At 58.4% G+C, this 204,820-nt stretch overlaps 18 protein-coding genes and 2 non-coding genes across 36 annotated transcripts; 8 read left to right on the top strand and 12 right to left on the bottom strand.

The window, feature by feature from the left end:
* The first annotated feature begins 1,053 nt into the window (after positions 1–1,053).
* Positions 1,054–2,707, top strand: GADD45B (growth arrest and DNA damage inducible beta). The gene is made up of 4 exons (XM_035571387.2): positions 1,054–1,264; positions 1,362–1,463; positions 1,674–1,887; positions 2,070–2,707. Exons 1-4 carry the CDS (start codon positions 1,227–1,229, stop codon positions 2,181–2,183), a joined length of 468 nt encoding a protein of 155 aa, XP_035427280.1. The 5' UTR covers positions 1,054–1,226; the 3' UTR covers positions 2,184–2,707.
* Positions 2,708–7,655: 4,948 nt separating this feature from the next.
* GNG7 (G protein subunit gamma 7) lies at positions 7,656–72,068 on the bottom strand. 5 transcript variants are annotated; one of them, XM_035571371.2, is made up of 4 exons: positions 71,916–72,068; positions 63,194–63,271; positions 15,384–15,502; positions 7,656–11,925 (listed from the first exon to the last, which is right to left on the bottom strand). In XM_035571371.2, exons 3-4 carry the CDS (start codon positions 15,462–15,464, stop codon positions 11,800–11,802), a joined length of 207 nt encoding a protein of 68 aa, XP_035427264.1. In that variant the 5' UTR covers positions 15,465–15,502; positions 63,194–63,271; positions 71,916–72,068; the 3' UTR covers positions 7,656–11,799. The 5 variants fall into 5 exon arrangements, with proteins under 5 accessions (XP_035427264.1, XP_050571564.1, XP_035427266.1 ...); XM_050715607.1 differs by lacking the exons at positions 63,194–63,271; positions 71,916–72,068 and adding an exon at positions 63,005–63,025; XM_035571373.2 differs by lacking the exons at positions 63,194–63,271; positions 71,916–72,068 and adding an exon at positions 26,493–32,495.
* An 8,394-nt stretch (positions 72,069–80,462) lies between these two features.
* On the bottom strand, positions 80,463–81,059 carry DIRAS1 (DIRAS family GTPase 1). The gene has a single exon (XM_035571398.1). It carries the CDS (start codon positions 81,057–81,059, stop codon positions 80,463–80,465), a length of 597 nt encoding a protein of 198 aa, XP_035427291.1.
* A 4,989-nt stretch (positions 81,060–86,048) lies between these two features.
* Positions 86,049–91,358, bottom strand: SLC39A3 (solute carrier family 39 member 3). Of its 4 annotated transcripts, XM_035571404.2 has the most exons (5): positions 91,300–91,358; positions 90,219–90,309; positions 88,295–88,947; positions 87,924–88,200; positions 86,049–87,315 (listed from the first exon to the last, which is right to left on the bottom strand). In XM_035571404.2, exons 4-5 carry the CDS (start codon positions 88,128–88,130, stop codon positions 86,581–86,583), a joined length of 942 nt encoding a protein of 313 aa, XP_035427297.1. In that variant the 5' UTR covers positions 88,131–88,200; positions 88,295–88,947; positions 90,219–90,309; positions 91,300–91,358; the 3' UTR covers positions 86,049–86,580. The 4 variants fall into 4 exon arrangements, with proteins under 4 accessions (XP_035427297.1, XP_035427295.1, XP_035427299.1 ...); XM_035571402.2 differs by having other exon boundaries at positions 87,924–88,947; XM_035571406.2 differs by lacking the exon at positions 88,295–88,947.
* A 933-nt stretch (positions 91,359–92,291) lies between these two features.
* Positions 92,292–101,348, bottom strand: SGTA (small glutamine rich tetratricopeptide repeat co-chaperone alpha). 2 transcript variants are annotated; one of them, XM_035571369.2, is made up of 12 exons: positions 101,261–101,348; positions 100,769–100,905; positions 99,226–99,329; positions 98,930–99,014; positions 98,211–98,310; positions 96,993–97,097; positions 96,666–96,804; positions 95,736–95,798; positions 95,271–95,308; positions 94,328–94,417; positions 93,986–94,109; positions 92,292–93,664 (listed from the first exon to the last, which is right to left on the bottom strand). In XM_035571369.2, the coding sequence occupies exons 2-11, from the start codon at positions 100,866–100,868 to the stop codon at positions 93,995–93,997; spliced, it is 939 nt and encodes a 312-aa protein (XP_035427262.1). In that variant the 5' UTR covers positions 100,869–100,905; positions 101,261–101,348; the 3' UTR covers positions 92,292–93,664; positions 93,986–93,994. The 2 variants fall into 2 exon arrangements, with proteins under 2 accessions (XP_035427262.1, XP_035427263.1); XM_035571370.2 differs by having other exon boundaries at positions 92,292–93,497.
* A 137-nt stretch (positions 101,349–101,485) lies between these two features.
* Positions 101,486–110,825, top strand: THOP1 (thimet oligopeptidase 1). The gene is made up of 13 exons (XM_035571368.2): positions 101,486–101,791; positions 102,535–102,738; positions 103,849–103,997; positions 104,505–104,612; positions 105,231–105,333; positions 105,608–105,768; positions 106,154–106,289; positions 106,386–106,752; positions 107,039–107,240; positions 107,354–107,540; positions 107,903–108,031; positions 108,315–108,451; positions 108,575–110,825. Exons 1-13 carry the CDS (start codon positions 101,629–101,631, stop codon positions 108,731–108,733), a joined length of 2,205 nt encoding a protein of 734 aa, XP_035427261.1. The 5' UTR covers positions 101,486–101,628; the 3' UTR covers positions 108,734–110,825.
* A 264-nt stretch (positions 110,826–111,089) lies between these two features.
* Positions 111,090–113,211, bottom strand: LOC126913578 (inactive serine/threonine-protein kinase PLK5-like). Its single transcript, XM_050715682.1, has 8 exons — positions 113,135–113,211; positions 112,630–112,726; positions 112,231–112,338; positions 111,942–112,058; positions 111,718–111,847; positions 111,541–111,628; positions 111,379–111,474; positions 111,090–111,294 (listed from the first exon to the last, which is right to left on the bottom strand). The coding sequence occupies exons 1-8, from the start codon at positions 113,209–113,211 to the stop codon at positions 111,090–111,092; spliced, it is 918 nt and encodes a 305-aa protein (XP_050571639.1).
* Positions 113,212–114,259: 1,048 nt separating this feature from the next.
* Positions 114,260–121,548, top strand: ADAMTSL5 (ADAMTS like 5). Its single transcript, XM_050715681.1, has 19 exons — positions 114,260–114,327; positions 115,480–115,549; positions 115,631–115,791; positions 116,124–116,184; positions 116,264–116,372; positions 116,493–116,620; positions 116,710–116,833; positions 117,263–117,346; positions 117,720–117,883; positions 117,967–118,020; positions 118,087–118,192; positions 118,410–118,481; positions 118,581–118,849; positions 120,456–120,548; positions 120,754–120,816; positions 120,933–121,012; positions 121,092–121,218; positions 121,311–121,406; positions 121,486–121,548. The coding sequence occupies exons 1-19, from the start codon at positions 114,260–114,262 to the stop codon at positions 121,546–121,548; spliced, it is 1,992 nt and encodes a 663-aa protein (XP_050571638.1).
* A 1,093-nt stretch (positions 121,549–122,641) lies between these two features.
* PCSK4 (proprotein convertase subtilisin/kexin type 4) lies at positions 122,642–128,857 on the bottom strand (the record flags this gene model as incomplete). Its single annotated transcript, XM_035571408.1, has 15 exons — positions 122,642–122,997; positions 123,095–123,214; positions 123,526–123,650; positions 123,931–124,110; positions 124,320–124,437; positions 124,553–124,656; positions 124,986–125,086; positions 125,306–125,518; positions 125,691–125,863; positions 126,490–126,578; positions 126,708–126,784; positions 127,437–127,565; positions 127,731–127,826; positions 127,983–128,087; positions 128,735–128,857. Coding segments are annotated over 15 exons (2,109 nt in total), but the record flags the coding sequence as incomplete, so codon positions are not given.
* A 183-nt stretch (positions 128,858–129,040) lies between these two features.
* REEP6 (receptor accessory protein 6) lies at positions 129,041–133,505 on the top strand. The gene is made up of 6 exons (XM_035571409.1): positions 129,041–129,155; positions 131,694–131,787; positions 132,037–132,175; positions 132,439–132,607; positions 132,831–132,902; positions 133,459–133,505. The coding sequence occupies exons 1-6, from the start codon at positions 129,041–129,043 to the stop codon at positions 133,503–133,505; spliced, it is 636 nt and encodes a 211-aa protein (XP_035427302.1).
* Positions 133,506–133,829: 324 nt separating this feature from the next.
* On the top strand, positions 133,830–135,745 carry C26H19orf25 (chromosome 26 C19orf25 homolog). 2 transcript variants are annotated; one of them, XM_035571386.2, is made up of 3 exons: positions 133,830–133,890; positions 134,470–134,644; positions 134,742–135,745. In XM_035571386.2, exons 2-3 carry the CDS (start codon positions 134,485–134,487, stop codon positions 134,918–134,920), a joined length of 339 nt encoding a protein of 112 aa, XP_035427279.1. In that variant the 5' UTR covers positions 133,830–133,890; positions 134,470–134,484; the 3' UTR covers positions 134,921–135,745. The 2 variants fall into 2 exon arrangements, with proteins under 2 accessions (XP_035427279.1, XP_050571562.1); XM_050715605.1 differs by having other exon boundaries at positions 133,834–133,863.
* A 32-nt stretch (positions 135,746–135,777) lies between these two features.
* LOC118260867 (granzyme M-like) lies at positions 135,778–138,560 on the top strand. Its single transcript, XM_035571410.2, is given in 5 exon segments — positions 135,778–136,460; positions 136,555–136,684; positions 136,939–137,187; positions 137,292–137,486; positions 138,355–138,560. Coding segments are annotated over 5 exon segments (1,023 nt in total). The 5' UTR covers positions 135,778–136,092; the 3' UTR covers positions 138,436–138,560.
* A 542-nt stretch (positions 138,561–139,102) lies between these two features.
* On the bottom strand, positions 139,103–148,606 carry APC2 (APC regulator of WNT signaling pathway 2). Its single transcript, XM_035571388.2, has 14 exons — positions 148,451–148,606; positions 148,250–148,340; positions 148,009–148,165; positions 147,803–147,911; positions 147,567–147,680; positions 147,087–147,164; positions 146,256–146,336; positions 145,768–146,152; positions 145,481–145,576; positions 145,237–145,376; positions 145,086–145,163; positions 144,875–144,991; positions 144,593–144,807; positions 139,103–144,512 (listed from the first exon to the last, which is right to left on the bottom strand). Exons 1-14 carry the CDS (start codon positions 148,589–148,591, stop codon positions 139,103–139,105), a joined length of 7,212 nt encoding a protein of 2,403 aa, XP_035427281.1. The 5' UTR covers positions 148,592–148,606.
* A 6,190-nt stretch (positions 148,607–154,796) lies between these two features.
* On the bottom strand, positions 154,797–156,547 carry RPS15 (ribosomal protein S15). The gene is made up of 4 exons (XM_035571376.2): positions 156,413–156,547; positions 156,032–156,117; positions 155,704–155,938; positions 154,797–154,961 (listed from the first exon to the last, which is right to left on the bottom strand). The coding sequence occupies exons 1-4, from the start codon at positions 156,413–156,415 to the stop codon at positions 154,848–154,850; spliced, it is 438 nt and encodes a 145-aa protein (XP_035427269.1). The 5' UTR covers positions 156,416–156,547; the 3' UTR covers positions 154,797–154,847.
* Positions 156,548–158,820: 2,273 nt separating this feature from the next.
* Positions 158,821–184,634, bottom strand: DAZAP1 (DAZ associated protein 1). Of its 6 annotated transcripts, XM_035571378.2 has the most exons (13): positions 184,570–184,634; positions 184,314–184,369; positions 178,969–179,009; positions 178,363–178,529; positions 177,972–178,037; positions 177,241–177,351; positions 174,838–174,886; positions 170,250–170,332; positions 166,710–166,863; positions 165,194–165,223; positions 164,643–164,783; positions 163,595–163,777; positions 158,821–159,369 (listed from the first exon to the last, which is right to left on the bottom strand). In XM_035571378.2, the coding sequence occupies exons 2-13, from the start codon at positions 184,343–184,345 to the stop codon at positions 159,197–159,199; spliced, it is 1,230 nt and encodes a 409-aa protein (XP_035427271.1). In that variant the 5' UTR covers positions 184,346–184,369; positions 184,570–184,634; the 3' UTR covers positions 158,821–159,196. The 6 variants fall into 6 exon arrangements, with proteins under 6 accessions (XP_035427271.1, XP_035427273.1, XP_035427272.1 ...); XM_035571380.2 differs by lacking the exon at positions 184,570–184,634 and having other exon boundaries at positions 177,241–177,348; positions 184,314–184,396; XM_035571379.2 differs by lacking the exons at positions 184,314–184,369; positions 184,570–184,634 and adding an exon at positions 180,174–180,220.
* Positions 184,318–187,948, top strand: GAMT (guanidinoacetate N-methyltransferase). The gene is made up of 7 exons (XM_035571384.2): positions 184,318–184,381; positions 185,523–185,710; positions 186,147–186,292; positions 186,580–186,643; positions 186,809–186,876; positions 186,953–187,063; positions 187,353–187,948. The coding sequence occupies exons 1-7, from the start codon at positions 184,344–184,346 to the stop codon at positions 187,491–187,493; spliced, it is 756 nt and encodes a 251-aa protein (XP_035427277.2). The 5' UTR covers positions 184,318–184,343; the 3' UTR covers positions 187,494–187,948.
* A 265-nt stretch (positions 187,949–188,213) lies between these two features.
* Positions 188,214–191,902, bottom strand: NDUFS7 (NADH:ubiquinone oxidoreductase core subunit S7). Its single transcript, XM_035571385.2, has 8 exons — positions 191,782–191,902; positions 191,483–191,519; positions 191,104–191,172; positions 190,562–190,679; positions 189,847–190,026; positions 189,716–189,762; positions 188,792–188,880; positions 188,214–188,424 (listed from the first exon to the last, which is right to left on the bottom strand). The coding sequence occupies exons 1-8, from the start codon at positions 191,795–191,797 to the stop codon at positions 188,327–188,329; spliced, it is 654 nt and encodes a 217-aa protein (XP_035427278.1). The 5' UTR covers positions 191,798–191,902; the 3' UTR covers positions 188,214–188,326.
* A 107-nt stretch (positions 191,903–192,009) lies between these two features.
* Positions 192,010–192,083, bottom strand: TRNAN-GUU (transfer RNA asparagine (anticodon GUU)). Its single transcript has one exon. It is a non-coding gene; the product is annotated as a tRNA-Asn (tRNA).
* A 213-nt stretch (positions 192,084–192,296) lies between these two features.
* TRNAF-GAA (transfer RNA phenylalanine (anticodon GAA)) lies at positions 192,297–192,369 on the top strand. The gene has a single exon. It is a non-coding gene; the product is annotated as a tRNA-Phe (tRNA).
* Positions 192,370–193,026: 657 nt separating this feature from the next.
* On the bottom strand, positions 193,027–202,251 carry PWWP3A (PWWP domain containing 3A, DNA repair factor). 3 transcript variants are annotated; one of them, XM_035571395.2, is made up of 14 exons: positions 202,159–202,251; positions 201,640–201,735; positions 201,129–201,220; positions 200,721–200,791; positions 199,557–200,576; positions 199,160–199,282; positions 198,627–198,697; positions 197,999–198,075; positions 197,465–197,525; positions 196,885–196,960; positions 196,713–196,763; positions 195,893–196,323; positions 195,090–195,178; positions 193,027–194,855 (listed from the first exon to the last, which is right to left on the bottom strand). In XM_035571395.2, exons 2-14 carry the CDS (start codon positions 201,694–201,696, stop codon positions 194,777–194,779), a joined length of 2,298 nt encoding a protein of 765 aa, XP_035427288.1. In that variant the 5' UTR covers positions 201,697–201,735; positions 202,159–202,251; the 3' UTR covers positions 193,027–194,776. The 3 variants fall into 3 exon arrangements, with proteins under 3 accessions (XP_035427288.1, XP_035427290.1, XP_050571560.1); XM_035571397.2 differs by lacking the exon at positions 196,713–196,763; XM_050715603.1 differs by lacking the exons at positions 196,713–196,763; positions 202,159–202,251 and having other exon boundaries at positions 201,640–202,049.
* Between the last annotated feature and the right edge of the window lie 2,569 nt (positions 202,252–204,820).

Below are 204,820 nucleotides of genomic sequence, written 5' to 3'. Positions count from 1 at the left end.
CGAACGGGCCCAGACGGAGCTGGGTCCCGGGGGGTCCCGGTCCGGTCCCGTCCCCCCCCCCCCCCCGGCAGGTGGCAGCCGCCGCCCGCCCCCAGCCCCCAGGCTCCGAGCGGGCCCCGAGCAAGCTCCGAGCCCCCCCCCCCCCCATCCCGCCCCCCCCGCACGGGGGCGCAGCGGCGCTCGGAGCCCCCCCGTGCACGGCCCCCACGCCACGGAGTGGTGGCCCCCCCGCTGCAAAAAACAACGGCCCCGCGGTGCGACCCCCCCCGGTGCGACCCCCCATGCAAGGAGCGTGCCCCCCCCCATATTGCACAAACGGCCCCCCCAGTGCAACCCCCCCCCGATGCGCACTCCCCCCCCCCCACGCACGGAGCGTGCCCCCCCCACGTTGCAAAGAGGCCCCCCCCCTCCAGTGCGCCCACCCCCCCCGGTGCAGCCCCCAAAGCACGGAGCGTGCTCCCCCCCCATTGCAAGGGCCCCCCCCCGGTCCCGTCCCGTCCCCCCCCCCAATGCACGGACCGTGTCGTTTCCCCCCCCCCCCATTGCAAAAAACCGCCCCCCCAGTGCAGCCCCCCGCAGTGCAACCCCCCCCGGTGCCCCCCCAACGCACGGAGCGTGCCCCCCCCCTTTGCAAAGCCCACCCCCCGTGCCCCCCCCAGTGCACGGACCGTCCCCCCCCCCCCATATTGCAAAAACCGCCCCCCCCAGCCCCCCCCTCACTTTGCATAAAGACCCCCCAGCCCCCCCCCCGGTGCAGCCCCCCGCCGGTGCACCCCCCCCCAGGTACCCCCCCCCAGGTGCCCCCCCCCCATGCCCCCCCTCCCATGCTCGCCCCCCCCCCGCGCCGTTCCCGGTCCCGGCGGGGGGGGGCAAGTTTCGGGGCGGGGGTTTCCCCGCAGCCCAACGCGCCCCACGTGGGGCGCCCCCTCGGGCCGCCAATCATCGCGCCGCCCGCCCTCCGCCCCAGCCAATGGGCGCCGCGGGGGCCGCCGCGCGCCGCCCCGCCCCGCCCGCGGGAGGCTATAAAAGGAGGCGCCGGGCGCGGCGCGGCTCAGAACGAGCTCGGCTGCGGCGAGCGGCGGACGTCGGCTGCTGGGGGAATATCGCGACAGCGACACCGCGATAGCGACAGCGATATCGCGACAGCGCGACACCAACGAGCCTCGCCGCTTCTTGGATTATCCCTCTCGGGCTTTTTCTTGCGCCCGCTGGATTACAATTGCACCATGACCCTGGAGGAGCTGGTGCCTTGCGATAGCAGCAAGTAAGCTGGGGGGAGGGGCGCGACCCGGGGCTGGGGGGGGGGGTCCGGCAGCTCCGTAGCCGCTCACCGGACCCCCCCCCTTGTCCCCCCCTCCCAGGATGCAGGCGGTGAGCGAGGCGGTGGAGCGGGTGCTGGTGGCGGCGCAGCGGCAGGACCGGCTCACCGTGGGCGTCTACGAGTCCGCCAAGCTGATGAACGTGTGAGTGGCCGGGGGGGCCCTCCGGGGCTGGGGGGGCTTGGGGAAGTGGGGGGCAATGGGTTTTTTTGGGGAGGGTGTAAGGGTTGTGTTCCCGTTGGTATCAGCACGCTGGGGTGCATCGGGGTGTCGGCATCGTGCTCCGGTACTGGGGGGGGGGTGCGAGGTCTGCACCCATCCTGACCCCCCCCTTAACGCCGCGTCCCCCTGCAGAGACCCCGACAGCGTGGTGCTGTGCGTGCTGGCCACGGACGAGGAGGACGAAGGCGACATCGCCCTGCAGATCCACTTCACCCTCATCCAAGCCTTCTGCTGCGACAACGACATCCACATCCTGCGCGTGTCGGGCATGCAGCGCCTCGCCTCCATCCTGGGCGACCCCGAGCCGGGCGCTGAGCCCCGCGACCTGCACTGCCTCCTAGTCACGGTGAGTGCGGCGCTGATTGCACGGCACGGCGCTGATTGCACGGCACGGCGCTGATGCACGGCACGGCGCTGATGCGTGGCGCTGATGCACGGCCGCGCCGGGTGGCCCTGAGTCACTCAGGGGCTGCGGGGCCGTGTGCCAGCGATGCTCACCTCGTGCTTTCGCTCCCCCCCCCCACCCAGAACCCGCACACGGACGCCTGGAAGAGCCAAGGGCTGGCGGAGGTGGCGAGTTACTGCGCCGAGAGCCGCGACAGGAACCAGTGGGTGCCCTACGTCTGCCTGCAGGAGCGCTGAGCCGGCCTCGCGCCGCCCGGCGCGGTGCCTGAAAGAGGAGGAGGAGGAGGAAAAACCAACCCTAAAACCGCAGGGAGACGGAGGAGAAACAAGCAGTTAAACCAAACCAACCCAAACACCCGCCGATTCTTCATTTTTCTTTTTAAAAACGGAGAGGAGAAGGGAGCAGCCCGGCCGCACCGGTGGGCGTGGGAAGGACGAGCGGTGCCGGCGGCCCGGCGGGACGCGCGCCGGAGCCGTGCCGAGGAGTCGTGCTTGGCCGCGGGGCCGTGCCGAGGAGCCCCGGGAGGAGACGAGGGCTTTTTGTTTTCTTTTTGGCGTCCCTGACTCGATTGATGGAGGACTGCGGAGGGACGGATTCGCAGACGAACTTTTTTCCAGGGGGTGACGCTGGCGATGGGACAGGCGTGCAGCACCACGGTCAGTTTTTGCACTTCAAGCCACTTGGAGACCCTGATCCAAATCTATTGCAGAGTCTATTCTTGTACTGATTTAAAATAAAAATTTATTTGCAATAAAACCCATGTTGGTGTCTGTGTTCCTCTTCTCCCCCCCTTCCTGGCCCCTACAGGGTGTGCACAGGGGGAGCCCTGCCTGGCTTTGCGGGTCTTGGGGTGGGGAGGGAGCAGCAGCTCCGGGCTCCCCTGCCCCAGTGCAGGGCTCCGCAGCCCCCGGGGGGGGGGGGCAAGGAGGGTGGTGGGGCTTGGAGATTCCCCATAGCGTGGGGACAGATGGGTGATCCCGTCCCCTATAGCACATGGCAGCGTGGGAGCCCCCCAGGGCCAGGAAATCCCCCCACACCCACCCCAGGGGATTTTCTCACAGCACCCACAGCGAGGAGGATTCCCAGGGAATCCCCCCACCCCCAGGACTCCCCCTTGGCTCAGCGCCCTGCCTTGCACCCCCAGCCCGGGGGGGGGGGGGGGGGGGAAGGAACAGCTCAGGCCTTGCCCTTTCCTCCTGCAGCCCCACTGGGGGGGTGGGAGGGGGGTGGTGGCCCCCCCACCCTTATAAACCTGCCCAGGCATTAGCAGCACCTGGGGCTCTTTGTTGCTGAGTGGTGCCCCCCCCTTGGAGGGGGGGGTCCTGGCTCCTTCTTTCAGATCTCCCCCCACCCCCAGGTGGGTTCCTGGGGGTGGGGAGGGGCAGAGCCATCACCGTGGGGGAAACTGAGGCAGTGACCTGAGCTCCCCCCTGCCCTGCTGCTTCCAGGGGCTGCCCAGCCCGTGTTTGCACACGCACGCTGGCTGCACACTCACGCCCACGTGCACACACACGCTCTGTGCTGCTCCGCACCGGTGCCTGGCCCCAAATGTCCCCACGGGGTCTGCCCTGACCCAGCCACGCGGCCGGGGACACCCTGTCCCTGCGGGGACCTGCCAGGGCCGGGCGCTGCGCCAGCGCTGGCACCGCTGTGCTGGGCTGCAGGGACACAGCTGGGAGGGCAACGCCAAGGTGGGGGGGGGGGGGGGGGACACGGCAGTCACCCTACTGGGGACACAGCAGCCACCGCTCCTCCCGGAGCCCCGTCCTGCTCGGGGTGCCCCGTGTCTTGGGGATGTGCCCCCAGCCCTCCCCTTGGCACCGTGACCGCAGAGGGAAACTGAGGCACGGCGCGACAGCGACACCTCAATGCGTGCTGCTGGCAAAAGGGGGGGGGGGGGAGGGGGGGGAATTGTGCACCCCAGGGGAAAATGCAGCAGCGAAAGGGCCGGAGGCTGGGCTGAGCCTCCCCGAAACTCATTTCACCGGTGAGTCAGCACCATGTGGGGCCCCGGTGACCCCGGTGTCACCGCACCGCTGCGGCCACCCCTGTGCCGAGCGCGTCAGGCAGAGCCGAGCTGAGGTCCTGGGGGTGTTGGCGGGGGGGGGGGGGGCGGGGCAAGAGCCCCCCAGCAACCCCCCCCAGCACCCACACCCTGCACGGCAGCCCCCTGTGAGCAGCAGGCAGCCCCCAGTGCCCCCCCGCCGGGCAGGACACCCACGGAGCAGCCCCAGCCCCAGCCGCAGCCCACCCCGGAGCCCACGTGCAGCCGCCCCCACACACGCACATGTGCTGGAGCCGGGCTCACACACACGCTGCTCCCACCCCCAAAAGCCCCCCCCATGAACACAGAGACGCTGCTGGGCTCCCCTAGCCAACCCCCCCCCCCCCCCCCCCCCCGATTGCCACCCTCTGCTTTTGGAGGGGTTTGGGTTTGGGTTTGGGGGGGGGGGGGGGGGCGGGCTGTGGGGCCGTGCATGGTTGGACCCGTGCCCCATCCCCATTGCTCCAGGCCACCCGGGTGGGGGACACCGAGCTCCCTTGGGGCGTGGAGAGGTTTGGGGGTCCTGGGACCACCACCCCCCCCCCCCCCCCCCCAGCTCTGGGAACAGGGATCCTGGACTGCTTCAGTTTGGATGGCGCGAGCCGTGTCCCCAGCACCGTGTCCCCCGGTGTCCCCACAGCAGTGGGGTCAGGCCCACACACCTTCCCCACCGGCCCAGCACCCGGTGCCAGTGTGCCGGCGGCGCTGGGAGCCGGCCAGGGCCAGCGCGACGCCAGCAGTGCTCAAGCCGGGCGGTAATTACAGCCCCGGCCACCCTCGGGAATTGCGCGGCAGTGGGGGGCCGCATCCAGCCGGGTGCTGGCTGTGTCCCTGAGCATTGGGGAAGGGGTTGCTGCGGCCCCCCCCCCCCGAGTGCTGCAGGGGGTGGGTGGGGGGCTGCCGGTTCCAGGGGTGCAGGATGGGTGCCACGCACACGTGGGTGCACGGACTGCACGCCGCTGCACCTCGGGGATGTGCCTGCAGCCGCCTGCAGCGCGCACGGTGCGGGGTGGCACGACGCCTCTCCTGTCCCCATCCCTGGTGGCGCCGGGGCTGCTGCATTCCCCCGCTTTATGGTGGTGGGGAGCTGTGACCTGTCCCCACGGTCGTCCCCCCCCCCCATTTCCCAGGGACAGCGCGTGGCCGGTACTTTTCCAGCAGCGACGAGCCCCGGGGCTGCGGCTCTTTCCATCCCAGCACGCGCCCCGGGGAGTTTCCACGGGAAAGGGCCGACCCCGGGCCCCCCGGCGGGGCTGGGGACGGTGCCAAGGATGGGGCTGGATCCGTCCCCCGGCCTGGGAACGCCGGCGAGAGGTTCCTGGAAGAGGAGGGGAAGCGTTTGTGCGCGCGTGTGCTTGCGCATGTGCTGGGGGCACACTCACCAGGGGTGTGCGGGGGCTCGGGGGCTCTGCACACCCATGCACAGTGGGGTGAAATTGAGGGGGGGGGGGGGGGTGTTGTTGCAAGGGTCTTAGCAATGCACTGTGCATGCAGAGGGCCCTGGCCACGGGGGTGTTTTGGTGCTGGGGGGGGCACAGCATGTGCAAAAAGGGCGGGGGGCCGGGCCCCTTCCTGGCTCTGGGTAAGGGCGGCTGCGGCCAGACAGGGCTGGGCCTGACCCTGCTCCGTCTGAGCCCGGCGCGCGCGGGGGCCTGGGCTGGGCTGGGCTGATTTATGAGTCTGGGCTGGGCGGCCGCTGGCTGCAGGCACCGGGCTGGCTCCGTCCCCAGGCCCTGTCCCCGGCCGCCCCTGCACAGCCGGGGCCCCCCGGCCCCACGAACGCCGCAGGGTGACGCATCGGGGACCTCCAGGGACATCCCTGCGGCGGCGTCTCCAAGATGTGGCCGCGGGGGCATCGTCCCCCCAGCCTCCTCGCCCCCTCCCCGGCCGCAAACCAGCCCTGCAGATGGGGAAACTGAGGCCCGGAGCCAGGGCAGCGCCGGCAGCCCCCAGCGCGGGGGCCGGATGCTGGCGCAGGAAGCCTCCCCGTGGCGTCACGGCCGCCGTTCCGCTGCGTCGCGGGCTCCCTGCCGGCACGGAGCCCCCCCTGCGTCACACCAGGGATGGGGACGGAGCGGGATCCCCCCCACTGGGGACACGCGGGGGCTCCCCATGGCACGGTGGCAGCCGGCTGTCCCCGAGCCCCCCCCTTCTCCCTGCGGCAGGAGCGGGCTTTGCCCCCGTGGTGCCAGCAGCTTCCTTGGCCCCACCGCCGAGGGCAGATAATTATAGCTGCAGGGGAGCTAAATATAGCCCCGGCGCGCTATTTTTAGCCCTGCTCCCAGCTCGGTGCCACCAGCGGCTCCCGGCCGGTGCCGGATCCTGCGCCCGCGGCAGGAGGGTCCGGGGGCCTTTCATGTGCTGCCATGGTTTGCTTTGAGGTTTCCAGCATTTCGCCTCTGCTTTTTAAGGGAATTTGGGAGAGTTTGAGCATAATGTGGGGGAGCGGGGCGAAGGCTGCAGCTCCACAGCCGCGGGGCAGTGACACGGGGACCCCGCTCCGGGAGGGGTCAGGAGGAGCTGTCACCGCTGGGACTTTGTCACCGGTGGCTCTGGCGAGGCCGGGTCTCCCCAGGCTGCTGCACGGTGAGGGCACGCAGCAAAATCCCATCCCCTCCGCACCCCTGAGGCCCTCCAGGCCCTTTGGGGCACCTTCACCCCCACTGCACACACCCCCCCCCCCCCCCGCAAGCGGTGCCAAGAGCCCCGAAACCCCCGGGGTGCCGCAGCCGAGCCCGAGCAGCGCTCGCGGTGCTGCCTGGCCCCTGGCGCCCTCCGCCCGGCACTGGGGTCAGACGCTGAAACATCCCAACTATTCCAGGCACGCGGAGGAAGCGTGGCTCCAGTCTGCCCGCACGCTGCACGCATTCCTGCCTGGCCCGGGCGGGCAGGAGCTGCTCCAAGCCTTTCCCCAAAGCGCCCGGCAGGCCGTTCGTTTGCCTTCCAGGAAAGGCAGCGCAGGTCCCGCGGTGCCAGCGCCGGCCCCGGACCCCAGGCCGGGTGCTGGGAGAGCGGCGGCGGGCAGGAGGTGCCGGGAAGCAGGCGGAGGTCGCTTCCTTTTCGCTGAAAAGGGAAGAGCCGCTGCTCTCGGTTTCGCTCAGCGGGACGCCGGCGGTGCTGAGCCCTGCTGAGCCCCAGCCTTGCGCCAGGGTGGCCCCGAGTGGCCGCCAGCGTCCCCCGGCCTGCGGAACGGGGGGAGGAGGAACCGGGTTCTTTGCTCCCCAAAACCGAGCACCCCACCGGGAAGGGACCCCCGCTTGTCCCCACGACCTGTGGGATCGGCTGGGGGCGAGGCGCGAGGTCGGGGATCTGCTCCTGGAGGCCGGGTGGTTGCAGAGGGAGAGCGGAGAGACCCCGCACGGCCCCGCCGGTGATGGTCCCATCCTGCCCGGCACGGGGTCAGGATTTCCAAGCAACGCCCGGTGACCTTACGCAGGGGGACACGGAGGAAGCGCCCAAAGGGGTGCAAGGCTCTTCGTGGAAGGCAGCTCCAGAGAAAGCGGCAGGAAGGAAGGGTCGGACGTTACCCAACACCGACGACAACCCCAATGAGCCCGGCTCTTCCCGGAACACCGCCGAGCCCCAGGACCCGGCTGCTCGGCGGCACCCGCAGCACCCACACCACGCGCCCCCGGCACCGCCGCACGACAGGCTGGGCAGGAGGTCTGGCAAAATGAAAAGTGAGCCTTTTTATTGTGTTATCAATTCACTTCTTAACAACAATTCCACGAAATATTAAACACTGTGCAAGAAATTGGTCTATGGCACACCAGAAATAAAAATCAGAGATCCAAAAATGCAGACGTTATGAGGAGCCTACGTTACGTACACCGATTACTTCCTAAGTACAGTCTTTACAAACCTTGATTTGCGTTTGGCAACAATATCAGAATTTGGCAAATAATAATAATAATAATAATAGACCAGAGAGAAAAATTAAAGAGCGCAAAGTATCAGACGCGTGGCTTCTTCTCGATGAAGTAAATGCGTTATTTTCACTTTTTGTTAAATAAAGGTGACTTTTTAAGTACTCGGAGGAAGAGGGCTCTGCTGGGGGCACCAAAGGTGCCGATTTCGGGGGACGGTGGCGGCGCCGTGGGGTCAGCCCCGAGCTCTGCGATCTGCAGCCGGGCTGCTCGGCACCAAACCGTGCCTGGCACCGGCTCTGGCTCCGGCACCGGCACCGGCAGCACCGGCACCAGCAGCACCGTTACCATCAGCGAGCCGCCTGGCAGCTGCGGGGCCACACGGGCGCCGTGCGGGGCTCGGGGCTGCGCCCTGGGAAGGTCCCCGAGACAGGGAGGGGAGGGCAAGGAAAACGGGACCGGTTTAAAAAAATTAAATAGAAGCTACGTTTCCTCTCTCCCTTTTATTCTCCGGTCCCTCTCCTTTCTATTTTTGGCAGCAGCTTCACCACATGCTAAAAAGAAAACTTCAGGCAGATTTGGGCATGTGTTTACATCCAAAAAAAGGCCTTTGTGGAGCCAGCGCTGAGCTGGCACTGGCTGCCCGACGCCTGAGCAGCAGCACAAAAGAGGCACCAACCACCTCCTCGCCCCCCCCCCCCCCCCCCAGCATTCTGGAGTGCTTAAAAAGTCCTGAAAAGTGTCTTTTTTTTTTTTCTTTTTAACTTTTTTTTCTTTTCTTTTTTTTTTTTTTTTTTGGCAAATGCACTAACAAAGTACAAGCAACTACCGTAATTTGCACTTATATTTATGCTATACAAAAAACATCTACAGTATGATCACCGATTTACTCAGACGAGGAAAAAACATTAAAAAAAAAAGGAAAAAAAAAAGGAAAAAAAAAAAAAAAAGGTTGAGGATTTTCCCCCCTCGCGAGCCTCCGACTGCAGCCGGGCCCCGCAGCCTCCGTCCCTCCGTGCAGCCACCGCGCACGGCACCGCAGGGAGCCGGCCCGGCGCCCCTGTCCCCGCTGTCCCCCCGGAGGGACAGGAGGCAGCTCTGCGCTGGGTGCAGGCGGCCCCCCCAGCTCCGAGGCTGTTTCCCATCCCCAGCCGTGCACCAGACCCGAGCCCCCCCGCCTGCCCCATGGCACAGCAGCGGCAGGATTTGGCCAGGACCGCGGCTCCGCACGGGGCCACGCGTGCCCAGCGGGGACGCGACACCGGGGGGACGCTCCCCGACCCCGACCCCGACCCGCTGCCCGGACCCGCCGGCAGAGCACCCGCAGCCGGTCCGGGTGGCGTGGGGTGGGTGCGGAGGGGTTCGGGTGCGGGGCTCGCTCCCGCCGGGTGTCGGGGTGCGGGGAGCACCCCAGGGCCAGGTCCGGGCACGGAGCAGCCGTGCCCAACGCCTGCGCTCCCCTCGGCCGCCCGCGCGGTGCTGCACGGAGGCAGGACAGGACGCGGGGCTGTCTCGCTGCCCTGCAGCTCGGGCGCTGGCCTGGCCCACCGGCTATAGCACCATGCTCTGGTCTCTAACATAGAGGAAGAATCAGCGATCTGGAGTAGAAAAATAAGGCTGGAACTGTACTAGATTAAGGACAGAGGAAATTCCCTCCTCGAGAAGAGAAAGCCCTGCTGCGGCAAAACCCTCAGGACAGTGCTCGCTTCCCGCTACAGATGCGGCATTCGGGAGCTTGAAGTGATGCTGGATGAGAGATTGAAATTAAAAAAGGCTTTGCCCGTGGCCGTGCCGGGGAGCCGCCCTCGGGGTCACCTCGCTGCTGGTGGCCGGTGCCCGGTGCGGAGCTGCGGGCGCGTGGTGGGACACAGCATGAGCACGGCACCGGGCTGGAGGCGCGAGCAGGGCCGGGATGCGCTCAGCCAGAGGGAAACGAATGAAATTCCCCCGGGTGCACCTCCGGCACCGCTCACGGTGGGACGGGGAGGACCCGCGGGCCAGGAGCCCGCGACGCGGGGAAGACGGGGGGTTTGGAGTTCTCAGTTCGGCAAAAAAAAACCCCAGGGAAGTGGCTGCAAGACGAACACGGGAGGTGCTGCGGTTGGTGTTAGTGTTAAAAACGCGTTTTGTCCTTTTTTTTATTACCCCGACTCTGTTTAAAAAGGCGAGTTGATCACGCACTTAAAAAAGCGAGGGCGACACCTGGAACCAAGAAGTGTGAATGAAGCATCTCCGCCACCGCAGCCTCCTGGGGCCCCCCGGGCCACCGGCCCCGCTCCGCTCCTCCCCGCCAGCCTGCACCAACGCGGCGGCGCGGTGACCCCGACAGCGGCACGCCGGCAGCACCCAGTGTTACCATCATTTCTCCTCCCTCCCAGCGAGCCGCAGCAGAGCAGACACCGAAGGGCTCCTTCCTCTCCCCTCTCTTGGGCTTTCCGTCCCAGCGGGCGGTCGTGGCGTCCCAAACCAAAGCCAAAGGAACCCTGGGGGAACGGGGAAGCTCCCAGCCGTTCACATCAGGTGTGGGGTTTTTTTTTTCCTTCTCTTCCCCAAACAGCATCTGAAACTATTTAGACCACAGAATCGGGTGCTTGCACTCACTTGAACTGGGAATGGGTACCGGTGTCGTGGTTAGGAAACCTAACGGGGCCTCTGCCTACCAAGAGGAGCATCAGCCTTCCTCCTCCTCCTCCTCCTCCTCCTCCTCGCCACGGAGCCCCGGGCTCTGCCCCGCAGAAACAGGCTGGGCTCGGATAAAGCCAGGGCGCCGTGACCGTGAGAAGCGAGGTGGCTGTGGGACGCGGTGGGGACTTCCCTGAGCTCTGACCTGTCCCCGGGGGCCAGGGGGGCTGCCCGCTGCGTCCCCGCTCCTCCCCGCGTGCCGCACTGCGTCGTGCCGGGCCGTGCCGTGCCGAGCCGCCTCCCCCTTCACACGGCGTGGCGAGATGGCCAAGGGATGGGAGCTGCACTACTGCCCGACAGCCTGACCCTCATCTCCCCGAGCTAGCGGGGCTGGGTGGCAGTACTTCCACTTCCCGCTCTCGCTAAGAGCAAGGGCGATGGGAAATACTGGTAAATCTGCCAGCTTTAGTGTTTTGGATTGAGAATCTCCCAAAGGCCGGTTCCAAAGGTTTCTCGCGCGGTACTGCGCTGCGGAAAGCCCCTTCCCTCCCCCCGCCCCCAGTACAGTCCTGTTTGGGAAAAAACAGCGGTAACCCCACAGAGAACCCAAAACCCCGACGAGATCAGAGGAGCCCGACCCCGGCGGTTCCCATGCTGGGAGCTCCCCGCTGCGAGCCGCCGGCTCTCAGGGCTCCCCGCGCTGCGCGGGACGGGGGCCCCCCACGCTGCCTCCGTGCCCCCTCCCCGGCGCTTGACTTACTCATTTGCAACAGCAATTTTTTCGAGTTGTGATTTGAGGTGGGTTGTTTCTGGTTTTTTTTTGTACTAGTTTTCTAGGAAATCGCCACCCGCCTGGACTCCTCTCCCCCGTTCCCTCTCCAGAAACGGAGCGAGCAGGCTGCGGTTCTTGAAATGACGTGCTAATTGGAAACTAATCAGGTCAGACCCACCTAGACCTTTGTTCAACGCCCCTAACGGCGAGGTCCCGATACCCACTTGCATCCCGTTGGCAAACGCAATAAAAACCCTGCTTCCTCCACCACCCCGGTACCAATTTTGAATGTCCCTATTAAAAACGCCCCCACCCCCTCCCCAAACCCTGGGTTTTTGTTTTTAAATTTTGACCCCTCTCAGTGCGGCACCTGCCCAGGAGCAGACACCCGTCTCTAAAGCACTCGCAATTGTTTGAGATTTAAGTTCTACGTGAATCCGACGTTAGTGTTTACCCCTCGGCGCGGTTTTAGGTTTGTGGCTTGGTTTCAGTTGGTACAGAATGGTGGTGCCCTGCCGGAGAGATCGCACGCGCCCGAGCGAGGGAAGCTATAGGATGATACAAGGCTTTTTGTCCTTAAAGGGATTCTCCGAGGCGGGCACTCCAACCAGCAGCGGGTCGTTCCTGGCATGTTGCTCGCAGTAATTCATTAGCTCGGAGGATGCTTTGGAGACCTAAACGATGGAAGGAAGCGGGAGGTTAGCGAGGAGATCCAGGTGAAGCCTGGGCGTGCACCGCGAGGAGGGGCCGGTGCCGCGCTCACCGGGGCTCCACGGCGAGACGTAACGCTCGGCTCTTGCTAACAGAAACTTCACAGAGATGGTTGAAAATGAAAAGGGGAAATGGGCATGGAAAAAGGGTTTTAAGGTCTGACATAAATTAAGCGATGAGTCTGGGAAAAAGGCTGCCAGCCGAGAGCGAGAGATGCAGAAGAGAGATTACTGTCCTGATTCTCAAAGGCCTTGGGATAAAAGAGAAAGAACAAAAACGCCTGCTTCGGAGTGGCCGTCCTCTGATGTTAAAAACGGAGGTTTTGAAACCATCAGAAGCTATTACTTAAGGCTCTGCTTATTTTAGTTCAAAGATGTATTCTGGGAACCGCGAGCCCAGAGCAGCCCGGCAGAAGAGGCCGCGGCGGTGGGCAGCGGCGCGGCCGCACGCTTCGGCAGCGGGGAGGGAGGGAGGGAGGCGCAGATGGAGTCGAGGCAGGGAGGTGCCGGCAGCTTTGGAGGCTCGCAGCAGACCCATTTTTTTAATTAACTTAATAGCTGGTTGAACACGAGGCCAACCCAAGACATGCACGCAACCGCGCTGCATCTGCCAGATGGGAGCGTTTGGGGCTCCACGGCAGAGCTTCGTGGCGGGGGCTCTCGGGGGCTGCTCACCCCTCTCGCTGCAGCAACAGCTCGTGTTGGGGGCACGAGGGGCATCCGCTGTGCTCAGATTTGGCCCTGCCGTGTCTGCCCTGCCTGCCACCGAACCAGCTGCCTGCCTGCAATCCCCCCGGTGCCGTGCCTGGCACCCACCGGGGTCCGCTGTGCCCTGGGGTCCCCTGCGCCCTGGGGTGCGCTGCGCCCTGCAACCCTGCCAAGGACGCGGTGGCACGCAACCGAGGCTCATCAGCCTGCAGAGCGATGCAACCTGCCCAACAGGACTTGGCAGCTCGGTGCCGTAATTATTAAACCTTTCAGCAGCACCTGAGAGCGCCAAGCGAGGAGGGGAAGCTTGCGACAAAAGCGCGGTTTTCTGCAGCTTTGGGCAAACCCCTTAACCTTTGGCAACACGGGATGGGCTTCGTCCTCTTGTCGTGTCGTCTGGGAGGTTTCCCTGCAGCCTGCAGCGTGCGCTCGCGGGAGTCGCCAGATATTACTGCAGCAGTAAGTATTGAAGTGCTAACCAGTAACGAACACCTCCAGCACCAACTGCTACCGGCCTGCACTTGAAGGTGCTTATCAACCCCTGCAGGAGCCAGCAGCAAAGCTGCTCTGCAGAGACAAGGTCAAGCCTCCAGATTAAAGCTATTACTCACATAAGACAGTAATTGCTCCTAATCTCAGAGCGAAGCAAGGAGAAAGAGATTAGCTTGCCGGGAGCAGGGATGAACCTGTTACGAGAGCAAGTGCCCCGGAAACCTGCACCCGGCGCTTAAAGCTTCGGCTGAGAAAATGAACCAGAGGGCGAGCAAAACGTGGTCACTAAGAAGTGCCCGGCAGACGGGTGGGCTGCTGGGGCTGGGGAGCAGGAAAATCACATTTCGACTGCAGCATCGGGCTCCGGCAGGACCATTGCGGATCTGGGCGCACAGACTGGGAGGCACTGGGGAGAGGAGGAAGGCACACCATCACCTTCCTGCCGGGGCACTCGCGCTACCCCTATTGCTGCGGGCAAAGCCCCGCCAGCAGCTCGCAGGGAGCCCCTTCCCCTCACCTCCGAAGCACGTTAGCTCATTTATCTGCAGGCAAGCACACGTCTCGCTGACTTCAGCTGCGAGCTATCGAAGGCAGCAGCTGGAGGAAGGCTCACAGCGCAGGAGGACTCGTCTGACGCCGTGTTCGGGGAGCTGCCTGGCCTGGCACGCTCCCTTCAGAGCAGGGTTTGCGGATTAGGCCTTTATTGAAAGCTCGCCCAGACAGCACGTCTTCCCCGCTCAGCCTAAATAGCAGCGTGTTGCGGTCCCAGCGCTGTTGTTCTTTCCCAGCAAAGCATTTAAGATAGTCACAGCTACAAAGGTCGCTAAGTATACACACACCCTCCCTCCTCCCTGGCGTGCACACTTTGGGATCCTGAGCGGAGACACAGTCATCCCGAGGAGAGTCAGCAACGTCTCGGACGGGGAAGACCTGTAATTTATTTTGTCTTCCCTAAAATGGCCTCTCTGATGGGTGCTTCGCTGGAGCCTGGAAACTGCTGGCCCTAAAAACAGCTACAAAACCTCAGGCTGGCTTAAAAGAAAACAGATATTCAAAGCAGCAGCAGCTCCTCCTGCACACAGATGACAGAGGACCTGCTGCTGCAGACGCAGCCGGGGACTGAAAGTCAAAGAAAACATCTTGGAGCGGGAGGTATTAAATTAAAACTACCAGGTGGATTTAACACCTACGTATTTTACAGCGTTTCGTTTTTACTGTGCCTCTCATCGCCGCGCACGGGGGTTTCTTTTGCACTTCTCACTGCCAAGGGAGCTTCCACCGACAGCTTTCGCCTCCTGCTCCTGCCTCCCTCGGGCTGCTCCCCGGAGCGAGCGGCAGCCCCGCACGCAGAGCAGAGGCCGGGGCACGGGCACGGTTCCTCTGCACATCCCAAGCACCTCGGGGTGTCCCCCTGAGCTGGGGGTGCAGGAGCTGTGCCCAGGGACTGACAGCGCCTGGGCCCTGCTGCCCACGTGCTATTTGTCCCCAGCAAAGCTGCTCCCCAGAGCTCAAAATCGCCCAGGAGGTTCCCAGAAGAGGGAGGGAACTGCCGAAGGACCCAGTGCTGCCCCTCGGCACCATACCTGCTCCAGCCCCCCCGTGCTAAGGGGAGCTTTATTCCCAGGGCTCCTTTGAGCAGACTGCTGGTGAGCCTGCACACGGCTGAGAACAGACCCCAGTTCACTCTCCAGGACAACTGCAGCACTGAATTAACTTTCCCTAGTCCCTAAACATGCCTGAAAGCAGAAGTGAGCGCGTGCCTCCGTCATTCTGCGTTTGAAAGGAAAGGGAATAACAGCAGCAGCTGAGAAGGAACTGCGCGGGCAGAGACTTTCCAAGAGAAGATGCGAAGGGCAGCGAAGACATCGAGCAAAAAGATGGGGAAATGAGGTTGTAACACACAGAAGCACACACCCGGCCCAGGAGTTTGGCTTTGCTGGCTCTGGCCCCTGCAGATTTGGTGCCTTCACCTCCAGGAACCTGCAGCCCCCGGATGGTGCGGTCACCTCTGATGCCACAGGCTCCCGGAGAAGCTCCCTGTGCCGTGACCTCACCTCCCGGGTACAAGCGGTGCTGCAGGAAGGGCTCTCGGCTGGACGTGCTGCAACACCCGGGCTGGAGACACCGTGCAGCACGCACAGGGAAATCCCAAAGCCCTTGCATGGATCCCTCCCGCCCCGTGCCAGCCCGGCTCACCGCGCTGCTCCGCCTGCCGCGCTCACCTTGATCCTCTCGATGCCGGCCTCGATGCGGAGCTGCTCCACCAGCTTGCGGGCCTGGGCTATGTTGTTAGTTGTTGACATTGTCTGCCATCGGCTCTAGGCCCCAGCACGCGAGAACACTGCAAAAACAAGGAGGGGAGAGCGGGGTTGGCATCGCGCCGCGACAGCCGCACACCGCGGGACCACGCGCCCGTCCTCACCCCGACGGCCACGTGCGGGAGGCTCCCGCGGGCTCTAAGCTGGTGGCAGCAGCCGAACACTTCCTGATTTTGCTGCAAGTTCTCCTTTCCTCTTAACAGCACTCTTAGTGCTCTTTCTTCAGGCTTTTTTTTTTTTTTTGGATTAAAAAAAGAAACTTGCCGACGAGAGGGGAAAAACGAAACGTTTTCTGCAGAAAGTTCTGCCAGACGCGTTCAGGAAAGCGACTGGAAACACCAACAGAGATTTTCCAGCCGGGGTAACCTGCCACGTGATGACTGCAGCGAGCCGGGCAGGCAGCAGGACGGGGACAGTGCTCGCCCTGGGTGCTCACCCTCACTTTGCATTTCACTGCTGCCTCGCTCTGTCCTGCCCCGGCCCCTGCTTCTGGCAGGGTTTCCTCTGCACCATGAGGCTTGGAGAGGGAATGTTTGATACCCAATGACTCAGATCCGTGCTATTGATCTGTAACTTTGCAAATTGTTCCTGAAAAGAACGGAGTAAGAAAGTCTTTGAGTAACAAAGGTGGGGCCGCGTCCCTGCTGTCACCAGGCAGGGTGCCCCAGCAGGGAGATGCCAGGCGGTTACAGAGCCTTCCCAGGAAAGGACAAGCAGCACCAGGGGAAGTTTATCTGCAGGACCGGAGTGATACGACACTGATTAATTCATCGCCACGGCCGGAGGCGTGGGACAGTGGTGGGGGCTGCAGCGCCGAGCCGGGCTCCCGCTCTCAGACTGCTCCCGTGCTGCTGTCTGCACGGGGCAGCTGCAGAGGTGGCCTCAGAGGTCCCTGCCCGACAGCCCCAGGGGGCAGAAAATACCTGGGGAGCAGGAGAGGGCTGCAGCAGCCTCACCTCTGTCCATGCACCCCTGCCCACACGCTGCTAGGTGGGACGGGGCAGGAGGAAAGCACCCCGGCGAACCCCGGCGCCCCGGCCCCGCTGGGGGCAGAACCCCCCAGCTGTCTGTTTGGATGGAACAAACGGTGCCCCAGCCACGTCCCCCGCTCTGCCGTTAGACGACTGTCCGAATTAGCAGGGTTATTTGGGAACCCCTGCCTCTCGAGGCCTGGAAGGCGTTACGCAGGGCGGCACGGGGAGCCGCGCTGCTGCAACGAGGCGTGGTGCTGTGCAAACTGGAAGGAAGCAGGATGGGCCCTGGGGAGGGAGCCTCCTCCCCTGCTCCCGTTTCCTAAGCAGCAATGCTGCGAGAAACAGACTCTTTTCCAGGAGAAAGCAGCACCTCCAGGTGGGAAGGCTTCATCTGGAAGACAGCTGGCTCCTTCGGCAGCGAGTGCTGCAGCCCCTGAGCTCCTCCGGGCTGCAGAGCCGCGCTCCAGCAGTCGTGCTCAGCCCTGCTGCGACCCCGGCACGGACCCGGCCGTCGGCTGCGGCGGTGCTGCTCTCAATTCTCATGTCATTACCCCCTGAAAAAGCGGGCAGGTTTGGCTCGTTAGGCAGCTGGCTTGCGAGCAGCTACTCGTGGCCATCCCCCGTTCATTTCCATGCCCTAATAAATCCCCGCCGCCCAACAGCGCGTGCTGAGCAGTTATCTCGGGGCACTCCAAAACGGCGCAGGCAGTGTTAGGAAGGGGAAGAGCTGCCTCCACGTCACGCTGTTCCTACGTCCACACCGTGAACTTGACGGACCTCGTTATGGCAAAGTCCGCTGCTCATTGATAAAACAATTCTTCACCTGGGTAAGGAGTCAGCAGGCAGCTGGAGGAAAGAAAAAAACAAAAAACAAAAACAAAAAAAAAAAACAAGCACTGGGCTGTAATTTGTGTTTGCAACAGCGCAAGATCACCTGCTTGTACTTTTCCAGCTTCCTGTTTATGGAACAGGGCCGATGAATCAGCCGAAGGCAGGCTCCCTAAGGGAACTTGTGGGCCCGCGGCAGCGCCGTGCCAGGGCGAGAGGCGCAGCCCAGCGCCGGCCCCGCAGCGCCCCACGGCCACGGGGACGCGCTCGGCGAAGCGGGGGGCACGCTGCTGTGTGGTGGTGGCATCGAACTACGGTCGGTTTAGTCCTTGAAAAGCAACACCTGTAAGTCAGAAATGAAGCTTCGCTCGGTGGGCACGGCACCCAGAAGGTGCGGGCACCTGCCTTCCCTTGCTCCTGTGCCGACAAGCGCCCCGCAGCTCAGCACCGCAGCCTGGCACCCAGCGAGACCCCACGTGCCTTGCCTCGTCCAAGCGCACAGAGCAGCGCCAGTCGCACGGAGCTAGCGGTTTTATGGCGACAAAACCCAAAGCTGCAACTTCTTCCGCTCCCTTCCTGGCCACCACCGCTGCGTGGGACCCCAGGAGGATCCAGGAGCTCTCCACGACGAGCCGTGGGCTGGTGACCACGCAGCTCCTCTCGTCCCTCCTTCGATTTCCAGCTGCCGACTGCAGCCATGAGCTCGCACAAGGGCAGGAGCTGTGCGGAGACGGAGCCGAATGCAGCCGTGGGGATTTGCCTGGTGCTGAGGCCCGGACCGTGGCACGTGCCGGGGGACCCGGTGTGACCACGGTGGTGCTGCGGGACGGCTCCGCCTGGCGGGACTTCACAACTGGCTCCTGCACCCCGGTGAATAATTAACTAAGCACGTCATTAACGACTGGAAGCCCTCAGCACAGAAAGAAGATCCAGTGGGTCGCTGCGAGGCACGCGAAGGGCGTCCTCGGGAGTTTTTTTTTAAAGCCAAAACAAACTTTGAAGATGTCACTCGGCAGACGGCTGCGTAGGGTGTTTGGAAAGAAGCCAGGCAGAAGCGTGCTGGAGTAAGGTGCACGTGGTGCAAATCAGGGTGACACGCGGGACACAGCGAGGGCATCCCCCTTCTGAGCTTCATGTTTTCAATAAAGCTGCGCTTGGAGAAGGACAGGGGGATGCCAGCTGCGCTGGGCCTGCAGGGGAAGCACGGGACGGTCGGGACAGCCAGGTCTCGTGCACACCCTCCTGCCCCCATCACATCACCCGGCGGCAGATAAACACACACACACCCCGGCTTCCTTCCTGCAAGAGGGGAGAACGCTTCGGTGTTTCTGCACGGCCGCAGAGAGCAGCAGCACCTGCCCGGGGCAGGCTTCTCCCCTCCCAGTGCTTGTTGTGACTCCGCAGAGTGGTAACGCCACGGGTTTGGCTGAGTCAGGCCGACGGAGAGCGCTCGGCAGGAGATCAATCCTCCCGTGCCCCTCTGCTGCCGGGCACCTTCTGCCCCCGTGGCTAATCCGCCTGCCCCGGCTCCACTGCAGCATTCCCGGGAAGGGCAGCGCTGCCCGGGGAGCACAGCCCCGTTTTCGGACATCCCTCCATTGCGTTAGCGCAGCGTTAACTCAGGAGTTGTTCATGCTGCGTAAGCAATTCCAGCGGGGCTGAAGTCATCGCGGTCCTTGCGACGCGCCGGCTGCCTTCCCGCTTCCCTGCTCCTCTGTCCGGGCTCACCGGAGGGCTGAACCTGGGCTGTGGAGGCACTCAGGGAGCTGCAGCGAGGCTCCGCACCTCCACGGCTGTAGGGCGGCGCACGGAAACCGCCGCTGCGGTGAGCTGAACGCCGCAAGGAGCTACAGGGGAAGGTGAAAATCAGGAGGACGCGCGAGCATTGCGACGCTGCTATCCAGTGGTGTTTCAAGGTCTAGGCCGACAAGAGGCAGTGACGAAAGGTTTCGAGGTCTTGCAGCACGCAGGCAGGGAGCCAGCCGGGAGCATGGCAAGGGGCAGAGCAGCCCCGAGAATGAAGCGACCGAGTCCCGAGTTATGAGTTGGCTGCGGCGCAAGCACCCCACGAGCTTCTGCCTATTTTTGGGAAGAGCGGCGGAGGACAGAGTCCCAGCAGTGAAGTTAGGAGAAGTTCTGGGAAGATCAGGATTTGCTATTTCAAACTGGTGGGCGTGTTACGAACCGAAAGCACACGGGGATGCTCCTAACGGTGCCCTGCACCAGTCCAGACTTTGCCTCGAGGAAAATCACAACGTGCCCCGCGAGGTCGGGTTTCGTTATTAAACAGAAGAATCGAAAGGATCCCAGCACGAGGGACAAAAGCAGAGGCCTTACGTCCGCATTCCTCACGTTTTCAGCAAAAAGGGTTTGCACTGTTTACAAGCAGGGTGCTTCTGGTACTGCCAGTGCCCCGCCGCTTCCACCGCGGCAGGCGCTCGGAGGGCATTCACGCGGGGCTGCCCTGTGCCTGCCCCCCCCCCAGCACCCGCTCCGCGCAGCCCCCTGACGTCAATGCAGGCGGGCACGGGAGGCGTTTTTGCATCAGCTGGCTCTCCGTGTACCAGGTAGATCGCGAAGGCAGCGCGATTTTGGCTGCTGCAATGCAAACAGCCCCGCGGAGCCATCGCAGCCCCTGAGTCAGCCGCGTGCAGCAGCCGCCCGTGGAGGAGCCGTGACTCAGCAGCAGCTCCCGGCGCAGCGGCCGCCTCCGGCTGAGCCTCCCGGCCGGGCTCCACGCAGGGTTTTGCCCTCTCGGTCCTCTCCTCCGCCTCCCGGCGTGGGAAGGCTCAGCCTGGACCTCGCTCCGTCCCGGCGAGGGCACCGCGGGGACCGCCAGCCTCGCGCCACCCGCCCCGTGTCGCCCTGCCCCGAAACATCACGCCGGGGCTCGGGGGGACGAGGGCGAAACTGCCGCCCGCGGAGGCGGCACAACCGCGGCGTGCCGAGAAGCCAGGCTTGCCGTAACGTGCCTCCGAGCTGCGAGGCGTGCTGGGCCGCCCCGCGAGGCTGACACCCGGCGCTGTTAATCGTTTACGCCGCGCACAACGCGCCGCTCGAACAAAGCCCTTTCTCTTTTACGCAGTCGGTGCCACCTGCACGCTCCCACCCACCGCCTCTCCGGCCTAATGGCAGGAAGTATTACACTAGGAAATAAATATGCACTGATCCCTCTCGTTTCGGAATTCTTCCCATACTTCTCATAGCTGGAAGCAGCCACTCCTAACAGGCTAAATAAACAGGCGAACATCTGAGTAACTGCTGCAGTTATGCTGCTGTTGTCTCCCCCCTCCAGATAAAAACAGCTACGAGGTCGCTGGCGATGGAAGTCCCGGTTGAGAAGCATCTGAAGAATGCGCCTCCCGATGCCCAGCGGCTCGAGCAGCTCCTGTGCCCGTAGCCGGGCTGGCTGGGCATCCTCCGGGCATCCTCCCTGCCAGGAGCCGGGGGGACAAGCTACCGGGGTGGGCTGCAAGCCCCTGATGAGGAAGGGAGCCGGAGAGATGCTCCTGGAGTGTGGTTTGACCAAAGCTTTCAGAGAAATGCCCACGAGCTCCAGCAGCGTTTTGCTGCAGCAAAGCGCACGTGTGCGCGTGCGCTGTAAAGGGTCCCCGTGTCGCTGAGCGGTGGCAGCAACCCTGCAGCCCCGAAGAGGTGCACAGAGCCATCTGCAACGCAGCAATGCGGATTTTCTAGTGCCTGGCGGCCTGAGGGCAGCCCACCGTGCACAAAGAGCACAGGGCAGCAGCAGAGGAGAGGCTTGCAGGGCTGCAGGCACGGCGCAACCCGGGGCATTTAATGCACGGTGCTCGAGAGTGCGACACGGGAAGATTCCCTCAGTGGGACTCGACGTCCAGGATCTGTCTGAAAAACAAGCTGGAAGGGATGCACCGAGTACTCAAGCAGCTAACGAACGGGTCTGCACCCCCAAATCGAGGAGCATCGCCCCGAACCACTCAGCTTCAGCAGGAAAAGCGAGGCGGCAGTGCCCACGCTTCCATGCAGCCCCCCTGCAGGACCCGGTCCCCGAGCACACCCACGGGTGGGCACACAACGGCCCGGGGCAGCTCAGAAGCTGCCCGAAGGCTCCCTGGGGCTGCTCCCCAAACCCCCCACCCCGAGCTGGGAGCAGCAGGAGGAGCGCTCCTGCCTGCACTGGGACGAGGGGAGCCCGGCGCTGGTAACCCAGCGCAAACCCGCCCGGCGGTTCCTGCTTCTGGAGATGACCTCATGCTTTTTTGGAACAGAAAAAGGCTGTTAGGGCGATGGCATTTACTCCTTGTCTGGGCAGAACAAAGCAGGCTCCATTTTTCTTTTACACTTCCTGCATCAGTAGCTTAACAGCTGAATGAGCTATTGAATTTTTTCCTGAGTGCAGCAATTTTTCCTTTTTTTTTTTTTTTTTTTTTCCTTCTTTAAGACCTCCAGATTTCTATGGTGCGGGACAATACTCGGGGAGAGCGTGGCGAGGAGCAGTCCCGGAGGACAGGGAAATGCTGCCTTAAAGGTGCAGGGGGGGGAGCTCTGCTCAGGACAGGCTCATCCCACGTTTACACAGCCTGGCTTCGTTCCACCGCCTTGCTCTGCAGCACCGGGAGCGCAAAGAGCACGGCAAGCGCAGGGCAGGGGAGCCGAAGCATTTGAGTTCAGCAATAAACACGTTACAGGAGTGCCCATAAGCTCCTCCAGTTACAAACTGTCCCTCCGGACGCCGTCCCTGCCCAGGTAAATCACGGCTCCAGCAGGCTGGAACTGGGCCACGTCTTTGTAGGGCACAAAGTCCCTGCTGCAGCCGCCGGCGGTGCCAACCCAGCAGCAACAGGGACTTGGGCTGTGCAGAGCTACCAGAGCAACACCGCTTCTGGTGGAAGCTTCAAATACCATGGTTACCAGCACGGGAAGCAGCCTGCTCCCCAGTTCCAGGTCCATACTGAGTATCATTTGCTCAGGGGTTATTTCTCCCCCAGCTCACGCACCGAGGTGTGTTTGTTCCCAGCTGGAAACAATCCCCAGGCACCCCAAAAACCTGGTTATCCCCGCGGCAAACAGCAATTCAAGCCGCCACCGCCGAGCACCGACACGCACAGAGGGAAGGTTGCTTTGTGCACAACCCTGGGTAAGCAGCCCAGGCTGTTCGGGCTTCTGTCGATGCTGCAGCAGACAGCACCTGAGCTCGGAGCAGTCTCGGGTGTCCCCGAGGGACGCGGCACTCCTCCTGCAAGCGCTGCGACGGCACGCACGGGGCTTGCAGCAGGAGACCGTGCACAGGGGTGCAGTTTGAAGAGGCCACGCTCAGCAGCACCGAGACAGAGCACAGCCCCCGTCCTGCACAGTCCCACCACGCGAACACCGTCCTGCTGCAGTGGGTTTGCACCAGGGCTGCTGGACTACCTGCCACCCCGAGCTCGCTGCCCTTCCCGGCCACCCTCCCCTCGTGCCCACAGCAATCCGCGTGGGTACGGGCATAGCAGAGAGGGCACGCGTCCCGGCTCAGCTCTGCCTCTACCAGAAGTCCCATTAATTGCTGAAGCGTGTTGAAACTAGGGCAGTTCAGAGACGGGCTGGCCAGGGGTTTGGGAAGGAGAAGCATCCCCGGAGATGCGGAGCTCCGTTTCCTTCCCGTTAAAGGAAAGGGCTACCTGGCCGAGAGCGCAAATCCCCCGGGATGCACCTGCCGGGAGACCTCAGCCCGAGCCCCCGGTGGTCTGGATGCGGCCCCCACCTTCGCTCCACCCCATCTGCAGCAGCTCCGGCGCCGGCTGGGTGGGACCTCAGGCAGGGCAATTACACACAACCAGCGCCTCTGTGCTGCACCGGGCACCGTGAGTCACCGCAGCGCTCCACGCTTATTTTTAGACCGTGCCTTTTAAAAAAAAACACAACATAACAGCAGAGTGCAAAGGTAAGTATTTACATCAGTTGTTACCCCCAGCCGGCACCCAGCGGCTGCCACCCAGCTAGCAGGGCTCTGGGTTTGAACGCAAAGCCCCGGCGCAGCGGCAGGTTTCGGCAGGTTTTTTGGGCTGCAGGTTCCCAAGCTCTGTGCTCGTGGGGCAGGCACCATGCAGGAGGCTCTGCTGGGCTCCTGCACTCGTCCACGGATGCTGTGGATGGCCAAACACAAAATAAATGCTCTGGTACACCATTTAAACTAGAAACAAAAGCGGGGCTTTGCTCAAGGTGCCCAGGGGCTGTTATGGATTGAGCAAAGTGCAAATCAGAACTTGGGCTGCCAAGTCTGCTCCGTCCTCACCCTGCCTGCATTTCTGGTCAGTTCAGTCAGCAGATGAAGTGCACGGAGGGGAAAACCCCAACTCGCTCTGCACACAAAGCAGCGTGAGCTCGTGGCTTCCACGGGAGCACTGCTGCAAGAACCAGCCGCAATGTGCACGGCCGTGGGACCTGCAGGAGCGGGTGCTCAGCAAGGAGCAGAAAAGCAGGTCCAGCCCTAACATCATTTACAACGCTGCCACGTGCATGTGAGCAGCACCAGGGCTGCTGCAGGGCTTTTGGGGTTTTGCACCCCAAAAACCTCCCATCCCCGCCCCGCGCCGCGCTCTCGCTTTGAGTCTGCTCCCTTCCAGTCACCTGCAGCTTCCTCTCCTGCCCCTCGGTGCCCAAGATGAGTAAGCTGCACAAATGCCTCTCCTCTGCTTGCAGAAACCACGACGGGACCTCGTCAGCCCCAGGTGCCCAGCCCATCTCCTCTGCAGCATTTCTGCCTCCTCCTCAGCTGGACGGGCCCAAAACTTCCTCTGTGCTCTTCGAAATCAGGCCCTAACTTCCCCTGCTTCGAGCACTTTCAGTTCTGCTGCTCCACGACGCCAGCAGAACGCCAACCGTTGCGGGTGGACTTTTAAACCTGAGGCTGTCCACGTGTTGTAAGTAAATGCCTGCTCTTCAAGCATCGCCAGGAAATGCAGGCTGACCCATTTTGGGACCTTACCCAAAGGAAGGGGTTGAAGGACGAGCGCTTCGCGCAGAGCACTGAAATGAGGGCTGCTTTTGTTGTCCTGCAAGGAGAACCCGCGGCTTTGTTGCAGCCCTTCAGCAGCAAGCCCACAACCCCGGCACACCAAAACCCAACCGCCCGGGTAACAGCGATGAGGAGGACGACAAACTCCTTCAGGCTTTGCTGCTACGTTATTTTCACACGCAGTCACTTCAGAAGCGATTAAGGGTAAGTTCCCAGACCCTCGAGACTAGAACTTGCCCCGGATACCAACGCTAATCAAACACACGCTTATGTCTTCAATTATGGCCTGAAGGAGGCCCTGATTTACTGATTTCAGCGGGCAGACCGAGGACTAAATCTGTATATCCTGGCTAGACCACCGCAGGGTTTGTCCTCGCCTGGGAGCGCCTGATAGCAACCCCGCATTGAAGCGGGGCGAATAGAGACTAAGCAGGAAGCTGGGCTGCACGGTGGCACCGCTGTATTAAGTTATAGAAGGAGATAAAAGAAAGGGAAGTTTAGGCTGAGTATCACAAAGCTTCCTGAGAGTCTCCCAGAGCTGCACGGGTCTGAGCTGGGAACGGCCGCGGGCAGCAGCACTCAGGACGTTCAGAACACCAGGGGAAGCTCGGCCGCCACGGTGCAGCTCCCTCCTTTTACGAGGGTACGCAGGGCACGCCGGCCACGCCGTGGGCTCACACAAACCCATCAGCCTCGTGTGTAAAAGGCGCTTCTGCTGCGGGATCGGGTGATTTGACAGCATTATCCACGCCGCCGCCGAGCGAGCGGCCTCCAGCCGAGCCCGCGGTCGCGCTGCTGCGACTCCCCCCGGGGCTGAGTGGGTGGCAGGTCGTGAAATGACTCCTGAGCTTTCTACAGATAAGCAAACGCCCCGAGAGGGAGAACCCTGCCACTCACGCAGCCGCCTGCGCCTTCCCCCAAACCCGAACAACATCAAGGGGTGACGGAGAAACCCCAGCACGGCCGGGGGAGCGTGGGCGCCGCGGGCGTTCCTCTCCTCATCTGGTCCCTGCCCTGCCCCAGCCTCCTGCTTCCCACCTGGGAGGCCCAAAACCGCACTGGAAACGGGAAAGGGAGATGCCGGATTCTTTAATAAGGGCAAAGGAAAGAAAACACGGGTGAGGGCACGGGTCTGAGTCAGCTGGCAGAGCTGCGGTGTTTTGGTAGAGAAAGCAGCGGAGAATTTCCCAATCAGCAGCGCGTGGCTATTAAAAGTCCCTACCACACACACACACACAGAGGCTCAGGTCGCTGTAACGTGCAGACAAAATTCCCAGACCTATAAAACCTCCCTTATCACTGCAAGTCTCCTTCCCGAGACTCCGGGAGAGGCGGCAGCACCTCACGTACTCCCCTGCCCCCAGGAGCCTTGGGGTGAAGCCCCAGCCACCCCCTTGCTTCTCCTTATCTCCAACTTATTTTGCTTCTCCCCGAAATAGGATCCCGTGTCAGCCGCACGGAGTTGAAGCAAGATTACAAGAAAGCCCTAAAATAAGAATTCAGGGCAAACGCTGAGGAATACCCTTCCTTGGAGCACTGTGCTTATTTTAGCCTCTGTCGACGAGAGGGTAGTGGGAGCTTTGCGGAGCGCGGCGAGCCGTTAGCGAGCCCGGCAGAGCGTGTTTGTTGGGACTTCACACAGCTCTGCACGCCGGGATGGAAAGGGCAAGGAGGTTGGTTTCAAGCAACTTAAAAGTTTTCATTGTGGAAAGAGTGTTTGGTGGGAATTACATCAGAACCACAGGCTACAATATGCTCATTGTATGGCCAGGCTCAGCTTGCTCAATGCTGCTTGAGAAGATAGGGAACTGGTAAATAATCGGGGTAAGGGAGCCGTTAGGAGCCTTCCCAGCACAATGTGCCCCTAAGCTACCTTTTTTTTTTTTTTTTTTTTTTTTTTTAATGCTATGGAAAAAGAAGCAGGGCTTGTTCACTGCACTGACTGCAGCTATTACACATAGGGCATTCAAACAGCGTGTCGAGGCAGCCAAAAATAGCCTGCCAGCCCCGGGTAAAGCAAACCTGGGCTCATTGTTGAGCAGGCCGCGGTGACACCGCTCGCAGCCCCCCGGAGCGGCGCGATGCCTCGTGCGGGGACGGGGGCATTTCCCCCCGCTCCTCCGGCACGGCGCCGCGCTCACGCCGCCGTCAGCAGGGAGGAGGCAGGCGCAGGGCAGACGTCTGGTCCCACACACGTATGAATAAGCCCGGGAGCAGCGCTCGCTGTAATTTAACCTTTTATGACTTTTGCAGACCTTCCGCGGGCAGCGCGGTTCGGAGCCGCCGCACTCAGCCCTCGTGTCACCGCGGGGACTGCTCATCCGCAGGCTCGGCTGAGGTCACTCGATGCTCGAGGACGAGGTATCCTGCTCAGAGACGCGTGGGCCATCTGCTCCGGCGTCACTCTCACTCATCTGGCCTTCGGAGCGGGACTCGAGGCTGATTTCCTCCCTCGCAGACTTCTGCCTGCGCTGAGGCCGAGCAGTCCGGGGTGACGTCTCCCCCTTCAGCTCGCTTTCTGCAACGCCAAAGATCAAAGCCAGGAGCAGCAGCGCGCGTGCTGCACATGGCTCTGGGGATTCATCCCCCGGGAGATCAGCAGTAGCGATACTGCAACGGGAGACAGCACCTACAGGAGACGCGCTGCCCGCCGGGGGTTTGCCTGCATGGGTCTCAGCTTCATGCCCGGGTCTGCACAAGGGGTGAACTCGCAGCCATCAAGCTCGGGAAAAACAAACCCCTGAGCTTACGACAAAAATATTTACTTAAAAACGATCTGCCTTCTGTTCAGGCGCGGGGAGATAAGCGGTGCTCTTCGTACGAATGTTCTCTAGACAAGGCTCGCACTACTGGGAAGCAGCATCCAGCTGATGCTGAGCAAACAAGAAAAGTGCTGACGAGCTCGCTGATGAGCCTTGGTGTAGTAGAGACAAAAAAAACCTCCTAGAAAATGGGAGCCAAAAGCATTTTAGCCTCTTTTGTGCAATTTAAGAGGGCTGATAGAGAGCTGGCTACAGCACATCCAAGCCAGCTTCCAAAGAAAGCATATAAATCACGAGGTATTTTCAGCTGTCAGAACACTGCTCTACACTTCATACGTCCAGAAAGCATTTCTGAAGCCACATTATCAAAAGCAGAGTGTCCTCAGTGCTTTGCTCCTGCTGACGGCCTCCGCCACCATCGGCAGTGACGAAGAGGTTGGCCCTAAGGGCCAGGGGATTGCACAGCCACTGCTGCACAAAGCGTTGCTTTTTTGTTTTGCTTTTTTGTTTTGCTTTTCTGTTTTGCTTTTTTGTTTTCAGCCTGCCCCGTTTCAAACCACGGTGGTATCTTCACCTCCTGGCTAGGAAAAAAGCTCTTCTGAAGTGAAGATAGGAACAGTCTAAATGATAATACTGGGAACTGGGGAGCGAGGAGTCAACTACCAACTGATTAAAACAAAGCTGCACGCTTCGTGCTCAATTCCTGGCTGCTCCACCAGCTAGGTATCGCACAGTAGACAGATAACAATCCCCTAGAGGTCTTTAAAGAACATTTCTTTGCAGAATTTTAGCACATTTCAGCTAGCAGAGCTTGGAACACGTCTGGCCGGCCCTTGCTTCAGTCCGGTCAGAACACAGCAGAGCTGGTTTTCCAGGTTCCCAGATGAGATCTTCAGCGTGAGCTGCTCACAAAAATATTTTCCTTTGCTTTGCAACGCAATCATTGCCAAGGAATAGCCGCAAGAAAACAGCACCTCTCTACTCCGTGCATCTGCTCTGGTCACATCTGGGTCACGCCTGCTTGCTCGACGGCCAAGCGAAGTTTTTCTGCTGTGAGCTTTGCAAAGGCGCTCCGCTTCCATCGCGACCGGCCTGCAAGGCTGCGGGCGAGGTTACTCATTGCAAATTCTCTTGGGGTGATGGTGTGAGCAGCAGAACAAGCACCGCGGAGCTTTAAGCTCGTGAATTCAGGTCGTAGCAGTTGCATCTTGACTCAGCGAGGAAATCTGATGCCAACCCACGTGTAATTCAAGGACGAACTGGGCGCGCGCTGCTTCTCCGCGGAGTCACCGAAAGCTGCAGAGCTGCCTGTAAACAGTGCTGGAGTGGAGCAACAGGGACTTCAAGGGACAGAGCCTACAAGACTCTAGACATAATGGTGCCATCAATGAATCAAGGCGACCGTGCCCTGAAAAACAGCGCCTAGACAGGGAGTTGCTAAAGAAACGTCGATATTGCAACAGAGATTAAGTAACGCGTCGACTTGACAGCCACGGGCAATGTGTCCAGACAGCGAGTGCAGACCTCAAGCGGCGAGAAAAGAGCCCTCGCCACTGCCCTGACTCCTGAGGATCCTGCAGTGACCTTGACTCGAAGCAAACACGATCCCTGCTCGCGTTAACATCCCACGCACGGACAGAGAGCTACCTGCAGCCACGGGCAAGGAGAAAAGGCATTCAGGACAGAATTAAGCGATGTCTGTGACCTGGCAATTGCTGGGACCCTGGGCGCATCCCAGGGGCACGTGTGGAGGAGCTGAGCCCCCGCTGCTCCAGCCCCCATGGACCCAGCGGTGCCCCACAGCTCAGCATCGGTCCGAGTCCAGCACCCTCAGCGCTCAGGGGTTGGCGCTGACCACGCCTGGTGCGTGCAGCACCGGGCAGCACACGGCTAAATGCGGGCGTTTTTCTGCTAACGCAAAGGCAAGATCCCCCTCCCTGCATAATTAGCAGCCTATTGCTAACGAAGGCTGAGAAACCCAAAGTGAGGACTCAGAGCCGTGATCCCACACCGGTGCTGCTGAAAAATCCCGGATGGCAGCCGGCCGTGAAGCGAACGCTCCTGTTCCTAACCACACGCCCCGGGAGGAAGGAGCAGCTCCCGGCATCCCATCCCGCAGCCGCACGGGCTGCTCTGACACTCGTGAGCTGAACGGCTCGGGGACGCCGGCTCACGGCCAGCGACGGCACAGAGGCAGCCGTCTGCATCTCGGGGACAGCGCCTCGTAATTTCACTACAAAGGCGACGACCTTTCGCAGCAGACACATCACATGAGGTAAACACTAATGTTTTCTCCCCACGTCCACAAAACGCCCCGCTACGGGAGCAGTCTTGTGACTTTCTCCTCCCAGCTTTCTCATCTTGTTTTCATCGCCGATGCGGCGACAGAGGGCAAGACGGTGCCTAGCAGAGACTCACAAAGGCCCAGCAGAGCTGCTGGCTCCCCTCCCTCGACCTCCACCGAGTCAGCTGCATGCAAGCGAAAACGCAGGGGCTCGCTTCCAGCTGCAGATGAGATACAGCCCCAGCAGCTCGATGACTACGTTGCACTTGTTTCAGCCACCGAATAATTAGGCTGGAAGAAAAGGCCAGTATCTCCATGTGACTGCAGCGTCTGTGTGGCTGTTTTTATGCAAGCCTGGGTCTTTTGGTAATGCCGATGACTGCACCGTCATGTGAGGATTTGCAACAAGGAGCAACTCCTACATCGGGCCCTGGAATCTGTCGGGCAGACGGGGAGAGGAAGCAGAAGGTCGTTTTCTTTTGTGCCTCTTACAGGAAGAGAAGTCACGTTGGCCTGGCAGCAGTTCAGGGCTGAGCTAAGGACTCGGCGCTGGGAACTGCCCTTGAAAGGCTCGGGCTGGAAATAAAACAGAGAGGCTAAAAAAGGAACTTGCAAATTGTGCGAGAGGGCTCTACCAGAAGGCACGTGAGCGAGCTGCCTCCAGGTAGCGGGCAGCCTCTGGCCTGCTGACTGCTCTCACAGGGCCCGGGCTTATATTTAGAACATCATCTACTACGGATCAGAAAACACGCGTACACGCAGAACTTTCAAATTCCTCTGAATTTACAGCGCTGGGCACAGGTGCCAGCCTTCTGCAGGCCCTGCCCTGCCCCGAGCATCCCCGGCGTGCGCTCGCCTGCACCCCCGAGGCCTGGGGGCAGACAGCCGGTGGCACTTCTGCCTCTGGGTTTTATTCCCCCGCTGGTCCGGGAGCACAGTTCTGCACTTTTTACTTCCCATTTCTGAACTGTGATCTAACCTGCCATACAAAGAGAAAAGTTAGCGATGAGCCTGGCTGCTAACCCGAAACCGAAAGAGAGACGAAGGCGAAAGCTTTTTCCTCCGCGCCGTCGGCACAAACACCAGCACCTGGAAAAGTCGGCGCCTGCTCGGGCACGGGGCTGGAAGGAAACACAGAGCCACGGCTTGCGGGACCTGGAACCTCACGGTATCACAAAGCACAGGTATTTCCTTCTGCTACCCAACCAGGAAAATGCAGGACGCTGAGAATTTTGTCAATAACTTGTCAAAGCCAGTCCCTACACCAGGTGCTCTGCCTGCGCTGCAGGCTCCCAGCACAGGGGAGCTCCACCTGGACCACCAGCAGCCCCGTGCCCACGGCACAACGAGGAGACGAGGCCGGGGCAGGAAGGATCCATCCTTTATCCTTTCCTGCAGGACGCGGCATTTTTCACATCGGCAGCATTCCCAGGGCAAGCCGCTGTGGCAGGGATCCCCCGCCACGGTTGATAAAAACACATTTAGCTTCTTTCGTTCTTTCTCCCTTTTTTAGCCACAACAGCGAGTACGACCAGCGTTGTACGTTGATCAGAGACTCGAGGCAGGGCTCAACTTTACTTTTCACGTAAAGTAGGCATTACACACATCTCTGCTCACCAGCACCCTGCCCGTCGCACACCCCAGCACGTTCCCCGATGTCCCTATAGTTTATATCACACCCACGTATCTTAAAAGGCTCTGTTTATAAGCTCCAGCTCCAAATACCCAAAACAGAGCCAAAAGCCAGAGGAAAAACTGGAAAACCATAACCTCTGCAGAGGCAGGTTAGCCAGCGTGGAACAAGTGACGGACCCCAACAGAGGAACCACCGGGATTTTCCGGCCGGCCCTTTTATTGCATCGAGCAGCAGGGGAGAGGCAACAGGAAACTCGGATCCCCCGATAAGCTCACTTACAGAGGGATTAGTGGAATTTTACCCGTTTTCTAGGCCATTTACACAAATAGATGAACGACCACGCTGGCACTGCTTGTCAAACACCGCGCCACTCCTCGGCTGCAGCACAGCGGCCGCACGCTCGGGCTTTAACCACGGACAGCTTATGGGATTCGGCTCCTTGCACTCAGCTGCAAAGCCCTCCTGTACCACCGTGACCCCACACACCTAACAAACCCCGAGTCCGTGCTGAGACCTAACTTCCAAAAAGCAGCGCAGAGCCAGGCAACGAATTTTGATGCATTTAAAGCCTGGCCCCCGGGCACGCTGCTGCTTCCTGGGCGCTAACCCCAAACCGAGCAGCAACGCCTGGCAGTGAGGACCGCTGGCATTTCGGGTATTGTGGGAAGGCTTTTATTGACCTTTGGGTTGGCAGAAAGGTCCCGTAACCTTTAAAATGACTCAGAAGCCAGCCTAGCTGTGTGCCTGTACATCGCCACCTGCATTCCTACACTTTCATGCTAATTGCACTTGTCAGAGCAGCATCTCCCCGCTGTTTTAAAAGACGGGCCGCCTGCCCAGGTGTGCTGCAGCAGACCCCTCGTGCCCCTGAGATCCCCCGTCAGGGGCCAAGCCTGGACAGAGATCACAGAAAAGCCTCCCTGGGCGTGCACGCCTGGCGTTGCAATGCACAAAGGCAAACGAGCTCGCCGCTAGCCCCTGGCTAATTAACCTCGTCGCTCAGCAGCGCGAGGAAGGCGTTGCAGCGCGGTTCTTCGAGTTGCAGGTCCTGCCTGCACGCCATCAGCGTAACGCCCTGCCAGCCTCCCCAGCTCATCCTGTTCCCCTTCTTGCTCTCCCATCCCTGTAAAGTTCAGCCCAGTTTTCCTTGCCCAGGAACTTCACGTTAACTTTGACAAACCAACCCCACTCACTTCATTATATTTTTCGTCTAAACCCCGTAATTTAACGTTAGCAGTAACATGCTCAAGCTGCTTGAAGACCTCTGGACTTCAGCCCCCGAGCGTGTGTTAAAGCCCAGGCTACCTTCAACTCTCAGCGTGCCGAGAGCTGGGCACCGAAGAGGAGGAAAATACACCCTACAATGTATAAAGAAATGCTCAAAAACAGGCACCCAAATGCAAGTTTTACTTCTTTAAAATTTCGCTGCAAGTCCTGTTTGCAGCGCCGAGGGCAGGCGGCCGTGGGGCCGGGTCACCTCTGCCAGCGACACGAGACCGAGCCCCCGGAGGACTATTGTCGAGCCTCTGAAAGAAAGGGACGAAATAAAACAAAAATATTTGTAAAGCGTAATGGGATTTTTTCCACCACCACTGGAGAATGTTTTTCAGGCAGTTAGCCAGCACCACTTCAAAGAGCGAAAAAGCATGTGGTTTTGACACAGCTTTGTACTTTAATATTAAACAGAAAAAAAAAAAAGAAAAAAAAAAAACCCACGACGACGAGCCGGGCTCGGCGAGGCAGCCGTCACTTTGATGCAGGAGAAAGTACGTCAGCGGGCTGCATCACCGCGGGTCGGGGAAGCCTCCCACCACACCACACCGCACAGCACCGCTCCGCACCGCAGCGCCCTGCCCACGCACGCAGCGAGGAGGGGACTCGGCACGGCCCCGGTGGCACGGGGGGACCCCGGAGCTGGGGATGCAGCAGGAGGAGGAAGGCTGGTGCTGAGCAGGGGGCGCGTAGAGGCGATGCCGTCTGCGCAGCCGTGTCCCAGCCCCGAGCCCCTTTAGGTCGAGGTGGTCCCGAGGCTGCGGCTCCTTCGCTCTCGCTGGCACACAGCACTCTGGTTGTGCTGCAAGGCGAGACGCGCGTGCAACTCCCTTTTAATCCAGGAGCATTAAGCACACGTTACAGGCTGGTTTTGCAGCTGGCTCCTGCCTGTCTGCAGGACTTAATTTAGACGTATGAAAGAGGCAGGTCTTAACTGAGCAAGAAGTGCAGTTTCTAGCAGCCCTGTTTTGCTAAGAGAGCTAATTGTCGATTCCTCAAATTCCACGGAGCTGAAAACTGGACCTCACTGCCACCACTTAACCCGTTCACGCTGACATGAAGCAAGGTGGGTTCAAACAGACGCAGAGCTGAAACTTGTTGCACTGTGGCTCTTTCAACCGAAAAAATCACTTCTCCAATTTGATTTCTGCACTTTTCTGAGTAGTTTGTAAGTCTATGCAACAGGACGTGGCTTGGGGCAGTCGGCTTTCCGACACCTTGTGCAGTGGAAGCCCACCTCGGCCTGCTGGCACACAGCACCAGAGGCTGATCTTATCACTGAGGGCTTCATTTTGCCCCGGGTTCAGCTCAGAGCGGCCAAGAGAAAGCCGTGCGGACCCCCCAGCTCCTGTTCCAGCACGGGCAGCACTGCACGCTGCGCTCCCCAAGGGCTCCCATGGCAAAAGGCAGGAATTAGGAAACCTGAAGCTCGGCCCTGGCTGGGGCAGGCAGCAGAAGTCCAAGTACCCAGGGTAGGGCTTACTTTACAAAGTGAAAGTCCTCGTGCTGCACGGGAGCCTCGCTGCTACTCGCTCAAAGTTTCTCTTTCACACCAACGTTAATCAGAGAGTGCTGCAGCTACCTGGAGTCTCCTAGGCTAAAAATAACAGGCAGAAAGTCAGGATTTAGTATCTCGGGAGGAATGCGTGTTTAGGTTTGCCGGGGCGGCTGATGGCTGCTTTGGTATCACAGTCACTACTGCTGCTAAAAAAAGCCCACGAGGAAGCAGCAGGAGAGTCCCTGGCACCGTGCTCTCCTCCTCCCCTGGCCACACGAGCATCCTCCTCCTCCTCCTCTTCCTCCTCCTCGTGTGCCAGGATCCAGCCTGGAGCGTAGCCCTGTCCTGGGAACATCCCAGCCCACGCAGCTTCTCCTCCCCAGCAGGTTTTTGGTGTGAAAGGAGCAAGAAAAGAATCGCCCCCACCGCCTGCAGCATCGCCCAGGTTGACCGAAAAGAAGCACAAATCCCACGGAGCGCAATAGGTCCATGAGGGGCTTTAAAAAACTCCTTTAAAAAGATGAAATAGTTTTAATGGAGATTTGTTCTACCTACTGCAAGGTATTTCCTTGCCCTCTGCTACGAATTTTGTATTCTGGGAATTGCCAAAGGCCCCGTAAAGGCTGCTGGAGCCGGGGCGCAAGGGGAGGCAGCAAGGGGCAGGCGTATGGCTCGGCACGGACGCGGTCCCACGGGGAAGGCAGAGCCCGCGCTGCCCCCAGGTTCATCCCGGGGTTTCCAGTTACGAAGAATAAAGGTAAAAACAGGGGGGGAGAGCTGAAAGAGGAGAAAGTTCATTTTATCCCCCACTTATTCGTTTTGTAAGAATTCTGCTTACGCGGGGCTTTTACCAGACAACAGCAGGATTGTTCGTGAGGGCGCAACTTTTGGTGAAATCCTGGTGTTACTCAGCAAAGCGCCTTCCACGGATTATCTTCCTGACAGAGCACGAGCTGGCTGTGTGAGCTCGGCAACAGCAAAGGCAGGAGGATGTTTCATAAACGGCGTGGGGAAGAGGAGGAGCCGTGACCCAGTTTAGCAACTGAACTCTGACCCGCAAGTCAGCGCGGGTAACCGGGCTGGAGGGAAGGCTGCTCCGGCCCGTTGTGTAACAGTAGGAAACGCTCGGAGAGGAAAAAGCAAAAGCAACTGCCGAGCACGAGGGTGAGAACCCAGGTGAATTAGTCACCCAGGGCTGGAAACACAAATAAATACAGTGTGCGCTCATCCCCGCCTCTGAGCACCTCGGGATGCTGCAGACGCCGCACGCAGAGCAGCCCGGCGGCAGGTGTTAAACGAGGTAATCCTAAATCCTGCGGGGGGGAATTGGTGAGGAGAGGCAGCACCAAGTGCATCGGTCCCACCAGAGCACCGGGATGCCACGAGGGGAGTGACCGGACCACCAGAAAGGGAACTCAGCACCACCGCAGGCGGCGCAAATTCGGCTGGCGCGCCGGGGCGATGGCTGTGCTGATGCAAAGGAAAGTGGTTGGGGTTTATTTGTTACAGCAGGAAGGGTTCCCCTAACGAGGAACTGCAGGAACCAGCGCTGATGACATCTGTGCTGACCTCAGTCATCCATCCCCACGAGATGAAGGCGCTGCGTTTCACTGAAGGACAAAGCGAGCCCTGGAAATCCCTCAGAGCTGTACGAGAAGGAAAGTGGGGTTTTGCAACCAGAGCAGAAAGAGGAAAAAAACAAACAAATTCCTGGACAAGCGAGCATTCAGCTAGAAAAGCCTGACTTTAAGTATCGGCTTGAGCCCAGGCAGCTTTCAGATCTCCCTCTCCTCCCAGCTTTCTTGCTGGCTTCTCCCCTCCACGCAGCTTTTTGATCCGCATGCGGGCTCCTGAGCCGAAAATGAAAAAAACAAGGTCAGTTTGGGGCAGGCCAGAGACACCTGAAGACCACCAGGGTAACAGGCGGCACGCCTCTGGCTCAAGTACCTTAAAACCCAGCCCAGCCGCAGCGTTTCCGACCCGGGCACGGCAGAACAAAGGCAGCAAGCGCAAGACAATAGGGAGAGCAAGGAGACGAAGAAGAAAGCAAGAGAAAACTCATTAACCCACTCGGAGAGCCGTGACGCATCTCACGCTGCCACCCACATGGGAGGGAAGCAAAATACAACCGGCAATTAATGAGAAAAAGAACAGCCCGTGCTCCGGTGACCTGAGCGCAGCTCGCAGGGGACACAAGGATGCGCGGCACGCCGATGCGCCCGCCTCAATTTGGGGAGCTCCGGCGCCCGACGCTATTTGGCATCGCTGTCTCCGGCGCCGTTTGCCCCGCACATCGCGGCCGAGCCTTGCGAGAGCGCCCGCCCGCACGCACACCCCCTTCGAAGCCGAAGGCTGCCGGTGCCCAGTGAATCAGCGCGAGCCAGCCCCGCTCCGAGCAGCACGGCGGAGCCGTCTCCTTTTCCGAAATGTCACAGTAGGAGGCTGAAAATCGTTAGCGCCAGCACCGGCACCGAAGGACGCGCTGCGGCAGCGTGCCTCGAGGAATCAAGTAAGGTCAGCCCCAAAATTAGGGGTTGGCGGAATATTCTGCCAGTGTGTCTTAAACGCAGCTTGTTAAAAATAAAAAGGGGTTATTTTGATCCGGCATACGGCACGTTGCATCATCTGGAGCGTGCCGCTAGGCAGATGGCGAGAGCAAGACAGAACCTTCCCTTCCCAGCGCCCGCTACCATGTTAGGAGCCTCTTTAAAACGGGTCTGTTCAACGCCTGGAGCTTTCCAGGGGCTGTTTGAGGCAAGAGAAATCGGGAAGCAGAAGAGGAATGCTCCACGGACTGGCACTCTAAAGGAGCCGGCGGCATCAGGAACGGGGAAGGCACGCTCGTAGCGGGTTTCCTGAAGTCTTACAGAATTTTTGCATTATTGCTGCTACGGGATGCATTGCCAACCAGTCGCTGCTGCTCGGGGCGGGACACCAGGTGCCTCCCACTGCCAGCTGGAGCAAAAACCTCGTGGATGAGACCCAAATGAAGAACACCGGGGGCACGGCCCACGGCATCTCAGACCTCCGGGGTGACTGAAGTCACGGCCGGGGTGAGACCAGAGGAGCTCTCGAGCAGCTCAGCAGGTTCCCAAACCGTCCTGCTGTGTTTATAATCAAAATACCGCAGGAAAAAAACACCGTCCGCAGAAAGGGGAAGAGATTTGTGGCTGTTTCATAGCCCTTGAACCCCTTCTGCCTTGAATCCTCAGACAAGACGATAAATTCAACAGGCTAACGAGCTGGAGAGCTGATCAAAGGACACGTGTTTACGCGCCCTGTAATTTCTGTTCGAGTCCCACATACTCACAAATATTTATCTGCACAAGTCATAGCACTAATCCCATCCCCTTCCTAGCTTTTAAGTTCAGTGATCAAAGTTGTACAATTTCTTGAAGCCAGGACTTCAATTTCAGTTAGCGGTCTCTTCAAGGATAATAAAAAAGCACTTTTTGTAGCAGAAATTAAAAGAAAATGGCTGTGTTCTACGGAAAATGATGAGGAACTTCAAAGGGAAACCAGGCAGCGGAATTTCACACCACCTATTCCTGAAAAGGATGACTGCAGGCGATCCCCTCCCAACAAACTCCGGAATTCGGGTTTCACCTTCTCAGAAGCGCGCTGCGGAGCGCTGCCGGGGCTTTACCTCCCCGGCCACACGGGCGAGTTTCGGGCACCCCGAGCTCTACAACAGAGCAGGGGTTCGTGTGGAAACCCCCCTGCCTGCCCCCTGCTCTCCTTCCTGCAATTTAAGCTCCACCGAGCTCAAGAACAGCAAATCCCACCTGCGGGCAAGGCGAGCGCTCGCTCCGAAGGCGATGCTTTGCTGTTAAACAGCTACACCTTGCACAGGACCAGAGCACCACCGAAATTTCCCCTGATCTATGAGGTTAAAACCCAGCGTACGGCACGATAAACATTTCCTAGCTATTATTAGCCAAAGGAAGGAGTGTGACAGAGCTCCTGCAGCTGTCCATACGGGCTGTCCCCAGCGCCGGGGTGCCAGGGGACACGCAGTACCTTGGCCGGGCTGCAGCGAGATGCCAGGCCCCTGCCGTAACGAGCTCCAGGACTCCGTGCTGCGATGCCAGGCATGCGCAGGACATCAGCAAACAACCACCACCACCCGCCGCGGTGCCGCCAGCACGCGGAGACGCCTCGAGCCTCCAAACCGAGGCATCGGAAGCGTGTTGGGCGCACGGCACTTCTCCAGCTCGGGGGAACTGCAAATCCGCGGAGGTTCCCAACCCTCGTGGCCCCCCTCCGCTTCCAAAGAAACCCAGATTAGATTTCTTGGGAAGCAAAAGGCCAAAGTTCCCCGCGTGAGGACATCGCTAGAAACGCCTTCCGAGGCGACCGGCCCCTCCTTCCCCCTGCACGCCGTCCCGGGGAGATGTTTGTCTCCGCTCCCCGTTTGTCATCCTCGCTCAAAGAGCACATGAGTCAGTGCACCGCAGATGCTGCTGATAACAGCACCCGTTTGGGGATGTTAGCAAGCCTGCAGAACAAAGACAGCTAAAAAAATAATTCCCCCGGCCACTGACTCCCCATCAACTTTGCCAGTAAGTGCCTGGTAAATGTCACTGGCTTTAGGCTTCGCATAAACAGCCCTGCGGGGGGACGGGGACAGTCCGCGTTAACTCCTCGGCTCCTGCCGGGAAGCACGAGCCTCCCCGAGGGCCAGCCGCCGCGGTGCACCTTGCGCAGGGAGCTACCAGCGCCCGTCCCCGCGGTGTGTGCTGCGATCTGTCCCAACAGACACCTTAACGAGGAAAAAGGAGACGTGTAACGTACAGCAATCTCGCATAGGCTGGGGTTTTTTTGTGATGTATAATCTCCCCGAGCAGCAAGGCTTTTATGCAGCAAGTGGAGGGATGAATATTTGCACGGGGTGGTCGTAACGGAGCACCCGAGGTCTGGCCTTGCCTGCCAAGCTGGAGCTCGGTGGGCTCAGAAAGGGATCCGAGCTTCCGTGCAACAGCACCCGCTGCAGGAGCTCTCAGGCTGGTTTGCAATCAGTTTATGGTAACAAACGGGATGGAAGGAAACACTCAAGTGCACGTAAATAGCCCCCGCGAAACAAAACCGCCCGATTAAAGAGCCATCAGCTCCAGCGCTGATAAACCCACGCTGTTACCGTCCCACCACGACCCTTGGCAGGTTTTAATGCTCCCTTCAGGCACATCTGGAAGAGCAGCCCTCCCCTAGTGCCCACAGAAACCAGAAGCAGCAGCGACCCAGGCTGCAGGCAGCGGACAGCCCGGCTGCTGGCGACCCAGCGGCAGCGCGAGGCCGCCTCCGGCAGCTCCGCAGCTGCTCCTTGCTCCAGCCCGCGCCACACCAGCCGCTTCTGCACAACCTGCAGTCGGGGCACCACCACGTATACAAAGGCCACAACCTAAAAATCACAAGTTCTTTCTTGTTTTTTTGTATTCTTGATTCCCTTAATTTCCTTTTTTTTTTTAATATTCCCGATTCTGGTTAAGCGCGCCGTTTGCAAACGTGAAGGCGTGCGACTAAATGAAGGACTGGAGGAGTTTCCAACAAAAACGGTTAAAATTAAGGGCGGTAATACCAACCAGCCTCCGTGGTGCTCAGGCTGCCTCGGCCAAAGGATCCATCACACCGAGCTGCTCATCCTGGACAGCGGCCAGCAGGAGAGGGAGCCGCCAGCTGCAGGCACCGCGAGGTGCAGCGGGCACGCCGTGCTGCCGCAGACAGAACAGGACTCGGCGTGTTCGAAAGGGCAATGCCAGGAACATGCAGGTAACGGGCACGGCTGTGCCCTGTCCAGAAGTCATCTTACAGCCAGAAAAGCAAGCGGCCTTGGGTTCTGTACAGCGAACCCCCGCAATGACCAATGTAAAAGGTATTAAAAGCCTAACCGTCAGACATAACATGATTAATTTTTAAGATCTGGCTGTACTGGAATGGGAATGACGGATAAAACAGACGTAAAAACACTACTCCACACCTGATTTAAATCTCAAACAAGAGGATGGAAACACCTTGCTGTACAGATTTATTCCAGTGTCGCTCCGGAGGAGGCTGCTGTGTTTCAGGAAGCGCCAAATGTTTTATCAGAGACTGAATCCGACCGGCTCGGTGCTGCTTCCTGCACTCCCGCCAGCCAGGACTGGGGCAAGCGTTCAGGAACGTCTTACCCTGACCGACAGCAGCCCCGTCCAACTGCAGGTATTGGTATGCACGATGGGGAGCTCTCCGAGGGGGGAGATGGATGACATTATGGATGTTTAGGCAGCTCGTGGGGCATGCAAGCAAAGCACAGACCGGGTATACCTCGAGGTCACCTCTTCTGCCATGCCTCAAAGTACCTGTAGGTAACTTGCGCTGCTCTTTCAGAAGAGATATTTGTAAGACATCACAGATCTGTGCTCTGCTAAACGCCTGCAAACCAGAGCTTCAGTTTTGGCATCTTCACCGAGTACAAGGAAGAAGCACAGCGCCTGACTATTTCAGCTCAGGTGCGTTAGCAAGCGACTAAGCACACCTGGGCTCACGGCACCAGCAGGAGAAATGCCGTGTGTTATCTCCTGCAGGCAGACCCAACACTGCCACTGAGCTGCTGCTGCCTGACAAACGGAAACCTGGGTGGAACAACGCAACCTCTGGTGGTCACCGGCGCGTAGCGTTGTGACAGCTTCCTCTAATAGGAATCAACTCGATTCTGCACCAGGAGCACGCCGGTCATCTCCCCGGGCCAGGCACGGCCCGAGCAAGGTGGGACAGGCCAAGCACGTCCGTGAACTTGAGCAGAATAAACTCACCGTCAGCACAGGCCGTGCTCAGCCCTCCCTGTGCTGCAACTTCGGCTTGTAGGGACAAAAGGTAATCCGGGGGACTCGCTTCCTACGTGGAAGACAGCTTGTGTCTGCCCTCCAGCCATTTGCAGCCTGTATTGATGAACGTAAACGGCTCTTAATTAAAAGCACTGGAGTTGCATCTTCGTCACGTTTCAAAAGAGGCAAAACCAGGACTGCGGCACGTGGGAGTCACACAGCAGGTTGTACGGCACAGTCCCACCGCAAGCAGCCCCGTCGTTTTCCTATTTTCCTGTGCTAAAATACCATGCACTTTCCTGTGCATAAATACTGAACAATTAGTGTAGATGCTAAGTGTGTCAGCTGCTTTGGCCTTGCTTGGCAGCTGATCTTTGGTCCAAGACTCGGTTGTGCACAGAAGCCTTTCGGTTACCTTCCTCCACCTCAAGCTCGGTGTTATTCCCGCGCCTGCTTGTACAGGATTCCCCTTCCTGCACAACAGCTTTGAGAATTCGAGTTTTGCTGGGATGTTTCTGGGTCCCACCACCACCATCACCTCTTTAGGACGATGCACAAAAAAAACAACAAACAACACAACAAATGTTAGAAAAAGCCTTTAAATCAGATACTTGCAGTAGCATTCAGAGCTAAGATCTACGGAAGTGTCAGAAGTGAGCACTGAATAGCAAGCTCATTATACATTTTCTTTAATAACACATCAAACCCAACGACTTCTTTTGCAAAGACGAAGGGTCCCCGTGCCTGCTGAACTCGCAGCAACACCCAAACGCTTTTGCATGTTCTGGCAACACCACAAGCCTCTTTAAAATACCAGATACTCCTTGACCATGCAAAACCGAGCTCCCCACATAATTTACGACCTTCCTAACAATGTGGGAAACTCATTACAAGAAACAAACAGCCGAGGTGTTGCTGGCCACCTCTCACCCGCCCCGACAAGCGCCCTCCTGAACCGCTTCTCACGGGAAGGCGAGCAGCCCAACGGGATGGGATGGGCTGGATGCACCCTGCGGACCCCAGCTCAGCACCCTGCGCCGACAGGGACAAGGTTTATGCACGTGGGACAGCTCACGGGAACGCGGCGCCTCGTTCCCACGGGCGGCAGCGAGTTTTTTATTGTGTCTAACTCCAGCCGACCCTCAGGCAGGTGCCAAAACACAGGACGGAGCCTGAAGCCCAAATGCGACTTGCAGATGTCGCAGCGCGCAGACTAAACAACGGGCCGCTTTGCACGGGCCCTTCCGATCACCAGAGTCGTGCTTCTTGTGAAACAACCTGCAGACGTCTCGACGGTTTAAGGCAGCACCCGTGCCAGATCCGCACAGGTTTCTGAAAAGCTACTCAGAATTGTTCATACAGTGCGAACATCCATCTATCCGCTGCAGGAGAGGAAAGATCTGCCTAAGGAGCAACTAACTCAGGCTTTCCACCTGAGATCATCCACACAAACAGCCTGAATGCCAAACAGATTTGAAGGCAGAACACGAGCATCAATTTTTTTTGAATCAAGCTGCTTGCTCAACATTCCCCTTTCTGCAGTTTGGGCAGGACTGCAGCGCTTCGCCCGCGCTGTGCACTCATTTGGACCCCAGAGCCTGGTGCTCCACGTCAGGGAAGCAATAAAAAGTAAAAGCAGCGGACAACTCCAGCAAAAAGCCGTTTCTCAGGCCCTTTCTGGAACCCCATCAAACTAAACTGCCTGTTGACTGTTTGCTGCTGATGCAAAGCCGGGCAGAGTCAGCCACCCGTACAGGCGGCCCTGGCGCTGAACCCAGCTCCAGCGACGGTTGCAGTTCTGAGTAATTTTTTTTTGCTCTGCTTGGAGCCACGTAAATAGCATTCCTGTTGGCCATTAATCCCTTTCTGCTTGCGCTTCCCAGAGTAACCGCTGCTGGGAACAGACTCGTGGCTGCAGATGCCCAGGGCTCCCCGGCCACGCGAGCAGCAGCCAGCGGAGAAGGGAGCTGCGGTGTCACCCGCGGGGCAGCGGCGGAGCAAGGCACCGACCTCACTCCTGGGAGCAAGGAGCAGCAGCCAGCAGGGGCACTGCGGGCGTCTGGACGTGGGTAATCCTTCCACCAGACCGACCTTTGTGACTCATGGATCCATAAGCTAACAGTTGATAAAAATCAGTAGGCTCTTTGGGGAAGTCTCTGTAAACCCGAGATGCTCAGTGATAGGAATTTCAGGTACTGGCACTGCTGAAAATATTTTTTAATGGAATATTTTTAACTGAGCCTTATGCTTTGCTACTCCCTCTGACCATTTTATTTACCAGGTAAAGTACTTTAAGGCAAACCACACTCAGAACAATGCTGTCTCTACCTCTGTTCATTTCAGTGCAATATTAAGAAGGAGCAGGAGCGTGAAAGAGCCAAATTGCTGCGGCCCCTGAGCAAGAGGGGCTCTGGAGCAAGCCCTGCTAACGCTAGGGAGAAAGGGGTGAGGCGCACATCACCTGCAACCCTCTTGAGTTCTGCTACTGGAGGTCGGAAAAGGAAGCAGTTCAACATTACAAGAGAAAAATCTCAGGGCAGAAACGCAGCTTTCTTCTCTGAAATGCACGCTGCAGACTTTTGAGTTTTGGGAAAGGAAGCGGGCAGGGCCTGCAGCAAGAGCTGGGAACAAAGAGGGTGCTCGGGTGCCCCCTGCAGCACCGCGGCAGCAGGGGGGTGCCGCCACGTGCCCGTCCAGCCAGGTTGTGGGGCACGGGTGGCAGACCAGCTGGTGACACAGGAGAAGCATTAGTAACACCACTGAGTACCGAGTGAGTCACCAAACCACAGGAAACTCACCCAGTTCACCACGTCTTCGCCCCCTCCCCTCGCGTCGTGGGAACGCAAAGGGCAGAGGACCGCGCGCTGGGGTGCCGAGGACAGCCAGCCCCGCGCCGTGCACCCCCCTGCAGGGTGATTCACACAGCGCGGCTGTGCGAACAGCCTGCAAGCACACTACGGCTCTTCCACACCCAGTAGTAAGTGCTGGACCTCGGCCACTTCATCTCTCCTGGGTGGTTTTTTTGGCACACGGCTGCTCCCAGAGCAGACATCCCCGTCCCCTCCTGCGGCCGTTCGCTCCCCGTGGCCTCGAGCTGTCGGCTCACCTGCCATCCCACCACCTTTGGGGTCTCCGAGTCCACGAGCACTTTCTGAGGTTCAAGCTCTCCAAACCGGACTCCTCACACCACATTTGCTGGGCCTGGGAGCCCTGCGTTCAGGGCTCGAGCCATTCTTACCCAGTAATGCATTTCCCAGCTGCGACGTTCAAACAGCAACGGGCTGGAAAGCTGGTGCGTGCCGGCAGCTGGGAAAGCCAGCACCTGACTGTGGGAAAGGAGAGGTCATTTCCCCAGAGCTAGTGAAAACAACGAGGTGTAAACTCGTCTGAAGAACCAATAGCAGCATTCATACCAAGAAGGGAGACCGAAGGAAGGGAGACTCATCAGCTCTGAGAGTGCCGGGACAAGAAGACATCCCACCAGCAAGAACCAAGCCTTGGGAAAAAAAAAAAAAAAAAAAAAACACACAAAACCTCCTCCTCCCCAGAATAACACTGTGTGTATCCCATGCGACGTGGGTGGCTAGCTTGCAGCCAGTTGCTCGCTGTGCTTCAGCAGCATTTCAGTCGTGCCCCTCTCCAGTACGTCCCCATCGCTTCTGGCTGCAATATGGGACCGCACGCACAGCCTGCGCCAACACGTGCAAGGAGGGCAGGCAGCCCTCAGTCGTCTTGGGCACCTCTGAACCCGAACCCTTGTTCTCCCCTCTGTTTTTTGCAGGATGCAGCCAAGCAGCGAGATGCCCTTGGACTGATTCTCCAGCTCCAAGAGCACGAGACGAGCGGTGCTAGCATCAGGCACAGCGTGCCCGGTGCTCCAAGCGCCCCGTCCTTCTGCTCCGAGCCTCCCCGAGCTCTGCCACCGACCCCTGCAGCTGCAGGCAGCGCTCGGGGCCCGTGGGCACAGGACGCCACAGGGGCAGGAACGCGGCAGCCATGGGGCAGGGCACGAAGGGCGATGTGCCTACAGCAGTGCAGCGCGAAACCGCCCCAGGGCAGCCAGCAGCAGGGAACCCGGGGCGCGCTCAGACGAGACCTAAAGAGCAAATATGTTCGGGGAGAAGAATGCAAAAGGGCTGATCAGTGGTTGTCACGGAAGGTACCGAGTAGTAGCTGGATGCGGGTCTTACAAAGCAAAATTACTCTGCTGAACCCCAACATCCCATAGGCAAACCCTTCCTCTGAAGCTCTGCAGCAAAAGTGTTTAAGAGTATCGTGCTCGTATCTCCTCTGAACAGAGAAATTTGTAAACTCGTAATCAGTTGCAGTTCACAGAAAACTGACAGGTGTGTGTGTTCAGATCCCCAGATTTTAGTCTGATACAAACTTAACGCCACACTGTTAAGAAGTGTCAGGAAAACAGAAATCGGGGAAAACCAGGTTACAAAAAATCACAGCACTTCAAAGTGCCTCCTAGGAGACTGAAACCTGAACGAGGCCGCCTGGAGAGGGAGAACTGGGACACTTACCGCAGATTTTTATTTTTTTTTGTACTGTATTAAATTGGGATTCTCTCAGTTATACTACAAAAGTCACACAGAGACACTGCCACAATCTCAGATTTCCCCCCCCAACTATCTGCATGCTGATGATTGTGTCTGATTAAGAAACGTAGAGGAGTTTTGCACATGCTGCAGAAATTAAGTTCTTAGAAGAGAGTTTCAAGGGCATGGGAGGGCAGGAAAGGTGGTTTGTGTGCCTACGTGGAAGAGGTGCAGAGAAGGGTCATCGCCGACAACCTACAGACCGGGGGAAAGGCGTGATAACTCAGCTGTCAGCCGGGACACGTGAGGGGGACCTCCTGAAGAGCCAGGTGTCGTCAAGTGGCACTGGATGAGCCTCTAGGAAAAGGCTTTCAGCATCCCGCTGAGCTCAGATTAGAGGTGGAGAACTCCAGGTCCTGTCCCGTTTCAAATGCAGTTCGGCTCTGAGCAGTTTCCTGAGCGTTTGCGAGATTTTTGGTTTGTTTTAAGCTGAGCAGAGACAGGGAACAAATTCACCTGAGCCAAGGCTGCTCCGGACACTCAGTCACATCCATTTCTCTGTTGTGTCCCAAAACAAGAGGATCTCTGAGCCAGTCGAGCTCCCCCCCTGCTGCAGGGCTGGGAGGAAGGAGCCTGGAGGCGAAGCCCCAGACCTGGAGGCTGCAGCGCGGGTCCCTGCAGCAGCTCTGCCACTGCTTTCCCGAGTGACCTTGTGAAAGCAACTGACCTCCTTTTCCTGCGAGGCCTCTGTAAATCTTAACAAAGCACCTCGACGCAGACAGAAACCAGCATTTGTCACAAAGGAGACAGGATTCTTGTCGATGCTGATAAAGCTCTAACTGTGCTTGCACAACTACCAGCAGCCAGCCGGCAGAAAGCCTTTGCACAATGCAAAGTTAACTATTACTCCTCTGCGGATCACCTGTTGCGAGATCTCACATGACCCTGCAAAAAAAGTCTGGAGATAATTTCAAGCCATTAAAAAACACCAAATATTTTGTAAGATACGTGCGTCGTTATCAAGCAGCAGGCAGCCAGCTAACACACAACCGCTCGGGAGAATCTGGAGGGTTGAATTACAGCTTATCTAAAAAGCCAGCATAATGAGTTTGCAGACTGAATAACTATTTTTGCTGAACCGAAGGTTTTACTACAAAGGATGAACAACTTTTACTCCAGCCCATGCCAGAAGCCCCCAACCCTGCACCAGAGCCGCCCCCTCCAAGGGGCCGAGCTCCTCCAGCCACAGGCAGGTGAGCCCTGGAGGGGACCAGCCTGCAAAATGAGCTTCTGCATCCTGAGCTAACCTGCTTTGTTTTTAAGAGACCGATCTTCTTGAGGACAACCCAAAATACTTCCCGTTACGAGAAGATTTGGTCGTTCTCAGCAGGTCTGAGCTTCCCAAAGCTGGTGTCCCCAGATTAGCCCCCCCAGCTCCATCGCGGCACCATCCAGAGCAGCCTGCGATGAACTTTCATCCCAGCACCACTTTTTGTGCTACATAGTTCAAGCACAGTAGTTCAGAGGAAGGAAAAAAAATTCCTACAGAGTTTAGATAGCTGGATGCCGAGCCACCATCCTGCAAAAACAGGCTGCTAACTTGTTTAGCCACCCTCCTTGAAGAGGGGAAGCAAAACGAAGAGGAGCAGAACTGGTTTGCAGAGGCAAAGGCTTGTGAAGGCAGTTTGCATGACTCATGCTTTTTGCATCCTGAAACCCATGAGAAGGGGCAGCAAGTGTTGTTCAGGACACGCTCCAAGAAAACCCTTTCCTTTTGTTCCTGGGGCTGGCTGAAGCGGGATTAAGCTTGGCGGCGCGCCCCCTTCGCAGATCCTCTGCAGAATCGCCCTCTCCTCATCTGCAGGCAGTTGCTCCAAAGGCAGCCGCGAGCCCCCTGCGCTTCGCGTGACTTTCAGCAACCCCGCGCTCCGCATCGATCGCCGGGCAGCAGGCGTGGCGCTGGCAGGAGCAGGGAATTGCAACAGGGAAAGGAGAAGGAGAGAAATTACTGGCAGCGCGGGCCACTCCTGTTGGCAGCGCCTCGCAGCCATAGCAATGCTTTATAAGGAAATTTCTTGGACGCTGCTGCCTACCCTCGTGTTACTGAGGCTTTCTGTACTCCACTGCAGATGCTCTACAGTTATTCTTAGCAGGTATTTGATATGAAAGTGATGCCATCCCCGGGCTGGGGACGATGCAGGAACACCGAAACAGACCTGAGACCTGACCCGAGAGCTGCTCCGAAGAGGTGCTGTGGAAATAAAGCATCCCTTCGGCTCCGAGAGCCATTCAGAGCTCCTGCAGCCAAGGCCCTAGGAAGCAAAGGCAGGACAAATCCCAGGAGGTTCAGGTTCAAGGAGTCCCGAATGCAGCTGACGTAACGCGGTTAGATCAGGCTTCGTCCAGCCCGTGGTCATTAGTGGTCAGAGGCCTGCTGATGTGCTTCCAAAATGCTGAGAATCGATGAAATTTCATCACCAGGCTAAGGTCATCTTTAAACGGGAGGCTTCCACGGCAAGCTGAAATCCTTCATTTGCTTGCGCTGGTGGCGCTGGCTTCTTCCAGGTCAATGGTTTACTGCGCCTGGCACAGTACTGGACGCGTCCTCGCGATCACACGAAGTCATAAAAATCTGGGAACGTCGCGTTTCCAAAGGTGATTCTAACACTGCTGCCTCAGCTCAGCTCCAGCCCAGGCTGGAGGCACCGAGTTCACGATTACCTTAACGAGGATGAGGAAGGGGATATTTTGTCAGGTTTGGGCCGTTCTTCTTCCCCAGCCAAAGGTTGGTCTGACCTGGAGACGATGCCATTTGCAGTGTCCTTTGCCATCAAATCAGAAAAAAAGCCACCAGTTATAGGTTAAGCTGAGGAAAGCAACTGGTAGAAAGCAGAGACGCTCTTCAGGGTTAGAAGCGGAGCACCCAAACTAATTGCTGACTAATTTGGCTCTTTCTAGACACTTTTACACACATTTTCCTGTGGCCTGGTACAGCTGGGAGCATGTGACAATAACAGAGCGACTCTCTCTGGGCAGGACTGGCAGAAAAGCTGAAGTCTACGGAAAGAACAGCTCACACACGAGCTCCTGTGCACACAGCGCTGAGGAGAAACCCTGAACGGGAGCTTTCTCCGCTCCAAGCTGCCATCGAGACTTAAAAAAAAGCAACTTTCCTTTCAGATTTTAACTGAAATAGCTGACTTCCTAATAAGCGAACTGCAATTGCCTTTACTAAATCAAATGGTATTTGGGGATTCCAGATTAATTCCAGCAAACTATAGCAACAAGCAACCGAAAGCTGCCAATATCCTTTTTTATTTTAATACGTACGAACTGGATTTAAAATGCCAGAGGGCTGGGACCGTGCATGTAGCTAATAAAGGTGTCTGTCTGGTAGCTTAAGTGATGCAGAGACAGTTCTGGGATTCAAAATTTAAACAAATACTAACCAAATGATGTGGAGCCGAGGACGGGAGGAATGCTGTCCTAAGGGCTGCAGAATGCACGCCCATCCAGGAGCACAGCTGCATGTGAACCCCGCGCTGGGATGAGAAACCAGCCGGAAACATGGCAAGTTAGCGCTGCTTAAGCACTTTTACACCCATCTATACTTAGAAAAAAAAAACAGATAAAGAACAAGCAAACCCGTTTAATGACAATGTGCCTGTGCAACTCTGTTCCGCAACTTGAAAGCACAAATTCAATGAGATTCAGATAAGAGATTGAGGGCTTTCACACTAGAAAGTTAGAAATCAATTACAGGAACAACTGACAGCTGGATTATTCGCCTAAACCCCCGACACCCTCTTGCTGATTTGCATTTCAAACACCCAATTTCACAGCAGGCCGGACTGCTTCCCAGGACAGACTGTTTCTCCATCTCCTCTGCAAGTTCACACAGGACCGAACTGTTCTTCCAGTTAACCACAAGCAGGCCTTCCTATCTCACCAGAAAACAAAAGGTTTAGTTTAAAAATCACAGTAAGCATTTTTGCACAGATACAAATGTGCTTAGGCAGCTCTAAACTTCAAAGAACTGGGTACGAGCCTGACAAACCTGGTTTAGCAGAGGCCAGCCCTGAGGCTCACTGCGTGCAACGCCGCGAGCAGTGCCAGAACACCCGGGTTTTCTAAAAAAAAAGCAAAACCCAAGCAGGTATTTGTATTGCCCGCAACATGGATGCCACCACACCGCCTCGTTAAACAGTGACGGGGATGTCTCGCGTGTCAGCCGGTGTCTCAGACCCCAAAACAAATGTCATGTTTGCTCAGCCACGTGTGACTAACTCGGGCAGCAGACGACAATACCGAGCACCCCCGGGTTGCATCGAGCGCTGCCAAATGAAACCTCAGCTCTGCAGCTGAACGGGACCAGAAGGACACATTCCTGTTTACATGGAATTTAGGTGTTTCAGAGGAAAGACTGATTTAATTATCCTGGCTGCCTGCCGGTTTGGCAGAGGCGGGACGGAGCGGCGGCTTGCCCAAACGCCGGGGCCACGTGCAGGGACCCCTTCTTCCTTCCCAGCTCCCCAGCGCTCCTCGGCCAGGGCTCTTTCGAAGCAGCAGGGCGATGTGGCAGGAAAAGAGGAGCCCTGCTGTGTTTACTGCTGCTGGGAGGAAAGCCCGGCGGGCCGGCAGCGCCGAAGGTTAGCTCAGCGCGCAGGTGGAGCGTGTGGGAGGGCAGGAAGGACAAAACCCAGAGCCAGCAAGAACTGACTCAGCAACGCTCACCCCCTTTCATTATCTCCGATCTTACAGCAGAAATGTTAAAGCACACTTTCAGAATGACAACGCGAGCTGGGGATGGTTTATATAACGCTGCTGGAAGCCAGCAAACGTTTCAACCCCTGCGAGTTACCCCGAGCGCCGAAGTCGGTCGCTCTGGGAAGCTGCAGGATGGAAGGTGGCATCGCGGGGCGGGAGGCTGGCACGCCACGATTTGCAGAGCATGCAGGCTCAGCGTGGAGGGACTGAGGAATCCCAAAAGGAAGGGACAGGGAGAGGCTGGCCATGCCGTGGGGCTGCAGCCGGGCACAGGTCCTGCTCCCGGCTGCCCCAGCTGCTCCGCAGGCACCGCGTTCTCCTTCCACCTGCAGATCACCCAGAAAGCATTACTGCAAAGAATTAACCGTGGCCCTAAACAAGTGACAGGAGTAGTGTTGCAATTTAAAAAAATACACTTTCTTCCTTTCTCGGGTAGGTAAGGAACAAAAACGTTATCGAAGCTGGCAGCTGTCGGCATAGGGGGATACGCCACCGGGGGCGGCCGCAGGGCCGCCGTGAAAAAAAATCGACAAAAACCCTGCTGTAGTTGTTTTGCCATTACCTAACATCAGGCCATGTAGGTATTTATGAAGCCTTCTGCAGTGCACTCAGCTAATTCCCAGAAAATCACGTGCCTGCACAGTGGATTCAAGATTAGGAAGCCTTCCAATGTTTTCTTGAGAAGAGATGCGATCACCATGCAGCACTAACAGCAATCTGAAGTCCTGCCTCGCTGGTGGGCTGCCAGCCACTGACCCAAGCAGCGTCTTATTAAGCCTCCAGTCATCTCTTCCCAGCTATTTATGTCGAACTACATGCTCCGAGGCTTGAAGAGTCTAAAGCAACTTCAGACTGGGGACAGAAGGGCAGGTATTAAGTACAGAACCACATTATAAAACATTCAAAGAAACACTAATTGCTCAGAAATTAGTGCCTGTGTAACGAGCACACGGCAAGAGGCTCTCTGATCTGCTGCTTGCAGGAGTGAGGACAGCGAGTAGTCATCAGGCCTGAAGGACTCATTTCATTTCTCAGTCATTAAAAAAAAACAAACTAAATCCTCCACAGACACTTGTACCCACTTTGGACAATCAATCCTGATCGATCCCCACCGCCTTCGGTCTGGGCGTGAGTCATGGCAGCAAGTGACACCCCCGGGCAGGGGCTGCTGCTCCCCCAGACCGAGCACAGCGGGCTCAGGACCCAAGCACGAGGCAGGGAAACGAGCCCACGGTCGATACATTCCCTGCAGATGCCCGCAGGACAGCCCCATGGGGACGGGGAGCAGCGGTACCGGCTGCCGAGCTCCGTGCTCCAGCGGGGCCAGCTGCTAAGAGCAGAAAGCGCTCCCTCCATCTGGGCTGATTAGCCAAGGAAAAGGCTAACGAGAAAGAAAAAAAAATAAAATAATCCAGCCTAGAGGGCAAGGCAGCTGAAAGCTGCCCGAAAGCCGTGCTGCAATTTTTTTTGGTATGAAACAGCACCTTATTTAGACAACCTGAGGAATGTTACAGAGGGACACCATGGCTGGGGATTTGCATAATGGGCGTCTCCGTCTTGCTTACCTAACGGGAGAAGAATCCCGTCTGTCAGTAAGTCTAGACTGCGGTGGTGAGTCCAGGGGACCCAGGGATCTCCCGGCCAGAAATAACACCGGGCCGGGGCCGGGTGCTGCCATCTGCCGTCACCCGCCGCGGGGACAGCGCGGCCGCCTTGCCTCCTGTGGCCATCTCTGGGCCTGAGCTGCTCCGTGGCACGAGGCTCTGCGTTATCGAGCAGCGAGGAAAGCCTCCCTCCTGCTTGCCAGGCCCGAGCTGACTCCTCTGGGGGCTCCAAGGAGGCCAGCGAGGAGCCGCGGCCACGGCAGCGCCTCGCTGGCCGGACCGCACTGCTGGCTGTAGCACCTTGCAATTACAGCAACAGGCTATTTTATTAAAATGCATCTCAGTTATTCAGTATTCGATGAAAGGCGGCAGCATAATGGCTCTAAACTCAAAATAATCTCAAGGTTTACGTGGCCCAACAGAGACCTCTGCAGCCCGGGCAGGCTCACTGCATGCTGCAGCTCGAGGCAGCGCTCAGCACCGGCCAGGCTTTGGGAGATCCAACACCCAGCAGGCACAAAGGTTGGGTTTTAGGCACGTTTCCACCTGCACCACGGGGTTTGGAACCGCACAGACCCCAATGCTTCCAAGTGAAGAAGAGCAGCAACTCATTGCCAGTCCAATTTTTTCCTGCCCCAAAGCGTGCCAGCCTGGCACACCTCTCCCGGAGCCACACTGGGGACATCAAACATCTCCTAAAATGGGGAGGTTTGAAACACCCCAGCGTCCAGCCCCTCCAGATCTAACCCATCACTAACCGAAGCAAAGCTCCTTCCCTACTTGGAAATCCAGCCCCCCGATGTAAAGACAATCCGCCGCTAGGATGTCAGCCAGGTGCCCTATTCCCAGCTAGTGGCTTCCCACCTCGCCAGGCTGAAGTTCCTTCACCTCGCTGGTATTTCACACATGGGATGGGAAACGTAGGGTCTCACGAGAGGCCTGCTGAGGCACGAAGATGCTGCCGAGGCTGCACAGCAAGCACTAACAGCAGCTGTGCCACCACCAAGAGGCAGGTGACCGGAGAAAAGCAGCGCTAATGCTCCCGTACCGCAGCCCGTACTGCACATTCGGGACATTTCCTGTCCTAAGCAGCATCAAGCATCGTTTCTTTAAAGGAAAAAGATCTCTGAGTATTTCCTATAAGCTGCTGCACTTAGCATTCAGCATCTGGTGACCAGCAGGGCAACAAAGGATGACTGGGCTGTGGTCAGGCCCGACCGCACTGCGTCACGCGCGGGGCACAGCGCTGCCGCCCCTACGGCAGGCGAGCTTCGAGACCACCGAAGAGAGAGGTACGGGAAGGCACGGCCGTGTGAAAAACAGCAGGGGCTATCTTGCAAAACAGTGGTGAAAACGTGCTGCTGGAATGCTGTTTGTAGGAAGTCCGAGCAGACAAAACGCCTTGCTTAACCCCGCCGTCATTTCCTTCAAAATTTACTCGGCTGATAGGGCTCTGCGCCGCGAGGTCAGCGAAGGCATCGTTCCAGTTCAAATTCAAACTTCAATACTGCACGGGGTGCACGCAGGGAAAATACCAACGGAATGGATAAACTGCTCTAAAACCTTCAGAGTAAAGCTACCACCTTGCTCTCTGCTCCCAGATCACCCAAAAGTCTAGAGCGATCTCAAACAGCACAATCGCTGTTTAACTTATTTCTTCTACAGAAAAGTCATGAGGCTTTAATCACCACGCTGCTTCATTAGCTGGAGATTACTAATTACAGCGTTTGTTAGTCAGCACTAGCAGATAATGTTTCAGCGCTGATTGTTTGCATAGGGGAGACTGGAGCTGATGATTTAATAATTTTAATGGAATACAAGGTGATGTGCAAGAGCTGTCCTCAGCAGAACGGATAAGAATCGTCGCGGTCTTGCTGTGCCGCGCTCTTCCAGAAGCGGCGGCTTCGGTGGGATCACCAGCACGATGCCAGCGTTCAGAGGAGAGAGCAGGGAGCTAGGCAGGTGCTCGCCCTGCACCACCACGTGCTGAGCCTCCTGCCTCCGCCCTGGCCCCTCTGCTCGGGGCAGGGAGAAGCCAGGACGCCCGCACTATCAACTCCTTCAGCACGCAGCAGGAATTTTATGAGAAAGAGCAAAAAAGGCACGGGCTGCAGTATCTCCTGTTCACGAGACGCTGGTTAACACACACACACAACGTTCCAGCACCCAGCTCCAGCAGCTAAAAGCTGCTCTTCCCCAGCTCCGCGCGGGAACAAAGGCTCCCCCACACGCCTCACGCCTTCTGACTAAGAGGGACACGTCTTTGGAATCCGTGGATCTCGTTCCCTAATTAAGGAGGTGGATCGCTGTTACATAACGAGCAGCACGCCGCTCCTCGCGGGCAGGGCAATCGCCAGGCTTGGTCTCCGACGGGCAGGAGCAAGAAGAGTCGCATCCAAGGGCGCCTCGGAACTGCTCACGCAGTTGAGCAAACACCACGGCGGCGTTGTCTGCCGCGGCGTTCTCCATCCGTAGCAGGTAAAACAGCCACCAGAGGAAGGTGAAACAACACCAGAACGATACTGCGAGTTTCCCAAGAGTCGAGTTGTGCTGGCTCACCTTGTTGCAGCGGAGCAGTTTCGGCTACCTACGTGTGCTTGCTGCCAGGGCATCCCAGTTCCGTCCCGTTCCTTCCAGAAAGGGCACTGGGATTCAGGAGATCGGCCACTGGCACACTGAACAGATGGTGCGTTATTAATGAAGTTCAAATTCCGAATAATACATCCTGCTCCATTGACTGCAACTTTATTATCATAATATTTACTCCAGTAATCAGCGTGGTAAAGGCGCTGCGTTGACTTCAGTCGTCTGTTTTTACTGTTATCAATGTCCCATCCCGAAGAACGCAACGTCCCAGGTACATTTTGAAATTAACATTGATTCGTTTCAATTTTATGGGGTTTCCAAGCACATCTTTTTTTTTTCCCCTGTTGCATACAACAGACACACTGGCAGGGAAGGCATTTTCGTTTGTTTTTATAAATAATGCTCACGACCTGGAGGTCATGCTGTGTATTTCTGACCCTGAATTTGTGGCATCTGAAACTGGAGATAAATAATGCTTCAGCTACTGGATGAGAGCCGACTTAAATACCCTGCTCTAGAGTTCCCTGCAATCTAGCTACAGGACTACAGCCAACAGATGCTGAACCCGCGTCCCCTGCGGTGGGGAAGGAAGAGCTTCTGCACCTTTGTGTTACTGGGGGGGTGCTGCAGAGCGGTGTTTGAGCAAAAAAGCCAGCGCAGAGTCCCCTGGCTGAGCACGGACATACTGGCAAGCTTAGCTTTCAAGAAACGAACACAAAAACCTCAAAGCTTTACGGCAGGAGGACTGAGCTGGCCTCAGGAAAACACAAAAACCACCACGAGGAGAGCTTCGAGACACGATCGGCGCTCTCAGAGGCGGGGATGCTCCCCTGCCCGCCGCCTTACGGGAGCACGGCCTCCTTCCTGCCTACCCGTAAGCCGTTGCTCAACCCTCCTCCAGTCAGCCCAGCTCACCGCGCTCCAGTCAAAGCCGCTGGGAGCGAGAGCCGTGGACTCCTTCCAAGAATCCATCCGAGCCGAAATCCAACCCTGCTTGTTTTCCCCACTCGCTGCCTGAACACAAACACATTTTTTTTTTAGGGAGCAAAACCCACGTCACTTAACTCCCCGCTGGGTTTCAGGCCGTGGTTTGCCTTGCCCCTTTTACCTCCGTCTCCTTTAGGTTTCAGTAAATCAGAGGGAGGGACAGCCCTCATGCCAATTTTTTATTTTTTTTCAGAATAGCAAATTCTCACAGATAGCACACTGAAAACAGGAGTATCAGCACCAGCGATCCGTGTAAACAAGAAGGTGAGAGCGAAAGAGAAAGCCCCGCTACGGAAAAAGGAAGCACCTGCAGTGGGGTACGGGACCGAGAGACCAAAAAGGAGCGTGGGCTACAAGCCTGAAGGCTTCAGCCAACAGCAAAAGGTTGGGGATTGTCCCCGGCTCATCTCCTGGACCCCAAGACCAGGAAGGCACCGGCTGCTTCCTCGCATTCCCCGGCTCGAGCCGAGTTCTCCATCGTATCGCCCGCGTGCAGGGCTGCGGCAGAAAGGGGGGAGAAAGATGAGCAGCCTGGAGGAATTTCAGCCATCAATAAGCAAACAGCCTCTTCAGCCCTCTCCATAGAGGATGACGTGCCTTTTGTAAGGAAGGCTGCTTTCCCCATAGCCTGCTGCCTCCTGCTAATTGCTCTCAGAGATGAACTTGCCCCCGTAAATCACGGGCTGCACGGCGCCAGCGCTCAGCTGTAGCCCCCGCTCGCTGCCTCCCAGCTCTTCCAGCTATACGTGATTTTATAGCATGAAAAAATAATTACTGCTTCTAAATTGCAAACAGATTGAAATAGCAAGCAGCTTGGCCCCGTGAAGTATGTGCAGTTGTTTAAGTGTCTCTGGTGCTCTCGAAGAGGTGATAAATGCCGAGCTGCTGCGGGAATCAGCTGCCGCCCCCGAGCTGCAGGGGAGAGCTCGAAGCCGCAGCCAAAGACGAGCCACCCAAAACCCAAATCTACCTTTTGACTAAACTGAGCTCTGCTGACAGCAATTACAAGAGGCAACACACCCAGTACGGGGATTTTCTTCTCTGAGAGTCACACCACGGCCGAATAACTCACACCAGTTTGAGGGGGGAAAAAAAAAGGAGAACCCTCATCTATACTAAATGAAGTCTTGAAGCTATAGCTACCTAAGCGAACGCCTGAAACGACGTTACAAACACCATTATTTGTGCTGTTCCTCCTTGAACTTTGTCGGTGCACCTGCCTTTTTGACTGCCCTTTCTTTCCGTCTGTTTTAAAAGCAGCGCGGGGATTCCTGGGCGGCCATGTCCAGCTCAGCGCTGTCACAGCAGCCACCGCAGCATTTCAGATCCCTCTTGTAACCGGTCACCATTTTAAGCGCTGTTGGGGTTTTCTGCAAGCGCTGCCGTTTAGGACTGCTGTCGAGCCGCAGCAGAAGTCGCTGCGGCTGCAGGCAGGCCCTGAGCAGCTCCCAGGGGAACAACCGGCGAGGGCAGCAACCCCCCTGCGAGGCACCTGCCGTTCTGACATTGAACCCCTCCACCCCAGAGAGCCCCTCTCATCTCCGCAGCACTGCCCCGCGGCCCTCGCAAAGCATCCCAGGGGACACCCACTTGTCCCCCTCGGCCGTTCTGCAGTCGGTGCCAGCCCTGCAGACACCCCGAGCTCGGCCTGACGAACTGCAGCAGCGTTTCCCCTGCGCAGACCTTTGAACCGAAGGTTAATGCACCGGGCACAGTTTGCAGCAGGGAAAAAGCAAGCCAAAAAAACTTTCCAGAGGAACACAACACCATCTTCGGCTTTCCGCAGAAATGAGCCTTTTGTTTACAGGCTTGCAGAAGCTGACTCCAGGGGCTGGTCTGTTCTTGCTCAGAGAGGGAAAACAAGCCTGACCTCAGCGTGCTGGAATAAACTCTGCCCCCTCCTTCCTTACACGCTTCTCCCAGTGCAAAGGTACAGAACACGATATCCCGCAGCGTGACCCAGCTGAGCGAAGCGTGACCACACGCTCCTGCTTACTGACATCGAAAACAAGACCGCCGGAGCCAAGAAGGTGAACTAGCTGGGCCAGCTCCTGCTTTCATTCATCTGGCGGCACTGGCCAGCGACTTCCCAGCTGGCCAAAGGTCTCCAGTAAGTCAGCTGGCCCCTGGTACGCCGCGTACAGCGTTCGCTGCTCAGCACACAGCTCCCGGTGCACAGCCAGCCGCGCGGCAGACACTCCCCTATCTCCCACTTGTACCATTTCCTACGCAGGCGATAAGCAGGCTGCAATTTCCTTCGAGCGGATATTGCACAGCAGCGCTTGCCCGGACAAAGGACCCAAACATCGCCGTGTAAGAGTCAGGGGGGCTCTGCCATCCTCCTTAGAAACCTGTCGCGGGCATTTGTCACACCAACAGGTCCGGGGAAAGAACACCTTGTTGGTTTTGGTCCTTCTTGACCCATGCCCTGTTTATGTTTTGGGCCAGGATCCCTTGCTCACGCCCGCCCTGCACGCAGGCAAGCTGCCTGCACCACAAGTGCCAGCGCTATCAAAGATACCTTGCAGTGGGTGGGAGCAGCAAGGAGGGGAATTCCTTTCCGAACTGCCTGGAAGCGGCAACAGTTGGTAATGCAAGGCATCTCCCGAGGCAAAGCCTGCAGCTGCCAACGTTCCCTCAAAGCCGGTGCAAAGCTGGAGGGAGGGAAGACAGATCATCCCTTCCAGCCCACCAGCAAGCCTGCGGTGCCAGGAACTCCGTGGGAGGCAGTCGCTGCAGAGCCTTTCCACCACCATCTTCCAGCTCCCCGGCAGGAGGAACTTGCTTTCCTTCCCTCGGACGCTCCAAGATCCGGTGGATCGCAGAGCAGGCAGGCGGCTGATGCTGTCAGCTATTCCTACTGCCACTAATAAAGAGTGCTATGAAAAGATTAGAGGGAACATACGATACAAGATTCACGGAATCCTTCTGCAGGAAGAGGCTGCTGTATGAGCAGTCTTTACGACTTTTAAAGAATGTTTGATTATGTGACAGAGGGTAAAAATCAAAGACACTGCATGCATAAGGTGAACGAGACACCAGCCCAGTCACCTCTGCAAATAAAGGTCAACGTGCAATGTTCCTGACAACACGATTTGGGATTCCAACATGAGAATAAGAGAAAACTGCATTTGCACTGGCTGTGACTTTTGATTCCTTAGCTCCAGCCTGCTCGTTCGGTGAAGAGCCCACGTTTTAGGAAGCCCAGAGCCACCAGCAGGCTGTTGGTGAGAACAGCCGCCGAGCCCCGCCCTGGTGAGAGCAGCGTGCCCGCGCCGTGTTGGTGCCCGCACCGTGTCGGTGCCCGCGCCGCCCGCCCCCGTGCAGCGCGGTTGGGCAACGCAGAACAGCTCATGGAAAACCAGAAGCTGCCAAATGGCCAAAGGCTCCTTCGGAGGCGTCTGATGGATCCCTCATCGAGGAACGTGGGAACTGTTACATGCTGTACCCGTGGGCCAAACTAAAGCATTCCAGGCAGGTACTGCTGACCGGCGGGTAACCAACAGGCACCGAGCAGCACCGGCACGGGACCGTGATTCACAGCCACGCTGCGATCGCACGAGGTCGGCACCTGCCGCGCAGCGTGGCGCGTCTCGCCCGGGCAAGCAGGTTGCAGACCCACACCAGCGCTTCAGGTTCCCCCAGGACCGATGTCTCAGTGAAGTTAAAGGGAAAGGAACGCGTTACTTGGGGTGAAGGTGCTCAGACCAGGCTCGAAATTAAAGAACCTTAATGGGATAACCCACACTGGTTGTAATTCTGCTACGTAGTACTCTAAAAATAGGCAAAAGGTACCGGTCCAGAGGTAGACTTTGTCCAGTCTCCAAAAATAGACACCCAAAAATAGTAAATCATTACCAAGCAATTGCATCTGGACAACCAATGCAAAACATCCACGGTAAAGAGAGAGTTCATCAAGTTTTTAACTTTTCCCCATTAATTCCTCCAAGGGACGAGCAGATTCCTCTTTCCTTGCCCACAGGAGTCCTGCTATTTTCCAGCACACGGCCCAGGATTTTTGCTAAGTAACAGCTGCCACAGCCAGTGCACATTTGCTTTTGGAAGCAAACTGCTGGTTGTGAAGTTGCTAGGAGGTCTGTGCTGGCAACTTGCTCTGGAACCTTTTTTTAAGTCCTAAAAAGGGAAGGCTTGGAGGAGAGGCGAGCAAGAGGGGCCTTCCCTCCGGCCTGCAGGGCTTCACACCTCCAGGGACCTACGCTGCAAGCCCGCAGGAGCCATTCAACGGGCCCCCCACCAGTACATCTGTCGCTTTGAGGCCTCTCCACGGGGGGATTTCTGAGCAGCAGCTGCTCCTGTGAAGCTCGGCTCCTTCGGGTTTCTGAGAGCAACAGGAAACGCTGCCAGCAGCTGTGCTGCCCGAGGACAGAAAGCAACGCGGCCCCCGCGCACCACCGCCAGCACAAAGGACCCGTGCACAAGCAGCTTCACGGGCAGAAGGTGCAACTCTAGACCTGTTGTCCTGTAAGAAATAATTCCTAATTAAGTGTACAAGGCCTTACAAAGCCATCAGCAGAGGTGAGCAAGGGCAGCTAGCATGGAGCTGCCTGCGTTCCCACCCTGTGCCAGGCTCTGCCGAGCAGCTGGGGTGCTCGGAAGCACAGTTCCTACACGATCCTGCATTCCTGCTCAGGCTTTGTTTTTCCTCGGAGCAAAAGAGGAAAAAGTTCAAAATAAACCCTGCAGACAGCAACATTCCATTTGCAAGAGTTCATTCTTAAAAGGAACGGGACAAACTAATTCCTCAGTAAATATTTGGGGTTACAACTCCGCTTCGCACCATCGCCTTCAACACTTCCACGGGTTCAGAGAGCCAGTAATAGACTCAGGCCACCAGCCCGTGGAAATAACAGGACTTATTTCAGCAGTAACAGAGCTATTTTTAAAAGTTTTACTTATGGGATGCCAATTTCCTCAAGCTGTTTGGAAAATGAAATGTAAAAGCGTACAAACACTAATGGAACAAAAATGCGCTATAGCAACAGCCTCCTCTTGCTAGGAGATACACCAGATATGTTCCGGACTTTCCAATTCTCTTTCATCCCACAATCACCTTTTCCTCCTTTTAGACAACAATTAAGAATAGCAACAAAATAACCTCTATGTCTGCAGCAAAAAATATTTGTTTATGGAGAAACTGCCAGTTTTAGCAAATGCCTCCAGCTGTTACAAAGAGATCAGACCAGGGACAATGCACTTCTTCACTCTAGGGATGCTCACATTTAATGTAATTAGATTAGCTCAGTGTCTCTGCCAAGCAAATAAGCAACACAAGAAGTCCTTTTATGTCGCTGACAACCTCCTAAAAATCGGAGGAATTTTAAAATGTACACCAACCTAACAACTGCTTGCAACAGGAAGAGGAGGTGAAAGAGTATCCAGCTGAAGCAGCAAGGGAGAATTCATTACACTGTAAATACCAAAGCGAAACACAGATGGGATACTGAGGTTTATAATTCTTAAAGTGCCATTATAAAAGTGCACAGGCATTTGCTGTTAAATATTATGACAGGCATTCAGCAGGGTAATGTATAGCTATTTTCATAGTTGCACCAACAATTCGAGAACTGTTCCAGTAAAACAAACACAAAACATCAACAGGCTGTTGACTTCAAATCACTAAAAATGCCACGCAAAAAAAAAAAAAACAACAAAAAAACACGATGACAAACTAGCAGTGCTTCCAAGCTAGCACTAAAGCACTCCCCAGGGAAGGGATCTTTCCCCTTTCCTACAAGATGGATAAAGTTCAATCTGTTCTGCCATTACAGAAAGTGAAAAGGGAGCGAAGAAAAACGTCTTCTCGAAGGAAAGGAAGGGTTTAAAAGCAAGGTTAATTGCTTGGTTTTAAATGTGGATATTTCTCCAGGGATACATTTTTATCTCAACGCAACTTCTGAGGTTATTTCAATGTGCTTTCACGTTATACAAGTGCCCTATCTTCTAGAGGCTATCAAGCAGTTTTATATAGCCAATTAGCAAGAAAACTAAATAAAAGCCTTAATGAACCCTGAGAAAAGGGGGTGCTCTTGATGCATCAGTGATCACAAGGCCAGGGAAGCATCATTTCTGCAAGATGCAAGTCGCCAACAAAGATGTCTTCGTGTAAATCTAGAAACTAAACAAAACTCGACAGGATTAAACCCAGCTTCCTAAATACCAGAAAGGTGCTGAGGGTCCTGCCTGGCAGCGACAACCTGCTGGCTGCTCACCACGCAGAGCTGAACGGAGCAAAGGGTTCACAAACGGCTCCTGAAAATAGAAGCCAAGTCCAGCAGTGGCGACTTGTTCATAGCCCTGCTTCAGGAATGGCTTAAAAAGGGAAAAAAAGCAGGCGGCGGGTTGGGGAGAGATGCATGCTTACATACTTCAGTAAAAATCTGCCTCTTCACTGAAGAAAGATTTGCTTTTGAGAGAGACTGGCATAAGCATTTCCTGCTTGGAGCCCTGAGGCGATATATTACAATATAACAACCTCCATCAGTTTTCCTTTTTTCGTTTTTCTCCCTGATTTCCTTATGTTTCAAATTAACTCTCCAGTCCACTCTGACTCACAGCAAGGCTCGATGCTGATTCCATGAAAATCGCTCCCTTCTTGGAGGAGACACCAAGTGCAAAAAGTAGGGCAAAATGACGCAAGTGGAACCGACAGGCGACATTTCTCATGAAAGTGAGGCAACAGGAAGCACTGCTGTACTCCTGCCACAACCCGGGGAAAGGACGACCAGCTGCATGATAAAACACAGCTCCTAATACATTTGCTAATGAGCGTGCCAGTCAATTACTCATTCCAAATTGATTTAAGGACTTAGGCTCTCTCAGCTTTCTGGAGACTGACGCTGCTTCTCTGATCACGAGCAGCTCACGCCTGGAGCTGCAGCACGGTCCAGCTGCCAGGGACACACTGCCCTCTCTTGGAGATCCCACTCAGAACCCAGGCTCCAAAACCAGCCCTGTGGAAGGATGCTGAAGACCAAAGCGCTGCTGGCATCCCTCAAAAACTAAATTTCTGCCCGAGAGGCAAGTCAGGGACAACAAGCAACGCTGCCTGATGTATTGCTTTGAAGAAAGGAGAGGAATGTCTATCGGAAGAGCTGCGGTTAAGGTAGGCCAGTTTTAACTGATAACCTTGAAGGTACCACCCTATCAGAACTTTAATCTTCTCACCTGGAATGAAAGGCAGACAGTGTGTGGCACAATTGTGCCTTCCCTGGAGTATAATGTAACAGCTAAAAAGCATGGTGATGCCATGTTAACAATCATCAAATAAGGTAATGCACTAAAAAAAAAAAAATCCAACTTACAGACAACGGCTACCTCAGGAAATTGGGTTTCTTTGTGACCTTGGGGTAATTTTAGACACTTGACATCCTACTGAAATCAAAGGGACTCTGAGCAGCTAAATACCCTCACAGACATGGACTTCTATGTTTCAGCTCCCCAGCAGTGAAACAGGAGCAGTCTCCTCCTAAAAGCCGGAGCTAAAACCAGAGGCTACTGCTCAAAGCAGCCACCGTTGCAGCGCTCAGAGGCCCCAGTGTACCACTGGGAGCAGCAGCCTTGCTGTCCTGCCATCAGAAAGCTGCAGTTGTTACCGCTACCTAAGGTGCCTGAAGTTTCGTCATAATTTATCGAGCAGCCCTCAGAGGAACACAGCCTTCAAAGACAATTATTTAACCACTCACCCCTCGCATGACTAAGGGACCAGCTGATGCAGGGTACACGGAGATCTAGCACTTAGTGCTCTAGACAGAAAAGGCAGTTCAATTACTGCCCTGCGTCCAGCCCTGAAAAAGCACCTTTTCAGCCCGAAAGCAGGGTGTACAGAGGTGCTCGCGGCAGTGACAGGATTGTAAGCGGCAGATCTCGATGCACAGGGCAGGAGCGGAGCAGCCCTTCCTGAGGCTGCTGCGTGACCGACCCTCAAGTTACAGGCTTTCAAGGAACAGAAGACAAAATTGCAAATGCCAACTGTTTGTGAGTTGTTACCCGAGCAGTGCCGAGACCTTGGTCAAACCACCTCCAGGTGACTCTGAGCGTGCTGCTAGCAGTTCGTGCTGCTCACCTTGTAAGATATCTGTAGTTTGGGGAATCAAGGATACAGAGACCTGAGGAGTTAACTGTGAGGCAGGAGGAATGGTTTGGAAAGCTTTTTGGTGTGCTTCTGCATAAACATACCTGGTTAGGGAGCGTTCACCCTGCCGCCTTCAGAACAAAGGCAGATGAGCTCTCCGGCTTGAGAAATGGCCGGTTCTCCTAAAAGAAAGGAAACAGAGTTTTCAGCAATTAAAACGTTACTGCAGGGAATGCTTGCTACTCTGCGAACATCAGGCTTTGATCCAACCGGCTGAAGCACCTCACATCTTTATTTATTTTATTTTTTTTTTTAAAGACAGCAGACATCACAGCCATCCAGCTACAAAGACCCTTCTCACGCTCACAGACACAGGCAGTACGTTCTCCCTGTGTGAAACCAGGCCGGACCCGGCTCTCACAGAACTATTTCGGGTCACCTAATAAGAATGAGGGAAATGTCACATGGATTCACGGGTTAGCAAGCCAGCAGCTATGCAGGTCAGCCGGCTTTAAGGCTGACTGGAGGCAGAGCACCTGCCTGCATTCAGTGCAGTTCAGGCTGGAGTCTGAAGATGGCCCCACGATCACAAGGGATGCCAGGCGCTCCTGCCTCCCTGCGCAACAGAAAAAAAATATCACCGGGCACACAAAGAGCGGAGAAATATTCCGAATGCTTAGTCAGCCATCAATCACATGTTATTTGTCATACGCTGACAGCGGAGATGCTGTGAAGGCAAGGAAGCAGTCACATACGTGCATTATATATTTCTAAAGATGTAAGGCTGCAATACAGGAGCTACAACAAAAGAAACCAGAGAAAAATAGCATGAGCAACTCAGGGAAGTCAAAAAGAAAGAGAATGACAAAGATAGATTTAACTAAAGAAAGGGAAGGGGAAGGCATATCTGCAGCATTTCATTTTTTGTTCCTCCTCACAATGATCAAATTAAAAAGCCCACACACTTAAATTAAGTACAAGTTAGAGGGGAGTTGGAAATACAGTCATTCAGAATCACTATTTAGGTTAGGAAAATTGCTGCATTATATTCCTCTGTCAAGCGGCAGATGATGAAATCTGCAGAAGAAAATGCGGAATTTGGACCCATCTCACACGAGAGCCAGAAGGAAAGCCGGGGGGCCACGGGGACGGGTTTCTGAGCGGCCCCGAGGAGCCCTGGCCCCATCGGCAGCGCCCAGCAGGGCACGTGCGACGGCGGCTGGACACGAGCAGCGAGCCCGACCTTCTCCCCTGTGTCCTCAGCGGCTACAGCCAGCCCTAACGCCACCCTCAGACCTGGGCCACCACGTTTTAGGCCCCAACACTACTTTATTTTTATTTATTTTTCAGACAACCGGATACGCAACAAACATAAAAAACAGAACTGAGGTGGGGGAGCAGGGCCCAGTTAGGGCTGCGATTCTCCTTTGCCCAGGAACCTTCACTGTGTTTAATTCATACACTCGAGAATACCTCTGATAAAAAACCCTGTCTCCACAGGCGTTGAGCAGGATTCGTCCCTGACTTAGCACACCACCGCCATTTCCCCTCCTGGGCCCGAGGCCCCAGCTGCCACCACAATGCCCGAGGCCCAGCGAGACCCCTCAGGGCTTGGCCCCCGACAAGGCCCCTCCATACGTTAGCAGAGAAATACCTTCCAACACACAACAGAGGAAGCACAAAGGGAGCAGGGAACATTAGCGTTATTATTTTAGGCAGCCACAGGCTTAGGCTTCCTTTAAGGTGTGATCAAAGCAGCGGGCGTGCCGGCCTGTCCTCTGCGAGGGCAGGTAGCTGCGTAGCTCGTTTCTACAGGGAATTGTTTAACGTCTAATCATTAACAGCAAAAAAACACCCCAGATAAAAGTCAGCCAGTGATAGACCAAAGCAATGATGCATTTCAAGTCAGCAGAGTCATTACAGTCACCAGGAAGCGCGGGATGTTTGCTTGTTCCTGTTATGGCCCTACCGTGTTTCCCCTGCAGAGGGGACAGCTTCGCAGGAAACAATATAAATTAGAATTAGAAGTAGTCATCTCTTTGTTCTTCCAGCCTCCCTCCTCCAAGCACCACGAGCAGCAGCAGCAGGACCAGGCATGCTCGTGCGTTCGGGCATTTCAAGCTGCTGCTGCCATTACAAGGCGAGGGGTGGCGGTGGCATCGCGAGCCCACACGCCGCAGGGGCTGAGTCGGAAAGGGGCTTATGTCCACCAGCCCGGCCGCTCACCGGCACGAACCCCAGCCCCTACAGCACCAGGAGTCCCCAAGAGCCTGGCCTGAAGGAGGCACGGGGAAATGGGGGGCACCGGCACGTGGCTATGGTATACACCAGGCGCAGACGCGGCGCATGCGTCTGATCCACGCTGGCCTCCTACCTACAGCCTCCGAGCATCAAACGGTGTGGCCGACGTGGCTCCGACCCCACTGTCAGGTGCTGCATGAGGACAGGAGGAATGTCGAGGTCTCTCGGCCTCCCAGGGAGTCTGCAGCACGAGGACACCCATGGGACTGGCCCGCGATGTGCCATCACCTGCAAAGGGAGGCATTCGGCCCTGTCCTATCAGCCCAGGTCAGAACACAGAGGAGCACCGGGAGCAGAGCCCCCCACCCCTCCTCGAGCACCCCTGGGTGCCCCCTGAGCGCAGGGATGCTGACGAGGTGAGGCAGGAAATAACCCGGAGCTGGGCCACTGCGTCTCAAGGGGATGCAGAGCCTTCTTCTTCCCTACCAGAGGTGTGTGGACTCCAGGGATGAGCATGAAGAAACCACACCAGAAGCGCCACCTGCATCGCCCTCGCTAAACCCTTCCTCGTATGTTTATCATTTCACTCTCTCCCAAAAAAAAAAACACTTAAAATAAGCATAGCAGCACCCTCCCTGCCCAGCTGCTCTGCAGCAGCAGGTGAGACAAGGGTGCTTCTACCACACACATGTTGCAGGAGCTTCGCGCTGAAATCCCAAGAAAAATGACTTGGGATTATGACATGGCACCACAAAACAAAATGCTCGCTGGTTTTAACGGAGCCGTTCACCATTTGTTCTTAATCTCCTCGCTCTATATTTACAGCGAAATATTCAGATAACACGCAGCTATGCCGTGCTTGAGGTCTCCACGCAGAAACAGGCTTCTTTAAAGCATATTTAGAAAGGGGTATCTGAATAATACTTTGCCCTTTGGTAGTTTCTTTTAGCAAAAGCTCTCAAAAAGCAATAGCTCGTTTCCCTACTAACTTGGTGCTGAAAATATCAACTGTCTCATTATAATCGTGTTACTGCTCCTGAAAACCCATAATCAGAGACTTGGGAAGGAACTGAAACGTGCTGCCCCAGAGCACTGCCCTAACGCGAGCGGTGCTCTTTGTGCCATCAGGAACAGCAGCACTCCACCCGCAGACGTGATGCAAAGCCAAAACCAACACGTACGCAGGGTCCTTACAAGGTCGACTGAATTTCAACTCCGCTTTTAGCACCTCCGTACAACAGCTCAGTCGTCTTCACCCAGACCAGCTAACGAAGCTGCAATCAGCACACAAAACTCGTAAGATCAAAGCAGCAGCCACTATCGGTAGAAAGCTGAAAAAGCTTCAAATGGTACCAAAAGCCCGCTCCTAGCAAGAGCTGCTCCAGTGTCGCACAGCCAAGAAAGCAAACTGATATTTATACAAATGGATTAGAGCTGACTCGTCCATAAATCATGGATTTATGATTCAGGCAAAGAAATCAGCAAATTTGCATTCACAGACAGGGACTTGCCAGCTCTCGGTGCGCAGGTGAGAGAGGTCACAAATTTATGAGCTCTCACTTACGAGTCCATCCCTCTCCAGCACATTTACAGAGCTCGTGAAACCTTGAGAAGAGTACTTGTAGACAAGTCTGCCAGCGAGTGTTCGGCTCCCTGGATTCTTTACAATGCTCATTTCCTCCGGTCGAACAGAAACGCACGCAGGTGGCAGGGACAAGCATTAGATCATGCAACAGGTTCACCTGCTCCTTAACCTTCTCCTCCAGCAAGAAGCTCCAGAAAAAGCTTAAATTAGGATGCTACAGTACACACCGCTGCGCTGGAAGGGAGGTGCAAGAATCGAGAGCAAGAGCACTGTCAGCTTGCATTATCCTCCGGTTTTCCTAGACAAAATTAAACAGTGGTAGTGAAAATGGCTTTTTCTTTCAATATTCTCACTGAAGCTTGGCCTACAGGCCACAGGACCAAGTGCCTACCACGTGAAAACGTAAAACACCAAGTTATAGGAACTCTGCAATTTACTCAGTGCTACCAGTACTTGGAAGAGGAAACACTCCTGTTCAGGCACAACCTGCAAGCAAGCTGAGGTATCAGCAAAAAATAAAGAAGTAAAGGTGGCGTGGGCAAAAGTCTCTCAAATGTTGTTACAGGACTATGTGGCAGTGTCCGAGACCACCCTCGTTCCCACCCCACAGTTACATCCTGTTTTTTATCAACTGCAGGTTGTGCCCTCGTTTCTTGGTTTGAAGGAACAGGAATTTACATTGCCGTACCACGCACTGCAAGCAAGCAGCCAGCAAGATTGAAACGGAGCCAACACACAGGTTAGGCTCCCTTTCACAGTAATTAAAAAAAGCACTATATTTGATTAACTTTTACCTCGTATGCACTTAAAAAATTCCAGCAGCCTTTGGGTAACTGCTCAAAAGAAGGGGGCCGCATTGCTCTGCCCGGCAGCCCCAAATCTGGCCCGTGGGGCAGGGGGTTAGCAGGGTATGATCAGTCCCGCAGGAATTTGAACCCGTATTTACCACGTATCACAGCGGCACTCACATGGAGAGAGTGCAGGGGGAAGGCTTCACTTATGCAGCCAACAACAGCCTCAAGAATGACACGATTAAATCAAGGAGCAAGGGTTAAGTGCACGAGGCCAGCAGCTCGAGCAAGTCCTCAGGAGCTCAGCTGCTGTGCCGGAGACCCCTCGGCTTCTCGAGACGCCTGCACATGTGGACTTTGGCCCCAAAACGCCTCGTGGGTGCCTGGCAGGACCCGCACGGCGCTGAACCTTTGAGCCACCAGCCCCAGCAGCCCCTCTGTGCACCGGGAGCCCTCGACAAATCGCCTACACCATCAGCAGCTTTGTCAAACCCCAGCTGAGATTTCCTGCCCCTCTTCCTGACCACCCTGGAGACACTCGCATCTCTCCAGCGCTGGCACAGCTTCCCTTTCCCTCCCCAAACTCGGCAGCAGCAATTCGGGAGCAGCCGGCTTTTAGATCGCAGCGGTAAGCGCAAGCAGGGCTTCGCCTGCAGACAGATCGTGTTTCACCTACCAAATAACAGCAGATACCCGACTATCCAAACATGCTTTCCCAGCTGTTATTTACTGAAGAGAGTAGGAAGTGGTTACTCTCTCGAGCTGCAGCTAAACCACAGCAACTTTTAATTTTTTCTCCTTAATGCAGTACGAAGGGAGCGCAGTAACGGAGCGCACAAAAGAGATGCGCACAATACATCTCCTCTGTTGGTTGACAACCCTCTGCTATTTCGGGAATGCTCATCCGCAGGTGGAATTGGATTTGTGCTCCCATGACTGACAACACAACTCGCTCGACTCCGCTCCATCCTGGCCTATGGCAGCCGCTGCTATTTTGAGCACCGTGTCGTTCCAGCGCTGCCGAACGGTATTATTCCAAAGGCGAGAATGTTTCCCTAACACGAGATTTTTCACATTTTTAAAAGAAATCATGGGGTTTTAAGAACTTTCGCAAGAGAGGTGAAGAACCCTCTCCAGCAAAGCCAGGCTCTACCTGCACGAACGGGCTTTGGGAAGCAAGCCCCGGCGCTGCCGAGACCATCACCACGAAACGAGCCGCAGCCCCGCAGCCCGCTGGAATGGGCTGAGCACCCCGACCTGCGCCGTCCCCAAGGTCCTTTGGCAGCGAGCAGGAAAGCTTGCTCTGTCCCCTCCGTCCTGACAAGGGCCTTGCCTTCCGGCAGCAGACTGATAACGGAGTCCTTCAGAAGGCACCGCCGCAGCCAGCCTGTGCTGGACCTGTCCCCAGAAGCATCCGTGAATGAAGAAGACAGAAAAACATGATGCAACACTGAGCGGATTAACACACTAGAAAAAGAAAATATCACATCTAGCACGTATTTTTTCCACGCACGGACACCACAAACATTTTTCACAAACATGCACCAAAAGAGCAGCTTCTCCTTGAAGGCTTCAGAAACGTGAGAGCTAATTGCTCCTTAGGAGCCTCTACGAAGTGTCAACCCAGATCCCTAGAAAGGAAAGCTGAGGGTGGGATAATAAGGCGAAGAATGTTAACCACCTAATTAGTAAGCAGAGGGAGAAGAGCTCTGCCACCCGTCAGAAGCGCTGACTTTTCCGAGCCTGATGCTGACCCGTGTGAGCACCCCAGTTCAGCCAGCAGCACTGATCTCGGTCGTTCACCCCCCAGGTCCGTACCGTGGGCTGCTGCGAGCCCAAGGACCGGCCCAGCTCCGCACCCAAAATCAGCTCAGCTCCCTCCCTGAGCGAGCAGCACCGGCTCCGCAATTAGCCACAAAAGCTGCACCGGGTCAGCCATTGTTTCAGCCTCCAGAAGCTCGTGTCTTGAACGCTGCCTGTAAGGAACAATGCCCGGACAAATTACATTCTAGTCAAGCAGCCACCAGCTGCAGCTCGTATGCACACAATTTTTTAACTAATATTCTGGAGCAAGCCCTTCCTTGTCCTCCAGAAGCTGAATTGCTCGTGCCCCACAGGGCTGTTAGAAAATAATTACTTCTCTAAACCCACGGGCTACTCTCCCAAAGTAGGTGTGCCCCATGACTAATGTCTGGCAACCAACCAGTTCCATCGGCATTGGTATGCTGCGAGCACAGAGCCGCTGCTGTCACTCGCAACAGCTCCTGCTCTATCTACGCTAACAAATGTGAAATCCTTTTTTCACCCCAGCGTCCTCGCATAATGCTGCGCGCAGTTCTGTGGATGCCTTTACGAAGCCTATCTGCTATTTATCACATGCGCCAATAGATCCGTCCTTAAAGCAAATTCTCCAACCTCAACTAGTTTCTACAAGGGACCGTAAAGACGTGTATTTGAGCGTTGACAAATGAATTTGGCATCGCACCTCAGCAGCATAAATCGGCAGAAAACTGCTCTCGTTGCTCTTCCCAGAAGGAAATTCGCAGCAGGCTCCTAAGCACAGCCCTGCCCGAAGCTCAGCACCACCGGTCGGAGCCAGCAGAGCACGGGTCTGACACACGGGGCTACAAATGGGCGAGAAAGACACGATGAGATGGTTGTTTCCTTCCGAGTACTTTTACATTCCTCTTAGAGAGGTCTTCCAGTGACAATACTAACCAGTCTTCATTCCCATCTGTACCAAAATCAACTTTTCCTTACCTTAAAGCGTGGCACAGACCAGCAACGAATTCCGCCCTACCTGCAGCCACCCTCACCTAGCCAAGGCAGCAGCAAGAACACCCGGTGAGCTGTGCAGTGTCCTCTCAGCTCCTACACTGCTGCGCTCCTTCTTTACCAGCAAACACCCAAGAAACCAACAAAAGCCAACAAAACCAGCTGGGAATCCCTCAGCCACACAAAAGCAGGGTTTAAAGACCATCAACACAGATTCCCAGTCTTGTGGTTTCCCCTCCAAACTCCAGTCTCGGTCGTAACAGGACTCTACCTGCTCTCAGCTGCTGGACACCGGTCTTCTTCTTCTAATCCTTCCCTGCTTTTCAAACCAATGCCTCCAAAATTAGAGAATAATTCTCTTCTTTCCCCATTTCTAAGCCACAGTTCTAGTCCTTAAGCAGAAAATATGCTCAGTTCCAGATCCACCTGTGAGCTTCAGCAGGTGCTTTACAAAAGCTCATTTTCTATCCCACCTGATGACCAGCACCACTTTTGTTTTGAGGCTCTGGAGCCACTTCTATGATTACAGTTTTGGACATAACTCCAAAACTACAAGCAAAACGATCGCATTTCTTGCCCTTAACTAAGGACTTTTCTTTAAAAAAAAAAAAAAGGGAAAAGAGGCTCTCCAACAAGCCTGTGCTCCTCTTCTCATAGAGAAGTCGCATAGTAAGATTAAATTCACGACGCTGGTGTTTGGGAATTGTACCATAGTTCATCGCGAGTAACTGAGCAGAGAAGCTGCGATACGTCATGATTTGAGCATAAACACCGATCCTCTGCCAGCAAACAAAGAAGTTACCCTTAGACTGGAGGAAATGAGAATAACCATGACTACAGCAGGAATAATCTCCTAAAAGCAGTTTCTGTAGCACATCTACCGAGCAGCCCTGCCGTAGTTTCAGAGCCGCAGCAGCAAAATCTGAGGGCAAGCAGAAAAGGGTTAAAACACGCCAGAAAAACAGCACAAGGTCTCGCCGCGAGAGCAGACGAGGCAGAAATGGACAAAAAGCCTTCAGGGCTCACAAAAGCAAACACCCAACCATTCTATACGTTTAAAAATAGATTTCGTTCTTCTGAAGGGGGCAAGGCGAAGGGAGCTTCTGGAGCGCAGCAGCAGCACGTCGGCCCCGCGTGCCGGCGGCTCCCCGAGCGTGGCAAGGAGGGGAGGCTGCTGGAGGACAGGAGAGGAACGTCCATACATCCATCCCTCCGTCCATCCTCCTTCCACCCCCCTCTCCCTCCCTCCATCCTCCCTCCATCCTCCCACCAGCACAGAGCCCACCGCGAGCACTGGCCACAGGCCAGGGCCAGTTTTTTCCCTCGCTCGCTCGCCTTTGGAGCGGGATGTTTTTAAAATTGCTCTTACGCGGTCCTTTCCCCAGCTTTCCTCCCCCTTTCTATAGAATGAGAGTAAAACAAAGCAGGAGTTACCGAGCGTTCTCAGCTTTTGCAGCTTCTCAGAGGTCCACCAACAAGGAAAGTCTCTAGCTGCAAATTCAGAAGTGCTTTCTGATTACGCAGGCTAGGGTACGGTACAACTTTTTTCTAGTCTGTTAACAGGAACGAGGAAAAACATGCAATAAATTATGAAAAAGCATAATCCTTAACTAAATTTCCTGTTTTGTGTCTCAGCCTAACAGCGTGCCTGAATTTCCTCCTCTTTTTTTTTTTTTGTGAGGTCGCAGCCAATCCCTACCCACCCACTTAAGAAAACGTAATCCAAAACTACCAGAGATTTCGGACACGTCTGAGTTTGAAGAATCACCCGAATTCACAGCTCATTTCCTGCCAAAGTCCAGCTCCTACACCCCTAAAACAGGGATTAAACCGGAGATCTGCTTCCACCACGTGCGCTGACCACCGCCAGTATCGAGAACTAACCGGCGGCTCGCCATATTCAGCCCTTCCACACAAATCTGTCGTCGTGCCCAGCCTCGGCTCCAATTCGCCCGGGGCTTTTCGGGTATTTTGTAGAGCAGCGGGGCTTGCCGGGAGGGAGGCAGCACCCCGAGCCAGCAGGCACAGCTTTCACTTTCACAAGGAGCGTTCAAAACGAAAACACGGGTGTGTTGCACAATGCCCCGCTTGTTCTGGCGTTTCAATAAAGGGCCTTTTAGCAGGACGAGCAGATGATGATAGGGGACGCATAGATGGCAGCAGCAAAATCTGCACGGCCAGAGCTAGCACCGAGGGATGGGGCAGAGCCACCCAAAAGGAGCTGCTTACACGAGGCCACCGCAGCCTGGCGCTTCCAGCAGGCAGCCAAAAGCAAGGTCCAGCCCCTCCAGCCCCTCGTCTGTAAGTTCCAGCCATTTATTTCTAAATGCAAACTGAGCAGGCAAACATAAAACACTGATTATTTTTTTTTAAGTCTCTGCAGTTTTGCTGGTTTGTCCTGATTGTAACAGCGGTCAAGCCACGCCACAGGAGGGAATTGTATTTACATTGTCCTCTAGTTTTGCTCCCTTCCCATTTTTGTTTCTCCTGGCACTCTGCACGCCGAGCTAGGAAACCTGTAACGGGGAACGGGAACACGTCCCATCAGCTCCTCTGCCCTGCGGGCAGCTAACCGCCACGCGTGCTGCCCCGAGAAGTCCGAGGCGTGCTGCGCCTCGCTCCATCCTCCTGCACTCCCTTCCCTGCTGCACGACTCCTGCTCCGTAACTGAACGCATTAAATAACGCGAACGGTATTTGAGCAGCATTAGAGGAGCTCTCCCCTCCAGAGCTCGGTTACCTCCGCATCCCCATCCCTCTGACTCCTCGTAAAGGTGGGGAAAGCAGCGCTGGAGCCGTCGCAGCCGGAGGGCAGGACCGCGACGGGCAGCCCTGCCCAACAGCTTTACCTTGGGAGCTCAGCACCCGACTTCAAACCACGCCGCCAACCCCGCGCCAGCGTCTTACCACCCCCTTTTCTCTCGCTCTGCCCTCCCCACGCCAGAACCCCCAGACGACTACAGCCCACCTCCCTGCTCTTTACACAACCACCGATTTGGGGTCACCCTGCCCCGTTCCCGAGCACCGACGCAGCGAGGCTGCCGTCCCTCTGGCCAGCCTCGCCGCCCCCCGCAGCCTCCCGATGAGCGGCACCAAAACCCCCGTGATTTCTGAGCTGTCCGGAGCCCACGAGTGCAGGGCAACCGAACCAAACCCTCCTTCGGATCCGAGCTCCGTCGCTGAAGGGGCAAGAAGGCGCTTTGGAAACAACAGCTCGAGCCCTGCCCTTCGCCACCTCCTCCCGAAGGCGCCAAAGGAAACTTCCCCCCCTGCTCCCAGCGAGCGACTGAGCAGCGATTTCCAGCGCTCCACCAAACAGGGTTTACCGGCAACTCGCGGGGCGCTGGCGGCCGGCCGAGCGCAAGGAGCGGCGGCGGCACCGCGGGTGCAGGAGGAGGGCGCCCGCCTCCCCGCCGAGCCTCGGCAGGCGGACGCGCTCCGGGGCAGCGCGGTTATCTCCAGCGGGCAGATAAGGAAGCGAGGCAGGAAGGCACAAGCTGGGCCGGCCGCGGGGGGAAGTGCGAGAGCGGGGAACAAACCTCCGAGTCCTGAGTCACCGGCCCCGGTCCCGCTCTCTCCGTGCCCGGCCGAGCCGAGGCGCGCTGCTCTCCCCGTGCCCGCCGGGGATGACGCCTCCCCGAGGCAGCTCCCCGTGTCACGGAGCGCTAATTACCTTAAGCGACGCCGGTTCGGTGCTAAGACAGGAGGAAAACGGGCGGCTCCGTGTCAACGCGCCTCCTGTGCCGGTCGCTAAATCCCCCGGCAATCCCCCGGCCGCACCGAAGGGCGATTCCCCTTCGTCCCGCAGCTACGGGCAGCAGAAGGAAACCAACCCCTCGGACGACAAGCCCTATTTCAACACATCGACACAGATTTTTGGTTGTGCTTTCCCCTAGGCTGGCTGGATACCAGAGCAGGACAGACGGGGCCGAGGGCCCCCGTGGGCTTGTTTTAGGGCCATGCGCTGACCTGGAGCCCAGACTTGGACGTCCTGCGCAGCACAAGGCCAGCAGCGGGCGAGACCCCGCGGGACGAAGGCCTTCCCCCGGTGCTATACGCTTCGTACGAGAGCAGCTCGTTAGGGAAACCCGGCAATTACCTAAAAGGCCTCAAGTTTACTCACGGGCTCCGACTAAAGATCAAGTTACCGACTTCTGCGGCGTACCGCAGGTCGGCTCGCCCGCCGGTAGCGATGGCCGCAGCGGCCAGGTCAGCTTCGCGAGGAGGCCGCAGCCACAAACAACCCCGAAGGCTGCCAGTTTTCCCCCAAAAAAAACACATTAAATGCGATCCAGCACCCTAAAACCCACAAGTTTTCCCCTCATTTACAAGCAGAGGGCGAGGAGCGGCTCCGAGCGGCCGCAGCGCCCTGCGTTTCTTTGTGCTCACGGCCGCAGGTGGGGGCCCGGGGCCACATTTGGGGGCACCCCGGTGGGGGCACCCCGTGTCCCCCCGCTGCCCCGCTGCCGGGGGGGGCTGTAGGGGACCCAAGGGCGGGCCTCGGGTGCCCATCGGGTCCAGACCCCGCTCCTGGGCCTCCTACGGGGCACCTGCGGCTCGTTTGTCCTGATTAGTAATAATGAGGGGGGGGGGGAGGAGGGGGGCAGATGGGCTTCTGCCTTTGTCTGCAGCACCAGGAGTGCGGCCACCCCCCCCTTTGGGGACCTCACACCACAACACACCCCAAGCACTGACCCCCACCAGACCCCCCCCTACCACAGGACCCCCCCTGCCATAGGACCCCCCCCTGCCATGGGACCCCCCCTTGCTTTCCACCCCGACCCCCCGCAGCCCCCCTGTACCGAGGCGCCCCCATCTCACACAGATGTGACCCCACCAGGGGGCATTGCCCCCCCCCCAAGCCGCCCCCCCAAGCCCCCGAGGGGGGGCTCTGGGGCCCTCCCCTGCCAGCCACCCCCCCCACCACCGGGTCCCGAACCCCGGTGGGTTCCAAGCACCCCACGCACCTCCCTCCCAGCCCCCCCCCTCCCCTTCCCAAAGACCCTGGGACCCCAGCAGAGCCCCCCCTCCCCAAAAGCACCCCTACGCCCCCCCCACTGACACCCCCCGTGACCCCCCACCCCAGACCCCCTCCCCTTAACCCCTCCCCCCTCCCTCAACCTCCAGCACCCCCAGGGCCCCCCCCTACCCCCCCAGACCTCCCCCAACCTCCAACCCTCAACCCCAACCCCCCCAGCGCCCCCCTCAAGCCCCAAGACCCCCCCCGACCCCCCAAGCCCCCCAACCTCCCCATTAGCCCCCCCCAAAAACCCCTTAGCCCCCTCCCCACCTGCCCGGTCCCCCCCTCCCCTCCCCAATCCCCCCCGTTCCTTCCCCCCCCCCTCCCCACGACCCCCCCCCCGTCCGTCCACCGGGCCCTCGGGCCGGGGGTTCCGCCAGGCCGCGGCCTGCACCGGCCCCCCCCCGCCCCCCCCCGGCCGGTTTGCCCCCCCCACGGCTCCTCACCGGTCCCGGGGGGGGCCGCGCACCGGGGGAGCACCGGGGGGGGGGGGGGGAGGCGCCGCCGCCGCCGGAGCCCGCAGCCGCTGCCGCGCAACGCAGCTTGCTGGGCGGCCCCGCCGGGCGCGGGCAGGGCGGGGGGCGCCCGGCCACGCCCCGCCGCTGACTGGCAGCGACATCAGCCAATGGGAGAGCTCGGAGAGGGGCGCGCGGGGAGGAGGAGGCGGGGCGAGGAGCGGCCAGCATGTTAGGGTGAGGCGGCGGCGCGGGGCAGGGAGGGGGAGGGAGGGAGGGGGCGGGGGGGGTTGGGGAGCGGCGGGGCGGGCGGCCAATGGGAGTGCGGGGCGGGGCGGAGGGGGCGGGGCTATGTAAATGTGAGCGTTTAATATTAATGAGGGGGGCGCCGGGGTCCCAGTGCTGCCCCCCAAAATCCCAGCGCCCCCCAAAAATCCCAGTGCCCCCCCCCCAAATTGCCAGTCCTGACCCCCCCAAATCCCAACACTGCCTCCCCGATCCCAGTGCCGCCACCCCCCCCCCCCCAAACCCCAGTGCCACCCCCCAAATCCCAGCGCTGCCCTGCCCGCTGCCCCCACGGCCACTCTGAGCCCCCGGGGGGGGGGGGGGGACACATTGGCGGGGGAGGGGGGGGTGGATGCTCAGCACATGCCCGTGCCCCCCCCCACCCTGTGCCCCCACCGGGCCCGGTGGGCAGCAGCGGGGCCGTGGGTGCAGGATCGGTGCTCAGGGCGCAGGGCTCAGGGTGCAGGGCCCCCGCCGCAGACCCCAGCCCGGGGCCCCCCCCATCTCTGGTACTGCAGCCGGGGGGGGGGGGGGGCCTCATGCTCGGCTTCGCCTCGTGCCCCCCCCCCCCCCCCCCCCCCCCCCCCAGCGCAGGCCCCCAGGGAGAGGAAGGGCTGCGGGCCCTTTCCTCCTTCTGAGTCACCATTCCCTGGCCTCTGGCTCCTCCTGCCTTCCTGACTGCCCTGGGGGGGCTGGGGGGGGGGGGGCCGAAATCCAGCTGGACCCCCCCCTTCCCCCCCCGCCACCCAGTGCCCCCCAGCACCGCAGGGCAGCCGGGCTCCTGCGCCTCGCGCCAACGCAGGGGGGGACCCGCAGCCCCCCCAGCACCGGGGGCTGAGCCGCCCGCAGCCCCCAACCAACCCCCCCGTGGTTTTACAGCCGGGGGGGGGGGGGGGGGGGGGGGGGGGGACAAGGGGAAAATCCCGGCGGGTGAATCAGCGGCGGGCGGCGGTCACGGGGCGCAGGAAGCCCGGCGGCCCCCCCCCCCCCCCCCCCCCAACGATGCCCTGAATCAGGGCTTTGGTTCCCGGGCCACCGGGGCCTGGCTCTCGAGGTGCAGCGAGGGGCACGGCCCCGGGGGGCACACGGGGATGGGGGCCGTGTTCTTGGGGTGCACCAGTATGCACCAGCTGCACCAGTTGCAGCTCCCATTGCCGCTGGAGAAGCAGTGGTGTGAACCACCGGGCGTTCGCAGCCTGGTGTTTGGGTTGCGGAGCGGTAATCCCGTTAGCGGGCAGAAGGCCGATTCCCCTAATCCCGTTTGCGCCCATATGGCTCCGCCACCCTGCGGCTCCAGCCATGCATGGGGGGGGGGCGGGGGGGGGGCAGTGTGACCCCCCCCCCCCCAGCACCCCGGAGCTCTTTGTGGGTCTCAAAACCGAATTTATTTTTGGCTGCTCATGGATCAGGAATCACGGGGCCGCGCCAGCCCCCGGTGCTGCCTCCTGCAGGTTTGGGGGGCTCGGGGTGCCCCCAGCCCAAGGGCACGGGGGGCAGAGCCGCCCCGACCCTCCTGCGAGCCAGAGACCATCGCTGGGAGCAGGGGCACCCCGAGGGACCAGGAGCACCCCGAGGGACCAGGAGCACCCCGAGGGATGTCCCGAGGAGCACCCCGAGGGACCAGGAGCGCCCAGAGGGGCGTCCCAAGGAGCATCCTGATGGACACCCCGAGGGACACCCCCAGCTTCAGCAGGACCATGCCCCCCCCCCCCCGGGGACAGCCCCCTGGGGCAGCAGCCCCCAGTTCTGCCCAGTTTGTCCCCAAAGAGCCTTTCGCCCCCCTCGTGTTGCCCCGGGGATGCTGAGACCTGGCCCAAGGCCATGGACACGGGGAGGAGCGCGCCGTGCCGTGCCGTGCCGTGCCGTGCCGTGCCGTGTCCCTAATGCCTGAGCCCGTTTCCATCTCCCACAGTTCAGCCCCACACGGTGCTTTGATGTCAGAGGAGGAAGAACTAAGCCAGGATGGGGGGGGGGGGGGGGCGGTGGGGGGGCCTGGTCCGGGCCCCTCTTTCTGCTTCCATTTGGAGGTGGAAACGGAATACGGGGGAGAGGCTGGTATGGGAACGGGGGGGGACGAGGGGCACAGGAACGGGGGCAGGACTTCCAGATTTTGTCCCCAGGCTGAACACGCTGCAGAGCGGCTGTAACCCAGGGTGGGTTTTGGTGCACGAGACCTGATTTGGGGATTTTTGACCCCCCCGGGGATACCTGTGAGCCTTCCAGCCGGGCCCAGGCCTCCGCCACCCCGGGGGGTCCCAGCGGGTGGGGACCAGCGCCGGGTGTCCCCGTGCCCTCATGTGCCCGTCCCGCTCACCTCCTGGGGACACGGGGGACGGGAGCGGTTCCCATGGCTGGTGCCAGGGCGCTGTGACACCCCCTGGGTGCCGTGACATCCCCGGGGCGCTGTGCCTGTCCCCATGGTGCTGATTGACCCCGCGGACCCGTGAGCGTCCTGGCAGAGCTGCGCCTGTCCCCGGGGAGCTGTGACATCCCCACGGGGCCGTGACATCCCCACAGAGCTGTGACATCCCTACAGGGCCGTGACATCCCCACAGAGCCGTGACATCCCTACAGGGCCGTGACATCCCCACGGGGCCGTGACATCCCCACAGAGCCGTGACATCCCTACAGGGCCGTGACATCCCCACGGGGCCGTGACATCCCCACGGAGCCGTGACATCCCTACAGGGCCGTGACATCCCCACGGGGCCGTGACAACCCCACGGGGCCGCGCCATCCCCGTGGAGCCGTGCCCTTGCCGAGGCCCTTGCGGCCCGTGCGGCCCCGCTCCCCCCCGTCCCCCCCGCCCGCACCCGCGTGCCCACGCGGCCGCAGCGCCCGGGGAGCAGATGGTTGCCGTGGCAACTGGCACGATGACGCAGGCCCCGCGCTCCCACCCCCTCCCCACGGGGACGCCAGCCCGCGCTGGCAGCGGGGGGCGGGGGGCACCCACCGGCGGCCCCCATGCGCGGGCACGCGGGTGCGCACGGCGAGCGCTCGTGCACGCACGCACCTGCATAGGCACATGCACGCGCACACGTGCACACACACGCACGCACACACACGTGCATGCACACACACGCACGCACACGCACGCACACCCCCTTATCTTCCCTTCCCCCCCCCCCCCCCCCACCAGGGGCTCACCGCAGGGCCCGAGCCCCCCGGTCCAGCCGCTCCGCGGGGACGCAGGAGCGTTTCTCATCTCTTTATTGAAGGAAGACTATTTCTAGAATAAAGGCTACATCGTCACGTCACCTTGTCCCTTGGTCGGTCGGGTCGTGGTGTAAAACGCCGGGGGGAGCAGGGAGCGGGCGCAGCACGGGGGGGGGGGTGGGGGGGCCGCCCTGCTCTTGACACCCCTGCGGCGTGGGGGCTGCACGGCCCCGGGGCAGGGGGAGCGGGGCCGGAGCGAGGGGCGAACCCCGCAGGGACGGGGGGCTGCTGGCGGCGCGGGGGCCCCACTCCGGCCGGGGGGAACAAGCTGGGGCTCCATGGGGCCAGGGGGGCAGCGGACGGTGGGTGCTGGGGATGGGGGGGGGGGGGGGCTGCAGAAGAGGGGGGGACCCTGACCGCATCACAGCCGGTGGGGGTGCTGGGGGGGGCTCTGCATCCGAGCTCGCCAGGATTGTGCTGGGTCAGGACCTCGGTCGGACCCGATGCTTTGTGCTTGGGCTGGCGGCTCCGGGCTGCGGGGGGGGGGGGGGCCCGGCGCTGGGGATGGGGCTGGGGGCTCTGCGGGCAGTGGGGCGCAGCTGGGGGGGCTCCTGCCCAGGGAAGAGCACAGCAAGGGGCACGGGGAGAGCCTGGGAGTTGCGTGACTGTCACCTGGGGGGTGACACCGCCTCCCCTGCCTGGCACCGTCCTTCCCATGCACGGGGACCGAGGTGGGCTGGGGGGGCCGGGACCTGGTCCGTGGCCCCAGGCTCTGCTCCCGGTGGGGTCCCCACGCGCCGCCCCCGTCCCCGTGTGCCAGTGTCCGGTCGTGCTGCGGTGTGTGGACGTGTGCCCGGCCTCGTGTCCCCGTCCATGTCCCCACGGGTCCATGGCCCAGCCCCGCCATCGCCCCCCAAACCTGGGGCCGCCAACCTGCCGCAGCCTCCCCGCACGGCCACGGCGAGCGCGGGGAGGGTGAGGGGACGGCCCCGCTGCGACGCCGATGTCCGGCCATGGTGGGGGGAGGGAAGGGAGACAGGGGGGGCGTGCGGGCCAGTCCGGGGCTCTACATGATGCTGCACTTCCCCTTGATTTTGTCTGTCCTCTTCTGCTTGCTGGAGCGCTTGCCGTCGATGGTGAGGCTGACGTTCCTCCTCTTCTCCAGGTTCAGCAGCTCCTGGAAGAGCTCCTTGACGTTGTAGTTCATCTTGGCCGAGGTCTCCATGAAGGCGCACTTCCACTCCTTGGCCACGGCCTCCCCCTCTCTGCTCTCCACCTCCCGCTGGGTCTCGTCGCACTTGTTGCCCACCAGCATGATGGGGATGCTCTCCACGCTGCCCTTGATCTGCACGATCTGCTGGTAGATGGGCTTCAGCTCCTCCAGGGACTGCTTGCTAGTGACGGAGAAGACCAGGATGAAGGCATGGCCCTTGGAGATGGACAGGCGCTGCATGGCCGGGAACTGGTGGCTGCCCGTGGTGTCGGTGATCTGCAGGGTGCAGACGCTCTTGTCGCAGCTGATCACCTGGCGGTAGGTGTCCTCGATGGTGGGGATGTAGGTGTCCCGGAACGTCCCCTTCACGAAGCGCAGCACCAGCGAGCTCTTGCCCACGCCGCCGGCGCCGAACACCACCACCCGGTAGTCGTTGCTCTGCTCCGGCATCTTGCCCCGGAGAAGCTGCCGCCGCTGCAAGGAGAGGGCAGAGGCGCGCGTCACAGTGCCAGCGGGGGCTTCGGGATGGAAACCCCCTGCGCCAGCCTGGGGGAGCGATAGGGACCCCCCAGCCCCGCAGCCCCTTGCGATCCCCCTGCTCCGACGGTGCTGACATCCCGGATACAGCGGGGGGGTCCCGGGACCCCCCCAGTGCCGAGCCTCCCCCTGCCCTTGGGACGCCCTTGCCGGGCAGCGGGGCGGGATGGCGCTGGTCCGCCCGCCCGGGGTGCAGCAGCTCTCGCTATTTTTACCAGCCCCCCGTGCCGCGGCCATATGGCCGAGCCACAGCCACCGGCGCAGCAGCTGCGGCTGAGGCTGCCAGAGGGGGGGGGGGTCACGGCGGGCACCCCGGCAGCGGGAGCAGTGCCGTGGGGCAGCCCCCGGCCCAGCGAGGAGCCAGCGGCACCCGCAGCCCCTCCGGCTCTGCCACGGCGCCGGATCTGCTGCGTAAGGAGGTGCCATTTCACGCACAGTCCTCGGCGCCTGCTGCGCTGCCCCGTGCCGTCGCTCCGCTCCGCTCCCAGCCCGGGGACAGAGCGGGGCTGCAGGCACCGGGGGACGGTGACACACGGCCACGGGTGACACACGGCCATGGGCTCGTGGCCTGCCAGGTCCCCACGAGATGTCCCCGTGCGTGCAGGAGCATCTTGGCTCCCCAGGCAGAGCGTGATGGTTTGGAGACGTTAAGGCTGCCGTGGGGCTGCGTTCCCAAAGGAGCCATCCCAAAGGCACTTGGAGGGATGGGAACGGGCACCTGAGCAGGGCACCAGGGCACGGTTTGGGTTTGGATGGCTGGGTTTGGGGTCAGGTCTGTCCTGCTCCCATGGGTGCCCCAGCTCCCTTGGCCCCATGCACATCCAGGGGACCCCGCAGGCTCCCAGTGCCCCAGCACGTCCCCAGGCACCCGGGCGCGCACGTGGCTGGGGCAGGAGCCCATCGCCGTGGCCTCGGCACCGAGGAGCCCGTCCTGCTTCGGGTCCTGCAGCACGGGGCAGGAAAATGCCCCCATGGGTCCGGAGGCGTCATGGGCACGCGGACACGGAGCAGAGGCCGTGGCTGAGCCGGTGTCTGGGGATGCCAGACCTCGGTCCTGCCGGTCCCACCTGCCCGCGGCGCAGCCAAAGGTGCCCCCGGCCCCACTGCCACGGCGTGGGGCACTGGGGGGGCAGGATGGGGCCTCTGCAGCACCCAGGGGTGCTCCTGGGCCCCGTGGCATTGCCTGGCCCCCATCAGCCCCTCGCTCTGTGAAAACCCCTGCTCCTGGGCATGGGGCCTGATCCTGCCGGGGCTCTGCACCCCCAGCACCCCCACGCATCCTCCAGCTCAGCGCCCCCCCAGCGCCGGGGGAGACAAACAGCGGATGTGGGGCCGGGGATGAGGATGGAGGGAGGGAGAGGGGCAGGATGGGGAGGGAGGAGAGGGACGGGGATGGAGAGAGGGGGAAAGGGGATGGAGAGAGGGATGGGGAGGGAGGGATGGGGAGGGAGGAGAGAGGGACGGGGATGGAGGAGCAGCAGGAGGAGGATGCTGGAGGGGCAGGATGGGGCTGGAGGATGGGGACAGGGACGGGGACAGGGGCAGGGGCGGGCCCGGGTCCCCGCCCCGCTCCCGGCCGTGCCCTGCCCTTGCCGGGGGCCCCCCCCCGCCCGCCCCCCGGCCCCGTTCCCGGTCCCCCCGCGGGGCGCATTGCGGTGCCGCCGCCTCACCGTGTCCTGCCCGGGATCCGCCCTTGGCTGCGGGCTGCGCGGCGGCCTCAGCGCATGGCCCGGCCCGGCCCGGTGCGGTCCCGGCGCGGCGGCTCCGGTCCGCCCGGCTCGGCTCGGTTCGGCTCGGTACGGCCCGGCCCGGCCCGGTCCGGTCCGGCGGGGCCGGCAGAGGTGCGGCGGGGCCGGAGGGGCTTCGCACGGCTCGGCTCGGTTCGGCACGGCTCGGTTCGGCACGGTTCGGCTCGGCTCGGCTCGGCACGGCTCGGTGCGGTGCGGCGCGGCCGCCGCAGAGCCGATCCCGCCCCGCCGCCGGCCCCGCCCGCCGCGCCCGCCCCGCCGGACCCCCGGGCTCAGCCCCGAGCCGAGCGGGACCGGGCCGGGGGGACAGGGACGGGGACGGGGACAGGGATGGGGACGGGGGGACAGCTGGGGATGGGGACGCACCGACAGGGATGGGACAGACGGACAGGGACACACAGACAGGGGTGGGGACAGATGGACAGGGATGGGGACGGGGACAGACGGACAGCTGGGGATGGGGACAGACGGACGGGGATGGGACACACGGATGGGGATGGGACACAGACAGGGATGGGGACAGACGGACAGGGACGGGGACAGGGACGGAGACAGATGGACAGGGACACACGGACGGGGACGGGACACACGGACACAGGTGGGAACAGAGGGACACAGGGATGGACACGGACACACCTGACCCGCAGCAGACGGACACACAGACAGGGACACACCGCCGCAGGGACACCTGTACGGGGACCCACGGCAGGGGACAGGGGGACACCCGGGCGGGGACAGGGGGCTCTCAAAGCCCCCAAGGCCGTGGGCAGTGGGGCCGGGCTCTGGGGCCAGCGTCCCCCTGCCGCCCCCAGACACACCAGCACCGGGGGCTCCGTCACCGGCCCCAGGGCTCCCGCGTGCCCCCGGGGTCTGCAGGCCCCGCGTGGGGCCGGGGGCAGCGGCGCTGGCGGGGGGCTGCCGGGTGGCACGGCCGGGCCTCGTGACTCCCGCTCCCTGACGAGCGGCAGCAATTAAAATCCGCAGCTGCTATTAATAGCTGCCGGCGGAGCAGCGGGGCCACGGCACCCAGCGACACGCACCCCACCGTGAAACACCCCCCCCCCCCCCCCCCAGGCCATGAGCCCCCGCAGGGGGACACCGGCCTCGTCCCAGGGGGCCGGTGGCCACAGCCCCCTGTCCCCGACGAGCCGCCCCGCAGCGTTATGAGCCGGCCGGGTACTACTCGTTAGAGGAAATGAATGAGTTTCCTTGATCATTTTAGCTGCGGCTCCTCCTCCGTTCATTCACTCCCCAGCTCCCCGCGACGCCTTACGCAACGGGGGCTCTGCTGGCTGCTGCGGGGCGGCCGCGCACGCGCGGCTGCAAAGGGATGAGGCTGCGGGGATGGGGAAGGGGGCTGCACGGGGGGGCTGCACGGAGGGGCTGCTGCCCTTCCCCGCTCCCCCGGGAGCTCGGGCACGTCCCCGGGCTGGGGCAGGGGCATCCGGGTCTGATCCGGGCACCCAGAGATGGTGGCGAGGTGGGGGGCTGTGAATAAACACGCGGCACCGACGTGGAGAAGGGCAGGGTGTTTATTGGGAGCAGCACATCAGGTTTCTTCCTCCTCCAAAGGCAGGAGCCGGCTGTCAGTGACAGGCAAAGCCCCCCCTGGTGCCAGGGACCCCCCCCAGCCGTGTGGCCCCCGGCCAGGCTGCTCCCTGCTGCCTGCTCCCACAGCCCATCGGGACAAAAAAAGGTGGAAAACCGGGGATCCAGCGCGTCCCCCCCCCCCCCCAAACTGCCCACAGCCGCCCCACCTGCCATGAGGGGCGGCAGTGATGCTCTGTGAGACCCCTCCGCCCCCCCAGCTGGGGGAAGGACCCCTACAAATAGAGCCAGTAGCTGCGAAAACAAAACGACACGGGAGATGGAGGCAGAAACAAAGGATCCAGCATCCCACCTGCCCGGGACCAGCGGCGGTCGGTGAGCAGCAGAAAGCAGCAGGCCCCGCACGCCCGCCCCAGGCTGCTGGGGGAGGTGAAATAACACACACAGGTTCACCACGTCGAGGCAAATTACATTCTCGTCAGGCCCTGCTAATTTGTGTCATCGGAGGCCCAAAATAACCCTCCCCCCCACCCCCACCCCCACCCCCTTCCCGCTCCAGGTTTTTCAAAGCAAAGATTAATTGACTTTGGTAGGTTGCAGCAATTAAAACGCCGAGCACCAGGCCCTGTCAGACGATCCCCATCAGCTTCCATATGCTGCAGCTGTGCCAACCGCTGCTCCAAGATGCCGTTTCACAGCCTCCTCGCTGCTCGCCTCGGTTGTAGCAGGGGGGCTGCGCCGCGGCTCGGCCGGCTCTATAACGTCGTTATAATTCCATCAGCGCCTGCAGAAGCTCTGCTCTGCCTGGGGGAGCTGCGGCAGGAGCGATGGCCACGTCTAATTAAAATGCATCTCCTGCGAGGAGGAGCAGCGCGGCCGGGGGGGGAGCGGAGGGGGCACGCTCTTGCTGCCAGCCTCTGATCCGGGCTCCCGAACACGAGGGATCGCCGCGGGATCCAGGCACGCCGAGCTCCCCCGGGGACGCACCCCGGAGGCGCAGCGAGATCGGCTTGCGCGCAGTCAGATGGTGACTGCCTTAATCAGCCCTGCGGCTCACAAACCCCGGCGGGGGGGGGGGAGAGATTTCTCCTCTTCTCCTTTGAAAACACCGGCAGAGCGCCCCGCACGGTCGCCGTAACGCGGCTCGCGCGTCGCCCAGGCGCAGGAGCCCGCTGCCAGCCGGGGCTGAGGCCGGGGAGCAGCCCTGCAGCTGCGCCTGGTGGAGGCTGCTCGGCCCATTTCACTGCAGACGATTCAAACGCGAGCGCTTGCCCTGAAATATTAATGCTGGAAATTGCTGCCGCCCATTTCCTACGCGCTAACGGATCCCGGGCTTCAGGTACGGACGTGAGAACTCTCCAACGATGCACTGACACGGCCGCAGGTTTTCTTCAGGGAACGCGCAACACACGGATGAGGCGAGGAGAACGAAGCACGGGATGGGGCACGGCCCAGCCTCGCTTCTGCCGTTAATCACTCTGAGAAAGAAAAGCTCCCGGAGCCATTTGTGGGTTAAAATGGAAGCTCGGCTCAGTGGGAGCTGTGGCAACAGTCGTACCGAGCAGCCCCAGAAGGGATGTTATTTTTGGCAGCTATTACAACCAGGTTTTGCTCAAAACCAAGCTAGCAAAAGCAGCTTAGCGCAGCTGTGCGAGCCGCGATCCCACCTGCCGCTGACTTTATTTCGGTTACGGTTTCTCACCTCCTCAGAGCCTGGGTGTGAAGGAAGCCGAGGCTCGGCCGGAGTTTTTGCAAGGGGTGTGAGGGGAGGGAGGAAGGGGGCCGGCTGTGCAGATCAACAGGAAACGACGTGCCTGACGAGCTCTGGGAAGGCAGCCTCAGAACCAGCCTCGCAGTGTTTGTTTCCAGTAATCTCTGCACAGGCTGCTGCACCCGCAGACCCGAGGGGCAGGGACGGCGCCTCGTGACACCTACGCTGGGACGCTCCTCGTTTTCCTCTCCCTCTGAGCGCAGAGGAGAAAACCCTCCTCCTTCGGGTCAGTGCCGAAACACCTCCTGGGCCGGGATGTTTCACGTGGCTGCCAAGCTCCAGCGTCCCCCCCTGGCTGACGGCAGGCTCGTCTCGGGGCCGGCCGCAAGGGGCAGGAGGTGAGGTTGGCTCCCCACCGCTCCCGTCCTCACCACTTGAAGAAGACCAGCCCCGCCAGCGCGGCGTAGCCCAGCACCAGGAAGAGGACCTTCAGCAGGCGATCGTTCTTGCCCTCCAGCTCCTTGGCCAGGATCTCAAAGAAGGTGATGAAGAGGAAAGTTCCCCCCGCGACGCCTTGCAGGAGCAGCGAGGCGATGTTGCTGGCGGCGCTCTGGGTGCTCTCGATCCCCATCCCGATGCTAATGCCCAGGGGGATCATCAGGCTCACCGTCACGGCCATCTTCGCCGCGTCCTTCATGGGCAGCGAGGCCTTGGCCATGCTGATGCCCAGCGCCACCGCCACCAGCGTCTCGTGGACGGCAACGCCCAGGAACAAGCTCAGGACTTTGCCGCCTTCCTCCTGCAAGCCCAGCGCCAGTCCCTCGAAGATGGAGTGCGTGCACAAAGCAAAGACCAGGCCGACCAGCCGCAAGGGGCTGGAGCGGGAGAGCTCCTGGACGTTCAGGCCGTGGGAGTGATGGCCGTGCTCGCCGTACAGCGTGCGCCCGCGGGACGAGGCTATGAAGGGGCTCTCGTATTCTGAGTCGCTCCCGACATCCGAACCGGCGTTGAAGGTCTCCAGGTCTATGAAGGAGGGCTTTTCCTTCTGGAAGGTCAAGACGAGCTGCTCCACAAAGACCGTGACGAAGAAGCCGACCATCATGATGGTCTCAGCCACAGGGTAGTCCGTGGTCACGTTCCCTTGCTTAAGAACTTCATCGAGCTAGGACAAAGCACACAGCCCGCAGCGAACCGATCACCTTTGGCTCTCTACAGGCACCCAGGGAGCCGTTGGGAAGCTCTCACAGTTTCCTACAAAGCCCCTTCTGGGAAGAAAGTGTCTGACAGTAGATATGAGGGGGGAAATCTGGGCTCCGTAACGATGAACAATGAAATATTCCTGTTGTGTGCCCACAATGACACTAAGCTGATCTGTGATGCTTTAATACCCTTGTATACAGGCCTCAAGGTAAGAAATTGGGAAGCTATTTGCCTTCCAGCAGGGGGTCGGTGGCTCTCTGAAAGTGTTTCACACACTGGCTCAAGGGCAGGAGCTTGAGCCGAGCCCCACAGGTGATGCTCAGCCTCCTCCTGCATCACAAAAGCTTTCCAAGCAGACTCAGGGGGAGCTGAATGGGAGGCGGGGGCTGCAATCCATGACCTGAAACACCAGAGGTTTCTGAGGGAGCTTAAGGGGCCCCTCTGGCTGGGGATGGCCCCTACACCTCCTCTTGCCCAGGGGCAGGGTTCTGGCAGCCCAGGCTGCTGCTGCTCCCTCACACAGAGTGGCACAGGCTCGCTACAGCTCCCCGCAGGCCCGCAAGCAGTTACCTTTCCTCTCACGGCCGGCAGCAAGGCGTTGAAGCAGGTGGCCAGGAAGACCCCTCCTCCAAAGGAATTGCAGAGGGCGATGACCTTCTTGGAGCGATGAGCCTTCTCGTAATCCGCCTCGATTATCTTGACGGGGAGGAGGGAGCCGGCCAGCATGAGGACGCAGATGCCCAGCAGACACAGCACTTTGGCGACCACGATCTTCATTGCGCCGCCTGGGCGGGCAGCGGGGGCATCAGCAGGCAAACGGCGAGGGAAAGGGGCTCCTGGAGCAGAGCTGTGGGCAGGAGGGAAACGAGAGATTGCCCTGCGTCGGTATTTCTTGTGGAGAAGAGCACCTTGCGTCCCAAACCGCGTGCCAGCCTCTGTACCTTAACTCTCCCCCCTCACGCCCCGGAGGCAGTGGGTGGAGAGATCAGGAGGCACAAAGCGCTCACACCGTGGGGCAAAGGAGCAGGCAGGGAAGAGAATTTAACTGCAGCAAACAGTGACTTGAAAATCTTGCAAGAATTGTACTGACTGCACAAAACTGGCACAGCCTCGGTCTCTTTACGAACACCTACACAGCACCAGGCACAAACCGCTGGATCTTGCCTTAAAATCCACCTGAGCCCAGCCAAAGGACCGAGGCTTTGATGTTAACCACGAGAAATGAACGTGGGCTTGAGCTGGCGGCTCTCAGTTCCACTGAGAAATGAAATTAAAGGCCTCCCTTCAAACGAGAAGAGCAGATTCAGTCCTGAGCCACCGCCACCCTCTTGCCGGGGTGGGTCGCTGCCTCCGCAGGTGGCTGTTTGCTCTGTACCAGGAGCCAGAGGAATTTTTGGTTACCGGTCGATAGGCGGCTCTCCAAAGGGAAAACCTTGGGAGAAACCCCAGGGTTTCTACTGTCCACGGGGTGTGACAAAAGAGAGGCAGATGGTGAGAAAAACGCAAGGTCTGAGCCGCCTAGGTCACGACAACTGACTCAGTCAGAAACGTGTTCTCCTCCAGGTCACGTGCAGCAGCAGTTAAGCGTGTTTTCCTAGAGCCATTTTAAAAAAAAAATAACAACAGAATTAGATCTATTTGTAAAGGCATGAGCGGGTCTCTCTGCTGATGCAGGGATGAGCAGACGCACCGCCAGCACCGGGGCTGAATCAACGCGTGGGGTGAGATCAGTGGCACCCGCAGAGGGCCTCGCGCCTCGCCTCGCAGAGGGTGCCAGACGGCCCCGAGCGCTGACGAGGTGCCACAGCTAACGAACCACCGGGGAACGTCTCCAGCCACGCCGACACTCGCCCCGGTGGTGGTGGACCAGGTGAGTTAATTGGATACCTGGCCACTGGAGCAGCAAATTAACTTGGACACAAAAGATTCCCGAGGCTCAAGTCTCCCTCGAGGGCTGACGGCTTTAACCACTATCAGCGGTTCTGTGCAGCGGGCTGCGTAAACGGGGATTTTATCGCAAGGGACGTTGGGACTGAGTGGCCCCACGCTTGCTGAGGGAGCTGAAGGAGTTGAAGGCCTCTTTCTGAGTTTGCCGTTGGAGCAGGAGCGAACAGAGAGGTCACGGCAGCCTGTCCGGCTGCGGCAGGCTCGGATCTCAGCTGGGCGTCCGCGGAAAGCGACGCTCATCAGCAGAAAACCCAGCTCGGGTGACGCCGATCGACTCGCTCCCCGCTGAACCCGGCAGACGAGCCGGGTCTGAACCAGCCCCGAGCCTGAAATCGTGGCGCACGCTGACAGGGCTCACACAGCGGGCAGCCCACGCGCTGCGGCCGTCGCTGCCGCTGACGAGCGGGGTCCCTCGGGGATGTCGGCCCCGGGCCTGTCGGCGCGGCGCTGACACAGCTCACGAGCCGCGCTGCCCTCGGAAAGCACGCTGCGGCTGCAGCAGCAAAGGAACAAGGAGGTCACCTCGCACGGCGACGGCGTGGCGTTAGGGTAATCCTCTACAAAGGAAATCCCTCCAAAACGGCACCTCGCGGGGTCGCAAAGCAGGAGTGAGGTCGCCTGCTGGGTGCGAAGGCGCCGCCCGCACCTGGTCGGTGAGGTAGGCACACGGCTCCCGGGAGAGGGACACCTGGAGACGTCACTGGAGGAAAAAAACCTGCTTTCCTCCACAATTCGCACCTCATCTGGAGGAAGCCTGGCTTCCGCTCAGAAGCTCGGTAAGCCCTTAGCTTTTTTCCTTTTTTTTTTCCTAGCCCAGCGAAGCCCCCGGCAAAGCCTAAAGCCTCGAGCTCCTCTGGTGCCCCGCGACCTGCGGAGGAAAGCAGCTTAGTGACGAGCGGAGCCGCGCGCCGGGAATACCTCGCGCTTCTCCCGGGCCGCTCTTCCTGGCGGCTCGACGTGCAGAGGTCGGTGCCTCTAACGCCCGGACGACCTCAGCAGCCTGAAAATGCTGTAAAAGAGAATTAACTCAGCGCTGCTCGGCTCACCGTCCCACCCCGAAACGCTCGAGCGGTGAGAAACGCTACGTGAAGCGGAAAGCCTCTGTGGAAAAAAACAAAGCTTTCCTTACGTGTGAGCCCGAAAACCTCAGCTGGGTGCCCCTGCCGGCACCGGAACGGGCCTGGATCCCCCCAGAAGCTCCCCCCCAAAGCCCCCCCAGCCCACTGAGACCACGCAGGGGACGCTGGAGGGGGGGGTTTGGGGAGGGGGCTTTGTCCCAGGGCACGGGCACGGGCTGCTGAGACGCCCCAAAGGAGCGCGGCCGTGGGAGGAGCGGCCTCGACCCTTGTCCGGACCCCAAAACCCTACCGCAGCCCCCTGCCCCCCGCAGTTACCTCAGGAACAGCCTCCAGTTACCCCAGTTACCCCAGTTACAGCCCCCAGTTATCCCAGTTACCTCAATAACAGCCCCCAGTTACCTCAATAACAGCCCCCAGTTACCCCAGGAACAGCCCCCAGTTATCCCAGTTACCTCAATAACAGCCCCCAGTTACCGCAGTGACAGACCCCTGACCGTCCCAGTTACCCCAGGAACACCCCCTGGCCCCCAGTAACCCCCCCAACTGCCCCAGTTACCCCAGTGACACACCCCTGACCAACCCAGTAACCCCACTTACCCACCCACCAGCCCCAGTTGCCCCAGTTAACCCCTCCTGACCGTCCCATTTGTCCCGGTTACCCCTCCTCGACCGCCCCAGTTACCCCAGTAACAGCCCCTGGTCCCCAGTTACCCCCCCCACCGTCCCAGTTACCCCAGTTCCCCCCCGACCGCCCCAGTTATCCCAGTTCCCCACCCCCGACCGCCCCAGTTCCCCCAGTGACAGACCCCTGGCCCCCAGTTCCCCCCCAGCAGCCCCGCCCCCCGCCGTTACCCCGGCAACCTCCCCCCCCCGCCCGCTCCCCGTTGCCCCGGCAACGGCCCCGGCGCCCCCCCACTCACGCGCCGGCTCCCGCTCGCGCCCCGTCCAGGCGGCCCCCGCACAACGCCCGCCCCCGCTCGCGCCCGCCGCCCTCCTATTGGCTGCGGAGGGACAGCGCGGCTGCTCATTGGGCGCGGGGGCCGCCCGTCAGCCCGCCCACGCCCTGCGGCGGGCACGCTGCCAGCGCCCCCGAGTGCGCGGCGGAACGGAGCCCGGCTGGAAACGCGGACCGCGACGGAGCGTTCCGGGGCAACGCCGGGCCCGCAGCGCTGTCCGGGACGGCCGGTGCTGACGGGGCCGGGCCTGGGCCGGGCCTGCACCGGGACCGGCACCGGGACCGGGGGGGCCTCGGCTTCCAGCAGGGCTTGGGCCGGTTGTGGTTAAAGAACCGCGGAAATCCGTTCATTAAAGCGTGGTGCTGCAGGCGGTGTTAAATGCAGGGCTCAGGGGGCTGCAGAGTGAGGGGAAAATGGGTCTAAAAAATAAAAAAATCAGCTTTTTGGGATCCTAAGAGCAGCTTTTTTACACAAAGGTGTAAAAAAAACATCGAGAGAGGTGAGGGAATAAAGCTATGGGCACAACGGAGCGAGCAGCGTAAGGAGCTGGGGGGAGCAGCCCTGAGGAGATACGAAAAGAAGGGGAAAAAAACCATCCTGGTTTCATTATTTTGGACCGTTCACAAATTTTTTCTTTCCACCCTGTCCTATGGTCCTAAAACTTCTCCTTTTGCTTGGTCCCAACACTCAGTTAGCACTTAAAAGGAAGAGGGGGCAGCTGGGGAAAGAAGCAGCCCATCTCCGCTGTGCTGCATGAATACAGCGCCGTGTTTCAGCAGGAAAGGAACAAAAAAGCCTGGACGAGGCGGATAAAACACACCCAGGTGGTGCCTCACAGCCGTCAGGACACCGAGGAGGCTCTGACCCCACACAGAAACCTCCGCAGGCAGCAGCCTCGGAAACGGGCCCAGCCCCAGGTCTTGCTTCACTCACGGGGTCAAGAGGGATCGCAAAGCAAGTGTCCAAATATTTTATTCTTCACAAGTTACATTAACCACGTATTTATGGAGCATTTACAAATCATCCTTTTCTTGATATTAATCGTCAGATACACCTGCTCATCCATACCACCGGGTCTCCTGAAGGGGCGTTTTCCACCTCACGCTCGCCCGCCTCCCAGCCAGATGCTTCCTGAGGCCAGGAACACGCCTTCCCCACCACGACCGAGTGACCAACCCTAAAAACAGTCCTGAGGTCGATACAAAAACCCCCAGCCTCAACTAGTGACTCCTAGGGGAACTTGCCACAGCCTCCCGCTTGCCCTGGGAAGGACAACGGGGAGGTCCCGAGGGTGGAAGGCTGCGGGTCGCTCCCGTCAGCCACCGGAGCCATTCCCCTCGTCCCACCCGCGACCTGCGGGGGCAGAATCGCTCTTTGCCAGGCCCCTGCGTTGAAACCGTGCTGCCCCAGGAGCGTTTTTATTCCTTCTGCTCTCTACTCACGCGCCCTCTATTCCTACCATCAGCACAGTCGACCAGGTTGATTACTTACATGCATAAAAGACAAATTAAAAAGCAGGAGAGAAACCTTTTAAACACCGAAAACATTATATCTTTCTTACTGTCCACCCGACTAGTTCACAGATTGGATCATTCCGACAACATAACCATAATTACTAAACACTAGACAAGTTTTGCCAGGCCTGGGGACGAGCCCCCAGAAGTGTGTCTGGAAACGCTTGCTCCAAGTAGTCCCAACCCCCCCGACACATTAACGCTAACCTTGGGGAGGCGATCGCCAAACCCCACCTATTAACAACCCTGGCGATGCTGCTGCGGACCTGAATGAGAAACGCAGCGAATCTAATCAACAGAAACCCTGCTCCTGGAGACCCCGAGATCCAGGGATCTCCAGAGCGTTCGAACGCTGCCAGCTCGCAGCTGGCACGAAGGTTACGGGGGGCAGGACGGGGCGGGCCTGGAACACTTCTTTGAAGTGGCACGTGGGCAGGAGAGTGAAGACATCCTGTAGTGAAGAGTGCATCGTTCTTCAAAAACGGGTTAAAAAATTCCCATGTAGCAAAGAACATAGAAATGTAACAGTGTAGGTAATTTTCCGAGTCTCTTTAGAAAGGCTGTTGATGCTGGTTTGTGTTCAGCTCGCTGGGTCTTCCAGAAGAAAAAATGAATGGAAAGGCTGAGGGGGAGGAGCAGGGATGAAGACTAGGGAAAGAAAGCGTGAATCTGTCTTTAACATGCAGGTCATATAAAGTATTTTGTGTTTTTTTTTTCCATTTTTTCCCCCTCTTGGACACTTCCGACTCAAGAAATGGCAACACGCACATGGCTTCCAGTTTTTAAAGCAAAGAACATAGTTCCCACGGACTGCGCTGCAGAGACAGGGAGACAAGACATTCGCAAATTCAATTTTGGCGAAAAATAAAGCGTCCCTTTAACGACCGTGAACGCTAGGTAACGAAACTCATTTGTCAGTCACACAACGCGCGAGGGGAGCTCTTATCGCTCCCCAGGGCTAAGCATTGTGCCTCTGAGGCACGGCACCAGCAGTACTGACACAGAGAACCCAGTCTATACAGAGGGGAGGGGAGACACCAAACTGTTAATTTAGGCATGAAGTTTCGCAGCAAAATACTGAAATCCTCCCCGCTAAGCCGGCCACGGTACAGCGGCACTCCTGGCTGCAACCTCACCTGGAATGCTCATTCCTGCTGATCTTCGTTACTGGCACTTGGAGTTCGACTCCTGATCTGGCTTCGTAGCTGCTCTATTAGCTCGGGGTTCTGCTGCTGCATCTGCTGCGCAAACTGCTGGCCCCTGCAGGAGAACAAGCAGCGGTTGTGTCGGTGCTGCGAGGAAATTCTTCACAGCTGACTGTCAAAACCCGGCTCCAACAGGCAGCTCGCGTTACCAAGAGGCAGGGCTTCACCCAGCGTTTAACCTTTCCCCAGCTGTTAACTTAAGCTTTCACTTTTGGTCAGAAAACCTGAAATCCGTTTATTAATTTACTGGGAACGACCCAGCTCCCTACTCACGCTTGTATGAGGCTGGCGAGATCATTCGTGGAGGGGCTGGTGCCTGCTGCTCCCATGGGGTTATGGCCACCAGAAATCATCCCAGACATGCTGTGGAAACAAGAGTCATCGCTCAGAAAACGAAACAAAACACAGGAATTGGTTGTTTTACACAAGGAAGGGAACGTCAGCCTAACGGGAACACAGATTATGGAGTTATCTGTGAGGGAATCTTCTGCAACAACTCTTTATTCATTAACTGCAGAAGAGCAACTGTAACATTAAACTGCACAATACACAGGAATATTTCTAACAGTGTCAGCTACCGTACCCCCAGATATTCCCCCCTCTTTCTGCAAGCCCTGTGCTACGTCTGATTAAAACACTGCCCTTCCTCACCCAGGGTAATTTGCTTGCTCTGAACCTCAGCTGGCAACAGCAGTGGAAGGAGCAGAAGAACCGAATGGAAGTGGCAGCAGACACGCAGCCCTTCAACCAGGTGGCCTCTAACAGTAACCAAAGGACGATCTCGTGGAGGTCTCTGACTCACTGACTACCTGTGCTCTGAAAGCACGGTCAGGTGAGGCACGAGCCTTACTAATTTTACGGATTTGTATTGTCGAAGCAGCTGACAAACACTGCGAATTGATCCTCATGGCTCTGCAGCACAAAGGATGGAAATATCCTCCCAACCGAGTCGGGGATGCGAAATCCTTTCCCCAGACCACATAAATACCGAGCCAAGCCAAACCGACTCCAACTTCCCAAAGGCAATTCCAGTGCCTCGATCTATCCTGCCTCCCTTCGAGGCTCCTCTTCAACAAGGCCAGAGCTCTCCAAACACGTGTTAGCTGAGGAGAGCAGGCTGCCCCGAGGCTGCCCTCCACGCTTCTGGTACCCGCTCCCTCCCCCCAGAGCTTCAAACGAGCGTCTCAGAGGAAACAGAAGACGGGATCAAACTTACAGCTGTTGTACTTGTGGGTTGTTCATTAGGTTAGATGCCTATTTAAAGAGGGGGACAAAAAAAAGGACACCCTATTTAGTCAGAAATGCCTGGGTAAATATGCAGATGTTGTGCCATTCAACTAGGAACAAAGTGAAGACAGAAATACTTGGAAACGGATCAATAGGACAAAAATAGCAAAGAGAAGCACAGCACCACACGCACGACAAGGCTGGTAATGCAGAACAGGCACCCTTTCCACAGCCAGCATATGAAGCCCGTGAGTAAGTCACTGGCTCTTTATTTGACTTCAGTGAAAAATACAAGCACAGCTTCCTCGCAGCGACACCAAAGCGAAGAAATGGAGTGAAAACAAATCTGCTACCGAGACACAGGAACTCCCCAAGCCGTGTACTGACACATCTCACCCTGAACAGAGAACTGCACAGCCCAGACACAGCCTGGCTGTGACCTGTCCAGATTTACCATGCTCATGAAGCCAGGGTTGTTCAGCAAGCCAGCTAAATCAAATCCTCCGGGACCTCCGGTCTGTAAGAAGAAAGACACCACACACAGGTGATGACATCCTCTCGCCTTCCGATGCAACAAACAGCACGTTGAAACGAGCGTTACTTCAGTTCTTCAGCGTTATCAGCACCTGGTCCTTAAACCACAACTAAGGTCAGAGCCTGGGGGCGAGGCTCGCTAAGGGAGGCAGGGGACACGTGCTGGCGGCAGCAATAACGGCACCGCGTGATTCACCGGGCACCTCTCTCACCAGCTGAGGCATGCCAGTGCTGGACTGCTCGACCCCATCGCGCCTGCCGAGTTAAACACATCCACTCGGTCACCTTTGGGCTGGAGAAGTCTTTAGAAGACTGAAAGCCCCTTCAAAATGGAGAATTAACACGGTCCTGAGCACGTCAGCAGGGCAGTTACTGGCTTTGTGACTAGAAAACCGCCAGGATTCTTTTCATATGAAAAAAAAAAAAAAAACACTTGTGGAAGGAAAAAAAAAAGAAAAAAACTAAAAAGTCCTTTCGGTATTGCTAACAGGTCACTAGAAAAAAAAATATCTGGATTTTAGGAGCAGTGGCTTTAATTAAGAAAGGTGCTTAAGGCAAAAAATGCTGTTTGCAAACGCTCCTTCTAATCAGTCTCATTTCCCAGCTCTCTCAAATAAGCCCAAGGTGACTGTGCTCGAGCAGAGCAGTTACTCTCTCTGGATTTTAGTGGAAATGTTCACGGCAGCGCTCATTAACCGTCTCCCCTCCGCCCGCATGCAAGATTTGTATTCTAAACACAACCCAGATCATCAAGCCTCTGCCAGACAGCGCCTGCTAGCACTTACAGTAGCATAATGAAGAAATTTTCTAATCTTACCCACATACAGCAAGCGTTAGCCTCAGAACTTACTGGACTTGGAGTCTCCTTCATCTTCTGTTCGGCTATTTTAAGGTTTGATTTGTATGTGTCGTTGTCTGGATCGAGCTCTAGGGCTTTTTTGTAGTAAACAACAGCTTCTGTGTGTTTATTTAAACTGGAGAGGGCCAAGCTGTTGAAGTGGAAACAGAAGAAAAAGTTACAGAGGTAGATGAGCACTCGCAGACTTCCTCCACCCCCAGCCGAGGTGAAGCCCTGGGTGTTTTTGCACGGCACTCCAGGGCAGAGCACGGCTGATGGTATCAGTGCCACCAGGCACTTTGAGATTAGAATTCTGGCGCCAGAAGCTCCCTTACTTACCCCATTCTGCCATACGCCTTGCTGTAGTTTGGATCGATGCCTATAGCTCGTTCACAGTCTCGGACTGCTCCAGCATAATTTCCTAACTTACTGTACGCAGCAGCTCTGGAGAGAATGGAGAAAGATGTGCAGAAAACACTTACCAGCTCGACTGTGCTGATCGAGGTCACCCCTGCTCCCTCCCTGTGGTGTCCTGCTGCAAAGTCAAGTGTAAACTTGACACAAATCCAGGCCGTACCTACGTGAGCAGGGTGCTATCCAAACACCCAGCTCCGTGCTCTGCTCCTCCTGCAAACAAATCCGGGCTTTCTCCTCCTCACGGCCTTTCCAAGAGGAGGGAGGCAGGGAAGTTTTTCACTCGCTAGCTCACACCATTCCCTCAGCTTCCCTTATGCCTCGATTTCCTAGCCCCAACGACCGTTTCATCCATTTCCTGACAATCTCCACATAAAGTTTCAAAATCAGTTCTCCTCTTACCAAGCTCGCTCAAGCCTCAGTCTTACACCTCTTACTGGCGCCAGGACACCCGCCCAGCACCTCGCTGGATGACCCTCAGGCAGCTAAAACGAGCTCCCAAGAAGTAACTCACCACCTCGCTGGCATGCGTGCACACGAGTTATTCACGTAGCCAGCTGCAGGCCTGTGCTCACGACAAGCAGGTAGCTAAAACCTCGGCTCCCTGTTCTGCTCAAGCAGAGAACTAAATCAAACCCTGACTCAAAGCCATTTTAATTCAATTGTTTTTCCACCAGTTTTCACGTACTTCTGCTCAGAACACCACTGAAAATTAGGAAGGTCACCTGCATGCCTATTTTGCACACGTGTAACTCTCAACACGTACAAAATTCTCAACACCAAGCCTTCAACTCGTCTCACTTCACTCTTTTGTTTATTATCGACCCAGCCTCTCAAACCTGGGCCCTTTATCTTCCTTAAGGAGTTAATTGTATGAAAGCAGACAGTATTTCTTGGCATCCTTGTATCTCCTCCAATGCCTGACAGAGTTTGTTTCCACACCCACATCCTATCTAGAGATGCCAGGGCACAGAGCTGGCAAGAGGCACAGGGAAGTGTGTCACTGAGCTTGGAAAGAGAAAATAATCACAAAGAGCAAGGAACAGAACAATGAGAATGTGGGATTTTGACCAAGCAAGAGTCCTAGGTAAGAAGTAAGGACCAAAACCACAGGCGTACAGGGCTGGAGACAGAGGTCGGTACCTGTTGCAGAAGTAGACGGCATTGGATGGATTCAACTCAATCGCTTTTCCATAGAAAGACACAGCAGCTTCAAAGTTTTCTGCCTTCATTTGTTCGTTTCCTAAAGAGGTGGAGAAAAGGCTCGTCAGCAAGTTAAAACTGGGGACAAACAAAAGCAACAGGCCTGGATCTCCGTTCTAGTGGAGAAAACGGAGCGAGAGAGAAGCCAGCAGCTTGCACCTCTTGCTGATCAAACTGCACGCGAGTGTGAGGCAGGGGATCTGTGTCCTGCACCGCCCTTTCAGTAGGGATCCTGCAAGCTCCTCTGCGCTTCTTCAGCTGCTCTCCCACCTCAGAGGCCTCCCCAGAGCTACACGTACTCCGAGAAGCGCTGCGGTGCACCGGCTCAGAGGCAGTTCTCCGCTGCGCTTCGCTATTCACGCTCTCCTGCGTGGCACAGGAGAGGCAACACGCGGAGACCTCGGCAGGAAAGACGCCGTGTTCCACACAGCGCGGGCCTGTCAGCACGCAAAAGGAACTGCTGACCCAGCTGTCTGCCCAGGTCCTGCGGCAGCTGAATTATGCCAAACCCACACAGGCGTGGAGGAACGAGCAGGAACAAAGGCTCGACCCCCCCCTGCTTGCTTCCCGTTCCGCGCGGTCCCGTGGTGCGGAGCGAATGAAGCCTTCCTCCCCATCCCCGTTTACACCTCGTTACGCCCGGCTCTAGAGGCGGCTACCTTCAGTCTTGAGCCTTTCGGCTTCGGCTATGTCATCTTCAGAGGGGGTGACGGGCTCCGAGTTCGTTCTGGTGTGCTCAGGCTCCTTACAAGGAAAGGGAGAGCGCTGTGCCGAGATGAGGACTCCCACGGAGCAGAACCCAGCCTCCCCCTCCCCGAGCACCGGGCTCGTCAAGCCCAAACCATTTCCCTCCCACACGCCTCCGAGGGGGCAGCAGCGCCGCAGAAATCAGGCGGAGCTCATCGCTTGGGCTGCCTGAACTGAAAGTCAGCGCGCGTTTCGGGTATTTGCTCACCTTTCCTACAGCAGCTTCAAATATTTCAGGAAGAGTCTGGGACACAGCTAGGTCTTGGTCGTCCAGGGAGACCCCAAAAGCTGTCTCCAGGCACTGGATCGCCACTGGACAGGAAGAATCAGGTCATTAGCTCTCCCCATTCTGTCTACGCAGCCCTCTTCCACAGCGCCTGAATTCCTTGCAGTTGAAAATACCAGCAAAAAAAAAAAAAAGAAAAGAAAAACCCACAGCCCACGTACTGCCACACACCAGACCGAGACCCGAATCCTCAGATTCTCTGCAGCGCTTTTTGAGTTCCTGGCACTGCAGCTCACCGTCACCTAGCACGGCTGGATAAAGGTTTGCTTTTACCACGACCTCAGCTTGCCCCAGCACAGCTCTGTGCCCGGCCCGAACTCAGAAGGAATCTGCAGCGGGACTAAAAGCTGAGCACGGACCGACTGAGCCACGCTGCTCCCCTGCATCGAGTCCGGCACCAGAAGGCAGCTCCAGGCTCCTGCTCCGGTTTCACGCCCTGACCACGGCGGGCTCAGCACCTTCACAGGCCTTCTGCAGAGCTGTCAGAACGGGTGCTCCGGCTGGAGCAGGCCTGCCACGCTCCGTGGTGCCGTGCCCAAACCCTGGAGCTGGGCGAACTTCGGCAGGAAGCTCCTAGAAGGCATCAGCCACGACTCCCATCCCGTCGGCACCTTCAGAGGAGGTGCTGGGCTGGAAGTTAGCAGAGCCAGGGCTTCGCTAGCGCTCCCGAAGCTGCCCCCACCTCCTGCCCCACCAGGACAGGAACCCGTTCCCAGCCCGGACAGGGGAATCCAGCAGCGGAGCAGAGCCCGGTGTCACAGAACTCTTGGGCCATACTTTACGGTCTGAGAGCACCAGGAATAAACCCCTGCCAGCCAACGCCCTCCTCCTGCCCTGTCTCCGTCCCCGCCTCGCCCAGGAATGCGCCCACCGCTTTCTGCGGACGCGCCCGTGCTCTCTGTGTGCCAGGGGGGTGATCGTAAAGGCCAAAGACTAAAGCATAAGCTCCTTAAGGAGATCTTTTAGGATCAGCGCGCTCTCGTTACCAGTGAAAGAAGCCCTCTGAGAAATACCTGTGTAAGTTCTCCCGGTCGTGCTGGGGAAAAGCATTTTGACAGCAGAACCGGAAAGCGCCCTGCGAGTATAAGACGCCTCCTTACAGCCCCAGAGTTCTTATTTTACACCATGCTGCGAGACTCCTGACTCCTCCCCACTTAAAATAAAACTTTCTAGGCCTCGAACCCGGGCTCAGGGAGGCTTTTGATCCCAGGCGCGTTCCTTCCTCAAGCTAACCCTCTTTCGCAGGAGGCGACAAGGGATCAGACAAGGAACCAGCACCCCTAGTGCCCCGGATACCTCTCCAAGAGGAAAAACTCCTTCCAAACCCGGAGCAAGCTGTGACGTTCGGGAGAGGACAAGGCAGGGGGCGGTGACCCAAGCGCCCGGGGGCAGCCACCGAGCCCCCCGATTTCCCCAGGTGCCAGCCCCGGGCGGAGGGCGCGGGCACCCCCCCCCCCAAACCGACCTTCCAGGCTCTCCTGCGCGTCGGGGCTCAGCCCCCCGCTCCGCAGCTGCTCGTGCAGGAACCGGACGATGGCGTAGGCCAGGCGCTTCTGCTCCGCCATCCCGGGGGGCGCTCGGTGCCTCCTCGCGGCTCTCACCCTGCGGGGAACGGAGCTGCGTGACCGGGCGGCGGCGGCGGCGGCGGCGGCGGCGGCGGCGGGGCCGGGGCCGGGGCCGGGGCCGGGGCCGGGGCCGGGGCCGGGGCCGCCCTCCCCCCTCCCGGGCCCAGGCCGCGGCCGGTAACGGGAGGCGAAGGCAGCGCTACCGGCACGGCCGCCGCCCCCCTCCCACCCCGGGGCGGCCTAAAAGGACCGGGCAGCGGGCCCACAGCGGCCCCGGGGTCCGCTGGAGGCCCAGGCCGGGGCCTCCCCGCCCCGTAGCGGCCTGGCTGCGGGCCCGGTCCCGGTCCCGGTGCCGGTAGCGGAGGCCCCGGCCCCGCCCCGCCCCCACTCACCGGCCCCGCGCCGCTCGCCTCGGCCAGGGCGGGCGCAGCACTGCGCATGCGCCTCCGCCCCCCCCCCAGCCCGCCCGCCAGCACGGAGGGCGCTGCGCATGCGCGGTGCGCGGAGCTGCTAGGACGGGCTGGAGGCCGGAAGTGGGGGCGCCGCTCTTTCCCTGCTGGTTGACCATAGAGACTGGGGGGGGGGTGTTGTCGCCATGGGAACGGGCGGGCGGCCTCACCGGGCCGAGGCCTCGCTGCTGGCGGCCGGGCGAGGCCGAGGGGGGTGGGGGTGGGGTCGGGGCCTTTCCCCGTCCGTTCTCCCGTCCCGGAGAGGGGAGAAACGACCGGGGGGGAGCGGCGCGGTCCTCCGCGATCCCAGCATGCCCCTGGCGCGGCCGCTCTGCCCCCCCCCCCCCCCCCCCGCCCGTCTCGCTGCCCGCGGCACATGCTCGGTGCGCGGGGCCGGCCCGGCCTCCTCGCGGCCTCCTCGCGGCCTCGGCGGCGGCAGCGGGGTCCCGGAGCGCGGCATGGCGCCCCCCACCGGTAACGGCACGGGGCCGGGGGGCTGGGGCCGGGGGCTGGCGGGGGGCACCGGGGCTGGGGGCACCGGGGGGGTCCCGGTAAGGCCGGGGGGGGGGGTCCCCAGTAAGGACAGGGTGTGAGGGGGGGGGTCCGGTATGGGCGGGAGGGTCCCGGTGAGGTCGGGGGGAGGTCCCGGGGGGTCCCGGTAAGGACAGGGGGGTCCCGGTGAGGCTCGGGGGGGTTCCCGGTAAGGACGGGGGGGGTGTCCCGGTGAGGCTGGGGGGGTCCTGGGAAGGACGGGCAGGGGGTCCCGGTAAGGACAGGGGAGGGAGCCCGGTATGGACGGGGGGGTCCCGGTAAAGACGGGGAGGGGGAGTTGGTAAGGACGGGGGGAGGCTGGGGAGGGCCTCAGCGAGGGACGGGAGTCCTGGTGAGGACGGGGTGGGGAGCCCGGTGAGGTCAAGGAGGGGCATCCCGGTGAGGACGGGGGGGTCCCGATGAGGACAGGGGCTCCCTGCCGTGCTCCAGCCACCCCCAACCCCCCGGTCCCAGCGGGGCAGGCGGCAGGTTTCCACCGAGCCCTCCTAACCGGGAGGGTCACCGGTGCCCCCCGGGATCTCCCCGCCCCCCCCCCCCCCCCCCCCGGGGAAGCTGCCGGCACCGTCTCCGTGCCCGGCCTGCTCCCAGCTCTCGTCCCGGGCCGCGGGTGGCTGTCCTGGCGGGCGGCCGTGTCACCGGGCGGGGGTCTCTCTGCGCTTCCCCAGGCAGCGTGGTGGACAGCCAGGCCCCGCGGCTGGTGGCCGAGCAGCTGCGCTGGGACCTGAGCGCCGAGCAGATCGAGCGCATGGCCGCCGAGCTCACCGAGAGGACCAAGGTGGTGTACGACCGCGTGGGCGCCCAGGAGCGGGGAGAGGTGTCCTACGAGAACACCCTCAAGGCCCTGGCCGACGTGGAGGTGGAGTACACGGGTACGTATCCGGAGAAGACGCGCTGGCTTTCTGGAAATCTGCGTCTTAATAATGGGGTTTTTTTTGCACCTTTTTTTGGGAGGGGGGGGCTCCGTGCTGTCATCTCTTTCTGTCTCCCCGTGAATCCCTCGCTCTCGGCGGTGTGTTTTCCTTCCAGTTAATGTTTACGCAGCTAGATACGAGTACAAATAAAAAAAAAAAAAAAAAGAGATCTGGAACAGAAACGTGAATCTAAAATGAGGCCAGCGCCTTGGCAGCGCCGCTGCTTTGGCAGCAGGAAGGTCTGCGGGGCTCCAGCTGGGTTTTCAAGGCTGCCTGCTCCTTTTTACGTCCGAGTGCGTTAGCAGGAAGGAGTCGTGCATTGGCAGAAATCTGAGAAATCTCCAGCTTTTCTCCAACTCCTTCCCTAAGGCGGTGGATAAATATCTGCCTCTCGTCTGTCTGAACGCTGCTGTCAGTTTAGGGGTTGCGTGTACAGCAACGTGATGGTTTTTCGGTCAGTGATGCGGGCTTCAGTTACCTGACGCCCGCTCCCCTCCTGCGTGGAGGGAGCTGGTGCCCGCAGGGCGGCGCCTTCCTGCTGCGGTTGTCTTGCTCGAGGCCTGGAGGCAGGGAGCGTTTCCCTCCGCTCACTTCCAAGATGAAATCGGCCGGGGCAGAGCTCACCTGGGGCACGGCGGCGTCTGAGAGGCGGCTGCGGTGAGGGCGTGCCCTGGTTCCCTGAGGGATGGAGACACAGCGGTGCTGTCTGCGCGCCCGCCGCTGTGAAAGCCTTGTGCTCCTCCAGGCAGTTGGTAGCAGCGAGAGAGTCGGGGCCCCACGCGCATGAAATTCATGCAGGTTTCGTGCAGGAGACAGAGCGCAGAGGGAGGTCGCTGGGCAGCAGCAAGGGCAGCGAGCGAGGGGGGCGCGGGCTCCGCGAGGGTGGCTCCAGGTTTGCCTGAGGGCGGCAGCTCCCTCGCTCTCCCCTCGTGTGGGCAGCTAGCTCAGGCTGCGGGGCTGTCAGACGAGCTCCTAATTAACGCCTTCGCTGCGTGTGCTCCCACCCGTGGGCAGCTGTGGATCGCGCGGCTCCCGTTGCCTCTGCTGAAATTCCTGCTCTCTTTCCAGTCCGCCGGAACATGCTGGACTTCCCCCAGCACGTCTCTCCCTGCAAAGACATCCGCGCAGCGAGCACCGAGGCTGACAAGAAGCTCTCGGAGTTCGACGTGGAGATGAGCATGAGGCAGGACGTGTACCAGAGGATCGTCTGGCTGCAGGTGCGTGCTTGGGAGTAGGATGCCTCCAAGCGGGGAACAGAAGCCTCTTGGAATTACAAGCAGTCCCATTCCCTTCTCCCAGGCCTTAGAAATAAATGGCGCAGGGTCTGGAATTGGATAGTTGTATGCTCCAGCTTTTAGGGAGAACTTTGGGGTTGGGATTTGAGGGCTGTGAGAGCTGGGGGGTTGGGATTTGAGGGCTGTGACCCCCCTCCCCCCCCACACACACACACAGTCTCGATTCTTCCTTTGGTAAAAAGGCAGAAGTGACCCAGCCTGCCCCGCTCAGAGAGGGGCTGGGTAATGCCCCAAAAGGGGCTTTAGCCTGGCATAAAGGTGAGATGTTTAAAGCAGCCCGATAGAATTAATGCACCAAAGCCTTAGCGTGGTGTGTTTCTGTCTGCTCCGGGCCGCTTTTGCAGCCCACGACTCTCCCCAGCTTCCTGCAGAGCTGTGTGGGGGCACCTCATCCCGTGGCTTCTTGTGCTCATGGGTTTTGTTTTCCAGGAGAAAGCGGAGAGCGCTTCGCTGAAGCCCGAAGCAAAGAGGTACCTGGAGAGGCTGATCAAACTGGGCAAGAGAAACGGGCTCCATCTCCCTGAGGAAACGCAGGAGGTGAGACCACAGAGCTCAAAATAAATGCGTGTGGAGGACGCCTCGCAGGGCTGGTGGGGCAGCGTAGCCTTAGAGCAGAGGCCTGAGGCTCGCTCCTGATCCGTGTGACCTTGGGCACGCCGGGTGATGTCTCCCTGCCCCTCTTTTTTCCCTTCTCTTGGGTGGGGATAACGTCACGCCACGGGGCTGACATCGGGAGCCAGAGGCTCCGGAGAAGCTGCAGCAGCAGGCGTGGGGGCAGCACGGAGGGCGTCCCCCTCGCGTCTCCCTCTTATCGTGGCTCAGTGAAGGAGCCTGAATTAAAAATAGAAGAGAAAGCGAGATGAAGTGAGGGCAGGGGAGGTCGCTGCTGAAACACCTGCAGCTCCTGAGCCGGCAGGAGGTGTCCGGGACGGTGCTGAGGTGGCTGCGTTCCCACCAGGTGGGATCAAAGGGAGCCTGTTCCAGCCCGAGAGCTCCGTGCCTGTGTGCAGTTAATTCTGCAGCGTTGCAGTTGAATAAAAGCCAAGTGCAGACCAGGGGGCGACTCAGCAGGCAGGCTGCTGGCTGGGGACCATGAACGGTGCTGCTTGACTTTCCCATTTGGACTGACTTCCTCTTTTTGTCTATATTTTAAAGAAAATCAAAGCTATTAAGAAAAAGCTGAGCGTCCTCTGCATAGACTTCAACAAGAACCTCAACGAAGACACCACCTACTTGCCCTTCTCGAAGGAGGAGCTAGGTACGGAGCCCTCGGGCTCATTTCTCCTGGGCTTCGGGGCCTGGTTCGTGCTGCAGCTGAGCCCACCCCGTTTCGGGCCCGACGAGGCCGCCCAGGGGCTGTTCCCTGCTCTAGGGTGGAGGTAAAAGAGGGTGTTCCTGCAGCGTTCCTGCAGTTGTGCAGGAATTTAAGCCCTGGGGTTGCTCCGGCCAAGGAGCAAGAGCCCGTTCTGTGCCCAGAGCTGGTATTTCGGGAGAGGCTTGGGCTCTCTGCCAGCTGTGTGCTCTTTTCTCAGGGGGGCTCCCCGAGGACTTCCTCAACTCCCTGGAGAAGACAGAGGACGGCAAGCTGAAGGTCACCTTGAAGTACCCGCACTATTTCCCTCTCCTGAAGAAGTGCTACGTGCCTGAGACGAGGAGGAAGGTGGAAGAAATGTTCAACTCCAGGTGCAAAGAGGTAGGTGGCCTCGCTGCCTGCCAGCAGGGCCAGAAGGAATGCCCGGCGGGACTTTTCCCTGGGCAGATCTCGTCCTGTGGAGAGAAGCCTCAGTGCCCCCAGATCCCTGGGAAGGGCGATGGCATCCTCGGGGAGACGGAGACCTGCTGCTTGTAGAGTCCTCAGAGCTGGGGAGAAGATAAAGAGTTAGGGCAAGCTGTGACAGCTGGGCCTTGCTCAGCACATGTGGGAAGGGGTTGCCTGCCTGTGGTCCTGTGAAAGACTCTGAATTTACCAGACACTGAAGGGGGCTGTTCTGAGACTTGTGCTGATTTCCACGCCGGGGCTCGTGCTTGCTTTCTTGTGCGCCCCGTTTTGTGCTGAGCTTTGTTCCTTCACGTTGCAGGAGAACTGCCTGATCCTCAAGGAGCTGGTGGACTTGCGGGCTCAGAAAGCCAGCCTGCTGGGCTTCAGCACCCACGCGGACTTTGTGCTGGAGATGAACATGGCGAAAAGCAGCAGGACGGTGGCCACGTTCCTGGGTACGGCGCCTGGCTGCGGAGGGGAGAAGCGGGCTCCGCTGGGCTGGGGGGCTGCTCTCACCCCTGGTCCCCAACCCTCCCTCTGTGCTCTTCCAGATGAGCTGGCCCAGAAGCTGAAACCCCTCGGGGAGAAGGAGCGGGCCGTGATCCTGGACCTGAAGAAGAAAGAGTGCGAGAAGCGAGGGCTGGAGTTCGACAACCGCATCAATGCCTGGGACATGCGCTACTACATGAACCAGGTGGAGGAGACCAAGTACAGCGTGGACCAGAATCTGCTGAAGGAGTACTTCCCCATGCAGGTGGTCACCACGGGCCTGCTGGCCATTTACCAGGAGCTGCTGGGGCTCACCTTCCACCTGGAAGAGAAGGCTCAGGTGTGGCACGAGGACGTCCAGCTGTACACGGTGAAGGACGCCTCCTCCGGGGAGACCATCGGCAAATTCTACCTGGATCTGTACCCGCGGTGAGGCCCGGGGCCAGCCAAGGGAGGGAGGAGGGACGGGACAGTGGGACAGGAGCCTGCCACGCGCCTGGGGAAGAGAAGGGGATGTCCCACTCCCCACTACATGGTTGTGGTGGAGGGAGGGTTGCAGACGCAGGCAGGGCTGTCCTGGGAGCGCTGGGTCTGCGTGAGTCACGGCACCACCGGGGGCTGCTGCTCTGGGCAGAGCTCGGTGCCCTGCCCGGGAGCTCGTGGCTGGCTCCCTGGGATCATCCACGTCACAGCCACCTCTTTCTTCCCGGCCCAGGGAAGGGAAGTACGGGCACGCAGCCTGCTTCGGCCTGCAGCCGGGCTGCCTCCTGCCAGACTCCAGCCGGCAGATCTCGGTGGCTGCCATGGTGGCCAACTTCACCAAGCCCACGCCGGACGCGCCCTCCCTGCTGCAGCACGATGAGGTGGAGACCTATTTCCACGAATTCGGGCACGTCATGCACCAGCTGTGCTCTCAGGTGAGGCCTGGCAGGGGAAGGGTTTGTTACCTTTCTCCGTTGTGCTCCCTGTTGGGGGTTGAGTGATGCCCTGCTCTGAGCTGCCTGTGCTGACGGTCTGACGCGTCTCCTAGGCGGAGTTTGCCATGTTCAGCGGGACGCACGTGGAGCGGGACTTTGTCGAGGCACCGTCGCAGATGCTGGAGAACTGGGTGTGGGAGAAGGAGCCGCTGCTGCGCATGTCCAGGCACTACAAAACTGGAAACCCCATCCCCGACGAGCTGCTGGAGAAGCTCATTAAATCCCGGCAGGCAAACACAGGTGGGAGCCAGTGACGAAGGGTTTTGGGGAGCAAAGGCTGTGCGCTGTTCCCAGCAAGGACAGAGCCTTGCCTTGGTGTCCCCTGCTTTTGGGGACAGGAAGGGGACCCTTAGCGCCCTGGCTGGTCACGATGGTTAGGGTAAAGGCTTTGTCTGTGGGGACAGAGGGCTGGGAGGAAGGAACCACGTCTCCTTGCTGTTAATCTGGGAAGCCCAAAGGTGAGGTGACAGGAGGTGCAGCTGTGGCCTGAGCGGGAGCTTCTGGACGGTCTGGTCCGGGGAAGTGGTTCTGAAATCGGGTGTGGGGAGATCTGGGAGCCCTCGGGCCCCCAGGCCTCAGCTCGCCTCCTCCTCCCGGAACAGGACTGTTCAACTTGCGTCAGATCGTCCTGGCCAAGGTGGACCAGGCGCTGCACACCCAGACGAAGGCTGACCCCGTGGAGGTGTTCGCCCAGCTGTGCGAGGAGGTGCTGGGCGTCCCCGCCACCCCAGGTACGCAGGGCTCTGCTGAGGGTCCCGCTCACACAGCAGGTCCCTTTCAAGGCTGGGGCCTCGGGCTGGCTCAGCGGGGCTGGGTTTTGCTGACTCCCGGAAGAGCAGGGCTAAAACCAAACGAAAATAACTGGAAAGTCCTTCCCTGTTTCCCCTGTCACTGCGAGCAAGCTGACACAGCGCCTGCCGTGACACATTTACAGCCCGGAGGGCTTTTTCCACGAGCAGTTCCAGCAGCCCTTCCCGTTAACGCCCCCTTCCCTTCCCTTCCTCTGCTGCGAAGGTACAAACATGCCGGCCACCTTTGGCCACTTGGCTGGAGGCTACGATGCCCAGTACTACGGCTACCTCTGGAGCGAGGTGTACTCCATGGACATGTTCCACACGCGCTTCAAGCAGGAGGGGATCATGAACTGCAAGGTAGGGGGGACGTCCCGCGGGGCCGGGCTCACCGCGGGCGCTGCCTCCCCTGGCTGAGAGGTGGGAGCAGCGAGGCCGGCGGGCGGGCGGGTGTCCTACACGCGCCTCTGTCTCTCCTTGCAGGTGGGTATGGATTACAGGAACTGCATCCTGCATCCCGGCGGCTCCCTGGACGCTTCCGACATGTTGAGGAAGTTCCTGGGCCGCGAGCCCAAGCAGGACGCCTTCCTGGCCAGCAAAGGACTGAAGGTGGAGAGCAACTCGCTGCCTTCAGCCTGCTAAGAAACTGCTCCAGCCCGTCTGAGTCGAGCCAGCTCCTTGTCTGCGACACCCGGTACATCCCAACGCGGCCAGGGCCAGCCCCGCCGGGAGCTGTTCCTCCAGGATCCTGCTCCGAGGGCCAGGGCTCTGCAGTGACAGCTCTGCAAAGGGAATTAAATCCCCTTTGTCACCCACCCACCCCCCAAAAAAGGGGATGGGGCTGGCGCTAGCGCCCCAAAATTGGCTGAACTTTGAACCCGATTTCTGCACAAGGGTGAGTTTCAGCCTCATCGTTAGCCGGGGAGGAGGGTGAGAGGAGGTAGCAAACCCGAATCCTTGTTTTAAGAATCCTTGTTTTAAATTCCTTCTTTTTAACAAACGAGGCTTCCCCCAGGGCTTGACTTGTTTTGTGCCCAGGGCAGACTTTGAGCACAAAACAAATGGCCTGAGGGAGCTATGTTAGGAGCCTGGCTCTCCCCGTCTTTGGGCAGCTGTGGAATAAAGAAGGGGAGATCTTAAAAATGGTTGCATTTACCGGAACGTCCTGCCCTGAGCCCCTCAAATGCTCCTGAACAAGGGGTCCGGTGTGCGTGGCTCTTGCCTTCGGAGCCGCTGGGCCCCCAGGGCCATCTTAGGGCAGCTGATGGATGCCTTCTGGGCTCAGGCCACAGCAGCAGGGCGTGCAGCTATTGCTGTCACCTCTAAGCCAGGGTGGAACAGGGGTGGGCCGTGGAAAAAAAAAAAAAAAAAAAAAGAAAAGCAGGCGGCTTCAAACAAGGCAGATGCCTGGGATAAAAATACCGAGCGGGCGCCGTGCCAGGGCAGGGACCGCCAGCGGCCGGGCTCTGGGTGCGGCGCCGAGCCGGGGGCCAGCAGCCAGCCCTTCGCTGGCCTTGGGAGCAGCTGGGGGCTTCCTACCCGCCCCCCCCCGGCCACAAGAAGGCCCCAAAACCGTGCCCGGGGGTGCAGGGCCCGTGCCGAGCCCCCCCCCTGCTCTGAGCTCCCAGCCCCAGCGCTGTCGTTCCTGGCGCTGCGGTGCCCAAGCTCGTGGGGCTGCGAGTCCGGAGCGCTGAACCCCGGGGCGAAGGCTGATTTCTGGCTTTGCTCCTTGGCCTGGGCTCCTGCTTTTTGTGGGAATTGCAGGGAAAGGTGCACCTTTAGGGCAGGGGGAGGAAGGCAGCTTCCCCGGAGAGCTGAGGACCCCCGAGGGTTGCTCCCAGCACCCGTCAGTGAGGGGTTTCTCCTCTCTGCCGTAGGTGGTGGGCACCGAGGGCAGTCCCCATCCTCCCTGCCTCCAGCCAGGCGCCCCGGCTCCCCTTTTAGGTGATTTTTCTCCCCGTTCCCACCCCACCTCCAGCCTCGGGCTCGCTCCGTGCCAGGCAGCTCGCGCTGTCCCCTCGTCACCTCCCTCCCCAGCCCCCCGGTGACGGGGCAAGGCCGGGGCCACCAGGGTCACCCTGCGCTGACGTGGCCGGGGCCCTAAGCAGCGAAGCGGCTCCGTGGTGCTGGCTGGGGTCGCCTCAGGCATCTTGTCTTTCCCCCCCCCCTCCGTTTTAGACATAGGCGAGCGTCCCGGGGGCTGGCCGCCGCCGGAGCCACGCTGTGGGTGTTTTAAATGTCACGTTTTACTGAGCTTTCAGGGTTTTCTTTCAGCCCTCTTCTCTCCAGGGAGAGAACTGGAGAGGGAAACCGCGCACTTTTTGCTCCCTCCTGCCCCCAGGCCCCCACTAACGTCGTCCCTCCCCCCGGTAACTCCTGCTGGTGCCCGTGCAGGGAGAGGTGCTGCCGAAAGCTGCTCGCAGGCAGAGGGGGGGCCAGTTCTGTGCCCCCCAGGGTGTTAAGTGCTGCTCTTCTCGGGGCTCAGCCCGAGGAACAAAAGCTGTCCTGCACCAGGCTTCCCGGGGCTGCACCTCGTCCCCATCCCCTCGTCCCTGTCCCCATCCTGTCGGGGAAGAGAGGTCCCGTTGGTTGTTTTATTTTATTTCTTTCCCGTTAACCTTTTCTAAGGGCAAACTGGTGTGTGTGTGCCGTTCGTACTGGTCTCGTCCCGCCCTGCTTGTTCCGATGACTGGATTTTAGACGGTTCCTAGCACTAATAAAGGTTTTCCTGAGCGGATCGCTGCGGGGCTGAGCTCCGGCCCAGGAAGCTGCTCCTTTGGGGGCCGGGTGGCTGCGTCCCAGTGCTCCCAGTGCACCCAGCGCCGCGCCAGCGCCGCGCCAGCTCCCCACAGCAGGCAGAAGACGGGCACCGCGCGGCAGGCGTGGGGCGGCAGCGAGTCCGGCGTGAAGCCCCTGGGGGACGAGAGGCGGCGATTTCCCCCATCCCTCCCCATCTCTGGGGGGCACCAGGGCTGTCGTGTCCCCCCCCCACCCACCCTTATACCTGGGTGAAGAAGCCGTGGTCCAGCACCTCCCCGAGGCTGGCTCGTGCCGCGGGCTCGGGGACCAGCAGGCGCCCCAGGAGGGCTCGGGCTCGGGGCGAGAGGCGGCCAGGCAGCGGGTACTGCGCCGTGCGGATGCGCCCGTACAGCTCCTGCCGCTCGGCCGCCTCGAACGGGGGGCTGCCCGTCAGCACCGCGTACCTGGGGGTGGGGGGGGTGGGGGGGTCCGGGTGCTCAGCGGGGCCAGGAGCACCCCCCTGCCCTCCCGCCGGGTCCCCCGCTTACATGACACAGCCCAGGGCCCAGACGTCCGAGGCCAGGCCGTGGCGCTTTCGGTCCACCACCTCCGGGGCCATGTAGCTGGGCGTCCCGCAGAGCGCCCTGGAGGAGGGCAGGATGAGCGCCGCGCCGTGCCGGGACCCCCGCCCGGGTCAGAGCCACGCTCACCCCCAGCACCGGCTGCCCGCCGCCTCCTGCCGAGCCAGCCCCGGGTCCCTGATCTTCACCTGCATCCTCTCGGTCACCAGCACGTTACCTGCCGGGCAGGGGGGGGGGGGGGGACGCGAGACGTCAGCCGAGCAGGATCGCGGCTCGCCCAGCACCGCCCCGCTCAGCACCACGCACTCGGCTTCGGGTCCCGGTGCACGACGCCCTGGCCGTGGAGGTAGCGCAGCCCCGCGATGCCCTGCCGCAGGTGGTACCGCGCTTCCGGCTCCGTCAGCGTCCCCCGGGCCCGCAGGATGTCGGCGAGGGACTGGGGACAGAGAGAGGGGCTGCTCTGGGGCCTGGGGCTGCCCCCCAGCAGGGTTCCCCCCCCACACCCCGCCTCGGGGCCGGTTCTGGCTCACCCTCCGGCCGCAGAGCTCCAGCAGCAGGTAGAGGTGGCCGCGGTCGGCGAAGTGCCCGTGCAGGCGCACGACGTGGCAGTGGCACAGGCGGCCCTGCAGCTCCTGCTCCCGCTCCACCTGCGTCGGGGGCGAGGCCCGCAGCACCCCGGGGACCCCTCTGCTCGGGGCTGGATGCGGGGAGGACCCCCCCCTAACCCCCCCGCGCCCCCAGCACCCTTGGGGAGGTGGGGATGGGAAGCAGGGGGCAGGGCAGGGGGGGCTCCTAGGGGCTGCTCCCCTCGGCACTCACCCTCTCCGCCATCCCCAGCGCCGCGAGCCGAGCCCGTGGGATCACCTTGGCGGCGTAGACCCTGCCGCTGGCCACCTCCGTCAGCCGGTAGCAGCGCCCGAAAGCCCCCTGCAGGGACACCAGGACCACGGAGCACGGCGCTGGGCACCCCCGGGGCGAGGCGAGGAGCGAGAGGCGGCAGCGGGGAGGACGCGGGCGTCGGGTGCCCCCCATGGCGGCATCCTTCCCCCGGGCGGTGGTCGCGGGCTCCTGCTCTGCCCTGGCTCCATCCCAGCGCCCTCCCTGCCTCAGTTTCCCCTTTCCCCGCGGTGGGGTCAGGGGACGTGGTGGCGTTGCGCCGCAGCCAGGGGCTGCTGGGGGCAGCAGGGTGGTGCTGGCGTGGGGCCGAGGGGCATTTACCTCCCCCAGGAGCCGTCCTCGCCTGAAGAGCCTCCCGCTGCCCTCGTCGGCGACGTAGCGGCCGGGCAGCTCGTCCCCCGCCACCCCGCGCTCGTCCCTGCCGCGGGGACACCCCCAGGGACACCCCCAGGGACACCCCCAGGGACGCCCGCACCCGGCCGCCCTCCTCCTGCGCCACCGTAACCGCTTCGGCTCCGGGCTGGCCGCACCCGGGGCTGCCCCGTGGGGCGCGGGGATGCCGCGGGACCCGGGGGGGGGGGCACGGCCCCTGGGGGGGGGCACCCAGCACCCTGGGCTCTGCCAGCCCAGCGGGACCCGGCTTGGGCCACCAGGCTGGGACAGAGCCCCTGGGGACGGCTCGTGCCCGGGGATTTGGGGATGCCGTGGGCTGGATGCGGCCCCTCTCCATCTGCCCCTTTCCCAGCTGTGGCCGGTGCCCCCCCCCGGCACCCCAAGACCCCCCCAGGGTCCTTGGTAACCCCCCCCCCCAACACCCCAGACCCACCCAGACCTCTCCAGCAGGTCCCACTGCAGCTGCTGGGTGCTGAGCGGGGACCCAACCCCCAGGAGCCCCCCTCCCATGTATCAGGAGGGTCCTGGAGCAGGATGAGGCTGGGAGTGGGGGGGTTCCATCTGCTTCTCACCCCATCCCCCCCCCCCCATGGGGAGGATGGGGGTCCTGGGGTCCTGCTTGCACCGTTGGGGACTGCACCCAGTCGTTCCCCCCTCCCCAGCACAGGGCTCCCTGCCCGGCGCCTGCAGCTGGGCCTCGGCTGAGGGGGGGGCTCGGGGGGGGGCTGGCGTGCAGCCAGCACGGGGGCTGCCAGCAGCTGTGGCCCCCCCAGGGACATCCCCAGCCCTTAACTCCCTGCGTGCCGAGCCGTGCCGGTGCGCGCGGCGCTGTGCAGCCCGAGAGGGGTCACCCTGGAGGGGGGGGGACGGGGGGGACAAGGCCACCCAAGGGCCATCGTGCTGGGGGGGGGGCTCAGCTCACGGCTGCGGCTGCATATGGGGGGTGGGGGCTGAGGCTGCTCCCCCGTGCGCATCCCCTTCGGTGCCTGCGAGGACGGCCGGGTCCCCTTCCCGGCACGGGAGCTGCTGGCGCCTTGCCCCAGGGAGACACGCCCCCCCCCCCCCCCCCAGATTGCTGGGTTGGGGTCTCGGTGTTTATGGGAGGGGGGGCGTCTGGGTGCTGGGAACGTGTCCCGCTCGCGTCCCCCGGGTCACGCCAACCCTGCCGTGCACCGGACCCCGCGTCGCCTCCCGCAGCGCTCAGGATCGGGGTCACGTCCGCCCCCACCCCGCAGCCCCACCGAGCCTGGGTGCCCCCTCAGCTCGTTCCCCCCCCCCCCCCCCCCCGGCAGCCTCGTGCGCCGTGGGCCCCCAAGGGTTAAGCGTGAGATTGGGGAGGGCTGGGCGCACCTTTGGGGCTGGATATTAATAACGCGGCGGGGAGGGACGGGAGGCGAGCGGGAGGGGAGCCCCGGCCGGCCGCCCCGGGGAGCTGCGCACGCGATGCCCGCTCATCCGGGGGGGCCCCGCGCTGCCGCCCACCCTCCCGGCCCCACCGCGGGGCTACCGGGCCGGGACTGAGCCGCCGGCACCCTTGGGTGCCAGAGCAGGGCGAGGCATGGCCGTGCCGGGGAGCCGGGGCGGCTTGGCACCCCGTGCCCACCTCGGGGGACCCCACGGCGCTGGGTAAGCCCCCCCGTTCTGCTTCACCCCTCGTGGCCTCTTCCCTGCTCTGCTTGGGGGGCTGGAGGGGGGGGAGGGGAGGGCTGTGGGACCCCCCCGCTGCCCCACGGGCACCCAGAGCTCTGCTTTGCCCCGGGGAAACTGAGGCACGTGGCGCCCACCCGGTCCCGCGGCATCACCAGCCCCTCGCTGGGCTCCGACCCCCCCCCCGAGCCATGAGCCGCCCCCCAGCCCTGCTGAAAGATTTGGGGGCTTGGGGGACCCCGCCGTGCTGCTCCCAGCCCTGTGGGTGCTTGGGGGGCAGGAGGGGATTTGTGCCCCCGCGGCAGCTTCGCGGCCCCCGGTCCCCGTGCGCGCAGCTCGGCAGGAGGAAACCGGCTTGGCGGGGGGATTCCCAGACACGGCCCCTTCCCCGCTGCGGGGCTGGGGCCCCCCGCACCCCTGTGCTGGGCACGCTGGGGCCACGGGGTGGTCCTGAGCCTGTGGGGTGGTTCGGGGCCACGGGGTGGTTTGGGGCCATGGGGTCGTTCGGGGCCACGGGGTGCTTGGGGAAACTGGGGCGCTTGGGGGCTGCTATGGGGGGTGTGGGGCTATGGGGAGCTGGCAGGACTGGGGGTGCTCGGGGTCAGGCGTTTTGGGGGGGGCATGGGGCAGCCCCCCGGTACCCCTTGCCCTGCCCACGCTGGGCCGGATCCGGATCCGGGCGCTCGCCGCGGCTCCTGCCCAGGGCGCGACACTGAGTCACGGCCCCGCCGCCGCCTCCGCGGCGCAGGTCTCATCCTGCCGCCGCCAGCCCCGGCAGGCAGCGGGGCCGCGTGGGGCCGGGGGGCACGGCACGGCCCCATGGCTGCCGTGGGGCTGCGCCGAGCCCGGTGCTGTACCGAGCACGGCGTCGCCCACGCGGCTGCACCCACCTCGGCGGCGCCGTTCAGGGGATGGAGGCACCGCACCCTGCGCCCCCGGGACCCTCCTGCACCGGCTGCTGCGTCTTGACTCCCTCCTGCCTCCTTCTCCCTCGCCTCGGGGTCCCCACGGGGTGCACGGTGGTGGCCGCCCCCCTCGGCGGCACCGGTGGCCCCGCTGCCGGGACGTGGGGCACCCCACACGCTGCTGCTGGCCCCCAGAGCGAGGGGCTCAGGCTCTCTGCTCCCGCAGGCGCCGGCGGCCGTGGCGGGTGCTGCTCCTGGCCTGGCTCAGCCTGGGCTGCGGCATCGGCATCGCGCAGGTGAGGGCGCGGGGGCACCCCCAGGCTGGTCCGACCGTGCCACCCCAGCTCCGACCCCAAATATCCCCTTCCTTCACGCAGGGCTCAGCCCCGGAGGTGCTGGTGCGGGGCCCCGAGCCCCCTGCCTGTGCTCGGCCTCGCCGGCAGCTGGCTCAAGGTGCCTGGGGGCCCTGGGGACCCTGGAGCGCCTGCTCCAGCTCCTGCGGGGACGGCGTCGCCTTCCGCGCCCGGAGGTGCCTGCGGTGAGTGGTCCCCGCGGTGTCCCCACGCACCCAGGTGCCATCGGGGCGCAGCTCTGCCACCGCTTCCAGGCGTGCTCCTGCAGCTCCCGTCCCCACGCGGGGCCCTGGCCCCGTTTCAGCCTCGTCGTAGGGCGGGAGGGATGGGGAAGGCAGGCGGGTGCTGGCTCAGGTCGTCCCCAGACGGCCCCATGCGGGACATCGCGGTCCCTGCTCCCGGCTGTGCTCCCAGCCAGGCCATGGCTCGGCATCGCGGCCCCGCAGAACGTCCCCAAAGGGGACACGGGGCTGCTCGGGGTGGCTGTGCCCCGGCCCTGCTGATGCTGTGGCCGCAGATCCACCACAGAGGAGCCGTGCACGGGAGACCCGCGGCAGTACCGGCTCTGCCAGCTCCAGGTGAGCGTGCCACGGCACGGCACAACCCCGCGGGCTCCGTCCTCCTGGCCCCGTGGGCTCCATCCTGCCGCTCCCGCAGGGCTGCCCCGGTGGCTCGGTGCCTTTCCGCGCCATGCAGTGCTCCCTCTACGATGACAAGCCCATCCCGGGCACGCAGGCCCGGTACCGCTGGGTGCCCTTCTACGGAGGTGAGCCCCGGGGCAGCGGGCGCAGCACCACCGGGATGCCCCGGCCGTGGTGCAGCCGGGACCGGGGGCTGCTGCCACCCCCAAAACCAGTGTCCCCTCCTTCCCTTCCGGCTCCGGCAGCCCCCAACGCCTGCAACCTCAACTGCCTGGCCGTGGGGCACAATTTCTACTACACCTTCGGCCGGGTGCTGGACGGCACCCGCTGCGGCCCCGACTCCCCGGAGCTGTGTGTCGGCGGGCGCTGCCTGGTGGGTGTGCGAGGGGATGGGACCCCCGGGACCACCGGGACCCCCGGGACTCCCGGACCCTGCCCTGACGCCGCCTCTCGGCTCCTCAGAGCGTCGGCTGCGACGGGATCCTGGGCTCGGGTGCGCGGCCCCACGCCTGCGGCCGGTGCGGCGGCGGCCAGGACGGGTGCCTCTTGGTGCACCGGCTCTTCCAGGGCACGGAGCCCCCCTCCGGTGAATGAACCATTGCCCCGGCCCCCTCCATGGGTGAATGCTTTGGCTCTTGGCTCCCCTGTCCCCCTGTCCCGTCTGTGTCCCCAAGGCATTGCCTGGGTCCCCCAGGACCATTTCCAGCTCTCCCCAGTCACATCTGGGGGGATCTCTGGGGTGTCCCTATGGTCCGTGGGGTCCCCATGGGTGTTTGGGGGTCCCTGGGTGCGCTCAGGACCCCTTAGTCCACATCCAGTGCCCATGGGGTGCCTGGCCAGGCTGTGGAGACGATGACACCCATGAGGGTGCCCCACATGTCCCAGCGAATGGGCCCAGTCCCCTCCCACCACCCTGTTGTTCACCCGTGTGGGGGTCCCAGCCCCGGCACCCCCATCCCCACAACGTCCCCTCGGCCGTGCCCGGGCTCTGCCCTGACTCCCCGCCCGCCACCAGGTTATTTTGGGTACGTGAACGTGACCAAGATCCCGGCTGGGGCCACCAACATCAGGGTGACAGACAAGAGCCGCAACTACCTCGGTAGGACGCGTCCCATCCCCTCCCAGTCCGTCCCAGTTGGTGCTGGGAACAGGCCTGGGGCACAGACATGGGTTTCGGGAAGGGCTGAGCTGGAGTGGGGCCGGTGCAATGGGACCAGCACCAGGTCCCCGTCCCCAGAACCCCGTCCCCGATGCGGCTGGGACCCCGCTCCCTGGGGGCCTGGGGAATTTTGCACATCAGGGTTTGGCTCCAGCTCGGGACCGAGGCCAAGCCTCACATGAAAGCAGATTTCTCCCCGGCCCACGCTGCCCTCCCGGGGGCCTCCAGCACCTGGGCAGCCCCCACCCTGCCCGGCCCAGTGTGGGGGGGTCCCAGGGCCGTGCTCGGCTCCTGGACACGCTCCTTCCTGCAGCCCTGATGACAAGCGACGGGCGCTACGTGCTCAACGGGGACTGGTCCATCGCCTGGCCGGGGCCGTACGAGGCGGCCGGCACCCGGCTGCTCTACGCCCGGACCCCCGACGGCACCGAGAGCCTGGAGGCGGCGGGGCCCACGGACGAGGATCTCCACGTGCTGGTGAACCCCAGGGGTGGCGTGGGGCTGCAGGCAGCCGTCCCCAGCCCCGCCGGTCCCCTGAGCTCTGCCCCTGCCTCGCGCAGGTCCTGCTGCAGGAGCCCAACCCCGGCATCGAGTACGAGTTCTGGCTGCCCCGTGGGCACCCCCAGCCCGGTGACACCAGCCCCCTGCGGCAGCCCCAGCCCCGGGGGGCCGGCAGCCCCCCGCCTGCAGAGCCCCCGGCCCCCACACCGCCCCCCAGGACCCAGGGCCACACCACAGAGCCGCTGCCACCGAGAAACCCCCCTGGCCGCAGCGGGGCTGCCGCAGGTGCCTGCACCCCCCCGGGGTCCCCCGTGCCCTCCTGCAGCCGTGGGCGCTGCTGTGGGGAGGGACCTGGGGAGCCTGGGGGGGGGGGTCTGAATGTCCAGAGCTTGGTGTTCTCCCTCTCTCCTTATGGGACAAGGCCCCCCCACCATTGAAGGGGGAGGTTTGGGGGTGCCACGTCCCCTCTCCCCACTAAGCTGCTGCAGTTTTACCACCGCAGGGCGATGCGGGAGGTGCCGGCCGCCCAAGGGACGCTCCCAGCGCATCCGGCACTTCTGCCAGAGCGACTTCGGTGAGCACCGGGGGGGGGTCCGGACGGGCTGGGGGGGGGGGGGGGAGGGCGATGCCAGGGGTCGTGCCCAGCTGAGGCCGCCCCACGCCGGCCCTGCAGTCTTCCAAGCCCGGATCCTGGCGCGGCGCTCGGTGGGGCAGGAGACGCGCTACGAGGTGCAGGTGAAGACGCCGTACCGGCACCGCTTCCCGCTGGTGCCGCGCGAGTACGTGTGGGTGCCCGACGCCTGCGGCTGCCCCCCGCTCCTGGAGGGCCGCGAGTACCTGCTGATGGCGCGGCGCCACGTCAACTACGAGCACACGCTGAACCGCATCCTGCTGCAGCGCGACGGCTACGCGCGCCCGTGGTCGCCCCGCGAGGACCGGCTGGTGCGGGAGGCAGCGCGGCACTGCGCACAGCCCCGGCCACCCTGAGCCCCCGGCCCCGTCACCCAGGGGGTGGCAGCGGGACCCCGGGGGCCACGGGGGAGCCGGGACCCCTCCTGCCACGCAGCGGGTCCTCTGCGGCCCTTTGCGAGGCCATGGAGGGGCCAGCGCCACCCGGAGCCCCGTGCTGGGCACCTCGCTGTCCTCAGGGGTGATTTGGCTGCAGGGGGGGGAGGAGGAGGGTGGTAATTTATTTTATTTTTTTTTGCAGAAAATAAACCTATATATCCCTCAGGTGCCATGTATCCCTTTCCTGGCTAGAAGCAGAGGGGGTGTCCCTTGCGCTCCCCACCCCGGGGTGCCATCCGTGTCCCCGTGCTGAGCCCCAGGAGCAACAAGTCCCCATCCCTGTCCCCATCCCTGTCCCCATCCCTGTCCCCGTCCCCGCGATGGAATCCCGCCAGCCTGTGCCTCTCGAGGCCGGGGACCTGCCGCTTATCTCTCTTCCGTTGGAGGCGCGCGGGTCCTTCCCCGGCCGTAACCCAACCCGGGGCTGGCTGCGCCCCGCGGGGCCCGTGCGGGGATGGGGTGGGGGCACCGTAGGCTCAGCCACCCCCTGCGCCGTGCCGTGCGCCCCAGGGGGTGTTTGGAGCTCTCCCAAAAAAGCTGGGGGCTCCCCAGTGGGGCAGTGGTTGATGGCCGAGAGCCAGAGCTGAGCTGGGGGGGGACTGGGGCAGGGCTGGGCTCCCCCAGCTGGTCCCAGTACAGCCTGAGTGGTGCCAGGTGCTCCGACCGTGGGCAGGGGCACGCTGGGGTGATTGGGGGCAGAAAGGTGCCCTATAAAAGTGCCCCATCCCACCTAGATCCCTGGGTGGGGGCTGTTTTGTCCTTGGAGGGCCCCCAAGCATTAATCAGTGCCTGGGGCTCTGCGCTGGCAGCTTTGGGCACCCTGAAGGTTCCCCCCCCCCTGGTCTGTCTGTCTGTCTGTCCTGGGGATGGCCACCCCACGGGCAAAGAGGCCCCGCAGGGAGAGCAGCGGGGACCTGGGGCTCTCGGCCACCAAACCCCGGGCTCGCCGGCAGAGAGGAGGGGATGGGGGCAAGCGTGTTCCGGGTCCCCCCCCGGAGCCTGTGACCCCTGGGAGGCGGCGGCTGACCAGGCTGCGGTTCTGTGGGGAGCGTGGCAGCCTGCCGTCCCCTTCCCTCTGCCCAGGGGAAAGGGGTGAGCCCCTCCATTGTGGGGTAGTCCCTGCGTGGGGAGGGGGGCAGCCCTGGGCTGCAGTGCTGGGAGCCCCCCAGAGCCCCCCGTCGCAGCCCTGCTACAAGGGAGCCTACTTCTCGGGGCTCCCCGCGGATGAGTGCCAGGACCCCGCTATCCCCAGCCTGTGAGTATGTTTGGGGGGGGTCTCTGTGGCCCCCCCTGCAGCGCCCGAGCTCTGCCTTCCTTCAGCCAGGCCGCTCCCCGCGCCCCCTACGCCCGGCCCCTGCAGGACCCGCAGCACCCCGGAGCACACCCTGGTCCTGGAGCTGGTGAGCTGGGGGGTCTTGGGGGGGGGGGGGGGAGGGTCACGGTGCTGGGGCTGGGCCTGACGCTGCCTCCTGTCCCGCAGGAGGGGACCCTGGTCTGCTCCTCCGTGCTCGCCGGGTGGCTGCCGGGTGCCGTGGCCTCCTTCACCACCTCCTTCCAGGGCGATGCTTATAAGGTGGGCGTCCTTGCGCTGGGGTGGGGACCGCAGGGGGCTGGGGGGTTTGGGTCCCGCGTCCTCCCCTTGTAGCCCCAGGGGCTGAAATCCCAGGGGAGAGGGTGGCCGGGGCCCCCTGGGGCGCTGCTCTTAGCAGGGAGCTGGGTGTCAGGACTTGGGTGCCGGCGGCTGCTCGGGGCTGCCTGCGGACGCTGTTCCCTTGCAGGTCCACGTGCAGCTGCGTCCCCACGTGCAGCAGTTCCTCGAGAGCCTTTCCAAGACCTACGAGGTACCTGGAGCCCCAAATTCCCCGGGGGTCTGCGTGGAGCCAGGCGGGGTGCTGCTGCACCAGGGTGGGGAGGGCTCGGGCAGCTTGCGCAGCTTGCTTTCATCTGCTCTCCCCAGATCTTCATCTTCACAACAGCGAAGCAGGACTACGCTGAGAAGATCCTGGATGTGCTGGACCCCAAAAAGAAGCTGATCAGGTGATGGCCTTACAGAAACCCTGCTGGGGGCACTCCCGTGGCCGGGGCTGCTCCCCATGGGTTTTGCGCCCCCCTGCAGGCGCTGCCTCTCCCAGCGGGACTGCCTCTGTGCCCACGGCTGCTACTGGAAGGATCTGTCCCTGCTGGGCAGGGACCTGGCCAAGACGGTGGCCCTGGACCACACCATCCAGGGCTTCCCCTCCCAGGTACCGGCAGCGCTGGCTCTCGTGTTGGGGGGTTCACTTGCCCCGTGGCTGTGATGGCTGCCCCGTGGCCAGCACTCGTCCTCTCTCCCCAGGCCGCCAACTGGATCCCGGTGCCGAGGTGGTTTGGGGACCCTGGGGACGAGGAGCTGCTGCGCCTCGTCCCGCTGCTGGGACAGCTCTGCCGGGCGGTGAGGACGGGGCTGGGGTCCGGGATGGGGTGGTGCGAGCTTTGGGGCACAGACCTCCCCATCCCCGTCTCTCCCCTAGGACGATGTGCGCACCGAGGCGCAGCAGCAGCTCCCACGCTACAGGCTGCCCGCCGAGGACTAGGACAGCCCGCGAGGAGGGGAGCGGGATGGGGAAACCGCCCCCCCCCCCGGGAGGGACCCTGGCTTGGGGGGCCAGCGCTGCCGTGGGGAAGCCTTGCTGCAGCGTGAGCAGCGCTTGGCCGTTGCCCAGAGCTCTGTAATGTCCTGCCAAGGGGTGCTTTCACGGATGATTATGTGCTTGGACAAAGGTCTTGCTCTCTTCGTTGCCTCCCAAGTCCGCCTCAGCTGTGCAAACACGCTGAGCCCGGGGATGGGTGGCTCAGCCCGCTGCCACCCCGCGATGCCACGCGGGTTCGGGTCCGTGCCCTGGGCAGGGCTGCCCGCAGCGGCCCCGCCGCTGCCATTCGGTGGCCGAGCCCCACGCAGCAGCGATGCCCTTGGGAGGGCCCCAGCTGGCAGCGCTCCCCGCGTCCGCCCCAGCCCTGCCTGGTGCCGCGCTGCGTGCCGGGGCGCAGCTGCTGCCGTGCTGCTGCCGGCCCTGGTGGGGCAGCGAGGGCCAAGGGCGTTCGCCTCCGCAGCGTGGGGCGACCACGGGGTGCAGCAGCCAGCCCCGGGCACGTTTCTGAAGGCTGCTGACGAGCAGGGCCCTGCTGTGCCAGCACCACGGAGCGGCGGCTCCCAGTCCAGCTCCCTCTCCCCTGCCAAAATCTGCGTGGGCTCGCGGCTCAGCCAGTGCTGGAGGCGCTGGACGTGTTTACTCGGGCGCAGCTGTTTGGAGGGAAGTCACATCTCCTCCTCCTCCTCCTCTGCGCCTGGGAAAGGGCGCGGGGCTCCGTGCTTGGCCACGCAGCCCGGCCCAGCTGGAAATAGCTCCCTCGCAGCAGCCAGCCAGGGGCTGGGTCCCCAGCGCCGTGCAAATCCCCAGGGGATGCAGGGGACAAGCCAGGCCGGGGGGGGGAAGCCACCACTGCGTCCGTACCCATGCACGGAGCTGGATATGGAGCGGGGTCAGCACGCAGCTGCCGGCAAGTGAAGTCACCCTTCAGAAAGGGCAGCCCAGAAGGGCAACAAAACCTTTATTCAGAAAGGGGGGCAAGGACAGCTCTGTCCCGGGCTGGTGTCCTTCCATCCCTCCAGCCCAGGGCCAGCAGGTGCTACCTGTAGAGCCAGCCAGCGTGCACGACCTTGCGGTACGTGCCACAGACGATGGCCAAGAGGATCAGGCTCCCGCAGATCAGGAGGACTGGGAGGAGGTCCCCGTGCTGCCCATCCTCGGGGGAGAAACCCAGCAGAGGGGGGCAGGAGTGGGAGAGCTCGTTGAAGGCGCGGGCAGGGGGGCAGGCGGTGCAGTTGTTGGCCGAGGCGCCCTGGCACGTGTAGCAGGAGGGGTGGCAGCTGGCGCAGACCCGGGCTGCGTTCGTGGAGGCGGCTCCCTGGGTCCGGCCGTAGGAACGCGGCGGGCAGTAGGGCAGGCACAGCTGCTGGTAGGCGTAGAAGGAGCTGCTGCACTCTGTGAAGGGATGGGGCCATGAGCTGGGGCATGGGGCCGCCAGGAGCCGGGGGCACTGTCCCCTCCTGCCCAAAGATGTGGTGAGGGCCGCGCTCACCTTCGCACGCCCCCTGCGCATCCCACTTGAGGCACTTGTCCACGGGGGAGGCTGCGAAGCGCCTGGCCATCATGTCCTCGTCTGTGCCGTGCAGGTGCAGGATGAAGCTGCTCAGCACGCCTGGGGCAGGAGGAGAGGACGTGATGCTGGACGGGGGCTGCGTGTTCCCACCCTCCAGGATTTGGGGTGCGCAAAGCGGTGGGCGTGGGGCTGGAAGATCTGGGGAAAGCAGTGCTCTCCTCCAGGCTCTGTGCTGTGCAGGGAGACCCTCAAACTATGAGGATATGTGGCCCTGCAGAGAGGGCTCTGGCCAGATCCTGTGTCTAGGAGGGAGCAGGGAGAGGAGGAGGCCAGTCAGGTGCTAATCAAAGAGGGAGAACAATGGGGCACTGGGTGACACTGGTGAATGGGGTTCATCCCCTGGGGCCCACCTGTGTTATAGGCATCGCCCTTGTTCTCTAGCAGCAGCGTCCAGGTCCCATTGGGGTCCTCATCCCAGAAGTGCGTGGACATGAAGGTCCAGTCCTTGTAGCCCTGCTGGCTGGTGTCGTACGGGCTGGGAGAGAGGAGAGCCACAAGTGAGAGGCTGGAGGGAGGCTGCAGACCAAAGGGGCTCTCTGTCACCCTGGTTTTGGTGTAATGGGGCATTGCCAAGACATGGGGCATGCCCTAGGCATGCTGAGCCCGATCCCCGTGGGTGCCAGAAGGAGCTATTGCAGTGTGGGGACGTTTTCTGGCCCCAGGAGAGACTGTGAGAGGAGGAGATCCCCAGAAGCTGCTAAGTCTCTGCACTGCAGCGTTCCCATCAGGAAATGCTCCCTGCAGAGCACCCTCACCGCACGGTCACCAGCGTGGACGTGGTCCCCATGGGGCTGGTCAGGGCAAGCACCAGGTCCCCCCTGCGGCTGTAGCTCAGGGAAAGCTGGACCTGGACGTGCTCCAGCGAGCGGATGCGCTTGGTCCTCCCCGAGCAGGAGGAGGCGTCTGCGGAGACGGTGAGCTTGGAGCCGATGTTCCTGCCAGGTACAAGACAGGGTAAGGGCGTCTCTTCCCCCTCCATGGGCATCCTTTCCTCCACCATGACCTCTAAACACAGCCCTGCAGTGACAGAAGCCAATTCTTGGGAGCAATGCCTGTTCCTGCACATGGCACAGCACAGCTTTGCTCCAAGAAAGCTCCTGCACGAGCCCGCATGTGGTCAGACCCAGGGGACCCTGTTCCTTACCGGGGGGCGCGAAGAGCTCTGACCGAGCACCTCCTCTGGGGCCGAGTCCCTGTCCATGCCTTGGCCAGCTCCACCAGCAGCCCAGCGTCCAGCAGCCCGTAGCCGTAGTGGTGGCTCACTGCGAAGCAGAGGCCAGCCGAGAGAAGAGGGTTTGTGAGCTGCTCTGTGAGGGAACGGGGCCAGCCCGGGGCGAGCAGCATGCGGGGCAGGCAGCGCCTGAGCCACGAGCTCACCCTTGCGTCCGACCCCGTTCGCAGCCCAGTCTTCTGCCTGCAGGTGGGCAGGTTTGGAGGCCCTGACCACGAGGTGTTGCACGTCCCGCCAGCTCAGCGCCAGGCTGGAAGCAAGAGGACTTTGGGGCAGAGGTCTCTGCCCTGGGTTAGCTTTTGAGGGTGAGATTTGGGAAAGTTAGCTGGCCTGGCCCAAGCTCCTCCCCAAAACCTTAATTGCCTAAATGGGAGCAACATCTCCTGTCCCTGACCCTTCTCCTCCAGTGCCCTGGGAGAAGAGGCTGTCCCACAGCCCAAGGAGACCTCAGCTCTGCACCCCAAACCACCCTGCTAGCAGAGCAAAGTCCCTCTTCTTTGTCCCCACAGAGTCCTGGCGAGCACCGGGCACTCCCAGGGGACACCCTCGGAACAACCCCGCGGCCACCCCAGCACCTACTTGGCCTCCAGAGCGAGGGCGACCATTCCTGCAGCCAGCGGGGCCGAGGCGGAGGTGCCCGCGTGCTTGTTGGTGCAGCGGTGGCGCAGGTCGGTGGTCACCTGGGGGGGACAGGGGGCTCCTGGCACCGTGCTGCTGGAGCAGAGGGCAGGGCTGGCCGGAGTGGGGTAACCCCAATAAACGCTCCCGCAGGCTCTGCTCTCCTGGTCCCTCCATGCCTTCAAGGCAGGCACTCAAATAAAGGCTCCCTCTCCCTCCCCAGGTGCAAGGCAGGCTCAGGCGAGCCGTGGCACCCGGCGCCTTGCCGGGGGGGCACTCACAATCTGCACCTCGCTCCTGGTGCTGCTGCTGTAGGTGGTGGTGAGGGTGGAGGAGCAGGCTTCACTGTACCAGGGCCGCTGGCCGCTGGCCAAGACGCTGCCCACCGTCAGGGTGTAGATGCTGTTGGTGTACCCGTCGCAGTTGCAGTTGTCGTAGTTGATGCCACCGTTGCCCGAGGCCCAGATGAAGATGGAGCCAAGGCCCCCGCGCCCCTGGCAGAGGGAGAGGCAGAGGGGGCTGAGCGGGGCTGAGCAGGGCTCCTTGCACTTATCCCATCCAGCCTGGAGCTTTCCTGCACCCCCATGAGGACCCAGCCCCCTGCAGGCAGCAGCTCTGCTCCGGATCCAGCACCCCCGAGGATCCCAAGGTCAACGCTGCGCTTACTTTTGTCACCCCTCTGTAGAAAGCTTCCGCAGCCAGCACACCCGGCCCGTCCACGGTCCGCCCGTCGTCCATGGGGCCCCAGCTGGCGCTGTAGATGTGGATGTGCTGCAGGCGCAGGCCGAGGGACTGAGCCTCCACGATGTCCATGATGGGACCGTCCAGCATCCGCACGCCTGCAGGGCCCAGCAGCGAGGGCTCAGCGGGTTCTGGCTGACCCCCAGCCCCGCTCTTGGGTTCCCTCGGGCACCTTGCACCTAACCCTGCCCCACGGCATCAGGCTCCTGGGGGGTCTGAGCATGACCCAGAGCTCCTTGTTAAGCCCAGCAAGTTCTCCCAGCTTTTAACCCCATTTGGTGCAGTTGCTTCTGCAGGGAACCGAGCCAGCGTGTGGTTGGTGCTGCCCAGCAGAGCTTCGTGCAGGGCATTAAGCCTCAGGACATGTGGAGGAAGAGCCCTGCACTGCTGCTGGCCTTGCTGCAAATCCGCAGCACCCTCTAGTGCTGCGTGAGCCCTCGGCTCCCCTCAGTGCAGCCCAGCCACTGCAGGAAGCCCTCGGGGCTTTTACAGCTGGGAAACATTATCCAGGGGATCACTGATAATGCCCAAAGCGCTGCTGCAAGCAACCGATCCCTCAGAAAGCCCCAGGTCCCACAGCCTTCCTGGTTCTGCAGAATTTGGATGGCGGTGACGTCGGTGTCAGCCCGAGGACAGCAGGCTGTGAGGCTCATGCTCCTCCTGGGTGCGTGAGCTGGCTCATGATCCCCTCCTGCATGGCGCAGCACCAGCAGGAGCTGCTCACCTCCAACTTTTGCGTTGTACGCGATGCCCGCGCCGCAGATCTGGTTGTTGGCTACGGCTGCCACCTCTCCTGCGCAGCGCGTCCCGTGCCTGGGGGCAGTCGCAGCACGAGCCATCCTCGGTGAGGAGCCGAGGGGCTGGCGTAGGCTCAGCCCTGGGAGATGTAAAATTCCCACCACGAGAAACGATTTCCTCGGGCAGCCGGTGGAGAAAACTCACCGGTTCTCGTCCCAGGCATTGTACCTGGGCTGGGGGTCGGGGTCGTTGCTGTTGAAGTCGTAACTCGCGAGGGGATCCTATTGCAAAAAGTGTGAGAAAGCCTCATGCAAAATGTGGCTGTGCCAGCTCAGAGCAAATGCCTGGCATTTTTGGGCCATGAGGGTTACCCAGCCCAGAGCATCAAGGAAGCCCCCACACACCCAGCAACTGTTTTGGCTTCTCCTGAACCTGTTGGGAACGGGATTTCACTAAAAGAGGGTAACTTTGTGCATCACTGGACTGCTTCAGTGTGCGTTCACAGGCAGCGAGAAAACAGCTTGGAGTCCCCTGGCATGCCACGGGTGAGTCTCACCTGCAGTGGAGCTGGGCAGGAGGAACCACAGGGCACCGAAACCGTGCTGTTATGAACAATAGCTGATTACGAATCACCTGTTCTTTTCTCTTTGCTGTCCCAGCGTGTGAGGGCTTACAAGCTTTACTTGCTTTGCAGCTTGCTGTAATTACATCTGACTATTTTGGGGGCTAGAGCACGTACGCGTTCTAACATTTCCTTGATGTAAGAATTCATTGTGGAGACACCAAGGCTTTTGATCCAGCCACGGAGAGGCTGAATTCCCCCTGCGGGGTCCCACGGGCTGGAGAAAGGTGCCAGCTCCCTCCCACCCCTGCAGACAACACCCTGAGCTTCCCCAGGCCCTTGCTGCTTTGCCCCGGGGGAGCTGTAGTTACGTAGTTGGCGGACAGGTCGGGATGATCCTTCTCAATGCCATCATCCAGGATGGACAGCACAACCCCCAGCCCGGTGTAGCCTTTGCTCCAGGCAGCGAGGACGTTTAGATCAGGGTTGATGTCGTTGTTCTGGAAAACGGATTAGGATTGATCAACCAGGCCCGCGCAGGCTGTGAATGTCCTTCAGGGACTCTCCTGCTGTCTCATCCCCACCAGTATTAGTTCTCTTTCTGTGCAGGGCAGGTGCTTTGCTTAAGAGTATTGGGATTAGGCGAGAGAGAGGCAAAACCTCACCATGTACCACTGCTTAGGGAACCAGGGATCCGTCGGCACCACACTGACGCTTCTCTTCACGCGCCTCTTTGCTGTTTGCTGCTCAAACCAGAGAACCTGGGGGGGAGGCAGCGTTGTCAGCCCCAGATGGGCACGGCCACACGCGCTCCCCTCGCAGCTCAGGGTGGTGCTGGTACGGCCGCATCCAAGAGCAGTGCACGAACTGGGATGGTCGTCGTGGTGCCCCCAGGCAGCCCAGCAGCCCCCCTCTACCTTTGGCTCCCTGTTCAGGCGCTGGTTCCAGCCCCAGTGCCTGCTTAAGGACTTCTGCCTGGTGCCGCGGTGCCTGAAGTGGTAGTAGGGCTCTCCCTCCAGCACCTGCAAGCGCAAAAAGCTGCCGTGAGATCATTTGGAGCGGGCTGCTGGGCTGGGGATGTGCGTGCCGGCCCTGCCCGGGCTGCAGAGACAGGGAGGATGCAGCTGAGTGTATGGCAGGGGTGCTGTTAGGAGAGGGGTGCTGTGCAGGCTGGGGCTGTGCGCGCCTTTGGGCTCCCTTACCTGTGGTGTAGAGGCTGTCGGTACCTGTGCAGCCCTACAGGTACCTGCACAGCCCTACAGGTTCTTGTGCAGCCCTAAAGGTATCTGTGCATTTCTATCAGTACCCGTGCAGCCCTACAGGTACCCATACAGCCCTATAGGTTCCGGTACATCCCCATAGGTACCTGTGCTTTTCTACCAGTACCCGTGCAGCCCTACAGGTACCCGTACAGCCCTATAGGTTCCTGTACATCCCCATAGGTACCCATGCACTCCCACCAGCACCCATGCAGCCCTAGCGCGCTGCTTTCCCCCTCGCGTTCCCGTCCCCATGTCAGCCCACCGCAGGCAGCTTAAAACCGCCCTAACCGAGCCCCTGCCTCTGCCACCACACCGGTGGTAACACCTCCACAGCCACACCGGTGCCGCTGCGCTGGGGACGAGCCGGGGGCTGCGGGGACCGGGGCTCCCGCACCCCGCAGCCCCACCTGGCCGAGGCAGAGCAGCCCATGGCGGCGAGCCAGCCTGGCGGCCTCCCGGGGCCCGGCCGCCACCCTCACGGCCCAGCTGCCCAGGTAGACGCGGGGCTCGGCGGCGGCCAGCAGCGACCCCAGCCCCAGCCCCAACCCCAGCACCAGGCCCAGGCCCAGGCCCGGCCTCGCCGCCATGGCCGAGCGGGCGTTGCCATGGCGACGGCGGCGCCACCTGCCCGCCCCGCCCCGCCCCGCTCCGCCGCCGCCGCCGCTTTGGGCCCCGGGGCCGGCACCGGGCAGCGGGGAGCGGGGCCCGCAGCCATGGGCACGGTGCTGCAGCGCCTCCAGCGCCTCCTCGACCGCCCCGGGCCGCTCGCAGACCTCCTGGGCCGCCTGGAGGCCCGCACCGGAGTCCGGCGGCTCTACCTGGCCTCAGGTGCGACCGGGACCACCCGCGCCCCCCGGTTCCCCCGGGATCCCCCCGGTTCCCCCGGGACCCCCAGCCCCACGGGGGCTTCCCGGACCCACAGGGACCCCTCAGCTCCTCAAGGCCCTGCTGCCGGGCTGTGCTGCCCCCCCCTCCCCGTCCTTCCCTGCAGCCCCCCCCCCCTCCGATTTTGGGGTCTCACCCCGATTTTTGGGTCTTCCCCCGATTTTTGTGGCTCCCCCTGAATCTTGGGTACCCCCCCCGATTTTTGTGTGTCCCCCCTCAATCTTGGGTGCCCCCCCGATTTTTGGGTGACCCCTCCTCATTCTTGGGTGTCCCCCTGCTTTTTGTGTGTCCCCCCCAGTTTTGGGTGTCCCCCCCAATTTTGGGTGCCCCCCCCCCCAGCCCCGTGCCCCCCTCTCTGTGCCCTGCTCCTGGGGAATTTTGACCGCCCTGTCCGGGGGTCCTGCAGGGCTGGGGAGGGTCTGGGGGGGGGATCAGGGAGGTGTTTGGGGGTGTTTTTGTTTTTGGGGGGTGTCAGCACCATCGTCCTCGTCTTCGGTCCCCACTGCTGGCACAAGGTCCCCCTTAAACACGCCGTGTCCCCTGTAACCCCCCCGGGGAAGCCAAGCTACAGCAGGGACCTGTCCTCCCCCCCACCCCCAGCAGGAGGGCAGAGGTCTGCTCGTTAACCAGATGCTGTTTGCTCATTAATGAGAAACCAGAGATATCTCCCCCGGGAACGGCTCCTCGGCCCCACTTGACCCCCCCGCCTATCGCCCCCGGTGTGGCTGTGCCCCTGGCCTTGGCCACGTGGAGCTTTCTGCCGCTTTATGGCTTATGGCTGCAAATATTTCATATTTCAGTGCGAAACCTTCCGGGGGGGGGGGGGCGGGGGGGGTCTGGGTTACCCCGCCGTGTGCTTCCCCCCCGCCTCTTCGCTGTACAGCTCGTTTTTGTCTGCTTTCTTCCTTCGGGAACGGATGTGGGAGCCGGCACGTCTTGGGAAGGACACCAGGAGCCCTCCGAGCAAAACGCTGCCGGGGCTGCGGCGGCACGCGGGGGTTTTTGGGGTGTCAGGGAAAGAGAGGGGACTTGGCTCCTGCAGAGAGCTCTGAAGTCTTGAAAGGCGAAGCTGGTGCCAAACAACAAATACCGGATTTCTTTCTCGCCTTCCCCGGCTCTGCAGCGGTCCCTAATTTGTGTTTGAACCCATCAGGGGCAGCTCAGCACCTTTTGAACCGGTACGAGCCCAGTGCTCGCTCTGGGCAGCGCGGCCGCTGCGGTGCCTTCAGCTGGGTGGAAGTCACCTCGGAGGAGGACGGTGTCCCCTCGCCGAGGCACCGTGCCCGCTATCCGGGACGGACACACCAGCTGCTGGTGCCCGTGGTTGGGGAAGGCTCCTCTCTGCCAAGCTGCGTGGCAAAGCCTCGCTCTCTTTTCAGTGCTGCGAAAAATGAGGCTTTAGGAACCTCCGACGTCTCCCCTGGGAGATGGGGCCGGGGCTCTGGGGGGCTCTCGGGCACAGGATGGGTGCCTGTGGGCAGCTCCATGTGGTGGATCCTTGTCCGGATCCGCAGGGGAGAGAGAACCCCTTCCTCTGCCTGATTTTTTCCTAATTCTCTGCTCGCACTGTGGGATTCGCGCCCCGGGCCCGTCCCTCCCTGCCCCCTGACACACAAGGCTCCTCTGTGCAAGCCGAGCCTCCCCTTTGTGCCTTGCCGTTACGTAAATCCCTCCGGGGGCTAAACTTAGCCTGTGAAATCCATCCTAAGGCTCTTTAGGGAACGAAACCCAGAGCTGCCCGAACCTGCCTGTTAGTTCTGCGTGCGGGGAGCTGCCACCGCTGCCGTGGGGGTGCTGCTCCTGCCCCCCTGCTTGCAAAGCCCCAGCACCCCGGGGTGCCCGCGCGGTGCAGAAACGCTGCCGTGAGCAGCTCGGAGGTGATCCGTGCTCCGTGCCCCTCTCCCCTAATTCGCTGCCACAGACGTTAAGTCCCGGCTTTCTGCCTGCCGCAGGGTAAGGCGCTTACACCGATGGAGCGTTGTAAGCAGGCGAGGAGCTGAGACCCCGCTGGGGTGACACAAAATGCCCTTGACACGGGCTCTGCGGGTCCCAAGGGTGCTTCCCTGGCTCCTCTGGTCCAGCCTCTGCCAGTGTCTGGGGCTGGGGAGGTGCCAAGCAGGCAAAGCTTTCGCTTGTGTTTAAATTAACGATTTAATTTAATGACGGGGAAGCGGGACTGGATTGCCGTTTCTCGGGGGGCTGAGTTCCCAACGCGTTCAGCACAAGCACGTGCAGAGAGCTGCAGGGAGGCAGGTTGGGATGAGCCCCGGGGCTTGGGTCACTCCTTTCCTTCGGGCAGGCTGGCTCGAGGTGGACTCAAAGTGGCTGTGGACTCAAAGTGCCGTGTGCTTGCCGTGGGACCGTCCCCCCCAGGCCAGGGAGAGGACAAATGGTGACCGGAGCAAACGGTGCAAGCCCCACGCTGTGGCTTCCCTCAGCTGCCCCTCCACAAATCCCCATCTCTCCTTTCTGCCCCCGCAGGCTCCGCGGCGTTCCTGGGGCTCTACCTGGCCTTCGGCTACGGCGCCTCGCTGCTCTGCAACCTCATCGGCTTCGTCTACCCCGCGTATGTCTCGTAAGTACCATGTTCACAGCGTTCCCTGCCCTTGGCTGGGGGTCTCCCCGGTGAACGGGCAGCCCCGGGTGCTCGCTGTGAGTAGGAAGCTCCCGAGAGCGTGGTCCCGAAAACACCAGGGCCTGGCAAGGTCCCAGCGTGAGCCAGCAGCACCCAGCTCTTGGGGCAGGCGTGCTGCGGCGTCTGGGGGCCGTGCCCGCCCTGGCAGCGAGCCTGCAGAAGCAGTGACCCGTCCCCTGCCACCCGCAGCATCAAAGCCATCGAGAGCTCCAGCAAGGAGGACGACACCACGTGGCTGACGTACTGGGTGGTGTACGGCGTCTTCAGCGTGGCCGAGTTCTTCTCCGACACCTTCCTCTACTGGTTCCCCTTCTACTACGTCGGGAAGGTAACGGCTTCGTGGGGGGAGCAAGGGGGCTGTGGTTACCGGAGTCCCCTCACCCGATGGCTGAGCTTGCAGGGATCGTGCGCGCCTGTTGGCAGGGCCACGTAACCGAGCTGGCACTGTCCTGCTCGGGAGAGTCGGTGGCACAGCTCAGCCGAGCTCCTGGGGCCTCCGGGAGCTCCAATCTTGGGCAGGATGGGACCGGAGCACCCCAGCGGCTGCCTCGCCCTCCCGTCCCCAGCCCTGCAGCGTCTCTCCCCCCGCAGTGCCTGTTCCTGGTGTGGTGCATGGCCCCCGTGTCCTGGAACGGCTCGCAGGTGCTGTACCACAACGTCATCCGGCCCTGCTTCCTCAAGCACCACCAGGCGGTGGACTCCGTGCTCGGCGACCTCAGCACCAAGGCGCTGGATGCGGCCTCCACCGTCACCCGAGAAGGTAGCGCAGGCCGGGCATCCCCGTCCCCCCCCCCCCCGTCCTCCCCCCTGTTCCTGCCCCTTCCTGGGGCAGCTCCTCGCCCCGAGGGGCCTCGGGCAGCTCTGCCTTCCCACCGGGAACCCACCCCAGCACAAGGAGCAGGCTGCGCCCCCGCAGCCCCCGTCCCCCGCCACCAGCCCAGCCCCGCAAACCCTCTCTCTTCTCTCTGCGCCTCCCGGTCCAGTCCTGCAGACGCTGCTCAGCAGCAGAGCCCGGCTGGCGGCCGAGGTGGCCCCGCAGCTCAGCCTGTCCGTACGTAACGCCCGCGGCTCCCGCCGACGCACGGGGCGCCGTTCTGCGCGACCCCTGCCCCCCCCCCCCCCCCCCCTCCCCGGTGACCCCCCGGTGCCGGCTGTGCCGAGCTCCTGCTCTTGCAGAAATCAGCGGGGGGGGGTCGCACACAACCGCCCCTGACCCCACGTAGAGCGGGTGCAGCCCCCGTGGAGCCGTCCCATAGTGCATGTCCCTGCTAGAAGCCCCCCGGGGGGGGGCATCCCATAGCACATGTCCCCGCACGAAGCCCCCCTAGGGGAGCATCCCGTAGCACATGCACACGTCCCTGCTTGGAGCCCCCCCCGGAGCCGTCCCGTAGCACATGTCCCCCTCCCCGCAGCCCCCGTGGAGCCGTCCTATAGCTCATGTCCCTGCTTGAAGCCCCCCGGGGGCCGTCCCGTAGCACACGTCCCCCCTGCTTGCAGCCCCCCACACGAAACCCCCCCGGGGAGCAGCGGCCGGGCTCAGCGGCCCCCCCCCGGGGCTGCGGCTCCCCGGGGCTCTCGTGGCCCTCACCCGGCCCCGGTTCTGCCCCGCAGCCTCCAGGGCAGCCGTGAAGCTGGCACGGGACGCGAAGAGCAACTGAGGCACCGGGACCGCGCTGGAACCACACTGGGACGGCACCGGGATGATACTGGGATGATACTGGGAGGGCACTGGGGTGATACTGGGAGGGCACTGGGATGATACTGGGAGGGCTCTGGGGTAGCACCAGGACACCACCAGCCCGGACCCCTCCCCCCGGTGCCCCCCGTTCCTCCCCCCCCCCCCCCCAATAAACCACCCCCGCCCCCCCAATAAACCACCCCCCGCCCCCCCCCCCAGCCGCCTGCTCCGTGCGCCGCCGGGGGGGGGCGCCGCGGCTCCGTTGGGGGGAGGGGCCTGGGTGATGACGTCACGGGGGGGGGGGGCGTGGCCGGAGGGGGGAGGGGCGCGGCGTGGCGGTACGGCGGCCGCGAGGAGGGCGCGGGGTGAGCGCGGGGGGGGGGGGGGGGGAGCGGGGAAGAGAGGGGTCTGTCCGTCTGTCCTGGGGCGGGGGGGGTCTGTCTGTCCGTCTGTGGGGAGGGGAGGGGGGGGTGGCCTCCGCCCCGGAGGAGCGAGTGGGTCCGTCCGTCCGGGGGGGGGGAAGGGGGCCGTCTGTCTGTCCGGGGGGACAGAGTCGGTCTGTCGGTGGGGGTGGGGGTGTCCGTGTGTCCCTCCAGAGGGGTCTGTGTCTGTCTGTCTGTCTGTCTGTCGGGGGTGGGGCTCAAACTGACCCGGGGCAGCTCTGCTGGGACTGTCTGTCTGCCTGTCTGTCTGTCCGGGGGGGCCAGGGCTGTCTGTCTGACGGGGGGGGAGAGGGGGTCCGTCTGTCTGTCTGCCTGGGGGGGGCCAGGAGGGGAGGGCACCAATCTGTGTCCGTCTGTCCTAGGGCAGGGGACAAGGAGGGGCGTCTGTCCTGGGGGGGGCAGTGTCCATCCGTCCTGGGGCAGGGTGGGGTGTCCGTCTGGCCTGGGGTGGGCAGTGTCCATCTGTCCTGCCATCAGCCCCTTCACAACCCCCCCCCCCAGGCCCACCCCCCCGCCATGAGCTCCAAGGCCAAGCGGGTGCTGCCCACGCGCCCCGAGCCGCCCACCATCGAGCAGGTGCTGGCCGACGTGGGGGGCACGCGCCCGGCCGACCCCGTCCTCCTGCTGCCCGCGGAACCCCCCCGGGCCACCGGCGACCATGACGGCCCCGCGCCAGGTGAGAGCCCCCCGGGGGGGCTGGGGGCAGCGGGACGGGGACCGGGGATCCCTGCGTCCCCCCCCTCCCCGCTGAGCCGCCCCCCACGGCCCCGCAGGGCAGGAGGCCGCGGCGGAGGAGCGGGAGCGCCTGTACCGGCAGAGCCGCGGCTACGTGGAGATGAACCGGCGGCTGCGGGAGGCCCGCGGGCAGCTGGCGGAGAAGTGCGAGGAGCTGCGGCGGGCGGGCGTGGCGCTGGAGCGGGACATGGCCGAGACGAGGCAGAAAGCCTTCTGAGGCCGCCCGGGGAGGAGGAGGCGAGTCTGAGCATCCTGGGGGTGTTCGCCGGCCCCCCCCGGGACACCCCCGAGCGCTTTGGGGTGCCCCCACGGCACCGGCGGCGCTTGGTTCCGGGAGGACTCGGCGCCTGACCTTTCCCCGGGGAGTGGCTGGTGGCACCGTGGGCTCCGAGCCCGGCGGGGGGAGCCAGCCCACGGCCCCCCCTGAGCATGTCGGCACGCTGCGGCTTCACCTACGACTTCTCCATCTGGTACTGCCCCACGGACGACCGCGTCGCCTCCAGCATCGCGGAGTACCTGAGGGCGCAGGGCTTCCAGGGCTACGCCGAGCACCAGGACCGCGTGGCCGGGACGTGCGCCGTGCAGAGCGCCGCCGAGGCCATCTGCGCCAGCCGCGTGGCCATCCTCCTCCTCTCCGCCGAGGCCCTGGGGGACCCGTGGTGCCAGCGCGTTTCCGAGTGGAGCCTGCAGCACGGCATCCAGCGCGGCGGCACCAGGGTGATCCCGGTGTGCGTGGGGGTGAGGAGGGACGAGGTGCCCCTCTTCCTGCAGCACCTCAACCAGCTCGAGTACCACACCGAGTTCTTCTTCGAGAGGCTGCTGAGGAGCCTGGCCCGAGCCGGGGCTGCCCCCAAGGCCACGAGCTGAGGGGGGAGCCGGGGGCTGCGGGTCGGGGTCCGGCTGTGCAGCCTTGGGGTGGTTTTAGGCTGCAAGTAAGGGTGGGTGCGGTGGTGGGAGCGGGGTGCCGCGCTGCGCCGGGTGCGCCTGGGGCTGCGGTGATCACAAATCGGGAAAAATCCTCATTAAAAGCCCTTCTGGGAAAGCTGTGGATGGGGCTTCCTTGGCTCGGCTGAAAGGCAGGGATGGGGACGGGGCTGCTGGGGCAGGGTGGCAGCAGGGGTGCTGGCACCCCGGGGGCTTGGGGTGCGAGGTGGTGGTGCACGGGGAGGCTCAGCGCCGCTGTCTCCGCGGGACGGTTGGGGCTGCGTCTCTGTGGGTGTTTTTTTCACACCTTCAGGCGCTCGCTCTGCTTCTCCCCTTCCTGTGAGAGCAGGGGGCCCGTGCTCCCACCTCGCACATCGTCAGAGCCCTCCTCTGCCCCAGCTCGGCGCCGCGCACCTGAGCCTCGCGTCGCCTCTGCTGTGAGCACGGGGAGCCCGAGGGAGCAGCATGGAGGCGAGGGCGAGCCTGGGGCTGCTGCTGCTGCTGCTGCCCCTGCCCTCGGGCGGCCTGGGTGAGCACTGCGGGGGGGCCGGGGTGGCCAGCGGGGTCTCATCGCCACAGGGATCGGTGGAGAAGCAGAGCGGCTATCTCCGCTCCCCAGCAGCAGCACCGGGAGCTATCCTTCCCCCGTCAGCCCGGGGCTGGTCACGGCTGGGGATCATCGGGGGGCGCGAGGCCAAGCCCCACTCCCGGCCCTACATGGTGTCGGTGCAGTTTGGGGGCATCCACGCCTGCGGGGGAGCCCTGCTGCACCGGCGCTGGGTGCTGACGGCCGCGCACTGCATCCCAAAGAGGTGAGCGGGGAGCGGCCGCATCCTGCCCCGCTGCGGGGACGGGGGGGGGGGGGGGGGGGGTTGTCGGGACACCCACGTGGACTTCCCGTGGGTTCCACAGGCACAAGGGCCCTGGGAAGGTGGTGGTGGGGCTGCATCACCTCTGGGACCACGGGGCGGCCACACAGAGCTTCGCCATCCAGGCAGCTTGCCCCCACCCCGACTACAACCGTACGACGATGGAGAACGACCTCCTCCTGCTCCAGGTGGGCTTCGCGCCGGCTGCGGGGCTGGGGAGGGTCCCCGTGGGACGGTTGGTGCCAGGAAACACCGCCGGCGGCGAGGCTGTCACGCTGCGCCGGGCTGGGTGCCATTTCCTTTCCTCACCTCGGAGCACTTTCACATCTCGGTGACGTCTCCACGCACCCATGGGTGCTGCGCTGGCTTTGCTACCCCCCACCCCACCCCCGCCCCCCAGCCCCCCAGCCGGTGGGTGACCCGGCGCCGACGCTGCCCGCAGCTGTCGGGGACGGTGGCACGGAGCAGGACGCGGCGACCCATCGCGCTGCTGCGGCGGGAGCCGGCGGCCGGCACGGCGTGCAGCCTGGCGGGCTGGGGCGGGTGCACGGAGCCGGAGGCCGCGCTGCAGGAGCTGGAGGTGGTGGTGCTGGACGCGAGGATGTGCAACAACAGCCGCTTCTGGCACGGCGGCATCGCCCCCACCATGATCTGCTTCCAGGGCCGACGCCGCGGCGCCGCTCCCACCAAGGTGAGGGGCTGGGGGGGGGGGGGGGGGGGGGGGACGCCAAGCGTCACCCCCTCGGTGCCCGGGGGTCTGCAGGAGGCCAGGCCCCCACTGCCACCTCCACCCAGGGTGACTCCGGGAGCCCCTTGGTGTGCGGACAGCCGGCGGCGGTGGCCGGGGTGATGTCCTTCAGTAGCCCCCGCCCCGGCGACCCCCTCAAGCCGCCGGTGGCCACCTCGGCGGTGGGCCACAAGAAGTGGATCCAGCGGACGCTGCGCCGGGGCTGCAGGGCACGGCCGGAGCTGCCCTCGCCATTGACATGGGTTTGATTTAATTTTTAATACTGTCCGGAGTCCTGGTAAAATAACATCCTTGGTACATACATACAGCTGGGGGGGGACACACACCGCAAACCCAGCGCCATTCTGCGCACGCGGGGACGAAGCCGAGGGGCACACACAGGGCGGACGGGGGAGAGCGGGGCTGGGGTGGTGGCACTTGAACCCGGAGCCGTGGGGTGGTGCTGGCGTCCCCGCACGGGGGTGCTGCGCGTGGTGATGGCAGTCGGGGGCGGACGGGGCATCCCCCCCCACCCCCCCGTTTTCTCCCATTTCTGTGGGTGCTTGTTCCTCTGGCCCTGCTGCCCATCCCCATGCCCCTGTTGCAGCCCTTCTCAGTGCTTTTCATTGTAGACCCCATGGGGGCCCCCACGCCCCCTGTGTCCATCCCTGAGACCCCTACATGTGGCCCCACAGCCCTCTCTCCTGTCCTTGTGGGCCAGGGACCCCCATGGGACCCCACATCTTGCTGGTACCCAGGGCCAAAGGCACCCCCCCTGCCCAAAGGCACCCCGTCCAAAGGCATGAGTGGGCAGTGGGGTGGGAGGGCTGGGGGCACCTTGGGGGGCTGGGGGGTACCCAAACTGGGGGGGGGGGGGGCTTGCCACAGCCCACCCCTGGGTGCATGGGGCCGGCTGGCAGCGGGACATGGGCGTCCCCGGTGCTTTGGGGCCAGCAGACCCCTGCTCGTGGGCGTAATCCAGTCCTGGATGGACTCGTGTCCACGGCTGCGGGGACGCGCGGGCTCCTTGCTGCCAGCCGCACCGGGGGGCTGGGGGCTGCAGGGGGGGCCCAGACCCTTCCCTTGGGGCTGGGTGTCCCAGTGCCGCCTCAGCACCCCGTCCCCTCCCAGGGCACCCCCCAGCCTGGTGACAGGACCACAGGAGCCCCCCAGGACGAGCCAGCCGGGACCACAACAAGCGCCCAGCCCTGACCAGCACCAGCACCAGCTCCTGCACCACGTCCCCTGCAGCCACCCGCCGCATCGCCACAACCCCCGCCAGCACCACAGCTGTGCGTCACCCGATAGCAATCAGCCAGCACCCTAATTAGCAGCCTCAAGCAGCACAAATGGTGTCCCAGCCCCGTCTGTCCCTGCGTTGCCCCGGCAGTGTCCCTGCAGGGGCGGACGTCCCCGTCCCCGGCAATAAAGGCGCTGCGATGCCTGGCAGAGCCGGTGCTGGTGTGCGAGCGCAAGCATGCAGCGGGGGCCTGGCATTAAGGCTTGGCTTGGTGTGCTCCCGGGGTGCGTGTGCGGGGTGGGGGACGCAGCCCCTGCTCACCCTGGGGCTGCAGCATGCCAGGAACTTGTTGGCAGGAGGAGACAGCACCGAGAAGCGCCTGAGTGCAGACATCAGCCCCGGCCCCCCACCCATGGGTCCCCCAGACTTTGCCAGGTCTTCAGCAGGGGATCCTGTGGGGCTGCATTGAAATAAACCCACAGCTGGGAGGGTCGGGGTGACACTCGCTGCTCTCCACTTGTCCCACGTCTCCATCCCCACGGGCAGCAGCACCCATGGGTGGGTGTCGGCGCTGCGGCTCCACAGGGTCCATCCTGCCCCGGCATGGGACCGTGCCGAGGCTCCACCTGCAGCGGCTGCCTACGCCTGGATCTTCTCCACCGCCTTGTCGGCCACCGCCGTCACCACCATGGGGCTGGGGACGTAGTTGAAGGGGGTGACGCGGGCGGCGCGGCTCGGGGAACCGTGCCGGCTGGCGGGGAAGGTCCCGGCCGGTGCCTCGTGGCCAAAGGAGATGGGCACGGTGGCCTTGGCGGGGGCCGGGGCTTCGCCATCTCGGGCGTGCTGGGGCCCCTCGCGGCTCTCCAGCGTGGGCGAGGTGCTGGAGTTGGTCTTGGTGGTGGAGAAGTCCTCGGTCTGCACCACGGCGTCGCTGGTCTTCCTGGGCCCGGGGCGCTGCTCCTCCGCGGCGCTCACCAGCGGCAGGGCGGAGGACGGCAGCGTGCTCTTGAGGATGTGCGGGATGTCCTCGTCCCGGATGCGGCGCCAGGTGCCCTTCATCATCATCATTGGCGGCTTCTCTGCCGCCCCCCCGGGCACCTCGCCGGGCTTCCGCCGCCGCGCCGAGGCCTCGGAGCAAGCGGAGAGGACGGAGGACGGGCTGCCGGTCCTGCGCGCCACGCTGATGTTGGGCGAGGACGAGTACCTCTTGAAGGGCTCGGGGACGCCCGTCTTCACCGGCAGCCGCGACGGGCTCTCGGAGCTGGTCCTGCGCGGGGGCTTGGGCCCTGGGGGGGCTTTGCAGCCGGGCTGCGCCCTGGGGACCTGCGGCCGCGGTCCGGGTGCCGCCGGCTTGGCCGCCTTCAGCTCCTCGCAGCGGGACGAGCAGAGGAAGACGGCGGGGAGGGCGGCCCGGCTGCGCTGCGGGGACACGCCACGGGCCAGCGAGGCCACCGAGGCGGCCGGGGAGAGCTCGGCGCGGTGCCGCAGCAGCAGGCTGGAGGACTCCTTGATGAAGGTGAGCTGCCGCAGGAAGCCGGAGCGGTCCGAGTCGCTGCCGCTGGAGCGGGTGGACGACATCCGCACCAGGTTGAGCCGGCCACTCCCCGGCCCCCCCGGACCCCCGCCCTTGGCCTTGCTGCTGCCCTCCTGCTCCTCCAGCACCGGCATGGCCGCGCGGCTCGGCAGCACCTTCTTGCTGGGCTTCTGCATGAAGGGGATGCGGACGGGCGACTTCTGTGTCTTGTGCTGCTTGGGGACTGCGGATTTGGGGGCCGGGGCTTTGCTGGGGGGGCCGGGCGGGGAGGGCGAGCCACCTGCCTTGCCCGCCAGCGCGGGGCCCTGCTTGGCGAGCTGGGAGGGCGACGGCAGCTTCTTGGGGGCGTGCTGTGAAGGGGTGGAGGTGCGGGATGAACCCGAGGAGGGCGGCCCCTTGCCGATGCGGGCGGGCGGCGTGGTGCTGCGCTTGGGCAGCGCCAAGTCCCCCGTTTCGGGCGGCTTCCCCAGCCGGTGCAGGCTGCGCGAGCGCTGCTGGCTCAGGGTCAGGTTCTTGGCTGCCGGCACCTGGGGCTTGGCCGTGGGGGCTTTTTTCGGGGTGGCACGTGGGCTGGGGGCGTCCTTGGCCAGGCTGGGCATGTAGATCACGGTCCTGCCGCGGAAGACCACGGGCAGGTTGGGCACAGGCTTAGTCGGGGCCGAGCGCCTCTCCACCCTGGCACTGCCGCTGCCCACGGGACGTGTGCCCGGAGCCTTCTTCCCCTCCGCGCAGCTCTTGGCGTGCTCCCTCCTCTCCGCCTCTCGTCCGGCCGCACTCCCGGCCCGTTTCTTCTCCGTCCTGTCCAGAGAGAGCTGCAGCGTGGACCCGACCGAGAGCCCTGAGACAAAGGAGAGGATGGAGTCAGACTCCGAGGATGGCTCCCGCGACAGCGACGCCGCAGCCTGGTGCAGCCAGGTGACGATGGAGTTGGCGCCCTCCTGGATGGCCTCCCACTCCACGCTGTCCAGGTCCGAGCCCCCATCCGAGCCCCCATCCTCGGGGCGATGCCTGGCCTCTGCCTTGCGCTCCCTCCCGCTGCTGCCCTTCAGCTTCAGCTTGCGCTCCGCCGTCCTCCGGCGCGCCGAGGGCCGCCGGCGCTTCGGCATGGCCGAGCCGATGCACTTCTGCAGCAGGTCATCCTCCGAGTTGAGGCTGGGGGAGCTGCCCCGCACCCTGCCCGCTGCCATTGCGGGGCGCTGCCGGGGGGCCGTGCCGCAGGGCTGGCCTTGTTCCTCGCCTTCGGAGGGGTTGGCGTCGCTCAGGGAGCTCATGGAGGAGCTGAGCGAGTAGCACGGCGGCGTCTCATCAGCGATCAGGTTGTTCTGCAGCTTGGCCTTCGCCTTGGCCAGCCGGGCGCCGGGCTCGGGCTCCTTTCTGGGCACGGAGCTGCCGCAGCGCTCCCTGCGGGGTGCCCGGCTGGGCTGGGTTCTGCTGCCAGGCACCTCCCTGCCTGCCTCGGGCTCGTCTGAGTCGTGCTCATAGAAGCAGTAGACGGCCTCCTCTGTCGGCGTGGTGTGGCACAGCGACTGGAAGGCCACCCCGCCACGGTCCCCGTCCTCCCGTGGCGCATCCTTCCTCCCGGGCAGGCTGCGGGGCCGGGCACTGGGGTTGCTGCTCCTCTCCACCTCCAGCTCCGTCCTGGGTGGAGGCTGGCCCCGCTTTCCCTCCACACCTTGGCCTCTGCTTGGCTGCATGGGGCTGGTCCTGCTTGAGCCCGCTCTGCCCTTGCAGGCTGAGCTCGCCCGGGTGGGCGCCGAGCTGCCCGAGGTGGATCTGCGGGCTGGCGAGGCCACGGCCCCTGCCTCTCGCCTCCTCCCCGTGCCCTGGGGAGGCTCAGCCTCCTCCTTGGGGCAGCGCAGGGTCTCGTCGCTCAGCGAGGCGGCGCTGGAGAAGTTGACGGGGGTCCCTTCTGCCGAGTCGGTGAAGGAGTCGTCGTCCTTGTAGAGGTCCCGGGTGGAGGCACGCAGATGTTTGGGGACAGCCGGGTGCGTGGGGGCGGGCACCAGCATGTAGACGGGGACGTGGACGGGCTTCTTGGTCTGCGGGTGCAGGACCTGGCCGGAGAGCAGGGAGGTCTTCACCTTGCGGAAGCGGGAGGGCATGGCGGAGTTGATGCACTCCTTCAGGATCTCGATGTCGTCGTCGGAAGCGGGCTCGGGGCGCTCGGCCCGCCGCCTGCCCTCTAGGTAGCGCTCCTCCCGCCGCTCCTCCCGCTTCTCGTGCGCCACGAAGTTCAGGCTGTTCTTCTCCGGGAAGGTGGGCATCAGCTTGAGCTCCACGTCCTTCTGCACGTAGTGCTCGTGGAGGGGCAGGGCGCTCAGGCTGGAGGCGCAGGAGAAGTTCTCGTTGGGTTTCTCCACTGTGAAATAGACCATGGAGTCCAGGTCCTGGGGCAGCTGGAAGCGCTCCTTGAAGTCGGTGATCTCCATGAATTTCTTGACGTTGTTCTCCCACTGGATGTTGAACTGGCTGGTCTCTTTCTCCGGCTGGCAGCCCAGCTCGAAGAGCGGCGTCTTGCTGCGGCTGGGCGGCATGGTCTGCCCGGGGCTGTCGGGCAGCTCGCTGGGACTGATGGTGCCACTGATCATCTCGCTGCAGGGGTCGCTCTGGATGGAGCTGGCGATGGACGGGCTCTCGAAGCTGCCCAGGGAGCTGACGGAGCTGCAGCGGCTCATGACCAGCGGCGTCTCCTGGATGTAGTTCTCCGAGGAGCTGGAGGGCGTGTGGTCCTCCTGGCGCGAGGGGGACGACTCCCGCAGGAAGACCTTGTCTCTTTTCGGGAAGGGGATGGTGATGGGCTGGGACATCCCCACTGCCGCGGCCGGACCCAGATCTGCCTTCTCCTTCTCCTGCCTCTCATCCTCAGCTTCCCCGTCCCCATCCTCCATCTCCAGGATCTCCAGCGAGGAGTCGCTGTCGAGGTCATTCTCGCTGTGGCTCTGCCCGTCCAGCACGTTGTCGGCCGAGGAGAGGGAGGAGAGGGAGCTGCAGCGGGAGAAGCAGATGGGGGTGTCCTCCACCGAGTACTTCTGCACCGACTCCTGCTCCGCCGCGGCCGGTGGCTGGGCCGACAGCTTCTCGGGGATCTTGCTGAGAGTCTCGGCTGTCTGCAGGAGTGCGGGGGGCAGCCAGGCTTGCTTTCGGCCCAGGAGCGAGGAGTGGTGGCCAGCAGCCGAGCTGCTCTTGGCCAGGCTCTCGAGCAGGGGCACGTGCTGGTACGAGGGCGAGAGCTTGATGGTGTGGACCTGCGGGTCGGGGGAGAGCTTGCTGCCTGCTTCCTTCTTCCTCTCCGGCTCCCTGTCCAGAGCCTTGGGGCTGGGGAAAGTCACCGTCTTCTTGCCCCGTTCGGGCAGCTCCCTCTGCTCGGGCTTATCCGGCTCAGCCTTGAGCGCAGGGGGCTCGGGCTTGCCGCCCAGGATGCTCTTGAGGTCGAGCCTGCTGGGCCGCTTCTGGTAGCGCTGCAGCTCGTCCCGGTAGTCGAGGAAGGACGCCCTGGTGCAGGGCTTCATGTGCTCCTTGGTGCAGTAGCCGTCGCTGGTGCTGCCGCTGTTGAGGCTGTCGTTGGACAGGCTGGTGTACGCCGTCTTCAGCCGCAGCAGCGCGCGCGCCCGGCTCAGGCTCTCGCGCTTGGCGAAGCCGCTGGTGTCGGAGAGGCGGCAGGGCGAGCAGGATTGGGCCCGCGCCTCCTGCGCCTCCTCGGGGCCGTACTGCCAGTCCAGGCAGTGGTCCTCGGAGCTGAGGCTGAAGCTGTCGTCCGACGACGTGTGCATGGTGGAGATGTCTTCCACCAGCTTGTCGATCTTGGCCACCGTGCTGGAGATCTTGTTGGCCAGCTTCTCGGCGGCCAGCGAGACGTCGTCCTCCGGCAGCGGCAGCTTCTTGGGCTCGGCCGGCTTGCCGCTGTCGTCCTTCTCCGGCTCTGGGCAGCGCCTCTGCGCCAAAGCCCGGGGCAGCGCCTGCCCTTGGAGGAAGGAGGAGCCCAGGAACATGGAGAGCACGGAGGCGCTGGCTGTCTCCACGCCGGTGGAGATGTTGGGCACCTCATCATCGTCAAAGCAGCCGGAATCGGAGGCGTAGTCCTTCACCAGGCTCTCCATGTGCCGCATCGGCTTCTTCGCATTCTGGCTCTTCAGGCTCTGCTTCTCCATGGTGTCGAAGGTCTCGGCCAGGTGCTTGGCATCCAGCTCGGCCTCCAGGGCCTTCTGCTTGCGCATGTAGAGGGACGGCATGCAGGAGCCTGGTGAGACGACGGCGGCGTCCTTGTACTTGGGGGGCCGGTTGGTGAGCAGGTTGCGGAGGGCGGCCGCGCTGCCCATGGCGATCATCTTGTGCTTGGAGTGGATGAGGTTGCGCAGCATGCTGACCGCCCCCAGGTCCCACAGCAGCTCCTGGTCACGGGGGCTGCGGGCGGACAGGTTCCAGAGCGTGCCGCAGGCGTTGCTGACGATGGTGAGGCTGTGCGAGCGCAGGTGCTGCAGCAGCGTCTGCAGGCAGTTGTGGTCCCGGAGCACCTGCCTGTGGGACGGGGGGGGTCCGGACGTCAGGACGGTGAACGTGACCCCCTCCCACCCCGTGCCTCCCTCCCGGCCCCTCACCTGTAGTCCTCCCGCGTGGCGATGAGGCTGGAGACGTTGCGGAGGATGCCGCCGCCGCTCTCGATGATGGCCAGGGAGTTGCTCTGGCACTTGTAGGTGAGGGTGCTCACCAGGAAGCCCAGGGCGCCCTCCACCCCGCAGATGGCGGCTTTGTTCTCCGTGCTGTGCGCCGACAGGTTCCAGAGCGCGCTCAGGACGCTCTTCAGCGTGGACTCCTGCCGGGAAGGAGGCGTCAGCCCAGGTCGCGCCGCGGTGCCCGCTCCCACCCGTGCCGCTTCTCACCTTGGCCGCGTGCAGCGCGCACTGCGTCAGCCCCGCCACGCTGCCCACCTCCCGCAGCACCTTCTTGCTGTTGATGTCGGCCCTCCAGGAGAGGTTCCTCAGGATGCTCGAGACCACCTGGGAGGGCAGAGCGGGGTCCGTGGGCATGGGCACCATCCCCATAGTGGGCACCATCCCCGTACCCTGAGGCGTCCCCGCCGGTGGCACCCACCTGGTGCAGCTCCTCGCTGTCGGAGGCCAGCTGGGCCACGATGGCCTCCATGCAGCCCCGGCGGGCGCAGAGCGTTGCCTGCGGTGAGGATGAGTGCGGTGAGTGCCATGCTGCCCCGGCCCCACTCCCCACCCCGCTGCCCCCCGCAGACCTTGTTGACCACGTCCCCGAAGGTGAGGTTGGTGAGCGCCATGCCCGCGTAGCGCCGCAGCGCCAGGTTCAGGGGGTCGCTCGTCATCTTGTGCATCTCGTAGTCCACCTGCAGCAGCTCGGCCACCGCCTGCAGCCCGCCTGGGGGATGGATGGGACACTGGCTGAGCCAAGCCAGGCCCCCCCCCCCGGACTCCCCCCTCCCCAGCACTGCTGCTTTTACCCCCGTCCCGCCCCACACTCACCCAGCTCGTTCATGGCCCGCCGGTACTCCTCGTCGAAGGACAGCTTCATGATGGCACAGGTGGCCTGGCAGATCTGGGGCTCGATGGGCACCGGCGCTGCGGGAAGAACAGGGGTGAGCCGGGGGGGGGGGGGGGGTAACGGGGCTGCCTGGGGGTCCGACACACACCGACAGCCGCCTCCATCCCCTCCTCCCCCGGCACACACCGACACGTGTGGCTGCGTGCACCGCACACGCCTGTTCACACTCATGTGCACCCACCCCATCCGGCCCCGCGCAGCCCCGTACCCGCGCTGCCCTCCGGCCCCTTGCCCCCGTCCCTGCTCTGCATCTGCAGCCAGTCCCAGCAGGTCTCCGAGTAGGAGCGGATCTGCTCCAGCACGTGCAGCACCCGCATCTCCTTCTTGGCCTGCCCCTCGTCGGGCTGCGAGAAGACGATGTTGTGCAGGGCGGCGTTGGCGCGCATGCGGGCGTCCTTGGCGCCGGCGGGGCTCTCGGGGGGGCCCGGCTCGCGGTCGGTGTCGTGCAGGATCTGGATGAGCAGGGGCAGGCAGCCCGATTTGCGCATGGCCAGGCAGCTCTCCTGCGAGCTGGACATGGCCAGCAGCGTGCGGGACATGTCGTCCTTGTCCCGCGTGGCCAGCATGGACAGGAGCCAGAAGACCACCTCCACCTGCGTGTGCACGGGGGGGGGAAGGGGGGGGGGGTGATTTCAGGTCAGGAGCTGCCACGGTTTCCCTCCCCCCACAGCTCCCCCCGGCACGGCCGCCCCTCACCTTGCTGCTGCCCCCGTCCTCGGGGTGGGTCGGGATCTCCATGGTGCTGTCCCCCTCCGTGCCCGGCAGCTTCCCACAGAGCTGCAGAGGCCGGGGTGGGTGAGGGGGGGGGGGGTTCAGCGCTGCCCTCACCCCCCCCCCCAACCCCCGCCCACCCGTGCCACCCTCCCTATGGGCTGGGTGCTCTTCAGGATGCGAATTGTGCCATTAGATCCAGCGGCATTTCCAGGACATTGCACATTCTTCAGTGCCACGGGTGGATTTTTGAGCTGGGATCGGTGCTGAGCGGGGAGCGCTGCCACGAGAACGGGCTCGGGGAAGGGAAAAGGGTGGGCGAGGAGAGCGGGTGGGCAGCGGGGGCTGGTGATGGGGGGGTGGGGGGGTGGGTCCGAGCGAGACATGGGGCTGGATGGGGTGGTGGAGGGACTGGGGGCAGTGGTGGGATGGGGCTGATGGAGGGATGGGGGCGGTGGAGGGATGGGACTGATGGAGGGATGAAGGTGATGGAGGAAGGGAGGCTGATGGAGGGATGGGGGTGGTGGAGGCTGGGGGCGGCGGTGGTGGCGAGGTGCCTGTGCCCGCCCCGGCGGCTCGGCCGCTGGCAGACACGGCGGCCGCCCGCCGCTCGTGGCCTACTTCTCGTCTCCATGGCAACTGCCCATTTCGGTGCCCGAGTCGCACAAAGCCCTGCTTGTGCCTTTGCACGGCCGCCGATGGGGACAGGGACGGGGACAATGGTGGGGAGGTCCCCCCCGCGCCCAGCCGGGCTCCGCAGCCCCGGGGGACCGGGGCCAGACCCCGCTGCGGACCCCCCAGCCCCGTCCCTGCTACCTGCGGCTCCGGCTGCTGCACCTTGTCCTGCGCCTCCATGAGCTCCTTGTCGATCTGCTCCAGCCGGGAGGCGCGGATCTGGGCGGGCAAAGCGGGCGTCAGCGGGGGCCGGGACCCCCCCCCCGGAGCCCCCCGGCACCCCCAGGGCAGGCACGGGGCTGGGTGAGAGCCCAGAGCTGGGGGCAAGGGTGCAAAAAGCGGGGTGCAAGGGGGCACACGGGTGCGTGGGGCTGGGTGTCAGGGTGCGTGGGCTCGGTATAAGGATGTATAGGGCTGGTGCAAGGGTGCGTGGGGCTCAGGACCAGGATGCATGGGGCTGGTGCAATAATGCCCAGGGCTAGGTGCGAGGCTGCAGGGATGTGGGGATTTTACAAGGCTTGGGTCGAGGGTGCCCGGAGCAGGGGTGGGCAGGGTGGGGTGGGCAGGGGGGTGAAGCCCCCTGGGTGCAGGACAGGAGGTAGGAGGAGGCCAGGCCCCCACCTGAGCCCGCTGCACCATCTCATCGGCCGTCCCGAAGCGCTCCTCCATCAGCGCGCGGATGTGCTGGGCCTCGAACTCCAGCTGCTGCCGGATGAGGTCCATCTGCATGGAGAACTGGGGGGGGGGAGAGGGGGGGGAGGAGCAAAGGGTGGGTGATTTTTTTTATTTTTTTTTTGGGGGGGGGAGAGAGGACCCCTCCTGCACCCCCTGGTTGGGTGGGGGGGATCCCCACGCACCGTCTCCACGTGGGGCAGCTCGTCCAGGCGCTTGGAGAGGCTCTGCAGCTGGGCGTAGTACCACACCTTCTCCTTCTCCTCCTTCTCGATCTCGCCCAGCAAAAAACATCTGGGGAGGGGGGGGCACAGCCCCGGTCAGCGGGGACAGCCTCCCCCCAGCCCCCGGCCGGCCCTACGCCCCCCCAGACCCCCACCCCAGCCCTCACCTCTCCCGGTCGAGCTCCTCCAGCAGCCGCAGGGTGGCCCGGCCGAGGTCCCCGACGCTGTCCCTGCAGGGCGCCGCGTGCCGCGGGCTGTCCTCCCCGGCCCCCGCCGCCTCGGGGAACTTGAGGTTGTAGAGGCTGCTGATGTCCAGCTGCAGGGCTGGGGACAGCGACGGCGGCGTGACGGCCAGCTCAGCCCCCTGCCCACCCCCCGAAGCCCCCCATAGCCCCCCCACACACACACCTTTCAGCTGCTCCAGCACCTCCGTCTGCCCCGAGGACACCATCACCCGCGCCTCCTGCTCCAGCTTCCCCTGCAGGTGCTTCAGGACCTCCTAAAGGACACGAGGGACGCGGAGGGAAGCCACCGACGGGCCCCTTCCCGTGGTGCAGGTGCCCCCAGCCCCCCCTTGAAGCCCCCCGCCCCCCCCCCCCCCAGGCTCACCTTCATGTCCGAGGTCTCATTCTCCAGCTTGGAGAGGTGGTGGGAGTTGTCCTCCAGCTCCCGCCGCAGGTGGGTGTTCTCCTTGCGCAGCGCCTCCACCTGCCGCACCAGCTGGTCGTACGAGGCGATGGAGCCGGACATCTTCAGCTCCTCCAGCGCCTGCGGGGCCCGGGAGGGGGGGGCCCGGAGCGGGGCCGGGGGGGGGGCACAGTGAAAATGGGCTGGGGCAGCACCCCCGGGGTGCTCCCTGATCCCGGCCCCCAGCACCTGCAGTGCCCGGGTTGGAGCCGGTGCCGTGGGGCAGGGTCCGGTTCCCCCCCCGCGGGTGCCCCCCCCACTCCCCGTGTCCCCACAGGGGACATCCCCAGCGCAAGGACCCAACCCTGCCCCCCCCCCTCCGCCCCCGGCCCCTGCCTGATTTCCACCCTCGCAGCAGCTCCAGCTCGCGGCTCCCTTTGTCTCTCTTTTGTCTTCTCCTTTTCTGCCGATTTCCCCGCTTTGTTCCCACCCGCGGCACCGCCAGCCCCGGGCCCCCCAACAAGCAGCATCCCCGGCCTCGCCGTGCCCCCCCCCCCCCGACTCCATCCGTGCCCCTTTGGCCGCACTGAGCCCCCCCCCAGCTTCCTCCTGCCCTGCTGGGGTTGCCCCTCACACCTGCTGGGGGGGGCACACCCGGTGCAAGTGGGTATGGGGGGGATGGGGACGGGGATGGGGACGGGAATGGGGACAGGGATGGGGCCCCCCCCTCGCCACCCACCCCATGGGTCCGGCTGGCGGCAGCCCCACGCCGCCTTCATCAGCACCACGGGTGTGCACAGGGGTGTGCAAAGGGGGTGTGCAAACAGGCGGTGCATGGGTGGGGGGGGGTGGGGGGGGAGGATCCATCCCCATTGCACCCCCCCCCCGCTTGTCCCCCCCCGCACGCCCCCAGCACTGGGGCAGGATCGGTCCCGCTGCGGGGCCAGGGCCGGCGGCTGCCCGGGGCCGTGGCTGGGATCGATCCCAGCCTTTGTCCTTCCCCACCCGGAGCCCCCCCGCACCACAGCTCGCCGGCACCCCCCAGGACCCCTCTGCCTCCACGGAGCACATTTTGGGGGGGGGGTCCCGCTCTGCACAGAGGCACCCCTGGGACCCTGCCCCCTCCCCACGGCACCCCCGATGGTTCCCACCCCTCCCTTGTCTCCAGCAAAAGCCACCCCAAGCCGCTGGGGACCCCACAGCCTCCTGCTCACGCTGTGTTGGGGCTGCCTTGGATCCCACAGGGAGACAAAGGCCCCAAAGACCCCCCCATACCTCCCCCAACTGCTGCTGGGGGGGGGGCAAAAAAAACCCTGGGGAGGGAAATAACCCCCAGGGAGGGCTGGGCGTGGGGCTGTGGGGAGAGGGAGAGAGGGCAGGGGATGGGGGAGACGGATGAAGGATGGGGGTGGGAGGCAGGGGGACGAGGGAGGGAGGAGGATGATGGAGGTGGGGGGATGAGGGAGGCAGGGGGAGGATGGAGGCTGGAAGATGAAGGAGGACGGTGGTGGAGAGAGGCAGGATGGTGGAGGCAGGAGGATGAGGGAGGCAGGAGGATGAGGGAGGCAGGAGGATGAGGGAGGCAGGAGGATGAAGGAGGAAAGAGGAGGATGGAGGCAGGGGAACGATGGAGGCAGGGGGAGGCTGGAGGCAGGAGCAGCTGCCAGACCTGGGCTGCAGGTGGGACAACGCGGGGTGGAAAATGATGCCTGGTGGCTGCGGGATGGGCGCGGGGCATGGGATGAGAACTGCGGGGTGGGAGCTGCGGGATGCAGAGCGGAGGCCGCGGGCCCAGCTCAGCCTCCCGTTGCCACAGTGACCGGTGATGATGGGGTGGCGCCGGGGGGGGGGGGGGGGGGGGGGGGGCGGTTCCAGGGTCCTCCCGAGCACCCAGCAGGCAGGGACGGGGCTGGGGGGGGGCCTCGTGCGGTGCCGGGGTGCCGAGTCCTGCTGCATTTGGGGTGGGCTGGGAGCCGGGGCTGCGGGCACCACCCCCACCGCACAGCGGGGAAACTGAGGCACGGAGCGGCCCCTCCCCGGCACCCCCCAGCTCTGCGGCGACAGCTTTGGCTTGGAGCAGGGGGTTTGGGGGAGCTGCTGGGGGGCCGCAGCAGCCTGGGGGTCACTGCAGCTCCTTAGCGGGGTGGGGGGGGCGTCCTGTGGGACCCCCCAAGCTATAGGGGGGGGCTGGTGGTGCAGCCACAGGGCGGGGGCACCCCGCCGGCCTCCGTCCCAGCTCCTGCTCCAGCTTGGGGGGGGGGGGGGAGATTGGGGGGTGACAAGGGGGGGTTGATGTGGGGAAGGGGGGGGGGGGGGGCTGTGCCCTGAACTCACAGGTCCCCCAGCAGCGCTGGCTGGCCGCAGCCGCTGGCGGCGGCGCTGGAGATCTGCAGCCTGCGGGGTGGGGCTGGCGGCACCTGCATTTGCGAAGCGTCTAGACACCGGGGGGGGGGGCCGGGGCTGCGGAGTCTGGGGGGGGGGGGGGGGGGCCGGGGCTGCGGCTCCGCTCCCACAACCCACGCCCGACACCGCGGCAGCCGCCGTACCCCCGGATCCGGTGTCCCCCCCGCAGCCCCCGGGGTGCTCAGGGGCCAGGATCTGGCCGGCAAAGGCTGAAGCTGCGGGAGAGCTGGGGGGGGGGGTGTGTGTGTGTGTGGGGGGGGGAGAAGCAGCAGCGCAGCGCCCAGCACCACATTGCCCATTGCACTGCACTGCACAGCCCCACGCCGCACCGCCCAGCACCGCCCAGCACCGCACTGCAGCGCATTGTCCATTGCCCAGCACCGCACCGCCCAGCACCGCCCTGCGTTGCCCATTGCACCGCTCACCGTGCCGTGCGCCCTTGGCCTGGGCAGAGCCGGGTACCCCCCCGGTACCCCCCCCCCCGTACCCCCCGCTTTACCCCTGTACCCTCCAGCCCAGCGGCAGCACCAGGGGACGCGGGAGGGGGACACGGGGGGGGGGGTGGTCCCGGCCCTGCCATGCCCAGGGCCAGGAGCGCGGCCGCCCCAGCGCTGCAGCAGCCGCCCCCCCCCCCCCCCCCCCCCCCCCCCAGCAGAAGCCACATCTGAGACCCCAGCAGCTGCGGCCCCCGGGCGAGCCCCCCCGGGACGTTAACCAAACCGCGCTGTTGTCACCCGCTGATCGACCGCGCTGCGAGCACGGCCCAGGGGACCCCCCCCCCAGCCACAGCAAACACCCCCCCGGGGGCCAGGCCTGCCCCTCGCACGCTGCATCCTGCCCGGCTCCAACGGGGGGCTATGGGCATGGGGGGGGCAGGGGCTCATGTGGGGGGGCAGGGGCACATGGGGGGGTCACCCATGGGTGTCCCTGCCCACGCACAGCATCGCCCCCCCCTGATGCTCCCACCCGTGTGCACACGCATGCACCCCCCCCGCACACGTCTGCTGCATGCACACACGTCACCGTAAAATGCCAAGCTCTGCCCCCCCCACCTTGTGCCCCCCCCCCCCAGCAGACACCCCAGGGCAGGGACCCCCCCAGGGCAGGAACCCCCCCCAGGGCCGGACCCCCACCCAGCCAGCGGGTAGGGGCTGGGGGTGGGCGCTGGGGGCTGCAGGGCGCCCGGGGAGGGGCAGGGATTTTTTTTTGGGGGGGGGGGGGGTTGAGGGCGAGGATTTTAAGGGTAGGATTGGGGGGGGGACCTGGGGGGGGGGATAGGTTTGGGGATGGGGGCGAGCCGATCGTGGGGCTCCGTGGGCTGATATAGGGAGATATTGGGGGGGTCGATGCTGAGACACCCCGCCGCCCCCCCCCGGCTGCCTCCCCCCCCCGCCCGGTGATGGAGCCGATCGGTGCCCCCCCAGATTATCCGCGGGGGGGGGGATGAAAGCGGCATTGTCCGCGCTTTGTCCCCGTAGCCCCGACACCCGCCCCCCCGGCTCCGAGACCCCCCCGGGATGGAGCCGAGCGCCCTCCCCCCCCCCGCCCGAGGTGGGTGTTGGAGTGGGGGGGGGGGGGGTGTCGGTAGCAGGTGCCCCCCCTACCTCATCCCCGGCGGAGGAGAAGGCGGCGCGGAGCAGGGCGAGGAGCCCCCGCAGCCCCATCCAGCCGCATCCCGGCCCCGCGCCCGCCGCGGCTGCGCCGCCCCCGCGCCCCCCCCCCTTCCCCCCCCCCCCCCCCCCCCCCCCGGGCCGGGATTTTCCAGCCCAGGCCGCCGTTAGATGGCAGCAGCCGGGGAGGCGCCCAGCGGGCCCACCCCCCCGACCCCCGGGGGAGGCGCACACACACCCCAACACCCCCCCACGGTGGTCTCATCCCCCCCCCCCCCCCCAAAGCCTTCGCAGCCCACCCCAACCCCCGCGGGATCCCCGCGCCGGGGAGCGGGGCTGGTGGTGGGGAGACCCCGACCCGCGCCCCCCCCCCCCCCCCCCCCCGGTGCCTGCCCCTTCCCCAAGGACAAAGGGTCCTCGGCGGCTCTGGGGGGACCCCACAACCCGTCCCTGCCCTGGACGAGCAGCAGGGACGAGCTGAAGCCCCCCCCCCCAACCCCCGAGCCCAAGGTGCCCCCAGGTGTCCTGCCGCCCCCCCCTCCCCACAGGCAGGGTCCCCCGGGCAGGTGTCACGGTGCTGGGGGGGGGGGGGGGGGGGCCTCCGGATCCGACCAGGGGTGGGGGCACAGCCCTGCCCCCAGGGATGCTCCGGGCCCTGCGGTGCCGAGCCTGGTGCCAAGGCCTCACGGGGCAGAACCGCGGCCGCTCGGTCCCCGCAAACCGGGAGGAGCCCTCGGCACTTCTGGCCGCAGCCGGTGCCACTCCCGGTGTCACTCCCGGTGCCACTCCTGGTGCCACTCCCGGTGCCACTGCCGGTGTCACTCCCGGTGTCACTGCCGGTGCCACTGCCGGTGTCACTGCCGGTGCCACTCCCGGTGTCACTCCCGGTGCCACTGCCGGTGCCACTGCCGGTGCCACTGCCGGTGTCACTCCCGGTGCCACTCCCGGTGTCACTGCCGGTGCCACTCCCGGTGTCACTCCCGGTGCCACTGCCGGTGCCACTGCCGGTGCCACTGCCGGTGTCACTCCCGGTGTCACTCCCGGTGCCACTCCCGGTGTCACTCCCGGTGCCACTGCCGGCGGTGGCCCGAGGTCGTGAGGTTTGACCGGGGCAGCTCCTGCCGACACCCGGCACCGCCACGAGATCAGGGCCGGGCGCCGCCGTGCCGGTGTCACCGACGGCCACGAGGCGCCGAGCGGCAGGGCTGGTACCGAGCCTCTCCCCGAACAACGCCCCGGCCCCGGCGAACCGAGCGGGCAGGGAGCAGGGGCAGGGAGCAGGGCCCGGTGCCGCGGGTACCGCGGCGAGAACAGAGCCCCAGGAGGCTGCGCCACGGAGGAGCCGCCCGTGAGCGCTCCCCGAGCGGCTGCCGGCCAAGGGGCGAGGGCTGGCGTGGGGCTGCGGGAGGGCGGCGGGGACGGGGCAGGCCCCGGCTGCTCCTGCCCGGCTGACGGAGGCCGCTCCATCAGCGTCCGTCCTTCTGTCCGTCCTTCTGTCCGTCCTTCTGTCCGTCCGTCCGCGCGCACGGAACCCCAGGGACAGGCGTTACCCCAGCCCGAAGACAAAGGGAAGGTCCCAGCTCTGGGGTCACGTCCCCACTGCCTGCTCCGTCCCCATCCCAGGCTGCTCCCCCCGGTGCTGACAGCGGCTCGCAGCAGCCCCCAGCCACCTCCAGCCCCCCCCTTCTGCCCTCCTTGCCTCAGTTTCCCCCAGGGCAAGGCAGGATCGGGCCCCTCCCGAAGGGCCGAGGAGCTGCCTCCCGCCCCAGGCCCCGCAGGGACCCGGCGCTGCCTCCCCGCCCCGGTTACAAAACGCCCACTGAAGCAGCCGCCACAGCGGCGCTGCCTCGAGACGGGCTGCCAAAAGCCTTCGGCACCCCAAATTTAAGAGGAACAGCAAATCAGCCTGGCTCCCAGCAGCCCGGGCCGTGCCCTCTGCCCTTTTCCCACAGGGGAGAGAAAAGCAGGAGGCACGGGAGCACCGGGCCCCCCCCCCACCGAGCTTCTCCTGCACGTCACCGCGCTCCTGGGGCTGTTCGAGTGCAGCCTGAAACGCCACAGCCAGGCGCGCGACATTTCATTCACCACTGCTCAGCAACTAGGGAACGTCATTCATCTGAGGAACCCACGTAAAGAGAGGCGGGCGCCGTGCGTTCAGCAGAAATAGGGCCGGAGAATTACGTAAAGAACAGTTTTCAGGAAAGCAGCACGGCACGACGGGGGCGGAGGGGCTTCGCTGCTCAGCTGGGAGCTGCACCAGGAGGGGAAGGCGCAGGACGCGTCCTCCGTGAGGCCGCCGGCAGAGCAGAGGCGGCTGGGAGAAATTTCTTTATTTACACCTAGAAAAAGTTCCCCGAAGCTCTCGTTTATTTCAGCGGAATGAACCTGGAGGAGTGGGTGGCACCGATACCGGGCCGGCCGTGCTTCACCGGTTTGTAGGTGATGGAGAACTCCCCCAGGTAGTGACCGATCATCTCGGGCTGCAAGAGAAGCAGAGGCGGGCGTTAGAGGCAAGGACCTGGGCCGGGCGCACAGCGCCACCGCCACCACCTGCACCCCCCCGGGCGTGCTGGGAGCCACATCTCCCCCCAGCCACCCCACGCAGCAGGCAGGGCACAGCCACAACGCTCCTCTCCCTGCGCTGGCAGACGCCCCGAACGCAGCCGGTTTTTCTGGCCCCGGCGTGGTGCAGAGCTCTGGAAAGGCTGCGTGGGGAACGGGCTCTGCCCGAGGTGCTGCTGGGAGCAGGATCGGAGCTGAGCAAGGCAAGGAGCTCCCTCTGCCCCAGCGCGCAGGCTGCGGGATCTCTTCTGCGTTTTTAGCTCGGCTTTAACACCAGGAACGGGGCTCCCAGAGAAAACGCAAGCTGTACGTTGGTGCTGCAGGTTATTCCATCCCAGCCCCCTTCACCCACGCGGCAGGCAGGGAACCAGGCCGGGTGCAGCAGCCGCAGTATTTCATTACTTCGAAGCCGCACCAACGCCTTGTGAGGCTCAGACGAGGCTCCTCTCAGCAGCACACGCCCAGAAGTGCTGCACGCTGCTCTGGGACCCTCTTCCAGACCAAGCTGCGCTGGGAAACCCCAGCAGAACCTCACCGCCGCCCTCAAACACAGGGCAGGACTACAGCCGCGGGAGGTTCTGAGTAACGCAGCAAACGGGCACGTCCACGGTGCTGGGCCAGGACCTGAGAGCAGAGCACGGACGTGGCAGCGAGGCTCACCTTGATCTCCACCTGGTTGAAGGTTTTGCCGTTGTAGACGCCGACCATGCTGCCCACCATCTCGGGGAGGATGATCATGTCCCGCAGGTGGGTCTTCACCACCTCGGGCTTCTCCATGGGCGGCGCCTCCTTCTTGGCCTTGCGCAGGCGCTTCAGCAGGGAGTGCTGCTTGCGGCGCAGCCCCCGGTTGAGGCGGCGGCGCTGGCGGGCGCTGTACAGCTGCATCAGCTGCTCGCTGGACGGACGGACGGACAGGAGGACGGGCGGACAGTTAGTTCAGCCACCACACCACACCGCAGCCCCCCGCCGCCCCCCGCCCCGCACTCACTAGGACATGTCGAGGAGCTGGTCCAGGTCCACCCCCCTGTAGGTGAACTTCCTGAAGGTCCGCTTCTTCTTCTGCTCCACCTCCGCCTGCAGCCGGGCACGGGCCGGGGGTCAGCGCCGCGGGGACCCCCCCTCACCGCCCCGAGCCCCCCCCCCCCGGCCCTCCCCACACACCCCCCCCGCCCCGCCATGGCGGGCCCTAGGCCCAGCCCGGGGAATCCGGGTCCCGACAGGCTCTGGGAGGCCCGGCCCGGCGCCATCCCGCCCCCTGGGGACGAGGCCGGGTCCGCCCTGGCCGGTAGCAGCGTCCCGAGTCCCCCCGAGGCCGTCCCCGCGGAGGATGGCGGCGGATGGCACCGGCCGCCCCTCGGCCCGCACCCACCATCTCGGCCTGGTCTCCGCGGAAAGGGCCGGCCCCGCGCCGGAAGCGGCGGATCTCGCGAGAGCGGCGGGGAAGGGCGGAAGGGCGCCGACCCCCGCCCCGCGCGGCGCTTCCGCCCTTAGTGCCCTTAAAGGGGCCGCGGCCCCCAGGGGCTGTCAGGGGAGGGTCCCCTGCTGCCGCCCTGCCCCAGCTGCAGGGGCTGGGATGCTCCCAGCGAGGCCGGCAGCAGGGAGGACAACGCCGCCCCGCAGCCGAGGTGGCAGCGGGCAGCACTCACCCATGGGTCCGTGGACAAGCGCCGGTTCCTCGCCCGCGTTCAGCTCGGTGCTGGGCAGAAGCGCTACGCGGGGGGGGGTGAGGGCTTGTGATTACCAGCGGTGCGAGGATTTACCCTCACCTGCAGAAGCTGGCTCGGGGCAGAAGGCAGCACCGGCATCCAAACCCTTCGTCCAGGCAGGCCGAGCAGCGATTTGAGGCCTCCTTCCCCTCCGAAGCGGCGTGGGTTCGCCTCGCGCCATCGTCCGCGGTGCGTTCGGCACAGCAGCGCTACAAACCGGGCGTTGAGAAGTCAAAGCAGCCCCGCCGCAGCGAAGGCAGAGCACGGGGTTATGGGCGCAGGGACCGTAAAGCCACTTCTGTTCTGGCGTGGAAGCGGCTGAGCAAGGAGCTGAGCCAGCAGGAGTCGCAGCACGTGGAAGGGGGACAAGCCAGAGGAGCTCGCAGCTACGAAATAAAAACCTCTGAGCTCATCGAAATCCTTCCCGGGCACCCCCAGTGCCACGCTGCTACACCCCAACGGGCCCTGCATTTCAACCGGTGCTGAGCGAAGGCTTTTCGGCAGGAGCAGAAGCGGCCTCTGAGCTCACAGCAGAGCACTGTCCGCCCCCGAGGAGTTAAACCCCAATAACAGCAGTTTTGGGCAGAGAGGACTAACGAGCAGGCACACGCCCAGCAGCGCACAGGCCCTGCGCCAGGGTTCTTTGGACAGAGGTGCATTCAACAGAGCTGCCAAAAAAAAAAAAGAAAAGCCCCAAGTGATGAGCACCTGGCCAGGATGAGCCCCAGGGACCTCAGCTAGCATTTGGAAAGAGGCCCTTGAGAAGCCCCGTCTGATTTGGACACCGCAGCGTGCCTCAGCCCCACGTGTAGAAGTGCAGATGGCACCGAGGATGTTTCCTGCTTGTACCGAGCCTCGCCTTTGAGCCTATAACTAATTTCCCAACACGATGCTCATTTGGCCTGTTAGGGCAGTTCATTTAAATGGGGTTAGGCTCACGGGGAACGGGATAAGCGTTGCAGCACTACTCCTGAAGACCCAGACCAGTTAGGGACACCAACCCACAGAGATGGCCGCAAACCCAGATTTTACCCACTTGATGCTGGGCTCAGCAGCTGTAGAGGAAATCCCAAGGGAGGACGTCCCTGGTGAAAAGATTTCCAAAGGATACCAGCGACTGGAGGCAGCGAGAGCACCGAGAGCAGGCCTCTCGCTGTGTCAACAAAGAAACTGAGAACGTGACCTCTGAGTCAGCACCAAGAGCGCATTTTGCCCCAGTTACCTCCACATTTCAGCTGAGGGGCATTTTCCTGGAGGTGGACAAATCCAGACACCTCCTCGTGCTGCTCGCAGCTTGTAAGGATAATCTTTTTTAAATGGTGCCTTGCAACTCGAGGTCGGAGGGACAGCAGCATTCAGCCGAAGCCTATCGCCGCTATAAACACACGAACGAGCGAACACGCACAGCTGATTCTCTTCTGACCAGGGTAAAAGTTGCGTGGCACGAAGGATTACTGCTCAAATCCCACTGCTGGTAGTGTAACAGTCCCTTGAGGCACAGCGTAAGCCTGTATGCTGATGTCAAGGCAAGATTTTTCAAGGCCGCCAATTGATTTCTCATGAAAACACAAATTCACAAGAAACTTTTTTGTAAAAAGAAAAAAAAAATGGAGACAGGCTTGTGTTTCTAATCCAAATGTACTTCTCTTTATTCAAACCAGGGGTAATCACTGGTTAGTGCAAAATGCACCTAAACCTTTTGCCTGAGGGAAATCTACATCTTAACAAGGCCTCCGTTAACCCCTAATGAAATCCACAGAGGATTTGAAAGAGTTTGAAGCACAGACCTAACTGCTGCGCTTCCTAAGTGACTCTGTGCGTCAACAAGTCTGCACCTGCCTTGTTACCAGTTCTACACCGTCAGGTAACAACAGCAAAATACACTCAGTAGATTTCTTTTTAACTCCCAGAGTTTCTGAACCATCCGCCCCACCACTAATGTCAGGAGTAAGGGGGTTGCAGCTCGCCCTCACTTCCAACAGTGCTAACGGAAACCCTGTTTTAAATTAAAAAATAAGCCAGCATACATAGTAGAAAATTTCTCTTAAAAATTTCACAATCTGTAAATGTATATATTTTTTTTTCTTTTAAACATAAAAGTTTACAATATACGGTAAAACAAAGGCTCAGGAAAAATAATTTCAAAAAAAAGAAACCTGAAGTTTTTGAATTAAAGCTGAAGACATTTTTAAAACCCTGTAGTTTGAACCAGTGACATTTTCTTTATTTGTGCTGATGGGTTAGAGAAAGGAAAATATTTAAAAACTGCAGTCCAAACACCCACAGCGTTGCCTTCAGAAGCCATCTCCCCCACCCCCCAAAAAAATGTTGTTAGGTTTTTCTTCCATCAAGTATGTGATTGTCACAAGTTCAGAAGTCTGGGGCTCCTGGGCTCGCCTGGTCCCAGGCCCCCCGTGGGGACAGAACTCCCTGATTGCCAGCCCACGCTAGCGCCTGTAGGGGTGAAATCCTTGCACGTTGTGGTTCTGTCCTCGTCCAAACCCGCTTCCTCCTGCAGGTGGGCCACTGGATGGTTGCACCGAGGGGCCTCCGTAGGGAGGGGGTTGCTGGCTGGGATCAGAGAAACCTTGTCCAAAACCACTCAAGTCTTGTCCATACCCTGGGGAGAAGGGGAAAAGGCAGCAGTCAGCTTCCAGCGTCGTTCACGCGCACGGAGCAGCAGAGGTGCAAATTCAAAACCTGGCGCCACTCCCTCCCCCCACGCAGTCCCTGGAACACGAGCCCTTCGATCTAACACGGTGAGATAAGCAGCTGCTTTCAGTTCTTCACGTTATCTGCCCCTCGGTACAGAAGGACCAGGTTAAAGCAGAACCGTGGAGGTGTGCAGAGGTGGCAGGTTTCACTTTTGAGGTAATCCTGCCCAGCCAGCAGGTTAAGACTCTCACACTGCTGCTGTTCAGAAGCTTCAAGTGGCTCGCCGGTAGGCTGTCAGTTCATTCTGAGTAGCATTTTTTTTTTAATTTCGTTTTTGTTTTGCTAAAAGCTAGCGCTGTCAGGTTCAGCAGAGATGAAGATGCAGCAAGGAAGTCTTCCCGGCATCTCACAGCTATTAAACGGCAGCGCCTCTGACTGATGGCGGAGAGCTTTTAGAGCCTCGCTTTGTAAAGGCAACTTCATCTTCCCTGAACAGTCAAAAACTTCTGCTGCTGAAAAGACACACTGGAGAAGATGCTTTAAAAAAAAAAAAAAAAAAAAGCACTGCTGCCTGAATGTGTATTTTAATTAACTGGCCTCTTTCAAGGAATGCTCAGTTCCTAAAATTGAGACTGAAACATGAGGGGGCAAAGCTAGCGGAGCAGGATCCCAAAGGCTGTGACCGCTCCACCCGTTACAGACTGCGTAAGGGAACCTAACTCAGAAACAACTGACATGCTTCCCCTAAGGCTCATCACATGAGCAGGCTGATGTCTACTTGTTGCAAGTTCAAAAACCAAGTTCCACTTCAAAACCTGCCCCCCACTGCTTGCTGCTGCAGATGCTGACGAACGCTTTAACCCAGCTGAAGATCAGCAGCAGCGAACGACGACACAGCAGGTCCCCACGTCCCCTAAACACCACCTGCATCAGAGCTTGGGTAGTTTTAAGCCTGAAAGGCCCCTCAGCTGCAGCGCACACGAATGCGTGCAGGAAATTAATATTTATATTAATATTTATCCTGTTCTTCCTCAGCCTGCAGAACCCAACGCTCCCCTCCTGCTGCTCAGCGAGGCTACGACCGCTGCCCTGCACAGCACCCGCACCAAAGCCCAGATTTGGGCTGGGCAGAATTTGGGAATAGGGACAAAGGGCGGAGATGAAAAGCCTTGCTGGAATTCTCGCTGCCAGTGCGAGGGAGAACTAGATGTGAATTAAGAACGCTGAGAAACTAAGAAATTTAATAAAAAGTTCCCTTAATTAAATACAACTCAATCATAACAGCGGCATCAGCGCAAGCCTCAGCTATAAAAGATGGTATTAAGAACCCTAATTGCTTGGTACATTTCTGCAGCTCTGCTTCTCCCTGTGCAGGCTTAAAGCAGGTTTAACTCTCTTAATCCCAAACAAAGTCTCTTAGCATGTCTTCAGTATTCCAATTTCAAGCTCTGCCTGTCTCTCAGGACTTGCAACTGCTAATGAGCCTTAAAACACATCTATCACAAGGCTTCTATTAGCTAAAAATGCTAATCCAGGCTTTTTTTCACACCAAGATAAGCAGACTACCAAAATACAATTTAATTGTTTGCCAAGGGGTGAGGCTCAGAAGGAAAGAAAATGAAGTTATTCTCACTGTACAGCGCAGTGTCAGAGCATTCAGTGGGGGAAACCACAGCTCTCCGTTTGTTTATCAAAAAGGAAGCCTACAGCACGCAGCTGAGCAGCCAGACACGTAAGTGCGCGTCGTCTTCCCTCGCTGTGGCTCCTGCCGCAGCTCTCAGCTTGCACCAGCACCTCACCGTGAAGAAACACACAGCTCACCTGCCCTTCCAGAGGGCTCTGCTTTCTAAACGAGCTGTGCCAAGCTTTACGGTCTCAATCTCTGGCTTGCGGAACCTGAGCTCCGTTCGGTTACACGAGATAAAAGTGTCGCCAGCGCAGCAGCTTGGGAAGCAATCGGCAGCGTCATTCGTATTTCAGTCGTGAGTTCTCCCTCCGAGCTAACAGAAGTGTTTTGCCCTTACTTGCCCAAGTAAACATCTGAGCCACGTTGTTCCCCCCACCCCCTTAGGAGAGACCCTGCAAGAAACAAAAGTTAGTTTCCCCGAGGCAGACATATCAAGAGCATTGGTTGTAAATAGGCACCACCTACCTAGATCTCTCACTGCTCAGCCTGACCATAAGAGTGTAAACAAAGAATTGGCGCGTAGCCTGAAGGGTCTTGAGAATAGGTACCCAGCCCTAGTAAGAAATGAGGAGACCAGGGTGACGAACCCCGAGAGAGCCCTGTGCAGAGATAATTTTTCAGGGTGAGGGAGACACACCCGTGTTAGCGTTTAATTTACTCGTGTTTACATTCATCCCGGCTGTAAACATCGCAGCATTTAAGATGCTGTCAAGCCAGGACAAATCTGAAAATACCACAACGATTAGATAACTCAGCGCCTCTTTAAAGCCCATAAGCCTTACGCAGTTACGTAAACACATGCAGATCAGCGAGGCTGCCTACTGTACAGCAGTGCTGCTCGCTAATTTGCGAACACATGAAGAGCTGAAGCTCTTTTACAAAGTTTAAAAGATTTTACAGGTAGCTTTACGGACAGGTGGATGACTGCTGCACATTAAACGCCTCTTTCTCTGTTAGCACTTGTGCTCCTAACAGATTTCAAGCTAAGAAACCACTCAAGGTGAGAGACCACCTTCAGTTGTGCCTTAAACCAACCTTCTTAGCCTCCTTCCTCAAACTGCAGTACCACACACCTTTTCCTCCCTCCTCCCTCCCCACCCAACGCTTTTAGAGACTAATTAGAAGCACTTTAAATATTTCCCTGGGAAATAGGCTTCCTAGAATATACAAGAGGCGAGTGGCACTACACACACCAAATAGAGGAACCCCCACAACATTGGAAAACAGATTCTTCCTAGGCTTCTGAAACACCACAAACGTTGGCTTCCCGCAGAATGTAAATGATTATGCGTGGCTCTGTATTTTATTTAGTAGGGCCCACCCCCTCTCAAAAGGGATCTGCAAAGAGACAAGTTCTCGCAAGACAAGAAAACCTTCCTCTTGAGTCACAAGGGCAAAGCTTTCTCTAACAGCAACTGTGTTTAAAACAAATTTAAAACATTTCAAGTTCATCAACATGAGAACATCTGCTTGCTTTACAACTGCACCTGGAAGGCTAATCTTCCGTGTTTTTTTTAAACACATTTTGCATTTTTGGAACTTCAAATAGTATCTATTCAAATAACTTTATGAACTGTTCATTACATAGAAGTTTCTGCAGGCACTTTAAATAAAACAGTCAGGCATACGCTAACACATGGAGAATCTGTCCAAGTGTGGAGCAGTAGCCTTAATCCATGGACCTACTGCATGCAAAAACTGACTGCAGAAGTGGAAGACCACCAATTACTTCATCTTCAGAAAAAGGAGTATGCCACGGACAGCTCTTGGGGACAACACTGATTAAAAGTAGGACTGCGTGGAAGAGCAATATGAAAACTCCATCTTAGTTTCCACGGAGAGGAGCACAAGCACTTCTCCAGGTGTAGTTCTGTTTTTATTTTGTTTGGTAGTACTGTCTGACTGGCTTAAAACTTGTGACACCAATGTCTTTCATCAGCTATCTCAAGCAGTTACTTATCCTACAGCACAAATTAGCACTGCGTAGGCATTACGTGCTTCTGACAAAACTACAGCTCGTGGTAAGACAGGGAAGGAACAAGGGATGGGAGGAAAAAGCATGCAGATTGGATTTTAATACCCCATCCTGCTTGCATCTCGATGCTATTCTTAAAGTCTATTCTCCAATCTGATCAAAGTCAGTTAAACAAAACAGTTGTCTACAAGCTGCATGAAGCTATTAGGGAGGAAAAAAAAGTTTTAACTGCAGATTCAGGGAGAGAGCAGATCAGCGACTTATCCTGCTACTGCAGAGGTCTCTGAAGACTATCTCACAGGATACAAACGATGTCTAGAGTTGGTTAAGAAAACACCCGCTGGCTAGAATACCTGCTGGATGATTTAAGGATCCCTTGAAAGCTGGTGGCTGGCATTCCCCCCCTTGACAGAAGTGCCATCGGTGTTAGCGAACAGCTTCTGAACACTGACTTTGCACCCAAGTAGAAAAGCAAAGCAGGACAGGAAGAAGGATCAAGCTGAGTTTATTTTACATGCAGTTACTTACCAAATTGACTGTAAGGGAATTCTGGCTGAGCAGTTGGGGGTTTGCTCATGTCCTGAGTTGCCTGAGATGGTGGTGGTGGTGGTGGAAAAGCTAGTGGTGCTGCCCCTGGAGTGGCAGGTGGAGGGGGTACTCCAGGTGGGGCAAACTGGTCAGGTGGAGGAGGAGGAGCACCATAACCAAAACCTGAAACGCAAGCAAAGTGCAATGTATGTGAAGACACGGGTCAACACCTCCCTGAATTCTTGCTTGGATTTAGTACAATGCACTTTTTTTTTTTCCAATAACAGACTTGCAAGTATTTAAGTCAAAATGTTTTCTACTTGTAGCTGGCAGACAGTAAAAACAACTTACATTGTAACACAAAAAATCTCACCCCAAAGGAAGATGGCAGCCACATCAGCAACCAACAAAGAGAACGTGTGATGGAGTAGGACTAGGCAGCAAGTTCTTTGTGTTTGTGTGCACGACCAGATGTGAGAAGGAAGCCATGTTACCACATTCAAGATCTTGGGGGTGGGGGGAGAAGGTGCAAAGGTATCTCAAGCAAATGGTTTCTTCTTTGGAGAACAATCAACTTTGGGTCACTGCGTGGCATTTCCTAACTTTTTTAAAGCAAGTTTGTGACTAGACTTTTCAAAAGGTGGCCCGAGGGCGTAGATGTTCAAATCCTATTTACATTTCCAATGCCACTTGTGACCTTAATTCCTTAAGCTTCTCGAAAAATGCCAGCCTGCGTCTAGCCCAGGTCACCGTGCAATAATCTCTTAAGTTTTCTCACAGATGTCATAATAGAGGTACACAATGAAACTAGATTTGTTTAGCAACAGAGATTTAAACTAGAGAACAGGCTATTACAGCACCCAAGAGAAAGCAACCCAGCTACCTGACAAAAATAGTTGATGACAACTCAGAATATGCAATCTCAGCAGAGCATTTAAGGATAGATTTTAAAAGCGTAGGGGAAAACTCCAAGTCCAGAGAAAGATGAGCAGAAGCCAAACACTGAATTTGGTGATGGACTGCACTCAGACTCCTGAACGTCACTTACTAAATGGTGGAGGGGTGCCATAGCCCTGTGGAAATCCTTGCGGAGGTGGGAATCCCCCAGGAGGCGTAGAGACTATGTATGAGGTAAATGGTGGTGGCGGTGGAGGAGCTCCTCTGCCTGGAGGAGGTGGTCCGTATCCACCTAGAAAATTAACAGAAACAAAGAACTGAAGTGGCTCAGTAACGCAAAGTCTGCATTCTCTGGTGGGGTAAAGCTGTTTCCTCAATTTCAGATGCAGCCTCAGCCTTCTTTGAATTCTTACTTTGGGAAATACTTGTCCTCCAAGTATCCCTGCAGTAAATTGCATTTGAGAATGTAATTCCTTGATACCGAATTAGTGGAGTTGGCAGCACCGGGATGCATGTCAGCTCCCTTTACGGATTTAACGCACTGTCGTCTTCATTCTTTAAGGACAAATTCAATCAAGCTTTTAAACATACAGGCTGTTAAATACTACAGAAATCCACAAATCACTGTGGATTCTTAAAGAAATTACAACCCCACTCAGCAGGATTTTTCTATTAAAATCAGTCCCTATATAACGTACTTACCAATCGCCTGTCCAGCTGGCACCCACATCCCTAAAACAAAGCAAAAAAAGCAAGTTATACACTTATTGAAGCTGTTTACTATGAAACGGGAATGATTTAGAGAAAGTTTATCTTGATTTAGGCTCTGGAATAGACTAGATATCCTCCCAGTGTCCCTTACATTTCCTATGGTCAAAGAATTATTTTTTTTTATGGTCCAAGAAGTCTTAAAAGACACTGAATTATTCAGCAAATAATGCAGAAACATGCAGCAGTCCTCAAACTGAAGTCAGACGGAGTGCTCAAAAACTGAGCACACCCAGCCAAGAAACTGCATCAGTATAAAAAACACCGACATACTGAGAATCACAGCAGACTACACATCCAAAGTATTTTAATACATTATCAGGTTTATCCTATTTATTTCTGAAGTTTTTGAACCATAAAAACATCTTCCGCATTCGTTGCAGCATTAAGATAGAAAGATAAATGCATTCATGCTTTACACTAATCTTTCCAGTAGATCAGCTATCATTTTCTGTACGAATAACCACACTGAAAATAATCTCGTTTCTCAATTTGTGCAGTTGCAGATTAGCACATCTGTGCAGAATGTCAAAGCCTCAGCTGCAGCTTTCAAGTTAATAAGCACCATGGGGAAACAAGCAATCCCTCCACTGAGGTATCATCTATTGTAGCAAGAAATGAAGCACTGACACTCCCTTTAGCCCCCCAGGTGAAAATTTCTCATATCGGAGCAAGCAAGTTCTGTTCTGTCAAATGCAACTCAATTATGCCACTGTATTTCTCCATAAGTTTTCAAAACTGTCTTTGGATGAACTCAGCATATTTATCCCATCTTTAAAATCTGGTGGGGTTATAGCCATCAAAACCAAAACACACTGGCTGCTCCTTTCAGCCCTTAAGGGTTCAAGCTAAATCAAGACCATTATAAGCACTAAGTGCTCCCCTGCACCACTGCTGGCCCCATAGCTGCTTGTTATTTTTCCAGGCTACATTAAGCAATAAAATCCAGAGACAAGACCATCTGTTTTTCTCTCATCCCTTGCAAATTTTACTTATAACTTCCTCTGAAACTGCCTCATCCTTGAAAATGCCTATTCTAACAACATTTTTCATTCGGGTCTCAAGCAGGTCACGCTCCCACAGCTGGAGTCCCAACTTGAGCTTTCTCAGCACCTTCTCCACATTACCAAAAACCACGCTCACTCTATTCAGGGAGAGGCAGAGCCAAACAGAAGAGGCCAAGCACCGTCCAGAACTGCATGCGAGGCTCAGCACAACCCACTGACCTCTGCCCTACTGCAGCAACGTGTTTGGGGAAAAGGAGATGAAGGACTGGTCTCAGAAGACTTGGGAAGGACTGATGCAGTTTTAGTTCTGCTACCGATAATCCAGCATGGAGATAGCGTTGATGAACCTGCAAATTCTGTCATGTGCCAGTCTTACCACGTTATCGGCAAGCTTTAAGGACAAGACTCGCTCCGCGACAGCGATAAGACATCCAGAGAAGTACCTTGAGGGCCGTAGCCTTGCTGCCAGGTAGGAGGGGGCTGACCTGCCCAGCCATTGGCAGCGCTCGGCATGATCCTGCTTCCCCACTGACTGGCACCGGGCGGCCCTGGAGTTTGGCTTTTGCTATCCCGAGGTTCCGCGCGTTTCACCTCCACCTAAACAAACAGAGTCGCCATTTAGGAGAGATGGTGCAGGTCAATCTACCCCCCTTCCCTTCACACACACCCTTAATTAACACTTAAGACTACACTTAGCATCTTATGACTTATGTCTAAGTACTTAATTATTAAACTTAAGGCCGGTAATTTAAAATGTTTCTCAGGTACAGTATGTGTGATGGTAAGACGTTACAAGTCCAGCTATTGAGGTATTTCAAGCAAAACACATCCTACAAATCATTTATGTTTTATCATAGTACAGTATTCATTTGCTTTAATCTTAAAACAGCAGTACCCTCTTACAACAACTCTTCACTTAAAAAAAGCATAATCTTTCAAATTGTTCATAGACTATTTTAATACTTAAGACAGGAGTTACAAAGACGGTATTTTCAGAAAAAAATCGAGTAAAGAGTACACTCTGAAAAAGGGTACTAATGCTTTAACCATTCCAAGTGTTTGGGGTTCATTTGAAAGTTACAGTTTAAACCCACCCCATCTAACTGCAATTTCAGCTCGGCTCATACCTGAGAAACACACGTTTGTTTGTTTGTTTTTTGTTTGCTTGTTTGTTTGTTTTAAACTTAGAATTTATTTAAATGTCTAATGGAAGATAAAGACTTACCTTCCCCAGGCTAACGCTTAAAGAATCTCAATTAACTCAAACAATGTCAGAGGGAATGGATGTGATAAGAGAATCTTACATTACATCTAACAAAAAAGTAAACAAACATGCAAGTAATAAAAATGGACAGTTGAGTCAATAAGAAGCAAATCTTCATACTGTGTTAAGTCAGTGACAAAAGCCCTCCTGTTTTTAAAATTAGTAAGCCACAGTGCTTAACTTATTTTATTCAAAGATAAAATGTCCTAGTGTTCCAAGCCATCGAATAAGTGCATTTGACCTACTTAAAATAAGCTGCACATTCAATATAAACCTCTCAAAAAAAAAAAAATCCAGTTTCTGATTTAATGAAACACTCTCAGCACTCATGCATGCTGAATTAAAGCCTTTTTTATTTTATGATTAATTTTAATGGGTGCCAGAGTACAAAGAAAATAAATCGCAATCATCAATGGGCCTGAGTAGTATGGAAAATAAAGTATTCAGAATTCTTCCTGCCATGTCTTAAAAACCATTCATGTCAGAGAACAAACAGGAAATAGGCACAAGGCAAGGACAAAGCCCCCCACCCCCAGCCCACTGCAGATGCCCCAAGGACATTATACATGACAGTAACCAAATCTCTGTCAGCTGAAGGCCCTTCCAGAGAGGAACCAAGGGAGTTTTTCAAAGGACTCAAATTAATGAGTCTTAACACATTTGCCTTGAGGGAATTCGGTTATTGCTTACAAAAGCAGAGTCCTTCTTGCAATTTTAATTTTTTTTTCCCTTTCAACAACATATGGATTCATTTCAGCAATACCTTTTTAATTACCAGAAAGAGAGAGATACCATTTTTAAAGCAGGCATTATTAGTCAATGAAGGGAGCGGAGTGTTCTGGTGCTCGTTTCTCTGTGTGGAAGAATTCCATTAATTTTTCAGTGCGCATTTACAAGCAGCAAACTGCCAAAGTGAGGGCTGAAAAATGCTCGTGCAATATTCTCAACAACCAAGTTAAAATTCTGCACCTGCCTCAAGCCCAGTTTACACCAGTAAATGAGGCATCTCCACCAGGTGTATCTGAAGAAAAGCTGCAGATTTCTGCCTTTTATGTCATTGAAAGGGAAAAAAAAAAAAAGAAAAACATATTTCATTTTCATACTGAAATTGTTTGAGAAACAAGGGAGAACTCTGAATTAGCACTGACAATGTTCCGCAAGCTGGCAGCACGAGGTGACATTTTGAAGGCTCACACAGGGTTCTCCATTCTTTCCCAGACCCATTACAGCAGATGAACCACCCTTTGTTCATGTTTATATTTAGCATGTGCTGCTTTGTGATATGACCTCTCATTGAAGTGCTTCGTGTGAGTTTAAGGCAATTTCAAGAAAAGATCAGAGGCTGGATGCAGGATACAGATTCATACACATACCAACGTAAATAAATTTAGGGCTGTCAGTGCCTTTGCTCACAAATGGGAGTGCTCAACTGCTCACAGGAGGAAAATACTAGTAATCAAGTACGCTAACGTTCTTGATTACACAAACACATTTCTTCATTTGCTGCATTTCCATTAATTAGGAAATCAACCCACCCCTCAATCCCAAAACAAGTTCACAGGAATAAAAAGCATTCTGTACTGCATAATTAACCAAACAAAATTCCATTGATTTGCAAGAATATATCCCCTGCTAGCTAGGTAAATGTTTATAAAATCTCAGGCTATAGAAAGACTTTAAAAGACAATGCAACATTTTAAAATGCAGTAACTTAAGGTGACAGTATTCTCAGCTTTCCTTGAAATATATTCACTCTAAGGTTGGCAGTTCTAAGGTTTACTTTAAAAACTGTGGATAGAGAGAAAAGCTGCAAGGACTTAATTTTACCAGAATTTCCTGTGGTTAATTTTCCTTTCCGAAGGTATGATTTTCCCTGTCTAAAACTGGGGTGTCCTGAACAATTTTCTCTGCTTTTCATTTTTTCCACAGGTACAAGCATGTTCCTTGCTGAGTAACATCAAAGCAAGCATGAAAAATTCCTCCCTACCAAACATCCACTTGCTGACAACACAGTATGAAGATGAAACAACCAGAGGTCACTTAACTGCATTGTGGTTAAATACTATATAGAGTACGTGGGTTTGTATCAAAGTTTCACAGTAAGTGACCCAATTTTTTAAAAAACCAATCCTTCATGATGTTTTTTTTTTGTTTTGTCTCTTTTAGTTTAAGATTATACAAAGCAGATTTTCTCACACCATCTAAAATTTGAGTATCAAATACACATCTGAAGGAGTGGTATCTTAAACCAAGCCTTGAACAACTCAGATTTCATTGGGATTCTCGTTTTCAAACGGCTGGAAACACCTACCTTCTACCCTTGCACCTAGGAAGCAAAGCAGTGCTCAGAAGATGGGCAGTCGCCATCGATTCCATCCAACATAAGCTCCATTCAGCCAGAGCAACCCCCCAGGTCTGTAGCACAAGGCCTTACCCAAAATAAAAATAAAAAATAACAAGAAAACAACCCGCAGCCTAAGTTCTCAGGCTTTCAGGATCTACGTCTCTTCTATGGGCTAAGACCCAAGCTAACTGCCTCTCTCACCCGCTTAAGCAAACTCAGAAGACTTTCCCCACCTTCATGGATAAAGCCTTGAATTTGGACTTGCACGCTCTCCCACCTAGCTGGATTCGGTACCTAGGTTTGTTCACCAGTGAAATTGCTAGTTGCCCAAGACTTGGTTCTTTCTTAAGGTAAAATAAAACTACAACTACACACTTTTTTGCCCATGATGTCGTGAAAATGCATGTTGACAGCCTGGTCCACTGATTGTTCGTCCTCGAAAGTAATAAATCCAAAACCTAGCCAACGACGAAGAGTGAATCAAGGTAGCAGGGTGTTGTGACACAAAACAGGATGATGAACAGTATTAGGGGCGGACCAAGGGTTCAAGCAGGGGTTTCAGATAACCAAGACTTGTGTTAAATTTTCAACAACAAAAAAAAAAATCAGTCTGAGAAAATTGCAATGGATACTTCCCCGTACTTAGGCAATTAATGCCTTATCTTGGTTTCACACATGCAACTTACAAACTGAACAAGTTAACGATTTTATTTTTTTTAATTTGATTCCTAACCTACCTACCAGGAAATGGAAAAAAGTGCTAGCATCATTAGAACTGTGCCACATGATCAAATCAAAATACTTGTGGGACAGCAAATTAGAAGTAAAGAAGCTTGCCTGCTCCTATCTTTGATTTAAGCCAGGATCCCAAAGAAAAACTGTTCTGTCCCTACGCCCCCAAGCTGCAAAGCAACTTCCTCCCGTCCCTTACCCCACTCTTCCAGTTCGGGAATATTTTCCGTGGAAAATAAGAACATTGTCTTTGAAATGTAGCTGTTAAAGCATGAAAAAATTTTACCACTCCATGGATGAATGAGAAGCTTCAGAAACTAACAACCTAGATCAGAGGTTCTCAAGTTTTTCACGCCTTGGAGAAAGCGCTTAATAGACGATCCTTGTTCCAAAGCCGGCATCCCCTGACGACTGAAGCAGGGCTGCTTATACAGCGTCACACTTGCTGGCGTGTCTCTATCTATTTTACTTCTTGCATTTCCTGCTGCTTTTCCTGCAACACTTTTCAGCCACTCTTTTTGTTCAGGCCGTCGCTACTAACTGCTCGAGATCCCCAAGGGTGCCTCACGCCCTTTTATCTGACCGCAGCCCTCGATGTTGGCAGCTCAGCTGAGTCCAGCAGCTATTTAAAAGGCCATGTGGGACGGGGGGGGGTGGGGTGGGGTGGGGGTCTCATGCCTGTAGCAGACACTGGACAAGAGGCAAAGCCCCAGGTTCTAAATTGCTCCTGGAGGTCACACTTTGAGAACCACTGCACTTAGGTTGTAGCTGCTGATACTGCCGAGAGAGTGGCAAAATAGTGGTTAATCTCACAGAACACGGAGGCTGGTTCATGCCATCAACCACTTGTTGCTGGTGTAACAACCGAATCCCAGGAAAGGTAAGAACACATGCAGTACGTAAGTGGTGCCATTCTTTAGATTAGCTAAGGGTAGAGCAATAAAATTAGAAAGAAAAACGAGGTGCGGCATCAAAAGCATATGGAACATGGATGCATTTCTGCTTTTCTGAAACCCAAGATTTCCCCCTTGGTTTGCATTTTGCTTTGCAGCTAGTGCTGACAGCAGCCATATATTGCTCTAAAGCGTTAAACAGAAATACAGTATCTATAACAGTTAGTGTCTCTCTAAGCTTATCCAACTGGGTTGGGTAAGCCCAAAGAGGCCTATTGTAGAGAAAGTTTATATATAAAAAAATACACAAAGATACAGGCCAAAATAGATTCCAGCAGGTCAAATTCTGCTGTCAGCAACAAGAGCAAAAGACATCACTAAAATAAAATTAAAATAAAAAAGGAAAAAACTTAGCATTTCCCACACACAAGAGACTGGCAGTATAAACGAAGTTTTGTTGACCTGTGATGAAAGCAGCCTCAAAATTGAGAGCAGCATTTCATCACAATATATTTGTCTGAGGTTAAAATCTGCGCATTAGAGCCAAAAGAAAAAAGTATTTGTATTTAAATCACACATTTAGTATTACTGCCTTTATCTAAAAAGACACGAGAAAGAAAAATGATGGATACAGTCTACATATGCAGGCTGCTCACTTGATTCTGAGAAGGCTGAAGGAGGGGAATAGGCTGCGATATGGGGATGTGGTTTGTTGGAGGGGAAGAAGGAAGGAAGAATAAGAGGTCATTGAGGAAGCCAGTAAAGAAAAAAGCATTCAAAAGGGCCAAACGCTACAAGATAAGGAACAGTGAAGAAATCAGAATACAATACACAGTGAAATTCCAAGAACGTGAAATTTTAAAGACAGCAGAAGTGACAAAGCCTATCATCAAGCAGCTTTATTTTTCAGAAGACAGCACTTTATTGAAGGCTAGAGAAACTCATTGCCTTTAGCAGGAACCCAAGTGGACTACCAAACAGAGCTACGAGGCTGGTCTGCAGCCAAGGGAAAGAGAACACAGCAAGAACCTGTAAATTACTTCCCAGTGGTCGGTTCAGCAGAGAATAGAAAGCATGAGAAGCAGGGACTGCAACAAAGCCACTATTTCACTTAAAATGTAACGAGGCTGGCTGTGCTTGGGACTCCGGCAAGAATTCTGATGAAAGCAGTGCTTGCAGAAGAGCTAACCATGAGTGGCTAGGGGCGGCAAGTAAACGAAGGCGACTTGGATGCTTCGAGACAGGCAGACAGCTCCTCGGGGGTATCACGGTAGTTCTGACACTGAGAACCTGGTTCCCAGCGTTCTTGCAAGAAGCTGAGGGTAGAGGAACGCTACCTGGGATTAGTAACGGGGTGATTTGTCCTTCCTTCTACCGGCAAACTGGTGAAATAACGTGCAGGAAGGGATCTGTTCAGAACGCAGGGATGGTAAAAGAAGAAAATGGAAGAAGGCAAAACTGACAATGATACAAGTAGAAGATGGTAGCGAAGTGGCCTTTTAAAATTTATAAATATAGAGTAATTCAGGTGTCATGTTAAAGGGACAAGCAGGGACTGAACAGCGCTGTACAACAGAATACAGATCAGAAAGAAAGCAGGAGAAAATGTGTTCTGGGATGCACGACCAGGAGCACCAGATACAAAGGAGCAATTTTTCCTAGCACACCCCGAGGGATTAACAAGGCCATTTTTGGAGATGACAGTTAGTTACACTACATAAAAGGAATCTAATGGAACAAAAATGAAAGCCAGAGCAACAGGATTCAAGAACGCTGTTTAAGAAGTCAAACAAATAAAGGAGGAAAGTATTCTGCAGTACATCTGCACACTGGATGGAGACAGATAGGTTTTCAAACCTGAGCACATCTGTCATTTCTGCTTCAAGCTACCAAGTCATAAGTGGACCAGAAGCCTTCTATTAATTTTTTTTAGTATAGCTCTAAGCAGAGAAGCCATTAATTCAGACCAGGATTAATCCAGAGCAGGCATGATGTTTTAGTACTTTTTGCTCAGAGGCTGCAAGGCTGGGATAAATATCACAAAGATATAGATGATACAGTAGTTACTGGAATAATTCAAAACTTCAACCACAAATTATACTCATTTGCCCTTATCTTGGTCTCCACTGCTTCCTCTATTTGAAATTAGATGCTCTAAAGCATTTAAATGGATGAATTTATGTTCTGCTTAAATAGAAGACATCTGTTGAAAGAAGATTAAGATAGCTAAGGCAAGAAAACAAAACAAAAAAAAACAAATATATTGAAACTTCGTTTACACTCCAATAAAAGACAAAGCCCGTCCCTCCTCTGACTGTGGAACTGGCCTGTACCTCTGTGATAAATTATCACCTAGAGAGAAGAAATCTAAAGAGATATCGTTAATCACAGTCAAACAATTCACAGAGAGAAAAGGAAAAAAAAAGAACTTACTTAACATTACCATACTTTACTATGAAACACTTAAATATGCCACTAAGGATGTATGTCTAAATTAAAAATAAAACTAAGACTTAACAGCTTAATAAATATGAAGTGAAGAATACATTTCTTAATAATGAGTCAGAGGAGAAATGAGAGTTCAGATGGCAAACTATTCTCTAGCATGTAGAACATGCTACTAGGTGGTAAGTGCAACTAAGCTTCACTTATTTAAAATATTGCCTCTTAATAGTCAAAACAGATGAGAGATGCAATGGAAGGTGGATGGCATGAAGCTTGCTTCATATTTTGACCAAAGGTTACCAACTCGATTAAAACAGTCCAGAGAGACTTTGTGTTTTTTCTTCCATTAAAAAAAGCAGTCTAGCATATAGGCACTATATATCCCAATCAAAATATATATTTTTTGAAATCATTTTATGTAGTTTAAGAACTGCTTTTCTCGGATTTTAAGTGAAGCCATTTAACCAAAACAAAAAGCATGTAATGGATGGATTCTGTCCTAATCCCACGTTCAGAAGTACTCTGAACTAGAGCACCCCCATGCAATTCTAAACATCAACATACCTTTCATGTGGAACAGGAGGAAAGTCTGATGATATTTTTCCCTACTGTACCTTAAACCACAGGAGTGGCTCAAGAATCAAATTTCATTCAAATAAAAACTAGCAAAAAAACAAAAATGAACATGAAACATCTGACTTTAAATGCACAGATACCAACTAAAGCTGTAGATGAAGAGTGTACACTTAACGTGATATTTGCCAGCGAATTATTCTTTTTCCTGAGGCAACACAGAAAAAAAAATCTACCTTTTCTGATGGTGTGAAATAGTTTGCCATCTGACTATAGGAGAGTATGAAGAAATTTCAAGGACAAACTAGATCAGCCTTTACCTCGGGGCCTCTGTTTCTCTGCGTCATAGATCATTACAACTTCAGTGACCTGGAAGAGAGAAGGGAAATTCTACTAACTGTGCTACCAGGGGAGCGTTATAAACAGTTACCACAGGCTGGTTTCCCGCACTCTATCCACAAAGCACAATTAAATGCTTGATGTAGCCATCAATACCGGTCTGTCCTAGCACAGTGCAAACAAATTGGGAATACTGCTCTTTATGGGAGTCTAAGAAAAGCCTGAATTCATCTGTTCCAAAAAACTGCCTCATTTTTGCTTTTTAAGGTCTCATCACACTTAAGATTTTAATGTAGCGTTAAGGTTGCTCCACTGCTTATACTCACATTATAGCCTATAAAACTCTGTAGGTCTCTGGTTCTCGACACACTGTTCATCAGCATGGCTTCCTGAGACTACTTTTTAAATTCTTAAACATTTTCACTCTCAATACGAAAGGCACCTTTAACTGCATTAAAAATTTGCACAGTTTCTCTGAATTTCTTGCATGTCAGCGTGGTGCAGTATCAGCTATAAACTTGATGCTTCAAATAGCATTACAAAAACACTTATGGGGATCAGTATCGGTATGCATTTAGCTACAAAAAGAAATCAAAAAATGAACTGAAGGTCGTTCAAGAACTTTGAAGATTTTCTTCAAACTAAGCATCAATATGAGCTATAACTTAGAACAGAAACAGAGATGCAACATTTGTTTCAAAGGCAATATTAAAATAGCTGAAAGGAACTGCCTTAGAGGTTTTCAGATGCAGAAATAGTCACGAAATGTAGGTGATGTCATGGAATCACAGCTCTGCCTTCAAGTCCATTTATCTTAATTTTTTTTTTCTACTATTAGCTTAAAACTTGATGCAAATTCATCTTTTACCAACAGCTAGAAAACACGCTTTTCAAGTTATTACACCATACACACTCACTCGAGTGTATCCTACGGGATGCTAACAGCTGAGATTTATCCCCACTAGGGGATTTTGCCTCGTGACAGTGGCAGACTTCTTTCCACTGCTCCGTTTGGACCCCCTTCTTCACATTGGTCTTATTTCCCATCCAGTTACCATGTCTAAGAAACAGTCCCTGCTTTTGCCTCATCACTCTGTGGCTACAGAACATATAAAGGAACCTCTACCTCTCCAAACACAACTCATTAAAACTTCTACGTTGACTTCCTGATTTCTATACTGCTGTTAAAGTTCTACTACTTACTTTTCAAGGCACTTACACTTACTGGCTGTTGCCTTCTGGTTTTGGTGGAACATAACCCTGTATCTCCCAAGCCATCCAGAGGTCAGAACTGGAAGTTTTCCTCAAGTCTGTGAGGAAGAGCCTTTAGAAATGATGCCCCACAGCTGTGGAACATGCTCCTCCACTTTTATTTGTAAGTCTTTCAAACTAAAGAAAGAGTTACTAGCGATTCCCTTTTGTCCTTTATTTAAAATTTGAGGTAATCATTTTTAAATAGTACCGTTGATTAACTTAGCCACTTGAGAAAGAATCAACCAATCCTTTGCTGCCTGCTAAGAAATTGTATAGAAAAACAATTAGCATGATCTTCTGATTTTTTTTAAACACCACTCAAAGATGGCAAGCTCGCATCCGCTGGCACATCCTGGAATTCAGCTCAGGGAACCTTTAAATATTTCAAAATTATCTACAGCTGAGTTTAGTAATTGAGCTTAGTAATTTACCATCTTGGAAAGAGGCCACAACAGTTGGGATAAATGGGAAATTAAAACTAATTAGAAAAAATCAGAAGATACACTCGTTTTAGTCAGAAGTTATGAACTGAATTATACACAGTTGCATAACATGAGCAGCAGTTTCTCTCTAGAATGGAAATTCCAGGGACAAGAGAACTCAGCTGATTCCAGATATTGTTTAAAAGCAACCAGTGTTAACAAAATAATGGCAGGAGACTGCAAAATTCAACCAATCACTTATTCAAAGACAAGGATCTTAAGCGTAAGCTCAGTGAAGTGCTTCCGGTTCAAAAAAAATTAAAAAAAAATCAACAACAACAACAAACTATCAGTGAGCTGTAAGTTTTCAATTGAAAAGCAAGAATTATTCTAAGCCACCTAAACTCAGGAGCATTTTCTCCCTGTGCAAGAAGGGACCAGAATAATGCATCAGGCAGACTTAAACGAGAGGAGACAGAGGAAGCAAAGTAAGTTACTTATCAGAGCAATAGATTTTGACAAACAGCAAGATGCACTTCAAGATGATGAACGTTTAGTACACTATCACAAAATGCTTCAGTATGTGCCTATAGCAGTTTGTCTAAATTAACCCCAAATTTGACAGCTTGATGAAATCTGAGAAAAGGCAGTGGGGAGGGAAAGCATCTTGCAACCAACTGATAACTGCCATCATGCTGAATGACTCACCACTCCGAATTTCTTGAAGTATTCCCTGAGCTCAGTCTCGCCACAGTTATGAGGAATCCCACCAACAAAAATTTTATTTGATTTATTGTTATCGCTCCTGGATCCTTTCTGCTAAATCAAGGAGGAAAAACAAAGAATCAGTCAGAAGGACAATGAGGTTGGCTACTTCAGTCGTTTTGTGCTTAAATATGAACAATGGTCTCTTGGAGGCTGAGGGGGAGCCGTCTCCAGGCCTGGAGTCTACTGCTCATTAAAGGGAAGCAACTGCACGCTCTCAGCTCAGAGGTTTAGCATTCAGTTAGAACCCAGCCTCTCTTCTTCAGAAGATCAGAGAACCAGGGAGTATGTTCTGAGGCCATTTACTCATTTTTTAATGAAATCATAGTAGCCTGCAGGGGATGAAGTAGGCTGGAAAAAAGTATCAGTCCTGCAAGCGCGCTTCCAGACACTCCTTTCAAGACTTGAAGAACTCCACTGAAAGCAGCTGCAAAGAGCTTAAAAAAGCACCACACCCACAAAGCGAGTTTAACACAAACACGAAGTGTTTGCTAACAACTCCAGTGTACTTGGACTCTTACCATTAAAAAATCTAAGTGTATTTTTCAGAAGTAAAGCTTACACTTGAGGCCTGCCTCCAGCTCTTGGTTTTTAGGACACGGGAACAATCCAAGAGAATTCAACGCAACAAAACCTGGAAACCAGCTACGACACACCACGTTATCGCTCCTTACCCATCCTTCCTTTGGCCGTGTCCGTTCGGGCTGCATCCCCCTAGGTGTACATGGCTTTGGATCAATCTGGAAGAGATTCCAGCTTGGTCAGATCTCAGAGTGTGGAACGCTGTTCTAGGAAGTTACGTTTCTGGCAGCTGAACACAGCGCTGCTGAAATTCAGCTCCTCAGATAAAAGCTATCAGCAATACATTGCTTCTACAACATGACACAGATCACTGAGTTAAAGCTGTCTTGCAATAAATAATTAAAACCAAAAAGCAGGCAACTTTTACATTATCCGGTATGCAATAAGAAGTCAGAATTTAAAACATATATTTGAAGCAGTCTGGGGAAAAAAAAAAAAAAATCAAAAAAACCCACACCAGAAAATGAAACAAAGTCGACTTACATTTCGGCCATCTAACGTATGAGGTCTACTGGCCAGTACTGTTCCCACACAGTTGGGATCTTTAAATTTGACAAATCCAAATCCTCGAGACTGGTTTGTTGTTTTATCTTTCATTATTACGCAGTCTACAACTTCTCCATACTGGGAGAAGTAGCTACGAAGAGTTTCTGTTAAAAGAAGGATATATTAAACAGAACCAGATATTAACTTTACCAGGCTGTGTTCCAAACTACGAGACAAGATAGAACGAAGCAGCTGAACAAGTTCAGACTTGAGCTAATCACCTTTTGAAAGCAATCACGCTTTATCTAAACAAAATGAGTTATTTCTACTCATGCAAAAGGACAGCAATATGACAGTAAGGAAATGATTTTTAAGAACTGCCGTCTTCTGAGTTGACAACAACTTCAACACAAAACAGAACGTAAAAAAGCAAAACAGCGATTGGAACTTTCTCTACAGAAAATTTTATCTGTTCGCAGAAAAAATAGCAGAATCTCAACCAGATTTCCCTACCACGGTATTGCCTGGTAAAAAGCTAGGTGTCTGCGCATGTTTGGTTGTACACGAAGGGCTGGCCCAACGACTGTAGAATACATAGCTTACCTTGTGTTGTACTCCAGTCCAGGCCACCCACAAACAGTTTTCTGCAATGGAAGCACAGAGCAGTGTTAGGGTGCTACAGGAAAGACGTTTCATCTTATTTACCAAAGCAGTCAGCTATTCTGAACGGCTCTGCCGGTGCCGAGGCCTCCAAAACACACGATAAAGCCAATTCTTCACCAGAAAGCCTCGATTCCTCCTGACAACCACCTTCTGCTTTGGGAAGATTCAGATAGAACTGGAGCACCCGCTTTGTGTGCCATGGGCATGAGCAGAGCTTGTACGTTTATTAGAGAATGTTTTGTTCTTTCATGTGAAGAGAAGACAGGATTATCAGAACAGCCGAAGCTTCTCTCAACTCCCCACTTCCAGGAACTTGAGAAAACGGCGTTACTTCGAGAAAGCTTTCACTAGCCAAGAGGAAAGAACAACGCAGAGGATCACCCAGGTCCGTTTACCTGCTATTCTGAGGGCAGAAGGGGGTTCCAGCATGGAACACTTCATAGTTCACGAAAATATGTACAAAGCACCACGGAAATTGTTTGAAAACCGATCCAAGCACATCATTAAAGTCGCACTCTACCTGCTCAACCCCTCCCCAGTCCGGGACGCCTGGCTCCCTGGCTCCCAGTTCCCTTCCCAGCTTCTCGTGGCAACAGAACCAAACAGCAGCTGCAGGGCCACGCAGCTCCGATTTAAGGATGAAAACAAAATCCCAAACTTCTGAGATAAAGCAAGCTGATGGAAGACCAGACACCGCGGTTTAGACACCTAAGTCTATTAAGTGCTTTAATCCCAGGCTAATGACCGAGAGGCGCACAGTCCTGCATTAAGCCTTTGAAATGGAGTTCAAAGAACAAACAGCTTGAGCTCTTCCACAGCCATTTGCTACCTAACACTGAACATTACAAGATAACTGACAACCTAAATAGGTTAAAAAAACTCTACCATACAAAAATGGATTAGCAACACAGCTGCTGCAGCCCTCTCTGAGAAGTCAGGTGTTACTTTTGCCACAATACCTGCAGTTTGCGCATTTGGTGTTACCGCCACGTGAAAAACCAACTGACAGCAGTTGAAGTTATTTAATACCAACTTAAAAACACCAAGCAATAAGTGCACCTGCCCTGGGGTACGACGTGGCCAGCTTCCGCGGGCCATGTGGTCAAAGCCCAGTGGGAATCACAGCTAAAAAACTGGGGCGTTACCTGGGATTTCTGTACTTGTTCTCTAGCTGCATAACTGGGTACAAGAGAAAGGTTATGAATTTGTTCCGTGCTCGGATCAAGAAGCTTATGTCAGCCCTCGGGTTTCCTTGCTGCTGGGTTCCCAAAAAGCACAGTGCTGGTAAAAAAAAACAAAAAATATCCTCAAACTGTTGGTTAAAAGAAAACTCAGCCCCTCCTTTTACTTGTTACTCCTTCACTCACGTAGCAGGACGAGTCAGAATCGCTTTGGTTTACCGTCATCGTCTAGTGAAGATGAAAGCAAAAGTGGAACTGCCAAGTCTAAGGTGGAAAGGAAACTCGTGAGGCAAGCACGAAGTACCAGAGCAGCAGCGGTGCAGAGATCAGTTGTGAAGCCACGTTACAATCCCTAGCTTCCAGATCTCTCCAAATGCACGAGAAGGTCGTGACTGAAACCCAAACCGAACTCCACGCTTAAAACCTGGGACAGCTCTGAATCAACCCCCTTCTCCTACAAAAGACGCCCGGACCTGCAGCACTTCGTGTCGGAGCACGCAAAGCACTCGGGGAAGTACAGCGAGAGGAGACGTGAGGCCGCCTGCTTGGCAGCTCTTTATCAACCTCAGGGTGTGACAAGACTCCCATGCAAAATATTTTACTCTGTAATTAAAGGCTAGTTGAAAACCACCACCCCAACGTTTGGCCCTTTTCAGTGAGGAGCACCGATGTAAAAACACCTCCAGTTAATAGTTCTGTGTCTGCACAGAGCCGTGCTGGGATGATTTATCCTTGGAGGATGCCCTCTACATCTCAGATCAATCCTCCAGGAGAGGAAATCACCTCCTGCTTTTGTTTTCTACTCACCCGAGCACAGCCGCAGATCAGAAGTGGAAAGCTGAGGTTCCCCCTTTTCCAAACATAACTAAAAAAAACCATTCTCCTAATAAAGACCCCTCCGCTCACCTCCCTTTCAGGAGCCACTACAGCAGCAGGGAACAGCCACTGCCCAGGCAGAGCGCTGCTGCACGGGGGTCGGGGAAGGACCCAGAGGGCTCGGCGAGGCAGGGCAGCTCATGGAAGAAACCCGCAGCCCTTTTTCACTCTGATTCATTTCTCCGTGCTATGGCATCACATCACGACCCTTATGCAGTAACAGCGGATAAAACAACGCTCTACGTGTGGAGATAAGCTACGTATGAAGATAAGGGTGACTAAATTCAGCATTAAGTGGTACCGAAAAGTCTTGCTCCATCCAGGCAAACCTGAATCCTCAGCGCCTCGTTATAGCGATGCCCCCGGTAGCAGCGCCAGCGGGACACTCCATCCACTACCGACCTTCTCTGCGAGCGGGCCTGTTTCCTACTTGCACCTTTCAGGACAAAGCTCTTCTCAGGGCAGGAAAAGTCCCCCCAGGCCCCCACTGGCAGAGGCACCAGCTCAGAGGAGCTTCCTCACCACCACCCAGTTTTCACAGCAGGTAACAGCCCAACGGGCCCAGCAGCCACCGCCAGGCGCAGACTTCCTGCTCGTTCCCACGGCTCCCCCTTCACCAAACTTCCTCCCCACACGTGGGACACGCACAAATCCACGTGCTCCTTCTTGGGCCATTACATTTCTGCAAGTTCTGCAAGAAAACAACTTTTGTCTCCTGGCAGCAAAGGAAAAAACCTCATCTGATGCTTGCTCAGATTGAAGTTTTGACGATGCCCATCGCTGCGCATTCCCTACCTTTTCTCCACCAGCCACGCGTTGGGTTTGGCTTTTTTTTTTTTGAACTAAACTCGATAGCCTGGCATCCAAGATCAATTTATAAGAGATCGATTTGAAATACCAGCTGCACTCTGACAGAACGCCAAGCTGGCTGCGGGGAAGGAGGACTCCTCGCAGTCTCCGGCCGTTGAAACCTTCCAATTCCGTGATTAATTCCTTGTAGTCACCTCCCGTACGTTTCAACAAACAAAAAGGCCGGGTTGCCTGAGGTCAGCTGCAGCAGCTGCATGTAAATACACGGCCTCTATTTACATGCCCACTCCGTGACTGCCCCCGGCCTTCGACTCCACGACGGGTTGGTCTGGGGACACGCAGCAAACTCAGGAGGTAACTGCCCCACGTGCCCCAAAAAGCAGGGGAACACGGCACAAGAGCGGCCTGAAGCGAGAGGTGCACGACCCAACGAGGGCTCTTGCTTCAGCAGACGCAGCTCGGCTGAGAACTTTTACCCAAGTTTCACAGACCCACGTGTTCCACTCCAACTCTTTCCTGACAAAGATTTCTTCTTCTCTCACGGAAATGTGTCTAACGCTGAAATAGCTAATTCCAGAATTAATAAAAAAGCATGAAAAGATATGTGGAAGGGCTGAAACTCAGAAAAAACCCTACAAACTCCTTGCCTACGTAAAATAACATCAGCTTGACCATCATCTACCTTTTTAGTGCAGCTCCAACGGGTTCTGGCCCGTAGGATGCAGCAATCTCAAGAGCAGCGCTTTCTGTCACTGAAAGCGCTCCAAGTCCCAACTACAATCAATAATGTTCTTAAGCCCCTACCTACTCACACCAACATAAGGAATTATTTTGTCTTCTAAACTTAAAATCTGCCCAGGAAAGTGGATCAATTCACAACTTCCTATCAAGTTTAAGTTGTTGTTGCAACTCGCAACAGCCTTCAGAACAGAACTTCCTTTGCACGGCTATCGGCAGCTGACCAAAACTGCGCTTTATCCTCTCACCTGAGCACTTTTGGGGAGGGGGGAGAACAGAAAATCGCCCTCTCCAATTAAGATTTAGTCCTTTCAAATCTGATTACGACTCAGCAGGATCGAAACCTAAGCAGCCTGCAACCAGGAATCACCAGGCCTGCTCAGGACGGGCGCTGATGATCCTCCAGCGGGGGCTCGCAGCCTGCGCTCACCTACAACTCTCGGACACCAGCACGCACACGTCTGCCTGCGGTGCCCAGTATAAGACACCAGGTAGCGTCTTAAGGGCCAGGATCCAAAAACAACAACAACAAAAAAAAGCACTTTTGGGGCTAAACCTACATATTTAAACACGCCTCGTGCAGTGCATGCTGTTCATGTGATATTCAAGGCAGTTTTCTTGCTCCTCATGTTTTTAAGGCCATACAAATGAAGAACCCACACGGTAAAAAAGCACCCCATGCCAATTCGTTTGTAGTGAAAGCTGAGCAGCCCACAGGGTTTTTCTCATCCTCTTTTTGCTGTTTCCCACTCTAACTCATGAAGTCTACAGGCTTTTATTTAAATAGGTTAATCTTCTTTTGCTGCTTCCCATCCTAACATGCGGAGTCTACAGGCTCTTCATTTAAATATTTAGATGTCGGGTGTTGTTTTTTTTTTCCTGCTGTTTCCTGTTCTAACTTGTAGAGTCTCCAGGCTTTATTGGCTTTCGAAGATGGCACCGGGGTTGCCCCAAACGTACCTTAGAAGAACTGAGGCCCGAGATAGAGCTGATAACTGGGGTGGGAGAGCCGCCAAGCGCTCCCTTACAGCCTGACACCCCCTGGCTGGGGAGCAAGGCTGGGCTTTGTGCTGAAACCAGAAAATGGCCTGGAAACCCATCCTGAGCCAGCGGCCTTGGGACCGTGAGGAGCATTGGGGGCTTCGTCATCTTCATCATGCCCGGGAGGAAGGCTCCGGGACCCCCAGGGGAAGGCCCCAGGACCCCTGTTTTGACCGAAGCAACCCCGGCCAGGCCATGCGATGGATTTGGGGGGGATTTGAGGGTTTGGGGGTGGTTTTGGGGCCATTTTGGGGGGATTTGAGGGGTTTGGGGGTGGTTTGGGGGGGATTTGAGGGGGTTTGAGGGGGTTTGAAGAGGGTTTGGGGGGGATCTGGGGGGTTTTAGGGGGTTGGGGGAGGGATTTGGGGTTTTGGGGGGGGGACTTCGGTTTTTTTTGGGTGGGATTTGGAGGTTTCCGGGGAGCCGCGCGGTGACCTTGGGCCGCGCCACCTGCCGCCGCGGCGGGGGGGGTCACGTGACGGGGCCGGGCCCGTGCCGGTGCGCGCGGGGCCAGCATGGCGGCCGGGCCCGGTGGCGGGGCGGAGCCTCCCCCCCCTTCCTGTCCCCCCCCCCCCGCGGCCTTCCCGTGAGGAGAACCGGAGCCTCCCCCCCCCACAACCTCCCCCCTCTCCCCCTCACCCGATCTCGTCGGCGCCTCCCACGCTGTTCATGGCGGCGGCTCCCGGGGGCCGCGCCCGGTTCCGGCGGTAGCTCGGCTCCTCGCTTTGCTTTTTTTTTTTTTTATTGTTATTATTTTTTTTTTTTTGCCTCTTTTCCGCTTACTTTCTTCCTTTTCTTTGCCCCCTCCCCCCCCCCCCCAGGAGCTGCAGCAAACGGCCGCCCCCGGGCCCGGCCCCCCCCGCCCCCCCTCCTCGCCGCCGCCCGCCCGCCGCGCGCTCGCGCTCCCTCAGCGCCGCCAACGGCCGCTGCGCGCGCACCTGCCCCCGCTACGGGGTCTCCGGGGCCGCGCCCAGGGAGGGGCGGGAAGGGGCGGGAGGGGGCGGGGCTCCGGGAGGGGAGGGGGGGGGAGGGAGGGGGGAGAGCGGCGGCGGCGCGCGGGGGGCGACGGGAGGGGGCGGGTGGGGGTGGGAGGGGCGCGGAGTGGGTGGGGTTTGCGGGGGGCGGGGTTTAGGGGGGAAAGGGGCGTGGCTGTCGTGGAGGGGAAGGGGCGGGGTCTCGCCGCCGGGGGCGGGGCCTCGCTGCGAGCGCGCGGGTGCAAAGCGCGGGGCGGGCGCGGTGCAAGGGCGCGGGGGCGGGCTCGGTGCACGCTGCAGTGCACGGTGCGGCCCCGGTGCAAGGCCCCAGTGCACAGCACACCCTTAGTGCATGGCCCTGGTGCACGGTACAGCCCCAGTGCGAGACCCCAGTGCAGGGCCCCAGTGCAGGGCCCTAGTACATGCTTTATTGCATGGCCCCAGTGCACAGCACAGCCCTGGTGCACGTTGCAATGCATGGTGCAGCCCCATTGCAAGGCCCCAGCGCACAGCACACCCTCATTGCATGGCCGCGGTGCGTGGTTGCAACGCATGGCACAGCCCTGATGCACATTTCAATACACAGTGCATAACCCCTGTGCACGGCACAGCTTGATTGCATGGCCCCAGTGCATGGCACAGTCCCCCGTGACCCCTCCAGCCACCCGGGACCACCCAGCTGCACGTGGGCACCGCTCGCCCGGCCCCCGCTGTCCCCTCCCAGCCCGATAAGGCAGCCCTTTCACCCAAAAGGGGCCCCAGCCCGCCGTGCACACTCAGCTCTTTCCCGGCCCCGGCTATTTAAAGCCGGCCGAGCGCCCAGAGCCCTCTCCCTCCCCCAGCACCGCCGAGCCCTTGGACTTTCCTCCCGCAGGACCATGAGCGCCCACCCGGCCGCGGCACCCATCTTCGCGGATGGCGAGGACTGCCGGCAGGCCTGGCGGGGGGCGACGGCCGCCTACGACGCCCCGGACTCCCACCTGGAGATCCTGGGGAAGCCGGTGATGGAGCGCTGGGAGACCCCCTACATGCACTCGCTGGCGGCCGTGGCCGCCTCCAGGGGTAACGGGGCCTCACGGGGGGCCAGTGAACGGCACAGGGAAGGGGTTTGGGGGGGGGGGGGGGGTTGGGTGCTCCCCGCATGGTGGTGGCACTTGTGCGCTCGTGTCAGCGGTGACACATTCCCTAAAGGGGATGGGGTGGCTTGGGGGGGGGGGGGAGGAGGGGGGCCTGGCCACCACCTGCCCGCATTTCTGGCACCAAGGGGGGGGGGGGGGGGTTGCTTCTTTCCATTGCAATGGGCTTGGGGGGATTTAAGGGGGGGACAAGGGAGTGTTTGGGGCCTGGGGGGCTCCGAATGAGGGGTCCAACCCAAGCCAGGGTTGCGGGAGGGAAAGCAGAGCCCCGCACGTGCTCGCCTCGCCCAGTGTCCCCGGGGAGGCGCGGGCCCCCCCCAGCAGGGCGCGGGGCCCCCCCCAGCAACCCCTCTCGTCCCCAGGCGGCCGCGTGCTGGAGGTGGGCTTCGGCATGGCCATCGCCGCCACCAAGGTGGAGGAGTTCGACATCGAGGAGCACTGGATCGTGGAGTGCAACGAGGGCGTCTTCCGGCGGCTGGAGGAGTGGGCCAGGACGCAGCCGCACAAGGTCAGGGCCCTGCCGTGCTGGGCCGTGCCGTGCCGTGCCATACCATGCCACAATGTGCCATGCTGTGCCATGCCGTGCCATACCATGCCATGCCATACTCTGCCGTGCCACACCATACCATGCCGTGCCATGCCGTACCGTGCCATACTGTGCCATACTGCACTGTGCCATGCTGTGCTGTGCCATACAGTGCCGTGCCATGCCATACTGTGCTGTGCCATGCCATACCGTGCCATGCCACGCCGTGATGTCGGGCATGGGGCTGAGCCCTCTGCGTGTCCCCGCAGGTGGTGCCACTGAAGGGGCTGTGGGAGGACGTGGTGCCGACGCTGCCGGACGGGCACTTCGCTGGTGAGGCACTGAGGCCAGGCAGTACCTGGGGGGCACAGGCGGAGTCCCCAGGGACCCCCCGTCCCAGGGTGCGGCACACCGCTGCCTGTGGGTGCCAGGCGCTTGGGGAGCAAATTTAAATAGGGAAAAAGTTGAAACAGCTTTATTTCCACTTTTCCCGGGCAGGAATCCTGTACGACACCTACCCGCTGTCGGCAAAGACCTGGCACACACATCAGTTCGCCTTCATCAAGGTACCGCGGCGGGCACAGCCCCTGGGGGGGTCCGGGGGGGCTGAGCCCTGCACCTCTCACCCCTGCTGCGCCGCAGGACCATGCCTTCCGCCTGCTGCAGCCCGGCGGGGTCCTCACCTACTGCAACCTCACCTCCTGGGGCGAGCTGCTGAAGACCAAGTACACCGACATCAAGAAGATGTTTGAGGTGAGCGGGCTGGGGGGGACCAAAGCTGCCCCCAGCCTGGGCACCTCCAGCATCCCCCTGGTGCTGTCCCGACTCGGTAGCCGCTGAGCAGCACAAACCAGGGCATTTTGTGGCCTTTAACTTGTCCGCGAGGGCTGGGAGCTCAGCAAGGAGCGTTCAGAAGGTCCCAGCGGGGCTCCCTGCAGCCTCCCCACCCCCATGGAGCAGGAGCTGGGGCTCAGCACCGTCTCGGTGGCAGCCGGAGAGCTCAAACCATTGCTGCTCCGACCCCGCTCCTCTTCCCTCGCAGGAGACCCAGGTTCCGCACCTGGTCGAGGCTGGGTTCAAGAAGGAGAACATCAGCACCACGGTCATGGACCTCGTCCCCCCCAAGGACTGCCGGTACTACTCCTTCCACAAGATGATCACCCCCAGCGTGGTGAAGCACTGAGCGCTGCCCCGAAGCCACGGGAAGCACGAGGAGGAGGAGGAGCTGATGAAGCACCAAGGAGCGCATATGTATGTGCGCTCTCCTCTCCAATCCCTCAATTCAGCAACAATTCAAGAGCTTGGCTCTGAGCATTCAGCCAAAGGGGTTGAAGCGGTCGTTTACTCTAAACTACCGATCATTTTTTTAAATCATGGGGTAGCTTTCGGCGCTCAAGCCAAATAATCTAAACAAGGCAGGAGAAATGGGGAAAACCAGACAGTTGGAGGCAGATTTGTTAGAATTGGATTTCAACTGCTCCCGAAGCAACTTTCCAGTGAAGTTTCCTCATATTTTTGGCTAATGTCTATTTTAATAAGTTCTGATTCTTTTAACCCTCTCGCAGTTCAATAGCGCATAAATGATGTTTCCTTTCTCTACCCAGAGGGGATAAAATCCATTAAAACAGAATGAAATACACAACTGCTTCCTCTGAGCAATTTATTTTTGTCTTTCCAAGCGCACATGTAATTCTGCAGTGACTGCTCCTTGTCCTGAGCTGCTGGGAGCCCGACACACCAGGCTCCTAAGAAGCATTCAGTACCAAAGCCTGCAAGACCCAGGTTTCAGGCTTCCCCTCTCCTGGGAAGGCATTTCTCACTCAGGCAACTGCTTTTCGTAATTCAGTTTTTAAACAAGTTAACGCACTTTAGATAAGTGATACATTAAAGACAGAACAGCATCTTAACCACGTATTGTTTTATTGGAAGGCTTGTGACAATACCTGTTGTTTTGTGCGTAAGAAAGCAAGCAGGTGCCCCAGGTGGGCAGTGAGTGGGTAGGTCATAAATAAGAGGCTATTTCCTGTACCAGATCTGAATCTTCTTCTCTCGTTTGATTTTCTTCTGAAGCTGCAGGATTCCATACAGCAAAGCTTCTGCAGTAGGTGGGCAACCTGAGCAAAAAAGAAAGCCCGTGGGGCTGCCAGCTGTACTGAAATGTAGTCACCAGAAGGAGAACCGACAAAGCTACAGGTTTCACCCCAAAGCAGGCTGTGATTTCTCTCTGGCTTTGTGTATGTCACAGGCTGCAGAGTTCGTAAAAGCAAGAGGAACGCAGTTTTAAAGAAACTGATGCGATGGTCTGTTAAGTCCCACCGACCAGCAGGTCCTGCCTAAGAGCTCTCGCACCCCAAATCCCTGCCTGCACAGACAGATGGCTCACACTCTCCCACTGATTTTCAGACCCATTGCTCAAACTACAAATTAACTTCACTCCTGCTCTGAGTTAGTGCTGTGGCACACAGAGGCTGCCTTTCCTACCTGGCACGTAGATGTCCACTGGTACAATGCGGTCGCACCCCCTCACCACCGAGTAGGAGTAGTGGTAGTAACCCCCGCCATTGGCACAGCTGCAAGAGACGTCATGGCTTTGTTAAACGCATGGTGAAACATTAGCAGGACACAAAGGAAAACATTAACCTGGCGTCCAAGCTGCTGTGAGGCAAGACGCCCACTGACAGTTATAGATTTTACAGTAATTGAATGCCAAGATTTGTACCGTGGCCGCTGAACGCAGAGCTGTGTCCTCTTTGTGAGCCCTGGCTGGAAGGCAGAGCCTACGCTCACAGCCACGTTTCAAGTTGAATCAAACCAAACTGAACCATTTTCACGGCTCTTAAAAAACAGATATTCAGAAGGTCCTTCCCCACACTGCAACCCCCCTTTTTTTGACACATCCACAGCAAGTGTGTCCCCTGTCCAAGTCCTGTCCCCTCCGAGCACTGGCAAAATGTCTGACCTTGACCTCAGGGGCACCAGGAGGTGAAGATGTCAGTTCCACTAAGCCAACACCATGGCTTCATGGAGCCAGAGCTCCACGGACCTCATATTTTATGCTGCACAGCAGAAATATTTTGAAATATTTTTTGCTTTAGTCTAAATGCGAATTCTGAGATTCTGGAAGTACACAAGTCCCCAGACTCTGACAGCTGCAAAAAACAAAAAAATCTTTCATTGGGAAGACTCTGCAGTTCACAGTGATCTGACAGTGGTTATTCTCCTCCTCTTAATCAAGGAGGAATCTTTATTTATTTTAATAACAAAGCCTCTTTGTCCTCTTTATAAAATTCAAAGAGTTGGAGATACAAATGAGGGTTGGGTTCCCCTCCGTCATCTCCCCACTCACGCAGAGACACCTGAATTCCCCCATCAAGTGTAAGACAACGGGGATGCCCTGGCACTTACCTCCCCATGGAGACCACGTAGCGAGGCTCTGGCATCTGGTCGTAGACCTGCGGAGCACAGACATTTCAGACCGCTTCCCACCTGCGCGCAGTGCATGCAGCTGCGCTTGAGGCATCCGCCACCGCCCGTACCTTTCGGAGAGCCGGAGCCATTTTGTTTGTCAGGGTGCCCGCCACGATCATGACATCAGCTTGCCGGGGACTGGCACGAAACACTACCCCGAAGCGGTCCATGTCATAGCGAGGAGCTGCCATGTGCATCATCTCCACGGCGCAGCACGCCAAGCCAAACGTCATCGGCCACAAGGAGCTCTGGAGCAGGAGAGACCTGGGTTATGGGGGGGAACGCTGAAAGCAGGAGCTGAAACCCCTTGCGGGTGACTCACAGAATGGAGGACTTTCAGAGTTAATTGGACAGAGAAGGAAACAGAACAAGAAGAGAAAGGTTTTAAGTTTTCGTTTTTAATCAAAGCATCATAAATGAAAGCAGTGCTCACCGTTAAACAGGAGAGCAAAACCCACAGCTTCTCCTCTGCATAGAGCGGCTGCTCGTCACGAGGACTACACAAAACCAGAACGTGCCTTTTGCTTATTAACAACAGACCGCTCTGGTCAGACAGGCAGCCCATGCTGCTTTGCAGTGCCCTCTAAGCGCTTCTCTCCCACACTGACACAGCACCCCAAATGTCAACCTCTGGCCGAGAAACCTGACTATTTTCCTGCGGAGCCTGAAGAATTTAGAACCTATTTTTACCCTTGGCAGATGGCACAAATCCATTTCCAGCCAGCACCTCGCAGCACTTGATACCATTTCTCCTTAGCAAGCACAAGAGTTTCAGCGACTCACCCTTCGTGCCCAGTTGATCAGGTCATCGAGTTTGGCGACAATATACTCCCCCCTGCTAGAGGGGACGTAGGACTTTTTCTGGACAACAGCTGAGCTCTTTTGCTGGACTTGGAGAGAACTAAAAGCAAACAGCGCAGTAGCGTCAGCCTGTGATTATTAAGTGTTGCTCTAGAATACAATAAATAGACTCAAGGAGCTGTCATCCCATAAAAAATCCATGGTGCATTGCTTATGGACAATCCCAAACCCTCTGCTACTACTGCAGACTGTTTATAGCAGTTCTTTTTCCTCCTCTGTGGACACATGCATCAGGACGAGGTCCTTTGTTCACCCTACTGAAATTACAGAGGGTGCCGGGCAGGCTCCTCTCCAGGGCTCGCAGACTGACAGCAGCCTGCCAGCTGATCCTGGGCTTTAAGAGTGAGGTGAGGAAAAGACTTTCAAGCATATGCAGGAAGAGCTACGGCAATCAACATTTCTTCCCTTCACAGCTGAGGGAGAAAGGACACAGCTGAGGAACCTGCCTTGAAGCGCGGCGTTACCTGTCAGCATGGTCAGCTGCCGGTGTCTGATGGAGCAGCTGAGTGTGAACGGATGTCACAGCGCTGGGCCTGTAAAAAAAAATAAAAATAAATAAAATAAACACTGCACCTCGGTGCCACACAGCCACAAAGCCTCCCCGCGCTGCCCACGCGTCCCCTGCCACCCCCACCTCGGCCCTGCAGGGACAAACACCCCCAGGAAGCTGAGCGGCCCCTGATCGAGTGCTCTGATGAGAGCCACGAAGAGAAAAGAGCCCAGTTTTAGCGCCCAGCTCTTTAACCCGCCAGCGGCACAGCCCCCAGGTCTCCCCAGCCGGGATGGGGGACGCTGCAGGGCCCCCCAGCTCCCTGCCCTGAGCCCTCCAGCCCCGTCCCTCACCTCAGGGCCAGCACGCCGCGCCGAGCGAGGCCGAGACCTGCAACGAGAGCACGGGAGAAATCAGCCCCGGCCGAAGCCCGGTACCGGGGAAAAGCCCAACCCCGGTTGGGAGCTCGATGAGCCCGGGAGCCCTCAGAGCCCGGTGCCGGAGCTCCCCCAGCCCGGCCAGGGCCCAGCCGAGAGCCCCAGCAGCCTCCACCCGGTCCCGGTTCCCCCTCGCGGCCCCGGTGCCTCCACAGAGGGTCGGGTCCCGGCCTCGCCCCGCTCCCGGTGCCGCCCCCGTTCCCGTCCCCGCTCACGGCCCAGCGCCGCCATCTCGCCCGCAGCCCTTCAGGCAACCTCTGGGCGCGGTGCCACCCGCTAAGCCCTCCGGCCTCAGCCCGGTCCGTGCCTCACGGAGCCGGCCGGGAACTGGGAGCAAGGCGGCGGGGTTCCGCGGGCGGCAGCGGTAAAACGAGGCGGGGAGGAGGCGGAGGGGAAGGGGAACAAAAAAAATAAAATAAAAAATAAGTTAAAGAGCGGAGGGGCGTCCCTGGGTGGGCTCGAACCACCAACCTTTCGGTTAACAGCCGAACGCGCTAACCGATTGCGCCACAGAGACCGCGCTGGCGCCGCCGCCGCCGCGCAGGCCGCTGTGGGCACCGAGGGGGTGGGGGGGGGGGGGGGTCCCGGGGGTGGGGGGGGCGGGGGGGGCGGCCCGGTTCGGCCGGTACCGGCCGAACCGGGCCGCCCCCCCCGCCCCCCCACCCCCGGGACCCACCCCCCCACCCCCCCCAGGTACCTGGCGGGGCGGGGAGGGACGGCGCTGCCAGCAGCCGAAATAGCTCAGTTGGGAGAGCGTTAGACTGAAGATCTAAAGGTCCCTGGTTCGATCCCGGGTTTCGGCAGAAAGATTCTTTTTGGAGGGGGGGGGGGGGTGCAGAATTTTGTGTTTTGCTTTCCCCGCATTCGTGCAGCGAGAGAAAACCTCAAGGTTAACTAACCCGAGGGTTAACTAACCCTTAAGCGCAGCTTTTTCCCCAAAGCCACCCCAGTTCGCAGGAGAGCCCCGCCCCGGGCAGTCTCCACGACCCCGCTGCTGCAACCGCAGAGGTTCAAGGGTTTGGTAAACGCATCACGCTCCAAAGCTTCCTCCTCGGGAAGATCCCAGAGCAGCTGGAATTAACACAGTGAGCGTTAAATGGCTGCAGTTCAGATGAAGGAAAGCCAGACCAGTTGCAGGTATCACAGCTGCAGGTCAGGTGAAGGAAACCACATCCCCTACACAGAAACCCTTAACACGCACCCTGTCCTTGACGGGGATAACATGTGAATGCTTTAAATAAAGCACAATACTAGAAAAGAGTTAAGTTTGCTTTCTTCTATGTGCTGCTTAACAACATGAAAGTGATAGCTGTAGCACCAGGTTTCAGTAAATCTGATATTCAGAAACTATCCTCGCCTACCATGTAGTTTCAGGGAGAAGCCTGCGTGCACTTCCCACCCCAGCTTAAAATCAGTCTGAAATAAATGAACACATGCAAGCAAGAGTAATATGAAACTAATGAGGATTCACTTCTTTATTCCACCACTGTTAATTAAGACCACATAATACTGTACATTGCAAGAGTGAATTTGGTCTCCATCTATGACTAGTTAAAGTAGTATAAGCAATGCCAAGATGTTAAGTGTTCTTAAAGATGTAAACATTTTAAAGTGCTTAAACTCTATGGACACTCCTAGCTGTCCTTCAGAAGGATGCAATTTGATTTGACACAGACGAGTTCTCATTTTAAACATCCAGCTAAGATTGAGATGGATGTTATGAAAAGTGAAGAATTAGGTAAAGGCAAGGGGGGCAGAAGTTTATTTCCGTGCAGCGGTTTGAAAAAGGATCTTAACAGTACTTTGGGGATGTGATAAAGAAGAAGGAGCCCGAGGCCAGTTTGATTTCTTTGAACCCCCAACAAACAGCGCCTGCAGGACGGGTATTTGCAGCAGCATTTTTTTTTTCCCCCGGGGAAGAAGCTCATGCAGCCTGAAGCAGCTGTACATGACACAACTCTGCTTGCAGGTATCACTCTCCTCTGGAGTTAATTCTGTAACTGCTTTGGGCTATCACATGTACAAAAGATGCATTACCCCCTATCACACGTTCTAATGAAAACTGAAATAAAGCCCATCTCAGTATTTATTACATGATTTCAGTATTTGCGAATGTCACTTTGCTATGCAAACACAAGGATTGCAAGTGCATATTCAGTCTCAGAGTACCATGTAATTAAAAGTAATTAAAATATATTCAGATAATTACTGTGGCCAGAATATATATCACTATCCAATTTCACATTTAAGTTCCCCTGTTTAATTTCAAACCACCTGTTTGTTTTTTTTTTTACTGGACAACTATATCACCCTTTGACTGTAATACACAAAAATAATGATCACTGAGCTTCCATCACTAAATAGTTATCAATTATGCTAAAGGTCTGTCAGAATTTCAGCAAAAGCTGAGGGAGGTAACAACGCCTGATTAAACTTGATATTTAAATCAGATAAAAACAGTTAAAAGTGCTCCTGAAAAATCACTGACAATCAAACATTTTTAAAATAGCATTCAAAATAGATTCACTTTTAAAAAATGGAAAAGCAAAGGCTTTTTCTTTTCAAACAAACACTAGATTCCTTTTCTGCTGAATGTTGCAGTCGTTCTATCAACAGGAACAAAGCCATTGTGAATTGGATTGCACAAGTAGGTACCAATTTTATTTCCCACACCTTTAAGACAAAAAAAAAACTGTCCAAAACACTTCCGGGCAGAAAACCTGTGCATATTCAGGTAGCAGCAAAGTCACCAGACAATAATACAAGGCTACATAAATTATCAGTACATATTTTTCTGAGGACAATAGCCCTTCCTTTGTCAGAAATTTGGTCAGTAATTCACACAAGACTTAAACAGCTGCATCGAGCAGCTCTCCAAAACACTTGCTGTGTTCCTGTAAATCCCACGTTAAGTGCACTGGCTGGATGAGGACGGATTGGCAGCACACCTGCAGGATTACTGCAGTTTGCATCACCTCTTGCAGGCAGTTCAACACGGCGGGACAAAGGGAAGCAGCGCACAGCTCCAGTACAGAGGCGGCAGCAAGGACTGAAGATACAACCACATCCGACAGTAATGCAGCATTGTAACGATCACATTTTAAAGATACCTACACAGATTTTAAAAAGCAAGAATGATTTTAATACAAATAATCACTTCTCCAATATATACAGTGCCAGTGCAACACGTGAAAGTTTGTACCACCCTTTTTATAGGCTGTCTGCAGATTCCAATTCGGTCTTCAACTTTTTTCTTTCCAGAATTTCTTCATCAAATTTCTCTCTCTCCCTGAAAAGAAATACATTAAAGTTCTGCTGCAAAAACAATCTTAGTGTATTAAAAATTTTGCAGCTTTTAGTTACAGTAACTCTGTAAGAATGTTTCCCATGTTTAATCACTTTATTATTTAAACAAGAAAGCTTGCCTTACAGAAGGGAGGCTATTGAACTCTTTATTATTCACACTTTTCCACATAAACAGTAAACTAATAAGGAAAACTCAGAGAAAATGCTAAGAAGATACCTTTTGCTCACAGATGGTCCTTTTATGTATTTCTCTTCTGCTTTTTTGTAGTCTATGTCGTCCACAGCAGAAATCGCATAAATTATGGCCTATAAAAAAATATTTAGCTCATTTATGCCGGCAAAACAAAAACTAAATTACAAAATTACAACCACTGATTTGAAACTGTCTCAGTAGATGAGCACATTTTTGGAATAAGATTTCCCTAATCACTTTGGAAACTTGGGTGGAACTGCTCATTGCGTACCCAAATCTGTTAAATAATACAAACTTGTCCTTTAGCAGGCTGAGGAGATTATTTCTGTAACCAAAATAAGACATTGTTAACAGCAATTTTGTTTCTACAGAAGAGAGATATTCTTACTAGTATCTTTCCCAGGAAAGTTCCCAACTAAAAACATAAGTATCTAAAACTATAACTGAAAGCAAAATAATCCTTCCTGCCAGCAATCCTACCACCAGGAAAAGCCCAGCTAACTTGCCAAAAGGAGAAAAAAAAACTCTGTAGAGTTAGGGAAATAAATCAAAATATACCAAAAGGCAATCATTTGCCGTTAAAAACATTGTAACATGTAAAGCTTCCACATTCTGCACTAGTGGCTTAAAATCAGCATTTGGAATTACCTGGTCCGTATCTCACCCACAACCCAGTAGGTACCAACAGGACATGTGCAGTGAATACTGGGCCTTACTTACTAATTTTCTCCAACATACAAGCACATTTGTCAATAGTCAGTAAACTCAAGTCACATAACTCATGTTATTTAAACATCAACTTTACTCAGTGTTTAATGTTTACTTACTTCAGGCAAAAGAACATCCGAAATAAATTTTATTCTATCTCCATTTATTTGACGGAGATTTTCGGTGTCTATTTCATGATATACTTCCTTCAGGTAGTTTACTACTAGGTCCAATTGTTCTTCATCCTCTAAATAAGTTTCAATGCAGGTCACATACTGACTTGAATTCAGGAATTCCTTCATCCACCGAGACTGTTTTCTGCTTTTCAAAATAGCCAAGAGATGCTCTTCTGCCCCCTTAGTCTTCACTATAAACTCCACTATCTTTTTATTTGCTTTATCTCTGGCAGCCCTTGTTCTGTCAGGAAGAAGTTTCTTAGAAGGCTTCTGAGGTGAAGCTTCTGATAAAGACTCTTCGAGATTTTCTTCCGCTATGTTTGGAAATGTCATTTGGACTAAACCTTGATAACACTGCTTTCTAACTGGATAGCCTGAAAAAGAAAAAGCCACAATCATTCACACTCATTTATATAAAATAAGCAGCTTTCTTGTATACATACTTTCTTATACAAAATAAGTTTTTTTTGGTAGTTTTCTTTTCCTTTCTCCCCTATCAAGGAAGGAAAAAAAAACAAAAGGAATTGAACCTGACATGAGCTCTGAAACAAACTTGCTACAATCTGAAATAACTAACTCAACTGTTTTTAACAATTGATATTTAACTTTTGTTGTAGGACTGAAAATCTTACAGCATATTGGCACGTAATAATTTTATCAAACCCTACCAGGTTTGATGCTTAACAACACACATTAGTAAACATTAGAGCTAAACTTCTGTTAGAAGAGGAATACAGAAGAATCTCGTCATGAATTCACTTACTGATATCATCAGCAAAATATTCCAAGAAGGATCCCGTAAAAGAATGACAACCTAAAGAGCCCAAAACAGGGTTATTGATCAGTTAAGCCTATAAAACAAAACTGACAGCCTTAGCATTATCATTTTTTCAGTGATCTACATCAGAATGGATGACATCGACTCATATCCTTACCTACTCTAATTCGATAATCAGAGATCAATTGAATACACCACTCAATTTCTTGGCGATGTTCTTCTTTGGCTTGGTCCTGTAAAACAATGGCCATTTCCAGTTCAAAAAGAGAATAGCCTTATGAAGCTTTTAGGTCTAGGACCAGTAAGCAAAAACGGCTAACAGTAACATGTCAAAAAATGCTTGCAGTTTCCTGCATTCTCTTGAATTTAATTTCTGTAATTACCGTTACGCACCATGAGAATGGCTTTGTTGTATGTAGAAAACCCACAAGTGAAAATACAGTTAGAGTCCTAAGCAACTGGCCGCCTTCCACATGCACGTGTTCTTAGCAGCATCCTTGGCCTCATCAAGGAGGAGAAATGCATCAGGAGGATCCCATTCCCATATTCTTCTCCATTTTGTGCAGTACAAATTATATTTAATTGTTCTGTTTAGTAGGTGAGCATCTCTCAGAACAGTGAGCAAACAGACCGGTCAGCTGCAACACTCCTCTGGCAGGGTAAGCTATACATTGCATTAAAATACTTTTTCCAATGTTTGTATACATTTGTAATTGCATGTTACTGGCAACACTTACAATGAGGTCCTGCTTTTCTTCACAATCAAAGTGCTTCAGACTCTTAAGAGATACTGAGAAGCTTGATGAGAAAAAGAAAGACAGGGAAGAGAGGCAATTAGGTTGCGCAGCTGTTTTTTCATTGTGATTCTACACCTTCCCCAAAACTAGGTTTCCATAAGGAATTCAGTAAATAGGCTTTACTAGTTCTCGATTTTATAACAAGCTAAAACTGAGGAATTTTTAAATTTTAAAGCAAATGCAAAGGCAGACTGATGTCTGCAGGAAGCTTACCCCGACATGAAAAAACAATAGCTAGGTCCTCAGCCTTTTATGCTTTTTATCCCTCACATAATTGCCAACTGTTAGCATGCCTCAACTGACAGCATGGTAAAACAAGTAGCCCACACCTGCAAATCCTCACCTTACTTGGTCACTCCCTTTGAGATCAAGGTTAGAACTAACAGATTGTAATTGCCCTGTAACAGGAGAAGAGTTCAGGAGACTGCCTAACAGAAACCCAGAGTTCAGCACCCGATCAGAATGCATAGTTACCCTTTTTTCTTGTCATTTACATTTCCTTCTATGAACAGCACATTTGCCTTTCTGTGTTTCCGCTTCACTTTTCTCACCTGTTAAAAGGATAAAGTTTCATTAGCATCCTAGAGCTCTAATACCCTTACGAAGCATGAACATTTTCATCAGTGTTACTGAACTCACCCCACACTTAGAGCAACCTTACATAAATACGAAAAATAAAGTGGCAAGAATAGCAAAGTAACCAAATGGAGCATTTTTGTTAGTGTGCAAGGACCCATCCCTTTTTCACTTTTTTTTTTGAGAGTAGGGTACAACCACACCAATTGATGATACGGGATACAAAAGCTAAGTAGGAAACCTCTGCACAAATATAAAGACGTGAACTGGCCACATCTCATTTTTTTGATGTGCTTTTATCATCCATAAAAGTTTACTTTTGATATTATCCTTGGTTTTGCTTCAGTTTCTGATTTAGAAAACAAGCACATTAGAAGTTAGGAACACCTCTAGAAAAGATCTTTAATATTTCCAACTCCACACCAGTCAAGAAGGAGCAAGAGAAAATCAAGTTCGGTAAGCTGCTCCTCGTCAGACCCCCGGCAATAATCACTCTCGGATAAAGCAGCAAGCTGTTCTTACTTACCACTGCTGGCCAATAAGGATGCCTTTGCCATTTGCACCAGACCAAAATCCCTTCCTCAATCAATTGTGGCTCTACGATGAGAAAATACAGTTTATTTTCTTAAAAAGAAACACAGACAAGACAGTTAACTCACCCCACCTTGTTAGCCTCCTTTCATGCAGCAGATATTCAACGAGTTCTGCTTCTGTGTTTTTACAGATTTCAACCAAAGTGGCAACCCCTCACCCACACGCCCTCAACACCTCATCCCAGCGCAAACACAGCACCGGCAGTTCTGAATATAAGAACTTTGAAGTTTCAGACCCAGTTTCACAATGTGTTGCAATTTATTCTGTTCCTGAAAGCCTTTCTGGGGCACCCAAGAAAGGCATTTTAATCCAAGCCTGAACAAATTTGGATTCATTTTCTGAAAACGTTAGGTTTCATTAACAGGAATTGCCATAACCTGGTCAGCAAGGCAGAATTGCACACACTCTAAAAAGGCACACCAATCCTGAGCGATTAAGGTTCAAGTAGACAAACTCATGCCTCACCTTGATGAGATAGAATACTAGGGAGTTCTTCATCCTCCTCCTCATCTTCATCTACCAGAGCTGAGAGGTGAGAGAGATTCTCTGTGAAAGAGATCTCTGAAGGCAGGTCAGAAGACTCCAGTCCTGCCAACAGCAACAAACACCAGCATTCAGAAACACAGCACAGTGATCAGCTATGTTAGTGGCGATCACTTTCAGACCAGGTGAAATACACAAATGTAGAAAACCACAGTGATTCACGATGCCCTCTAACAAGAGTTCAGGAGACTGCCTAACAGAAACCCGAAGTTCAGCACACCTCCCCCCTCAAAACACTATGACATTCTCACAAAGATGAAAAACAGTGCTCAAGAATCAAAAGGAATGAAGTTTTCCCTGCCTTAAGCAACATACCCACCTTCATCTTCGTTGAAGTCAGACAGCTGAAACTCCTGTACTTTACTCGCAGGCACACGTGGAGTATCCTTGCTTTCCTCCTCTTCAGGCTGGGAGAGAAAACCATCAGAAAGCTTTCCACGGTGAGAAGGCCTGGATGAAGGCTCAGGGCCATTTCTGCATTTCCTTTTTCTGTACGAGGACACAGGTGCACTGGTCTCTCGTTCTTTTAGTTGCTTCGAACTCGCTGTTTTTTTTCCCCCACCCAATTGCTTTACTAGATTTTTGCTCTCATTTCTGATGTTCTTCTCCAAGTCAGAGGCACTTTTACAAGATAAATCCAGTAACACCCTTTTAGGCTGACACCTACTGTTTGTCCTGCTTCTGACATTTGCCACTGTGTAAGACTTACAGGTCACAGACAGAGAAGTGTCCTCAGCAAGAGGCTGTGCTTGAACTTTGGGGAGGTTATTTGGAAGTCGCACAGGTGATCCTGCACCTGGTCTTCTTTGTCCTTGTTTACTTTTTTCCTCCTTTGGCTTAAGCACAAGTTTATTTTCTGTTTGGGACTTTGTTGACAAACTGGATTTGGCTCTTTTCTGTCTCGATAGTGATTGTGATTCTGGCATTGTGCAATTTTGACCATTTGAGTTTGATGTATTACACAAGTCCCCAGCACTATGTTTTGAAGGCTTTGTTCCATTTTCATTTGCTTTAGCCCTCTTCTCCAAAAGGAGAGAACATTTCTGGTTTTGTTTTCTTATATCAGTCTTCAGGTTGGGGCTATTTTTTCTCTCTGTTTTCTTCTTGGGAGTCTCAGGCTCCAACTTTTCTTTAAGGTGACAGAGTGACCGACAGCTACGTAAGAAGGTACATGAGAGAGACCCCCTATTATTCGCCTCAGATAACCGAGGACTCACTCCCTCTTTTAACTGTGGCACTTGTCTGGCTGATGCATTGTCACTCAAAAAATCCAGAGCAGTTCTAAGAGCACATCGATATTTCAGTTCATCCACAACTTCACTAGCATCTGTCTTTTCACCTGTCGGAGAACATGCAATACATACAATAACCTTTCTTTGTATATGATACTTTTAAAATGTATTTACGGTTTCTTTTGTCTACGACATATTTGTATTTTATATTCAGACAGTACAAGGCAGAAAGTGTTTTGAGATATCCTCACCTAAGTTAGAGGCAATATCTTCTATACGTTCCTCATTCAGTGGAGCTGCATCTGCAGAGCTCACACTAACCCTGAAAACGCAACAAAGTTGGTTGAAACTGTCAGGACATTAACCATTACTAACAGCATGGCAACACCCTCATCTGGCAATAAACTTGTACTGTTTCCTCCCACAGCCCCATAACATTTTAGGAGAAATTTAAAAAAAAATCTAAAGAATCCTTGAGCTAACAGCGTGTTGTTTATAGATGTTCCATGAGATAAGCATATAGCCAGCTATCTAAGCAGCAGCAGGTTAGTCACCTAATCATTCTGTGAGTCAATGACTCATTCCACACATCGTCACATAACGGGATTACTTTTTTTCTTACAGAGTGCAAACACAAAACAGTAACAAAGATACTTTACTTTTCTTTTAAGCCAAGTATTTCGACTTCCAGAGAAGCCTCCTCTGCATTAGCGATGGATGATTTTCCAGCATCTCCACTTTTGCACAAAACCTACATGAAAAGAGAAAAACACATTAAAAATTCTCAACCGCGTCTGTAGGACAGGTCGGACTTCAAGATATTTTCAGTACAAACAGCACAGAACAGACTGACTTGGCATGGCACCTGGCTGCAATATCAGCTTCTCTACAGGTTAATGCTTTTCTTTTTTTTAAGAACATATATACGTGTTTACTTGGAGCAATTGCTTCCAGACAACTACCTACAACTATGTCTATTATTTGGGTAGTTCACTTAAGCTATTAGCGCTAACTGGGTAGCTATATCAGCACAACTGGCACCTTTGTCTCAGTTCACATACAAAGCAGCAGCAGATTAGCAGCTGCTCAGAAGCGCACATCTTCTGTTACCGTCCCACCATTTCTAGGCTAAATCCACAAAACCTTTCCTTATCTGTCCATCCACTTTACCTTCGCTGGCCACAAACGCTTCCTCCACTTGCAAAGCACATACTCCGGGTCTGCCATGACCACGTTTCATGTAGGAAAGGAAAACCCCGGAGCGCTCTGAAGGAAAAGAAAAAGAGTTTCTCAAACTTTTAACGAAACGCAGGACTTCCCTAGAACACGACCAGGCGTCGCTTTAACTTCGGGGTCACAGGTCTCGTGCCAACTTCCCGAGGACCCCCACGAGCCGGGTGAGGCGCTAACACCGGACAGGCCCCGGGCAGGCCCCGGCCGAGCCCCTCCCAGCTCCGGCTCCCACCGACGGGCCCGGGACAGGCCCTGGGGCCCCCGCGCTAGAGGGGGGGGCAGGAGGGGAGGGAGCAGCCCCCGCCCTGTCCCGCAGGAGGGGCCGTGAGGGGCCCGGACGCCCCCCCCGGCAACCTCCAGCTCCCCCCAGCGACCCCCGCCTCAGCCCCACGGCGACCCCAGTCCAGGTCCCCCCCCAGCCGCCTGCCGCCGCCGCCGCCTCCCCCTCCCCCTTACCAGGCCGCCCGCGCCGCGCCGCTCTGCGCATGCGCCGCCATCCCCCTGGCAACGCCCCGACCAACCCGCAGCGCCTCCCCTCAGCACTCTGCCTTCCAGCCGCCAAAACACGGCTCCGGCCTCCGCTCCTCAACCAATCAGAGTGCCTTATTCTCTGCTTGCCCCGCCCTCCCCTTCTCCTATTGGAAGACGCGGGGCGCGCCCCGCCCCCCAGCACAGCGCCCAACCGGCCGTTCACTGGGGCGGTGGCGTCGCGGGGGCGCTGGGGAGAGCGCGTTACCATGGCAACGGGAGGGGGCCTAGGCCTAGGCCTCAGGGGAGGCCCTGGGGCCGCAGGGGGGGCTGGGGCCGGCACACCGGGCCCGGGGGGGCGATGGGGGCCTCGCCTCCGGGCCTGCCCCGAGCACGGCGGCGGCAGAGCGCAGCTTGGGCCCTGGTCCCTCGCCAAGGGACGGAATGGCGAGGGGTCACGCCAAGGCGAGGGCAGGCGGCGCTCCTCCCTCAGCACAGCCTCGGCGCCTGGCTCCAACGCGCTCCGACCCCCGGGCTTCGGTGCCCGAGTGCCCCGGAGCCGCGGCTTCAAGGCGTTAGCCTCACTGACTCGTCGGCTTCGAGCTGCCCGCAGCCCCCCGGGGCTCCTGACGCGCCCCCTCCCCGTCCTCCCCCGGTTGTCAGCAGAGCCCACGTCGCGTGCTGGCGGCCTGCCCTGCGGTGCAGCGGCAGCCCGAGCTGCAGTACGTGGGCAATGCGGCAGAGGCTCCGCAGGCCAGCGCCCAGCACAGCGCTGCCGCCCGGAGGGGCTCTTTCTAATTTGGCCTAACGAGGGGGTTGTAATTTCCGTGGGTTAAACTACTGCGCGCATCTGGCTGGCTGCGTGCAGCAGAAGCCCTGCTCAAAAGGTCTTCCTATTTATGCTAGGAGGCAAAACGCGCTGAAAAGATCTTTCAGCCTGCGGTGCTTAGACAATAGAAAATGCCGAAAGCCCGGATAAATCGACAGGTACACAGAGCATTAAGTTATACAGCCTGGAAAGAGATTGTCATATGAAAATGGGTTCAGAACTCAGGACAAAAAAGAAAAAGGCTTTTATCGAGCCGTTACTCAGCCCTGTTGATTTTTAGCCCTCTGATGCTAACAGTAAAAACAGAGTACACGTTCTGATGTTTGATATTTTATTAGCTCTGTCTATGCTTCTTTATAAATACCTGCAATATTGAAAATGTAACCACTATACTGAAGAAGTAAGTTATTAAAACACATTCTGAAAACAGCATACAGACCAAAATGGCATGTCCTATTAGATTTGTTCCCAGGAGTGTACATTTTTCCTACCTTTAAGTACTGATATTTGTGGAATAATACTTTGTTGACATAACATGAGAGACAAACTCCTTTTTTTGCTTACAATTTTCCATCGGATGTCTCCTATCACAGAAGACACATTACTTGTTGTTATCTAATTGATATCTTATGATTCTGCACGATCAGGAGTAGTCTGAAGGCAGTGCAATGTCGCTTAGCATTTTCCAGCATTGGTCCCTGCTTCACAGGCTGTGGGTGTGCTGAGCACTCGGGCCTGGTCCTGCAAGATGTTTAAATAGGTATTTCATGTCCAAGCATATAAAATAGTCTTTTCATACCTGGTTTAGTAAATGGCATACTTGCAGTTCTGGCTCCATTATTGTAAATGGAGTTTGCAGGAGAGAGTCACCCTAAATATACCTGTAGAAGGAAGACCAGAGCTCAGCACGCTGTAAGATGCAGCCTCTACATTAAAAATAGAGGGAGGAAGAAAGAAAACAACTGCTCCTCCCACAAAACGCAGAGCAACAGGAATAATTTTCCCCTTGCTTATGCCATTCTCCCATACCATTAGCCTTTGCTTTCTCCAAAGCGATGCTGTGCTATCTACCTGCTTCCCTGTTTAAGGTATGAAGGACAGTAAAAGGAGCACATTTCTGGTCTTCACCTAATATTTTTCCAATTAAATAAAAACTCATGAACATCCAATCTCTCCTCTATTCAGCTTTACAAGCACCCTAAAACATAAATGAGCATCATAAGATATGGATCAGCCCTTACATGTTGTCTTTATGATTTCTACTTGTGCTGTAACTAGGTATGAAAGTCACCGTGTCACCTTTGCCTTCCTGCCTCTCTGCTTGCAGGTCTCGATCTGCTGACCAGCCCTCTCTGGACTGAGCTGAGTGTCTCTGATTGCAGCTTTTAGCTTAAGCAAAGTTGCATTTTGTTCGCAGTCCCTTCTTTATCAGCTAACGAATTGTACATCCCCATCCTGGAAAAATGAACTTCGTGTATGAATTCATTCTCTCCCAGGTGAGATTTTTTTTGCCTGGAACATGCTGTTACATGTACATGACCAAAAATGACCACGACTGACACCGCTTGCAGTGCCTTGGGTCAGCAAGCCCCATGCTGGATTACAGCAGCTGAGCCTGGCACCAACCGACAGGCTTTCTTTAGTCTAGCACATGTGATATGGCTTTTCCTTTCTCGTTACTTGCTCTGTATTAAAATCCACAAATGGGTATTATCATGTGGCTTGGCAAATGATTGCCTAGAAATTTTCTTTTCAAGAAGTTTGTCAACCGATTTCATTAGTTTTAAAAACAAACGAACACGTGTATAAACTCATTGTCAT

Source organism: Cygnus atratus, chromosome 26 (genome assembly GCF_013377495.2).
Source record: "Cygnus atratus isolate AKBS03 ecotype Queensland, Australia chromosome 26, CAtr_DNAZoo_HiC_assembly, whole genome shotgun sequence".
NCBI classification, from domain to species: Eukaryota; Metazoa; Chordata; class Aves; order Anseriformes; family Anatidae; genus Cygnus; species Cygnus atratus.
Note: the sequence above shows the minus strand (reverse complement) of the source record. Positions and strands in the feature narration are given on the sequence as shown.

Bases quoted from the DNA above. Each gene is read 5' to 3' on its own strand.
- GADD45B (XM_035571387.2), top strand. From the start codon at position 1,227: ATGACCCTGGAGGAGCTGGTGCCTTGCGATAGCAGCAA. The intron at 1,265-1,361 runs GTAAGCTGGGGG...CCCCCCTCCCAG, and splicing joins GTGCCTTGCGATAGCAGCAA to GATGCAGGCGGTGAGCGAGG. The intron at 1,464-1,673 runs GTGAGTGGCCGG...GTCCCCCTGCAG, and splicing joins TCCGCCAAGCTGATGAACGT to AGACCCCGACAGCGTGGTGC.
- GNG7 (XM_035571371.2), bottom strand. From the start codon at position 15,464: ATGTCAACAACTAACAACATAGCCCAGGCCCGCAAGCTGGTGGAGCAG. The intron at 11,926-15,383 runs GTGAGCGCGGCA...TCCATCGTTTAG, and splicing joins CCGGCATCGAGAGGATCAAG to GTCTCCAAAGCATCCTCCGA.
- DIRAS1 (XM_035571398.1), bottom strand. From the start codon at position 81,059: ATGCCGGAGCAGAGCAACGACTACCGGGTGGTGGTGTTCGGCGCCGGC.
- SLC39A3 (XM_035571402.2), bottom strand. From the start codon at position 88,130: ATGAAGATCGTGGTCGCCAAAGTGCTGTGTCTGCTGGGCATCTGCGTC. The intron at 87,316-87,923 runs GTAACTGCTTGC...GCTTTGTCCTAG, and splicing joins TGCCGGCCGTGAGAGGAAAG to CTCGATGAAGTTCTTAAGCA.
- SGTA (XM_035571369.2), bottom strand. From the start codon at position 100,868: ATGGCGGAGCAGAAGCGCCTGGCCTACGCCATCGTCCGGTTCCTGCAC. The intron at 98,311-98,929 runs GTAGCCGCCTCT...CCACCTCTTTAG, and splicing joins CGAAAGGCTCAAGACTGAAG to GAAACGAACAAATGAAGGCA. The intron at 96,805-96,992 runs GTAAGTAAGGGA...CCACTTCAACAG, and splicing joins AAGGCGTATGGCAGAATGGG to CTTGGCCCTCTCCAGTTTAA.
- THOP1 (XM_035571368.2), top strand. From the start codon at position 101,629: ATGCCCCTGGCGCGGCCGCTCTGCCCCCCCCCCCCCCCCCCCGCCCGT. The intron at 106,290-106,385 runs GTACGGCGCCTG...GTGCTCTTCCAG, and splicing joins GACGGTGGCCACGTTCCTGG to ATGAGCTGGCCCAGAAGCTG. The intron at 107,241-107,353 runs GTGAGGCCTGGC...CGCGTCTCCTAG, and splicing joins TGCACCAGCTGTGCTCTCAG to GCGGAGTTTGCCATGTTCAG.
- LOC126913578 (XM_050715682.1), bottom strand. From the start codon at position 113,211: ATGGGAGGGGGGCTCCTGGGGGTTGGGTCCCCGCTCAGCACCCAGCAG. The intron at 112,339-112,629 runs GTAAATGCCCCT...GTGTCCCTGCAG, and splicing joins GAGGACGGCTCCTGGGGGAG to GGGGCTTTCGGGCGCTGCTA. The intron at 111,295-111,378 runs GTAAGCGGGGGA...CCCCACCCCCAG, and splicing joins TGGGCCCTGGGCTGTGTCAT to GTACGCGGTGCTGACGGGCA.
- ADAMTSL5 (XM_050715681.1), top strand. From the start codon at position 114,260: ATGGCCGTGCCGGGGAGCCGGGGCGGCTTGGCACCCCGTGCCCACCTC. The intron at 118,850-120,455 runs GTGCGGGAGGCA...CCTGTCCCGCAG, and splicing joins CGCCCCGCGAGGACCGGCTG to GAGGGGACCCTGGTCTGCTC. The intron at 121,013-121,091 runs GTGATGGCCTTA...GCCCCCCTGCAG, and splicing joins CCCAAAAAGAAGCTGATCAG to GCGCTGCCTCTCCCAGCGGG.
- REEP6 (XM_035571409.1), top strand. From the start codon at position 129,041: ATGGGCACGGTGCTGCAGCGCCTCCAGCGCCTCCTCGACCGCCCCGGG. The intron at 129,156-131,693 runs GTGCGACCGGGA...CTGCCCCCGCAG, and splicing joins GCGGCTCTACCTGGCCTCAG to GCTCCGCGGCGTTCCTGGGG. The intron at 132,176-132,438 runs GTAACGGCTTCG...CTCCCCCCGCAG, and splicing joins CCTTCTACTACGTCGGGAAG to TGCCTGTTCCTGGTGTGGTG.
- C26H19orf25 (XM_035571386.2), top strand. From the start codon at position 134,485: ATGAGCTCCAAGGCCAAGCGGGTGCTGCCCACGCGCCCCGAGCCGCCC. The intron at 134,645-134,741 runs GTGAGAGCCCCC...ACGGCCCCGCAG, and splicing joins CCATGACGGCCCCGCGCCAG to GGCAGGAGGCCGCGGCGGAG.
- APC2 (XM_035571388.2), bottom strand. From the start codon at position 148,591: ATGTCCGGCTCCATCGCCTCGTACGACCAGCTGGTGCGGCAGGTGGAG. The intron at 146,153-146,255 runs GTGAGGGGCGGC...GTGCACACGCAG, and splicing joins AGGACGGGGGCAGCAGCAAG to GTGGAGGTGGTCTTCTGGCT. The intron at 145,377-145,480 runs GTGAGTGTGGGG...TCCATCCCCCAG, and splicing joins GCGGGCCATGAACGAGCTGG to GCGGGCTGCAGGCGGTGGCC.
- RPS15 (XM_035571376.2), bottom strand. The intron at 155,939-156,031 runs GTGAGTGCGGGG...CCGTCCGTCCAG, and splicing joins CAGCTCCTCGACATGTCCTA to CGAGCAGCTGATGCAGCTGT. The intron at 154,962-155,703 runs GTGAGCCTCGCT...CTTCTCTTGCAG, and splicing joins TCAACCAGGTGGAGATCAAG to CCCGAGATGATCGGTCACTA.
- GAMT (XM_035571384.2), top strand. From the start codon at position 184,344: ATGGCGGCGGCTCCCGGGGGCCGCGCCCGGTTCCGGCG. The intron at 185,711-186,146 runs GTAACGGGGCCT...TCTCGTCCCCAG, and splicing joins GGCCGTGGCCGCCTCCAGGG to GCGGCCGCGTGCTGGAGGTG. The intron at 186,644-186,808 runs GTGAGGCACTGA...TTTCCCGGGCAG, and splicing joins GCCGGACGGGCACTTCGCTG to GAATCCTGTACGACACCTAC.
- DAZAP1 (XM_035571378.2), bottom strand. From the start codon at position 184,345: ATGAACAGCGTGGGAGGCGCCGACGAGATCGG. The intron at 178,038-178,362 runs GTAAGTCGACTT...AATCTCTTCCAG, and splicing joins ATACGTTAGATGGCCGAAAT to ATTGATCCAAAGCCATGTAC. The intron at 159,370-163,594 runs GTAAGTAACTGC...CCTTCTCCCCAG, and splicing joins ATTCCCTTACAGTCAATTTG to GGTATGGACAAGACTTGAGT.
- NDUFS7 (XM_035571385.2), bottom strand. The intron at 189,763-189,846 runs GTACGGGCGGTG...TGTGCTCCGCAG, and splicing joins TGGCTCCGGCTCTCCGAAAG to GTCTACGACCAGATGCCAGA. The intron at 188,425-188,791 runs GTAGGAAAGGCA...TTTTTTGCTCAG, and splicing joins AGTGGACATCTACGTGCCAG to GTTGCCCACCTACTGCAGAA.
- PWWP3A (XM_035571395.2), bottom strand. From the start codon at position 201,696: ATGGCAGACCCGGAGTATGTGCTTTGCAAGTGGAGGAAGCGTTTGTGG. The intron at 196,764-196,884 runs GTAAGGATATGA...TGGGCTCTTTAG, and splicing joins TGATTATCGAATTAGAGTAG to GTTGTCATTCTTTTACGGGA. The intron at 195,179-195,892 runs GTAAGTAAACAT...ATTTTTTTATAG, and splicing joins CGGATGTTCTTTTGCCTGAA to GCCATAATTTATGCGATTTC.